This window comes from Saccopteryx leptura, chromosome 1 (assembly GCF_036850995.1).
Source record: "Saccopteryx leptura isolate mSacLep1 chromosome 1, mSacLep1_pri_phased_curated, whole genome shotgun sequence".
In the NCBI taxonomy this organism is placed as follows: domain Eukaryota; kingdom Metazoa; phylum Chordata; class Mammalia; order Chiroptera; family Emballonuridae; genus Saccopteryx; species Saccopteryx leptura.
In genome coordinates, this window is record NC_089503.1 from 133001210 (window position 1) to 133269245 (window position 268036).

Genomic DNA, 268036 nt, shown 5'->3' on the forward strand with positions numbered 1-268036 from the left:
GGCACGCTTGAGTTCAGTCCATTTTAACACTCAGCCGCTCTTAGGCAGCAGTAGTGCATGCTCTGTTTGCCCAGGTCTGGGCTTGTTGTGTGCACAGAAGGCTCCAAACAGCAGGCCTAGGATGGGCTGTTTATAACCTCCCATAATACTAGTCAGCTGGGTTTTTCAGCACCCTGGACAGCGTTAACCCTACTGGGAACTGATTTGAAAAGTGCCTGGAAAGGCCTGCCCTGGGTGTTCACTGGGGCTGTAGCAGCACGTAGTCAAGGACATACCGTATTTCCCCATGTATAAGACGCATTAAAAAAAAAATCTGGTGTCTAAAAACTGGGTACATCTTATACGGTGGTTGCAGATTTTTTTACTTGCATTTCCTGCTTTTTTGCGCTCATTGTTGAAGACAGTGATTCGTCATCAGACACAGATGAGGGCAAGCTAATGGGTGGGAGTTTTGACATTGATGAGGAGTTGTATAAATTTTATGATGAATAAAACTTGAGTTCAATAATTTATGTAATACTTTTTTTTTTCAAATTTCGGGCCCCAAAATTAAGGTGCATCTTATATACATGGGGAAGTACAGTAATGGTCTCAGGGTGGCAGGTCCGAGCTAGGCCTGTGTGTATGTTATGGCTCAGTGCCTCAGACCTGATCCCTGGCTCCATGCTGGTGGAGGAGGAAAGAGGGAAGAAGAGAGGAAGGGAAGGAGGGAGGGAGCGTAGGTGGCACTTGGAAAGTTGGGGAGGGCACTCTCCCAAGGGCTCTAGAAGAGGCAGATCCTGGCTGTTGGCTGCAGGAGGGCTTGGTACATGGATGGAGGAGTGACTGAGGACAACAGGGAGTGAGTGAGTAATATAGTTAGTTCCTCTGAGACTGTAGGGACCTGAATGATAATCGGCTTTCTGTACATTCTTGACACACATTTAAGTCTTTGAAAATGTTTAAAAGAACAAATGTCAGTGTTTCTGGTATAACTTCAGGAGAAGCCAGCCAACCCTTGGGTCCTAGTATGGCCAGGGGTTCCCCTGGACAGTTCTCCACATCAGCTTCCCACCTCACCGTGTTCCTGCTGCCTGCACAGTTCCCCTTCCCCTATGTGGGCACAGCAGACCCTCCCCATGATCCAAGTGCACTAGGTACAGGGGCTGCTGCGGGCCAGGGCCCGTTCACTTCTCCTTGGAGATCAGACCTGCAATTCCCGCAACTTGTGGGGTACAAGACCCCACTACAAAAGGTGTGGGTGTGGCCTTCTCAGAGACCCCTCTGCTGGCCTACTTAGCAGTGGAACCCCCTACAGTTTTACCCATGGATTTGCCAAGAGCAGCTATGACCACCCAGATGGTTTCATGCAGGGCCCCAGAAGCCAGATGCTGGCTGTCTCCTGTCTGGAGAACAACATGGATGTGACACGGACTGTGGGCTGTGCACTGAGCTGGGCTGGAAGGCGTGAGGGTTTCTGGAAGCAACAACCAAAGGTCACAGGGTTGGGGTGAGTATAATGGGGCTGGGTGATCTGTGAGTGAGGAACATGCAGGCTGGGCCCTCCCTGTCCTCAGCAGACCGCACTGTCCCACAGCTTCAGGCGAGGCGCACGTCCTGCCACGTGTTCTCTTGCTTCCGTCTGCGCCGCGCGAACAGCTGGGCAAGTGCAACCCCTGGGATCCACAGTAAAGGCAGGAAAGACAGGAGCCCACAGACGGCCTTCACCCAGCCTGGGTAGGACTTCTCCTCCCGCAAGGGGAACTGCTTCTGCAAAGACACACAAGGCCACAAGGTGAGTGTTTGGGGACAGGGATACCGTCACTCCCACTTCACTACGCTGGACAGAGTGAGACTGACCCTCAACCAAGTGTACATGGAGTGTGTGGGCAGCTTCACCCCATCTCTTTTTGAAGCAACAGGTTGCTTCCTTGCAGATGGATGAATGGAAAAGACACACAGCCGGGGGCTGCTCCCTCAGCAGTGAGGGTACAGGGAGCTGAAGTTTCAGGGTGTGAGCTGAGCCTCTTGTGGGGACTGGGCTCTGAGAGATAGGCCTAGAACCTAGGGGGTCATGTTTTGGAAAGAGTTGCCCTGACCACCCTGAGGGAGCCCACACTCCCGAGTTTGCCTCGGCCTGACACACTGGGACCTTGTGACCCCTTTCTTTCCCCTCTATTGGGGGGTGAGATCACACACTGACCTCAGGGCCTTCTTTCAAGGTTCACAAGGCACTTCTGTGTGAATCTAACAGTAAAATGTGCATGAAAATTCTTTAAGAAGCATAACATATTTCCCCATGTATAAGACACACCTTTTTTTTTCAAAAAATTTGGGGTCTAAAAACTTGATGCGTCTTATATAGTGGTTGTAGACTTTTTTAACTTGTATTCTGCACTTGTTTTTGTACTCATTGTTGAAGACAGTGATTCATCATCAGACACAGATGAGAACAAGCTAATAAATGAGAGTTTTATGAATTCTATGATGAATAAAACTTGAGTTCAATAACTTTATGTGATACATTTTTTTTTCCAAATTTCGGGCCCCCAAATTAAGGTGCGTCTTATACATGGGAGCATCTTATACATGGGGAAATACGGTAGTACCCTTTCCTCTTCTCCTGCCCTGGATGTCTTAGGCATCTCCGCTTTCTAAGGGGAATTTAAAATGGAATTACCAGTACTTCCACACTCCCCACAGGCACAGTGAGGTTCAGAGCTACTAGACAGAGTGGCAAGTTATCTAGGCCACATGGCTTAGCCCTTTACTGGCCTTGGTGGCAGTTCAGTGACACAAGCCATAGGCTTGGGAAGTGCAGCTAAAAGGCCACATCTATGTGTGCAGGGCTACAGAGACCCGTGATGTCACCAGAGTCTAGAAACTGTCATCTTTCTACCACTGGTCAAGGTTGTCTGAGCTGCTGCAGTCGTCTCTAGTGACCCAGGGAACTCTTGAGATCCCATCGCCTTGGGTCACACAGCAAAGGCGGCCCACTGAGAGTACAAGTCTCCACCATGAAAGTCATCTGGGCCCTGGATAACATCAGGTCAGACCAAGCCCAAGGTAGACCCCAGGGCCCTGGTTCCCCATCTGAAGGACCTACATATTGGGGGTTCCAGGCCTTATAGCTCAGCGTTGTCCGGGCCAAGAAGATGATGTAAGCCACGAAGATGGTCAGCAGCAGCAGGGGGCTGACGACTTTCCAGGTCACCCGCCAGTAGAGTCCAGGCTGCTTCCCAGTCATCCATGCTATATCGTCACAGAACCTGCTGGGACATTGGGCTTAGGTTCTCCTACCCGGCCCCATGTCTGCAAGCCCACACACAGCCAGCAGCTTCCTCCACTGCCACCCAGATGTGACCTATGGGGGCTGCCCTCCCAACTCCACTTTGTCCTTTGCCCTCATGTCTTCCTGAGAAGCCACCAGATGATAGCCTTCTCAGATCTTGATGAGGACTCAACCTCCCATTGATATGTGGCAAAAGCCCGAGCAAGCAGATCAGTCCAGTCAAGTGAGAGGTCTGGGAAGGGCATGATCCCGGGGCTGCTGGCCCCTGCCAGACAGCAAAGAGGAGGTCAGCCCAGTCCCTAGCCCAGCCCCTGGGTGAGGTACCACTAGACAGGAACTGTGGCATTCATCCCTGGGAAGCTCAACAGCTGGGTGAGAAGCAGCAAAGCCCCTGCCAGCCCAGCTGTGGGAAGGAAGCTGGTACTTGACCGGTGCCCTCAGTGCTCAGGGTGGAGAAGCCACCTGTGAGCCACCCTGCGCCCAGAGATCTGGACAGAGTTGACCCAGGATGTGCAGCAGCTGTCTCTAGGAGCCAGCAGAAAGGCAGGACCCACCCTGTGGCCCTTCCTCTGCTTGCTCCCTTTAACCCAGCTCCACTCCAGATGGTCTCTGAGTGTCTCCTGAGACCCACGGCTGGTTGGAGTCCAGAGTTCACTGTTTGTCCCACATCACCAGGTCAGGCCCTCACCGGATAGCTGCCCCTCTCTCCAGATGGGCAGTGTCTCACCTCGGGACAAGCACACTGGCCCCCATGCCCATAGAGCAGGGAGGGGGGCCCTGAATTTAGTGACTTCCAGGACCCCTTGGAACCAAGAACAGAGAGCACATCTAGGGCCACTTGGGCAAGACTGTAGTCAGGGGTGTGAATGCAAGTGTGAGTGACAAGGGTGAATGCAGGTATGAGTGACAGGGGTGAGTGAAGATGTGAGTGACAAGTATGCAGCAGGCCCATCCCAGGTGGGAATGAGCAGGACCAGTGCTGAGCCTTCTTGGAGGCCTCCAGGAGGGCACTGGGGCAGGGCGAACCTCCTGGTGCCATAGTGTCTACTACCCATCAACTTGAAGTCTGTCCCATATGGCTGGAGACTGGCCAGTTTGTTGCTTGCCTCCCCACAGGCTAGGAGGCTGGTACAGCCAGGTGGGCAGGTCCTGTGGGAGCTCCTGTGGACCCCTGACAGCCACTGTCGGGTATGTTTTGGGAGGGGCCTCAGATGATTCTGTGTCATCCCTGTCGCTGCCCTGGAGACTGGCTGCCACGAGCCCGGGCAGTGTATACAAGGGATGCTGGGAGCAGAGGGGCGGGACACCAGCCCCAGCTGATGCCGAGGGAAACAGGACTCACCGTTCCAACCCGTAAACATAGATGACACCGGCCACCTCAAAAAAGGCGAAGATGATCAGGTTCAGGGAAGCCACGTGGTTGTCAAAAACCTCGAGCCAGTAGCTCCCAGACTGCAGCGTGAAGCAGGTTGACAAGAGGAAGCAGACCAGGCAGACCGCCCCTGTGGGCACGGACATTCGCATCTGAGCAAGTCGCCCTGGCTGTTGCCCACCCAGGGCCTCACACCTTCTCTGCATCTGCTTGCCTCCACCAACTCCCAAACTGTGCCACGAGGGCAGGAAGATGCTGGGATTGGCGTCGCGGGCAGTGTGGGAGGGAATCCCTGCTCCCGGCCCCACTGACCCTCCACTTCCCATGATGGCCCTCGGGGGCGGCAGCTTAGCTCAGGGCCACTGGAACCAACCCTGAGAGGCGACAAGACTGACCCAGTGCTCCATGGGGACCGTGACACGGCCCTCAAGCCCTCAGGGAAGAGGGTGTCTGGATAACGGGTGGGAGTGGAATGAGAACTGGGAGGCAGGAGGTCAGGAAGGACACTCACCAGTCAAGACCTCCTTGGGAACCCATTTTGGGAGAACCTTCATATCCAGGAGTGGTGTGATGATACTCTCCATGTACCCGAACATGGATGACAGCCCCAAGGTGAACAGCATCACGAAGAAGAGCACGGCCCACACCGGCGCTCCCGGCATGTGCAGGATGGCCTCCGCGAAGATGATGAAGGCTAGGCCCGTGCCTGAGGCGCTCTGCAAGACACATACAGCCCACGCTAGGACACGTGTGCATGGGGCACCCAGGCTGTGACACACACACACCGCGTCCTGCATTGTGACACATGTGCACACTGACACCCAGCCTGGCCTCAGGGCTGGGGTGGTGGTCTTGCTCTACCTGGGCTGTGCCAGGACGACCCAGGGGCACCTCTGAGGGAAAGGAACCTTGTTCCCTTTAATAGCCTGCAGCCAACACGTGATGTGGGGCCCAGGGCCTTGGGTTCAGTCACCCATCAGACCGCTGCCCTGAGGACCTGCCTTCTGACTGCCCATCATAGACTGCCGCCCTGGTCCCCAAGAGTCAGCTGACCCTGTATGTAACTGCCCAACTCCCACCACAATCAGTGATGCCCACTCCCCTGGCCAGCCATCTGCAACAAGGCCAGGCCCCTCAGTACCTTATCCAGAAAGTCTTGTAGATGGCAAGACTCCAGGTGCAGCCTGGCCACCTTCTCAGGCTGGGTGGCATTCAGGTGTGTGAGGACAGCAACATAGTCATCCCTGGAGATGCTCTGGTCAGGGAAATCAAACTCATTGGTGAGGCTGAGGATGTTCCTGCAGGGACAGAGAGGCCGAGTAAACGCTCAGCGGGGCCCCAGCACTCACAAGCACACCTGGCCAGAAATGCCCAGAAAGGACCACAAGAACCTCAGTGAGGATCAGGCCTCCCACGTCCCGTGCGGTCTCAAGAATACCTGTGGTGGGGGTGGGGTGCTGTGGACAGGCGGGGTGCTTATTTACTTCAGGCACACTGAAGGGAGGAAGGCTGTTCTAAGCCCCAAATGGGGCCCCAGGCTTGGAGGGGACACTCCCCTGTGGGCAGCACTGGGTCAGGGCAGCTGCAGTGGCAGCATTCTTGCCTCCTCGACCTGTGGGTCCCCAGTGGACACTGAGCACGGCACTCCCCAAGGGCTCTGGGGAGGGTGGGCCCAAGCTCTGCTCCACCAGTCTCACAGTCGGGGAGCTTCACTCCGTCTCCAGGGATCCAGGCTCAAACTCACATCACAGGTGTTTCTTTTTTGCAAGTTCATCTATTTGCTAAATTTATTTGTAATCTCAAAATCAACACCCATGGCTCTTCTGTGGTTATTGAGGACACGTCCAGAGGGCACCTTCCTGCCGAGGTGGACAGTGTCCTTCTTACAGTCCAGTTAGGGACACAGTTTTTACGTTCTTTGTGCTTTTTGGTGGTGATTTTGCTGTGTAAAATGTCCCCCATGTGTAGTACAGACTGTCCCTAAGTTCAGTGAGATCAGGACACACCACCCAGGAAGCTCATTGAGCTGACTTCCAGTGCAGTTAATGAATCAACAAGTGTTCAGCAGGCATCTCAGTGGAAGGGGCTAGAAGAGCCAAGGAGGGATTATGTTGCTCACCAGGGCACAGACCCACAGCCCCTCAGGACATGCCACTATATCCGGGGAGCACCGTCTGCCTTCTTCCTCCCTCTGCGGGCTCGGCCCAGCACATTAGAGCAGGTGTCATGGCAGCACCATGGACATGGCTGGACCACCTCTGGGGCTCTCAGGCTGGGTTCTTCCTAACTCTCCCAGCTCCTGGTGCTCGAGGCCTTCCCAGGCTTGAGGCCGTGTCACTCCAGCCTCTGCCCCTTATCACATGGCCTCCCTCTGTGTATGTGAGTCCCTTCCTGTCTGGTATAAGGACACTCTCATGGATTTGGGCCACCCTATCCAGTATGACCTCCTCTTAACCAACACTACCTGCAAATACCTTATTTTCAAATCAGGTCTCATTCTAGCTTCCGGGTGGACACACCCTTTAGGGGAAACTCTCTGCCCTCCTCCCCTAAGGAAATAGAAGGTTATTGAGTAGGGCCCTTAGTGTAGCAGGTCCCCTCTGCTGGCCCCAGGGTGCTTGCTCACCTATCCAAGCAGCGCCCGTGGTCATTGGCCGCATTGAAACCCAGGACAGAAAAAACAGCAATGGAGGCATAGAGGGAGGTCATGCTGTTGACCAGAGCGATGATCACTGCGTCCTTCTTACAGTTGTTTCTGAGCAGGTATAATGCATTGTTATGGTTAGGGCCCTCAGGGGGAAACTCCGAGGGGGCCTGCTACCTTACCACCCCCAAACAGACACCCCCTCACACTGCACCAGGGACCTGCACGTACATGACCCAGAAATATACACCGTTCCCGGTGGTCTCAGCACAGCCTTGGCTCCCTCTCTGCCCCTCCCTCCTCACCAGCCCCTCCCACTGGTTCCAACTCCAGGCCACAGAGGTGGGTTAACTGCACACAAGCTTCTGAAGGTGAAAGTTGAGATAGTAACTTGTCAACACAGCCCAGGGCTCCACTGGCCCTCCACCTTCTGTCCCTGCCCACTCTGAAGGGTAGAAATACTGACACCACAAGGAACTAGGTTTATGGGTGTCACAGGGACTCTTACTGTATAGTTTACAATGCCATGGTTGTTGGGGGGGTATCAGGTCTCATAAATGGTGGTTGTGGCTCCCTGCGGAGCAGAAGCCCGAGTCTGCTTTAGTGACTACAGAGGCGACACACATGGCATTCCTGCTCTATGACCACATGCGCCACACACGTGGTTCGTGTTGGTCCGTGTCCACCCCCGTTACAGCCTTGTTCCTGGGTTTGGTTATCTAGGCTCTCTTCCAGTGGTGGCTCTGGAACCTGTGGAAGGCTGCCATGAAGACCTGACCTCCAGCCCTCAGGGGATGACTCAGTAATTGCTGGAATCCCCAGAATCTGGTCTCGTCTCAAGTTCACATTTGGTCACACCATCTGTCCCAGGCAGGAAGTCCATAAAGAGGCTGAGTGAGTACCCCTACAGGCCCAGCTCCTCGGCCAGGAGGAACCCACCCTGAGCCCAGCCCTACCTGGGTGGATTGTAACTTGCCAACGCAATGTGTCCCCCAAAGGCCAAAGACAGAGAGAAGAAGATCTGGGTGGCCGCGTCCAGCCACACCCGAGGGCTCTGGAGAGTCTGCATCTGGAGGGAGAAGGGCGCCCCTTGTGCCTCACACAGACCACACTGGCCCCCACACCTACTGTCCCAGAAAATTTCCAGGACTTCCTCTGGGGCAGCTGTCATGAGTGGTATCACCTGGTCAAGCCCCGAGGACAGTTGCAGACCATGCATGAGCAAGCATGCTTGGAAGGACAGTTAATATAGCAAACTCGGCCTCCTGTCCTGTGACGTGTCAGATAACCCACAGCTCCTATCCACACAGGACACGTAGGTGCTGAGAACTTGGCTGTAGACTTCAGGGCCGGGAAATGGGCCTGAGCAACTTGAACCTGGATGTATTTATCTGCTCCTCTCAGACTTGGTATACTTGAATGACTTGAAGTCGCCCAGGGTGGAGCCCACCTGCATACAACACCAGGTGTTTCTGTTGCCGGGGAGCTCTGGACAAACACACTTCCACACACAGGTATCCCCTCGCTTCCCCTGTGGCAGGGTACTGCTCAGGAGACTGGGACGTGCCGTAGAGCCCCAGAATCTGCCAAGAAATACTGGAGTCTGGAGAGCACGGAGTGGTTTAGAAGGGTTGTGGGCTCTGGTGGGCAGGCGCCTGGGTCTCAGGCTCCTTGCCTGGTGGGACCATGGAGCTGGATGTGGCTTTTGGAGGCATGTGGTTCAGGACAGTAAGGATGGCGTACTGGGTCCCCAGACAGCCTCACCCCTGAACCCTGGCCCTCAACATGTCACAAGTACCAAAGTCCACATGCCCCAAACCATGTCCTCCTCCTGCTCCCTCCACTCTGACCCTGACTTCCTCCCTGAGGCCCACGCTCCCCTCTCCTTCATCCTCACCCAACATGGCCAACGGGTGGGACAAACCGGGCTGGATTCGGCTGTGGCCCCGATTTGGGTGTTTCCTGGACTTCCATTTGAGATCCACTTACATTGGGAGTGAACAGGTAGGTTAAGCCTTGGGCCGCTCCAGGCAGGGTGAGTCCTCTGATAAGGAAGATGGTCAGCACCAGGTAGGGGAACAAGGCTGTGAAGTAAATTGCCTTAAAAAAAGACCAGACTGTGAGACTTTTCATTGGTACCTGTTCCACATAAATATCTTGAGCGAGGCAGGCATGTGGGAAAAACCACAGCAGCCAGCATCCCACCATTCATCTGGGATTCTGGTCAGCTGGAACGGAGGGCACTGTGGAGGCAGGGGGGGTGGGCTCCGGTCAAGCTCAGAGGTTTTGGACCTCCCTGTGATGGTCACACGTGGACTCACGTATGCGTCTGTGCCTGTGAGTCAGCTGAGGTGGGCGCTGACTTCTGGACCGCAGCCTCCCTCTGTCTACACTGCAAGCATTCGGCTCTCGCTTCACTGACACCCTCTTCCCACCCCAGACCCCGCTGGCTACTTTCAGGGGCCTTGGGGTTCCACACCCCCCACACACACCCTCTCCTACATGGCACTCATTCTCAGTCCGGTTTGGGTAGAGATCTGCATACATGGTATCTATACAAAATAAGTCTCAAATGGATGTTCTTAAAAATAATAATAATAAAATAAAATGGGTGCTCTTTTCTCACTGTCCCCACTGAGTCCTCAGATATAGACTGACTTTGGGGGCCACCCGGGTGCATCTTTAGGGACTTTCACAACAGGTTGTCTGGCATCTCTGGCTGGCTTGTTGGGCCTCATGGCCGCTCTGATCTTCCTCGGCAATTCCAGTCCTCTCAAGCGCGAGGACCCTCATGTGAGTAACTGCGACATCCACATGCCCACTGAGAAACGCTCAGGTGCACACTTGGATCTGCGCAAGAGCGGCACCACCACGATGGGTATCCGGGGTCTACAGGTGCCGGGAACTGCACACAGTGATTTATAAAGATAGATACGTGTGATGCCGGACTTCTCGCACCAAGAGGGGAGAGGGAAGGAAGCCCCTGAGCTGGGAGTGTTTCGGAAGCCATGCTTGCGAGTGGGAGATGCAGGCTCCCTGGCCTTTCTGTGTGGAAACTATCAGTATGCTTTTCCTCATTATGTAAGTCCCCTTAAGAGATGATCAAATAACTGTTTAAAACACAAATGCTAGCAATGCACTTGGCATTTATAACGTATTATAAATAAATGTTCAGGGTGGGGGCAAAAGTAAATTTTCAGTTGTGAGTATGCAAAACACAGAGTTTATTCTTGTATTGTTGTTTATTAATTATTGATTATTTTCCACACGAACAACTGTAACCTACTTTAGCCCAACCCTGTATGACTACAGCACCAAAGCTGGGAGGGAGGGGGTGGGGTGTAAGGCTAGGAGGGTCTGGTATCACATGCAAGGCTGCGCAAGGGCGGATCGTGATGAGTGACAACCTATAATTCAACCCTAAGATAAAATGAAGTGTTATACCCAATATGCCAACAAAGCACACAGAGCGAGATCATAAAAAATATTCATAAAAGAGAGAAACAGGAACAAAAAACAGATTTGACATGTAAAAAACAAACACAAGTGACGGACTTCACACCGCCCAGCTCAGTCATCGCATCAAACGTGAGCAGCCTGAGTGCCGACACAAAGGTGGGGTCATCAAAATGGTTAGAAAGAAAAAGCAGACCCAACTGCATGCTGCCGACAAGAAATACACTTTAAACAGAGACCCCAGTAGGTTAAAAGAAGAAGAATAGAAAGAACATACAATGTCAACATGGTCAAAGAAGGCTATGTGGCTGTGTTAGTACCTTAATCGACTTCGGAGTAAAGACTATGGCTAGGATAGGGACAGTCACTCCATAATGATAAAGGCATCAGTTCTCCAAGGAGACCGGACAGTTTTGACACTCATGCCCCTCCTAACAGAGCCTCCAAACCATGATGCAAACACGGACAGCAGTGGGGGAGGGGCGGTCCTCAGCAGCTACAGGGAGCAGGGGAGTGAAGTCTGCCCCATGGGCCCTCACCTTCCCCGTGGATTCGATGCCTCTGATGACACACAGGTACAGGACTGCCCAGCAGGCAGCCAAGCAGACCAGCAGCTGCCATTGGACGGAGCCGCTGTGGTCCATGTCGGCCGTGATGTTCAGCGTCTGCCGGTACCAGAAGTAGTTCACGGGACTGCTGCCCTGGCACTCTTCCACGAACCCTGAGAACCAGAAGGTATCACCATGGGCTGGCCACGGGGTTCAGGCAGGATTCGGGCATGGCAAACCCTCAGCCTAGGGGCGAGTCTGTGTAGAATTCGTCCTGGCGCTGCTGCTGCCGTGCTGGGCACACCAGACAGGCCCAGTGCCCTCCACTGCCCAGGGGGTCCGGCGCAGCCAATGGGGCAGACACAGGGAGCCTCCAGGCCCACACTCTGTTGGGCACCCAGGGCCAGCCTTGTACAGAATGAGCGAAAGATAAGTTCACACTAGCCCTAGGCAGGAGGGGAAAGAGGGCAAAGGCAGCTTCCTGAGCAAACTGCTGAAAACAACTGTTTTTCACATGACCAAGATTTAGCCCGATCCAGCACTAGGCTGAGGTCTGGACCTAAAGGCCTAATTCAGCCAAAGCAGCGACCCCCTGGCTCACCGCTCGTGGGCTGGCAGGAGCATGGCTCCAAGGCCCACAAGCCAGGCTGTGTCTGGGGGCCCCTGGGTCCAGCAGAGGACAGAGACACGAGGTGAAGAGAATCGGATCTAACGTGCTATATCAGGGCAACCGTGTGGGCTAGGAGTGAAAACAAAGCGTGAACTTCCCGGCCCTTGGCATTACCTGTCCGGTTGAGGTTCAGCGGGCAGGAGCTCCAGGGCAGCGGGTGCTGGAAGGAGTTGAGGAGGTACCACAGCACCCAGGTCAGGACAGTGTTGTAGTAGAGGCTGATTATGAAGGAGACTGTGAAGCCGCCCAGCCCTGCAGGCACAGTGACAGTCACCACCTCCCTGTTCCAGGCTGTCCTGGCTCAACTTCCACCATTTCTGCTCCCCCACCCCTGGCTGCACCGGCTGCATCTCTTGGCTGGCGACACATTATTTTTACAACTCCCTGTTCACCCTGCCCCCACCCATGCCCACAAGCTCCCAGGACATGCTGGCTCAGCGTGTGCACAGACCCATAGGACTTGGGACACCGGACAGCCTGCTGCTGCTCTGTGGGGCTAGCCTGTTGCCTCCTCCTCTTGCACCTGAGCTCACCCCTCACAACACCCTACACCCAAGTTCTTCCTCAAGGAAACCATGTACTGGTGTGATGAGCAAACCCACAATGCCCACGAAACTGCAGCCCCTAGCCCTGGCCCTCCCCAGCAGCTGGGCAGGGGTCCCAGAAAGGCAGCATACCGACTCCGCCCAGGTAGGGGGAGATGGTCGTCCATACCCCGATGCTGCCTTTGCGCAGGCGCTGGCCAATGGCGAGCTCGATGTGGAACAGCGGGATCCCCTCAAGGGCCAGGGCGATGAAGTAGGGGATGAGGAAGGCCCCTGAAAAGATGTGATGGTTAGCAGAAGGTGGCACAGGGCGGGAGAAACACCGTGGCCTCCCTGAGGGTGCAGACCGTAGGTCAAGCCCAGTGCTGGTGTTTTACATCACTTGGCTGCATCCAACTCGTCGGTGCTTCAGAGGTGGTTTCATCAATAAGCGGGCTGTTCTGTTCCTACTGAGACCCCGTGACCCCTGGCCACCAGCTATCCCAGGACACTGAGCTGTCTCTCTCACACAGAATGTTGGAGAATGTTGATGCCTTAGATTGTCTGTCCAGCTGCTCCCCGAGTTGGGCTGAGACCTGTCTCTGTCCCTCACTGTCCAAGCAGTGCAAGGAGCAAAACAAACTCTTGGTCCCAGATGCTGAGCAGTGTGACCAGGACCCTGTCTTCTACAGAACCCACACACGCAGCACCCAGGGCAGTCGGGACCTGCAGCCCTGCCCTGCGAGGCCTGTGGACAAGGCCGGCTCTTTGTGCCCCCAGACCCTGTGGACATCCCCAGACTGCTGGGGAGGAGAACCGGGTCCCCGAGTGGCTGGGCTGGGACATTGCCCCGGCTCTTTGTGCCTCCAGACCCTGTGGACATCCCCAGACTGCGGGGGAGGAGAACCGGGTCCCCGAGTGGCTGGGCTGGGACATTGCCCACAGAGCTTGAGATGTCCGTGTGTAGAATCACTGCCAGTCTCTACATGTTCTACTCAATTCTGTTACAATGTTGCCTAAGTCTTATATTTAAAGAGAAAGTTTACAAAGCTGAACAATCACCAATGGCAGAGAAAATAATAGTCACCCTCAGTGTAATGAGCTTGTGCAAATGAAAAATGTGACACATTATCTGCTTATCACTTACATCTCATTTAAAAAATAGTCAGTGGTGGTCAAAGTGAGACAAAAAGGACCTTTATATACATGAGGGGTGTTTTTAGAAGTGTGAATTAAAGAAACTTAAATATTTTATGACATTTCACCAAGTGCTTTCACATCTGCAAATAGGTCCTAAAGAAGTATTTCAGAAACAGGGACAAAGGCCCATGGCTTAGTAGGGACTGCTCTAGGCATTGTGCCTCAGGGAGCACAAGCCCCACCCCCAGCCCCCAGGTAGGTGGTCTCAGCTCACAGCCTGTGGTGATGAGGATTCAGGGAGCTTAGTGCAACACCATTGGGCACACAGGAGCAGGACCTGGTAACCAGTTAGCGGTGGTGAAACGTTTACAGACATTAGTAACTACCCGCATGTCCACCCTTGCGTCCAGTCTGCCTTCCCTATCGCCCTCTTTCCTGATGCAAAAGGCCAAAGGGCAACAGAGGGGCCCGGGAGTGAGCTTTCCAAGGGGCCTTCAGGGGGCTTATTATCAGGAGACCCATGGTTCAAGGTGCTGTCTTGCCCCAAACTCCCATAAAGGTTCTAACATTTCTGGAGGCAACACATTTCTCTTCCTATGTTTTTAAATTTTTCTACATGCCATGAATCTTCTCATAATCAGGGTAGGGGGGAACTTTAAAGAGATATTGTCCTCCTAACCAGGGAAGCTGCGTCAAATAGCGCTTTTGTCTGCTCTGCTCCGCTCTGCAGAGGTTGGGCCACGAAGCTCCCGCAGAGCCTTCCTCCCTCTTTCCCTGACGGGACTCAGCCCTGTCTTCTGTCTACCTATCACCACCAGGGCAGCCGCCGGTTTGCCCTCGGAAAGGGGAAGGATGACTCCTGACCAGAACACACGGCTGAGAGCTCCCCCGCGCAGAGACTTCTCCTCGTCCCTCGTTTCCTAGGCGGGAGAGGCCAGAGCAACTTCCCAAGGGAAACACTCCCCACCTCTCCCCCAGAGACCTCACGGAGCCAGGTGATCACCACGAGGGGCTCTCTGGGAGCCCTCAATTCTCACAGGAGCAGAGGGAACCGTGAAGGCAAGTTGACCTGCCACCAAGTCAGGATGGCGATGGGACCCCAGAGAAGAATGAGCCTAGGCTAGGAAGTCCTCAGCCCATCACCTCCAGGAACCAAATTTGGTGACTACCCATGACAGCTGCCAAGGGTAGTTCATGTCTGTCTGTGCCCTCATGTCCCCAGCACTGAGAGTGGAAAGTGACAATCACATTTGCGCTTCTTCAAGAGAGACAAGTGCATGGAGCAAGAAGCAGGCTGACTGCTTTAGTTCATGTCCTTCTGACCATCAATAAAATGACTAACTGCTGGGTTTCCCTGTAGAGCCCGCAGCTCCTATGGAGACCAGCTGCCTTAGGGATGCTGGAAGCTGGAGCTCTCTCGAAGGGAGCAAGGAGCCTGACAGCACAAAGGAAGGACAGGCCTGGCGAAGGCACGCATAGGCAACCTCAAGGTGAGGCTGAGCAGAAGCAGCATTTGGAGGGTTTGCTTGGGTTTCAAGAGCTCCGATGCCCTCAGACTGGACTCCACAGGGAAAGCTTTCCCCCCCGGGTCATGGCGTATCACTAAATCTCAGGAGGAAAGCTCCCATCTCGGCACAGAAACCAGGGACAAACCATTGTGAGATGTGACCGTTGTCCCCTTCTCCTGTTCGAGGATGCGACCCGGGCCCAGGCTCACCTCCGCCGTGGCTCTGGCACAGGTACGGGAACCTCCAGATATTGCCCAGGCCCACGGCGAACCCCACACAGCTCAGGAGATACTGGAGCTTGTTGTCCCACTTAGGTCTCTCGTCTCCGCTGCTGTCTTCCAGTGGGTCCGGTTCTGGGACACACGCCATGCCTGGTCTCCGGCACCCTGAAGACTCGACTGTTGAACCTCTGCTGATACTTGAAGTCAGGAGCAGTCTCCCCTTCAGGTGTATTTTTTGCTATTTAAAGGAAAACCACAGAGCCAGTTAATTGATAACTCAGGCCAGGCCCAGGCTCTGGCACGCAGTCCCTTCCATGGCTCCTCCAGCCCCAACCCACCTCGTTTGCCTGGTGCTGACAACTTTCAGGTGCCACCACCAACGAACCGTTTCCAACCAGTCCCTCTGTTCCCTGTGGGGACACGCAGGGCCCCAAGACAAGGGCACACTTGACTCTTAATTGTGAGCTAATCGCCTAAGAAATACTACAGAGAGCCCATGTGCCCAGTTTCTCCAGTGGCAAATCTTGCAAGTATCTTATGTCTATTCAGGACCTGTCCATCACCAGAGGGTCCCTCTTGTCCCCTTCTACAGCCACACCTGTGTTAGAGATGAAATTAAGCAAGACTCGTGGAGATAAACACCTCGGCAAGGCAACTTGAATACCTTCTGCAGAAGGGCGTGCTGCCGCTGTTGAAAGCCAGCCAGCAAGTGCGCGGGCAGAGGGCAAATTCTGTTTTTATCCCTAACGCAGGCCCTAGGATGCTGGGTCTTGCTCCATTGGCTGGAGTGTTGACTGTACAATTTCATTTTTTTCCCCGATTGGCTAGTTTAAATGGCCGCACCAAGGTGGAAGGGAGAGATGGGGATATCATTAACTAGGTAAGGGGTTGAGGAATGGTCGGATGACCTGATATAGGGGCTGGGGGATTGGTAAACAAGTTAGCTATTTCTCATTCTACTCCCCGGTCAGAGAAATCCCAATGAAGGGGGTTGGGAAATCAGTTGAAGAAAAGAATCTGAGTTACATATTTCCTTCAATCCCCCCTATTCTTTATACGTCTTCATTCTTCAAATTTGGTGAGCAGACATTGGCTTTGATAGGTGTTCATTACTAGCATGTGGTTAGTGTAAGGGGGAGGGCTCTGCTTGGTTGTGGCCATCTCAGCCAGTCTCTGAATTAGGCCTTGAGCACATGGGATGATGCAACATCCTATAAGAATCACAACTCCAATAACAATTATCAGGGAGGTAAATACAGAGGTCATTAATCCTTTCCATTTTCCGAGCCATTGTTCCATTAAGTCAGTGATGGGGTCATTTATGCCTGAGACTTTAGCTAACTCATCTGCTAGGATGGTCAGTCCATATAAGGCTTTGGCTATTTGGGACTGTGTTATTGGGGATATAGGTACAACATTGGGTTCCAATCATAACACATACCCCGCCCTTCTCTGCTAGCACCATATCTAAAGCTAGTTTATATTCCCAGGCCATTCGGCTGGTAGGGCCAAGTTGCTGTGCTATTCCCTCAATCTCATTTCTAATGTAATTGACAAAATTTTGTTGATTATAATATATATAGTTTATCCAATTTACATTCTTGTTTATAGTTACCTACTAGAATAAGGTTCATTCAAATCCGCCAGCTATTTGATTGCAAGTTTTGAACTCATTTGGAACACCCTGCAGAATTCCAATAGCATTTATATATGTAGCTCAATTGAATGACCCGCTGGGACTCAGGACACTTCTTTTGTTTTGCTTACTTTGTGCCGGGCTTGACCGGTGGTTAAGGGAAGCAAATGCCAGGATATTAGGGAGCAAATGCCACCCTAGTTGACCAGTAGAGTCTTATAGATTTTTGTCCCATAATATTACCAGATATCAGCTCTGGGGATGATAAGGGCAGATTGGTTTGTCACCCCTGTGAATAGTCATCTTTTACTGTATTGAGTTGGATTTCCTACAAAGGTCAAATTGTCCCCCCACCTTGAGAGGCATAAAGAGAAACTGACCATAAGAATAGGCATTCTGATAGCCCTTGGGGGCTGACCCACAGGGCCTTTGTCCTCGGGAAATAGCAGTGATAACTACGAACATGACTTGTTTTGCCAGGCAGTGGCACGTTGGAACAGGGCTACCATGCAGTTCATCCCATGAGGGTCTGAGGACCACCTACGTGGAAATGGGACTATCAGAGCCTCCAGTCTTCCTGTAGCACAAGCATAACAGTTGCTTTTGTTTCGGGTGCTGATAGAATATTTGATCCATTCTACCCAGGCATATACATCTTGGTATTTTGTTTCTATTGCCAGGGTTTGTTTTAAATTCTTCACTTCTGCGATGGCTACTATATAGAGGGAGGCCTGGAGCCCCCCTCCCTTTTCAGTTTGGAGTCCTAGTCCTAATCTGACCATTAAACCTTTTCCCAATAAACTGATCCTACCTCTAAATTCACAAGGGGCCATGGGTGGGACCCGTTGGAGTGGAAGAGCCCCAGACCCCACTATTCATCCTCGAACACCAGGAGGGAAAACAAGTTTTTCTCTTTATCCCATTCTGGGACTCTCTCTTAAAATGACCCAGCTTTTTATATTTAAAGCATTTGTTCTCTCCCTTTCCTCCTCCTTGTCCTTGTCAACTTGCTTTATTTTTTTCCTTTCAAAGGTATTTCCATATCTTATACCTTCTATCATTAAAACCATACAATTTCTTTCCAATTGATTAGAATTCTCTTTCTAAAACACTTAACTTTCAGTGAGGACTGTCAGTAATTAGCAATTTTAGATTGATACTTTCATGAACTGTGGAAAAAATAAAAGACAGGGCCATGATAAGCTCAGATAAGCCCTGCACAATGGCCCTGCTAACTTAGAGACCCAAAGTAAACACTCAGGATGGTCTAAAGGGTTTGATTTAGACAAACCCTTCTAGCCAAAAGCAGTCTATGGCAGGCAGTCATTTTCTAGGGAGGTGTTCCCTCTCAACAAAGGTCAATGCTCACCTCTCCTCAAGCCTGTTTGTTGTCCTCAGCATCTAAGATAATACACCTGATAACATGCCTTTGAAATGTGAGTGGCAATTTTTTTTCCACTAGGGCCATACATCCCACCAAAGCAGGAGCCAAGAGACCTCCCACTGTTATTGTTCTGTGAACTATTAACTGTTAACTGTCTTATTCTTCCCTCTGTAAAAGAAATTTCAGCATATATACTTTATTTTTTTATGTTCAAATAGGCATTATATGACTTTATTATCATGGAAAAATATTGGATTACAAGAACCTTTTGTAAACCCAGGCAAAACAAACATATTTTCTGTTAAGAATTTTAAAAGGCATTAATTAAATTAAACTAGTAGTATTAAATGCTTTTCTAGACCACCTGGTTAAAAAAGAACAATAACATTCAGAATAACTTCTATTTATAGTATTATTAATCGTTGCAGAGGAGGCAAAACTTCTTCTTTGCCCTTGGAGGCCTCCTGAGCTTCAGCTTGGACTTTAAAAGTGCCCTTCGTTTCCTTCACACTGAGGTCCTGGCAAGACCCTCCCATTCTCACAGTCCAGCATAGTCCGGAGGCGTTAATTCCCTATTCTCAGAATGACAACAGTTGTTTTAGACCTCTGGGAACAGGCTTTAAGATATTTAAATAGCCTGGTTTTGTTTTTTTTTCTTTCTGAGTTTTATTGTCTGGAAGGGGATGAGTACTCTTCCCCACTTTGAATTTTTAACTTATTTATTTTCCACATAGACGAGTAAGAATTTCAGACAGACAGACAGATGAGACAGACTACGGCTCTCAAACTGAAATTGATTTCTCCTGGTTCACAGACCTGGGTACAGTTTTACATACAAACCAGACAATGACAGTGCAAAGACACGAGTATGACACATAAATAAAATCTGATTAATTTTAATTGAGTTGCTACTTGGCCCTTAACTCTGAAGTCGAAGAACACAGAGCACAGTAATTAGTGTGACAAGACTTTACAGAATCCAGACTAAGAAACAAGTTTAGGATTCAAAATTCCATTCTATTTAAGTTTAAATGAGCGCTTCTTACATATTCTCATTTTAAAGCAGCAATGCCCAGAGTATTTGCATACAGGAATGAAATACTATTTTACTTAATTCAATATTAGAGCCAGCATTTCCAATTTTGCATGCAAGAACTCAAGTTAGGCCTCAAAAGAGCCACATCTTGGCTTTTCTAGGTTGAGTTAATTCGTTGCTTCTTTTTCCCAGTCATTCGAGGATTATCATCCCAATACATGGGCATTCCGCCCGGTGAAACTTTGGGAGGTTTCTTCCCCTTTTTTTGTTCAGTACCATCTTTGTCTCTAGTTGTTATCTTAGAGGTGGGATTTCCTATCCTAACTGTGGTGTGGCTTCAGAGGGAGGCTCAACACCCCCTTACTGGAGGTTTCTTGGCTCCTGGTCCTGACCACCAAGGAGTACTTCACCGCGCCCGCGGCTTTTCTTACCTTGGTCCGTGCACGAAGTTGCCTGGTTGCTGCGGTACCTTCTTTAAAGGCCCCATCCCTGCATTGCTGAGAGTCCAGGTTTGTTCGCTACCTGGGCTCAGCCTTTCCCCTTAGCAGGGGGCCACCACAATGGAGGGAGGAATATGGGGACACATCTCCCTCGACAAAAGGGCTGAGGCCCCCCGAGGGGAACAGGGGTCCTGTATGAGCCCCCAAATTGTTGGGGTTGCCTTGCCAAGGTATTTTGTCTCCACAAGTCTTGCTTAATTTCATCTCTAACACCTGTCACCCTGGCAACCTCTAATCTATAGCTATAATTTCAACAATGTTATATAAATAAAATCACACAGTGGTGACGTTTGGGGTCAGGGGTGGGGGTGGGGTGGAAGGGGCTCCCTCTTCTTGACCCTTCAGCTTCCCCCAACCCTCAGCACCCACTACTACTCTTAGGCAACAAGCAGGACACCCACTGCCCATGGAGGGGGAAATATGGGGAGAAATGCAATACCGTCCCTCGAGGGAGAGGTGGTGTGCTGACACGGAGTGGCTTCAGCCTAGGTGCTCCCACTGGGGCTCCCTGGACAGGCAGACCCCCAGGGCAGGTTCTTCCACCAGGACAGACCAGGGCCCCAGATGTGTAATTCTCACTTCCCCAGGCTGCTGTATCTCTCAAACATGTGCCCACAGTCCCAAATATGTGGATCCTAGAAGTGTGGGCCCCTTGGGCACAGTTTTAAAAGAATCTTTTTTGAGGGGAGGTGATAAGAAAGAGGAGGAGTGAGGCTGTGTGGCCCAGCCCAAAACACCTGCAAGGGCCTTTTCCACTGTCTTTCTTACTCCCTCTACCTGCCCCCCAACCCAGCTGACCTCACCCACAGCTCCCACGTCCTGAGGCCAAGGCCCGCCCTAGCCAGTGCATCACAGGGTGCCTCAGGCAGTGGACAGGGCCACCACCACACTTTGGGCTCCGTGGACACCACGTCATGGCTTCTTCAGAGGAAGACCTAGAAACCAGACGCATAGCCCTACACCATCCCCTCCAGATGGTTCGACTGTTCCCTCTGCTCATCCCTTTGTACTGGACAACATTTAGGCTGAGAATATGAAATAGTGATTTATTTATACAGATACACTTTATGCTCACAAGACCTGCATGGCTAACAATTTGCAAAAATAGCAAGTCTGTTACATGAGGCACTCATCAAGTGACATGAACTAATGTGGAGTCAGCCCCACAAGGTCTCTCCTCTCTGCACCCCTGCGTGGGGCAATGCTTCCACAGGATACTGATGAGTGTTTCCCCAATCAAGAGTCAAAGACTTTATGAAGAGAAGAAGGTGAGATCCCATGGAAGCCATCAGCACCTGGAGGTGGAGTCCAGAGCAGTGTGGGGCCTGAGGGCTTCCTGGGAAGGACACACTGTCGTGACCCGGAGTGAAGGGCCATGGGCCGGCCTACCACTCTACCTCTGGAGATTTCTGTAGATCATGACATCCAGATAACTGATGCATAAGAGGACTCCACACGCTGAGGTGTTTGAAGGTTCTCAGCTGGAATTTGGGGCCGAAATCGGTGGTCACTGTTGGTTGGGAGTTGCTGGGAGAGGGGAGAGCAGGTGGGGCATCTCCAGGTGACGGATGGAATGAGGGGTTGGGACCCGCTTTCTACCAGCTCTCCCATCCCTGCCCAGAGAATTCTCAGAACATCCAGTTTCACTTAAACTTCCAGATGTCTCCATGGGAAGTGGAAGTGACCAGTTCATTGACATAAACACTCCACATGTCAAGTAGCTTGCTGAGATCAGATGTTGTGTCCCAGGAGATGGCTCTTTCCATAACGGGAGAAGAGCCAACGCCAACCTCCACTGAGTGGCACCAAGTGAGGGATCTTCCAGGGGCTCCCCAGTTCCTGACATTGCTCAGGACATAGCGACTGTCCTCAACCTCAGGGACCAAGGCTGAGTTACCATATAACCCATCTTTTCCAACCTCAGGCTAAAAATTCACACAGTTAATGTCCTCTTAAAAAAACACAAAGGGTGTTTCTGCCTTACATTATGCCAAGTTGAGTTTTATTTAACTGTCATCTATTTGTGGCAGCCAGAAGCAATGATTAAATGGGTTAGCATTCATTAAGCCGGAACACTGCCAAGACTCAGAAATTCTGCCGGCTGGTGGACAGGCAGGTCTCACTGGCCTGGGGGCCTGGTGTCTTTTCCAGACGGAGATCCTCATCTTGAGGTAAAATTGCAACATTACTGCAGGAGCTCCTAGTTCAAGGGGTCAACAGGAAGGGGAAGGGGGTGGGCAACAAGACTGTTCCCAGGAACCAAGATAGCAACACATTTCCATCTCCCATGGGATGAGCAGAGTAGGTGTGGCTTCCCTCTTGTCGCCTTTGATTTTCCATTGGAAAGCAGGGCAGGACATTCGTGACATGGGAACCAAAAGGACAGCCAGGCCCCATGTGGATTCATGTATGCTGTGGAACAACATGCATGTGTACACATGCACACACATGTATGCATGCACATATAGGCACACCCATGCACACACAGCTGTGCGTATATCCATACACATGTACACACAAATATGCATGTGCACTTAGACACATACATTTACACACATGCCTATACAGATACACATAGCATAGTATACACATGTTGCACACATACTCAAACATTTATAAATACACAATTCACATGAGCATACACATGAACATGCACTTGTGCATGCATGCATGCACATGCCTACCCACTTGCATATACATTCATGTGTGTATACACACCCATATATACACATACATGTATGTGTGCTAACATGTATGTGCATTCATGTATGTGCACACAAAATTATATATGCATGCACACATGCTTACACATATACATGTGTATATGCACAATATATACAATGCACTCACACATATGCATGCACTTACATGTGCACACACTTGCATATATATATATATACTCTCATCCATGTGTTCACTCACACATGCACACATGTATATACTCATGTGCACACTTTCATGCTCACACATGTATTTGTACATGCACACGTGGGCAGGACGCTCAGTACTTCAGGTCCCCATTTACAGAGGTTGTGGACAGGGTGCTGATCAGCCCTTGCTGGCTTTCTGGCTTCTGGCAGCAGTTCCTGATGAGCTTGTAGATGGCAAAGATGGGGATGGTTAGGCAGGGCACACCAGCAACGATGACTACCACACCATACACCCAGTCCGGGTATGGGACCTTCTGGGATTTGGGAAATTCCTCCTAGGGGGAGAGCAACCCCAGGAAAGGGTAAGCGGACACAAAAACAGCCAGCAATGTCTCCTTCAAGGGCACAGTCCCCCTTCTGCCCAAGATTCCCACCTCTTGGCTCTTGTGCGAGAAGGGAAGGAGAACCAAGGCTCCTCCACCCCCATATGCTTCCTCACAGAGAATATGAGCCCTGCTCTTCACGCCTCCCCCCCCCTCCTGTGCCCATGCCTCCCTTCCTTCCTCTGCCCCCACACCTTCCCCACCTCCCCTTGCTCCCCACGGACCCCCACCTCTTCCACCTCTACCTGCCTCCTCACAGGGAATATGGCCCATGCCCCACACAGCGGCCCCTGCACACTCACATAGTTAGGGTCCCAGACGCTGTATGTCAGCTCCTCATTGACCTTGACCACGAAGAAGAACAGGAAGATGACCAGCATGAGCAGTGGGCTGACCACTCTCCACGTGACTTGCCAGAAGATGTTGGGCTTGTGGCCAATCATAAACTCAATGTCCTTGTTGAACCTGGAAGCAGAGGTCAAAAGGAAGCCATCAACTGGTGGACATCATGGGTCTTTGATCTCATCAAAGCAGAGGACAGACCAGCCTTTCCACACCAGACACACAGGTGTCATTCTACCGTGCCACATCTGGCCTTGCCCCCATCATAGCGCTAGCCATGCTTCTGGGCAAAGACTCGCCTCCCCTGGGAAGTCTCTGGGCACAGCAGTAGCTTCCCCGGAGACCTCTAGAAACTTCCCTGTGTAGCCAGAGCCTGGTCCTCCTATTTGTAAATTTAAATGCCCTTGGCAGCCTGAACTGTGGTGGCACAGAGGATAAAGCATCGACCTGGAATGCTGAGGTTACCAGTTTGAAACCTTGGGCTTGCCCGGTCAAAACACGTGTAGTTGCTTCTCACTTCTCTAACACCCCCTTCTCTCTCTCTCTCTCTCTCTCTCTCCCCTCTCTCCTCTCTCTTCTCTCTAAAAATCAGTAAATAAATTTTTTAAAAATGCCCTGGGCAGCCACTTATGCGAATAGGGGTCAATGCTTCTGGGGGAATGGAGGAGGGAAGCCGCAGCCTTCTTGGCAAGGTGGCAGCCTTGAGCCTGGAGGCCTCGCCATTTCCCGCCCATCCTGTGCTAACCTCTCTTCTGCACAAACGAGTTTATTATCTGTAGAAATCAGAACAGAGTGGGCAGAACGTAAGTATGAGCTGTGCGGGACTGATGCTAAGCCCACAGGACACTTCTGGGAAAGCGCAGATGCCCAGGCCTTGTACCCAGCAGGGCCTGGGAGCGTGGTGATGAGTCTCCTCTGAGTGGGGCCACTCCTGGCTCTCCACCTCCACTCATGTGGCCCCGTTGAGGCAGCATTGCATGGGACTCCAGCAGCAAGTGTCTGGCTTCAAACTCTCCTTGGTCTATTCACTGATGGACATGAGCTCATGAGAACAGTCATGCCTGCTCTGCATCCAGCCGCAGGCACACAGCAACATCCAAGCCTTCTTCCCCAACATGTGCTGCCATTACGGCACTGTGAGTCCACCGCACGCTCCCTAGCCTCTCCCTGGTGGCCTCCCAGGCTGTTTGCAGTGTGTGGCTGAAACGGGCCTCCAGCGCATGTGCCCTCCTCACGCCACGTATGTCTTGCTGATGCAGAACAGGATTCTCAAAATGGGATCTTCAGTCCCCCCCCACCCCCTGCCATGGCTTGTGCATATCATGTTAATAGACACTAATGGTTGTTTCTAAAGTTGTGGCAAGTTCAGCTCCTGTCAAGGACATGGTGCCGTTTTCTGGATCTCCCCCATCTCTGATAATGAGGCGATACCCTGAATATTTGGCCAAGGGGATGGCTGAAAAACTGCATAGCCCCCTTTTATGTCTGAGCTTCCGTCTGGCTGCAAAGCTCTCTCTTCCCCTTAGAAAGGCCTAGAGCACTTCCCTGACCATGGATGTAAAACACCCAGCTCCCTCCCCCTGGTCCCAGGAGGAGGCCCCCTTACCAACAGTTAACGTCCCTGTCCTGTCACTCCCCTCCCCCTGACTCCCCTGTCTGCTCCACAAGGCCTGGAGGCTGCTTCTGGGCCCCCCAAGACCCTGAGCATCCTTCTGTGTTTTCTGGTCCCCTGGGCATGTCTCGTCCACCAAGGGCTTCTGGGGTACCAGTGCTTCTTCGCTCCATGCTGTGCAACTGCTTCTCTAGATAGTTATTTGTCTTTTGACTTTGCTTATGACACTTTGGTTATAAATGTTTTTAAATTACGCAGTCAGATCAAAGGCACCTGTATTTTCATTTGTGACTACGCTGTTTCCTACTGTCTGTGCTTATCTTTCTAGGCTAGGCCTGGAAGCATCTGAAAGCTGGAGGGGGTATGGTTTCAGCTGTTTTGGGTGAAGGTTCATCTGGAATCCATCTCTTCTCCACATCACCCATCCAGGTGCCAGACCCCCACCCCCACCACACGGTTCCTCAGGCCTGTGTTCCATGCGTGGTCTTCCACCTGGGGCTGGATACAGCACAACTTATCCCAGGATGGGAGTTCCTATGACTGTTGGAGATAGTCACATGCCTCAGCCGCCCTCCTACCTGTCCACGCCGTACACATAGACCACGGCGAACATCTCACAGAAGGCAATGATGAGCAGGGGGATGGAGCCAGCATAGCCGTCCAACAAGGAGAGCCAGTACTGGCCGGAGTTCAGTGTGAAGATGAAGGCAATGAGGTACGACCCCAAGCAGATGAGGCCTGGGGGCAAAGAACAACCACTGCAGACAGAGTTCCCCGTCTTGGCCATGGCCCCCAGGCCTGCCCTTGCCACCAGCCCGCCCAGCCCTGGCTTGTGTACCTGTCATCACCTCCTTGGGCCACTTTTTGGGGATGGCTTTGAGGTCCTGCAAGGGCACGACCACTCCCTCCATGTTCCCAAACATGGAGGACAGACCCAGGCAGAAGAGCATGATGAAGAAGAGCACAGACCACAAGGGGGACACCGGCATCTTGGTGATGGCCTCTGTGAAGACAATGAACGCCAGCCCCGTGCCCTCCACACCCTGCAGGGACAAGCAGATGTGTCACCCACGCATAGCACATGCTCTCCATATCCCCCTGATTTTAGTCACATCCCTCTCTTTTCCTGTCAACCACTGGTCAACTCTCCACATGCCAGATCCACACTGTGCAAGTACCGGCTCATTTGAGCCACCTTGTGAATGACCAGTCATTGTCTCTTTTGTCCAACTGTATTTTTTTAAAAGCTGAACTATGTTTTATGAACAGGATGGGGAATCATGTTGTCCAGCAGCAAATGGGACCCCGAGCTGCCATCACAGACATGCCGCAGCTGTGCAGACTACCGTCTGCTCATGGACAGGGTGCCCCTACCCTCGACAATTCCTGAGATGCACCCTGAATGACCATGTTCAGAGCCCTGAGTGAGTCCCTTAAATAACTGCCCTGGATATGTGGCCCATTGGTTGGTTAGAGCCAGTTAGAGCAGGTCAGAGGGCAGACGTGTGACAGATGGGTTCTTAGGGCATAAGCACCAGGGTAGGACAGGAGGGTCAGAGGTGGCCAAGCATGTGAAGATGGAGACAGGCCCATGGGAACTGGGTGGGCTCCTGTGGGAGTTCAGTGTCCTTCAAGGGTGCCCCTCCCTCTTTGCCTTGGGCTGCCCCCAAAAGACTCACTTCTGACAAGAAAGAGTTGATGTCACAAGTCTGGAATGTCAGCTGTGCATAAGCCTCAGGGTTGGTGGCATTGCACCACTGCTGCATTTCCACAAAGTTCTTCTCGGTGACATTGCCCTCGGGCAGGTCGAACCCATTGATGAGCGTCAGGATATTCCTGGAAAGAGAGTGAGGCTGACACCCGCCCTCCGCAGTGCAGGGCTGGCGAGCTCCTTGGAGGGTGGGTACAGGCTGGGAGGAGCACTCACTTGTTAAAGCAGTCGTCATAGCGCTCTGTGGCACGGAAGCCGATGATGGAGTAGACCACGGTGGCTGCATACACGGATGTGAAGCCGTTGATGACAGACACGATCACCGCGTCCATCTCACAGTTGTTGCTGCAGATGAAAGCGGCATTGGGTCACTGCAGGCTAGAGAAGCGGTGTTCACCTACCCGGCATCAGCACAGACCAGGAGTCTGGCCAAAGCCCGAGCTGCTGGAGTGCAGGGGGAGAGGGGATGTGACCCACCTTCACATCCTTCCCTGACTGCACCCAGCAAGAGGTGATGGTGACCAGAAGGCCATCCCCACGCTCTGTGCCTATAACCAGTGGCCCCTCATTCCTGTCCTTCTTACTTCTTCACAATGCCACCTGCATTGCAACTTGGCAGCCCGAAGACCCCTGAAAGTTTTAAGGACCCCTAGAGTAGGCTTCAACCCCCAAAGATGAGGGCAGGAGACCCCTGTTTGCCAATTCTTGCTCGACCAGCAGCTACTTAGACCAGAGGGTGGGCACTTAGCCTCTTGCTGTCAGGACTGGCCAAGGCCTCATAATCCATGACCCAAAGTCTCTGAAGAGGTGGCCTGGGCCACACCCCCTACCTCTACCTCTTTCTGTCCCTCCCCATCCTTTCCTGTGCCCCCTACCTGTACCCCATCATACCCCTTTCTGCCTTCTCCTGATCTTCCCAGGTCCAATCTCCTTCCAGCTACGAGCTCCCCATATCCACCTGGAACCTAAAGGCTTCCTCACTCAGTGTGTCCACAACCCAACCCCTGACCTCCCTGATTCAACCCTGACCCCCACTACTAATGCTATCACTATCCTTCCAGATGCTTCCAGCAGAAGCCTAGGCCCTTAGCCCTCAGGGAAACGCAAATCAAACCACAGTGAGACACTAGATCCCACCCACTGGCATGGCCAGAATCAGAGAGTCAGATAGTAACAAGTGTCAGCAAGGATGTAGAGAAATCGGTCCTCACCACTGTCCTGCCCAGCCCCTACCCTCTCGGACTATCTCCAATGGCTAGTGGCCAGGAGGTGTCTGCACCCATCCACTCCCTGTCTGAGTCTTTGCTCACAATGACCTTCCAGATGCAAGCCTACCCTGACCAAGGATCCCGGCCTGGCTCCGCACCCCTTCACTTGTTTATCTCTTTGCTGGGCTATAGCCACAGGTCCCAAGAGCACAGAACCTTATGCGCCAAGCAGGGTACATGGTAGACACTCCATAAATGTTTGTGGAGATGAACTGATAACAACTGAGTTCCTCTGAAGGCCCCTGGGGCCCTTTCCATGCGGGTGTTCGTCTGCGGTAGACTGCAGTGGCTGGGCATCTGAGGTCCTGGATGCCGAGGGGTAATCAGGTAGGGGGTATGGGGGACGGAGGGGAGCACACCAGGGCTCATCATCCCCAAGACCAAGGCATCATGAGGAGGATGCTTGAGGTACCTAGTGCGTGAAGATGTCCCAGATCCTAAGCCTGCCTCCCCAGCATGGAATACCGTGGATCCCACAATTTGCTGGGGCACCAAGACAGGCCCTCTGCCTGGCCCAGGATCCCTGTCCACACTTACTGGACAGAATTGTAGCTGGAGAAGGAGATGAGGCCCCCGAAGGCCAACGAGAAAGAGTAGAAGACCTGGGCCCCTGCATCCAGCCAAGTCACCGGGTTGGCAAGCTCCGTGATCTGCAGTCAAACAGAGACCCTCAGCTTGGTACCCCAAGGATGAGGGGTCCCAGGAAACCAAAGAGGTGGTGGCCCGGGTGGGGGGGGGCCTGGAGGCTGGTGACAGCTAAGGCTGCTGGGCAGGTGATCAGGACAGACAATGCCCCTTAAAGGGGGAAGCTGACGACTTGGATGAAGGTGGTTCACCAATTTGGACAGAGCCTCCCTTGAGTTTACAGGGCCCAGCATTCATGCATCAAGGGGCCTGGGACTGGCTGGGGCTGGTCTCTGGTGGAGAGGCCCGGCCCCCAGGGTGGCCTCTCCCACAGGAGCTGGAGCCCCAGGGTGGACTGCAGGAGGCTCACATTGGGTGTGAAGAGGAAGACGATACCATCGGTGGCTCCTTTCAGCGTCAGGCCCCGAATGAGGAAGATGGTCAGGACAACATAGGGCAGCGTCGAGGTGATGTACACAGCCTGGGACAGGGCAGAAGTGGGGTGGAGGGGAAGACAGGGTGAGCTAGGAGAAAGGGCTGGTCATGCAGGACCCCTGCTCCACTCCTCTGGGCACCTCTCTGCTCCCAGCTCCCAGGGAAAGGAGATGTGATGTTTCCTAGTTGTGTTTATTATGAGGACTATCCAGCTCCTCCCAGTTAGAGAGCTACTGTGGGTCACTCTTGCTGCAGCTTTTTAAGCACAGGTTTGAGAACCATGTGGGCCAGCAGCACATTTCCAAGCCCAAGCTGGGGGCAGCAGAGGCCCCTCCCAGACAGACAGACATGAGGCAGTGACCCTCAGAGCTGGTTAGGGAGCAGCCAGCTCCTGCTTGTCCCCGGGAGCTCCCGCACCTTGCCTGTGGTCTCAATGCCACGGATGACGCACACGTAGAGGACACTCCAGGCACAGGTCAGACAGAGCAGGACCCACCACTGCACAGAGCCCGAGTCACTGATGGAGGTGGAGATGTTGAGGGTCTCACGGTACCAGTAGTAGTCTACGGACGAGCTGCGGGTGCACTCATCCACGTAGCCTGCAGGGGGAGCTCACATCCGTCAGGGTGGGTCGTAGAAAGGGAACTCATGAGGAGGATGGCACCGCCACGGGAAATCAGGCTATGCTCCCAACCCCCTGACATCAGACATGTAGTGCACACAGACACACATGCGCATACCCACACAGACACATGTACATGCACGTGAACATACTTCCATGTATATACATGCATGCCTGTGTGTACACCCACACATATGCACACACCCAGGCATACCTGAATGTAAACATGTACATATGTGCACATAGAAGTGTGAGCATACCAGACACGCATGCACACACACACATACACCTGTGCACTGGTCACTCCCTGCTTTTGGACCTACGCTTACATGCCAGGCAGTTCATGCCCTGATGCAGATGTGGGTGCAAGCTGCTGACTGAGCACACAGCCTGTATGCTCCCCCTCTCCCTCCTCGGAGGGGGTCCCAGAAAGACTCCTGTGGGGGGGGACTCTGTAGGGAAGAAGACCATGGGGAATGTGATGGAAAAGGACAGTGGAGGATTAGGCGAACACTCCGTGTGATATCAGGGAGCAGTGGGTTTCTATAACACCTAAAGGCGTCCTTCCATTTTTCCTTCATTCCAGTTCCTTCATTCCAGCCTTGGCTAGCACCTCCTCCTCAGGGGAAAGCACGTGTGTGTGTGTGTGTGTGTGTGTGTGTGTGTGTGTGTGTGTGACAGAGACAAAGAGACAGAGAGACAGAGGGACAGATAGGAACAGACAGGAAGGGAGAGAGATGAGAAGCATCAAGTCTTCGTTGCGGCTCCTTAGTTGTTCATTGATTGCTTTCTTATATGTGCCTTGACCATGGGGCTACAGCAGACCGAGTGACCCCTTGCTCAAGCCAGCGACCTTGGGCTCAAGCTGGTGAGCCTTGCTCAAACCAGATGAGCCCGCGTTCAAGCTGGCGACCTCGGGATTTCAAACCTGGGTCCTCCATGTCCCAGTACAACATTCTATCCACTGCATCACTGCCTGGTCAGGCAGGAAAGCACCTTTTTTAAGGGCTTTTCTCCAGCAGACTGATTTTTTAAATTCCCTGTTGCTGTAAATGTGCTCTGGTTTTGCCAAACCTGAGCCATAACCATTTGAACTAGGGGAAATAGAGGTTGACTACTCACAGACTCAGTCTGTGTGTTCAAAGGTGCACGTGGCTCTCATACAACCAGCCATCATGGCCCTTGACCACTGACCCTGCCCCGCCGTGGGCTCACCTGTTCGGTTGTCATTGAGTGGGCACGTGCTCCAAGGCAGGGGTTCCTGGAAGGAGTTGAAGAAGTACCACATGACCCAGGCGATGATGGTGTTGTAGTAGAGGCCCACCATGAAGGACACGAACATGGACGCGATCCCTGGGGGGCAATCGACACTGCTGGGGGCACCACTTGGGAGTGGGGCACTGTTAGCAGGGGCAGAGCTGAGGGAACCCCCTCGAGGACTCAGTGTGAGTGGACTCAAGGCCCCAGAGAACAGAAAGGCAGTCCCTCAGGTGTTTGCTGAGCCCCACTGTGGGCAGCAACGGGGGCCTCAGCTCTCCCTACACCTGCATACTCCCAGGCCTGGGGCTCCTGGGGACTCAGGTTAGCCTCTGCTGCCCAGCTGGTCTCTGGAGGGCAGAAGTGGCCCCAGTCTGGACCCTGCCACTTATACTTCTGTGAGTAGCCAAGGCAGGGTTTGCAGAGGGCTGGGTATGGTGAGCCCCCCAGAAAGAAAGGCAAAAGAAGAGAGGACAGAAAGTGTTTAGTGTCCACCCTGGACCCAGGCAGGGTTCCCACCAACTGGACGCATACACTCACCTACGCCCTTCAGGGCTGGGTGGATGGAGCTCCAGACACCCACACTGCCCTTGCGCAGTCGCTGCCCAATGGCAAACTCCAGGTGCAGCAAGGGGACACCCTCCACGATCAACAGAATGAGGAACGGGATCATGAATGCTCCTGGTGGGGAACAGGCAGCAGTGTGAGAGGTCATGTACCCCAGATGGCAAAGACCCCCTCTGGAGACACAGGCGTTGGTCGGAAGTACCTGCAGAACTTGCTCACAAATGCAACTCAGCACACCACCATCAGCAGCGTACCACTCGTGATGGCCGTCACCACCGTTTTATGGGGAAGCTTCGTGCCGCCTCATTGACAGTGACCAGCTTGTCTATTATCTCCCCAAGACCATTTTTGTCTTACAGGTGAGCACATGATAGGTCCCGGGGAGTTAATGAGGTGTCCACATGCTGGGTGGAGCACAGAGAGGTCAGGGACCACAGTGAGTTCCCTCTGGGGCTTGAAATCTAATCAGGAAAGCATGGGAGCACGTGGAACCTTCACTCGAAGGTGATGGTTAGCTCAGTACGACAATGAGACGAAAAGCAGACAGCAGCGATGACCCCCGCGCTGGATCTCCTGCGGGAAGTGTGCGGGGAGCTGCCCTGGGCCTGGGGCACTGCTGGGGCTACACGCTCACAGGCAGGGGCGACTCACTTGGTCACAGTGTCAGTGAGGGTGAAGGTAAAAGAAGAAAAGATTTACCGCTCTACTGTTTTCTCAGGAGCATGATGTGAAAATCTTTTGGGCAAAACTACCAGGAACAAAATAAGTCTGAGGTTCTCAAATGTCCTTTGATCCCATTCCTACTTCATGATGTCCCTTTTACTCACAGGTCTTGCTGTCTTTGCATCTCCGTCAGAAAACTCCTATTTATCCTTGAAAACCCCACTTAGATAGCCACTCCTCCAGGAAGCCTCTGCTGCCTGTGCTCCTGGCAGCCCTCCCTCCTACAAGAGTCTCCAGGTGTAACCTAGTGGGGTACCTGACAGGCCTTCTTTCTATAGGAGCCCATGGTCATGTGCCCTTGCACACCAGTGGGCACACATACAGAGACAGAGATGGGGTGGGACAGGGGTGTGTAAAGGTCCTGCAGGAGAAAGATACACTCGCATGGAAGTACAGCTTCCTCCCTCTCTGAGAATTTAGGAAACCGGGGGGGGGGGGGGGTAGCTGGGGAGGGGTAGCTGCTGACCAGCAGACACACAAAACCAAGAAAAAAGACCTGACCGAGGTGAGGCAGACAGAGGGCACAGCCCCCTGGTGCCCCATTTACCTGCTGCTTTGGTCACAGAGATGCCCCCGTCGGAGATCTGGAAGGCGGGGCCTGCTCGTGACAACACGTCACGCAGCAGCAGGGGGCTTTGTGTGTGCACACACTCGCACACCACCACCCCATTACACATGGCTGTGTTCTGAGGGCTGTCTCTATAGTTTTCTGTACTTTTCTGCATTTTATTTTTTTTTTCTAATATAAAGTAAATGATGGTTTGTTTTACTTTTCAAATTACTCAAAACTCCTGGGAATAACTGAAGGCAAACTTAGGTCTTCACCAAACCAGGGCTGGTCGTCAGAGTCCTCAGATCTATCACTTTCTAAGCTACATAACTCTCCCTCTCCTTGAGCTGGGGCGACAGGTGTGGGAAATGCCACCACTGAGGAGACATCTGCCACACCTTGTCATTGTCCTTCAGCAATTTTCTCCTGGGGCTGGCTCATTATCACTGTCCTCAACAATTGTCTCCTGGGCTTGGGGGGTTATCACTGTTCTTAATGATTACCTCCTGGGCTTGGAGGACCCGGCACTCAGCTCCTGGCCAGAGCTGGAGAATAGTGAGGGGCCTCCAGGTGAGGGGGGGACACACAGGAGGGGCGGGGAGGGTCTCAAGGAGGTGGGAGATGGCAGCTGGAACCCCTCCTGCCACTTCCCAGAGCTGACAGAGCTAGGACCCTTCCCTTTGCTGTCCACTCAGCAGGACCCAGGAGTGATGGGAGACATGTCCCTCTTATCCACACTGTCTGGAGGCAGTGTCCCCACACTGCCCCTCGGACACCCAGAGGGGCATGTATGTGTGTATTTCCCTCCCAGAGCCCCCACCTCACCTCAGTCCCTTCCCTTTGGAACTAAGTAAATGTTGCAGGTGTTGCCAGGACCCTGGCCCTAGAGCAACCTTGGTAGGGAGTCAGGAAAGTGACCAGGACCTTCCACAGGGAAGGGCAGCCTAGCGCCTGGGACGGGCAGTGACTCTACCCACCCCCACAGGGGTTCCCTTCCCCTCCTCCACAGGGGTTCCCTTCCCCTCCCCCACCAGCATAGAAGTGACTGAGGTAGGACCATCTGGAAAGCACAGGATGGACCCTAAGCAGTAAGACAGACCCTCCCACACATTCAGAAGCTTCAGTCTTTGGCCATGGAAGCTGGGGGGCAGGGGAGGGGGTCACAAAGCTGACCTGGGAATAACCTCATTGTTCTGGTTTGTTTGTTTGTTTGTCTGTCACAAAGCCTCATGAGAACCAGTAGGTTCTTCAGAGTAAGAACAAACTCACATCACTAGAGAGCATTTGTGCTTTCAAAGGAGGTTATTCAAAAGCCCACAAAAGCAGAAGCGACCTCAGAGCATGCACCTCGCTCTGCAGAGCCTGTCTCTCCAGCGAGCACAGCACCTGCCTAGACCTCCGTCCAGGTGACAAGCACAATCCTGTTCCCCTTCCTGCTGCCAAGCTCCTGGCCACAGCCCCTCCCAGGGCTGAGACCCCAGAAGAGACAGAAGCCACAGAAGCATAGGGGCTGATGGTACTCGAGTGTGGCCTCCGTCCCTGCAATCTATTCTCATTGGGAGGGTCGGTGGAAGGACGAGACCATGAGGACTGAGACTCAGCAGCCACAGAGGGGTCTATGCAGCTGGGAGAGAGTGAATGGCCTCAGCCCATGGGGAGGAGACAGCAGGCCTCTGGAGGCAACAGGACAGGCTGAAGCCAGTGTTACGTGGGGGATGCAGCCTTCCCACCTCCGGCCTGTGAGCACACCAGTGGAGAGCCTGCCTGCCTGTTCCTCTGTGGGTCATCTGTTCCAGGCCCAGACCCCTCCTCTGTCCCTCAGGGAGTGTGGAGCCCACCTGTGAGGTTAGGACTTGGCCCATTGGCTGTGTAGTATCCAAAAGGATGGCTGGTCTTACTGCCCTCCTGCCGGCACCTTCCATGCTCAGAGACAGGGCTCCACCCAAAGAAGCAGCTGGCCCCTCTCTGTCCCCCCACCCCCAGATCAGGTCTGTTCTCTGGGAACAGGGCAGGGATCCTGGATCCTGGAGTAAGGATGGCCTCCCGGGACACACAGGCACTTGGACATGTGGGAACAGCCGCTGGGCCTCCCTCACCAGCCCAGGCGAACAAGGAGGGGAGTGAGTATGTCAGCACCAGTGCCGTTCTTCAGCCCAGCCCTTTGCCTGGCCCTGCACTCTGCAAAGGCAGGGGGCTCAAGTCAACCGGCGAAGGCTTGGACGGCACAGGTCTGTGCTGCCCTGCCCCCAGCCCTTTGCCTGGCCCTGCACTCTGCAAAGGCAGGGGGCTCAAGTCAACCGGCGAAGGCTTGGACGGCACAGGTCTGTGCTGCCCTGCCCCCAGCCCTTTGCCCTCCAAACTTCCCCCCTCTGTACACGGGGTGCTAAGGTGCTGGGGGACACCAGTGTTGTTTGCCCCGGACACCCGCCCGCCCTCCTGCCCAGCCTACCTCCGCCATGGCTCTGGCACAGGTAGGGGAAGCGCCACACGTTGCCCAGGCCCACACAGAAGCCCACGCAGGTGAGCATGTACTGGGCCTTGTTGTCCCATTTAGGCCGCGAGCTGGCCTCCTCCTTCTCGATGACCTCCAGTTCCCCCAGGGAGGGGATTCGGTCCTCCAGGCCCGGGTTGGGCAGTACAAGCTTCACCATGATGGTCAGAGGAGGGTCCCTCTCGACAGGACAGGACAGGAGCTGGAGGGCGAGTCGACACAGCCGGAGCCCCAGCAATTTATAGGGAACCTTTGGCACCTCACCCCAAGCACCTAAGCGAAAGGAAGCGTCAGCAGATCTGAAGGGTGAGTCCACAGGACTGTTAATGCCTTATCTGGAGGCGCTGGCCAGAGCTTTGAGGCTCTCAGCTGGCACTGGCCAGCCCCTCCCCCTGTGCAAACACAGAAGTCACGGGCACAGAGGAGCCACCCCCACCCCCACACGCGCTCTCACTACCAGAATCCCAGCGAGGAGGGACCCAGGGCAAAAAGTCCATACTGATGGCCCAGCCGGGCTCTGCGGGATGCTGGTTCGATCCCAGACCTTTGAAGCCCCCCCACTCCCTATCAGCCACACACACCGGCTTCTAAGAGGATCCAGGAGGGGTCCTGCCTCCTCAGCTCTCCCAACAGGCTAGGTGCTGAGATGACTCCACCCCAGTCTAATAACATGAGTGGGAGCCCTGGTCCATGGGAACAGCCCACTCACACTGGACATGTCCAGGACAGACCCCACCTCACCCCACCCCAGACGTCTCTCCCTGTGACAGTGTGCCCTGTCACACTTGGCTCTAAATAGCTACTCAGAGAGCCTGGGTGCCCAGGGCTGCTTCAGATGTGAAGCCCTCTAGGAGGCGAGCTCTCCCTGGGGCTCTGGGAGTACATGGTCCCCAAGCCACTGGACTGCATACATACTGAGTCTACCAAACAATTCAGGAAGACTGGTAGGAGGTCAATAGGCAGAAATAATGAGTTCAGGAACCTGACTTTTAACCCTAGGAAGGGACAGGGCACTGGGGAGGGGCAGAAAGGTCGGAAGGAAGAGGTCACCTGGCTCCTGAGACGGGCAGACTACACGGCGAGCCAGCCACAGAGACAGAGGTGGAAAGACAGAGGAGCGGGAGAGAGGCGTGCTGGCTCCTGAGACAGGGGCAGACTACACGGCGAGCCAGCCACAGAGACAGAGGTGGAAAGACAGAGGAGCGGGAGAGAGGCGTGCTGGCTCCTGAGACGGGCAGACTACACGGCGAGCCAGCCACAGAGACAGAGGTGGAAAGACAGAGGAGCGGGAGAGAGGCGTGCTGGCTCCTGAGACAGGGGCAGACTACACGGCGAGCCAGCCACAGAGACAGAGGTGGAAAGACAGAGGAGCGGGAGAGAGGCGTGCTGGCTCCTGAGACAGGGGCAGACTACACGGCGAGCCAGCCACAGAGACAGAGGTGGAAAGACAGAGGAGCGGGAGAGAGGCGTGCCAGGCTGGCCCAGGCCCGGTGCAGGTTGGGTCTGGGTGCCGAAGTGTGGAGTCTGGAGGAAGTGTTGTCTGGACCCCAAGGGCCAGCGAGGGAGAGACGTCTGGGGTGGGGTGAGGTGGGGTCTGTCCTGGACATGTCCAGTGTGAGCCTCCCCAGGAGACAGGCACAGACAGAGGCCGGGTGCTAGTTGGCAGGGCTGGTGTCTGGGCTTCATCGGGTGGGCCAGTGGGGTCTTCCAGCCGCTCCCTCTGGAAGTTTCACAGAAGAAGCTTGGAGTGTCAGGAACTGGACTTGGACCCACATTCCTAGAGCTCCAACCTCTCCAGCTCCGTGGCTCTAAGAGCCTCGAGGCCCTTTCCTGGGTTATAAAACACGTACGTCCAACCCCATGGTGGTTTTCCTAGGAATTAGTTGGAAATGGCACCTGGAAGACTGAAGGCCAAGTGCCGATCCCGAGCAGACAGGGTCTTGGGAGCTGCATGACAAAGATGAAGGGGCTGCCACCAGGGACCCCACTCAGTCACGGTTCTAGAGTCGCTTGAACCCTGTTGTACAGCCCCGGCTGGGGGTTCGGGTGGAGGCGGACGCCTCTGTGGCAGTGCCACAAGCTCACAGAGCTGCACGTGGCCTCTGAGCATTCTGAGGTGCAGGGCCAGATTCGGGGTGCGGGGCTCATGTGAGAGGCAGAGAGACAAGGAGAGAGAGATGGGTCGGGCAAGAGGCGAAGCAGGGAATTCTCACAGCCTGGTGAGGGCCTGGCATCCCCTGTCCGTCCTGCTCAGATCCCTGTCTTCTGCTTCACCAAGAGGAAGGGCCTGGGGTGCCGGCAGTGACCCATCTGACCTGCCAGGACGATAACCCCTTTTGCAGGCTGCTTCCTACCCCCCAGGCCCACGCCTGCTCCCCCTGCCTGGAGCCGTCTTCCCACAGATCCACAAGCTCTCCCTCCCACCCTCAAGTCATGGAGTAAAAACCACGGGGCCACCCTGGCCACCTACTTACCACGCAGCCTGGCCCTCGCTCCCTGTGCCCCTGGCCTTTGCTTCTTCTTTAACATGCTGTGAAGGGGATTCCGTCACTTGGCTGACTGCTGATGGTCTCTCTTCCCCACGAGGATGGGGGAGCGACAGGGGGTCTGGGCCTCCTGTTTGTTCACTGATAACGCCCCTTGGACAGGGTCCGATGCCTCAGAAACCCTCTGTTGATGTGGACCTGGTGACAGTCCCTGTACCTGGAGGCTGGTCATGCCATCCCTGGATGGCAAGTCCAAGCAGGTGGGGAACAGACGCCTCTGTCCTGAGGAGGAGAGACTGTTCTATGACGTGACCGGGCCAGCCCACCAGCCAGATCCGGGCCAGAATAGACTGCTTCCCCAAACCCCCTCAAAGACTGATAGCGACCGAGGCTTTCCTTCCACTCTGGGCCCTTGGCACGCTGGTTCCGGAACAGGCTGTAGTCCTGACCTGGCCAAGCAGGTAAAGAATTGTCCTGTACTTAGGATGGGTCACATACCTCTACCCTGTCCACCCTGCCCTGTTCTTTATAATTCTTTGGCACCTGGCAATGCCCACCTAAGACATGCCTCCTATACAATTTCCCTTAATAAACTCTGTTAGTTGCCAAACTGGAGAGGTAATTAGGGTAAATTGTGAAAAGGTACATTTGTCCAGGATAAAGACACAGAGTGGGTCAGACAGTGACAATCTTCGAAGGGCACCCCTGTCTGATGACATCCACAACTTCTTCTCACAAGCCTCTCACCCTCATCGTCGCATCCTGTCTCTTCAGTCACATCTTCCATGACAATATTTTATTAAAAAAGAAAAACATGCTCAATAAAGAAAATTGGAGACTTTCAACCATCACCAGAAAGTAAACACTAACAGCTTTCTCATTGTTCTATAGCAGGGGTACTCAACCTTTTTATACCTACTGCCCACTTTTGTATCTCTGTTAGTAGTAAAATTTTCTAACCACCCACTGGTTCCACAGTAATGGTGATTTATAAAGTAGGGAAGTAATTTTACTTTATAAAGTTTATAAAGCAGAGTTACAGCAACTTAAAGCATATAATATTAATTACTTACGAAGTACTTTATGTCGGATTTTCACTAAGTCTGGCAGAATAAATCTTTATAAAACAACTTACTATAGTTAAATCTATCTTTTTATTTATACTTTGGTTGCTCTGCTACCGCCACCAGGAAAGCTGGAACGCCCACTAGTGGGCTGTGGGGACCAGGTTAACTACCACTGTTATATAGTTTAATAGTTTTCGTGTGTGTGTGTGTGTGTGCGCGCGCGCGTGTGCATGCGTGCGCAGGGCCTCTGCGGTGATGTGCCCCAGCTCACTTATTGTTCTACTGCTTCGGGACAGCATCCAGTGTGCGCTGTTGTCATCAAAGCGCCTGTCAGGTCTCTTCTGGTCTCTGGCACACTCAGGTCCATATCCCCAGTGGAACGGCTTCCTCCTCAGTGTGCACACACTGGCTTGAAAGGATGCTGCCATGGACTGCAAGAGGGGGTGAGCCAGTCACCCGACACCCTTGCCAACTTGAAGTCCTTGCCTAATTTACACATGGCCATTGTGCAGTGCTAAATAATCACCTTGTGGTTTTGAACTTGCACTTCCTGGTGGCCTGTGTCATGGAGCTTAATCCTGTGATCTGATGGGCCATCACAGTCCTCTTGCTCAAATGTCCTTTGTTATTGGGATGCTGAACTTTTCTTTTAATTTTCAGGGCATTTTACTATATCCTGGAATGCAGGATAACCCCTTCCCCCACTCAACCACTGGCTTTCCCACCCTCTCGACAGTGTCTTGGATAAACAGAAGCTCTCGTTATACTGTTGTCCAATCACTGATCCTTTAAAAGAAATAATTTCTCCCCTTGAGGCCATGAAGATACCCTCATATGTTTTATTTTAGAAGCTTTCTGGTTCGGCCTTAGACATTTAAGTCAACAATCCACTTGGAATTCCTTGAAATTGGTTTTCACGTGTTGCGTGAGGTGGCAGTCAAGATTCCTTTATGCTTTTATTTTTTAAGTGAAAGGAGGGTCGACACAGAGACAGACTCCTGCATGCGCCCTGATCAGGATCCACCTGGCAAGCTCCCTACAGGGCAATGCTCTGCCCATCAGGGCCATGCTCGCAACTGAGCTATTTTTAATGCCTGAGGTGGAGGCTCCACGGAGCCATCCTCAGTGCCCAGGTCAACTTGCTCAAATCAATTAAGCCATGGCTACAGGAGGATAAGAAGGGGAAGTAGGGGAAGGGATGGTGAAGCAGATGGTTACTTCTCCTTGTGTGTCCTGGTCAGGAATCAAACCCGGGGCATCCACACATTGGGCCATGCTCTACCACTGAGCCAACCGGTCAGGGCCTCCTTTTTGCTTTTCGACATCCAAATGATCCAGCACTGTTTATTCAAAATATCACCCTCTTTTCCTCTTTCTGCAAAGCTACCTTTGTAATAGATCTATTGTTTGAATCTGTGTGGTCTGTTGCTCCACTTTCTACTCCGTTCCATTGGCCTTTGTGTCCATGTTTTGTGGGCACACAGACTTCATCCCTGAGGCTTTACACCAGGTCTTTATATCTAATGGTATACGTCTTCTGTGTTCTTCTTCAAGAATGTAAATGTTTTAGAATAAGCTGTAAGTGTCCACAGAAAACCTGCTGGGATTTTGATTGAAATGCATTAAATCTATAGATTTATAGATCAATTTAAATGGAACCTTAGCAATATTGTATTTCAAACCACAAACAAAGTGGATTCCTCCATTAACCTTCTTTCCTCAAAAATATTTTATAGATTTTTTGTGTGGAGGTCTTAAAGATCTTTCATTAGATTATCCTCATGTATTTGATTTTTTTAAACTATTGTGGATGGTATTTTTTCTTTTATAAATTTTTTCTTTATTTTGTGAATAGTATTTTTTTAAATGTGTACCTTCTAATTGTGTATAGATGGTATATATAACAATATAATTAATTTTTGTATATAGGCCTTATATTGGAATTTTTTAACTCTTTTTAACCATTGACTATTTTAATGCAAAAGTATGCCAGCTGAAATTGACAGTTTTATTTCATTCATCGCTGTCCTTCTACCTCTTACTCTTTTATTTTTCTTACTTTATTATATTGTGTTCAGCACAGTGGTGGACAAAACTGTTACCAGGAGACATTCTGGCCACATTTCCATCTTGTAAGAAGCCTCTGCTCTTTAACCATTGAAAATGATGATGATTTTTGTACAAATTCTTGTCAGAATAAGGAATGTCTCTTCTATTCTCCGTGTACTAAGAGGTTCTTTTATTTTTGTTGTTGTTGCAGATTTATTGAGATATAATTATCAGAGCCTACAATTTACTCTCTTTAGTATACACACAGCATTGTGCAACCATCATTACAACTAATTCTAAAACTTGTCATCGTCTCCAAGAGAAACCTGTATCCTTCAGCCATCACCCGCCCCCCTCCTTGGGGTCCTCTTTTATTATGAATGGGTTATAAACATTATGAAATGTTTTTTCGAATTTTTGAAATGATTATTGTTCTCCTTCACTGTCTCAATGGGGTGAAACAGTTAGATTTTTCAATATGAAACAACCTTACATTCCTGGAATCATCCAGATTGGCCATGATGCATGACTGATGTGTCACTGGATTCAGTTTGCCACAAGTGAACATACGGTTGTCACACCTGTATTCCTGGACCCCGTAAGTCAGTCTACATTTCCAAGGACTTATTTAGGGTGGGTTTCTCTGAGGAAATGTGAGCTATCCGCTTCTCTCTCTTTATTAGATGCAGGTAACACACTGCTCTCTAGAAATGTTGAGTTATACTACCACCAGCAGAGAGCAAGGTTATCCACTCCTTGCATTTCCTCTAACAAGAGATATTTCATTTATTTATTTATTTATTTATTTATTTATTTATTTATTTATTTGGGGGTTTTTTTTGGTATTTTTCTGAAGCTGGAAACGGGGAGAGACAGTCAGACAGACTCCCGCATGCGCCCAACCGGGATCCACCCGGCACGCCCACCAGGGGGCGATGCTCTGCCCACCAGGGGGCGATGCTCTGCCGCAACCAGAGCCACTCCAGCCCCTAGGGCAGAGGCCAAGGAGCCATCCCCAGCGCCCGGGCCATCCCTGCTCCAATGGAGCCTCGCTGCAGGAGGGGAAGAGAGAGACAGAGAGGAAGGAGAGGGGGAGGGGTGGAGAAGCAGATGGGCGCTTCTCCTGTGTGCCCTGGCCGGGAATCGAACCGGGACTTCCGCACGCCAGTCCGATGCTCCACCACTGAGCCAACCGGCCAGGGCATTATTTGGGATTTTAGAGAGAGGGGAAGAGAGAGAGAGAGAGAAAGAGAGAGAGAGATAAAGAGACAAAAACCTCAATCTGTTTCTGTATGTGCCCTGACCAGGGACCAAACCAACAACCTTTGTGTATCAGGACGAATCTCCAACCAACTGAGATATCCAGCCAGGACAAGAGATAATATTTAAAAATTTTTGCTACCTGCCTTGGTCAGATAGCTCAGTTGGTTAGAGTTATATCAGAGGGTCATCCTGATATGCCAAGGTTGCTGGTTTGATCCCAGGTCGAGCACGTACAAGAATCAACCAATGAATGCATAAATAAGTGGAACAACAAAGCGATGTTTCTTGCCTTTCCTTCTCTCTAAAGTCAATAAATAAAAAATAAAATAAAACAAAATAAAAAAATTTGCTACCTTATAAGTTTTTTAAAAATGTCGTTTGAACCAGAGAGCTCATCAAAGCCCTTAGGAACAGAATGCAGTCCCTAGTCCATTTTGTTTGTCTCTCACGTTTTATTTCAATGGGCCCACATTCAACTTCAGATATTTACACGTTAGTATTAGAAGAAGACACCTCACCCTTCAAATCAATGGGAAATCTGTGAAGAAGCCCAAGTTGTGACCTCCTCCTGTGCTCTGGGCAGGACATACTAAAGGATAGGACAAAGCCCTAAGCCCTAGGACAGCAGGGCACCAACCAGGAGTTAATGATTAGTGGCTGATAACAAGCCGGCCACACGCCTACCATCTCAAGTCCTTAGTACTGCATCACAGCAGGTGAGGGAGGGGGACGGCTGGTGATCTCCGGTCATTAACCTTTGTCTTGAACAGCTTGGTTTGTTTTCATGGAGTTGTGTTTGTAAGGCTTGAGTTACTGAGTAGTAACCTCAGAAGTCACGGGGTGTCGATGTTTCTCCGCCCCCACCCCCAAGTCTGCATTCACTGACTGCAGGCTGGGTTAAGCCCACAGGGTTAGTGTCACTCCGTCTGACAGTCAGCTCTGGCCTTTCATCAGTATCCTTTGTCGTCCCACAGTAAGAGAAAACAGAATGCTGTCCCCATGAGAGAAAGAGAGAGAGAGCTAGAGAGAGGAGGAGAAGAGGGAGTAAGGAAGGGAGAGTGGAGAGGGAGAGAGGGAGGGAGAGAGGGAGAGAGGGAGAGAGGGAGAGAGGGAGAGAGGGAGAGAGGGAGAGAGGGAGAGAGGGAGAGAATGGGCATCCAGCTGTCCTGCACCTGCCAGCCCAAGACGACAGCCACTGCAGGCACAGAATGCTTTGTGCCCCACACGCCGCACTCACCTGAGTGGGGGCCCCAGCGCGCCTGCCCTGAGTGGAGCTGGCCTTCAGGGGACGCTTGTTTTGTATTCTCACTCTGGTCTAGGGGGTGTAGGGAGGGTGGGCAGAGTCATTTAAATCTCATTCCTATCTGTTTGTTCACCGGTTGTTAACAACCTGGATCTTCGAGGAAATAACCCAGAGATAAGCAGGGACAGGATGCGGTGTGATTTTGCCTGTGTTATGATAAGGGCTGCCTCAGAGCCCAGCTGGCAGCAGTGGGCAGAGCACAGGGGGCCAGGGCTCCACTCCCCTGACGTCTCCGAGAGGCCTGGGGCCAGGGAACATCCGCCTGGAGCCCAGCACCCATCGCACAGAGCACTCGCTTCATTTCACAAGGTTGGAAAAAGTGAACAAAGCATTGGGTTAAGGGTTTAAGGTAGTTTTGTCAGATAAATAGAAATATGTGAAAACATATTTTTATCACTTTTGTGATTATAAAAGTAACACATTTGTAACATCGTTGAAAAATTCAGAAGAGATGAGTAAAAAGCATCATAATGTCATCATTCACAGATGGTTATAAACAGTTAATTTAGCATTTTCTTCTTAGACATGTATATATGTATTTATACATGCATATTGTAAGGTCGGTGGATAATGAGGATAGGTCAGGCCCGGGAACTTTGGCTAGGACCGCCCACAACCAAGCGCGCCAAAAGAAACTTCCCAGGAACCCTTTGGAAAAAAGCGACCATCTGCCAACCAGTGAGATTTCACCACATCATATTAACTCGACCACCCTAGGGGCCCTTTAAATATCTCCCATGCAGGTCACCACTTGCGACTTCCTTGGCCTCCATCTTTCCTCGGGGCCAGGGAACCTCATCGGGTGGGATGTGCTCTGTACTCAATAAAGCCTTTTACTATTCCACACTTTGTGGCTCAAGCCCCTTCCTTCCTTCTCGGCGGGGAAAAATACCTTACACATATCATATATATATATTCTGATATATATTCATAATTGGTACAATTTTGCATTTTTCCACTTGAAATGTGTTTTCCCACACCATAAATCTGACAATTGTGCGCTCATCCTCATCAGGGACCTGCTGAATTGCTGCCTATTTTCTATGTTAGGCAACTATGTTGTTCCAGCTCTCAGTGATTATAAAAATTGCCGCAATAACCAACTTTGTTCAAAAACCTTTTCCCCCGTCTTTGAACTCCTGGGACAGTTTTTCTGGAAGTGGCTTATTAGGTTGAAGCAATGAAGCCTGACTCGAGCACCTCAGCACAGCCATAAGGCAGTGTACCCTGTGACGTCCCCCCATGACATGACCCTGCAGAGGACAGATGGGGCAAAGACCACTGACCTGGATATCAAGGAGGACTTTTACAGTAGCTCTGGGTGTTCCAACCCCTTGTTAAATCAGTTTCTGGAACTCTTTGTTCTAGTGAAGCTTGGAGAGGAAATTCAATCTAAAATGTGTGAGAAGTCAAGGCGGAGTGTGCGTGGACCCCCAGTTCCCATGTCCCTCACACGGACCCGCCAGGGAGGGCAGCTGGGACAACCCTCCTGTGCTGCCCAGGGCCCCTCTGGCAGCTCCCCACCTACCTGCCCTCCACTAGGGACAAGGACTTAGCTGGCCTCACCCAAGGCTTGCCCAAGTACTGTGCCACCTTCCACCTGGGGGGAGGGGGCTCAGGGCCCCTGATGGCCTGGCTGGGTGGCTGGGGACAGAGGGAATAGTCAGTGTAAGAGCCCCATCGCAGATGCCCACCCTGTGCCCCCAAAACCCAGAGGAAGGGAAAACACAGGGCTGAGGTCCCTGGTATACGTGGGCATGTGAGGGGCTCACACCTGCCCATATAACCCCCAGCCTGCGGGCCCAGAGGAGCCCAGGTCCACCCTCCCAGAAGGCAGTGTTGCTAGTGGGCAGAGGGCAGTCCCCAGGCCGCCACCCCCTGAGCCACTGTCTCTGGCTCCTCCCTGCTCAGGGCATTCCTAGAAGAGTCACACTGTTTTCAAACTGACTAAACGTGATTAACCATCAACCTGAGGAAGTGACTTCTCAGCAGACTCCCAGGCGGTACTTTTCCAAGATGCCCTGTGCTCCGCCTCACCCTGTGTCCCTTTGGGGGGGGGGGGGTGCGGGCTGGGCAGCCTGGGTGAGACAAGCTAGTAAGCCAGGACAAGTGGAGTAGGGAATCAGCAGAGAGTTAATGGCCAAGCAGTTTACAGCCAGCTAGTAAATTATAAAATTCTATCTTCCTTAAACCAAGGACACTTAAGAGTGAATGAGGCTAGTTAGCTCAGTTGGTTAGAGCATCATCCAGAAACACCAAGGTTGTGAGTTCAATCCCTGGTCAGGACATATACAGGAAGCAACCAATGCATAACTAAGTGGAACAACAAATAAATGCATCCCTCTCTTTCTCTCCCTTCTTCTCGCTGTTTCTTTGAAATCAATCAATAAAAATTTTTTAAAAGAGTGAATGATTTACACTTCTCCTCAACCAGAAGGTAAATAGCTTAAATCACCGTCCTCAGGAAGATAGAAAATAGAAATTCAATTAGTGCCATTTGTGCCAACACACTCAAGGACCATTGAAGTCAGGAATAAATCTCATTTTGGCATATCAGCATAGAATTGATGAGTATTCTGTTGAGATCTTCCCCTAAGACCTCCCCTAAAGCCCCAGCTTTAAAACCCTCCAGACAAGGACCCAGCATCACTCTCCCTCTGGGGAGCACACCCATGCTTTTCCCCTCCCCCTTTCTTCTCCCAAGGGTGTTACCTTTACCTTTCTCTCTCCTAAGCTCCAAGGGCCCTTCTTTTGCCTCTGTAACTTTCTAAATAAACTTTCTCTTTGAGTCTGGCTCTGAATTCTTTCTTACAAAGAATTCAAGAACCAAGGTCCAACTTTGCTGGTAACAATGGTGCCATTTCACCACCAACACCACTAGTAACATGGGAAACCAGCCTTTGCACCTGCAGTCCCTTCAGAGGACCCACGTGGCACCCCATGCAGAACCCTGGTCCTCCCAATCCAAGCCTCTTCTTCCCAAACCTCCTGGCCCCCCACTCCAGGTTTACCTCAGACCAACTCCAGCATCATCTCAGACCCCAAAGGTCAGCACCCTCCTACATCTCAGCTTATCTGTGGTGTCCAAAATTCTTCCTCAGGCCAAGCAGAAAGCTTAGTGGCCCAGCCCTGGGGCTGCCCTCCTTACATCCCATCTTTTGGGGACCCCAGGACTCCCATGGAAGCAGAACTCCCCACTTAATGCTTAGTCTAAGTTTCAGGGGAGATCTTAGGTGCTCACAGATTACACAGAGCAGGTCTGAGGGGTCCACCCACTGAGGAGAGCCCAGTACGAGCCATATGTACGCTTCTGCTGCACCCTGGGCAGAGCTGGCTGAGAGGCCCCAGTAGTGCCCTCTCGGGAGCAGAGCCCCATGGTTTGCAGGAGCCATGTGTAGATGAAAAAGGGGGCTGTAATAAATTATAGATCTCTAACTGAGTAGGTCATGGTGGGTAGTCTCCCCCCCCCAGGCACATAACTTATTTTTTAGTAAAGGTTTATCTTTGCCCTAAGCAAGCCCTGTTCATTGTTTCCGTACATCTAGATTAACACATGTTAAAACAAGTCACAACCAAGAGACACAAGGTGTGCATGCGCAGGGGAAGGACCATGTGAGGACACAGTGAGAACGCAACCATCTGCACATCTGCCATCATGGGTATGTGTGTGTATATGTGCACACCAAGGAAAGAGGCCTCGGAAAAACCAAACCTACCAACACCTTGATCTTGGGCTTCCAGCCTCCAGAAGTATGAAGTAATAAATATCTGTTGTTAAAATAAAATAAAATAAGCCACAACCACCCTCAAGAGAGCACATAGCCTTGTTAAAAATCCTATAGTCCAGTTCCCTTCTTACTTTCTCCCACCTTCATATAACTTTCCTAAGTTCCCTCTTTAAGTCCAAATGCATAAAAAAAGCAGCAAAACTTATTCTCTGAAGCAGTTGAGATCTTGCTCCTCAGCATATATCATCAGTTTGGCTTAAATAAGTGCATAAACATTTTCTAAATGTTTGGATGTTTCTTACATGAACACATGCAGCTGAAGGTGAGGAGGAACTGTCATTAAAAGGGCATTTGCCTGACCTGTGGTGGCACAGTGAATAAAGCGTCAGCCTGGAACGCTGAGGTCGCTGGTTCGAAACCCTGGGCCTGCCTGGTCAAGGCACATATGACAACTGATCACTGAACAACTAAAGTGAAGCAACTGTGAGTTGATTCTTATCACTGCCCACCTGCTCCTCTTGCTTTAAAATCAATAAATAAAATATTCCCCCCTCCAAACAAACAAGAAAACAAGGCATTTGGCTCCAGGCTCATTGTGGACCTCTGACATGAAAAGTGGGGTGACCATGCTGTTGCACCTTGAGATAGAGGTGCTTCAAGGAAATGCAGGTTGGAGGGAACATTTTTATCAAAAGAGCAAAATTTACGGTTTATTCCTAATCACCATTTTGGAACCGTTTCTCTGCACCCAGGTGCTCCCTGTGTGACATACTTCGCTGGAAGCCACTTTAATTGCAGCCAACAGCTGAGTGCCTAAGCTCTCCAGCATGGACTTGGGGTGGCTGCAGATTCTGCAGGGTGCCCATGGCCTACGTTCCTCTATCCTTCTTGAACAAATGGGCAGAACAAACAAAGGCAACTGATTTTTTTGAAATTTGGACTGATGTGCTGGTGGACTGGTCGGACGCCTTACAGAATGGTCACTTGTGACCTTCAGCGCAGCCTCTGATCCATCAGCTAGTGACCGCGCACTTCCTTGCACACCTACTATGTGCAGGAGCAGAGAGGAGCCCCAGGCCCCCCTGTTCAAAAACCACTCTGGGAGTCTGGGTTGGAGAGCTGGGAAGAAGCAGGCCGGGGTCAGGCCAGCAGGGGAGGGGGACTCACTGCCCAAAGGTGAGTTCTTCCGAGCAGGTTGAGGTCCCCTCAGTTTCTGGAGGGAGGTGCTGGCTGGGGCAGGAGTATGAATGGAGAGGGCAGAGAGGAGGCCGTGGGCTAGGGAGGGAACACTGGGGCCTCCCGGGGCGGGGGGCACCGTGGATGGGCACATGTGGGTATACTGAGAGGATTAGATTGACACCCAGAGAACCGAGGAGAGTGGACTACAAAGACTCCCCTCACAGCCCTACCTAGACGCAGTTGCCCCGCACAGGTGTGGGGTATCCCATCATGGGCTCATCACAGCTGCTGGAGGACGCAGAACTGGAGGCACCTGGGTGGAGAGATGGGAGACCTCAGGGATGCCTGAGGTTAGAAGCCAAGAGTGGGTCTTACAAAGATAACTGAGTGAAAAGAGTAAGAAGGAGAAGGAAGTTCTGAGTGGAATACTACCTCCTAAATTAAACCACACACATTTCCCAATAACTCATGTAAACAAAGTTATTCCTTCAGAGGAGTTGCTGGGACAGGAAAGGAGAAGATGTAGCAAGGCGGGTACAGGTGTGGGTGGGCTCTCCTACCTGACCTCCAGCTGGAGGTAGGGGTGAGGGCGGGCGGGAGAAGAGCTGATAGAGAGAAAGGGGAGGGGTCCATGGAGGGCAGGGGCCTTGGAGAGGGAGGCCTGGAGGGGAGGGGCAAACACAGGCAGAAGCTTGAGGGTCTAGACCCTCCAACAGGTGCTCAGGAGCAGTCAGGTTGGAGGCCAGGAGTGTGGACCCCATTGAAAGGCTGAGATGAGGGAGGGAAAAGAAGTAAAACAGAACCCCCTAGCTCCTGGGGCCCTTGAGAGGAACAGAGGGTCAGATAACGATGGAAATTCGGGGGAAGGGGATGTAAAGGCCCCTGCCCAGCTTCCCTGTCTAAGGGTGGTGCTCGTGAGGTTCCAGAGTTGAGGACAGGTGAGGGCAGTGGCGCAAGGTCATGGGTCATGGTGAGCCCAGCCCAGGCTGTGGGATATGTGGTGGGAGACCCCACTTGTCAGGGAAGCTGACCTGGTCCCCAGGGTTAGCAGACCAGGCTGAGGGAGAGGGACCCAGGGTTCTGGGCACTGCCCAAGCCAGGTCACAGTGCAGCCCCTGATTCCGGACCAGCAGACATGGGGCGGAGAGTCAGAATGGATGCTAAGCAGAGGGTGAGCTTGGGAGTGTTAGGCACGTGTGTGGCCATGGACGGGGCCAAGGTTCAGAGGGCAAGGTCACTGGCAGGAGGCCTGAGTCAGCTCTGGGAACAAGGGAGGAGCAGGGTGGAGACCCGACCAGAGTCTTCAGAGGAGGGACCTGGGTCAGAGGTCTGGGGTCAGAGAAAGGAGGGGCAGCAGGGCCGTAGTTCGGGAAAGGCGAATCAGCAGACTACAAGGGGAGCAGGACTGACCCCCCACACCCCGAAGTCCCCTGGGAAAGAGCTGGAGAGAAGCAGCATGAGGACCCCTCCCTCCAGGCTCCAGGCCTCCGCTGAGCCCTGACCAAGCAGCACGGGCCCTGCCTTTCTCTCAGGCCAGGAGTCTGTCCCTGCTCTCCCTGTACAAAGTTGGAGGAGGGTGGCTCTTCAGGGACCTCACTCACGGGGAGAAGCCAGACCTCTGCTTTCCCCCTCCCTCTAGGCTCTCTCCCATATCGATGTAAGAACTGTCCAAACCTGCAGAGAGAATTTTAATAAGCATATATTTGAGCTAAACTGATGACATGTACAAGGGAGCAAGGACTCAGACACTCCAGGGAATGACAGTTTTGCATCTTCTTTCACGCGTTTAGACTTAAGGAAGGAACTTAAGGAAGATTATATAAAGGTGGGAGAAAGCAAGGCAGGGATTGGTTTACAGGATAGTTGTTAACAAGACTATGTGCTCTCTTGAGGGTTAATATCCACTTGGAGGGGTATTAATTACTTCTGGTATTTCAAAGGTATGTTAACCAGAGCACTCTCCCTCCTGGAAACACCCCCACACCTTTCTTCCGTCTCAGGTGTGCATCTCCTAAACTCGAACGGTCCTAACAAGACTTGCAACCAGGGGAGCAATGGGAGAGGCAGCTCATCGCAGGCTAGCTCTCTGGACCTGTCTCCAAGGCCCTTTTTCTCTGACTTCCCAGTGAGTCAAAGCTTTTCTCCTGTTGCTTTGTCTAATCCTAAGCCCTTCCTGGTTTCACTGTTCCCAGATTTAATAAATGTACTCTCAAAATCAAAAAAGAAAGAAACAAACAAACTAAGAAAAAGATGTGTTAAACTAAATACACAGGAGCAATGAACAAGGGCTGGCTTAAGGCAAAGATAAAGCTTTGACTAAAATGTTATATGCCTTGGCCCTGGCCGGTTGGTTCAGCGGTAGAGCGTCCGCCTAGCGTGCGGGGGACCCAGGTTCGATTCCCGGCCAGGGCACATAGGAGAAGCGCCCATTTGCTTCTCCACCCCCCCCCTCCTTCCTCTCTGTCTCTCTCTTCCCCTCCCGTAGCCAAGGCTCCATTGGAGCAAAGATGGCCCGGGCACTGGGGATGGCTCCTTGGCCTCTGCCCCAGGCGCTAGAGTGGCTCTGGTCGCGGCAGAGCAACGCCCCGGAGGGGCAGAGCATCGCCCCCTGGTGGGCAGAGCTTCGCCCCTGGTGGGCGTGCCAGGTGGATCCCGGTCGGGTGCATGCGGGAGTCTGTCTGACTGTCTCTCCCCGTTTCCAGCTTCAGAAAAATACAAAAAAAAAAATAATAATAATAAAATAAATAAAATGTTATATGCCTTGCCTGACCGGGCCATGGCGCAGTGGATAGAGCGTCGGACTGGGATGCGGAAGACCCAGGTTCGAGACCCCAAGATCTCCAGCTTGAGCAAGTCCTCATCTGGTTTGAGCAAAAGCTCACCAGCTTGAGCCCAAGGTCGCTGGCTCGAGCAAGGGGTTACTCGGTCTGCTGAAGGCCCGCGGTCAAGGCACATATGAGAAGGCAATCAATGGACAACTGAGGTGTTGCAATGCGCAAAGAAAAACTAATGATTGATGCTTCTCATCTCTCCGTTCCTGTCTGTCTGTCCCTGTCTATCCCTCTCTCTGACTCCCTCTCTGTCTCTGTAAAAAAAAAAAAAAAAAAAAAAAATGTTATATGCCTTGAGTGTGACTACCCACCATGACCTGACCGGTTAGGAATTTATGATCAGATCATCCTGTGAGGTTACTTTCTGTAGATTCCTTTTTAATCCACACCCACCCCTACCCTCCATGATCCAGGAACAGGTGTGGTCTGCTCCCCTGGGCCCTGCAACTCTGCCTGGGGACAGCCCTCAAAGTCATGTCCCTTCTGGTTCACGTGATGTGAACCACTTAATGTTACCAGACAGACACCCGCCCGGAGCAGGTCTGCCTCAGGCCGGCCTGTAGCATGTGGGTTCTTGACTTCATACAGGAAAGATTTCACAACACGGGACTAGGTGTCTCTTGAGGGCGGTTATGACTTATTTCAAAGGTGTGTTAACCTAGATGCACAGAAACAATGGACCGGGCTAGCTTAAGGCAAAGATAAACCTTTGACTAAAATGTTATATGCCTTGGGTGTGACTACCCACCTTGACCTGCCCAGTTATAAGATTTATGATCAGATCGCCTTGTGAGGTAATTTTCCATAAAACTCCCCCCCCCCCTTTTTTTTCCATTTACGCTTGGCCCCAGGGTGAGGCCTGACCCCACCTAGATACCACCATAACTCAGAGCCCTTGGTTCCCCCACCATGGCCAGCTCAGGAAAGTGCAAAACCTCAGGCAGGGCCCATGCCACCTAATAGGCAGATTAGATGGGCCAGGAGGGGCCTCCAGGAATCCCCCTGCCTCTCACCCCCTACTCATGTGAGTGCTGAGAAGACATCAGTTCCCTCTGCAAAGATGATTCCTCCAAGCCCAAAGTAAGCAGGGGATGTGTGCAGGAGTGGCCCAGAGGAGGAGCCCTGGGCTTTGTTCCAGCAAACGGACAGGTTGAGAAAGGAAGCTGAGAAGGTCAAGGAATTTCCTCCTGGGGAAAGAGGATTCTCAAGGGAGACTCTTCTCTGAGCCAACGGAGTCCTAAGATGTGTTCAAAAGAGGCAGCCAGGTGTGGACAAAAAAGGGAGCTCTGCAATAAAACTGACAAGTCCAGTGATGGACAGGGAGGTCCAGTAAGGCATGGGGATGTGTCTCCATCTCCAGGTGCCAGTGGGGAGCAGGGAGAGACGGTCAAGGCTCCGACCACTGCTCCTAGCATCTCACTACAAAGGTCCCCAACCCTGCATCCCCGGGAGAGAGAACTCTCTGCAGGGACGCACGCCAGCAGGTCCCTGGTACTGCAGTGGACCTCTGGGCTGCTCTGGTTCCAAACAATGCAGCAGCTGGCTGGAGCCATCGCTCCCAGGACACAAGGATAAGGGGACTGTCCCGTGTCAGTGTGCACACAGTGGGTTCCTGGTGAGGACCTGCAGATGCCACCTTCTCCTGTCCTCACAGGACAGAGACAGACAACACAGGGCAGAGACAGACAACTTTCTAGCATCTCTTCTTCCTTTTTTTTTTGTGACAGAGAGAGGGACAGATAGGAAGGGAGAGAGATGAGAAGCATCAATTCTTTGTTGCGGCACCTTAATGATTCATTGATTGCTTTCCCATATGTGCCTTGACAGGGGGAGGGGCAGCACCACAGCAGACCAAGTAACCCCTTGCTCAAGCCAGTGACCTTGGGCTCAAGCTGGTGAGCGTTGCTCAAACCAAATGAGCCTGCGCTCAAGCTGGCAACCTCGGGGTTTCAAACCTGGGTTCTCTGCATCCCAGTCCAGCGCTCTATCCACTGTGACACTGCCTGATCAGGCTCTGGCATCTCTTCTTATAAGGAGACCAATCTTATCAGATCAGGGCCCCACCCTCGTGACATTATTTAACTTTAATTACTACCTTACAAGCCCCATCTTCAAATATAGCCACACCAGGGGTCAGGGCCTCAATATGAATTTTGGGGGACACAATTCAGTCCACAACAAGGAGTATGTCTACAACACGGGCATTCTCTGAGGTGCCTTTTAGCACTTCCAGGGGTGTTGTGAGGAGAAAATTTCAGCAGCCAATGTAGGCAGGACCCTCAAATGACTGAGACCTTTCAGAAATGAATGATGAGGCCCTGGCTGAGGAGCTCAGGTGCTTAGAGTGTCATCCCAAGACACCGAGGTTTCAGGTTCAATCCCTGGTCAGAGCACATACAAGAATCAATGAATATATAAATAAATGGAACAAAAAATCATGAAAATCAAGAAAAATGTTTCTTTCTTTCTCTCCTTCTCCCTTCTTCTCTCTAAAATCAATTTTTAAAATTAAAATAAATAAATAAATAAGGGATGGGTCACCTGCCAGGTCAGGACTATGTGCAGCTGAGCTCTGACATGGCAGAGCACAGCAACCAGGAGAGGAGGGAGAACAGACCAGGCAAACAGCAGGCAGGGCACCTGCTGAAGGAGGGGGGCGGCGTGCAGATTTCCATGTCGCCATGCTGGGGCTCTCTCTGTTCAGTAATCACTTCCGTCTCTGGTTCTCTCATATTGCATATAAATGTGTTGGTGTTGCTAATCTTATAGTAGTCTTTAATCCATGGCAGGTGCCTGTGACAGGTGAGGAGACGTCACCCCAAGATAATCGATAGCTGAGCAGGACTTTGGACACCCATTTGGGGATAGGAGGTGTGGAGCCAATGCTGGACATGTCCCTTCCCCCTCCCAAGATGCTAGATAGCTGTCTGGCCAGCAGCCATAAGGAGGGAGAAACACTACCCACACAGTGTACTGAGGGGAAGGTCAGACTTTCCCATTCACAAACATTTTCTGCTGTTCTTAGTATTGCTCCCTCCTCCCTCCTCTGGTGTTTAAGGAGGCAGGGAACTGCTTAGGTGCACTGCTTGCTTGCCTGACCAAAGACTATGTCTTCTGCATCTGGTCTTCCTGGTGTGTTTTTTCTGGAATATCCAGGTACTGGGCTGACATTTCCGGCTTGGAACTCCTGCAGTGCAGGAGGGCATTCTCATTGGCATGGGGGGGGGGTGCATCATTTTGTTGAAGCATAGCTCAGGTGGTTAAGTTTGGGAAGGGTGTTCATGGAAGTCCAAGGGATGCAGCATGCAGGATGGTCCACTGGCACTTTCCCTCTGCTGAGCCCTTTACTCAGGGACTCAGGGACCTCATGTCCCAGAGACTCTGCCTGGGCTCCGGCCAGTGTCCACCAAGAGGCAGAGCTTGGGGACAGAAAGGAGATGCCATCTCCATAGTGGGGATGGAGTACAGTGGGTCACCCTAGGGGCCAAGGTAGAGAGAGAAACAGTGAAGACCCTAGGGGGGGGGGAGAAAAGCTCCCAACACAGACCCCAGGAAGGGTGGGGACTCTGCCAGCTGGAGATCCAGGAAGATGCTGTCATCTCAGCGTGGTTATCAGCAGCCCCCTCCTCCTGCTCATCCAGTCACCCTGGCTGGGAGTTGGGATAACAAGAACAGGGCGTATTTTGGATAGGAGACCAGAGAAAAGAAGGGGTCCCCAAAGGAAGGGTCAGTCCCAGAGGAAAAGACCATTGCAAGCCTCCTCTCCTGGATTGAAGAGGAGTTTGTTTTCCAGAGGTACATTTCCATAAGCCATTGTCACCAGCAAAATACTCACATGCTCTGTGCAGCTTCAGCCAGGTGGTAAGAGCCACCTGCTCTTTAATTGCTGAGGATGCACAACTGATTCCCTTCAATCCCTAGCACCACCCCCTGAATAACAGGCCCTTTTTATGGCTGCTCCTTGAGTCCTCCTCACATGTGGGGATGGAGAGGTGTCACACTCAGAGTCACATGTCAGTCACGTGGGGGATCACCTTGCAGATCACATGGCTTTAGTGCAGGGGTCTGGTGGGTATATCACCAGCACAGAAAGACAGACAGATATAGTCAGAGAGAGAAGACTGCACACTCCAGTGGGTAAGCTGGTCATGGATGGCTCAGGACCATCACCCCGATTCCACATTTTGGCAGAGGGTCTCTGTCAGGACATCAGCACACACTCTGTCTTCCCTGCTTCCATGTACCCTAAGAGAGGACAGGCCAGCTCAGCCCTGGAACCCTGGACAGCAGGCCTGCTTTCCTGTCACCTGTCCTGTGCCAGGGGAAGTGTTTTGTTTATTTGTCAAAATAGGGATTGTGCTGGACACTGGCTGTACATTTTGTTTTCTATGCCAGTAAACACTTGTCGTGTATCTGGTATTTAAGGGTTAGATGCATCCGGTGTCCTATGTTTCTTCCCTTACCTGATCCTTCTGCTCCTTCCTCTCCCGTGGGACACATGACTGACGTTGGTGTTTGTTCTACAAATACTGCTGTATGTACAGACGGTTCATTTCCTCTGAATGGATAGTTGATGTGGACTCTTTTTAAAGCTCCTGATACTTTCGGTGCAAGAACCCCACAGTCCCTGCTGCAGCAATGAGGCTGGGGACTTACTGCCTAAGGTTCTGCTGTAGCCACCTCTTCTGCACTGTCCTTGGGACAGACACTCCCAGCCTTGACTGTGACCCACTCACCCTTTCAGGCCAGGCTCAGGGGAAAGCAACATCCTGGCTGCACTTAACTGGTCTGGCCAGTCCTGAGGTTCAGGTTCCTGTCTGCACGCAAGGATGGGAGTGGTGGAGGGGGCGGTGTGCACAGACAGCAGCCCTCTATATCACTAGAGTGGTGGTCGCTTTCCCTCAATGAAATACTTAAGACCAAGAACATTAACTCATCAGTGCTAGGTTAACATTAGGGCAGAATAAAGGTCTCCTCCCTTGCCTCATTCCTGCCCATGCCTTGGGCCCTGAGAGGCCCCACTGCTGGCTCCTGAAAGTGCCCAGGGTCTGCAAGCCCAGGGCTCAGAAGCTAGATCAAACCTGCCCTGACGGTGGACCAGAATCAGTTCCTTGGCATGGACCTTTGCAAGGGTGCAGCGCAGGTCATTCAACAGGTTCCCTTTCCTGCCTGGGGTCTGGGTCTGGGAAATGGCCTCCCTCAGCACTCCGCAGGAGTGGCAAGGACGGTGAGAGAGCCTGCAGGCCCTGCATCCTCGGCAGATTCTCTCTCTCTCTCTCTCTCTCTCTTTTTTTTACAGGGACAGAGAGAGATCAGAGAGAGGGATAGAAAGGGACAGACAGAGATGAGAAGCATCAATCATCAGTTTTTCCTTGCAACACCTCAGTTGTTCATTCATTGCTTTCTCATATGTGCCTTGACCATGGGCCTTCAGCAGACTGAGTAACCCCTTGCTCAAGCAAGCGACTTTCGGTCCAAGTTGGTGAGCTTTTGCTCAAGCCAGATGAGCCCTCGCTCAAACTGGTGACCTCAGGGTCTCGAACCTAGGTCTTCAGCATCCCAGTCGGACGCTCTATCCACTGCGCCACTGCCTAGTAAGTCCAGATTCTCTTGATTAAAGAGAATAATCATGGTAGTCACTTGGGCCTGTTCACTCCAAAGACCAAAAATCGCGTGGACCTCAGGCTCACCATTGTTTCATATGCAGTGGAGAAAGAAGGAAATATTGCCTAGCACCGTTCCTACCCCCACTCCCTGTGGGGAGGTGTCAGCATCTACTGTTGTGCATCTTACCAGAGCAGATGCACAACTCCGCATCTGCTCAATGCCCCCGGGAGTGCTCCCTAACGCCGACCCGCCACCACTGCTGTGGGTGGGTATCAGCACCGTGACACTGGAGGGCTTCTCTGGGCGCTGAAGTGGCTGGCCTCCCACAACCACGCACCTCGCGGGGACCAATGAGGGTCTCTTGTCCTGCGCCCGCTCCGCAGCCCCGGCCCGGCCTAGCTGCGCGTTCAGTGGCCGGCAGTGGGCGCCCCCGGACGGGAATGCGCTTTCGGGCCACTGCGGCAGACTGCGTAGGGTCCGTCCACCTACTCCGGGACTCCCGCCTCTGTCAGTGTCTGGGAGACGCTGAGCCGGCGGCGTCTCCCAGAGAGCGCGCGGACACGGGGCGGCTCGGCACCCTGGCGCACCTCTGCTCACTTCGGTTCATCCGGGGGCGCGCCGGCTCACCTCCTCCAGGGGACCCCGGGCATGTTGCTCCCTCTCTCTGTGCCTCAGTTTCCACCTGGCGTCAACTGAGCATGAAATGGGCCCCGGGGGGATGACGTCGCTGCGGGTTGTGTTGCAGCTGCTTCGGGAGCCCAGATTTTTCGGGGTGAGCAGAGCACTGAGCCCAGAAGGGACTTGCACCCATTGTACATGGGGACCCTGGAGCAGAGAGAGGGGGGACACACTGTTATATGGAGCGTTGGCAACGCCAATGGGAGGGCTGTGAGTCCTGACTGCTCACTCTCGGAGTCGCGGGCAGAACTCCACCCGTCTATCTGACCAGGAACCCGCGGGACCTCAACCGGCAGGCGCCCTGGTGTGGGCACGTGTCGGTCTCCTCACCGCGAGGGCGCAGACACCCTGGCATAGCGGTCTGCTCGGGAGGCGGGTTCTGAGCTGCACTCCATCCATCTGCCGGCGCTAGGTGGCGACTATAGCCTTTCCTACCAGCTCCTGGAACTACTACGATCCAGGCGTCTTTAGGTGAGGATGGTCCCTGTAGGGTTTGGAGTGACAGAACTTCCTCTGCAGCCTTGCTCCCAGCTCTGAGACCCACAGTTGTCTTCAGGAGGCCCCGGCTGCTTTCCTCCAGAACCAGGATGAGTTGTCATCAGGTGGGGTGTGGAAGGGCTGCAGATTTTCCTGCAGGAACATGGTGGGGATGACCCCACCACCACCACAAACCACAACTTGAGCTTGCTCAGCACCTGAGCATAAGGTTCATCCTTCAATCAACAAAGAGACAGACAGATACAGAGATATAGAGATGCAGAGATACAGAGATCAAGAGAGAGACAGAGTCAGGGAGATAGAACACAGACAGAGGAAGAGAGATGGGAGACCCCACTTAATAGGTAAGAAGATGGAGGGTATGTAGGTTGCATGGGAAGCCCGCCTGTGGACAGGGGTCCCCAGACACCTACTTGGGAAACAGGGTGGGGTCAGGCATTAGGGATCCAGCAGGACATTTACCAAGTCTTCTCCTGCCTGGGTGGGGCTACGCCTATGAGAGGAGGTGACTGTAGCTGGCCCACCTCGGCTGCTAAGTGCTGAAGGCACCTACAGGTGCGGCCACCAGTCGTGCTGCTGAGAGAGTCCTCTCCCCACAGGTGATCTGGCGGACCTCCAGGACTTTTTACTCCTGTAAAATGGCACCACCACTTTGGGGAAATGTTGGCACTTTTTCAAAAAATTAAATATACGTCTCATCTGTGGGCTGGTCTTTCCACTGCTAATTACTCAAGAGAAGTGAACACACATGTCCCCACATGGACACTAGTACACAAAGGTCCACAGCAGCTTTATTCCCAACAGCCCCACCAGAAACAACCAATCTCCATCAGCAGGAGAGATAGACAAACCAACCATGCTTCATCCACCAGGAATATTGCTCAGCCACAGAAAGGCGTGAACCGCTGACCCACCAACAAATAACAGCCAAGAGCACAGACCACATGATCTTGTCTACTCTGAGTTTCAGAAGGCATGACAGATCCAGCAGTGGCTACATATGGAGAGGGGCTGACCAGAAGGTCTAGAAGAGAACTTTTCTGGGCGATTGGCACATCTTTATCCCATTCTGGGTGGTGGTTGCACAGGTACACACAGTTCTCTAAATTCTGAACTGAACTATTAAGATATGTGCACTATATATTGCTTGTAAAATTTACATCCAAAAGAATTTATTTTTTTAAAAACTTTTATTTTTTTTCAGAGAGAAGAAGTGGGGGGAAAGGAGGAGAGAGAGAGAGAGAGAGAGAGAGAGAGAGAGAGAGAAGGAGCAGGAAGCATCAACTCCCATATGTGCCTTGACCAGGCAAGCCCAGGGTTTTGAACCAGCAATCTCAGTGTTCCAGGTCGATGCTTTATCCCACTGCACCACCACAGGTCAGGCCATCCAAAAGAATTTAAGGGCCTTTAGACCTCTAGCTTCTGTCCCAGGCTATGGCCTCTCCTAGCACGCACCTGGAGAGCACACACCCCCCCCACACCCCAGGAAAGCAAATGTATCCCATGTCGCTAGGGTCTGCTTGGAAAGCCAGCTGTGCAGGACAGACATTTCTGACAGAACTCTCTGTTCTTGCCTTAACTGAACCCTGGACATACATGCCCTCCTTCAGAGTGTCCAGGCATGTCTGTCCTCAGCTGCAAGCACTTGCTCAGCTCTGAGCTGGGCCTGTACAAGTGATGTCTTCAGCACATCTGAGCTGGAGCAGGTGGTAGGGACAGTAGGTTGGAACATGCCCAGACAGAGAGGAGAACCCTCAGATTCGGCCAGTGCAGGGCTCTGGGAACAATCAGATGGCCTGGGGTGGGGGTGGGGGAATTCCAACTCTGCGGGATCAGTTGGCTCTTGGGAGCAAGGCTAGTAGACTCTAGCAGGGTATTTAGAGGGAAAGGATGAGACTAAGGGGTGTGTGGAGAGTGAGCAGGAACCACAAGGAGCCCTGACCATAACATAACACAGGTTACGTTGGTAATAGGGAGCCACTGAAAATTTTAGGTGGAGGGCAGCCTTAGTAGAGGAAAAATGAAGCACCTGGATTAAGGAGGTTATTTCAGTTATTTTCATCAGCAGCTTACAGACTATAAGTGACAGATGCACAAGTTAAAAATATCTTAGTAACAATGAAAGAAAGAGGCTCTTTCTCCTCAGGAGCCTGATAGGCAGAGTGTAGTCAGAAAGAGGGAAGCGGGAATGACCGTGGCTTGTAATCTTCACTACGCACCCTGTGTCATTTATTCCCTGTTGCCTACAGCCTTGGCCTCTGCCCAGACACCTCTGCCTCTTCTTTTTGACTGCCCCAAACCCTCATCGTTGGCCTGATGAGCAGGGTGGGCCCCATGCTTCCTCACCCCTATGCTTCCCACCCCATGTCTCTACCCTTCCCTGGACTTCTTACACATGCCCTTCGCTCCTCTCCTGACTGCAGGCACTCAGGAGAGCCACCACAGGGGGCTCCCATTTATGTCCCCACACCTGTGCCGCATCTTACTCTCTGTATGTCTTTATGCTATGGGCAGATGGAATGGACAGATGATGGATGGTGATGGTGGTGGATGGGTGGGTGTGTGGATGAATGAGTGATGGGAAGTAGGTTGCATGTACTGAATGTATCCTGTCTTAGACCTTCTCAAAGAGCAGGCTATCTGCTGTGTGAAAAGCTTTAGTGATTCAGACTGTGCACCTGTGAGCAGTGCCCAAGCCACCCAGTATGGGAGACAGAGCTGACTGGGGTTTGCAGCCTCTAGCAGGCGTCCCCAAACTATGGCCCGCAGGCCGCAATGCGGCCCCCTGAGGCCATTTATCCAGCCCCCACTGCACTTCTGGAAGGGGCACCTCTTTCATTGGTGGTCAGTGAGAGGACCACTGTATTTGGCAGCCCTCCAATGGTCTGAGGGACAGTGAACTGGTCCCCTGTGTAAAAAGTTTGGAGACCCCTGCGAGAGGCTTGAAGGCCACAGGTTTCAATACACTACGTGTCCCCCAAGCTATGGGAGGCATCTTGAGGAGGCTCAGGGCCAGGATCACCTTAGATACCCCTCGCTAGAGGAGGCTGAGATGCCTAGTCCTGGAAACCCGACCTCCCAGGGGAGCGAGGGGCCTGAGGAGCCCAAGGGATCGTGTCACTGTGATGAGTGAGGCAGCGGGTCGAGTGGCCCAAGTTTCCGTGTTTACACATCCAAAGTGGAGCAGGTCTTGCCGCACGGTGGGGTCCACAGCCAAGGGATGACCCAGTGACTTGGGAGCAACATGGTGAGGATTGGGACTGGGGCCTCCAGTCAGGGAAGGCAAAATGGGCCTCCCATGGGGATTCCTGAGCATTCTGAGCCTGCAACCCCCTGAGACAGATCTCACAATCAGGACAGTACTGTCTGAGGCTAACCGGACCCCCACAATGTCAGTTGCCATTGCTAAATGATCCCAGATAAGGACTAGGGCCACCTCCCACTGCAGTGGTCACAGGATACAGCAGATGGACCCCATACCCAGGCACAGGGGTCCCTACACCTCTGCTGCAGGTCTGAGGAAAAGACTATCACTCTGACTGAGACCCCCTCACCTGGCTCTGCAGAAATCATTCTCAGCAATGCTTCCCTTTCCTCCAACCCTCTTCCCACACACCTACTCCCACAGCTCATTGGCCAGACCCTTATCAGCTGCCCACACCGAAACCCAGCCAAAGAGAGGAGAGGGCTGCAGAGATGGGTGCAGAGTTTGCACCGTTGGAGTCCTTCATGAGAGTGGTGGGCACCTGGACAGACCTGGCTTCCCCAGCCCACACCGAAACCCAGCCAAAGAGAGGAGAAGGCTGCAGAGATGGGTGCAGAGTTTGCACCGTTGGAGTCCTTCATGAGAGTGGTGGGCACCTGGACAGACCTGGCTTCCCCAGCAGAGTAGAATGACAGGAGGGAATGGTATTACTGGGCATGGGACCTGGCCCTTCGGGTCTGCCTAGGGCGAACCAGTAATTTGTGGGAAATTCACACAGGAAAAAATTTCACAACACAAGTTTAGGTGATTTTGAGAGTAAGTTAATAAAGCTGGGAAAGTGAAACAAGGAAGTGCCTAGAATAGAAGAAGCAATAGGAGCCTAGGCAGGGTTGCTTTGGCTCACTCAGAAGTCAGAGAAAGTCTCATGAAGAGATACACACACACCTGTGGGGGGAGAAAAGAGGGAAGGGGGGAAGGAAAAGGCGCTACCGTGGAGAACAAGATGGGTCCTCAGCTCTAAGGGAATTTAAGGGTAGAGGTTTTAGGGGAGGTCCCAAGGGAGGATCTCAATAGAATATTCATCAGCTCTCCAGGTGTGTCTTTTTAGGATTCTGGTCTCCACTGATTGGTCTGTGCAGGGCAGTGGATCATTAGTCCATGCAGCTGGTCTTGAGGTCAGCCGTGGCATCACTTGTCTAGTTTTGCTGCTTTTCTGGGCCTGGAGCTGAAACACAGCTCAGGCTTAGATGTCATCCCTAGGGGTTAATGCTTAAGTGCTATTCTCTGGTACCCTTATTCCCTCCCCTGCTAAGGGGAGTCTAACCTTCATGGTTAGCAACATGCCAGGGAGGAAAGGTCAGGGGAGGGTATGAACCACATAGCCGGAGATATAAAATCGAGGGGTCTAAATCACATGGCCAGCAGTATGCTAGGAGAGGAAAAGTTACCCTGGGGGCGAGATCCTTGTCTCCCAGTTTTGCCTGTTGCTAGGCACCTGGGACTTTTTGCCCTGGTGACCTTCTGTCCCTAGCCTATAGTCTTTGTTCTGCTTTTGTCTAACTACCTACTATAATGGCCATGGAGATGGAAGGCAAAAAGGCTACCCTCCACCCTGCCACAATTTGCCCCGCCCTGCCCCGTGGTCCTGTGTAGTCTCCCCCAGGCCCCAGCCCCGCTGGTCCCAGTCAGCCTATCACTGAGGCCAGTCCTGGTATCTCTCCCAACAAACCTGCCACATTCTACACTCCCAGGTGCCTGACTCCTGACCTTTCTCTTTCTCCCCCTCCTCCTCTAGATTAAACTCCTTAATGTAGTTACACTATCTTACCTGAGCACCTAACTCAAGGTAGAGGTGCAAAACTAAGGTCCAACAGTCAGGATGGCTGTGGGGGCTAAAAAAATGTTAATACTTTTTCTCCCACATTCTAAGTTCTTCTGGCGGGGCTAATAATCAAATTAACAGAGACAGATTAACAAGGAAAAATCAAAGTTTTAATATATGAGTAGGAGAAATTTGCATGAGCATGAAAAGTCCAAAGACAGCGAAGCAACCTTGGGTATATAACATTTTAGATAAAGGAGGATGTGACAGGGAGTGGGATATTAGACTTCAGAGGTAAGAATGGGCCATTTACAAGTAGTTAAGAAAGAGCTGAAGCCCTGGCCGGTTGGCTTAGTGGTAGAGCGTCGGCCTGGCGTGCAGAAGCCCCGGCTTCGATTCCCGGCCAGGGCACACAGGAGAAGTGCCCATCTGCTTCTTTACCCCTCCCCCTCTTCTTCCTCTCTGTCTCTCTCTTCCCCTCCCACAGCCAGGGCTCCATTGGAGCAAAGTTGGCCTGGGCGCTGAGGATGGCTCTATGGCCTCTACCTCAGGTGCTAGAATGGCTCTGGTTGCAAAAAAGCAACGTTCCAGATGGGCAGAGCATCGCCCCCTGGTGGGCGTGCTGGGTGGATCCCGGTTGGGCGCATGTGGGAGTCTGTCTGACTGCCTCCCCATTTCCAACTTTAAAAAAATACAAAAAAAAAAAAAAAAAGAAAGAGCTGAACTCACATGGCAGGGAAATTCTTGCTCAGCAACTCAGAAACAATAAAACAGGGGTATCTACCCAACAGACCCCTGTCTGAAGTCTCTACTTAGTACACTTAATTCAAATTAGGCTAAGGAGAACGCTAAAATCTCCTTCTTGAAGTTGGTTTCTCTGTCTGAATCTCCTGGGCAGGAAAGGTGGGAGGCTCAAAGTCTTTCTTTCTTTTTTTTTTTTTAAAGAGTTAGTCTAGTCTACAGCCATAACACCCTGAATATGCCTGATCTCATGCTTCTCGGGAGAATTAGCATAATGAAATTTATCTTAATGTTTAAAATTTAACTTTATAATGTTTCAATGTTTTGTTTAACTACCAATAAGTTGTCATTCATAGCATCTACAGTTATACATTTTGTTATTTATTTATTTAGAAGTTAAATTTAATGGAGTGACATTGGTCCACAAGAACACATAGATTTCAGGTAAACATCTCTGTAGCGTTTGAACTTTTCATTGCATTGTGTGCCCATCACCCAAAGTCAAAATATTTTCTGTCACCATATATTTGGCCCTCAGTACTCCCCAAAGTTTCTTTTGAGTCCTTTGTTTCTTAATAACAGCTTAAAATTAATATCTCAAAAAGGAAGCTTCTGGGTGACAAAACTTTGGTTCCCTTCAGCATCCAGGGAAAACAATAGCCATTCTGACACTTTCTAGAAGAAAAGAAGGAGAATTAACATTTACTGAGTGCTGACTACACTATGAGGAGGATTATATGCATTTATCCATCCACCCATTATCTATCTCTCTATTATCTATCCATTTCCCAACCAGCCAGCCATCATCTATCCATCCATCATTCCACATTAATTTATGAACGCTGGAGCTGCTGCAAGCACCACTGTCCTGGGTGCCGGGGCAAAGTAGGAAACAACACAGAAGGGCCCCCTGGAGAATCAAAAGCCATGGCAGCTGCCTTTGTCCCAAAGGCTGTGGTGGGCTAGTGCAGACCATCCCGTGGGCACACAGCAGATCTGATGGGTACTAGTTCAGAGCTGGGGAGGAGATTCTTAAAATGGAGTGGCACCAAAAGAAAACTAACTCCCCCTCGGGTTGTCCTGTGGGCCCCAGGAGACATCTGCTGTGGCCCTGCATATACAGGGCCCAACTCTGCTTCCCCCAAAAGATGGGGAGCCCCTTGTGGGCACAGTAAGGACCCTTATCTGGAAAGCATCTTTCAGTAGCATCAGGGACCAGGGGTTTCTGACTCCTTCTAAGCCTTTCCTGCCACACCCAGATGACCCAACAGTGTGTGAATGAGGATAGCCATTGTCAATCTTCAGTGTGAATCACTCCCTGGACAATGTCCAGTAGCACAGGACCTTCCATCACACCTCTACCCCAGTGAGTAGAGGTGCAGTGACAGGTACACCCAGCCCCTTCTCGCTTCACCCCTCCCTCGGGCTCCTGACGGCCAGCAACAGAAGGCTGAACTTACCAGCTTGGCTAGAAAGTGACCCCTGTTGTCCAGGGCCCAAGAGATTATCTAGAACTCCAGGGCTGAGGATGAGGTGGCCATGTGGGTTTGCTGCAGGCCTCCCCACCCCACTGGCAGAGGGGAGGGAAGTGCTGAGGCAGGAGGGGGCTGGCCAGCAGACACCCCTGCCCTGAGCTAGGGGCACCAACGCCCTCAGCAGGGTCTTGGTGTCCTGCAGCTGAGAAGGGCTCCTCTCCCTGAGAGAAGCCCATTACCACAGCATACTCAGCTCTGAGGCCATCCTACTGGGGGATGTGAGAAGAAGACCCTCCACCAAGTCAGGGAGCAGTAAGAGGCAGGTGAAGTAGCTTTTTCAAACAAGGTGGGCATCACCCCTCAAAGCCTGGAGCTCTAAAGGAATCTTGCCTCCATCCTAAATGAAATGGTAAAGTGTGTGAAAATAAACACCCTCCCCCTTCCCTGGTGCAAAGGGAGTAACACCCCAGCCAGGACACCACACTCAGCACCATAGTCACCTGTCCCCAGAACACAGCCACTGGTAGCATTAAAAAAGACAACTAAGAACAGAGATTCTCATTTTGAAGGGACTGAGTATGAGGTCACTCCAGAGCTGCCTAGACCTCCTTCCCCTCTGGTCCTCCTGTAGAATGAGGTGTGGCCTCTCCTGCCCTCACAAGAGGACCTTGAATTTCTCACACAGGTGACACTTAAAATCCAAGTGGGATCTGAGCCCCAAGGAAGGTTCAGGATTGTTGTTAATGGGTAAGGAGGAAGACTGGGCTTTATTAAATAAAAAGGAACCTTAGTATTTACAGGGGAAACCCTCTGACGGCTGGGGGTTATTTTTTTCACAATAATACAGGTGGGGGTAGATTGGGAGTGCTGGCAGGGCTGAGCCACTGGCAGGATGGGCATTAGATCAGAGGTCCGGGGCACGGACCACCAGTGCACGTGCCTCCTCACTGTCCCCCATGAGTGGCCTAGGGGCCCATGGCATGTGACACATAGCTCAGTCTGACGGGGGATGAAGCTGCAGGGCCTGGGCAGGATAAGCCTGCATTGTCAGACCCTGGACCACACACGTAACCCCATCTGTCCTCGTGGCTGATGATGGGGCCAGGGCTAGGGTAGGGAGCTGGCATAAGGCTTAATGACATCCTAGACTGTCGTGTGTGTGTGGGGGGGGGGGAGGGGTCTGCCTGAGTAGTCATCAAATATGGCTCTGAAGTGAGGGCTCCAAGTGTCAGTGTCCTTGCCCCCAAGGCACATCATCTGATAGGACCCAACATGCCCTAAAGTCTCCCCACCACCCAAATGGTCAACTCAGACCCATCAGCCAGCTCTGTGTTCTGATTAACACGTCCCTGTGCCCCTCCTGATGTGCCCCGGGGCTGGCGTCTTGGCCAGTGCATACTGAGGAGAAGGCAGCTTTAGGCAGACAGAGGGTCCCCAGGGCCATATGGTGTGCAGTCTACCAGGGCTTTCTTTGGCCTTAACCCTGTGGATGGCTCAGCATGGTCAAGTGGTCAAACCCCTGGAATGACCTCCAGCTGGTTAAGTCAGCATTGAGTACAGCAGGGGCTTCTGCACATGCCTAATCAGAAAACACAGAGGACTTCTGGTTCCCACCTGCTTTTACCCATCCACGATTGTGCCGATGGCATGCTGACCCCTCAGTGACACCCTGAGCCTCCACCCCAATGCATGTACATGCACACACACAAGCACACCCATGTGTCCTCTGCTGGCCACCTATCATCTAAATCAGTGGTCCCCAACCTTTTTTGGGCCACGGACCGGTTTAATGTCAGAAAATATTTTCACGGACCGGCCTTTAGGGTGGGACAGATAAATGTATCACATTGCTGAGACAAGCGTCAAGAGTGAGCCTTAGACGGATGTAACAGAGGGAATCTGGTCATTTTTTAAAAATAAAACATCGTTCAGACTTAAATATAAATAAAACGAAAATAATGTAAGTTATTTATTCTTTCTCTGCAGACCGATACCAAATGGCCCATGGACCGATACTGGTCCGTGGCCCGGGTGTTGGGGACCACTGATCTAAATGATCTGAGGCTATGGCATTCAGGGTCTTCTTGAAGAGTTTTGCTATCATTCCAGCCTGGAGACCTGGCCAGTGTTGCCCCTAAAAGTTAAACTTCATGTAAGTGCTTTCCCAGGACCTTTTTATTGCCAGGGCGAGCACATTTAACATCACCTTTAAATTTTTCTAGGCTCAGATTCAAAAGGCTACATGTTGTATGATTGATGCCACTTACGGGACATGCTGGAAAAGAAGGTAGAGAGAGAAACCAAACAGTGCTTCCAGGGGCTGGGGGACAGAGGTGGCAATGGTGCTCTGTGTTCTGCTGCTCCAATTTGTCAGAACCCATGGAATGCCCTTGAAAGATGCTGACTCCTACTGTTCATACATTAGAGTTCAGTTAACAACCAATCAACAAATAAATTATGTATACATATATAATTTTAAAACTGGAGGCTATAAAAAGGTTTCTAGTGGAACAGATTAAAACTATAATTATAGACTATGTAGAAAATAATGATGTTGAGAGAATACCCAGAGAAGATCGGCCTAAGAGAGGAAGCCAAAGCTAATTTTAGAGGAAAATGTATAATCGTCAGTGTTTTCATTTAGGGAGACATAATGAAGATCGGTTTTTTTAGATTGAGACTTCAGATCAAGATGGCAGAAAGAAAGATTGAAAAAGAAGAAACAGTGAAGATAAAAGCAGAATTTAATAAGTGGGAGACAAGGGAAAGCAGTACTGATCACTAACTCATTCCCTGCAGCCTCCCACCCCACGACTGTCTCATGGTCCTCCGGGTGTTTTTCTGGCAGCCCTGAGCGTCTTCCTCCTGTCTCTGTTACTCTGTGTTCATGGCCCTTCATCTTTCTCATCTTCCTTTATAGGCACCTTGAGAACTTGTGTGAACCAGGCTGCATTTTTCTGGTTTGAACATTTTAAAGAAATTACTAGATATTTTACACCGTTCTCTCTTGCAGATGGATAGCAATGATCTGAGGCCACTTGGGTTCACCTGGGTCGGGTCCTGTCTACCCCTATGGATTCTTCTCAGAGGGTTTGAGAACCCAGAGGCATTCACTAAAAAACTTCCAGGTTCAGTGATGCAGCCATTGTCCCTGTGGGGCCAGTCATCCAAGCTGAGTTTGAGTGGCCAGGAGTTTGTGTGAAACTCCAATGTCTTTGGATTTCTAGAAAGGCCACGTGTTAAACGACAAGGTGGGCAAAGAGCCTGTTCCATCGACCGTGTGACTGGACCAAGTGGGTTTGGTCATTTTGAAGGGAAAGCTGAACTCAGAGGCTGCCTTCCGGCAGGCCTCAAACAGAAGGAAAAGAAGGCTTGAGGAAGAGAGCCGAACGTGAGGATTGCCCTCAGCGGCTCCATTCCAGGCCTCCCAGGTCAGTTCTGTCCACGGCTGCCTCTGGGTCTTAAGGGTGGCTGCTGGCTTCTGATGGCTAATGATGGTCACCAGCGCCAACAAGGAGGGTTGTAGAGCAGGAGTAGTTATCCCAGACCTTGGCCAGCACGACACTCCACAGGAAGACACCAGAATTGATCCCATTCCAGTTCAGGCCATAAAAGGAGGTCTGCCAAGCATGGTATTTCATATTGCCCTGGAATGTCTAGAAAACTCCAAAACAAGAACAAAAGAAGGAAAAGAAAACAGAAAAGGTAGACACAGCAAAGAAAGACAAAACTATCATTCTTCATAGGTAAAATGATTCCTTTGGAAAACCTAAGACGTTGAACTTGAAAAGGTAATTGAATAATAGAATTTAGAATTCTATGAGCTGGCAGGTTACAAAAGAAATACACAAAAGCCAGTAATGTTTTGTTTTGGTTTTGTTCTTACATATCAGCATAGTTGCAAGATCCATTACAGTAGTAACAAAACTGTGAATACGTGGGAATTAACATTTAAAAAATTTTCCCATTGATTTGAGAAGAAGGGGGGGGAGAGGAAAGAGAGAGAATAGCATCAGCTTGTTGCTCCACTTAGTTGCACACTCATCTATTGTTTCTTGTATGTGTCCTGAACTGGGATTGAACCTGTGACTTTGATGTGCTGGGGCAATGCTCTATCTACTGAACAACCCAGCCAGGGCAATGAATTAACTTACTGAAAAAAACATGCAGGACCTGGATGAAGGATTTGACACTGTAAAGATGTCAGTTCTCAGCAAATTTATTTGTAGGTTGGATGCCATTTTAATCAAAACAAATGTATTTGGGGGAAAACTTTCCAAAATGATTCAAATGTCCATATTGGGTGAAAAAAAAAATCAGTGCTCAAGAATAGCCTAGCCCTGGCCAGAAATCTCAGTTGGTTAGAGTGTTGTTCTGAAGAGCAGGGGTTGCCAGTTCGATCCCCACCCAGGGCACATACAGGAACAGATCAGTGTTCTTGTCTCTCTGCTTGATCGGTAGCAGCACAGGGGATAGAGTGTCAATCTGAGACACTGAGGTCCCAAGTTCAAAACCTTAAAGCCACTGGCTTGAGCACAGGCTCATCCAGCTTGAGTGCAGGCTTGGCAGCTTGAGAATGGAATCATCAACATGATCCCAAGCTTGCTGGCTTGAGCATGGGTTCACTGGCTCAGCTTGAGCCCCCTGGTCGAGGCACATATGAGAAACAACTTAAGTGAAGCAGCCACAAGTAGATGTTTCTCATCTCTCCCTTCCTGTCTCACTCTCTCTCTCTCTCTCTAGAAAGAAAGAAAGAAAGAAAGAAAGAAAGAAAGAAAGAAAGAAAGAAAGAAAGAGGAAAGGAAAGGAAAGGAAAGGAAAGAAAGGGAAAGGAAAGGAAAGGTCTAGAAAATATGGAAAAATCGGTGGCCAAGCAGCAGAGCTGCCATCCTCATTTGTCACTGAGCAAGATTTGTGAAGGGGCAAGAGGGGTTCCCAAGCACCCAGAAGAGCCCAAAAGATTGTACAGGAAGGTGATGAGTGTGAACAAGTGTTCCTGAAGATGTGAGAACTTGGACCCTGGTCCTCTCCTCCCTGAATGAATGGAGGTAGGAGGATGTAATGTGAAGGTGGGTACAGGAAAAGAGTCCTCATCCTCCAGAACCCTGGGTCTTTCCTCCTGTGTTTGTTATGGCCTTAATACCTAACCTCTCATTCTTCTTCATTAACAGAGCCCCCAAACATTAGTGTGCACGTTTGCTGACCTTCTTCACAGGCAGGTGTGGTCATATGATTAAGTTCTGGCTAATGGGTCAAGCAAAAATGTGCATGTGACTTCAGGGTTGAATTCTTGGGAGGAGGGCTAATTGTCCTTTCCCTGTGTTGTTTTTCCACTAATAGAATATAAATGTGATGGCTGGACCAGGAGTAGCCATAATGGACCATGAGGTAACTGAATTAAAACCAGACGCAGCTGACCATTGACCTCCTTCAAGTCATAGCTCAGATGTACTCTTCTCCTAGGGCCCTCCTGTATACCACATTCACAATTTCACCCCTCCCAGATCTTTTCTTTTTCTTTTCTTTTTTTTTTTTTACAGAGACAGAGTCAGAGAGAGGGATAGACAGGGACAGACAGCAGACAGGAACGGAGAGAGATGAGAAGCATCAATCATTAGTTTTTCATTGCAACACCTTAGTTGTTCATTGATTGCTTTCTCATATGTGCCTTGACCGTGAGGCTACAGCAAACAGAGTAACCCCTTGCTCAAGCCAGCAATCTTGGGTCCAAGTTGGTGAGCTTTGCTCAAGCTAGATGAGCCCGGCGCTCAAGCTGGCGACCTCGGGGTCTCGAACCTGGGTCCTCTGCATCCCAGTCTGGCGCTCTATCCACTGCGCCACCACCTGGTCAGGCCAGACCTTTTCTTATTTGCTTCTAAATCAGAGCTTTTATTTCTGCCTGCACCCTAGAATGTATGCTTCAAAGAGGCAGAGATTTCTGCCTCCTTATGTCATCCTCAGGGTCTGGCATAGCTAAGCACTAATAAATATTTGTTGAATGATTGAGTGTGCAAACCACATTGCATATTGTAAAATACTATGTGAACAAATTTTAAGTGGTAACAATAGTATGGTGATATTACCCTGTGGTGGTTCATGGTGATGCAGAAGTCCATAAACAGAGTAGCTGATTCTCACCTAGGTTTCCTTGTCCATTGGTTCCCACCCCTCCTGACTCCCGTCTCACCTCCCCCTTCCCACCCTCCACACTCCTGGGCATGCATCCCCCAGACTACATGAACTGGCAGCCTGCCCCCTCCTTCACTCTGGGATCATTGGAACCAGCCCTCAGTGGGCGTAGTCAGTGGTCCCAGGATGCTTCCTGAACCTGGGCATGATGGCCTTCTGGATCTCTGGAGTCTTATGGCCTGTCCCTCTCTTGGACCAGGCCTTGGCTTGCTGACCTTTGACGCCTGGGATGAGATGGTGTCTCCAAGATCTTGCAGCGCGACCCACAAGATTGTGTTGCTCGGAAGGGACAGGACTGGTTTTGGGATCAAGGCTTTTGTGCCTCAAGGCGGGCAATGGACCTCGGCGACGGTCGGCGACCAAGTCTACCCTAGCGGCCAGACGGGCTCTCCCCGGTGCCCGCGCCCCTGGCGACGCTCCTGGCTCCTCCAGGGACCCTGACCCCGCAGGGTTTATCCGACGGCCTCTTCCAGGCTGGCCGCGCCCCGCCCCTACCGCCGCCCCGCCCCGCCCCGCCCCCACTGCCGCTCCGCCCCCACCCTGTCCCTCCCCCACCTGCCTTCCCCCCTGCACAGGCCCCGCTCGCGTCCCGCAGCCTTCGCGGCGCCCCTGGACTGGAGGCCACCATGTCCCAACGTTTCGTGGTGACCCCCGCGGCAAGCGGGGAGGGGAAACCCGATCCCGCCGCTGCCCTGGAGTCGCCGGGGGTGGACGCGCTGCCCATTCTGCACTACGGCCGTGAACCGAGCCGCTACGGTAGGTGCGGCCGGACGGGGACGCCCCCTCGGGGGCGCGCGGGCGTCCGGAGTGTCGCTGGCGTCTTGATCGTCGCGGGAGGGTGGCCGGTGGCTTGAGTGGGAGAGCTGCCGAGGGGCTGGCTTGGGGGACGGCCGTGTGTCACTGAGTGGTCAGCACAGGGTTGAGCCGGTGCGGTGCGTCCACAGCGCTGTCCTCGGAGACTTTGACAGCAGCTTGATCCCCGCCGGCGGCCTGCCCTGTCGCGGGGATTGGAGGGAGATACTAGGTCATTGTCCTTGGGGATTGGTCGATGACAGCTTCCGGGCCCTCTGACCTTGCTCCTGGAGCGCATAGTGTCCATCCAAGTAACATTATGCATCCAGAGGCGGATGGAGCCTTCAGACCACCAAGGAAATGCTTGGCTGGCTCCTCCTGACTGGGTGAGGCAGCCTAAGGGTCAGTGAGGCCTCCCCACAGGGCTGTGTTTTTATAACACGCACAGCCCTGTAGTCAGTCTTGGTTTGTGTCCTTTCCCCCAGTGACCCCAACAGCCTTTAATCACTTTAATTGTCTAATGTCAAATGTACCTTCAGTCTTGAAAACTCTTACTTGAAGGAATTGAGAAGTGCTGGCAGCCACATTGGTGACCTGCCTTGTCCTATGTTGGGGAATGTACAGACAGGTATCTTCTGGCAACTCACTGCTTACACAGGTGGGTGCCCTACAGCTCTGGGTGGGGAAGGTGGAGACACTGGAGGACAAGGGAAAGCCTGATTTCCAGCCAACAGGAAGCAGAAGCAGAGTTTGACTGAACCTAAAAGGCTTCTAGAGCCCTCCACTGCAGTCTCTCCATTTGTGGGGGGTCTACCCCCTTGGAAGGGAGACCTGCCTGGGAGCTTGACCTCATCCTCATCTGCTCCTGAGGCAGATTGTCCTTGGGCTCTCACTTGCCTGTAGGACCTTGGCCACTGCAGGGCTGACGGTCTGAGCTACCATCTCCCATGCTCAGTAGTAGTCCCTGCAGGTCAGCTTGGGGGTGGTGGCTCTTCAGGGAAAAGGGCCTCCTGTCTGCTAACCCCCCGGGGAAACTCGGTGCATGCAGATGTCATGTCTGCATGCGATGAGGGAGAGTGGCTCTAACTGTGAGGACTGAGAGGAGCAGAGGTTTTAGATGCTTGTTCAACAAGACCTTTCGTTGAGTTACTGGGAAGTTCTTTAGCATCATGGTGACATCTGAGTGATGCCTCCACATGTGAGCAGGAGGCTTCATGTGGTGTGGGTGTGCATGCCGTATGCATGCTAGTATGCATGTACGCGTGTGTGTTGCAGACACCCGCTCTCTAGGACAGCACCATTGGCACAAACGTGGGATGTGTCTGTTGATTTAATTCTGCCCTGAGTTATAGGTCAGGTGTGAATATGTGGACAGGACACTTGTCACCTTGGTAGTAGCTGGTTCTCTGGTTCTACTCCCTCCCTGTATTCTCTCACCCTGGGAGCCATTCCTTCAGTTCCAAGAGGGATGTATGTGGCACCTGCTGTGCACCTGTGATATCAATCCCAAAGCAGGAGGGACCCTCTCTGCCACACCCCTCACTCCACTGTGGCCCACGTGGAGGGTGCTCTCGAGCTGGGGCCTGAGGTTCCTCCTGTTCCTGCTTACCCAGTACATGGTCCTTTCATTTTCCTCCGTGAGCAGGTAATTCCACAGGTCGTTGATTAGAATGAGTCAGAGCAACTAATTATTTCTTGGGAGTCCTGTGGGTTTCCAGCCTATTCTGAGGGAAATGGCTTTGATGAAAGACTCAGTGGAAATTTCAGGGAGAGTGTGGATAAAAAGAACCATGTCTGAGAGCCCGGCAGGTGAAGCCTTCCTGATTATAGTCAGCAGCAGTGAGATAAGCTGTTTTTTCTGGGTGGTAGAGCTGGGTCCATACTCCCTCTCTGGGGGACCCTGAGGGTGGTAGATCAGGTTCTGCCCGAACCCCAGCCTGGGCTTGTTTGAGCCCCATGCTCTCCCCACAGGAACTGGGACTTCTGTGGCTTTGGCCTCACCTCTGGACTGAAAGATGGACTTCCAGTGGGCAGCACCTTACCATGGGGCTGTTTTCCCAGTCAGCAGAGCTCAGCTTCCAGCATCCCCAGCAAGGGCACAGCCCTGGGTCAGCTGACCCTTTAGGTCCTCCTCTCCGAGATTGCATTATTCTCTTGAGCCCCTCTGCCTCCCAAGCCTTCAGCACCTTGCACGCTGGCCTGTGCCCCTGGGGAAAGGATTTGCTGCCAGGAGACATGCTCAGAACTCAACTTGTCTTTCTGCTGTCCATCAGGCTGTTGAGATTTGCATCTTCATGCTAACATGGAGGACGGGCATTGCACCAGAGTCCTCGAGGTGGTGCTCACGAGATGGGGCTGTCGGGCCAATGGGTGCTGCCTGACCCTAGAATGCCCCACACCAACCTGCACCTGTTTTTGTGGGTCAGGCCACCCTCCCTTTGTCCCTATGACTACCCTTGGGGGCTGGAACACCCAGGCAGAGACTGGCTGCCCCAGCCATTCCCCCACCTCAGTCCTTAGGTGTGGAAACTGCTGACCTGGTGGCCACTGCCTGCTCTGCCGCTTGGCTGGCCATTGTTTGCCCGTGGATCTTGGGCTCCATGGTGTGAGAGTTCTAGCCAGCAGTCAATAAAAATGATTTTGTGTTGTGCCCACTGTATGAGAACAAAATCCCTATTATTTGGTGTTTCATTTAAACAATGTAAACTAAGTCTTAAAAAAAAGAAATGGGCTTTATCGGCACTCCTCAGTCTGAGCAAGGAAGTGGTGCGTGGTGGGCATTTATTCGGAATCGTCCTTCTACTTCCAAGTATGTGGGGGATGATAGAGGGGAATTTCTAATCATTGGGGACACCCAGCCTCTTGAGTCCCAGGATCTTAAGGCCGTAGCATTGTCTTTCTGGTGCCTCCTTCTGGAGTGGGAATTGCAGAGTCTAATTATTTGACTTTGCTCTCAGACCAGCTCCCCTCCAATGCCTGTGTGCAGAGAGAGCACACTGAGGTGGGGGTCTCCCTTCTCCAGGACAGGGCATAAGCCCAGCTCTGCATCTCCATCCCTGTGTCTCTGGCTCAGTCAGCATTTCCTGAGGGCTCCCCCTCTAGCCCGCAGCACACACCAGTCACCACAATGCACCATTGAGCTGTGTTTGGTTAGCTCACTGAGGGCAGCATGATCTCATGCTAGGATAGGAGTGGCCTGCACACCTTTACCCCTAGGAGGTGGGAGATGCTGCCCCGGGTGGACCACTTGCCCCTTACCCTCCCCCACGTAGCTGCAGGAGGGGAGATGTGGTGTGGGAGGGGACCGTAGAGCCTTCCGTCTCACAGGAAAGGTCTGGCTAAGCTGCCATGGGGCTGGAAATGTCACATGTGGTCTGGGAGGTTCCAGGTGAGCGAGGCTGAATTGTTGCTCACCTTTCATTCCCAGTAAAAAGGTGCTGATGGGGGCTCCCAATGCAGTTTCTTTAGTGGGATCGTCAGAGGTATCTCAGATCCAGAATCAAGACATGAGATAGATGTGTTTCCCCCTCAACCTCAGGGCAGAGAAAAGGGAAAGGGTCCAACCTGAAAGAAGAGCCTGCCTTGAGGACAGTAACATTTGGGGGAAGGTCAAAGTCAGGTTTAGGCCATGCGGGAGGGGGCAGCCCAAGGAACACATGCCCCACCCTTAGGGCCACACCTCAGAGGGCAGCTTGGCTCTCCAGGGGCCAGACTCCCCTAGGCCCCCTCCCTGTCTCTATGGCCTGGGACAGGCTGCAACTGAAGCAGACTCTGAGTGGAGGTTTCTGGAAGTGAAGAGGGCAGTGGAGCAGCCTGTCACTTCCACAGGGGCTATCTGGGAGGGAGCATCCTCCTAAGCTGATAGAGACAGCAGGAGGCCATCAGCATTGGCCAAGGGAGCATGAGGATTGAGGGTTGGACAGCCTGTAAGGGCAAGCCGGCTCTCAACCCGTCAGTCCATGGACCCCTGGACAGTCAACCCCCCAACTCTGCCCAGATGGTGCATCTGCACTTTTTACATGACTTTGTGCATCCCTTCTCACCATCATTCATGTGTTGATCATTGGTTTCTGCTTGAAGAAAGTTTGAGGGAAAAGACTCATCTCCCTGAATGTGGTGCTTTCTGTCAGGACTCGGGCTGCTGCCCCTGCCCTCTTGTCTGATTGACACCCAGGGTGGAGGTAGCAGACGGCTCTGGTATCGACCCTCCTCCCCTCCCTCCAGCACCTTGGGCAGACTCTGTTTCTTTTCCCTTAAATATTTCATGGAGCGTGGCTCGTGTTAATCTTACAAGCCACCTCCCTGTCTCAGAGAGCAGTGTTTCTGTCCAGAACACCCAAGGGTTTCGTGGCTTCAATTCTGAAGAATCCTTGCCTTGGTAATTTCTAACTTGGCTTAAAAAGGAAACGCTTAAAGGCACAGCCACTGTTTCTCTCCTTTGCATCTTAATGTTCGGTTTGGCTTTTATTCCATGGGGAGTGTCTTGGGTTTCCAGGCACCAACTTCCTTTATACATCCAAGTGTCTTTTAAATAAAGACTTTAAAATCCAAAGAGAGAGTAACAGTTTGGTCTCAAAGAGTATGAGTCAGGGTCCTCACAGTGGGGTTGGCCCCTCCAGCCTCTCTGCAGAGCCCCCTAGCGACGGGGACTCCTGGAGTCCCTGGTCCATCTCTGCTCCAGACAGTTCAGACAGGTAACAGACACGAGAACGTCTGTGTTCTGGCGGCCACACAAACATCCTTAACCCTCCGGGAGGCCCAGGACCACAGGGGAAACACCTGGAACAGCCCTCCTCTGCCCTGTGCAGCGCCTGCCTGGGGCTCTGCTGTCCTGCCCTCACAGCCTCCACCCAGGCCTCTGTCCCTGTGGGCTCAGGCTGGGGTTCTGGATCTGTGTCCATGGATGTTGGCTACTATATGAATATGAGGAAGGCAGTCAAAAGGTAACTACAAGCACAGGTTTAAAAAATGCAAACATGCACCAAAAGACAACCCACAGAAAGGAAGAAAATATTTGCAAGTAATATATGATAAGGGATCAATATCCAGAATATATAAAGAGCTCTTATAACAACTTAATAATAGCAAATCAAACCAATTACAAAATGGGCAAAGGGATTGAATAGATTTTTTTAAATTAAGTTTATCGGAGCACCACTGATTAATAAAATTATTTAGGTTTCAAGCATACAACTTTATAATGCACCGTGTGCATATTGCATTGTGTGCTCACCACCCAGAGTCTAGTATCCTTCCATCACCATATATTTGACCCTCGTTACCCTTTCATCCTCCCCTCATTCCCCTTCCCTCTGGTAGCTTTCATACTATTGTCTGTGTCTGAGTCTGTTTCTTTATCCATTTGTTTCTTTCTGGTTTATATCCCACATATGAGTAGAGTCATTTGGTTCTTGTCCTTTTTCATCTGACTTATTTCACATAGCATAATACTCTCAAGATATATCCTTTTTGTTGCAAGTGGCAGTATTTCATTCTTTCTTAGGCCTAAGTAGTATTCCATTGTATGTATGTGCCATGTCTTCTTTAGTCAACTGTCAGTTGAAGGGCATTCTGGTTGTTTCCATGTCTTAGCCACCCTGAATAATGCTGCGATGAACATAAGGGTACATATATCTTTTTTTTTTTTTTGTACAGAGTCAGACAGAGGGACAGATAGGGACAGACAGCCAGGAAGGGAGAGAGATGAGAAGCATCAATTTTTTGTTGGGGCACCTTAGTTGTTCATTGATTGTTTTCTCATATGTGCCTTGACTGGGGGGCTACAGCAGACCAAGTAACCCCTTGCTGGAGCCAGCAACCTTGGGTTCAAGCTGGTGGGCTTTTGCTCAAACCAGATGAGCCCGCGCTCAAGCTGGCGACCTCGGGGTTTCGAACCTGGGTCCTCTGCATCCCAGTCCGACACTCTATCCACTGAGCCACCGCCTGGTCAGGTAAGGGTACATATATCTTTACAAATAAATGTCTTCAAAATTTTGAAGTAGATACACAAAAGAGAGCATTGCTGGGTCATGTGGAAGCTCTCAGATAGACATTTCTCCTAAGAAGACATATAGCTGGACAAAAAGCACATGGAAAGATGCTCAACATCACTGTCATTAGGGGAATGCAACCAAAACCACAGTGAGATAGATAGCGCTTTCCCCCCACTTCAGTGGGTCTCATAAACAGAAGAAGAAACTAAAAAATGTTGCCAAGGATGCGGAGAAATTAGAACCCCTGTGCCCTGCTTGTGGGAATGTAAAGTGGTCCAGCTGCTGCGGAAAACAGTCAGGAGGTTTTGCTATATGACTCAGCAATTCCATTCCTAGGTGTTTACTCAAAGGGATCGAAAGCAGGGTCATGACGAGATGTTTGTGCACCCGTGTTTATAGCAGTACTATTCACAATAGCCAAACAAGTGGAAATAACCCATATGTCTCTCAACCGAAGAATGGATAAAGAATATGTGGTCCATCCATACAGGGGAATATTATTCAGACTTAGAAAGGAAGGGCATTCTAACACACATTACAACATGAGTGAACCTTGAGGATATTATGCTGAATGAAATAAGCCAGTCATGAAAAGATAAATACTGAATGATCCCACTCATACCAGGTCCCCAGAGGAGTCAGATTCATAGAGACAGAAAGGAGAAGGGTGGGTGCCAGGGGCTGGAGGAGGGCCAGGGGAGAGGGAGTCAGTGTTTAATAGTGACAGAGGTTCAGGTTGGGAAGATGAAAACATTTTGGAGATGATGAGGGTGATGGTTACACAGCAGTGTGAATGTGCTTAATGCCACTGAACTGTACACTTAAAATGGTTAAAGTACTGAGTTTTATGTTATATGTATTTTATCACAATACACACACACACACACACACACACACACACACACACACACACACCAAAGCAAACAGGAGAAAGGGGCCAAGAGGAACTCAATCCTTCCCCTCCCACTTGTTCTTGCCAGAGAACCCCTAGTCCTTGCTTTTCCAGGAAGAGGCCAATTTGATTAAATCAATTCTCACCATGCGGGGCTCTCCCAGGAGTGGGTCCTTTTTCATCTAAAATGCTCTCTGCAAGGTGTGAGTTCAGGCTTCTTACAGGAGATATTTTTGTCCAGGGACCTTCCTGTTCCAAATAACCCCCTGTGTAATCCCTTCCGGGCTGGTCCTGGAGAGGACAGGCCCGCTGACTGGCTTTCTGTGTGCAGAATCCGGCAAGAGGGCAGCAGGCCTGGTGCAACCCCTCCTCACACCGCTCCTCCTAAAGACCTGCTTGTTCCTCCCTGGACAAAGATCGAGCAGCGCCTCAGTCACTAGCCAGGCCTGGGGGGGTGAGGTGGCTACTGAAGATATTGAGCCCCCCTGCCCACTCAGGCCCCCTCCTCCCTGGACATGCACTGGCTCTCTTGGTACCCAGGGCGGGTCCCGGCAGGCTGCACTGATTGCATGTCCTGGCTACTGGGCCTGCGGCCCCTGCCTCACCCTGCCGCCACTGACCAAACCCCCGAGAGGGGACAAGCTCTCCTGTCTGAAGGACGGGCTAGGCTGGGCACTCTGGGATGGCCCCATTAGCCTTCTAGGTCTTTCCTGGTCCTGTCTGCCAGTGTTTGCCCTTCTTTTAGCATAGGTGGCCTGTCCTTAGAAACAGGAAGGTGGCTACTGCCGGCCTTTCCTCCCCTGGGACGCTGCAAATGTTGGCTTTTTGCCTGAGGCTGTTCAAAGTTGGCCTTGAGGAGACTGATGTCTCAGCCTTGTGCCTGAGGAGGGACCTGTGCACAGCATGCAATGCAAAACTAGCATGGTCCCCTTGGTAGAAATGCCATGTCCTGGCTGTGAGAAGGAAGAGTGCATGTGTGTATGTGTGTGGGCATGTACATGCATGCGAGGTTTCTCCTGCCTTGGTAGAGCTGCTGTCCCACCTTGTTCTCATTTTGGATAGTTTGCAAAGCAATGCCACATCATTACCTCACTTGTCTCTGTGACTGCCCAGTGAGTGCAGCCCAGTAGACACTGTGCCTCCATGATGTCAAGAGGTGGGCAGACCTGGCGTTGCTGGGTTCAGGAGAGCCAGAGACCCATGGTTCTGATGCCCTCCCACAGGGAGCTAGGTGGGCTGGTGGGCCTTCCAGCACTCTGAGAAGTTCCCTCAAAACAATGTCAGAGTAGCCTGACCAGGCAGTGGTGCAGTGGCAAAGTGGCGCAGTGGATAGAGTGTTGGACTAGGACGCAGAAGACCCAGGTTCGAAACCCCGAGGTCGCTAGCTTGAGTGCGGGCTCATCTAGTTTGACCAAGGGGTCACTGCTGTAGCCCACTGGTCAAGGCACATATGAGAAAGCAATTAATGAACAACTAAGGTGCCACAACAAAGAATTGATGCCTCTCATCTCTCTCCCTTCCTGTCTGTCCCTCTCTCTGTCTCTTTCTGTTTCTGTCACACACACACACACACACAAAAAAAAAAAAAATGAAAGAAAGAAAGCTGTGTCAGAGCAGTGATACTCACTGCAGACTCTGAGAAAATGTGGGAAGTACCGTCATTGGGACCCCAGAGAAGCTGACCCAACAGTACGTGTGTGTATACATAGAGATTAATTGGCTCATGAGACTGTGGCTTGGTGAGTCCAAGATCTTCAGGATGGCTGGAGGGCTGGAGATCTGGGGAAGAGTGGCAGTCTAGTCCACGGCAATGTACTGGAAGGGTTCCTTCAGCTTGGTGAGGTCAAGCTCTAACTGATTGCATGAGGCCCACCCATGTTGGGGAGGGCAATCTGCTTTCTTCAAAGTCCACCTATTTAAATGTTAATCTCATCCAAAAAACACTTTCACAGAAACACCCAGAAAAATGCTTGGCCTGATATCTGGGCAGACTTCCAACCTCCAAGACTGAGACAATACATTTCTGTTGTTTAAGCCTCCCTATCTGTGAGAGCTGAGTGAATAATCTGTTCAATGTTACAGCCCGTGGGCACCCGTCGCCCTCAGACAGGCCTGTCTTAGCTCAGTCTCCTCGGTGGCCCCACAACTCTGCTTTTTCCTGAGCCCCTGTTGGCTCCCTATGAACAATCCTCCCCACAGTAGAGGTCACTCTGAGCTGTCACAGCAGAGCCCTGTGCCTTCTTTAGCCAGAAGCTCGTCGATGCCTCATCTGAACTGAGACACCTTCTCTGGCAGCCACCTCCACTGGGATCCATACTCCCCTCTCTCAGGCCACCTGAGCCCTCCCTCGGGGCCTGGGCTCCTCGTTACCTCTTGTTGCCTGGAGACCCTAGCACTCATGTCCCCCTAGACTAGATGGCACAGAGTGAGTGGTACTAAGATCCTGAACAAAGGGAAGGTAGACCACTCTGGTGCCACCACTGAGCCCCTGCCCCATTTACAAAAGGAGGGACACCTCCCTAGGGGGACTTCAGGGAGAGGGAAGTAAAGCCAGCAGATAACACCTCCAGTCTGCCTGTGTCCACTGGACCGGGGGCTGTTAACAAACACAAGACTGCCCCAAATTGGGTTGCATTTTTCAGGGATTGGGCATGGTGATGGGGCCAACTTGGACTTAGTGAACATGTTAAGGACACTACTCTTTTATGGATTCTTGCTGTATTGGCCAAGAGTTTGCTTAAAGGCTTTTAATCACTGTAAAAAAAAAAAAGAGGACTGGATGAAGAAGATGGGGCACATATACACCATGGTATACTATTCAGCTAGGAGAAATGATGACATCGGATCACTTACAGCGGAATGGTGGAGTCTTGGTAGCATTGTGCGGGGTGAAATAAGCGAATCAGAAAAAAACAGGAACTGCAGGATTCCATACATTGGTGGGACATAAAAGCGAGACTAAGAGGCATGGACAGGAGTGTGGTGGTTATGGGGGGTGGGGGGAGGGAAGGAGGGAGAGGGGGAGGGGGAGGGGTACAGAGAGAACTGGATGGAGGGTGGCGGAGGACGATCTCTCTTCGGGTGATGGGTATGCAACAGAACTAAATGACAAGATAACCTGGAAATGTTTTCTTTGAATGTATGTACTCTGATTTATTGATGTCACCCCATTAAAATAAAAATTTATTTATAAAAAAAAAAAAGACTGCCCCAAGGAACCTCAGGGACCACAGAGCTATACCACCTGGAATGAGCTGGCCAAGATAAGGGCCACCTGCCTTAGGAGAAGGACATGCTTAAACCAGCAGGCTCTGGGCTCTCGGCCACCAGGTCAGGGCTATAGGGTACCTCGGGCCTGGATCACCCCCAGCTGCTGAGCAAAGTGAGACCCCTGCCTTCCGTGGACCAGCTCTCAGTGTTGGCCTTCAGGAAGGAGGTGCTTGGGCCCCCACAGAGGGTGCACTGCTCCCCGTACAACTCTCTGCAGGGTTCCTACCCACCTGCGAACCCAGTCTTTGCCGCCTGACCCCAACGTTTTATTCAGATACGGGTGTAGGACACATGCTTCATGGCAGTCTGAGGTTGAGAGCAGCCTTCCTGAGGCTCCTTTGAGGGGGTTCCAGTGGGGGTGCTGACCGTTGCAAAGATGCATTGAGCCCCTCGGCCAACTCACTCTGGAGCATCCTGGCCTAAAACAGCTCAGCTGGCTTGCCCTTGCCTGTGCCCTAGCTGCACTGAGAGAGCTTGTCGCCACATCATTCCGGGAGGCAGAGGTATAAGCAGGCACATTCCAGCACCTGTGGCCTGAGGTCTTCTTAGCTGAGAATTTCCTGGGACTGGTGGCCTGGAACACATGTATCTAAGACAGATGGCTCAAGAATGCTCTGGACACTTCACAGTCTGCCCAGTTTCCAGAGCATTGGGATGTGAGGCACTCCAGGACGATGGGGAGGGGAGCTCACGATACCCACTTAACAATGTTCATCCCCAAGAGAAGCGGGCCCGCCGGTGGAAGGGGACAGGGTCACAGAAGTGTGCATGGCTGCTGAAGGGGACAAGCCAGGCCACTCAACCCATTGTGAGAAGGAAGGTTGGGTGGACAACTGCTGAGGGGTAGCAGGGTTCCCCAAGCCCCGTTTCTCCAGTGTCTCCCCTTCCCTTGCAGGGACTACCTCTACCTTCCTCAGTGTGAGCCAGCTCTCACTGCGTGGGCCAGGCCCACTGTCCTAAATCTTGGTCACGTTATGCTATCTTGGTTGGGGGACCCAGGACTCATGAGACGCTTAGCCCTCACAACGCTGCCTTCCTCCATTGCCCACCCACTGGTGTGCTGTCCTCAGCACCTGGTCTGGCATATGTGGGCCCGTGGTGTCCAGGGAAGGTGCTAGAACCAGCCCAGCTCCCCTCCCCTAAGTCTCCACCAGCCTCCACAGAAGCCAGGGAAGCCTCCCCTCAGACTGCAGGGGTGGGAGTGGGGACCTGGCCAGCCAGGCAGGGAAGATGAGAGTGGAGCCCAACTTGCAGGACCGTAGGGGGTCCCAGAGTGGCCCTGCCGCTGCCTTATAGCTCCTCGAGGTGGCTGAGGGGCCGTCCCCGGCAGCCCTTCTAAAGTCAGGACCGGTTCCACAGTCAGGATCCGCCAAGGACAGGGCACTGGTGGCCCCCACCTGCCTGTCCAACCGTCTGAAGTGGCCCCCCTGTGCACAGAAGGCTGCAGAGGTGCTGCAGGGAGGGGCTTGCCGGGACCCCTTCCTGGGGCCCAGGTACTTCCAAGCCGGGACCCCTTCCTGGGGCCCAGGTACTTCCAAGCCGGGACCCCTTCCTGGGGCCCAGGTACTTCCAAGTTTGGACCTGAATCCTGTTTCAGTTTTGAGGTTTGTAGTGGGCTAACTGGTGCCCTCCCCAAAGTTATGCCCACACCCTAATCCCTGGTTCCTGTGAGTGGGACTTTGTTTGGTTAAGGATCTAAAGATGAGGAGATCATCCTGGCTTATCCGGATAGCTCAGAATCCAGTGACAGATGTTCTTTTAAGAAACACAAAAGGGAACAAACACACAGGCACATAGGGAGAGGACTTCTTTGTTCTGCTTTGTTTTGTTTTGTTTTGTTTTGTTTTCAGAGAGAGAGGAACAGACAGGGACAGACAGACAGGAAGGGAGAGAGATGAGAAGCATCAACTCGTAGTTGCAAGACTTTAGTTGTTCATTGATTGCTTTTTCATATGTGCCTTGACTGGGGGGCTCCAGCTGAGCCAGTGACCCCTTGTTCAAGCCAGCGACCTTGGGCTTCAAGCCATTGATCTTTGGGCTCAAGTCAGCAACCATGGAGTCATGTCTATGATCCCACAGTCAGGCCAGAGACCCACGCTCAAGCTGGTGAGCCCTCACTCAAGCTGGATGAGCCTGTGCTTGAACCAGCTACCTTGGGGTTTTGAACCTGAGTCGTCAGCATCCCAGGTTGATGGGGAGAAAACTTCTGAAGACAGGCAGAGACTGGAGTGACACACCACAAGCCCAGGGATACCTGGAGCTGCAGGAGCTGGAGAAGGCTAGCAGGACCCTCCCCGGGAGCCTCTGAAGGGACATGGCCCTGGAACACCCTGATTTCATATCTCTAACCCCAGATCTGTAAAAGCACACTTTTCTGTGTAAGCCACCATTTGTAGCTCTGGGTATAGCAACTGCAAGAACTAATACAAACTTTCTGAGTGGTGTCTGCAGGGGCTGGGTGGGTTTGCCTGAGAGGTGTTTCGAGTGCCGGGGGCCCTGGGCGTGGGAGCATGTGCAGAAGGAGAATGGACACAGCTCCTGTTCTGGCCTCATCCATTGGCCTCCCCATCGCTTGGCATCTTGACTACCATCCCGGAGCTCTCGCATGTGCTGCTGCTCTGGGTACCTGGTTCAACCCCATAGGGCAGCACCATTGGCTGCATCTACAGGGACAGAGGGGAGCCTGGGGGAGCAGCCCCCAGCCTGGACCCCAGCCTGTCTTGAGGCATCCATCCTGTAGCCAGGAGCCCAGGGCCTCTTGGAGCAGTCCAGGAAAGGGAGACTGGACTATCGTAGGGCGGTGACTGCTGCATCCTGGAGACTGTGGACGGTGGAGGGAGTGAGACTGAGGGAGGGGTGATCAAAGGAGCCAAGGAGGCTGGGACCTGAGCCAGAAATCAGCGCCCAGAGCAGACCTGGCTCCAAAGGGCAGCCTTGCTAGCAGCTGAGTCACCCGAAGGCTGCCCTCCCAGCAAGAACGGGCGGGACAGTGCCACCCTCCACCCTCCAGGGCCTAAGAAGCAGCCCCCAAAAGAGAGACCTTCCCTGCTCCCCTCAGCCAGAGGCCTCTCCCGTGCAGACCACTTCTGGGTTTCCTGCATAGAGCCAAGGCTGGCTGTCCACACCACGTGCTGGCACTCAGGGCCTGGAGTACTGCTCGTGTGTGTGCACATATGCACACGTGTGTGGGCGTGTCAGTGACTCTCACAAAAGCTAAGATGTCCTCTGGTGTCCAGAATGGGAGGCTCTGCAAGCCCTGGGCTCCACCTGCACTTTGTCCCCTGAGCCCTTTGAACTTTGTTCACATTTGGTAACAGCTTTACTTGGAAGCCAGACTGTGACTTCAAAACCCAGCAGGGAGTGAATGTCGACTGTCCTGATGATGAGGTCAGGATGTGGAGCCACAGGGGTAGGAACAGAGGACGCAGACATGTGCATGCAGAGCAGGGCCAGTGGGCCAGCGAACCAGTGGCTGATCAATGTACCTGGTTTACAAGTGGCTGTGGCTGTTTTCCCAGGAGGGCAGAATGTTTGTTCTTCTGCACTTGTATTTGAAGACAAAAGATCCTGTTTGGTTGGTTCTATGGCGTTATTCTTTCAGCTGAGTGTTGGTGCTCTTGGCTCCTGGGCACTTTTATCTTCATGTCAAGCCAGTGGGATTGGTTGTGGACGAAACCTCACATTGGGTGACACCATGAACACAAACCCCTTGAACCAATGACAATGGTTATGAGAAAATGTCCTGGCAGAATCCATTCCGTCATCTCAGAAATGTGTGGGTTACCTATAGGTGTCAGCCCAGCTCAGATCTCAATGTGAGGTGCCACCTCTCTCTCAGTCTTGGTAGGTTCTGATGACATGCTAGAGTGAGCAAGAAGACCTTGACAGCAAGGGCCACTCCTGGGAAGAGATGCCCTCAGCTGCCTGCATGTGCAAAGGCCCTGGGGCGGTGCTGATTTCCAGACAGGGCTGCGGGTATGAACAAAAACCTCCCAGTGTGAATAGGCAGAGCTGGCTGTGGTGGGGTCGGTCCCTCACTGTGTTTGGTGGAGACTCCCGGGAGAGTGTTATAGCAGAGAAAAGTGGGTATAAGTGCCCTGCTGGGGGCCATGAGCTTAGGGAGGCAGGAGGCAGGAACTAGCAGAGGGCATCTGTGTGGGCAGTTGGGAGCATTTGCTTTCTGTGGCTGATCCTGAGTGAAAGTGGGACAGTCACTGACCAATTCCTGACCATGTGGACCCATCGTTGCTGAGCCTGTGGTTGGGCTACGGCGCTGCTGGCTGTAGAGGTCGTGGGGCAAGTTTCTGTGTCATCTGTGGTCTGGCGGCTGTCTGCTGTTCACACAGTGCCTCCTGGCACAGGTGAGGGGCTACCTGGGGAGCAGCTCCAGGTCAGCCAGTTGTGTTTGTTTTCAGGTTTTCAAGAGGAAGCCCACGCGGCCCCACCGGTGATGGGTGTGGACTACCCTTGCAGTACAGGCAGAGTAAGCTTGGGCAGATGGAAGCTCCAGGGGAGATCGTGACCCCCAAGTGACTAGGGATAAGTTGTAGGTCATGCTCTGTGGGGGAGCACTGTGAGACCACTGTGGGGGGGGGTAGGGTGTGATCAAGTTAGGTACTGCAGAGCTCTGTGGGGGTCACTGTGGAGTACTGTTTGGGAAACTGTAAGGACACTGTGGGGCATGTGAGGCCCCCGCTGCTGGAGGGCATGGCCCACGGCTTCTGGCCTCCAGGTGGTCACTGGGCTGGACAAGTAACAGGATGACCAGTAGGGGGCAGGACAAGACTATAATGAAAGCCGTGCAGTGGGACCTCCATGTGGGTTAGAAAATTGAACCTGTGTCCAGTGCCCAAGCTCTGCTTCCAGCATGTTCTCCTGGAGGGTGCCCGACCCTTGGACAGGCTCTGCGGCTTTGTCCACTAATCCAGGAACCCGTCAGGAGGCCACAGCCAAGGGAGAGGTCCAGAAGTTTACAGCCCAGCCTTACAGCCCTCACTCAGAGACCCTCAGACCTTTTCCACATCCCGACAAGCCCCCCACCCCCAGCTTGGCTCTGGAATGTCTTTCCTCCTCCCCCATCGCCACCCAAGGGCCTTCGGCCCGCACAGCCCTGGACTGCTCAGCCCCGGACTGCCCTCTCCACCTGCCTCCTGCCTGCGGCCTCAGGACTCTGGCCCCTGTGCCCAGCTCCCGGGGCTGCCCAGCCCTGGACTGCCCTCTCCACGGCCTCCTGCCTGCGGCCTCAGGCTGCTCCCACTGCCCCCAGGACTCTGACCCCCGCACCCAGCTCCCGGGGCTGCCCACCTCAGACTGCACTGGCTCTGCTTTTCACCCAAGGAGCCAGCCGGAGTCCTGAGCTCTGCCTCCCCTCTTCCTGCTGGGCCTTGTCCCCACCTTTCCCCTCCTCCTGGATCCAGATGGCCTTCTTTTCCACTTCCCTCCTGGTTTCCCTGAAAGGCTGGGCAGTGGTCTCTCCTTGCACCCATCCAGTGTGTCAGAGGGAGAGATGGAAGCTTCTCTCTTTCCCTCCACCAGCTCAATTAAGGGGGTCATCCAGCAGGAGGCTGGGGCAGGTTTGTCCCCCACTCCCCTGCTCCCTCCGTGTCTGCTCCTGGTGGGGTAGAACCTTTCCCTCCCTTACTTCAGGCTGCCCTCCCGCTCCCCTGCCCACATGTACAGAGTCCTCTGCCACATGTTGGGGCGTAGGGTCTGCCGCCCGTGAGGTTGCCCCTGATACTTCAAAGGCCGTTCACACGCCAATACACTTAGCATAAGGGCACCTCCTTACAGTCAGCTTTACGGGGGGACCCACTTGGCATCCGGCCAGAGCAAGTGCTGTGGCTTCTGGAAGATTCTGGAGGGTTCTGGAGCTGCCAAAGTTGGTCACCTTGATGGGGGAAGCAGGGCAGCAGAACCGTCATCACTGCAGCTTAGCCTCCTGTAACTAAACAAGCTCGATTTTAGGTGATTTTCAACATTTTTTTTTCTGAACCACACCCAGAAATACAATCATGGAGGTAACACCAGACGTTTCTTTGTTGTTGTTTTTTTTTTTAACTTTCTTTTTTAGGGGAAAGTGGAGACATGCACCCTGGGCTGCCCTGGCACAGATATTCCTCCCCTGCGGTCTGACCCCAGGCCCTTGGGCTCAGGCCCTGGATCAAGTTCTCCCCGTCTGACGACAGCGAGGCGCTTTCCTTTTGAATCACCAGGTCTGGGCAGGGGCCTGAGGCCGTGCCTTGGAAGCAGCTCCCAGTATTTGTGACTGTAACCCCATCTGAAATCTTTTATTTTCTTCCTGTTTCATCATGCCAGTTGTACCCACAGTCGAGGCTGTAATTTTCCTCCCGAGACAATGTCAATTGTTGATGACTTCTGGGTGTTCTCATGTTCATTCACGGGGTGGCTGCGGAGCTCTAGCCTGCCCCTCCTGAAGACTGGTGGCACACTGTCCAGGCACCTGGAGGCCACACCTTCCCCACCCCGGGAACCCTGGGGGTGCGGTGCCTTCTCCTGGTCTGGGTCTCAGCACACAGCCCAAGGCCTGCAGGGGAAGGCCTGGAAGTTCCTCCAGCTTCCTGAGCCTGGGGTCTCGAGCCGACCCCAGGTAGCCCCAAGCGGCACTCCTGGTGGCCCTCTTACCACCCTGTGCCTGGAAGAATGCTCCATGAGACCTTACCTTTTGGGAAGGAGAGGTGGTGAGTGTCACCCCCTCTGACTTCCATAGTTCTGTAACAAGAGTCACAGCACACACCAGCAGCTCCCTCCACCCTCACCTTGCTTGGAATTGAACAGGCCTTTTAAATTTATTTCTCAATTGTGATAAAATATACAAAACATGAAATTTACCATCTTACCCATTTTTAAGTGTACAATTCAGTGGCATTAAGTTCATTCACAGTGTCGTGCAGCCATCATCACCATTCATCTCTAAAACTTTTTTTTGAGAGACAGGAAGCGAGAGGTGGGGGAGGGGAGAGAGGTGGGGGAGGGGAGAGATGAGACGCATCAACTCATAGCTGCTTCACTTTAGTTGTTTACTGATTGCTTCTCATATGTGCCTTAACGAGGGTCGGGGGCTGAAGCTGAACCAGTGACCTCTTGCTTAAGCCAGTGACCGTTGGGCTCTAACCAGCAGCAACACTGGGATCATGTGGATGATCCTGCGCTCAAGCTGACGAGCCTGCATTCAAGTCGGCAACCTAAGGGTTTTGAACTGGAGCCCACAAGATTCTGGGCCGACACTCAATCCACTGTGCCACCGCTGGTCAGATGAGAACTTTTCATCTTCTGCAGCTGGAACTCTGACCCCATGAAACACTAATTTCCCATCCCCTTTCCAATCTCCAGGCCCTGAAGCCTAGGAGCCTCGGAGCCTCAGGAGAGCCTGAGTCATGGGGAACAGAACGAGCAGACTTTTGTGGGTGCTTTCTGTCTGTACCAACGGGTTTATCAGTAAGCCGGCATCCCGGTGGGCCTGTCTCCACTCTTCCTGAGACCTCTCAGAGCTCTGCCAGCCTGTTCCTCCTGCTGCTACTCTTTTCCATCCCTGATCATCCTTGCTTACCACTGGAGCATAAATGAAGCAGGAGTTTACCAAGAAATAAATGATAAAGATTTATTCGAGGGTGTTAGAATTTGCAGATTGGAAGCACAACTAGGCAATACCCAGAGTATTCTGAAAAAGAAGGAAGAGCTGCAGGCTCTTGTAGTAAAAAATACACTCCCGCATTCTTAGTCTCGGGATTGGCCTGATATGGTAATCCTCAAGATGACCAATGGTCAGGATAATGGATGTCAGACGGTGTGGATGATGGATGTCAGGTGGTCTGGACATAAGAACATTTTTTCTTTAGTCCCTCAGGGGGTAATCTGGAGGTTTGATGTATATCTGGGCATTGACACAAAACTGGAAAGTTTAAGTTCCCAGGCTGGTAAAAACATGAATTGTTGCCTCACACCTCAACCTGTGTGATTTTAGTAATTTACCAGCATGACTATAGTGACTCCATTTTATTCTCTCTCTCTTTCCTTACCCTTGATGTTCTGGAAACATCCCTGATACGTTTAGCAGCACTGTCCTGCTTGCTTGAATGCAGCATTTATATTTGCACAGTCCCTTCACACCTCACACATCCTCCCCCAGTGCCTCTCTCCCCAAAGGTGGGGGCTGCCCCCCAGGATGCACAAAACATTACAGATGCTCCTTGATGATATTTTCTTTTTGACAGAGACAGAAAGAATCAGAGAGAGAGACAGATAGGGACAGACAGACTGGAAGGGAGAGAGATGAGAAGCATCAATTCTTCGTTGCGGCATCTTAGTTGTTCGTTGACTGCTTGTTCATTGATTGCTTTCTCATATGTGCCTGACGGGGGGGGGGGGCTACAGCAGAGAGAGTGACCCCTTGCTCAAGTCAGCGACCTTGGGCTTCAAGCCAGTGACCATGGGGTCATGTCTATGATCCCACACTCAAGCCAGTGACCCCTCACTCAAGCTGGTGAGCTTACACTCAAGCCAGATGAGCCCACACTCAAACCGGCGAACTTGAGGTTTCGAACCCGGGTCTTCTGCATCCCAGTCTGATGCTCTATCCACTGCGCCACTGCCTGGTCAGGCTCTCCTTGATGATTAATGGCCAATACTCACCCTTTGGGCCCATCAAGTGGCTTCGTATCTCGAGTCAGGGTCCCCCGTGTCTCTGTCTAGGGTGACATTTTTCTGTACATTTTAGAGTCCCCTGACCCTGGGCCTGAGCAGTGGAGTTCAACTTCCTGTGCTCCAGGAAAGCAAGGGGTCCCCACCCTGCCTGTCAGCTGGTGTGGTGTGTAGCCTCAGAGCCTGGCTGCAGCTGTATTTGCCCAGGTGGGGGTGTTTACTCTCCAAACACTTATAGACCTGCCTGGTGCCACCTAGGCACTCTCAGGAGTGTCCGGCTGGGCTCAGGGTCTCTGCCTTTCAGAGGCAGGAGGCATAGCTTTCTCTGCAGCAGTGAGGGGCCCCAGCTGGACACGTCTACCCTGTGCCCCATTCCCCTAGAATGGGAAACAATAGTGGCCTGGTCATGTCTGTGACCCCTTGCAGGTGGCCTCTTGGGGAGGTGCCTCTGATGTTCAGGACTCACGGCATACCCCAGGAAAGACAGAGCTTTCATTAAAAAGTTGACCAAGAGTCAGCAGGGGTCTGGGAAGGTGAGAAAGAGCTGTATGAGGCCATAAGACCTGGGACCTTAAGGGCCCTGCAGAGGGCAGCTGAATGGGCAGTTTAGAGAAAGAGTAAGCCTGCAAAGGGCAGTGGGGTTAAGGTGAGGGGGTAGCACCCAGGGTGAATGACGTGCCAGCCTCTGTGGGCTGACAGAGGTAGGTGGTCTGGCCTCCGTGTGGGTGCCGGTCCAGACTGGTGTCTGCATGAACAGGATGCCCAGGGTCACTGCCCAGGCACGCAGAGGCTGCCCTGGGCCACTTAGGGAACATAGCGTGCACATGTGAGCATACACTCACCAGCTAACCCACACTCACAGCATGCATATGGACCCAAGCAAAAGGCCACACACTCACAGACATGCTCACACTCATACACCAACACAGACTAACACACTCTCATAACACAGTCATGCTTACACATTCACACATGTACACACACACACACACACACACACACACACACACACTCCCCTGCAGCCTGGCAGGGATTGACGGGAGCAAGGGAACAAGTGTCCTTGATTCATCAGACTCTGAGTTAATGTTGACCTCCTGCCCAGTCGAGACCAAATGGCATGGCCACTCTTCAACCACTCTTAGTTCTATGGCAGTTGGGCTTACAGCTGGGAGCTGAAGTTGCTGCCCTCCAACAACTGTCCCCTCTGGTCTTTCCTGATGGACATATCCATTTTTATATAAACTGACACCAACATGTGATACAAATAGCCAGACATACGCAAATTCTACATTTAGTGTCTTGCATATAGCCAGCCCTGTTAAACAAAAACTTTCATGGCTGGAAGCCTTCTGAAAGAAAGGGTTTACTGAGCCAAGTGCTACCCCGAAAAAGGTGTAGGTCCTGGGGCATCAGCCTGAACCACCAGCGGCAGGGCTGGATGAAGAAGGCAAACAGGTCTGCTGTCCTGGGGCTGAAGGGACCCTTCTATTACAATGAGTTTGGGGAAGAAAAGATGTAAGAATTTACAGTGGCTACATAAGGGGGTGGAATGAATAAGGTCAAGTGGGGCTAGTTCTGGGACAGGTGAGTAACTGTACGGAAGCAGTGTTTGCCGACTCTGCGTGGGTTGTTCGTGTATAAGCAGGATGCAGTGGTGGCTAGTGGTCACGTTGTTCTCTAGGTAAGAGCTGAAATAGCCACCTGGAAGTCGGCTCAGAGTTTCAATACAGTCAGGAATGTGAGCAGTCTTTCTTTGGCTTCTGTTTTGGCTGTTAACTGACCAACTCCCTGTCTCTTCTTCCCACCCGCAGGCTGCTGTAACTTAATTTAGGACATTTCAGAATTTTTCTCATGTCACGCCCAGGCAAAAAATAGAATGTTACAGCCAATAAGTAGCATGTTAGACGTTTTCATAGCGTGTAAGCTATCTCTTCATGGCTGTATCTTTCAGTTCCTTGATGACAAAGGCTGATTTGATAAAATGAGTTAGGGGTTGGGCAATATTTCTTCTTTTTAAAAATTCTCTGGAAGAGCTTAATGTAATTGAAGTTTTTCTTTCTTTTTATTTTTTTAAGTGAGAGAGAGAGCAAGGGAGACAGGGACAGACAGACAGGAAGGGAGAGAGATGAGAAGCATCAGTTCTTCGTTGCAGCACCTTAGTTGTTCATTGATTGCTGTCTCAGATGTGCCTTGACCAGGGAGCTCCAGCAGAGAGAGTGAATCTTGTGCAAGCCAGCAACCTTGGACTCAAGCCAGTGACCTTCGGGCTCAAGCCAGTGACCATGAGTCATTTCTGTGATCCCACACTCAAGCTGGCGACCCTGCACTCAAGCCAGTGACCTCAGGGTTTCAAACTTGAGTCTTCAGTATCCCAGGCTGATGCTCTATCCACTGCGCCACCACCTGGTCAGGCTAATTGGTGTTATTTCTTTTATAAGTGGACAATTTAATTAGTAAAACCATTTGGGCCTGTGTGTGTGTGTGTGTGCGTGCGCGCGCAAAAATTTCAAATTATGGCTTTAATTTCCACATAAGACATAGTGCTATTCAGAGCTTCTGTCTCTTGTGTAAATTCTGATGGGCTCTGTTTCCTGAGAATTTGTCTGTTTCATTTATAATGTCAAGGTTATTCTCTTGATTGACCAGGTGGTGGTACAAGGGACAGAGAGTCAATCTGGGACACTGAGGACTAAGGTTCGAAACCTCAAGGTAACCAGATTGAGCATGGGATCATAGACATGATCCCATGGTCACTGGCTTGAGCCCAAAGGTTGCTGGCTTGAAGACCAAGGTCGCTGGCTTGAGCCCAAGGTCATTGGCTTAAGCAAGAGGACACTGGCTCAGCTGGAGTCCACCCCCCAAGGCACATATGAGAAGCAATCGATGAACAGCTAAAGTGCCACAACTACGAATTGATGCTTCTTATCTCTCTCCCTTCCTGTCTCTCTCTCTCTCTCTCTCTCTCTCTCTCAAAAATAAAAAAGGAGTGGATAAAGCGTCGACCTGGAAATGCTGAGGTCGCCAGTTCGAAACCCTGAGCTTGCCTGGTCAAGGCACACATGGCAGTTGATGCTTCCTGCCCCTCCCCCCTTCTCTCTCTCCTCTCTCTCTCCTTTCTAAAATGAATTTTAAAAAAATTAAAAAAAAATAAATAAATAAAAAAGGATTATTCTCACAAAGTTTTTCACAATATCTTCTTACTATCTGTATCAATTTCTTAGGGCTGCTGTAACGAAGTTGCACAATGTGTTAGCTTAATATAATAGGAATGTATTTTCTCTGTTTTCAGGCCAAAAGGTGTTACAGAGCCACGCTTCCTTCACAGGCTCCAGGGGAAGATTATTTCTGTCTCTTCTGGCTTTTGGAGGCTCCAAGCGTCTCCTGGCTATGGGCGCATCACTGCAATCTCTGCCTCTGTTGTCACATGACCTCCTCCCCTGCATCTCTCCTCTGGTGTCTTAAAATCTCTCCTTTTAAAGGCATAATTCATATTGGATCAGGATTGCCCCCTACTCCAGTGTGATCTCATCTTAAGTCAGTCACATCTGCAATGATCCTATTTCCAAATAAGGTCACACTCACAGCTACTGGAGACCAGGACTTCAGCATTATCTTTTTGGAGGTCATAGTTCAACCCATTATACTATCTTTGTGATTTTTGCAGGATGTTTGATGGTGACAACTTTTCCCTCTGCACAGTATTAGCTACTTTTTACAAGTGTTGATAGACCGTATTTTCATAATCAGTTCAAAGTATTACCTGCTTTCAATTGTGGTTTCTTCTTTAGCACATTGGTTTCTTGGAATGTGTTGGGGATTTTCCAGTTATCTCTCTGTGGTTAATTTACTGCTTAATTCCTTTGTGGTCAGTGATCCTACTGTTATTCCACTGTTTGGAGGTGATTGAGATTTGCTTTACAGTCCAGAATATGGTCTGTTTTGCTGAATGTTTTGTATGCATTTGAAGAGAACATGAGATGTGTAATTGTTGGGTGAATGTCTGACTACCTGTCAATTATGTCAATCCTGTTATATGTGTGGTTCAAATCTTTTTTATTTTTGCTGACTTTTTTTTACTTGTTCTATCAGTTACTAAGACATCTTAACATTTCTAACTCTTGGTATGGAAGTGCCTATTTCTTTTTTCTTTTCTTTGTTTAAATATTGTTTATTGATTTTAGAGAGAGGAAGGCAGGATTGAGAAGTGGGGGAAGGAATAGGAGGCATCAACTTAGTTGCTTCTCATATGTGCCTTGACCAGGCAAGCCCTGGGCTTCAAACCAACAACCTCGGCATTCCAGGTTGACTCCTTATCCACTGCGCCACCACAGGTCAGGCAGAAGTGTCTATTTCTTCTAGTTCCGTTAGGCTCTGCTGTTCTGGGTTGTGCCACAGCATGGGAGTTGGGTGTGCTAATCTGCCAGGGTGGTATCCAGTTATGAGCATGGATCTTCTGCTCTTGCCTTCTTTGATATTAAACATGTCTTTCTATTATTTCGTTCTCTCCTTTCATTAGCTTGTTAGTTACACATGTTACTGTTCTTGTCATGTTGCCCTGGCTCAATGGAGTCACAGTCACCATGTCCCACATAGCACAAGAATCCATGACCTTGCCCCACCTCCTGGGTCACTGTTGCTATGTGTTTCATCCTACACATATATGTGACACTCTGTACATCAAAGGTCTACACACGTCGCCACTGCTGTCCTGTCCAGCCAGTGTTCTTGCCCACTTGCCTGCATGCTTTCTTCGTGGTTAGTTTGCATCTCAGCGCTTCTACTAGTTTTCAGTTTGGCAAGAGTTCTCTCGGGTTCTGTTTGTCTGAAACTGTCTTATTTTGCCTTTGTTTGTTTTTTTTTAAAAAGATTTTATTTATTCATTTTAGGAGCAGAGGGAAAGAGAGAGGAGAGAGAAAGAAAGAGAGAGAGAGAGAGAGAGGGAAAGGGGGGAAGGGAGGAACCATCAACTCCCATATGTGCCTTGACCGGGCAAGCCCTGGGTTTCGGGCCTGTGACTTCAGCGTGCTAGATCGACACTTGATCCACTCCACCACCACAGGTCAGGCACCTTTGCTGTTTTTAATAACTGATTTGCTGGTGTGGAAAATCCAGGCTGGCAGTCATTTTCCCTGTGCACATGAAGAGATCATCCACTGTCTTTTCTGTGACCACCAGCCACAGGCACTCCTGGCCCCAAGCCAAAGTTGCAAATCTCTCTGTTACAGGTTTTTAAGTGCATCCCTTTTCTCCTGAAGAACAGAGCACAGCAATCAGGCAGTCTCAATCGATCCTCTTTCTGTTTCTTTTCCTCTGTGCTTGTCACACCTTTGTACTACATACATGTTTTGGGCCTGTGACGTTCGTTTCTGAAGGATGGGGCTGTTTACTGGATTTTGAGTTGTGAATGAAAAAAAAGTCCAACGAAAAGTAACCTCATAGGGGTGACCTGATCATAAATTCCTAACTGGGAAGGTCATGTTAGTCATACTCTAGGCATACAACTTTTTAGTAAAAAGTTTATCTTTTTGTGCATTGTTTCTATACCTCTAGGTTAACACACCTTTGAAATAATCACCCTCAGGAAAGCACGCAGCCTTACTAACTATCCTGTAATTCCGTCCCCGCCTTGCTTTCTCTCACCTTCAGATGATCTTCCTTAAGGTCCGATCCATCCTTAATTTTAAATTTGTTAAGTAAGCTACAACTGTTATTTCTCTGGAGCATTTGAGACCTTATTGTCTGGCATATGTTGTCAATTTGGGTCCAATTTACTCTTATAAAAATTCTCTACAGGTTTAGATGTTTCTTACATTGACAGAGTTGTGAGGCATGTCCCCTTTGTAGACTTCCATGGCAATCAAAGTTTAGTTTTTAAAAATATTTTTAAATCATTGCCCCAGGAAAATAGAAATCAATGACTTGCAGCATTTACAGAAGGTAGTTCTCTGTAGATAGCAGTAAATCTTAATAGCACATTAGTCTGCTCTCATGTGATTCAAGCCAAATATGTAAGGTTTGAATGAGGTAATTAAAGGAAGAGGTAGTTATCTAACTCAGAAGCTGTTAATCAAACTTTCCTTTCTCTCTCGTCTTAATAGGATAAAAGAGAGTCAAGAAAAAGAGGTGGCTTTTGGTTCATTTGACCAAGCAGAGTCTCAAGTTTAAAACTTGAAGTGATGGCTCAGCCAGTTTGGAAAATGTTTGGCACAATCGACTACAGCGGAGTCTGTGACCCTGTAGCCTCCGCACGATTCCAGGCCATGGCTAACAAACATATGTGTGTCCCTCAGGCACTCGCGCGGGGGGCTCAGCTCACGGCTAAGCTCAGCCCCAAGCCTGTCATGGGCACGTCCTGTTTTGTCAGGATACATTAGTGTGACCTTGGGACAGGCCGTTGGTCACCTTATCTGGGCTGTGGGTAATAATAGGATAGAAATCACTGCCCTGGGCACCAGAATGTGACCTGCTTATCTCCAGGCTCAGCAGCTGCTTAATTTAAATGATTGTAAAGTATTTTTGTCTCAGTAACGCTGGCACCAGCTATGAAATGTAAAAGGTACAGAGAAGCGTACAACAGAAACTTTGTCTCCTTTCCCTCTGCCCACTCCTAGTCCCCACTGAGATGTCCTCTGTTCCCTCCAAGAGAAGCATGCCTGTGTATGAGCGCATGCGTGTGTGTGTGTACCTGTTTGCACGTGTGTGTGATTCTTTACAAAAATGGTGACAAATTGTTCCTCATCACTCTATACAGGGGAAAATCATTTAGTAAAGCAAACATTCACAACAAAAGGTGGAAGTAACTCAGTTGTCCTTTGGTGAATGAATGGATAAACAAAATGTGGTTTCTCCATGCAGTGGAATATTAGTCTTAAAATGGAAGGAAATTCTGACACAGGTTACAACACACGTGAACCTTGAGAACGTTAGGCTGAGTGAAAGAAACCAGTCACAAAGGACAGACACTGTAGAATTCCACTTGCTTGAGGTCTCTACAGGAGTCACATTCATAGAGACAGAAAGTAGAATGATGTTTGCCAGGGGCTGGGGAATGAGAAGCTACTGTTTAATGGGGACAAGGTTCCAGTTTTGCAAGATGAAGAGTTCTAGAGATGGAAGTGTTGATGGTTGCACAAGACATGCTAAAAGGCACATTAAATTTTTTAAGAGTCTATCTGAAGTGCTGGCTGGATAATCCATTGGGTGGTTGGAGCATTGTCCTGGATTGTGGAGGTTGCCATTTGGATTCTCCAGTCAGGGCACATATAGGAGCAGCTTCATCATGTCCCTGTCTCTCTCTCTCCCTAACTCTCTCTAAAACAAACAAACAAACAAACAAACAGAAAAACAAGGAACCTATCTGAGCAAATACCCATTCCAATGAGGTGGGAGTGGTTGGGAGTGCTCTTCCAACAGGAGCGAGAAGGAGAAGGTTTTACAAAGATGTGGGGGCAAAGAAGGAAACTTGTTGGTTGGCCTCCGCTGAAGCAGTTGGGAAATCCTCTCTGGAGCCTGTGATGGCTGCTCTGAGGTTCCGTTTCCTCGGATCCAGGGTCCTGCGTCTGGCTGAGGTTCCATTTTGCCTGCATGAGATGACCTCCTTGTTTAATTACTGTACAAGTGAGTGTACTTCATGCACCGGGTTGTACACTGAAACATGGTTATAAGGCTAATTCAATGTCATGTATATTTTACCACAAACAAAATTAATTTTTTTAAGAGGGAAAGAAAAGTCAAAACTAATAAACAGTTTTGATAGATTTCTAAGGTTGGCGTTGAGGAAGGCAAGAGGGCTAGATGGCACCAAGCCCTGCAGCAGCAGTGACCCCAGGGCCATGCCCCACACACAGCGGTGGCATGGCAGGGGATGGCCAAGACACCACCTCCCCAGGAGGTGCTTGCATCCCCACTGACCACATGGGTCGAGATTTTGACACTTGGCGGGAACACCACTGCCGGCTGGCCACAGGATGACAGGACAGCTGGGGGAGGCTCTCGTAGGAAAGCCTGCACCAGCTCCTAAGGACAGCCCACGGATGTTCATCCAGAGCTTACCCCGCGGGTCTTGGGTGAGGTTTGGACAGGCAATGGGCTCGCCTCTCAAGAAAGGCACAGTTCTGTCCTGGCCCCTCCACTCAGCCTCCCAGGGTCTGGAGACACCCAGCTCTTAGAGTGTCTGTCCTAGATTCAGCCCCCCCCCCACTTGCTGGCTGTGTGATGTCTGGGAAGTTATTTAGCCTGTTTGGGCTCACAGGTGGGCATCGTTATTGTGCTAAGGTGGTTGCGGTTCTGCACATAAAGACTCAAAGTAGTGCCTGCCATGCTGACTATTAGTGACAGTGCTCCCGAGAGGCCTTGGGGATGATTCATCTCTCCCGGGATGGGGAGATCAGCACACAGGGCCTTGGACATTGGCACCACGCTGCCCAGTGAGACTGTGAACTACCGGAGAGAACATGGAGATGCTCTGGCTCCTCTGCAACCCCCCGCACAGGCCCCTGACAGGGCCAGTACCCTGGGTTGAACAGACCGTGTCTGGGAGTGACAGTGGGATTCCACGTGCACACTGCAGGCCTCTGCCCCAGGTGCCTTTGTTGGGAACTGCAGGCCTGATAGAGTTCTTTTCTGCCTAGATGGCTTTGTGATTTAACAAATATTTGCTGGCTTGTCTTTTCCTTGTTGACAGAAGGATGTGAAAGAAACAGACCCAGGTCTCCTGCTGTCAGGAAAATGAGAGATTCGGGTGGCAATTCAGGGACCAGTGGAGGCGCACACACGTGGAGGGTTAGGCGCAGGCACTGCTTCCCTTTCATAACATGCTGTGACGTCTCAGAGACTCCTCACCACTTCTTTATCTTGTGAGGAGTGGCCGGCCACCAATGGAGCACAGGAGTCTATACCTGGTGAGTCCTGTGTCATGCAACCCCCATTCAGGTCAAAGCAGGGCCCGTCATGCCCCAGATTTGCCCTCCTGCTGCCACGGAGCCACCGTGCTTTCTGCCTGCCCTGAGCTTGAGGTAGACAGGCTCACACAGCCCCCTCCACAGGACTGTGAGATGGAGTGTACGGCCACTGCTCGTCCCTCTTACCGTCATGAGCAATTCCACTGGACATACACATCCATCTGTCTGCCCAGCAGTGTTGATGGGTATGTGAGCTGTTCTTAGCCCAACTGACATGAAGAAGCTGCTGTGACCATCTTTGTGCCTGTCTGCGGCTGTCCTTGTGTGTGCATCTTCGCTGCCTGTATATTTTTTGTTGGGAGTAAAACTGGAATTGCTGGGTCCTGAAAGAGATGGGTGTGTAATTTCCCAGGTTACTGCCAAAACAGTTGCCAAGGTGGTTGCACATTTTACACACCCAGCTGTGTAGGGGATGGCCCAGGGTGTAGGGGGCCCATTGCTCCCTGCTTTTGGTGTGGTTCGTGTGGTTCTGTGTCCACCTCACACGGCTGCTGGTTCCTTTCTTCTGTGGAGCATCTGTTCACATCTTCACCTTTTTTCCTAGGCTTTGGCTTTTCGTTCTGTAGGCTGTCTTTATGGACTCCAGGTGCAGGCCCGGGTTGGGTGCATGGATGACAGGCACATGGGGGCCTGCTCTCTTTACGGCATCTTTTGAGGAACAGAAATATCTGACCTCAAGGATGACCATTTTGTCAGTTTCTCTTTCATGAAAAATGCGTTTCAGGCCACGAAGGAAATTCAGCAGCCATTGTTTGTGGTGTAAGTCCATGTTCTGCAGCCTCCTACAATAGGCAGTGCTTCCGCAAGGTTGGGGTGTCCCCAAAGACTTTGCCTCATGTCCAGGCCCAGCCCAGGGGGTGGCCTCACAGGTGTCCTGTGAGCCTGCCAGGTGGGCCAGGCTCACCTCAGCCCCAGGAGAGATCCGTGACATTCTGGGGGGTGAAACAGGTGACTCAGCCAGTACCCCAGCAGCAGAAAGGTCCAAGTTGACACCAGTAACGTACAGTGGAGTCTGAGAAAGTCACATCTGATGACCTCAGAAGGACTGAATGACAGGGGAACAGTGTGAATGTGTGTTCAGCCAGTGTGACTGGATTTTGGAGAGAGATGGAGCAGCGGAGGGGAACAGTTGGGCCTGAAAGGTACCAAAGCTCAAAGCTGGATGCTCCTGTCCCCACCACTGGCACAGGACAGCCCAGGGCTGGCCCATTTCCTGGAACCCTGGGGAAAGTCCAGAGGAATGAGGTGTGTTCCTGACCTGCACCCTGAAACACAGCCTTCCAGAGAGACCCCTGCCATGCCATCTCGGTCCTGGGCTTGGGTGCGTGGGTGAGAGCCTGGGGGAGAGGGGCTGGCACAGAGATGGCAGAGGGAGGGCAGCGTGGGCCAGGTTCAATCCAGGAAGCCTCATTACCCTGACAGTTACTGCTTATTCTTGTCACCTGCCCTGGGACCCTGTACCTTCAGGAGGGGCTGAGGCCAGGTCACTGGCCCACCTGGCCTGGGGACATTTGCTGTGGGTGAGATGACAGTGTGGTACCTGGACCGAGATAGGAATGGACAGAGGGTCGTGCTGCAGCTAGGGCAGAGATGTGTGCTTGCTCCCAGCCTTTCCTCGGAGCCAACGACCCTTTGGGGCCCTTGAGGGTACAGTGAGGGTTGGGGGAGGCAGCAGGGTCCCCCACCTGTGCCATGCTGGTTGATGGGTTAAGGGCCCTGGGCATCCATGCTCTGTGAGCCCCCCCCCCCCCAACAAGAGGGAGTTTGGGAAGAAGGCAGCAGCACTTGTGGATCTAGCCTTTGCCCTCAGGTTCCTCGTTGGAGGCTTTAAAAACGCTGCCGGGCCTGGCCTGTGGTGACGCAGTGGATAAAGTGTTGACCTGGAATGCTGAGGTCACTGGTTCAAAACCCTGGGCTTGCCTAGTCAAGGCACATATGGGAGTTGATGCTTCCTGTTCCTCCCCACCTTCTCCCTTTATTCTCTTTCTCTCTCCTCTCTAAAATGAAAAAAATAAAATCTTAAGAAAAAAACAAAAACAAACACTGCTAATAATATTGCAATGGTGGGTCTCTAGTCTCCACTGGTGAAACATAAAATGGCATACTGATTGGGGAATGCATTCTTAGAGCTTCCACAAAATGCCTTTAACTACTACATGTGTTGTCTCATGTCAAGAAGAACGATCGGTATTTCATAGACTGAATTTTCACTGATTAGACTTTGCTTTCGCAGAAATGAGGCAGACCCTCCTTTCAGGACCAATTACAGAATGCTGCTACACTCCTCCCTCTCTTAGCCCTTGGAACATTCCAGCTGGGGAGAATGTCTGGTGTGCTTATCACTGACAGCTGTGCAGGCAACTTACTTTCTTTTAAATTAAAACAGTGGGTGCTTGTGATGCCCTGAGGCTGTGGGCTGCCAGGGAGGTCAGGCTTTCTGTCTATAGGTGAGGGTGCTGGATCCTCCTCTCTCTGCCCTGCAGATCCTGAGGGCCCCAAATAGGGGCTGAGCCAGACCCACCAACTCTGCCTTTTTAGTCAACCAGGCAAGGCTAATCCACTTCCTTCCCTCCCTGGAGAAAAGCCCCCCAAACTGCAATGTCCTCAGGGGTTAGTTTCATTTATTATGAGGGCAGTTCTTGGGTTTTCTCCATTTTCAAGACTACAGGGGTAGATCTGACCAAGACATTTCTGGATGAACCCTGGGCCAGGGATTTTCTTCTTCATGGACTCAGCATGGTTCCCTAGTGGGATGACCCCCGAGACCTTTCTTGCCCAAGAATAGCTGGATTTGGCCTCACATTTGAGTTTTTCAGAGCCAGCTGTCTGGGCTCACAGTGACTTCCTCGAACATGTCCAGGGCATTACTACGGTTGGTTCAGGATGCATTGCTGTTGCCGAGAACTTGAGAATTGGGCTGGGTTTGGTCTTCTCTCTCTTCCTCCTCTTCCTGTACACTAGTGGGGACTGTGCCAACTCCAAGGACCATGCATCAGTCCTAGGCTTCAACTCAAAAGCCTGGATTCTGGCACAGCTTTTTAGAAGCTAATAGCAAACATTTACCCAAGCCTTACTTGAAAAGAAGTTACTTGTGGAACCAGAACAAGGGCTGGAGGGCAAAATAGTGTTTGGGCCGCTGCCATCTCTGCACCAGGCCCCCTTTAAGCCTTAGTTTGCCCTGTAATTTTAAGCATTCATAGCATGTGTGTGCAGGAGCTCCACAGCATCAGAGGAGTAACAGCCGGAGGGATGGCAATCCATGCACGTGCTACCAATGTCCCCAAGCCTCGGAGTCTCAGAAAATGAGAGGATGGAGATCCACAGCCAGCCACTGAGGGCATCCCAGAGGAGTGTGACCTAAGACTGGATCTCTGCCCATTAAAGGATCTAAAACCCCTGGAGTCCTAACTTCTGTGTTCTTGTAACACTCCTTACTTTTCTCGTATAAAATAAAGCCCCATGGGGTCTTCAAGAGCTCTTTTGGTTGGGACCCTACCTTCCTGTCTTGAAGGAGCTTTTCCCTGTACCTCCCTGTATGCCACTCCTGGAGGTGAAGGGCGGTGTGGGCAACTTGAGACATTCAGCCACCAGATACTGGGATGTCCTGAGCTGGGGACAGAGAGTAGAGCAAGGCCAGCTGGCAGCAGGACATCAGGATAACTCACTAGGAGCACTGAAGGTTGTGACCACTGGTGTTTTCAATTTAGCCAGTTGTCACTTTAAAGCAAGAAGGTTTCACCTAGACTTCTGAAATGATTTTATTTTGAAAACTTTCAAATCGACAGAAAATAGACGAACAGTGTGAGGACCCTCGTGTGCTGGTAGCTCCACACTGCCTTCCCAACTTCCCCTCTTCCCATCCCGTGGGTCTCCTTAGTTCCTTTCACTTGGCCAGTCTGTGGTTTTTGTTCGTGTATTCTCAAGTGACAATGACGTATTTCAGGATCTAGGACATTATTTTGCTGAATCCCAGAACCAGTTAGGTCCTCAGGGCAGGCAGCCTGCCCCACCCTGCTCCAACTCAGTGAGGAAGATGTGTCCTCAGGGCCAACACAAGGCTTCTGAGTAGCAGGACGGGCACAGAGGCCGGGTTATAGGGATGGTGCCAACCATGGAGAGACCCACTTTTGGAACCCCTTCTGCCTACTGGGGCAGCACAGGGGACAGCTGCTGTCCCTGACTGCAACAACCCCTTTTCTCAGCCACTGCAGGTGGGACAGACCTGGGGTCTTAGGAGAGCACCCTGGTCCTGTACAGACCTCTATGATAATTCTTCTCACCCACTGACCAGGCAGTGGCACAGTGGATGGAGCATTGACCTGGGATGCTGAGGACCCAGGTTCAAAACTCCGAGGTTACTGGCTTGAGCGTGGGCTCATCGCCTTGAGCACAGGCTCACCAGCTTGAGCATGGAGTCGCTTCTTGAGCATGGAATCATAGACATAACCCCATGGTTGCTGGCTTGAGCTCAAAGGTCGCTGGCTTGAGCCCAGAGGTCACTGGCTTGAGCCCAGAGGTTGCTGGCTTGAAGCCCAAGGTCACTGGCTTGAGCCCAAAGCTGCTGGCTTGAGCAAGGGGTCACTGGCTCAGCTGGAGCCCTCCCTCAAGGCACATATGAGAAAGCAGTCAATGAACAACTAAAGTGCCACAACAAGTTGATGCTTCTCATCTCTCCCTTCTTGTCTGTCTGTCTGTCTCTCTCTCTGCTAAAACAAACAAACAAAAGGCTCTAGAAATACTCCCTCTACTTTAGGCTTATGTCCCTGTGGCCCTCACACCCCCCCATGCTGCCAGGAAGACCTTGGTACACTTACTGTTCTAAAAATAATAACTAGCTTCAGGTAATGGGCTACCCTCTTACCCCTTCCTTTCTCCCCTTCCCCTCCCCTGCTTTCTCCCTGTAGAGGGTGCAATAGCAGGTGGGGATCTTTTCCTCTTTCTGTGTGTGTATGTGTGTGTGTGTGTGTGGGGGGGGGGTACAGGGAAGAGGTTCCTTCTCCAGGGTGGGTGCCAGGCCTCCTGAGTGCACACACCTAGGTGACTTCAGGCCTCCAGCTTCTGCCAGGAGCCTGAGACAGAAACCTGGAAACCTGGGCCATCCTTATCTCTCCTGTCTCTTATTAGAAATGGCTTTTCTGAATTTGGTTTTATGTTGTTTGGTTATTACGGAAATACAATGCAGGGGGAAAGCAGAGCCTCCACAGCCCAGGGATAACCTGGCCTCCACTGTCTGCTGGGCCTGCAGAAACATACACACACTTTCCAAACAGGATCAGACCATTCTGATCATTCTGTTTCAATATGTTGTGACTGCCTTTGTCTTTACCACCTGTATTTCTTCGTTATGGGTGTAAAAGTGTTTGGGGTGACTCATTGCATCTAGATTCCATAACTTTCAGGACTAACTTTTCTTCAATGGTCATTGGGTTGTTGTCCTATTTCTGTGTGTCCTCATTGGTTAAGAAAGTGACCGGCAGCTGTAAGATACAAGGCCATCAGGACAGTGCCTGCAGCGTCTTCCTGGCCACGCCTTACCAGCACTCCTTTGCAGGCTTCCCTTCCCTGTGGCGGAGGGGAGGGGAAGGGCGGGCTCCCCTGAGCATGCAGGGATGAGCCAGGGGTCCTGTCGCAGAGCCTTAGTGACTTTTGTGTACAAGATTAAGTCCCTTGTGGACCAAGTCCCCCGAACAGCCCCTCTGTCAACCGTGGCTCATTTCTGAGAGAAACCCCTTCCCACGCGCTGGGTGAGCTCCAGCCAGGAAAGGAGGGGGAGGGGAGACCAGATTCCAGCTCAGTCTGATGTGTGGGCACTTCTGTTTCGCGAGGGAACCCGACTGTGTACTGGAACGGCTCTGCGGGCTGTTGGGGTCAGTGGGCAGGGGCCTGCTGGGGGGGCGGGGACAGTGCGGGCAGGGGCCAGCTCCGCTGAGGGCAGGCAAGGAGGGAGTGCAGGGACGGAGTCACCAGCCGGGGAGACCCGCAGTCTAGGACAAAGGCTGTGAGAGGGAGCTTGGATGATGGCACCCCGATCCGCCCCTCGCAAACTTTTCCCGGGGCTTTGGAGACCGCAGGTGAGGTCACGTGGTTGTCCGGGGCGGGGCGTGGACTGGGCCGGGGGGCGGGTCGGGGGCGGTCCGCGCGGACCCCGCCCCTGCGCCCAAGTCCCGCGGCGCGTCGGCGGGAGCAGGCGGAGCGGAGCGGCTGGAGCGCGCGGTGTGGCCTTGAGCGCGCAGTGCCGAAGCACCATGCCCACCAACTTTACTGTGGTGCCCGTGGAAGCGCGGGGGGACGATGACCAGGAAGAGGCGGCAGAGCAGACCGAGGTGCCGGGCGCCCCCGAGGACCACGAACCCGACTGCTCGAGGCCGGGTGAGCGCGGCCGCACCTGTCCACCGGACAAAGGCGGAGCCGGGCTGCGCCGGGGTGGAGGCGGTCCGGGACTGGAGGGGACTGGAGGAAGGGATGTGGGACTGCGTTTCACCCTTGCCTCCCCTTTTCTAGGGCCCCCAACAGTTCTTTCACTCTGACTACTCCTGAGGTTCCCTCACCTTCACCCCCACCCCGTCCCGCCCCCCTCCTGCCTGCAGAGCCCCCCACCAAGCTTAGCCTCTGGGGGGCGCAGGGTGAAGGATTCCTGCCGTGCCCAGCGCTTCCAGGGCTGTGGGTTCCCCTCTGCTACTCCCCCCTAACTCTCCCTCCAACCCGGGGCCCAGGAAGCACCTTCTTTCTCGCACTCGGGGTGGGGCAGTGGAGAAGTGTGGGAGGTGGGAGACGCCCCGGAGTAACCATAGAAGCGGGGGAGGGGCCTCTCGTGAGAACCCCTGGTCTGGCTGTGCCAGCCTGGCTGTGCCGGATGGGGTGGGGTGGGGTCAGGTGGGGTTCGGGAGCCGCAGTGGGTGGTTCACCCGCAGTAGCGCCTTCCTGCTTCCTCAGGCCTCTGGTCCCCACGCGGCGGGGCTAAGGGCCACCAGTAGGATAAGACTTATGAGGTCCCAGTTCTGTGTGCTTAGTCCGTGTATCATCAGCAGGAGGGACAGCAGGTTCCTGGTGTGGCTGGGGGAGCCCCCCAGTTGTGCTCAGGCTGAGGGTTTCGCTGGCCCTCTTTGTTCTGGAGTCCCAGGTCTGGAGCACTTTCACTTTCTCTTGTGGGGGCCCCCCCAAGCCAGGGTTCCTGTAGGGGAGGGTGAATTCCCCCAGTGAGCAGCTTCATGTCTACTTTCAGCTCCCCTCTAGAAACTGGGGGAAATGAGAGGATCTAGTCTAGCACCCACAGATGGGGCCTTTGCCTGTGACCCCCCCAGCAGCCTTGGGAGAAGGCTCCCAGCTCTAGACACTTAGGTAAAGAGGGTGAGGTCAGTGGAGGCCGCAGGTGCTAAGTGCTCACTGCCCTGGCAGGAAAGGCCAGGCCCTCCTCCTGGGGACTCCATTAGGAGCCTGCTGGAAAGCTAGTCCTGATGTGCTGTTGTATCACTGGTCATTAGCATCCTGTCCCCTGCCTCAGGTGTCCGTTCCTTCAGGATGAGGCAGCTGCCCAGCTTCACTGCTGGGTGTGGGACTGGTCACATTGCTCCCTGGCAGCTTCCTGGCATAGGAGCTTGAGACCAGGTGGAACAAGAGAGCAGAGTCTGGAAGCTCAGCCTTTCCCTCACCACTGCCCTGTGGTTCTGGCTCTGAGCATCAAGGATGAACTCATCAGGCCACCAGCAGCTGTTGTTTCCAAAGGAGACCTCAGCTGCGCTACTGGGTATCTGGTTCTCTGCCTGTTGGTCCCTTCTTGGGACCGTGTTCACTTTTTCTCCAGACATTGTGGCTTGTTTTGAAGCTTCGGATAATTATCTTCCTGCTTGTCCCTTCTGCACTCAGTAGCTCTCATGTGGTGTCCTGGTCCTGTGAGCCAAGGGGCGAGCGTCTTGCCCAGCTGGTCTTGAGCGCCCAACCTCCCCCACCCCTCCAATGCTTTCACTTTCTAAACCTTGATTCCCCTCAGTTCCTGCTGTGAGGTGGACAAAGGTTTTATCTGCTGGGTGATCTCAGAGTTAGGAGTACCAAGTGTGGGCTTTGTGCTCACTTGTTAACAAACGCTTTACGGTTTGAGCTGAACTTACAACAGATACTTGGCTGAGCTGGCACAGAACCGACCTGGGAAGGTGACGTTGTGTGTTCTATGCCCTTCATGTTTCTTCAGAAGACATCAGAGATGGTTGTCCATGCTGAGCAGTCGCAGTGCTTTTGTGTTTCAGGCTCCCTGGCTGGGCTCTTGAGTTTTAACGTAAGCTATCAGACCACAGTCTGGGGTTAGAGATGCTGTCTGAAGGGCACTGTGTTACCAGCATGATGAGGAGAGAGCCTAGGGAATCCATCATGTGCTCTGCTTTTGGGGGAAGGTCCTGTAGGGGCTGGGAATAGCCAGGCTGGAGCTACTTCCAAAGGCCTACATTTGGGGTCAGTGCTGTGGGGGTTTACACTGCATGGCCCCAGGCCAGTGGCCATGTCTGCCCCATCACAGGGTGGCTAGCACTGTTGAAGTTTCTTCCTGACTCTGGGTGACCCTTGAACCTCCCAGGGAGGCACCTGGCTTTTCCTGGTGGTGGTGGAGCAAGTTTGGGGAGACTCTATACCTGGAAGTCCGAGCTGTCATGGATATAGGAAGCACTATCCTTACCCCTTACCCTGGGGTCCCACACCTCTCATTTCCACGACAGCCCAGGGGTTCATGAGACCTGACTCTGGTTTATCTGGCCTGGAGGTGCGAGGGCCTCGTGGGTCTGTGACACTTAGAGCAGGAAGGATCCCGCAGCATCCTGGGCCTGCTCTGTGGCCCAGGCTAGGGCCTCCCTGGGAGACTTGGCTGTGTTACACTCGGCCCAACTGGCCATGAGAAGCCCCTGGGGCATCCAGGCAAGTGGCAGCCTGGTGGATGGTGGATGCTGATTGTTGACCTTGAATAAGTCCTGCTGCCTTGACCCCAGCTCTTCTGGCTGGCAGGCCTGTGCCTGGTGCTATAGACCAGGAGGACAGTGGCCCTACACCCCAGCACAGCTTCATGGAGGCCCCCCTTGGAGGAGATGCTCCCCTGGTGAGTGAAAATTGGCTGGGTGCATCGTGGGCAGCAAAGGCCAAGGTCAGTGTTAGCTTCTGCTGTAGACCCATTTGAGGGCTCTTCCCACCTCCCCACTCCCTTCTAGCAAAGGTGGGACCTAGTATTCTGGTATGACTGGGGTTCATTTTTCCTGGGGGCTGGTCTGCTCCCTGAGGATGGGCACCAAACCCTGGTCCCTTGCGTGATATTTATACAATATTTTGCATTTCACTGTGATGGAAACTGGTCTGGAAGCGGAAAGGACAGGTTTTTAGGTATTCCTGTGTTCTCAGTACTTTGCTTCTCAGTGGAAATACCTTCCAGAAAGGAGGCAGTGAGGAGGAGGATACTTTCTCCTGACTAGGAGTATGGTGGGTTTTTAACCGACTTCAGGGAGCCCAGCTTGACCCCTCTCTGGGTGACCCTCTCTACAGGGGTGGGTGAATCCTGGAGGCTACGGGCAGCCTGTGTGGGACCACATACATAGTGGACCGACAAGCAGGCCCCTAATGAGGTGCAGCCACAGGCCCCGGCTCCCAAAGGAAGTTCCACCCCCAAGCTTCCGTGGCTAAGTTGGGGGAAGGTCCGCCCTGAGAGGTTGCAAGGAGCCTGAAACTTACCCCATGTCTCCTGCCCCCAGCTGAGGCTGTTCACGTGGAATTTCCCATGGCCATGACTCTGCTTCCTCTTCCTTGGGTTGCTGTTCTGCTTTTTTCAATTTCTTTCTATGAGTTCACTCTCTCTGGCTCAGGTCTTGTTGGTTACCCAGGGGGGGTCTCTCCTCCTCATGACCTGGTGTTCGGCCTTTCTCTTTGGGACTCGCTATGAAGAGGACCTGAGTAAACCAACATGCTGATCCAGGCAGCCCTGGGGAGCGTCACCTTTGCTCTGTCGTGGCGCGTGGCAAGCTGGCCATTTGGAGTGGTCAGTGGGTAGCCCGTAGCATTCTGGGAGATCATTGGTTGGGCCAATTCAGGGGTCATGGGACCTCTGAGGCGATGACCCCAGGTTTTGAGTGAGTTTTCTATCGAGTGTAGGGCTGCTGCCACCAAGATGGCGAGAGCACAACTCCAGGGGCTTGGTGTGTGGAGCTCGGGGAGCAGTGCAGTAGAAAAGCAGGATGGGACAGCGGCTTCAGGTTTTGTCCTGCTGAGCAAGGACACGGAGCAACATCCGTTACTGGGTTTCAGGAAGGAAGGGATACGTCACACTGACACAGGAAGGCCAGGCGGCATAGTTGTCCCATCAGCCTGTCCCCATGACCCTGTGTTCGGCCTTTCTCCTTAGGACTTGCTATAGGTAGCTCGCTTATGGGTGTTCTTTAGGGGGCTTTCATACTGGGTGGGCTGTAGAGGCTGCCAAAGATACTCTGTTTGTAAAGGCAAAGGAACAGAAAGTAGTTGGACCCTTAACGAATGGAGCAAGGCTCCAAGTGCTGGGAGTGTGGCCTGTGTTCCTGTGTCTTTCATGTGCTCAGGGGGTTCCAGACCATCTTTAAGCGACAGCCCTTCTTAGAAATCAAGTGAGGAGGTGGTTAAGTCCTCCTGCTGAGGCTGTGTGTGCACGTGGGCATGTGTAGGTGTCACTGTACCTGGTGGTGGATAGAGAGGGGCTTGGCCACTCGCGTTGAGTCACGTGTTCTTTCCTCCCACCCCTCCCAGCACACCCTGGTCAGTCACTTGGCTGGGGATGCCATCATCTCAGGCTGTGCTGGCAGTGGTGATCTGCGCCCTGGTCTTAGCTTGCATGCCTGTGAACAGTGCATGAACCCTGTATTATAGTCCTTTCTTCTGGAAAGCTCTTCAGACCTGATCTCAATGCTTTGCTGGAGTGGACATCTGAGCTGTGGGCACCAGCGGTAGCTGCTCCTGCTCAGGGCAGTGGCCTCCGTGGGGTTGGGCTTGAGGGACACCTCCATTGGCAGCCCCAAAGGGCGAGGCAGCTCTGGGGCCACTGGACACTGGATATGGCAGCTGCCATCGGTCCTGTGAAGGGTATGGAGTGTCCGCCACAGCCAGTCCATCGTGGTCCTTGGTGCATCAGTGAACGGAAGGGTCCTGGGGATGGAGGCTGTAGGATCCAGCACCTGATTGGTGATGCAGTGGGGAAGACGGGGCACCACGAGGGTCTGGGTGTCAGGGTAGCCTCTCATAAGGGGACACTTGTGCAGGACTTGGGGGCTGGGGATGGTGGCCCTGGCAGGGAGAGTGGCGAGGAAGTGGGGTGTCCCGTCCACATGGAGACTGCAAGCTTTGGGGCCTGTTCTGTTTCTGTGTGACTGTCCAGAGGGTTCCTGCCACCAGGAGTCATGAAGGCTGGACTTACGCACCTACCGCCCCTTGTCACTGTCCATGAGGTGGGCTGTGGCCGTGAGCAGGAAGCAGCCGACTCTATAGACAGGCTGTTTTACTTTATTTTTTTATTTTAGAAGGAAAATATTTTATTCTCATTTAAATATATATGATGAGTTCCATGGAAATGTTTAATTATGTTCAAAATTGATATGCTGAATTAGCAGCATAAGTAATGAAAATGTATAAATAACCACCATTGCTTTTTATGCAAGCTAATAAAATAAAGTTTTTAGTACAGATGATTAAAATGTCTACCTTAATATAATAAATATAATACATTAAAAATTTAAGTTTAAACTATTATGTAAACAAACAAAATTAATTAAAAAGTTTATGTTTAGTCAGAGTATTAACAATATGCCTGCTATAAATCAGTTGGGATTTTAGAATGTGTCGATTTAAACAATTTAGAATATTAACATGGAGGATATTAAAATATTATTTTAATAATTGAGTGTAGAGCAAAACAAAGCATAGAATTAAGATTTTTAAAGATAGTTTACAGATATGTTTGGTGCTGAGTTTTTCTACAGATCCACGTATCTCATGTCAATTTAATATATATTAAATGTTTATTATGTTTATAGGCTCTCTGTTTTAGTGGTCTCCTTCGGTGACATGGGCACTTGGGTCTGTGGCGGTTTCTGTATTGTGTGCTGGACACAACTGACCATCTGGAGTCAGACTGGTGACAAGGACAAGCAGTCAGCTCCCCGAAACACGGCCCCCAGGATGGAGGGCCCTGAAATGCAGCCCTCTAGAAACCCAGCCCTTGGGTATAGCCCCCACAATTAGTGAAATGCTGTGGCCCACGGTTGACCCTGGCCCTGGATGGCAGTGCCTGGCACTGAGTCAGGGTCTGAAGCCAAGGGCAGTGACCTGGCCCAGGGGCATTCCGCAAACGGAGGCTTAGAGCCAGTGTGTTGAGTTCTGGGAGCCTCTAGCAGAGCGTGGAGGGTTCTCGTCACTGTTGCAGGGAAGGAGTATACCATGCAGTCCAGCGGGACTTGGGTATGGAGGCACCACTGTGCTGTGCGTGCACCCCATCTCTCTGTGCCCCCGCTCTGTGGGGCCGGTGAGCCTGTGTCCTTTCCTTCTGGTCCTAGTGCTCTGGTGGGGCCTATGCATCCCTGGGGTCTCGTGTGCTGTTGGACAGTGGGAACCCCCTTTTCTCACCCTTGCCTTGGGACCCGGGAGGGGACCAGAAGCCATGTGACACACTGTCCCATTACTTTCTCAGTGGCCCAAGCTCAACTGAATTTCAAGGATGTTTCCTTCAAATAGTTGAGCCAGATGCCCTTTATGTAGAGGTGTGTGGTTGGCTTGTTCTGTACCGCTGGGGTCTCGGACGGAGTTCTCGTGAGGTCATTGGGAAGAGGGTGCTGCAAGGGTAAGGTACCTTGTGGTCTCAGGGCTGGTCAGGGCTGAGGCCACATGGGAGCTTGGGAGATGGCTGGCTTATGTTCATGTGCTACTTACAGTCCATGCTGGGTCAGCCCTCTGGCTGACCAGAGGTACCCAGAGGCGAACGGTGGGGTATCCTTGCCTCCCTGCCATCTGGAGGACCTGGCTGTGGAGGGAGCCTCTGTCAGGGCATCTGCCCAGTGGACTTGTGGTCATGGTCCTGGGGCCTGACCAGATGACCCCCTGGACTGGGCTCCTGAATTATGGGATGGGTGACATTGGACCGTGACATCTCCCAGGGCTGCTGTTCTGGGGGTGGGACAGGGGTGCTGTCTCATAGCTGTACTGCCAGACTGAAGGGGTCCATTTGCCTGCTTGCATAAAAGCCCAATAAGATGCAGACAGGAGTTTGCAGTCAAAAAAGTAAAGGCTTATTTTAAGGAAGTTTTGCCAAGCCTGGAGTTACAGGTAAGCTAGAACTCGAAGGCCTGACTGACTCCCCAAGACTTCTGGGGAGTGGGTTATATGGGAATAAATTATTAATCACGGTGACGAAGGGAGTTAGAGTCGTGAGGCTCTACAGATTGGCTGGGGCCAGAGTAGGGGGTAGTTGATCATTGTGTCAGGTCCTGCTGTCAGCCCTGACATTGTTCTCTCTTATTTTCAGGAGGGTGTGGTCCATAGGGTGGGTCCACTTTCCTGCTTTTACGGGCCTGGGGCTGAAACACACCTGAAGTCAAGATGTTATCTTTAGCTTGACAGAAATTCCTTTGTCAGCAGACCTGAGGCTTTGTTCTTAAGACAGTTTGATGCTGGCCAGAATCTGTTGTCCTAAGGCGCAAGGATTAAGGGAGGAAGTGGACGGAAAAAGGAGAAAGGGTCCTGTTAAAGAAAGGGAGTGTGCGCTGTTACAGCCGGGCACAGCGGGTGCGGACACAGCAGATGCGGGCACAGCAGATGGGACGGCGGTCAGGTTTGGGGCTGCAGCCTCTGGTATCTGGTCCGTCGCTGATGTTGCCAGCCGCCTGGGTCTCCTGTCATCACCTCTGTGGGCATGAATTTTACAAGAGCTGTCCTCTGCAGCTGTGAGACTGGAGGGCAAAGTTGGTATTCAGTGTTATGTTTTAACTACTGTTCGCAAGGCCAGGAGCTTTCTGTTTCAGTGTGTTCAGCAGGGTTCCTGTAGTCCTTTTGTAGCGAGGGCTGTGCTGGGGAGCGTGTGCAGACGCCTGCGAGCAGCTCTGCGTGTGAGGCTGGCCTGGAGCCTCGAGGGGAAGCCCACCTCTGTGGGGCATGCCTGAGCTCAGGGGCTAAGGTAGGATAACTGTGGCATGGACAGCACCAGCAATAGATGTGACAGAGAGCCATCCAGACCCTGGCAGGTGACTGGCTGTGGGCACCAGCTGGGGACTGGCCTGAGGAAAACCTGGCCCCCTTCTGGGGGTGATGGGGCAGTGCTGTCCAGCAGGCAGAACAGTGCACAGAGGGCACCTTTCTTTTGTGAGAAAGGGGGGAACTCCCTTATTATTATTATTATTTTACTGTTTCTTTTATTGATTTTAGAGGAAAGGAGAGAGTGAGAGAGAGAGAGAGACAGGAACATTGATCTGCTCCTGTATGTGCCCTGACCGGGGATTGAACCAGCAACCTCTGTGCCTTGGGACAATGCTCCAAGCAACTGAGCTATCTGGCCAGGGCGGGAACTCCCTTTCTTGAGTGGAGATCTGCTCCGTGCAGATAAGCCCTGGAGTTTCAGCAGGACCAGCCAAAAGTGAGGCGCCCCGGCTCAACGTCCATGGCTACCAGCACCGTGTGAGTGCTGGAACTTCCTGCCAGGAGTGCTGGTGAGCAGGCCCTGTATAGGTGGTCTCTGGCTGGTGAGGGCCCACGGGGCCGTGGGCCGTGGGGCTGTGTCTCTGGGTCCCTTGCCAGGAAGGCTGAGAACTGTTGGTATTGGGGTCTTGCCTGGGGTGGGGGCGTCTGCGTGGGCCCCACTGCTGGAGCCCTGAGCAGAACCCTGAGCAAGGCCCTGGTGCCTCCTTGGGGTTCCTGGCTGGCTTCCTCTTTTCTTTCCTTGGGTGGTTTCTTTCTGAGAAAACAGTTGGGGGAGGAGTGGAAGTGCTTTTTTGTTTTGTGTGGATGGGGACGGGAGCTGCGTTCCAGGCAGCAGATTGGTTTCCTGCGTTCTGGGTCATTCTCAAGTCTAGTCGCCCCTGGCCTGGCCCGGCGGGACTCACAGGCTGGGGTCTCTGTTGGAAGGAGAGCCAGGAGCGCCCGGGGCCTGTGTTCACCACTGAGCGTCAGAACCTCTTTCGATTTGGCTGTGTGATGCTGACGTGGAGCCTGTCAGGGCACTCACACGGAGGCCGTGCCCTGGGCCAGCACGGTGGCTGCGGCCTGGCGCCGTCTGCGAGGTGGGGGTGCACCACGCAGCCACGTCTGTGTCACCCTCTGCTCGAGTGGGCACATCCACCTCAGAGTGATGTGAGGCCCTAGGGGACGCCAAGGCCACCCCTGAGTTCTCCTTGTGCCTCACTCTCCCTCCCCAGAGCTGGCCTGTCCTAGAGGTCACCCTGATCTCTTGTTTCCCGGGCTCTGTCTATTCACAGTGCCTGTGAGTTGGGCCTGGGTTCTCGAAGGCTTGGAGGATGGTCACTGGGGAGGGATTGAGTTGAGCAGGAATCAGAGGAGAGAAGCGCCAGGTTGTTCTTAGGTTTCCTCTTCCCTCCAACCAAGGGACTTGACCACAGCCAGACAGGAGCCAAGTCGGTAATGGGAGCTGCCCCAGGGGGCTGGTGGGGGCTCTGCGTAGCCCCCTCAGATTGCCTATTGCCGGCCCCTGGGGTGGGAGAGGTTGGTCCAAGAGCAGCAAGCAGCCGTGTGAATGAGGTGGGTGTTGGGAATGTGGTTCCCCAGGGCCTGTCATTTCCCTCGGTGGGGTGAGAGGAGATGCCCTTTAGACAAAGGCACTGCGGACATATTCCTCCCAGGAGAACATCTCAGAGCTGTGGTCCCCAGCGATGCCCATGTGCACATTGTGTATGTGTATGCATGTGTATATTTGTGCATGCACAAGTGTGTGTATGTGTGCCTGTACAAGGCTGTTAATGTGTGTTGTATGTTTTGTGTGTGCTGTGTATATCTATGTGTGTTTGCGTACTCACATCTGTCTGTGTGGTTCTGTTCTGCATGTCTGTGTGCTTGTGTATGCCCCCATATGTGTGTGTTGTATGTGTCTGTATGCTTGTGTGTGCATGCACGTGTGTGTCTGACTCCTTTGCCAGAACTTCACAGCTGCTCCTGGTCTGTTACTCTGTGTCAGTGCCTCTTGGTAGCTGAGCACTGGCACTGTCTTTGCTTTCTAGACTGTGTGAGTCTCAGATTTGAAAATGTAGTAGAGGTGGGGTCTTGTCCAGACAGAGGGGCCCGAGGGCCCTGCATGGAGTGATAAGTAAGTTGAGAGTGGAGGCCCTGGTCCCGTTTTAAAGGTGATGCTTCCCTCCAGCAGCTGAAGCCCTCCTGACCTCTTCCCTCAGAATTCCTGACATCTCCTCACTGTTCCCCATGAGACCCTTCTCCCTGCCAGTGGGCACCGTGGGGAACAATGAGGAGCCCTGGGGTATGTGCCAAGTTAGTGAGAGAGCGAGAGGAACACACCTGCATCCAGGTGGGCTTAACTTAAGGCTGCGCTGCAAGCCTGGGGGCTCCAGTCCATCAAGCCCACAAGGGCACTCACACCTGGTGTCACAGCGCTGCTGGCAGCAAGATGCTTTTGATGCTTCCAGGAGTGCGAGCTGTGTCCTAGTGGAAAGCCTCTGAGATTAGTGTCAACGGGCCTCCCTGCCTATCCAAGCAGGATGTCCAGCTAGACGCCAGGCGCACGTGGATGTCAGTCTTGTGTGTGAGGGGGATGCCTGGTATTGGGATAAGCCATGGCTTCCATTCATACTTTGGAGCTCCCGTCCATGGGCCTGGGACACTGCTGCCCAGACCATTGCATTAGTCTTAAGTAACAGGCTTTGTTCATTGGAAGAGGTCAGGCAGGGTGGGTACAGGTGTTGAGTGCAAAGGAAAAAGGTTTAATTTGCTCACTTGAGGTTCACAAAGAACCTGGACGTTGGGAAGCAGCAGGTCCTCTTCGTGAGAGGTAGTGGTTATACTGCAGGCCTTTGCATGAGGTGCAGTTGAAGGGACCAGGTGTGCTCTGTGCACGGGGTGCTGTCCCGTATTCGTACCCTGTTCTCGCAGGCTGGGCAGCTGTGTTCTCAGAGGACTCTTGTATATACTTTCCTAGAAGCCCTGGTGAGGAAGGGGAAGGCTCATCAGCCCTCCCAAAGACGCACTGGAGGGAAAAGAGCTTCAGGGCACAGTGGGTGGTTCTCATCCTCTCAATGTTTCCTCTGTTTTCAGCGCAGAAGGCATTTCTGTTTTAGCCAGAAACTTGCTGTTAAAAAAGTGGGAACTCAAACTCAAGCTTTCATGTTTGTTTGGCCTGAATGCATAGCCCCAGGGGCACCTTGCTAGTCTCAATTGCTCAGCTGCTGGATTTAGGTCCCAGCTTTGGTCCTGGCTGAAAAGCATGGAGGGCAAAGGGCAAGGGCCAGGGGTCATTAGTTAACTGTTTGGATTGTGGAACCTAAAACCACTTTATGCCAGCACTTAACCAGTTCGAGGAGTACTGGCCACTGGGGTAGTGGCTGCGGGGTGCCTCTGGGGCCCAGCTGATGGGATGCACCGCGAAGTCACCAGAGAGGACGCCATTCTGCTGGAGGTGCCTTGCAGCTTCATGGAAAGACCACGTGTTCCCCCGTCACCTGAGCCTTGCTGCGGGCCCCTGTGTGGTCCGCAGTGTCCGTGCTAGGCAGACCGCCTGTGCTTGGTGGTAGAAACGGGGAATGGCTGCCGATGTTGGTCCAGCCTAGCCAGCTGACCCTTGGGAACGCATCTGGCTCTGAGCCTCAGAGGTCACTCTGCTGCTCCCTGAGGAGCCGTTCTGGTAGAGACAGTGGTGAAATCCCACGTTCAGCTGAATGAGGAAGGCGTGGGGGAGGAATGTGCTGGCTCGCTCAGGGAGGGGAGACTGTGTGTGGAGGTGGAGGGAGGGTGGAGGTTGTAACTGGAGAGTGGAGGAGGACACAGTGCACTGGGGCCTGCTTGGGAATGCTGCCCTTGGCAGGGCTCGGGCTCTGACCCAGTGTCTGCAGCAGACCACCGTGGTCTGGGCTCCTACGCCATGGCAGGACACAGGCTCTGACCAATGTCCACAGCAGGGTCAGGCTCCCAGGGAACAGCAGGAAGGTGAGTCTGCTGGCCGTCGCCTTGCTGCTGAGCCTGGGCAGCCTTGGCTGAGTTCCACGATCCTGCCTGCTTCTCTGGGCTGAGAGCTTTCCCCTCCGACCCTGCAGAGGATTCAACTGTGTTTGCTCAATAATGACAAGGACGTATATACTTCTCTCAGGGGCACAAAGCCTGAGTGCCCTGCAGCTTCTGTGTGGTCTCCAGAGTGACCAAGTTCAGGTGTGGCCTGGAGAAAGAAGCTGCTCTCTGCTGGGCTGGCATCATCCCTGGTCACTAATGTTCACCGGTGCTGGGGTTAAGTTTGCGTTTCAGGAAGCCAGTAACATGGACATCAAAACTGACGCAGGGAAAATTGATTGAGGGCAGAACAAAAAGAGACTAGAGATAGCCTCTGGGGGCGTGGGAGCACTCTCTGGGTCAGTGGGAGCACTCTGGGGCGGTGGGAGCACTCTCTGGGGGCGGGGGAGCACTCTGGGGCGGTGGGAGCACTCTCTGGGGCGGTGGGTGTTCTTTGTGTCACGGGGTCACTTTCCCAGGGTGTTGGTGGCTGCTCTATGGTTTTAGATGTCCCTAGACTCAGCTGGATGGCAAGGGTTTGTGATTGGGATCTCTGGTCTATTCCTGGGAAAGCTAGTCTGTGGTGTTGGTGGGCTGCAGCTCTGGGTCGTAGGCCTGGGCCAGGCCTGCTGACTAGTGGGTGTCATCTGTCCAGAGCTAGGACCTCTGGGGACAGATAATCTGAAGGTGCTATGAGCAGATGTGTTACTGGAACTTCGTTGAAATCTTGAAGGGACCAGCAGGTGTGTGTAGTCACTAAGGTCTAATTGTGCCATGTTGAGGAGTAATGTATGAGATGCTGGCTTCCTTTGATTCTTGGGGCTACAGAGCCAGGGGCTTGGGGAGGGGGCTTTTCTAGGGAGTGGGCTCCTCTCCCTGCTGCAAAGTGGGGCACAGGTGAGGCCAGCTCCTAAAGCCAGGACACCTAAGGCTGGGCTAAAGGCAGAATCTGCTGGCCAACTAATCAATATATGCCAACCTGCCTTTTACCCTGTGGTTTCAGGGTGTCTCTTGGATTCTTGACCAATCCCTTAACATAATGGTTATGAATGACAATCTCTGGTGTACTGACTTTCACGAGCTGCACCTGTCTGTGTGTTTTCTGGGCCTTGGTTTTCTAATTTTTTTCTCTGTGGCTCCACTGAGATGAAAATTGTCTTTTTACTTAATGCACTTTACATTTGGTGTAGATCTGGATTTGTGGGGAACGTGGAGGTGGAGCAGGTTCCCGTGGGTCCTGGTGTCCACTCTGCACTCACTGTGGTGGTCACAATGGAGGGCCGGTTCTGTGCACCACTGCCTACTGCACTCCAGACCCTCACCCTCTCACCTCACCCCTGATGTCCTTCTCTGTCTCCAGACCCCACGCTGCACTCAACTGTCATGGCTGCTTAGGGTCCTGTTGGCTGCCACAGGTTTCAGTCTGTCCTAGTTTTCAGTGGCTGCATGGTTCTAAGGAAGTTGGCACGTAGGAAGCACTCAGTACGGGTGTATCTGTGATTGTCCTCATGACTAGACTGGGGCTGTGGGTTTGGGGAGGAAGCCCTCAGAGGGCGTGTGTCCTTCTCATCTTTTTTTTTTTTTTTTTTTTCCCTGCGAGAGACAGAGACAGACAGAGAGGGACAGAAAGACCGGAAGGGAGAGAGATGAGAAGCATCAACTCGTAGTTGTGGTACCTTAGTTGTTCATTGATTGGTTTCTCATATGTGCCTTGACTGGGGGCTTCAGCTGAGCCAGTGATCCTTTGCTCAGGCAGAGACCTTTGGGCTCAAGCCAGCCACCATGGGGTCATGTGTGTGATCTCACACTCAAGCCAGTGAGCCCACACTCAAGCTGGTGAGCCCATGCTCAAGCCAGTGAGCCCATACTCAAGCTGGTGAGCCCATACTCAAGCTGGTGAGCCCATACTCAAGCTGGTGAGCCCATGCTCAAGCCAGATGAGCCTATACTCAAGCTGGTAACCTCAGTGTTTCAAACCTGGGTCCTCAGCATCTCAGGCCGATGATCTATCCACTGCACCACCGCCTGGTAAGGCATGTCCTTCTCATCTTATCAAGTCAAGGATGCCCACCATCACCATGGCCCAGCCCACGCAGGTCACTAGCAGAGGTGTGTTTGTCAGGTTTCTGCACTCACATCGCCCTTTTTCTCTTACTGTACTTTACTAATTAGAAATGAGTCATACAGTCCACTTCACAGCCTTTTAATTAAAAAAAAATGAGTGGCACATGACTTTATGACTTCGTTTTATTCCGTATTGTAGCCAGTTGTCACTGTCTTGCTGCCCAGGTCACCCACATCTGGGACAACATCCACTCTGCCTCTGGAGGTGGTGGTGGGTGAGTGTTCAGAGTTTCCACTTATTATTAGCTGGTTAGTGTTTGTGTCCTTGGCTCAGGACCCCTGAATGCTTCTTAGGCCATTGGTACAATGACCTTGGGACAGTCAGGCTACTGGGCCACTTCTACCCTCTGCTGTGAGACCATTAAATATGCATTTTAATGGCTATAAAAAGACTAATTACAAGAAGTGGCTACTGTGTCACAGAAAATCAAATGTCTAGCCTGAGCACATCGAGAGTACAGAACTAACTGAGTGGCAGGAGTCCAGGCCCTTGTGAACCAGATGCTAATGGCTTGTGGCCATGTGACGCAAGCGGGTGTCCTGGTGAGTTCTGAACTCTGACGGCGGTCTCTGAGGGATCCACTGCCTGCACCAGCTGCAGCAGGGCCCCGTCACGGGCACCGCAGCGAGCACACATGCCGCCCCCCCCCCCCGCTGCTGCCACGTCAGGGATGACTTGATGGACTCCTTACGTGTTTTCATGGGGTCTCCATAAAGTCTCCTGTTTACTCCATTTTAAGGAAAATTTCCTTCTGTTCTGACAGTCTGCGCCTGGGTTCTGTCTTTCCTGTGTGATGTAGTCACAGCTCAGCCTTCCCCTGGGGGCGGCTCCAGCAAATGGGAGCCCACCCAGCCACCTCAAGTGCCATCGCCGTCCGGCTGGTGGTGTTTCCAGTGGTCTGGCTGACAGACGGAGCACAGTGAAACTCATGCTCGCTGGTTCTGCAGGTTTACCTGGCTAAAGGGTTTGTTTTAGAACCTAACTCATTTGTTTTCTCAGTGACAAGAAAAGCCAGTACCAAACCATGGAGGGAGGGGAGGCAGTTTTGGAGTCTTTCTGGGACGGGTTTCATGGCATAATCCTCTCCCCCAACATGTCTCCTTAAGGAATTAGAATCCCACCTGTTCTCTGTGCAAAGTGACAATGTGGCTATAACGTGTTCTTGTGTCTCAGCTTTGGAGCGAGTGGTCGAGGGCTCGCCCGGATTAGGACCTTCCACCTTAGCACATTGTTTTTCTGTGCAGTAAACAACAGGTAGTTACATCTAGATTGTAGAATCAATAAATTTTAAAACTATTCTTGTAATTGTGAGGCCATTGTGAATTTTCAGTCCTCAGATGTGGATGTGAGTCAGAAATGGGTTTACCTTTGGGCCAGAAGAGGAAGCATTGTTGGGGGATGGTTTGGGGTTAATCCTGTGACCTCAAGGTAATAACTGTGATTAAACATTTGCCTGGCAGACACTGGCTCTTCCATTAGAGCAGATTAACTGTGGCTGGGTCATCTGCCGAGAGAGCGCTTTTGCCTGTGGACAGCAGGTGTGGGTCCTGCCCTCGGGCTGGCTTGGCCCAGGACACCTGATCCTGCCCTCCCTCATCACACAGCCTTCCACTTTATCCCGGTTCATCAGAAGCCACCACTGTGCAGCAAGGACACCTAGAGCCTGGAGCCTGGGGCCTGGATGGCTGGTGGGGCCCAGCACACAGGAAGGCTGGCCTGTCCCTCCAGCCCCTGTGCCCCAGGGTTTCCTCTGCTCGGGCTGGTCCTCAGTCTTTGTCATCATGAATGAGCAGAGTGACGAAGGGGGCGCAAGCCCAGGTGAGCGGCTTCCCCAAAACTCAGGTGGGTCTTAGCTGGAGGAAGACCCTCGCCCTCCAGAGCTTTGGTGGGCCTCGCAGGGTTGTGTCTGGGGAACGGGAGGAGGTTTGAAGCCTGCTCTGCCCTCTGAGATGCACAGTAGAAAAGGATCAGGCCCTGGGGGTCTTGAGGTCACAGTTTTCTTTGTTCAAACTTTGTCACCTATCCCTCCTTAAAAAATAGAAAACGAAATTTGAGTGTATTTAGAGGTATAGGTAGTCAAGGAATCGTAAGAGCCATCCAGGCGCTATGTTAATCATGTTTCCTTGTTACAGAGATGCAGGTGAGTCTCTCAGGCAGAAGCGTTTGATTTTTACTGGAGTGTCTCAACCGCAGCAGAGTTGAGAAGTAGACTCTTGCGGGCACGTCCTACTGGGAGAGGTTGCTGCCCTGCGCCTGGGGTGGCCTTGGCAACAGGGAGCGGAGGCCCTGTGTCCACAGGCACTGCTGGGTGGTGTCAGGACGAGCTTCTGAACGCGAGCCCGGTCCCAGTCTCCTGGCCTGCCGGCTTGCGGTTGCACTCCAGCTTGGTGCTCGCCACACGGAGATGCTTATTGGCTCCTAATGGGCTGTCATTCTGCTCGGCACATGAGTGCTTTTGGGTACCACCCCTGAGGGTGGACTAAGTGGACACTTAAGGGAGATGTATTCTCTTTAAAGGACTAGCGACTAAAATGGTTTACAACTCTTCTAACAAGAGGAAACATGGTTGGTTATAAATGCTGGGGCAGTCGCCAGACTGCAGGGATTCACCCAAATGCTGAGGGTGCTGTCTCCTGCTCCTTTGTTTACTTCGTGTGTTTGTACGTTTCTGCCCTCATACATGTGTTGCTTTGGTAACCCCCAAAAGGAGGAACCAGGTACTGGGGTCAGCAGCCAGTGGCCCACTGCGCCCTCCTCACTATGCACCCTGGTGGCTCCCGCCTGTCCTGTTCTTTGTTTGGGGTTGGGGGCGTTTACTCCACTGGGTTTCCGCCTCTGTTGTGAGGCTCCTCTACAATGTAAGCAAGTCACTAAGTGCTCACCTAGCTACAGAAGTTGTTCCTATTCCTTTTCTGCTCCCACCGAGAGCTCTGGGGACACTTCTTACCTTTTTAGTTTCCTTCGAGTCCTCTGTCAGGACACCTTGTCTTAGGTGTTCCTTATCACAGCGGACAGATGGGGGTGTGTTTGGTGCCTGTTTGATGGCATGTCTATGAGCCACCTGCGCCCTGTGAGCAACAGATGCCTGGGAAAGAGGTCAGGGCCCTGGGGTTAAGTACGGGGAATTGCTGGAGGGACGTGGTTCTGCCTGTTCGGCTGGCGGAGGGTTCAGATGGATAGCATTTACTTGTGAACAAGACCTGAGGGCCACGACTACCGGCCTGTGCTTCCCCCCCAGTGCACAGCCTGGAATTGTGGCTGGCACTGAGCTGAGGGGGGACCTCGCGGAGGCCCGGGGACTCTTGGGGAGCTGCTGGCGGGAGCTGCGCAGCAAGGCCCTTCCCGCATTGGCTGCCTTTCCCCAGAGATAAGAAACATGAGACCCAGGAGCTTGACATTGTCCAAGGTCGTGCGGCCAGGCTGGCTAGTCAGAGGGAGGACCTAGAACTGGCTGCGTCCCCTCCCTCTCTCCTGGAGCAGTTGTCCCCCTTGAGTCAGGGCGACCATGGCAGGGCCTAGCCCGAGTGTCCTCTAGGTAGAGGCTGGTCTAGACACAGAGCTCTTTGCATCTTCCATTCACTCCAGAAACACTGTCAGGAGCTGTGCTCTGTCGGCCATTGATCCTTATCACTGGGAAAGTAAAATTGATATTCCCAGAAAAAAAGGTGCTGGTGGTGATTTACTGGTGGCAGTTACTGGTTGGTGGGCACAGTATTAGGGGACTTGGCTAGGATTTAGATCAGGAGGTATAGGTGGAGCCAGCAGTCCCTGTTCCTGGGCCCCTTAATGTGCTCACGTTGAGTGCCCCAGCCAGTGGCTTCTGGGGTGGCATCAGCGTCCCTGGTCGAATGTATTGGGGTGCCATAGGCCAGGGCTCCGTGTCAGGGATTGCTGTCAGAGTGATGCCCCTGTGGGTTTTCTCTCCAATTTGAATTCAGAGCACATGTTCAGGCCCATGCTTTGTAATCTGGAGTTAGACTTTTTAAAAAATGTTTTATTTAGTGATTTCAGCAAGAAAGGAGGCGGGAGGAGGGAGAAGAATTGGGGGGGGGGGCATTGAGCCGTTCTGTATGTGCCCTGACCAGGGATCGAACCAGCAACCATTGTGCTTAGGGATGATGCTCCAACCAACCAAGCTATCTGGTCAGGGCTTAGGTTTGGGAATCTGGGAGTGAGCTCACACATTGAATTTGGGCCGAGTCCTCTGGGCTCCTCCGTGGCCTGCCTTGTGGTATAGCCTGGGGACCTGGGTCAAGCTGTCCTGACAGAACAGCCATGGAGGTGGGGTCCGAGGTGGCCACCTGCAGGCTATGTCTTATGTCACCATTAGCGAGATCTGCTCCACACAGTTGGGGGACCACAGATGAGGCTGCTGTGGCTTGTTAGGATTTAGAGTGCTGTCAGAACAAAACCAACCAGCTGTCTCTGTGCGGCCCTTGTCCGAGCAGGGTTTTTCCTGGTGCTGAAAGTTACAGGCCAGTAGTCGGTGGAGTTACATTTAAGATATTTGTCACCAGGAGTTCCAGTGAAGCATAAGGTCTGTGGGACCCGAAAGGGATGGATTGGGACTTGAAGTTCTTAAACAGAAGGCTGTCCTTGGAGTTCTTTTTACCTGAGCCCCCTCCCTCCACTCCAATAGGGAGCTTTAAAAAGTCAGAACAACACAGAGAAGTCATTGTCTGTGATCCCAGCCCCCACAGGGAGCCCCACTTTCCCTCGAGCTGCCCTTTCAGAGGCTGCCATCCTATTGTGCGCATGCCGTGTCACCCGCTCTTCATCCAGCTCACCGTGGGCACCTTTCATTCATGGCAAATGCGGCCCCCTATCCTTTAAAGTAATAGCAGTGTTATTACATAGTGAACCATTTTTAAAACCAAATTGCCACTAATGGGCCATTTGGTTGTTGAGCAGGTTTATCCATATAAAAAGAGCTGTATGTTTGGTCTAAAAGTGTCTGGGTCATTGTGGGGAGGGGTGCAGACATGGCGTCTGCCAGAAGCCTGTGCCTGCGGAGGGTCCCCTCCCTTCCCGGCCGCTGCACCCCAGGACAGGCATCTGCCTCCCGCTGCCCGTGCCCTTGGCTGGAGTGTGCCGGGCAGTGAGGCGGGGTTGGCGCCGCTTTGCTCGGACCCTGCTCTGAGGTGGACAGCTTTCGTGTACTGTGTTCTCCTTAAGCTGCAGGCTGCCCGCTGTCTTTAGGGAAGTAGGGGAGAGGAGGTTGCCCTCTCTCCCTTGCCGGCTGGCCGTGGTTCTGGGAGCTCTGCTGCCTCCAAGCTCTTGGTGGGGAGGAGGGGTCCGGCCTCTGTGGGGGTATGGGGATAATGCAGGGTCCAGGGGGGCACAGTGCCTGCGGGCAGGGCACTGGCTGTGTAGCCACGACCTTGGCTTTTTCATTGTTGAGATTCACCCTGTTTGTCCCTCACTGTAGATGAGGTTTTCTATGTCTTGGCCCCTCTCTCTGTTCTTTGAAAGCAACAAGCAGTGCTTTTTTGTCAATGAGTTGTGTTTTGGCTTCAGGGCAAGGAACACCCCCCCTTCCCCCGTCCCCAAGATGAAGGTGTGGGGGTGCCTCTGTGCCAGCACTGCTCCCTCTGTGGACTCTGGGCTCAGCAACACCAGGACACCCTCCCTCTCTGGGTTGCTGACCGCTCTGTCCTCTCGACAGACTAGACTGAGGTGTCCAGGCCCCGTGCCTGGGGCCTTATGCCCCTGCTGGGCACATGGACCCCTCTCATGGTCAGACTATTGTCAGGATGATGGGGGGAGCCATTCTGCAGGGGTTCCTATACTCATGTCTGAGCCCCCCGAGGCATCCAGCTTGTTTCACTGAATTTCTGGGGGTAGTGCTCAACTTGGTGGCTGAGGAAGTACAGCCTGGCTGTGTGTGCTGGGGGATCCTGCCTGCTGGGTGGGGGAACCGCAGGGGCTCCACCCATGCCCAGACCTGGCCTGTCTGCCCGAGCTACCCAGGACGGTGTGACTTCCCCACGTGGAGACTGATGTGAGGGGTACACAGGGGTCCGATTCTCCAGCACCGCCTTCTCCTCCTGGATTTTGGGTGGGCAAGGATGGGACTCTGGCTCTCTTCTGCGTTTGCCAAGGACTTTTCTGTAGCTGCCAAGTGGCTCCGTGCTTGTTGTGTTGTGTTGGTGGAGGGTGCCCAGGTTCTGGCCTGTCCCACTTCCTGTGGTGGATGACAGCCTGAGCCTGCCGCAGGCCCCCAGGACTTGTGCTGAGGAGGGACACCAACGGACCCGGCCTGGCAGCACTCAGTGCCGTGGCTCAGGACTTGTGCTGAGGGAGGACACCAATGGACCTGGCCTGGCAGCACTCAGTGCCGTGGCTCAGGACTGGTGCTGAGGGAGGACACCAACGTGCCCGGCCTGGCAGCACTCAGTGCCGTGGCTCAGGACTGGTGCTGAGGGAGGACACCAACGTGCCCGGCCTGGCAGCACTCAGTGCCGTGGCTCAGGACTTGTGCTGAGGGAGGACACCAACGTGCCCGGCCTGGCAGCACTCAGTGCCGTGGCTCAGGACTTGTGCTGAGGGAGGACACCAACGTGCCCGGCCTGGCAGCACTCAGTGCCGTGGCCAGTGCCCCGTCCTGGCTTCTCAGTTCTCTGCAGCCAGTGCGAGGGGCCGGGACCCTTGAGGGCTTCGCTGGTTTGGGGTCTCGGGCAGAGTGTGGTGTTGGCCGGCCACCTGCATGTCTATGTGCTCAGAGGAGGAAGACTGGTGACGCATGGCTCTCAGAGCCACGTGCTCTCATCGGCGCCCGCTCTGTCCCCAGTGCCCCGCGCTTGGCCCAGCTGTGGGGTCCCCTCTGAGATACCCCCTGCCCCAGGCCTGCCATGCCCCTGGTTCCCTGTGGCTTCCATCTCCTTTCAGCTTCAAAACTGACTTGAACTGTTTCCCAGTAGGAGATGGACAGTCAAGAGAGAATATCCCCATCATGAACAATGGCGACATGGAGAGAGAGAGTTTCTTTGAAGGAAAGAACATGGCACTTTTTGAGGTAAGTTGCACTTTCTCCTGCAAAAAGCAGGGGTCAGTCTAGTACATTAATTTGGACAAGTGAAGAGGCCGTGGTGTCAATGCCCCCCAGTCTCAGGGTGGACTGAGGGTTTGGGCCGCCTGACTGGACGCTGTGCAGGGGGAAGCTGGCAGCCGTCCTGTCCCTCAGGCCTTTCACCGTGTGCCTCTTACCCAGTACCTCTGTGAGGCTCGGAGTGGCTGGCGCCTGGGCTGTCTCAGAAACCCTGACCCCTCTTGCTGGGTGAGGGGCTCTGCTCAGTGTGGCCTGGAGCCTGATCTCTAGCCCCAGACCCCTGACTTCAGACTTGCTGTGACAGGCTGGTTGGCCCTGTTCAGATCTGTGGGCTTTAGGACCAGGGGCAGAGCCGGTCTCCAGATGGCCCTGGAAATGGGCTCTCTGGAGTGTCCACATAGCCGGAGCTCTGCTGAGTGATTGACCTGGTCAGTTTGCAGTTGTTTTAGTTTGGGATCCACATGACTAATTCCATGTCTTGGTCCCAAATAGGAGGAAATGGACAGTAACCCCATGGTGTCCTCACTCCTCAACAAGCTGGCCAACTACACCAACCTGAGCCAGGGCGTGGTGGAGCACGAGGAGGATGAGGACAGCCGGAGGCGCGAGGTCAAGGTACCCCACCTGCCTGTACCCCGAAACCTTCCAGGACCCCCTCAGGGCTGCTCTCCTTCCCTCTGTTTGTCTATGATAGGACCCTTAGTCTCTTACCATTTTCCTGTGACATTACTTCTTAGGGATGTGTTTCTAGGAATCTACCCTAAAAAAACAAGCAGAGCTGCCTTTAGGATTCGTGTAGAAAGAGGTTCTTTGGGAGAATTTCTAAGAACCACGCCACACAGATGCCCCTGAGGGGCTGGTGGATTGTGCACAGCTCTGGGCCAGAACCAGACTTAGGACAGTGTCTGCATGGGTGTAGACGCCCATGGAGGGGGCTGGTGGATTGTGCGTGGCTCTGGGCCAGAACCGGACTTAGGACGGTGTCTGTATGGGTGTAGACGCCCATGGAGGGGGCTGGTGGATTGTGCATGGCTCCGGGTCAGAACCGGACTTAGGATGGTGTCTGTATGGGTGTAGACGCCCATGGAGGGGGCTGGTGGATTGTGCGTGGCTCTGGGCCAGAACCGGACTTAGGATGGTGTCTGTATGGGTGTAGACGCCCATGGAGGGGGCTGGTGGATTGTGCATGGCTCCGGGTCAGAACCGGACTTAGGATGGTGTCTGTATGGGTGTAGACGCCCATGGAGGGGGCTGGTGGATTGTGCATGGCTCCGGGTCAGAACCGGACTTAGGATGATGTCTGTATGGGTGTAGACGGCCATGGAGGGGGCTGGTGGATTGTACACGGCTCTGGGCCAGAACCGGACTTAGGATGGTGTCTGTATGGGTGTAGACGCCCATGGAGGGGGCTGGTGGATTGTGCACGGCTCTGGGCCAGAACCGGACTTAGGATGGTGTCTGTATGGGTGTAGACGCCCATGGAGGGGGCTGGTGGATTGTGCACGGCTCCGGGTCAGAACCGGACTTAGGATGGTGTCTGTATGGGTGTAGATGCCCATGGAGGGGGCTGGTGGATTGTGCACAGCTCTGGGCCAGAACCGGACTTAGGATGGTGTCTGTATGGGTGTAGACGCCCATGGAGGGGGCTGGTGGATTGTGCACAGCTCTGGGCCAGAACCGGACTTAGGACGGTGTCTGTATGGGTGTAGACGCCCATGGAGGGGGCTGGTGGATTGTGCACGGCTCTGGGCCAGAACCGGACTTAGGATGGTGTCTGTGTGGGTGTAGACGCCCATGGAGGGGGCTGGTGGATTGTACACGGCTCTGGGCCAGAACCGGACTTAGGATGGTGTCTGTATGGGTGTAGACGCCCATGGAGGGGGCTGGTGGATTGTGTGCGGCTCTGGGCCAGAACCGGACTTAGGACGGTGTCTGTATGGGTGTAGACGCCCATGGAGGGGGCTGGTGATTGTGCGCGGCTCTGGGCCAGAACCAGACTTAGGATGGTGTCCGTGCGGGTGCAGACAAAGCCACAGTGCACATCGTTGTGTTGAGTGTGTCTCTGTGGGAGAAGGATGGCTGATTATTTGTTTCTAACTTATTGTATTTCCCCATGAATAAGATACACCGTTTTCTGAAAAATTTGGGGTCTAAAAACTGGGTACGTCTTATACAGTGGTTGTAGTTGGTTTTTTTTTTTTACTTGCATTTTCTGCTTTTTTGGGGGATGAGGAGTTGTATGAATTTTATGATGAATAAAATTTGAGTTCAATAACTTTATGTAATACATTTAAAAAAAATTTTAGGCCTCAAAATTAAAGTATGTCTTATGCATGGGAGCATCTTATACATAGAGAAATATGGTACTTCTCTTTGGTTTTTAAATTCTCTTGCAATAAGTCTGTATTACTTTAAAACCAAAGATACAAACTAAAAAAACAAACAAACAAAAAAACCTGTTTAACTACTAGCAGAATCCCTCTAGTGTAGGCCGCAGCTTCCAGGGGTCCTGATGGGCCCTCTCTCTTCCTGCCTCCCCTGAAATCGGGACAGAAATGGGCATTCCCTAAGCCTTGGCAATAGTTCTACTCTTCTGGTCACCTCTTCTGCAGCTGTCCTGCTGAAGAGTGAAAACTGGCTTTTCTCTTTTAAGTGGTAGTTTCCCCGTTATTGGCTCTGAGAACACCACAGGAAGGGTGCAGTGTTCTGAGGGGAGGGGTTCGTGAACCAGGCTCTTCCCCAGTGAGCAGGATACACGGCCATGGGGGGCTTGAGCCCCTGGCCTCCCTGAGGGGTATGTTGCTTTCTACAGTGTTCTGCCTGCTGGGTGGGATGACTAAGTGACCCCCACAACGCTGAGCTGGGACAGAGTGGGAGGGGGTCTCCATGGCCACCTCCTTGCCCGTCTCTTTGCCACCCCAGCATGTCCCCTGCCCATCAGGCCAGCGCTGGGGCCGAGGTGCCAGGAGCTCAGTGTCCACCCAGCCTTGCTCACTTTCCTTCCAAGCGCCTCCCTTGTGTCTGTGTCTGGCCTGATCTTGGCCCCTTGGGCTCCAAGCCAACGCCCTCTTCCTTCTCCTCCCTCTGACTGTAAACCCAGCAGGATTAACACTTGTTTCCTGACACTCGAGGGTGTTGCTTCTTGTGTTTGAGAAAAACTACTTGTTCAGGATGGAAGTAGTAGAGACGGGAACCTGAGGTGTGGCCTCCATGTCTAGCCCTGATTGCCTGTATTTTTTTCTTCTTCTTTTTCTGAGTAAGAGGAGGGGAGATAAACAGACTCCTGCATGCACCCCGACTGGGATCCACCCCGCAACCCCTGGCTGGGGCCAATGCTCTGCCCTTCTGGGCCATGCTCGCAAGAGAGCTATTTTTAGTGCCTAGGGTGGAGGCTCCATAGAGCCATCCTCAGCACCTGGGCCAATGTGCTCAAACCAATTGAGCCATGGCTTCAGGAGGGGAGGAGAGAGGGGTGGAGAAACAGATGGTTGCTTCTCCCATGTGCCCTGACTAGGAATCAAACCTGGGGCTTCTACATTTCTGGGCCAACACTCTGAGCCAACTGGCCAGGGCCCTTGATTATCTCTTAAGCAGAGGACAGTGGCCTCACAGCAGTGTTGTGTCTGGACTGCACCTTTCCTGGTCTCCTTGCCATGATTGTCCTGGTTCCTCAGGAGCCTGTGGCCATCCTGGTTGTTCATGTAGCCACTGCCCCACCCCCCGCCAGGCAAGGAGCAGGAGATGCCAGTCCCAGGTGATGCCATATGGGAGACGACAGCTTCAGACGGGTGCCGTGGGCACTGCCTATGGTTTCATGGGCTCTTGCTCTGTTTTCACTACAGGCTCTTGCTCTGTTTTCACTGCAGGAACAAATACGTGTTCATGCATGTATTTGTCCCTCTGTCTGCTGGAGCTTGTGTTCCAGGGAGACATTGGACTGCTCCAGGAAACAGATGCTTTTCTGTAGGGACCTGGGTCCAATTGCTTCCTGGAACCAACCCCCAGTCTCAGCTTGTAGCGTCACCAGGGCCTCCGCCTGCTGCTTCTCCTTTTCCCAGGCCACATGGCATAGCCTAGCCGGTCCCAGGTGTCCTCGCTGCACAGACAGAAATGCAGCCCAGACCCCTCGTTGAAGTTTCTGTTGAGATGTAACCCAAGTGTTCAGCCTGGTGAATCTGAACAAAGCACGTGGTAGGGACCCACAGCCAGATCGGAACCTAGAACGGGACTGGGTTTCACTTGCAGGAGGGGCGGCTACCCCGTGATCCTCAGCAGGGCTGTGTAGCCAGGTGGGCAGGTGTCAGTGGCTGTGAATCTAGTCATCCCACTCGGGACTGAGTGTAGGTCCTCGGGGACGGGAGGAGCGGCTGCCCCTTATTGTCCCTCTGGCCGACCAGACACAGGAGCTCGTCCCCAGAGATGGGATGTTTGTTTCCCCCAAGGCTCCATCTCCAGGGCCTCAGAGCTGGTCAGGTGGATCCTTCAAAGCTGCCTTTTATGAGAGAATTGAAGGCCACTGTGCCCTTCCAGGGTGACTCAGGACCATGTCAGCCGCTGGGCACAGAACTGGCTCTGGTCAGGCGGACCCACGTGAGGCCTGGAGTTCCAGCTACTCTGACTGGAGGGCTTGTTTCAGCCTCCTCTTGTGGCTTATTGATCTCTTCGTATGTTAGCTAAGATTATAAAATAGAAGCCGGCAGTTTGCATTTCCATTTTCATCTTTATACAGTTGAAATAGGCCCACCCTGCGTGTAAGTCCCATAACCACTTATACTTGCACAGAAAGCACAGGTGTCCCATGGTGGGCGGGGCTCGGGGGCTGCACTGGCCGGTGGCTGGAGCTTGGGGCCAGGCGTTAAAGGAGCCGCCTGTGGGATCCGAGTGTGCAGGCTTTCTGACCCTGGCTCCCCACCCTGCAGGCTGTTCTCTAGGTCATTCTCCCCGCGCAGTCCTAGGATCTGTGGGGGCTCTGTGGTCCTGTCTGCACTCAGGGGCAGGTTCCTGTCTATTGACTGCTCCATTTTCCCCCAGAAGGCCATCTGCTTCCTTTAATGGGGGTTTAGCTCATTCTCCTTGGGGCGTTTGCCCTCTGGCTATCTCGCTGGGGCTGGCCTGTGTCCTCATGAACCCCAGGGCTGGAGCCCCACTCTGAGCCACCACACAAGGGTCTTGTTTTTGGTCAGCCTTGTCAGTCACAGGAAAGCTTCCTGGGTTGGTTTTGTTTTTTAATTCACCTAAATTCAAGACATTTTCCCCACTAAATAGCATCTTCTCTTTACAACTAGATGTCCCCAAATCTTAAGTGTGCTGCCTGACTATCGTCACAGGTCACAAGGGGGTGCTGGGGCCCCTGGGCCTTGTCTGTCCTCTGTGGTGGGTGTGGGGCTGGCCTGCTGGTAGGCTCCCGGCCGTGCTGCCACCCTTCCCCGGGCTGGCCTGCTGGTGGGCTCCCGGACGTGCTGCCACCCTTCCCCGGGCTGGCCTGCTGGTGGGCTCCCGGCCGTGCTGCCACCCTTCCCCTGGGCTGGCCTGCTGGTAGGCTCCCGGCCGTGCCACCCTTCCCCTGGGCTGGCCTGCTGGTGGGCTCCCGGCCGTGCCACCCTTCCCCTGGGCTGGCCTGCTGGTAGGCTCCCGGCCGTGCCACCCTTCCCCTGGGCTGGCCTGCTGGTGGGCTCCCGGCCGTGCCACCCTTCCCCTGGGCTGGCCTGCTGGTAGGCTCCCGGCCGTGCTGCCACCCTTCCCTCTGAGCTGGCCTGCTGGTGGGCTCCCGGTGCTGCCACCCTTCCCTCTGGGCTGGCCTGCTCATCCCATGGGCTTTCCAGGATCCCGGCAGACGTTTCCGTCAGACACCCTCCCAGCACCACCCCTCCCACAGTGATCCCACATCCTGCCGTGTTTCTCTGTCTGTGGTTGCAGGCTTGGGGAAGGGTGTGCACTGTGAGCCTGGGCGGCCAGTCCTCAGCTCTCGATGGTGCCCCCTGATCACTTCCTCCACGTGGGTTGAGACATTGCTGATTTCCGCCTAGAGCTGTTGTTACTGCGTCTTATGTGGTTTTAGGGAACGTGACTGTCTCTAATCCTCCTGGCCCCCACTTCTCGTGCTGCGGTCTCCTGAGGGTCTAGAATCTGGAGCTGCAGTCATATTGCACAGAGCCTGGAGCCTCTTGCTCCCATCTTTGCCCAGACTTTCCCACCTTCCCATCATGCCCCTCGCAGGGGAGGGAGGCCCAGCCTGGCTGCTCCTCTCCCTGTTTTCTGGCAATGATGTGGTCTCCTGGGCAGCTGGGGTCCTGCTCTGGAATCTCCTGGAGCCTCAGTTTATTCTGGGGTATGGTCTCCCCTCAGCCATTTGTCAAGGTCCATGTATGCAGCTGAAGCTTTCCCTCTTGATTCTTTCCTTGTCCTCCTGTTCCTTGGACCTCTTCCTGAGGCCTCAGGGTGTGTGGCTGGGGCTCCCAGGGGAGGGATCCTGAGGGGGAGGGGCAGAAGTCTGGCCCCCGCCTGGTGTAGGCCTGGCCTCCCTGGAACCTTTGTTCTCTCTCTCAGAGCCCAGGCATGGGCACCTTCATCGGCGTCTACCTGCCCTGCCTGCAGAACATTCTTGGCGTGATCCTCTTCCTGCGTTTTTCGTGGATCGTGGGCGTGGCCGGCGTCATGGAGTCCTTCCTCATCGTGTCCATGTGCTGCACATGTGTGAGTGATCAGGGCGGTCCCTGGGCATGGGGTTTTTGCCTTTGGGGCAGTGGCAGCTGGACCGCAAGGACCAAACCATGTGGACAACTGTGGGCTCTCCAGGGTCCGCTGCGTTTCAATCTGAGGTTGCCCATGTGGGTTCTATCCCATGATGGCCTCCTCCCCGGTACTGGTGTGACCACAGGGAAAATGCGTGTGGCCTAGGGACTATGACCAGGCTGTCCGTTGGCCACAGAGAGTCTTATTTAGCTGCATTTTCAGAAGTACAGGGGACAACTGGGCACCATCACCATTCGCAGGAGTCCTGCACTTTGACCAGGTCTCCTTTCAATTGGACTTATCTGGACATTTTCAGGGACCTTGTTTATAGAAAAGGACACATGTTGGTGACTTGTAGAGCCCCAGACCCCAGCATGACAGACCCACCACTCGGCTCTGTGCCTGTGTCCCTGTCTGTTAGTGACCCATAGTCTCTTTTTTCTGTTTCGTTGCATCTTGTTTACCCTCTGGATGCTCCTCAGCGCCTCTTCCCCGGCTGCACTTTATCCTACTTCCTTTACTGTTAGGTGGGTGACTAAGCTGTCCTGTCACCCTTTGTCACCTGGAGGTGGCTATCTAAAGAATTCCAACAGTGTAGATGAGTAGGAGCCCCTCCCCTGCTCCCCAGGCTTCCCAGCGCCCAGACCTCGCCGCATTCTCCCTGGGTCACAACGTGTTTCTTTCCTTTAAGAGTTGGGAAGTACCTGGAGTCGTGCCTGGCACACACGTAATGGAGAACAAGTTGGGTCATGGGTGGGGCCTTTCAGGTGGCAGACAGGGCCCTGGTCACTGTGGTCACCTGGTCCTTCACTTTCTAGGCTTTCCTTCTGGTGCTTAGGTTGTAAAATAGTTAATCCCCAACCTACAGGTATAGCTGCTTTCTGAGCAGGTGGGCACCTTATACCCCATGTGGGGTGGGCACTCAGGCAGAAGCTGGCCCTTCAGTGCCAGACAGGGTCCTGAGGCAGGTGTTTTCTAGGCAAAATGAAGGAGCTCAGTTTTGGGAGTTAAGGGGGAGAGAAAGTGAGGCTGGGGGCTGCAGTCCTGAGTGTCTGAAGCTTCGCCTGCTCGTTACTCAGCAGCCCTTTGTGATCAGGAGCTGGAAAGCGGGCAGCTGGGCCTGCTGGCTGGGCTCTACCCCAGGCCTGGGGCTGTGCTCTCATTGCTGGGGTGGCCCTCAGAAGTGCTCTTCTAAAAGGGACATCTGTCTTTTTGCAGACAATGCTGACTGCCATCTCGATGAGTGCGATTGCCACTAATGGCATGGTCCCAGGTAAGGAGGTGCTGGAGGCTGGGTCATCTGAAGTGAAGCTTTTCTTTTGTGGGTAGTAACTGAGCTTCGCTTCGCTTTGCTTCGCTGTGGATTTAGTAATGCTGCACTTTCATTCTGATGATGACCTTGACATTAGCCCTTCACCCAAGGTGGCTGTGGGTGAGGCAGGAAGTGGGGTCCTGTACCGGAAGACCCAGTGTGGACATGCCCATACCCACCTGGAGGTTGCTGCTGGTCATTTGTGTCCAAGCACAGAGCTCTCCACATCTAGAGGGGTCTGGTGGGTGGGTGGGAGGGGGACGTTCTCCACCTGGCCAGGCCCTTCCAGAATCTCTGTCGGCAGTGACCTCCCCCCACCCCTGTCTTTGGGCAGAGATGCTCTGGGCTCTCACCTGCATGTGGACTCTTGAGGGCTTGTGCCCCTGGTATCCTGGGGCCTCTTGTGTTTCCCCCAAGGGCCCGGTGGGGCTTTGCTAAGACCAGGGTAGTCCCTGGTCTTGCAGCTGGTCCCCCAGCACCTGCGCTAGTGCTTAGAGACCAATTGGGCTCCACAGAGCAGGAACCCACATCAAAAACCCAAGATTTTTTCTTGTCAAACTTACGCCTTTGCTGTCTGGACAAGAGGCTGGCATTTTATGACCGGATGGGTCCCTTTGATCCTGAAGTTTAATTTCTCACAAACCATCATTTTTTTTTTTAAACCAACAAAACTAAAGCACCACAGCCTCTACCCGTTGCCTCTGACACTGTCTGACCAGGGATGGGAATACAGGAGAGGCTGCTGGGGGTAATTGGGAGAGGGGACGGGCTCTGAGCTGTTCCCCGTGGGCTTCACATTGGCATCTGAGCCCTGAAATCACAGCTATTTTTCCCCCTTTTGCAGCTTAGCTCCTGGCCCTGGTACAGGGAGGGCAGTGCCTGCAGGGTAGTGAGCTCGGCGGAGAAGGGAAGGCGGGTAGGCACGCAGGCCAGTGCTGTGCCCAGTTTGTACCTTAGGCTGTGTTGTCCCATGAGCAAAGACGCAGGCAGTTCCTTGGATTCAAGGGACTGAAGTGATGCCACCTTGTCCCCTTGCAGCTTGTGCAGCCTGTGTGTGTTTAAGTGGGGCCCAGCTTCTTCTGCACCCCAAGTCCTTGAATCGCTCCCCCTCCCCCAGAATGTCTCGGTCCTCACAAAGAGCAGCAGCTGTGTCGAGGCCGTGCTCCCACTAGCCATGGAGCGTGAGGTCCCCGGGGGGCTGCCGGCCTGGCCATGGGGACCAGTCTCCCTTCTCTCGACGCGCCGCTGGAGGTGGCACTGAAACTCGGTGCTCAAGGACTGGGTGCAGTGTGCTCGCTTGGAGAGATTATTCTAGTGGTTGATGGCTTTTAGGTTTGCTTTTTAGGAAGAGGAACACGCCCTGAGCAATTCTCCAGGCATTCCTGAGTCATGCTGTGGTCTCCTGGTCAGTGTCTGAGCATGGACTCAGCTGTCTAACAGAATAGCCAGGGACAGACCCAGGGGGCGTGGGTGTCATCTGCACTCTGGGAGTGATACAGAAATGATGCTTAAGCAACCCTGGGTGCTCAGGACTTTTGGGGCAAAAGTTAAGAGGATGGAGGTGTTGGTCTTATGTCAAAATGTGCAGACATATGGGCTCTGGCCCCTGCTTGTGGCTGTTTTTCACCATGACCCGGATTGGTCCCTAACCCGCTGTTTATTGTTTGGCGTTTTTTTGGCAGCTGGCGGCTCGTACTACATGATCTCGCGGTCCCTGGGGCCAGAGTTCGGAGGGGCCGTGGGCCTCTGCTTCTATCTGGGCACGACCTTTGCAGGGGCCATGTATATTTTGGGGACGATTGAGATTTTTCTGGTAAGTGCTTTGTTGCGGGCTGGTTTCCCTTGCCGGGCGCCACCTCCAAGGCCAGCGCTTCCTGTCAGGCCGTTCTTCTCCGCTCTTGTTCCTGTCCTCTGGCGAACATTCTGGGCCCCTCTGCTGGAGGTTTTCCCCTGACACTGGAAGTTGAGGTACTCCGTCTTTTCATGTGTTTGAGATAGACGTGCTCTCCTAGTTTGCCAGACCCCTCAGAGGTCGAGGTCTTTGGGGCCCCCTGCCCTTCACTCTCAACTTTCCTTGTCCTCTGGTACCAAGGGTGTGGCTGCCAGAAACACCAGGTTCCTGATGGTGGGCCACAGGGTGGCGTGCTCCCTGAGCTTTGGTTTGCATGTCCCTGTACCTGGCCCCACCCACTTCTTAGAGCTAAGTCACTGGTCACTTGGTCCATCGCTCCAACAGGATGCACCGAGCATCTATCAGGGATGTCCGCACTTGGTGCCAGCCCAGTCTGGTTCTGGGAGGACACTGCCGGGCTGGCACCGCTCTCCAGGCTAGTGTGTTCCTGTTAGTAGAAAAACATTGCTTTTCTGTTAAATTAGAGAAGTGGGGGATCCTTGTGTTCCGATGCCGCCTGACTGTGAAGGGTCCTAAACTTCATCTCAGAATCGTGCCCCGTCTGTCACCATTTGAAACCTGTGTTTTGTGTACCTGAGGGTTTCCTATAGATCCATTCTGGTGATGTGGGGGCCCTCGGGGAAGGAGGGAGCACTAAGCCTCCCCCAAGGGGGCCCCTTCAGAAGGTCGTGTCTGGCCTCGTCCCTCACCCCATGTGGTGATCTGCCAGGCAGGGATGGATAAGCTGCCCTTCTTGATCTGCTTTGCCCCCACAGACCTACATCTCCCCTGGCGCAGCCATCGTCCATGCCAAGTCACCAGACGGGGAGGCCGTGGCCCTGCTGCACAACATGCGAGTGTATGGGACGTGCACGCTGGTCCTCATGGCCATGGTGGTCTTCGTGGGCGTCAAGTATGTCAACAAGCTGGCCCTGGTGTTCCTGGCCTGCGTGGTGCTGTCCATCCTCGCCATCTACGCTGGAGTCATCAAGACTGCCTTTGACCCGCCAGACGTCCCGTGAGTCCCATCCTCTGTCAGGGGTCCCTGGTCCTCGGTCCCTCTGCCTGGATCCAGTCTGTAGGATGCAGCGTTTCATAGTTTGTAATTCAGGTTTCATCTGTGGCTGTGACAGTGGGGCCTGGGGTGGTGGCACTGTGTGTCTGGCAATCTTATCTTTCCTCACTGGCGTTGGGGGTGAGCGGTCAGGATGCTGTTGTAGCCAGCCATCTGCAAGGACAGGACAGGAGGCTTGGTGAAGGTCCAGGGGTGTATCGACTGGCTGGCAGCCCTGAGGACGGTCAGGCAGCATTGAGCGCCTCCCCTCCCAGGCGTGGCCTCCTCTCCTAGGCCCCATGAAAGCCCTCAAGTGGGTTCTTTTCTTGTTCCCCTTTTGAATGAGGACACTAAGTCACAAGGAAGTGGCCTTAGGTCACAGAGTGAGTGAGCGAGCTGGTGGTGTGGCTGGCCTTCAGGCAGCAGGTGGCCCAGTGGCCTGGGAGGGGGCCCCTCGATGCTCCTGCGCTTTGCTGTCTCCATTGGAGGAAGGGAGCTGCAGGGTGGGAATAGTCTCGTTTGTTCCTGTGTCCAGCACTCCAGAACAGGGTGGCAGAACAGACCATCCCTTAGCCCCACTCCGTGTGAGAGCTGGACTCGTGCTCAGACACTGATTTTCACAGCTCATGCAAATGCTCCCGTCATGCTAAACGGAGGGCGTCAGAAGCTGCTTACAGGGGACCCTGCAGCCTCCACCTGGCCACTGAAGAAGGGGTGGAAGTACCCTCACACGGGAGCCACATGTCTCTTCACGCCCCACTCCCGCTCCAGGGTCTGTCTGCTGGGGAACCGCACGTTATCAAGACGCAGCTTTGACATCTGTGCCAAAGTCCACGCCACCAACAACAGCACGACGACCACCACCGCGCTCTGGGGACTCTTCTGCAACAACTCCATGCCCAGCGCCACCTGCGACGAGTACTTTGCCCAGAACAACCTCACGGAGATTCAGGGCATCCCCGGCGTGGCCAGCGGGGTTCTTCTGGGTGAGTGAGTGTCCGGGGTGTTGACAGGGCTGAGTTGTCCAAAGCCCAGTCCTTGGGAACCTGTCCTGCTGCCCAGAGCCCACGGTTGTGCCACCCCTTCCCTGGCGCTGACCTGCCAGGTCCCCTGCTTGGCCCGGCTCTCCCCGGGGCCGTTGTCGTGTTGTGGATGTCGTGTTTTGGATGTCGTGTTGTGGAGGCCAGCGGTTCAGGGACTCCCAAGTTGATCTTTACGTTTTTAGGACTTCATAGCAGCTCTGTTAATAGGGAGAGTAATTAACCAGTGGGGACTGGTTTTTCCTGTCTCCAAGTTCTTCTGTGATGAGAAATGGAGCTGGCTCCCCCACCATACCAGGAGGGAGGCCTGCCCTTTTACGGGAAAGGAAGTGGAATCATCCTGAGGCCGTGGTCACTGGGTCCCTAGCTGCCTGCCCATGGTAGATCAGTATCACATGTCCCTCAGAGGCTGTGATGACAGTAGGTATTGGGGGAGCGTGGGGGCTCTACTGAGTTGAGCTGGGTGGGCAGAGATGGGTCAGCTGCAAAAGTTCACCTATCCCTTAGCATGGGGATCCTGATGCTCAGAGGCCCCTAGCAAGTGAGCCCAACCCCCACGTCTGGGTTCGGGCGGAGCAAGACCCTTGGAGGGAACAGCTGTTTCCAGGTCACACAGGGAGGGGAGAGGTAGAGACAGGGTGCCCTGTTTTGAGGGAGCAGGGAGAGGTTGGAAGGTGGGAGTGAGGCATGGAGATGACCTGCAGGGGTTGGGGTGTCCCTGTGGGGTATCCGTGAGGGGGGTCCCTGTGGGAGGAGGCTGAGGGGATGGGCTCCACAGCAGGGACCCTGTAGGGGGTTTGGGAGGAAGCGGAGCTGTGTGGGGAGCAGGTCACAGACTGTGATCTGCCCAGGGATGCATTTGCACAGGTAAGAGGCAGTTTCAGGTGTCACCTCGATTGTGTGGGGGAGGAGGGCTATTGCTGCCCCTTAGGAGTCCTCCATCAGTGAGGGGACCTGTGTGAGGGGACCGCCGACTGACTTCCTCCGCATGGAGACCTTCCCTCAGAGCCCTAAGGCAGCTTGTCAGGGACACGCCTGTTCAAGTGAAGTCTTTCCTTTAAACTTGACGTTAGAACCAAAATCTTTCACTCGGTGATTAGGCGAACAGTTTCCTTAGAGGTCAGTTTGAGTTTGATGTCCTAGTCCGTGTGTGAAGTTGGTTGCATGTCTGCTGGGCCTCCCCGATGGCGTGAGCCCTCGTGGAAGGTTCTAGAGTCCCGTCACCCATCCTTTTCTCCCCCCACAGATAACCTGTGGAGTGTGTACACGGACAAAGGGGTGTTTGTGGAGAAGAAGGGCTTGCCGTCGGTGCCAGTGCCGGAGGAGAGCAGAACCAGCAGGCTGCCCTACGTCCTCACCGACATCATGACCTATTTCACCATGCTGGTCGGCATCTACTTTCCCTCCGTGACCGGTGAGGCCTCGGCATTCCAGGCCATCTGCTCCCTCCCTCAGCTCTCACACAGCCAGCCCTGTCCCTTCTTCCCCCCCCCCCCCCCCCACCATTTTCTTTCCTGTTTGGCTCAAGAAATGAGCGTAATCTGCTCCTTGTCTGTTCTGAGTGGGAGCACAGGAAATCGTGTGGCTTAAGAGAGCTTTGTTCCATGCTCTCCAGAGAGGCCCGTGTTATAGCAGTTACTCTGTGACTGTGGTGAGGACTTGTTGAGAACACCTCGTGCACTGTTAGGTTGAGTGGACACAGAGAACTGTTAGTGATCAGGCACTGCAGCCGGCCTTGTCCTTACAAGAGGGTCAGCTGACCTTCTGGGATGGTCCTTCATGTACGAACATCCTGTCCCCCTCCCCTTGCCCAAGCACACACACGTGCACACATACTGCTTCTGGAGACCACCTCCCACCTGAACATCCCTCAGCCTGCCCCCCACAAAGGGGGAGCCACCAGCCCCTCCTGGCGTGGCCTGGCTGAGCGAGCAGCCTGTGGCTGTCAGGGGATCTATCCCTCTGGTCCCCGTCGAGGTCAGCTCCTGCTCCCACCACCAGCCTGTCTGTGCTCTGGAAGGCTGGCCTGCAAGGGGCCGCTCACCACCTACTTCCCCTGAGCTCTCCCTAAGCCGTGGAGTTTAGAGGCGAGGGTTGGGGAGATGTTGACAAGTGCTTCTTTTTAGTCTCCCCTCAAGGTGTGGGGTCATGGACTCGCTTTGGCAACTGTGGGGGTGTGGGCCTGGCTCCTCCTGCACTCCCCCACCCAGTCGGTGTGAACCTGGCTCCTCCTGCACTCACCCACCTTGTCCATCCGTCCATCCTTGTGGGCCTGGCTCCTCCTGCACTCCCCCACCCAGTCGGTGTGAGCCTGGCTCCTCCTGCACTCCCCCACCTCGTCCATCTGTCCATCCGTGTGGGCCTGGCTCCTCCTGCACTCCCCACCCCCTTGGTGTGGGCCTGGCTCCTCCTGCACTCCCCGCCCCGTTGGTGTGGGCCTGGCTCCTCCTGCACTCCCCGCCCCGTTGGTGTGGGCCTGGCTCCTCCTGCACTCCCCGCCCCGTTGGTGTGGGCCTGGCTCCTCCTGCACTCCCCGCCCCGTTGGTGTGGGCCTGGCTCCTCCTGCACTCCCCACCCCCTTGGTGTGAGCCTGGCTCCTCCTGCACTCCCCCGCCCCGTTGGTGTGAGCCTGGCTCCTCCTGCACTCTCCTGCCCCCTTGGTGTGAGCCTGGCTTCTCCTGCACTCCCCACCCCCTTGGTGTGAGCCTGGCTCCTCCTGCACTCCCCCACCCCCTTGGTGTGGGCCTGGCTTCTCCTGTACTCCCCCACCCCCTTGGTGTGAGCCTGGCTCCTCCTGCACTCTCCTGCCCCCTTGGTGTGAGCCTGGCTCCTCCTGCACTCTCCTGCCCCGTTGGTGTGAGCCTGGCTTCTCCTGTACTCCCCCGCCCCCTGGTGTGGGCCTGGCTCCTCCTGCATTCCCCGCCCCCTCGGTGTGAGCCTACTCCCCCACCCCATCTGGTGGGAAACATGGTCTGTAGGTGCAGGTGGTCCCAGTGCCCGGTGGCACCCTGTCTGAGCTCTGTCAGCGCTCCCACCCACCCAGCACTGCCACCTTTCTGAGCATGTGGGCACAGCAGGTCACAGCTAGAATATACTCATGAGGCACTGAACAAACCTGCCATTGGTTGGTGTTTCTTTGAGTCTAGTTGGAATCATTTTACTTTATGTACCAAATGGAGCGTGAGGAGGGTGTAGGGACTGACACACCTGTGTGCGGGGTGGGGGGAGAGGGATTGGACCCGGCGCTGAGTTAATGTGGAGAGGCCTTGAGTTACTTTAGGGCCATGTTCTTTTTATTTATTTTTATTTTATTTTATTTTATTTATTCATTTTAGAGAGGAGAGAGAGAGGGAGAGAGAGAGAAAGAGGAGAGAAAGACAGGGGGGAGGAGCTGGAAGCATCAACTCCCATATGTGCCTTCACCACGCAAGCCCAGGGTTTTGAACCTGCAACCTCAGCATTTCCAGGTCGACGCTTTATCCCCTGCGCCACCACAGGTCAGGCTAGGGCCATGTTCTTGTAATGCCTGATCCAGATGTGGTTTCTTGAGGAAGTCAGCATTGGGCATCATTGTCCTGGGAGTTTCTGACCCCCAGCCACGTGGATGAACCCAATTCTTAGATGAAAGTGAGTGGAGATCAGGTGCACCCGGAGGCTGACTCTGGTTTTGGTGTCAACAACAAGCCTCTGGGCTGAGTGAGCCTTGCTCTGCTCTTGACTGTGACTTAGTTCATGGTGGGGTTAGCTGTCCCTACGGAGAGTGTGGGACATCTGAGGCCTTTTCCCACGTGCCCTGCTGTGGCCGTTCCACAGCTGCACAGTGACATCTGTGTGGGGACGTTGGCCCCACACAGATACTGTCTTCCTCAGCTCACATCTTTTCCAGCACGGAGCAGCTGAGGTCCCGGGCTAGGTTTGTCCTAACTCAGCCTCAGAGAGGCCTTGGCCAGGGGCATGGAGTTCTCTAGGTTTGCTCGGTAATGGGTCAACTGTGCCTGTGTTTCCATAGGCATCATGGCAGGCTCGAACCGGTCTGGGGACCTCAAGGACGCGCAGAAGTCCATCCCCACAGGGACCATCCTGGCCATTGTGACCACATCTTTTATTTGTATCCTTGAAGGGGTCGAGGCATGGGAGGCTCAGGCATGGGCTGTCTGTCCATCAACCCCTTCGGGCATGAGGGCTCCTGCCCTTGATGCCCTGCATGGCCTGCCACGCTTTGGTGAGCTTCCCTGGTTCAGGTGAGTTCTGACATCTGTCCTTTAGAGAGAGACCTGGGCTGGTGCCAACTTGATGTGAGAAGATAACACACAACGCTTGGGCTCCATCTCCACAGTCAGTTACGGAATGTGATATCATCCGTGACTACATACAGTAACCATGTTACCTCATGCAGCGTATCACATACACTAGGAACACGTAACTGCATGTGTATTACGTAATAGTCATACACACGTGCACTAGTCGGTTTACCCAGCTGTGTCACTGGCCTCGGGGTGCCGCTGAGGTTGGCCCCGCATAAGTCAGTGTCTGCTGCAGGGGTCACACTGCAGGCCCAGCGTGTCCTCACTGACCTGAGCCCAGTTCTGTGCTTCCGGGGCTCAGAAGTGAGGAAGGTGCCTGCGGGCCACTGGACGTGGCAGTGCACCCAGAGTGGGTGGGTGGGACAGGGTGCTCCAGGCCCGCCTGCGACCAGGGCCCTGCTGCCAGCACATGATGTGTGTCCATTGCTTCCTTGACCTCAACTGCAGACCTCTCCTGCATCGTGCTTTTTGGGGCCTGCATCGAAGGCGTGATCTTACGAGATAAGTATGTATCTTATCTTGGTTATGTGCAACTTCTAGAAACTTCTGGGGTCAGAGTCAGTTTTCTTGAATGACCTCAGCTTTGAAGTTGAGATCACTCAGGATTTCACACTTGGCATGTGGAGCAGTAAGTCCCCACTGTCCCTTTGTTGAGGTTCTGTTTGGTCTGATGCGTCCATCCCTCTCCTGCTCCAGCCTGGAGCTGGAGGACCATAGTGTCACCTCGGACCCAACAGAGCCGGGGGGGTGCAGACGGTCCTGGGAGAGGCCATGGGGCACCCCGCTGGCCCAGCAGAGCAGCCGGGATCCCAGGCTGTCGCCCACCAACCCTACTTTCTGGTGGGTGCCTGTCCCTCAGCCCCTTGGGGCGTGAGGTCCCCTGCAGGTCTCTAACAGTGAGGCCATGGCTGCTGTCCATCACTTGTGCAGGTGTGACAGTGGCCTCACAGACCCTGGGTCAGCCAGTGGCTTCCCTGTTCCTGAGAGGACCCTCGGGGAGCAGGACCCATGTTTCCTCAGGGTCAGAGCAGTGTTGCACCCACTCAAACACAGAAGCTGGGAAACTTAATCTTCAGTTCATGTTTTGAAAGTCCACATTACCCGCCTCTCCCATAGGTTTGGGGAGGCCCTGCAGGGGAAGCTCGTCATTGGCATGCTGGCCTGGCCATCCCCCTGGGTCATCGTCATCGGCTCCTTCTTCTCCACCTGTGGCGCCGGCCTGCAGAGTCTGACGGGGGCACCGCGTCTTCTGCAGGCCATCGCTCGAGATGGCATCATCCCCTTCCTGCAGGTGAGTGACGGCTGCCCGTGGCTCGGGGCTGCATGATGGTTCCCTTCTGAGAGCAGGACCCTTGGGAAGGAACATGTCTGGAGCGGTCCCAGTTTCTGTCCCAGAACACAGTCTTTACTGTTAAAGATTGTGGGGCCCATGTCCCCACCTCCAGCTTGGCAGTCCCTTACCCCAGGTAGTCACTGGGCTGAGGGCGTGGGGTGCAGTGGCTGTCATCGCCCTGTGGGATGCTGCGCCCCAGGACTGGCCCAGTGTGGTGATGATGATGAGTGTCATGTTGTCCGGAGCCCCTCCTTGCAATTGGGGCTGAAGCTTTCTGGAATGAACATGAGGCCGTTGATGTATCAAGTGCCCTGGTGCCACCACGACGAAGACAGTAGACCGGTGGCTTGAACAAGACAAGCTGGTTCTCTCTGCTGGAGGCTGAAGGTCTGGGGTCAGGGTGGTGCAGGGCTGGTTCCTCTGAGGCCTCCCCTTGGGGACTAGGCAGGCCTCTTCTCCCCTTGTCTGCTCACGTGGCTGTCCCTCTGCGTGTGTCTGTTCTACCCTCTGGTAAGGATTCCAGTCAGATTGGATCATTGGTCGCCTCTTTATAGTTCTCAGTTCCAAACATAGTTATGTCCTGAGGTTCTGGGGTCAGGATCTCACCAGGTGAATTTTGGGGACTCAGTGACCTTCATATTTATCAAACAGCTGAGGCGTGACCGTGGCTAGCATGTTGCTGTGGCCCGTTGTCCGCCCCTCTCACCGTAGTTTCCTGAAACCGACCCCAGCAGATCTGGGTTTCTTCACCTCTCACAGCTTCTGTCTGTCCACACAGAAGAGGACGGGGTTGTGGAGGGTGCACTGACAGCATGGGGACCGTTCTAGACCATGTGTGATGGTCAGGAGGTCAGGCCGTCTGGGGAGGCGACATGGGGAGGCTGGCCCTGGTGACGTGGAGCCCTCCCTCAACTCCACCTGAGGCTTGACGGTGGGGCCGCCCCACTGGGTCTGCATTTTGTGTTTCATTCTGTGTGTCTCTGCAACATGCTCTGAGGGTCCCTTTCCTGAACCCCTGGCAGCAGGAGTGGGTAGGAACAGCTTTTCAAGTCTGGTGTCCCTGAGCAAGGGGCAGACCTTCTGGAATGTTCTGCCACCCCACATGCTGTGGGTGAAGGTCCAGGTGTCTCTCAGTAAGGTCCTTGCAAAATTCTTTCCCCTGGAGTCTGAGCTTAGGACCCCAGGAGAACCTGGTCCAGCACACTGGGCCTTGCCTTGCACCCTGCCCGGTGCGGCCAGGTCCCTGGGTCTGATGGTACCCGGCTGCCTCACAAGTGCTGGGTGTCGGGTTTTCTTCCCGGGCCCCTGGGTAGTGTGCAGGATGCGTCGTGGAAGTCCACTTCTGTGTATGTCGCATCTCTGACATCCTGTGGGTGGGGCCAAGCAGCTCGGGGTATTGTTCCTAGGGCCACCTGGCCCTGGCCCTGGTCCCCAGCCTGTGTGCCCTTCTCCCTGCAGGTGTTTGGCCACGGGAAGGCCAATGGGGAGCCCACGTGGGCGCTGCTGCTCACAGCTCTCATCTGCGAGATCGGCATCCTCATCGCTTCCCTGGACAGCGTGGCCCCCATCCTCTCCATGTGAGTGCGGGAGGGGCGAGGGCCTATGAGGACCAGGCCTGGGGATGTGGCTGCCACTGTGACCACTATGGGGACGTAAGGCCCTGGTCTCAGGGCTGGCTCTCTGCTCAGGGCACAGCAGACAGGGATGGGCACAGGGGCACAGGCAGTTCCGGTGTGGGACAGTGGTGCGGATGGGAGGGGGGCAGGGAGGCTTCGAGGAGGGCAGCTATGTGGATGGTGGGGAAGGGAGAACCCACAGCAGGGACAGTGGTGTGGACAGGGGCGCAGGGAAGCCCCCCAGAAACATCAGTGATGTGGACGAGGGGCCTCATGGGAAGCGGTGGGTGGGGCTCCCGCAGGACAGAGCCGACATTGGGACCACCCTGGGACCTGCCCCCGCCCCTCTGACACTGCTCCTCCTCCTCGGGTCCCCAGGTTCTTCCTCATGTGCTACATGTTTGTGAACCTGGCTTGCGCCGTGCAGACCCTGCTGCGCACCCCCAACTGGCGCCCGCGCTTCCGATACTACCACTGGTAAGGCTGCCCTGCAAGGCTGCCGCCGGGAGGGGGCACATGGCACGTCTGCCAGGCCAGCTGCTGGGGGGGCCTGCAGGCTGGGGGGGGCGGGGTGGCTGTCCTCTGTGGAAGAGCCCCGCCAGGCTGTGGAGGGCAGCATGCCCGTGCTTGTCACTCGGGGCGCCTATCATGTGGCAACCCTTGTTTTTAGTGTGGGATCCGGGGCTGCTCAGTCTCATGTTCCCCGGGAGTCAGGTGCTGAGTTTCGTGCTCAGCGGGGTGCTGCGTGCCCTGGAGGACAGAGTGAGCGTTCAGCATTGTGGAAGAGCCAGGGCTCCGACAGGTGTCAGCAGGGCCGTTTCAGCCCTTGGCGCTGACTCCAGGTTGAAGAACTGGCTGCCAGGCATCCCTGCTGGTTTTTAGGAATAACTAAAAAATAGATTTTAACTAAGAGACCAGTAATGTTTTTTTCCTTTTTTTTTTTTTTTGAGACAGAGACAGAGAGAGGGATAGATAGGGACAGACAGACAGGAAGGGAGAGAGATGAGAAGTATCAAGTCTTTGTTGTGGCACCTTAGTCTCCTTAGTTGTTCATTGATTGCTTTCTCATATGTGCCTTGACCTGGGGGCTACAGCAGAGTGAGTTACCCCTTGCTCAAGCCAGTGACCTTGGACTCAAGTGAGCGATGTTGGGCTTCAAACCAGCTACCATGGGGTCATATCTATGATCCCACGCTCAAGCTGGTGACCCCACGCTCAAGCTGGTGAGCCTGCGCTCAAGCCAGGGACTTCGGGGTTTCGAACCTGGTTCTGTCCTCAGCGTCCCAGTCCCATGCTGTATCCACTGTGCCACCGTCTGGTCAGGCTGAGATCAGTGATGTTTTTGAGACAGCGGCTAAGGTGCTAGTTTGGGGCTTGGGAGAAGGTGGTGTGTGAGGTGTAGGGGTCGGGAGGTGAGCTGGGCGTGGACTCTGGTCTCCACTGTGGCCACACTGACCACACATCCCCCCAGGACTCTGTCATTCCTGGGCATGAGCCTCTGCCTAGCTCTGATGTTCATCTGCTCCTGGTACTACGCCCTGTTCGCCATGCTCATTGCCGGCTGTATCTACAAGTACATCGAGTACCGCGGGTGAGCTTTGTGGGCCACGTGGCCACCACATTCACGGGGTTCCTGCCCCCAGACTGGGGCCTCTCTAGGGTTTTATAGTCAAGTTTTTGGCGGGGCCCCCTTGGACCAGGAGGGCCGGGGTCCCTCTAGTGAGGACATGCGCACAGGGACCTGGATGGTGTCTCTCTGCTGTAGCCATTGTCCTAACACGTGGCGAGCCACCACGTCTGCTGTTCTCAGTTGATTCTATTTGTTATGACACAGCATTAGGTTTACCTATGTCTGTATGTAAAAGCCACAATTTTTTAGTGTGCTTTTCGGAAGCTAAAACCCACCCAGTGGCAGCACTGATGTGTGACGGATTTCAGAATTTCCAGAAACCACAGCATCAAAAAAAGAAAGCCATGAGCAACAATAGTACCTCTAGTTAACTGCATCTCAGAGCCTGTAGTTCCTCACAGGGCCATTTCCCCAGCCCCCCTGGTCCCGGTGGGGGTCTGGGTGGGAGAGAGAGGTGGTGGGGTGGGTGGGCTGCCTGAAGTCCCAATCCCAGCTCTCGGGGTGGTTTGGAAGGAGGGCCTGGGGGCCGTGGCTGCTTGTGCTGGTGACCCCAGTCTTTGGAGCCAGCTCTGCCCAGGTCACTGCCTGCCCATCAGACCTCCCCCATCCTCTTCATCTCCCCCAGTCAGCCCCAACGCTGAGGTCCCATACAGGGCACCAGGGCCACCGCCCCCTCTATCCCTCCCAGCCAGGCTGCCCCTCCCCAAGGCAGGCCTTTCCCTCTTGGCTGGCCTGGAAGCCCCCTCCTCCATCACGGAATCCCCAGGAGCTCCTAAGTCAGCGTACTGGGGCGGCTGCCCTGTGGGCATCTTCCCGAGTGCCCACTGCGGGGCCGGGGCCTCACTGCTGCCCCTCGTCCACAGGGCCGAGAAGGAGTGGGGGGACGGCATCCGGGGGCTGTCGCTGAATGCTGCCCGCTACGCCCTGCTGCGCGTGGAACACGGCCCCCCACACACCAAGAACTGGAGGTGAGCGCTGGCAGCCCGCCCCAAGCCCACCCCGCCCTTTGATCCTGGGGGGCACTTGTTTCTGAAGTCAGATTTACACAGAGCAGCCATTCCTCCTCTTGTTAGGAAATGATGTCTTGGAAGCTTCTGGTGTGGATAGTGGGTCAGCCTGGGTGTGATCAGTGTGTGTCTGATCGGACATCTGGAGGGCGGTGCTGGGCTCCAAGCTGGGCCTGGGCTGTGTGGTGGGTGGGGGCGCAGGTGAGCTTTCCTGGTGGGGCTCCTGCTGCAGATTGGATCGAGGACTTCAGCATGTAACAGCTGGGCTGCTCCCTCTTCTCACTTCTGGGAGGAGGCTTGCCCACGCAGAACAGGAATTCAATCTGCTCTGAAAGCTCTTGGTCTCCCTGGCCTGCACTTACCTGGGGGCGTTAACAGGCAGGAATGGGAGGTGCTCACTGGGGTTTTCAGCAGGGGTTCCTAGGCTCAGGGGGCCTCAGGGAGGTGTCTGACTATACACTTGTCTCATCTGTTCACCTGTTTCACTTGTCCCGTATGTCTCACCTGTCCACCTGTGAGCATGTGGTGAAGCGTTGACATGGTAACTGCTGTCCCTGCACAGGCCCCAGGTGCTGGTGATGTTGAACCTGGATTCTGAGCAGTGTGTGAAGCACCCTCGCCTGCTGTCCTTCACTACGCAGCTCAAGGCTGGCAAGGGCCTGACCATCGTGGGCTCCGTTCTGGAGGGGACCTACCTGGACAAGCATGCGGAGGCCCAGAGGGCCGAGGAGGTGGGTGGGTGCTGGCCGGGCCTGGAAGACAGAGGTGGACCCAGGACGGCCTGTGAGGGAGCAGAGGGCGTGGAGGCCAGACCATGTCTGCCTGGGCTGCAGAGGCCTTCCACCTCCAGTGCCCCGGGCAGTGCTGTGTGCTGTGCTATTGCTTATCTCAAAAAGGACAGTAGTTTTTGAGTTTGAAGTGTTTAGGACTGAAACTACTTAAGAAATGCCCCCAACATGTGATGCTTTGGGACCTGAAAGAGAGTGCTGGTTACACTCAGGAAGGTTGCAGAGCCGGTGAGGGGCTATTTAGCTCAAACCTTGGAGGAGTCCTCCATTGATGGACAGGTTCTTCTAGAGCCCTGTGACAGCCTGGCTCCAATTCGGTTCACTTCCATGTTTGAGGTCCCTGTGCTTCTGAAAGAAAGGTCTGCCTGCTCAGAGGCTCTGAGGTCTCAGCAGGGCAGAGGGGAGGGACTCTTGCCCTTTGTATGAGTGTCCTGCAGTGGCTGTAACTAATGACCACACGCAGGGGGGGCTGACAACAAACATAGGTTTATCCTCCTCCTCTTTGGGCTGAAAGTCCAAAATCAGTGTTGCAGGCTCATACCCTCTCTGAAGTCTGAGGGGAAGACCCTTCCTGTTTCCTACAGCCACTGAAGGGGCTTCAGGTGTCCCTGGGTGTGTGGCTGCATCTCTCCCCTGTCTTTATAGACTTCTCCATCTGTGTCTTTTTTGTTCTGTCTCTTATAAGGACACTTCTCACTGGATTCAAGGCCACCTGGATGATCCAGGATGGTCTCCTCCTCTTAGGATTCTTAATCACAGCTGCAGAGACCCTTTTCCCAAATAAGGCCACATTCACCGGTTATCAGGATTAGGATGTAGACATGTCTTTTGGGGGGGCCAATGTCAACCCACCATAGTCTGTCTTTGGACCCCAAAATGCTTCTATCTGCTTTTGTGCAGAGTACATTCATCTAACCCCAACACCCTCTCCAGTCAGCTCACTGTCAGTTCTCGGTCCAGAGTTCCATCGGCTCTCAGCAGCTCTAACGTCCCAAATCTCATCCACATCATTTGAATTGGGTATAGTCCATCCTAGGGCCAAATTCCTGTGTTCACAGACCTGCAAGATTTAAGAAAACAGGTGATCTGTGTTTCAGAGTGCAGAATGGGGCAGGCCTGGGAGACATTCCCATTCTAGGAGGCCGACATCCAAGGGACCCAAGATTGCTTCTCTGTGGCTTGTGGCTCTGCCTAAGGCCACAAGCCTGGCTTCTGTGGGCTGGTCAGTGTGGCCAGCAAGGAGACTAACATCCACATGTGGCATTGCTTTAATGGAAGACATGTTGTTGGCTCACTGCATGTTGGGGCTTTTCTGAAATCAAGCTGCCTGGTCAGATGCCCGCATGTGACCGAGCAGGCAGGAACTGCATGCGGGGCACGTGGCACACACCTTATATTTCATCCCTGAACCCACGAAGTACCACAGTTTTTCTTAGAAGAGTCGTTGGATTTGACACATTCTAGCAAAGTTTTCAACAAACCCAGTGTTTAACACAGGGCTTATAGCATCCCAGTGAAATGGTGGGTGTTTTTGTGACAACGTAGATCATGTTGAAAGAGCCACCTCGAGTTATATGCACAGCGCTTACCATCACCCCCGTGGGTGACACACGCACACGCAGGCAGTCCCCCAGAGCGCTCTCCTGGTCCTGAGTTCAGGCACCATAGGCACCATCCACTCTCAGCCTCTGGCCTTACCCTGAGGCAGTGATGTCGGTGTGGGGTCTGCCCAGAGCTGCCCCGGCCCTCGTGGTGGGTTGGTGGGACGGGTGCACGCTCTCGAGCTGCTCCGTGGGCGCTGCAGCGCTGACTCCTGGCCTCTCCCTAGAACATCCGGTCCCTGATGAGTGCCGAGAAGACCAAAGGCTTCTGCCAGCTGGTGGTGTCCTCCAACCTGCGGGACGGCATGTCCCACCTGATCCAGTCGGCTGGTCTGGGGGGCATGAAGCACAACACGGTGCTCATGGCCTGGCCCACGTTCTGGAAAGACGAGGACAACCCCTTCTCCTGGAAGAACTTTGTCGGTGGGTAACATCTCCCAAAGGCTGTGGGTGTTGAGGTCACTGGCCTGAAAGCTGCTTCTTGGAGGCCTGTTGGAACCACAAGCTATGGCGTTTCTCTTGAACATATTTTAAAAGCGAATGGCCGTTTGGAATCTTTGAGCCCCGCTCTTCCTTTCCCCTGACTGTGCCCCCCAGTTTGGCCATCCCTGGGGAGGTGTCTGGCTTGGCTGCCCACTACCCTGGGCCGACTGCAGAGTTGCTGATGGAATGAGGGCTGCTTCAGAGCCCACCCTGAGTGGGGGCTCTGTGGAGACCCGGTGGCCTCCTGCACTGGATGGTGCCCAGTGAGCCCCTGGGGTGGGCAGTTCTGCCGAGACCCCTCTGACCCATGTGCTGTCTGTACAGACACCGTCCGTGACACCACAGCAGCACAGCAGGCCCTGCTGGTGGCCAAAAACGTGGACCTGTTTCCACAAAACCAAGAACGCTTTAGCGATGGGAACATTGATGTGTGGTGGATCGTGCATGATGGCGGCCTGCTCATGCTGCTGCCCTTCCTGCTGCGGCAGCACAAGGTGGGAGTGGGGTCAGGGGTCACAGGTGGGGGCTTAAGGGCTATAGTCATAGGTGAGGCCTTGGGGGTCACAGGTAGGGGGTCATGGGTCATAGGTGGGAGGTCCTGGAGGGGCAGGGGTCACGCGTTGGGGGACTCTGGGGGGGCCTGTGTCCCATGGGGTGGGCCGTGCAGGCCAGCGATGTCAGAAACTGCCCTGAGCACGTCTCCTGCCCCGCACCCCAGGTGTGGAGGAAGTGCCGGATGCGCATCTTCACAGTGGCTCAGGAGGACGACAACAGCATCCAGATGAAGAAGGACCTGCAGACGTTCCTGTACCACCTCAGGATCACTGCGGAGGTGGAGGTGGTGGAGATGGTGAGAGCGTGCGGGCTCGGCCGGGCGGGCTGCGGCTGTGCTGTGTTCGGGTTTGGCGCAGTGCTGGGTCTGCGAGAACGTGGCGGTGGAGCGGGGTTCCCGTGGGCCCTGAGCACCGCTGCCCTCCGTGCCCCCCACCGTCAGTGTCTCCCGTCATCCCTCACCTCCTTCTGTGTTTCAGGACCCAGGCTGCATTCTCTCCTCCGGGCTGCGACAGTTTCTCTCTTCTTTATGACCTTGGTAGTTTAGAGGGGCTCAGGTGTTTAGTAGAATGTTCCCCCGGTGAGGTCTGCCCGATGTTTTTCTCGTGGCTGGACTGGATTTTATGGGAGGAAGACCCCAGAGGTGCCGTGCCCTCCCCGGTGTGTCCTGTAAGGGGAGTGTGACATTCAGCCCAACACACGGGTGATGAGAATCTGTGGCCCAAGTGTGCCTGCAGGCGCCCCCTTTGTGAAGTCCAGACTGTTCTGGAGGTGTGTCCCCAGTCCTCAGGGTGCAGGAGGGGCTGAGTTGTCAGGATCCTTCCCGAGTGTGTCGGGTGCATTGTGTCTGGCTCTCACACTCCTTTGCACGTAGGGTTGCTCACCACACTGTTCATTCTGTTGCTCACGTCGTCCAGCTCTGGCCTTCCAGACGTCTTCCCCGCGGCTCCTGCATCCCTTTGCCGTCGCCCCCCACCCTCCTGTAACTGTCCATTGGTGACCTCACTCATTTTAAATCCCCTGAAACCAAACTGAATTAAGATGCAAATATCTGGGCCCCATTTGAGGAGGACACTGAGGCATGGTGTCAGTGTCACCAGTTTGAGTAAAGTCACTGGTCTTACTCAGCTTTCTAAGTGGGTAGTTGGTGCCATTTATTTAACAGCAGCATTGTTAAGATCTGCAGCCCTGCTGGGTTTCAGTCATGGCTGCTAATTAGGTTTCAGTAGAAGCATTTATGGTTTAAGGACATAGTTGTGTTTCCTTTGTGAACATGAAAGTGTCCAGCTTCTGCCTGGCGCCACCCTGCGGCCCGCCTGTCGGGGTGGGCCCTGCGGGATTTACAGTTGCAGTTGGGCACTCCTGTGTGAGGGCGAGGCCGTGGCTCGTGTCCAGTTAGGCCCCTCCTTCCCCTTCTGCTGTTTCTGGAATCTTCTGGTTAGCCCCTCCAAGATGGTCCAGATGCCATTCTCACGTGGAGTGCTGTGCAGCGGGAGCCCTGTTCACGGAGAGCAGGGCCTGGGGTGTCACCTGCAGCCCCCGAGCCTGGGCTTTAGTTTAGGGTCCTCAGGAGGCAGGGGCCTATGGGTTGCCTAAGGGTCAAGAGCTTGACTGGGTTTTATTAAGAACATCAGGGAAGTAAGAATAAATGGACATTTAGTTAATGGACTCAAAGAGCACCCAGGCCAGAATCAGTTTATTTAAGTATGGGGGAAATAAGAAGATAAACATTTTATTCAGTAAGAATTTAGGAGAGTGGACTGATACAGAAATAGTACATAAAAATTTATTTCTCCACGCTGACTCGTGGAAAGGGCCAAGGAATGACACCCAGCTCACCAGGCCTGGTGGACGGAGGCACAGAGCTCCACAGAAGTCCTGGGGGCTGCGGGTGTGGTGCGCAGGGACAGGGAGGACCCAGTGTCACCTAGTGAAGGACGTGTCAGTGTCAGGAAAGGACCAAGTTCTGTGGTCAGTGGGCAGGTTAGGTGGCTGGCTCTCCTGGGCACAAACAACTCTCCCCCTTGTGAGTGTATCCCTTGCACCCGGGTTGTCCACTGGGGGCCACTGCCAAGTCCAGAGACCTAGACATTTATTGTATGCGTGGCTAGCTGTGGGCATAGTGTTTCCTTCCTCATGGGCATCTTGTGTTCGTGAATGTGGTCCTGGGGAGGGGCGTGGGCAGGGAATGTCGCGTGTTCAGTGTGAGGGCTGCTTACACAGTTTCACGCTCTTCTGCTCACTTGTTCATGTTCACCAGCAACATGTGTATGCATACTCACACTTAAACATACGCACATGCTCACCTGCAGATACGCTTACACACACACACACATGCTCTTTCACGTATATGCTCACATGCTCAATCACACATGTACACACACATATGCTCGCCCCTCCCAGAGCTGGGGTCCCTAGCTTGCAGAGGGTGAGGCTGAGGGGGAGGGGCCGGCAGCCTCTTGTTTCAGCACCTGCTCAAATACCAAGTGGAGCGGGAGATTGTGGTGAAAACGTCATGTTCTGTACATGTAGAGTTTACTTCTGTGCCCTGGGACGTTCTAGGTTGAGAACGACATCTCCGCGTTCACCTACGAGAAGACACTGGTCATGGAGCAGAGAAGCCAGATGCTGAAGCAGATGCAGCTGTCCAAGACGGAGCAGGAGAGGGAGGTGCGTGCAGGCGCTGGACACCCCGCAGTGGGGATGCTCAGTCCCGTAGCTGGTGGTGCAGGACCCTGTGCTCCTCCAGACCCCGTAGGGCTGTTGGGACCAGGATCTTTGCAGTCATTTTGAGCCGGTCATCTCCATCCCTGGTTTTGTGAGTGACTGGGTGGCCTGACTTCCACCTCTACCTCTCCCCACACAGATCAAGGTCTTGTACCTTCACTGGCCTCTGTGGACCATGCCCAGGCTGGGTTCAGGGGCTGTATCACCAGTGGTATTGCACACACAGTCTACTCAGAGCTGTCCCATCCACACACAGCCCACTCTTCTCTGGCATCATCTCCTGCTCAAACCACCGAGTGGCCTAATTGGCCACCCTTCTGTCCCTTTCATCTTCAAACCAGCAACCACAGTGTGTCCTTAAAAGCTAACTTGTTAACCCCTCATCCAGGCTCTGTGCCTGACACCACATGCTCCTGTCACCACCTGAGTGACCGTCACTGTGGCCACGCAGGCCCCTGCCCTGAGCTTGCCTCGTCCCCACAGGCCACCTCCCTCCGGCCATCCGTCATACCTCCTCTATACTCAGGCTGCCCCGGGTGCTTTATGTAATGCCAAAGCTGCCCCCCCACCCCACCCATCCCCAAACTCCATGGCACCCCAAAGCATGGGCTCCCTAGCGGCTTCTTTGTTGTTTACGAGCGAGTAGATGGATGAACGGATGAATGAATGAATGAATGAGTGGGTGAGGGGATGGATGCATGAATGAGAGGAAAGATGGATGGCTGAGGGGATGAATGAATGGATAAATGAGGCGACAGATTATTTAGTGAGTGAATGGGTAGATGAGCAGGTTGGGAAGCGGAGGCAACATGTGAAGCAGAGACTTAAGGACGTGAACATCCCCTTGTGTCAACATGGAGTGTGGGCAGTGCTGGGGCCCAGTGTGTGTGGGGGGGGGGTCCCTGGGTCCACTTGGTCATGAAACCCTCTTGGTTCTGTGGCCAGTGGCTTCTCCCTCCCATGCTCACCTCCTCCCTGGGGCAATTTGGAGACCTGCTGTGGTAAGTAAGTTCTGTTGCTGCTCCTGTCCTCCCACAGGCTCAGCTAATTCACGACAGGAACACGGCATCCCATTCTGCGGTGGCTGCCAAGGTCCAAGCCCCTTCCACACCCGACAAGGTACAGATGACCTGGACGAAGGAGAAGCTGATCGCGGAAAAGTATAGGAACAAAGACACTGTGTCCGGGTTCAAAGACCTCTTCAGCCTGAAGCCGTGAGTATCAACCTGGTGACCCAGGTGGCAGGTCTCGAGCCTTTTTGCTCCCTGAGGGCAAAGGCACACAGCTGCAGGCTGTCAGGCCTGGAAGGGCAGGGAACTCTCAGGTCTGGTTAGTCGGGCCCGAGCAGTGAGTCAGTCATGAAGTTGGGCTTGTCTTTGTTCTTGTGGGTCTTACAGAAAGAAGCTAGAAGTTAGGGTCTGGATGGATTAGGACTTCCAGCTTGGACCCTGCTGGTGAAGCAGGCGGCCTCTCAGGGCCGGGGGCCTGTACCCCTGCATTGGCTCCTATCCGTGTCATTTTGCTGAGAACCACGGAGCTGGTAGAGGTGCCCATGGAGAGTACAGTGTGGCTGGGCTCTCGAGGGGGGTCTGGGTTGAGTCATAGTTACACAGCCCCTGAGCCCCAGGATGGGAGAGCAGGGCAGCATCTCTCTGGGGTCATCAGCAGTGGCTACACCCTGAAGCCTGGGTTGTTGGGAAGGGCCTGGAGGCTTTCTGTGGCTCCTGGGGTGAAGCATCCCTCACAGAGAAAGACCGAGGTAGGCCAGGAAAAGACAGCCTAGGGTGAGCTCACAGTTGTTTAAAAATGTGCATCACGGTCGCTGCTGAAGTAACGTGTTCTCTGTGTTTTCTCTTCCATGTAGAGAATGGGGAAATCTGTAAGTCATTCACTTGGTTTAGGATACCTGTTAGCCTGCTTGCCTCGCATGTCTGGCCCACGCACCCCTCGTAAACTGTGTGCGTGGCTGCGTGTGCGCTTGTCCATCTGTACGTGCGTGTCTGTGTGCGTGTGTGCCAGTGTGCCGACAGAGCCTGCTCGCCACTGCTGTAGTTTCAGTAGTTTCCGGTCTAATTGCTCATCTCCGTTCAGAGCGGCTCACGGCACATTCCTACATTCCTGAGATCCGTTCTCCAGATACCACGAAGAACAGAGGTCTGGACGGGTTGTTCCTGAGCCCACTCCGAGCGGAAGCATGTGTCTCGGTAGCTGTTAGTTGATTCATCCACACCCCTGGATTAAGGCGTTCAGATACAAAACCTCTGTTCTGTGGGCACAGAATATCTGGTGTCCCCCACATCAGATGCCTTTTACCCCATAGGAAGCTGCTGGCCTTTAACGTTCTATGTGAAAGGGGAAGTGGATGAATTCTCCGCATGGTCAGGCTGGGGCTTAGTACCATGGCAGGGGTCCTGGGCCAGGCTGGCTGGGTGGGAAGAGGGCCCCCTAAGGCTATCTGTCCATCTGTCCATCCCTTTTTCTTTGTCTGTGTGTCCCCGCCTCCTCTGGCGGCCTCAGGAACTTTTGGGCCGTTTTCTCCTGTGGTGGCACAGCCCAAGGCGCTGTCCATCCTGGAATTCTGGGGACCAGGTGGCTGCGTTTCAGTTTGGCCCCTAAACCTGAGTTAATTACCTGACAGTGTTGGTCCCTTGAGGGAATATATGTGGACATATCAGGGAGACTGTTGGAGGGGGGGGGCTGAGTGGGACTGTACCTCCGTATCTCCGCTCTCTGTGTCTGTGGATTTAAAATCCTCCCCATAAAGTCTATAAAGAAAACCAAAACCACGTAGACACAGGAAAGGGTTTCTCCTTAAAGCACTGTTGAGCTGTGGGCCTGCTGAGATCCGCACACCCACGCAGCACAGATGGGCTCAGGACAGGGGCTCCAGGCACCGGAAGCTGTACCCTCCCCCCACATTGAGGAGAGTCAGAGTGCATTCTTACAGGCCTGGGGACTCGGAAGAAAGTGAACCAGGAAGAGGCTATTTTATGGACAGAACTAAGTATGGATGGACAAGTGGACGTTCCTCTAGGGCTGCTCCCCTGTCTGGCCCTCCTCATGGTTAGGCTGGCGAAGCTTCTGGAAGGTGGGAGGTCAGCCCATATCGTCTTCTTCCCGTGTTTCCTCAGTCCTCCCCATGTCACCACCAGGGAGCGGAATTTCCATTCGACTCACCGTCCCTGGGACCTTCCACCCCAGACTCTGACTCCAGCCTCTGAAACCCTGTTTTGAAAGCTCTCCGTCTGGCAGAGTCAGCGTATTTCTGATAACATTTCCTGCTTTGTAGACTCACGGCGGGTTGTTTCCAGGGACGTGAGGGCCACCCTGTCCTTATTCGCGCCTCTGACCCCCAACAGGGCACATCCTCCTGGAGCCACCGGCCCTTTCAGACCAGACCTCTGATTTTAAGATATGTGTTTTCAAACTCTTAGCCCTAAGAGACCCTTTAATGCCTCACACACGCCTTTCTAGAATTGCTGCTGTCCCCAAGCACACTGGTAATTTTGGTCTCTCCAGGCACCTAATTCACGGTTGTTGTGATGAGAGATCCTGCTGTGCCGTGGACAGAGACCTGATCTCTAATTTTATCAGATGGAATTGGAGGGAGAAAATAAAGGGTCTGTGTCCCTGTTTTCCTCCTGGTAATAATTGGCAGTTATTATTGGATTAATTTGGCTTAAGAGTTGAATTGATCAAAGAGTGTGGCCTGGGCATTCATCCTGCAGTCCTTTTCCTGACCCTCGTGTGCAGCCTCAGCCCGCCCACCTGCCCGCCCCTCTCATGTGGAAGGGCTGCCATCAGACTGCCCAGGCTGCACTTCCTGAGGCTGACCACGGACCCCTGTGTGTGACCCTAGAACCGTCTAGCACAGGAAGAGGCAAATGCTTTGAATTGGGCGGGGTGCCTAGGACAGCTTCTCCTGAGTGCTTTCAGGAGCACAGTTCCCGGGGGGGGGGGGGTGCTTGGCCACCTAGCTGGGGACCCATGAGGTCCTGTGGGCACCTGAGTGCCCAGGCGTGCCAGTGGGTGCAGGCCTGCAGTCTCCCTAGTCTTAGTCGTCTGGGGACCCTCCCTTGGGGGCTACCCAGGACACCTGGGGAAGTGTCAAAGCACAGTGGACGCTCCACCTACTTTGTCGAGCATGGAGAACTGGATAGTGAGGACTCAAAGTACAGGGTCCGGCTCGCCAGGCATTGGAGCCTTCTTGTCCTTCAGCTGTAGCCAGGAGCAGCAGCGCCCAGGAGGACCAAGAGCTGGGTGGGCTTTCACAGTGGCCGCATCCTCGGCCAGGGTCTCGGGCTCTGTTGCAGGATTTCAGGCTGCAGTGGGGTGGGTGCCAGGTGCAGGGGCCTGGTTCCTTCGCCACCATCTCGGGGCTCCCTGCACCCCAGCCTGTGTCGGGTGAGGGAGAGGTTGCCGTGTGCACTCTGTTTAGCAGATTACCGCAGGGTGGTGTTTAAAGTGAGGTTTGGCCACAACACCAGGGATCCCAACAGGAAGGGATGCAGAGCCCCTGGGTGTGTGAGCAGCTCTCTGCGCCCAGACGGCAAGCTCGCCCCCGAAGCATTTGGTTCCTCCTGTGTGGACACCTGCTTGTAAACTAGAAGCTCGGCAGCTTTAGTGATTCGCAGTCTAAAGTGTTTGGAGGCCAGAGCCCTCTGCTTGCTAAATAAATGCCCCCTCCCGTCCTCCACTTCCCAACGCGGTTCTCCTGTGGTTCACCTCCCGTGGAGCCTTCGGGGCTGTGACTCCACTTGAATTGGATTTGTTTCCACTGGCCCTTTCCAACAGGAGTGAAGTGGGGCCGGTTGGGGTTCACACCTGGCCTGGTGCCCAGCATCGTGGGGTGGGGGTGGCAGAGTGACCGTCTCCCCTTTGCAGGAACCAGTCCAACGTCAGGAGGATGCACACAGCTGTGAAGCTCAATGGTGTCGTCCTGAACAAGTCCCAGGACGCCCAGCTGGTCCTGCTGAACATGCCGGGACCCCCCAGAAGCCGGCAGGGGGATGAGAACTGTATCCTTTCCTGGGTATAGACCTCAGGGCAGGGGGCAGGTGATACGGACCCTGGGCTCTAAGCACCCACCTGGCCAGCTCCCATCCTGGTGTTTCCCTGAGGCCTGTCAGGACCCTGTGTGTGACTCCATCTCTGGGATGGACCAACTCTAGGGTGACAAGCCCACAGGCCTCTGCCAAGGCTCAATTCTGAACCCTCTTGCTACCTTGTTGCCCCTTAATACCTTGCTGCCCATCACACCCTGTGTCCCCACATGGGCCCCTCGGCCCCTCCTGATTGATTGGGGTATGCCAGCCACAGAGGCGGAGGCTGTGACTGTAGCGGTCACAGTTAACACTGCTCCAAACTGGGCTGTCAGCCTTAAATGTGGCTCAGCTGCCACATGATGCAGGGGACAGGACCTCACACAGGCTCCAGGGTGCCTAGGAATGTGTGGTCTGGGGACCGTCCTCTGGGGAGTGGGGGGATAAGTAGGAGGAGGTCAGCGGCTTGGCTCTCAGGTTTAAGCCTCAAGCTGACCACAAGTTAGGAATTTATATCTTGGTGACTAGGACATGCTGGCCTGTTTGGCTTTCTTGGTTGACAGTGGACAAATCTGTCAGGCCCACCCCTCTTGGTGGGTCTGTACCCAGAGCCCTGAGGGAGGGCGGGGGTCTCCTGCAGGTTCCCAGTCAGGCCACCTGCACCAGGTAGAGGCCCCTTGGTGGGTGGCCTCAGTGCAGCCGGCATCACTCCTGGGACCCCTCCCCTACCCTAGGACCCTTTCCCACCCTTACCCCAGGGATCTGGGGTCTGGCTTTCCTCAACTCAGTCCTCACCCTCTTTCAAACGCGTCCTGACGACATACCCTCCTCATGCTTTAGTCTGCATGTCCTGCGGGGTCCGCTGTGGCCTTAACTCAGTCCCCACCAGATATGGAGTTCCTCGAGGTCCTGACTGAGGGACTAAACAGGGTCCTCCTGGTCAGAGGCAGTGGCCGGGAGGTGATCACCATCTACTCCTAACGCTCAGCCACTCTGGAGGCGCGCTGGGTAGGCACAGGGATGGTGCTGCATGCACAGACCCTTGACCTGCCAGCATGGCTTCCTACGGAAGATTCTAGAATACCACCAGGCTCTCCTGTCTAGGCTGAGAGCCAGCATATGACTGAAAAGGTTTCCTCAAGTCTGAGGGGAGGTGAGAAGCCCTTGGTGCTCCGTGTGCTTCCAAGGGAGGCTCAGAGTGCCGAGGACACAGCTGTCCCTCTCATGAGGGCCATGCACACAACCTCTGGATTCTAGAATTAATTCTCCTTGGTTGCACCCACCTGGTCTGTTGTGGCAGTCACATTTAGTTCTGCCCCAACGAGAACATTCACAAGAAGCCACACTTGGACTGAAGGTGATCCTTGGGCCATTAGGGTCTGTTTATGAAGGTAAAAGGTCAGCCTGTGGCTAAGGACTCAGTAGAGGTTATCAGCCACTTGATCTGTCTGTTCCTTTGAGTATCCATGTTTGTTTCCGTAAATAAAGGCAGAGAAGTCAGCTGCCCACGCCACATCCCCAGGCTCAGCTAGGTGGCCGTGGTCAGGTCCCCGCCTTTCGGGGGATGTCTGGTAAGGGAACCTGGTTGTGCAGGAACACGGGGTGGGGTGTCCCGCTGGGTTTGTGCTGCAAGAAGCTCCTGAGGGAAGAACCCCTAGTCGAGGAGTCCCCGGAGCCCAAGTGTGCTTCTGGGAACTCCAGCTGAAGCACTGGTGGGCCCCGCCCGGCAGGCTCGTTTCTGCAGTGTGGAAACAGTAAATGCTGAGGCAACACCTTCAGGACCACAAGCACGCCACACAGTTCAGCATCTGATGCACACTTGCTCCTGTGACTGCCATGTCCACGCTTCACGTTCTGGGGAGGGGCACCGGTTCTGGGGAGGAGTCCTGGGGCGGGAAGGGCACATGCACTGAGTTGTCCGGCTGAAGCCTGTGCCCCTCCTCCGCATGGAGGGGATGGTGACAGCTGTCTGTATGGCACTGACGCGGTACCTTTCAGTGATCCATAGACTTTGCACTTTACCTTGTGGTCTTTCTGCTCGTGGTCGTGATCGCATTCACTGTAGATGCCGCAGTAATTTGTGCCTCACTTTCTGTGTGGCTTATTTATTTGTTTAAACACCTGGGTGTCTCAATGCTAAGTAAGTTGTCCACAAAGAGATTGTCTGTGAAAGAGGCCCAAAGGACCGAGCCCTGGGCTTTCTCGGGCTTCCATGGGCTCCCAAGGGAATTGGCTTGGGCTACGGAGTTCATGCTGGGACAAAGGCTAGGCGTGCATTGCCAGAGGCTTCTGAGGAGCCATCGGGCAGCCTAGACGGTCAGCATCGCCATCAGTGCCCCCTGGCCAGAGTGTGTGCCAAATAGCCACAGCCGAGGCTGGGGGTAGGGGTCCAGACTGTGCCCGTCCTGGGTCAGCACTGAGTTAAGTGAAACCTGCCTCCCTCACAGGTGTGTGGCGAGGGTCGTCCACAGTCTCTGAGCACCTAACTAACTGCAGTCTGTTCAAGTGGATTTTGTTTTCTTTTTACAGGTTCCTTTGTATGATTTTTGTTAGTAGAAGAATAAAATTGAATACAATCAATACTGAAGAGTCAATCTGGTTTCGCATTTAGCATAAAAATCAGACAACCGCAGAAAATGCCCTGATGCCTCCTTTCGCTTGGAGGAGTTTGCTGAAATAATTTTCTATCAGGATGAAATCAGTAAATAAAGCCCATGATTAGAGGGGACCCCTTATTCTAACACACAGTGTCACAGTAAACCCACCAGGATGGAGGTGAACTGCGGAGGCTGACTCCTGCAGTGTGACGTGGATGTGTAAAGGTGTGGATGCTGTGGAAACTGTTTTAGTCCTAAAACTGTTAGTCTGTGTGGCCCAGCGATCCTGCTCCCGGGTGTATAGCCCAGAGAAGTGTGTGTTCACATAAACTTGTACACACATGTTCATAGCACTAGTCACAGCAGCCAAAATGTGGGAAGAGCCCAAACACCCAGCTGTTGGTAGTGACTAAAAATGTAAACGCATTCACTGGAATATAATTCAGTCATTAAGTGGAATGACGTTCTAACGTGCTACCCCATGGATGAGCTGCATGAAAGAAGCCAGCCACAGGTCACATGTGATTCCACTTAACATGTACTGTGCAGAATAGTGGGATCCAGATAAAGTGGATTGGTGGTGAGTTAACCAGGTGGGGGAGGGGAGAGTGACTGGGCATGGGGTTCCTTTTAGAGTGAAGGTGTTCTGAAGTGTTCATGGTGGAGTCTGTACGGTCTGAATGTGCAAGAGCACTGGGTGCGGCCCTGGCCGGTTGGCTCAGCGGTAGAGCATCGGCCTAGCGTGCGGAGGACCCGGGTTCAATTCCCGGCCAGGGCACACAGGAGAAGTGTCCATTTGCTTCTCCACCCCTCCGCCGCGCTTTCCTCTCTGTCTCTCTCTTCCCCTCCCGCAGCCAAGGCTCCATTGGAGCAAAAAAATGGCCCGGGCGCTGGGGATGGCTCTGTGGCCTCTGCCTCAGGCGCTAGAGTGGCTCTGGTCGCAACATGGCGACGCCCAGGATGGGCAGAGCATCGCCCCCTGGTGGGCATGCCGGGTGGATCCCGGTCGGGCGCATGCGGGAGTCTGTCTGACTCTCCCTGTTTCCAAGCTTCAGAAAAATGAAAAAAAAAAAAAAAAAAAAAAAAGAGCACTGGGTGCCCAGGACCTGTGTGAAGCTGCCCACCACGCCTCCTGAGGGCCGTGGGGGTGGTGGACACAGGACATCTGGAGAGTGGAGAGGGACCTGGAGCGCTGGGCTGGCCAGTCTTTGCCAAGGGTGTTCACCCCGTGACCTGGAGCAGGGGGGCCAGTCTTCGGGGCAGGAGTGAGGGTGTCACGGGAGCAGGAGGCCCAGGCTCCACAAGGGCCGGCAGAGTTGGTAGGATCCCGGGGTCCTGACAGCTCCGTGCCCACGGGCACCCACACAGCAGGTTCTGTGGTGGGGCAAATTCAGGCATTGTGGTCTTGCGGCAGAGTCTTCTGGACCTCAGACTCAGCATGACGCCTGCTATTGGACAGCCCTGGAGAGGGGTACAGGTGCAACAGGCAGGCGCACCCACGTGGTCTGAAAGGCAAACTCACTGCCAAGGTGTGGCAATGGCTGGTTGGCCGCGGCTCACAGTGCGCGGAGGAAGCACTCGCCCCTCCCGAGGCTCCACTGCACTCGCCCCCTGTGGGCAGGCACCTCTCCCTTGCTGGGTGGGCTGCCAGCACCTGACCCAGCTGGGTGCTGCCACCCATGTCTGTCACCAAAAGCCCTGGGGTTGCGTTGGGCTCTGGGCCCCACTCAGCCCTACTCAGTGCCACCCACACCTCTGCTCCCACACACAGGCCCCTGGGGCCCGGCCAGCACAGTCTGTCCACTCTGTCCCAGGCCTCCCCAGCCTGGCATTACTGGGGCCTCTCGGGTACAACTTCCCCCAAAGCCTTGTGTTCGCTGGGACCTCGTCAAGTGCTCAGGAGATAAGGCTGTGGCTCTGGCTTGTCTGTTTCTTGGCTTTTCTGCGGTGGCCTTGTTTCTTGAGAGGGCGATGAAGATGCAGGAGGCGGGGCCAAGAGGTCTCGGGACAGGTGCTCACATCTACCCCCTTAAGCACGACTGCTGCAGAGAGGGGCCAAACAGAAGCAAGTGCCGCTGGATTCCAGCGCGGTTATCTGTGAAACATCCTGGGAAGTATCGTCTTTACGTTGTCGGTCCAGGAGTTAACAGTTAACGTGGAGGAGTGTCTGCGTAAGCTTTCCTTCACTGGCCAGGCACTGTTCCCATCTCTTCATTATGGACGTCACAAAGTGCACCATATCATAAGGAGGTGAGAGGTGTGACTCCTGCCCGCCAGAGGGCGCCACTGCCCGCGGGAGCTGGTGGGATGGACTTGCACAGGCGGGGCCAGGCAGTGGTCATTTCCGTTTGGACATTTCTGTGCTGTACAGACTCACAAGCAGCAGGCACACTCGGCTTCTGGTATGTTTGCTGGTGGTCCAGTGCACTTGCAAGTAGTTTTTAAAACTAGGGTTTGGGGGCAGAGTCAAGTTCAGGCCCCATCTGATCTCCCTGCCAGCCAGCCAGCACAGCACCAGCCTGAGGGCTGTGGCAGAGCTGCAAGGATCAGCTGGGATTAATTAAATAAATTCCCCGAATGTGAGACCAGGTGTAAGAGCTCTGCACACTGAGGAATGGACCCAGTTCGGGATGGCAAGTGTTTCTTTAAAAATCCCAATGCCATCTGTGTGGCTGTCACCGCAGGATTTCATGTGTGAATGGAGTACAGATATGCCCCCACGAGAGGGCGCTCTGCCCTGGGGCAGCTAGGCACCAGCTGGGGTCTGATGATCTGAACACCTGGAAAACTGATTTGGGAGTGCTGCAGCCATGAAAGACCCCGAGAGCCTCTAGTTCTCCCTGCACACGTGGCCTCGGCTCACGGACACACACCAGTTACTCAGAAATCCCGAGCGGCTTTACAGTGGCCACTAACAGGGACGAGATGGGAAAGGGCAGGGGGAGACAGTAGCAGCTGATGCACTGGCTCCTCCAGAGTCTCATCGCAAAGAGCCCAGCGCCTCCATGTCAACCTTGGTTCAGGCAGCCCTGGACAGTGGCCTGAAGTGTCTGTCCCCTTATCATAAACCAAATCTGGGGCTTAAGGTTTTTTTTTTTTTCTTTTTTAGAGCAATAAAATGGGAGGAAACATTACCCATAAATCTGGAGTTCTATATTAATTTTCCTTCTACAAACGTCTGTGTAAACAGAGACTGACACACAGATACACCCCCAGTGCAGCACGAGCACCCACAAGCTGGTACAGGTGAACTGACCGTGTCTATTTGAGCTCGTTTTAGAATAGTTTGTGATGTGTTACAAAATGCACATATTTTTATTATGTTGGGGGAGGGGAACCTTAATTACAAGTTGACCACCAATTTTATTGATTCTTAAAAACAGTTCCACGAAGGTGAATGCAAAGTCGCCTGCACAAACTCTCAAGAGGCCCGAAAGCCCACTTGCTTGTCTCAGCTGGAGGAAGGAGTCCCACTGTCCTGCCATCGGGGACACTGCCAGTCAAGGTCTCATGTCCCGCAGACACCGTCACTGCCCCTTTTCCTGACCCTCCCAGGGGGATCACACTGTTCCACAGGGGGGCATCGTGGAAGCTGTGCCGTGAGCTCCATGATGGTTCACGTGTGAGCCCAGAGGACAAGCATCCTGCCTCCCGTTGAGAGGACTGTGTGTGTGTATGTTTAGAGAGAACCGACCACCTCCTCTGGCCCTGCTGTCCATGTCTGTGTCCACTTAAGATTCTGCTGCTGGCCCCACCCCACCCGTGCCCTCCTCTTCGCTCTCATGGCCCCACCTCCTGAATATCTTGACCACTGTTTGAGGGGCACCTCACGCCTCCCTGGTGGCTGCCCTTCTTCCACTATGATCCGTGCTCGGCCTGGGGAAGCAGAACTCGCCCCTGCGCACGCAGCAGTGCACCGAGGCACAGCTGCTCCCCCAGACCACGCCCTTTGGGCTTCAGAATGACCAATCACAGGAGGGTTGCCGTGCTGCATGTTCAGTCCTGGCTATGTACAAGGCCTCGCCACCCTGCGCGTCTCAGTCTGCGGCATTCGAAGCGTGAGGCGCCACAATAAAAACATGAACGTCATCATGCCACCAGGGCCCGTCTTGGAATCGTAAGTGAAAGATACAATTGTACTTTTCTATGCTTACATACGGTTTTATGGGTTACACAGAATCACTTCATAACTGGGAAACATCAGTGGTATCAAACGTGTTCATCTCAACATGACATCCGTTGAGAGCACGGAGGGAAGAGCAGAGGAAGAGTGAAGGGCCTTCTCCACGTGTCCACCCGGGGGCACCTCAGCCGCCCGCACCAGAGACAGGAGCCGGCGCCCGGTTGGGGCGCCAGCTGGGGCGTGCGCGCTAGGACGGGTGGTGGTGGTGGTAGTGGTGATGGTGGTGGTGCTCGTGATGGTGGTGGTGCTCGTGGCGCTGCACCACGGGCCCCGAGAAGCCCTCCCCCACCAGCACGGGCGGCAGGTCCCGCACCACCTCGTGCTCCATGACCGCAGGCTGGCCCAGTGCCGCCTTCAGGGGTGAGTGGCCCTCCCTGCCCTTCTGCCGGTACCGCTTATGGCCGTAGGGCTGTGGCGGGGGCTGTGGCGGGGGCTGTGGGAGGTGGTGGCCATCCTGGGAGGGCTGCGGCAGGGCGGCCGGTGGGTAGTAGCTGAAGGCCCTCCCGAGCTTGTTCCCACCGGGCATGCCCCCACTGGGCACTCCGGGCGGCCTGCCCGAGCCCTTGGGGGACTTGAGGAACTGCTTTTCCTGTCCCTTCAGCCGGGGTTGCACATCCAGAGCCCGGGCAGTGGGCTCGCCACCCAGAAGAACATGGTCAGCCAGCACCTGGGACCTGCGGTTGTGCATGTTGTGAGCATCTGACTCCTGGGAGCGAGACCTGCTCGGAGGGTGTGAGGCCTTGCCCTGGTACTCCTGCTTGGCCTGTGCCGGCGGGGACCCTGCACACATGGGACACAGACTGTGAGGCCCTTTGCAGGGCCTGGACATCGCACCTCGGACCAGGCCCTCTCACACACACCTGGACGCAATGCAGCGGCAGCATGGTTGTTGCAGGGGCCCTAGCGCCCTCAGGCCAGGGCCCTGCTCCTAAGGGGGGGTCCATACCCCTAGCGCCCTCAGGCCAGGGCCCTGCTCCTAAGGGGGGGTCCATACCCCTAGCGCCCTCAGGCCAGGGCCCTGCTCCTAAGGGGGGGTCCATACCCCTAGCGCCCTCAGGCCAGGGCCCTGCTCCTAAGGGGGGGTCCATACCCCTAGCGCCCTCAGGCCAGGGCACTGCTCCTAAGGGGGGGCCCATACCCTGGGCCTCTTGCCCAGGAGACTACCCCAGTACCTACCAGGTCCAAATTTAGACGTGTAGTTCTCTATTCCAGCCAGGTCCAGGTAGTGGTTTCTCCGCTCAGTGTTCTCATCCACACAGTATGGTCCCCTCACGGGGCAGGGGTGGGGGTCAGCATTGGGCCTCCTGTGTGGGGCATAAGGCAGATGGGGCCTGACTTCCGCACAAGACCAGAGCAAACATCCCTCAGAGATTAAGGGGGCACTGGAACAGACGGTCCTGGGCAGTGGGCTCTGACCAGTGTCCACCTCCCGGAGAGGAACATCAGAAAGGGTGGGTGTCCAAGGCAGCAAGATCCCCAGGGGCCCAGGACCCCATCCAGACCCCGGGACCACTGTTGCGAGTTGTCTTAGGGAACCTGGAACTCCCATCTTCTGGTCCACGTAGAATGCCCAGTCAGTCCCCGAGTCAGAGAGCGGGTCACTGCCCTGAGACCTTCACTGTCCGTGTCACCTCCACAGTTCAGTGAGTGGAACCCCAGTGTGCCAAAGACTATGCCGGACTGAGGCTCTGAGGCTGAGCTGCCCTTTAAGCCTCACCTGTCTCAGACAGATGCTGGGTGTGCCCAGCCCCAGCCGGAGTGCCGGGCCATAAGACAGTACCCTCACCCCAATGGGAAGCTGTCCCCAGGGCTCCCCTGTACCCAGGTCCCTGTCCTGGCAGTTTGCCCTGAGGGGGAAGCCCCTGCAAGAAGCAGGCGTGTGGCTGGGCTGCACCAACCTGAGGGTACACCTGGAGGAAAGTGCTGGACCCCAGCTCCTCACCTGATGTGAGCAGACAGTCTCCTGTCGGCCACCCTGGGGTCCTCGGAGATCTCACCCTCTGTCCTGCAGCGAGTGGACTCCCGCTCTGAAAGAGTAAATGCACGTATTCATTGGTTCATGTGTTCATTCATTCACTCCTTTATGAGCAAACACTTCTGAGCCCCCACCAGGTGCCGGGCCCCGCTTTCCATGTCTAGGAAACCACAGAGGTTTTGCTCTGGTGGGGGTGGGAGAGGAATGGGGTTAACAGTAACCCCTGTGGCTTGGTAGGTGGGAGATGACGGGGGGCTGTGGGGGGTGCAGAGTGGGGGTGGGGGCCAGGAAGGGTGTCTGCAGGGAGGGGGTGGGCTGCCATTTAAAGCAGGGTCTTCAGGGCATCTGAGCGGGGACCCAGGCCCCTCACCCTCACCCTGGCCAGTGAGAGGACCCTCCCTCCTCTTGCTGGAGGGCTCAGGACTGACGGTCAGCTTCACGCGCAGGGTCTTACTGCTGCCAGAGGAGTGGTTGACTGAGGCGTCAACGACCTCGTAGATGGTGTGCATCAGGCTGGACATGTCCTAAGGATGGCACTGATGTCACGGACACTGGTGGACTGGTCTGGGGACTGCCCGCCCACGCCACTACCTCCAGGCGGCCTGCCTGTTGGAGCCCCTCTGCATCCCACAGACCCTGGCTCAGACAGGATGACTCACTGAGCAGCCTTTCTCAGCCCACATTTAGCCCCACAAGGCACCAAACAGACGGGCAGGTAGCCCTGCTTTTGCTGGCATCACATTTCTTGGACTTTTCAATTTCACACTGAATTTATATGTTCAAAGGACTTTGCAATCAGGTAACTACCAAAGTGTTGCTCTTTAACCCAGAGACACTATTTCCGTGTCCTACATGTCTGCTTCCTTTCAAGGGGCACCATGCCCATCCTGGACACACAGGCCAGCAGAGGGGAGGGCCAGGGGCACTCCTGGGACCCTCACCACCTTGAGGAGGGGCAGCTGGCCTCACTGAGCCTCAGGGGGCTCCAGAAGCAGGCTGTGCAGGAAACAGTGCTGACCACCTGGGCTCCACTGGTTACCTAGGTCAGTCACTCCCGCCCGCCCTCCTGAGAAAGGTCCGGCCTCTCCTCCCACCCCAGAGGGCTTAGCCTGTCTCCCCATCACTGATGCCAGAGGCACGGTATCTGTCTGCTGCCAGACCCCTGCCCCGTGGACTATGTTCTAAAGACACAAGCGTATCACCTCCCTGGTGGCCTTCCCACTGTTGTCAAAGCCATAGAGCGTGAAGGTCCACTCCTGGCGGTTGTCCTCCTCCACTGAGACATCACATTGGAGCGCCTGCAGGGCACATGGGGACAGGGGCAGGTGGGGTCGTCACCCTGCACTGGGACCCCGAGCTTTCCCCATCTCTTGGGAAAACAGGCCGCCTCCCATTGACCCCTCAAGCTCCTGCCCTGGATGGGCCGGGAGACCAATGGTGGACCTCTGTGTCATTCCCATGGTGCTGGCATCACACCTGGGGGGTGCTGGGTTGTTGCTGCCAGCCACCTGGCCAGTTTGGGCTGGATTCGCAGCAGCTCTTTCCTTGCACAACCCTCATCCCCCCCCTGCCCCCCCCGCCTTCCCCAGAGCTTGTGGGTGTTGGAAGCATAGGCAAGTTTTGCTTAACTTCTCCAACTGACAGAACCTCGGGCCAGCTGCCCAGGCAGGAGCCCCTTCTAGGACTGATGTGCGCCTAGCCCAGCTGCAGACGCCCCCGCACCGGGAGGTGGAGCAAAGACCTACGTCAATGTTCAGGTGCTTTTTGCCCAGGCCTCGTGGGCCCTCGCGGTTTGCCCCTCTTTCAACATCATCCGCACTGAAGAGCTGTCCGGTACCCTCTCGACCTTCAGCCTTCTCGGGGGGGAGTGCCACTGGAGGTACAAGAAGGAGTGAAGAGGCACGTTTCCCTTCATCCGGCCCAAGCAGGCGGCTCCGGGCAGTGGAGATGCGGGAAGGCGCGCTGGGGAGCCTGTGGTCCTTTCTAGTGCGCCTGAGCCGCCAGCCCACCCTTCCAGAACAAGGACCTGTCAAGGGGTCTGTGCCGAGGGCATGATCTGTGTCCTCACCTGGGCTAGCCATGGCCAGCTGTGTCCTCCGCTCTCGCCTGGATGGCCATGGCCAGCTGTGTCCCCCCCTCTCGCCTCAGATGGCCATGGCCAGCTATGTCCCCCCCTCTCGCCTCGGATGGCCATGGCCAGCTATGTCCCCCCCTCTCGCCTCGGATGGCCATGGCCAGCTGTGTCCTGCTGGCTCTACCCCACCCGGCCAGCAGGGGCTCTGGAGGGCAAGGTGGGGAGGAGGCTGCCCTGGGCTGGTCTGGGTCTGGTGGGGAAGCTAAGGAGCATGGAGCGCGGGTGGTCTACGTCATCACGGACTCGGCTCATCCAGGTGCCCTGAGGGCAGGTTTGGGGCATATGCCTGGGGTACAGAGTACAGTGTGAGGTTTGGGGAGCAGGACTTACCCTCAAGAGGACACTGGTCCTCCCGGAAAGGTCCGTCCTTCAGATCCCCACTGAGAAGCTCCTGTAGGGAGAACAGGGAGTGTGACCACAAGGCTCAGCAGGGCCGCCATGGACACTAGCCTTCTTGGCTGTCACTACAGAGACACCAACCTGTCCCCACCTCACTAAGCCTCAGGTTTTTAGGAAGTAAAATACATGCACATCCCACGGTGTCGTCCGGTTCCATTAGAACCATCTCCGGGACAAGACGCAGCTGCCAGACAGGAACTAGGGGAGTGCTGCCCCCTAGCTGCCGAGAACCCAGGGGGCTGGGCTCCCTGCTGTGGTGGGAAGGCGCCTCCCCGGGGCAGCCAGGTGAGGCCGAGGGGCCTGCTTAGGGAAGCCCCTCAGCTTCCAGAGCCAATCCCAAAACTAGTCATGGAGAAATGGAAGATTCCCAGTGTACAGAGATGTGTTGTACAATTGGACACCTGAAACCTCTATAATTTTGTTAACCAGGGTCAACCCAACAAATTCAATTAAAAAAGAAAGAAAGAAAGAAAAACAAGAGACTTCCAACAGAAACTTGACAGAACAAAAGCTCGCATGGTCCTCGTAAAGAGCCCACAGAGTAAAGAACACGAGGAAAGGCAACGAGAACCGGGGGATCAGGGAAGCACCCTGAACCAGAGGACTCCGCCTGACAGACACGTGCCTGCACGAGCCACTCGCTCCAGGGACAGCAGTGTTTCCCAGGGCTCTGGACGAGCACAAGCCCTCTACTCCCCAGACATTTTTGTCCTGGCTTGATGGCTGCAGAGTGTTGACGGCCCAGCAGACAGTAGATGCAGAGTGTCTGCGTGTGGACACAAACCCCCAGGGCTCCTTGGCGGGGCAGCCCTCTAGTCCACAGCTTTAGCCCTCCTCCCGACCGGAGCCACAGCCTCACTAGAGGCCCCTCATCTTTCCCTTGGCTACAGGCCTGGAATCCAATGACAGGAAGCCCATCAGGGTCACCCCTGATGCTCAGCTGTCCTTGGCCAGGGCCCTGGCAGGGGGTGGTGGAAGGTTCCAGATGGACCCGGTGCCATCCCCAGGCTACCGGCCGTGAGGAGGACACCAGGCCTAACGTCACCTCCAGGGTGTAAGCACTGTGGAGTCAGACAGATTTGCACTGCCAGCTCTCCTCCTGTTGTGCCAAAGGGCTGACAGAGTCTACCTATCCGGGAGGTCACGTCTGCACCCTGCCGTCCCAAGGCGGCACAGCGGGCGAGGGCGCCTCGTGCCCAGCCGGTGGGAGAGAGACACGGCAACCCTTGGCCATGGGAGCAGCCTCTTCCCCTCCCGCTTTATGTTTCATCAAAAACATCCGAACCCCGGTGTTGGCCTGGCAGCATCTGAACGCTGACCACTGACCACAGGAACCTGTTGGCATGAGGTCACCCAAGGCACCCAGTCACTGAAAGAGACAAGAGGGAGCTTGGGTTCCACGTCCACCACGTCCACAGCACCAGCCACGTGGCCGCTATGCCTGTCACATGCTCTCGGCTTCCTCATGCAGGAAGCCTGGCGCCCCCGGCTAGACTCTCCAGCGAGGCCCTGCGAGTGACCCCAGGCAGCACACGTCCATCAGCTGTTGGAAAAGGGATGCCTGCCTTCCTCCAAAGCACTGCACGCAATGCTTCTTTAAAAAGCACGGCATCTCCAGCCCATTCTTTCTGAGAGGCTCAATGGCAGCAGACAAAACAAAAGAAAAACCAAACACTTCCATCCAAACATACAAACTGCTTCTTTCTCAGGAGGCATCGAGGAGGAACATAAAATGCCCTAAACATCTGGGTACATGGAACTGAGGAGATCAAAACACAAGCGATTTCGGGCTCTCACTCCCTGCGTTTGGTGAGGATGAGCCTGGACATCCCCTCTGCATGTAGAATGGAACCCCGACAGGTTCCACTGAGGTCTCCCCACGACCTCCTGGGAATACAGCAGGGGTGACCTGAGGGATGAAACACCAGCCTCTCGGGGCTTCTGGAAGATCTGTTCGGCCGCAGAGCGGGTGAGTTCTGAAATGGGCAGAGAGGACGGTGGGCCCATGCATGTGAAGGGAAGGCTTCTCGGGGCTCCAGCAGGGCCGGGGGCACCACCATGGGGCACCCGGGACAGGTCAGACACCATCACTGCTGAGACCACACCCTGAGGAAGATGGAACGTGAGGGTGTGTGACTCGGGCCCAGGGAGGGCTCTGAATGAGCCGAGAGACCCCTGCTCTCTGCCCCGTGTCTTTCTCTCCTTACGCCCCACACCACAGCCCCGTGTGTACCCTCAGAACGAGGCTACTTATACCGTTCATTTTTAGGATTCCAGTTGGGGAATATGCTTGAGCTTGATTTAATAAGAAATAACACCTACTTATTAAAAGATACTACTTCCTTCCCTTTTTGTACAGTCTCTGACACTTGGAAAACTTGATTTTGCCACGGTGCTAATGGCTCCGCAGGGTTCTACGGTTTCTACGAGCGCCCATTGGGGCTGGACGCACCAAGCAATGCAGGGGCCCGAGAGCTCCAAGGGCTTTCCTAGCCTCTGGGCGGGGCTGAGCTGACAGCGAGATAAAAAGCCCAACCATGTCTAAAAATCTGATTTTTGGTTAAATTTTTTCCTGCAAAATTTAAACAAGTCATGAAGCTGAGGTCCCAGGCATTTTGGTGGAGCAGGGGCGGTGCCCGGACTTCCTGGGTGTGGGGAAAAACCGGTGCTGGAGGTCTAAGGTCTACGACAACAGAAATCATGTTATAAAGGGTAGTCAGAATCAGCTGGTGTCCAGGCTGGGGCTGTCGGCTGGAGCCTGCAGGGAGGGCCAGTGGCCCCTCAAGACTGCCACAGTGAAAAAAAAAAAAAAAAAAAGGAAAAAGGCCCTGGCCGGTTGGCTCAGTGGTAGAACGTCGGCCTGGCGTGTGGAAGTCTCGGGTTCGATTACCGGCCAAGGCACACAGGAGAGGCACCCATTTGCTTCTCCACACCCCCCCCCCTCTCCTTCCTCTCTGTTTCTCTCTTCCCCTCCCGCAGCCGAGGCTCCATTGGAGCAAAGATGGCCCGGGCGCTGGGGATGGCTCCGTGGCCTCTGCCCCAGGCTCTAGAGTGGCTCTGGTCTCTACAGAGCGACACCCCGGATGGGCAGAGCATCGCCCCCTGGTGGGCGTGCCGGGTGGATACCAGTCGGGCACATGCGGGAGTCTGTCTGACTGCCTCCCCGTTTCCAGCTTCAGAAAAATAAAAAATAAAAAATAAAAAGACTGCCACAGTGGATACTGAGACCTTCGGGAGGCCCCAGCTTGTACCTTCTCTGGGACACGGAGCGGGGTAGACGGGAAACTTGCTTGGTGAAGAGCCCCCTTCTATCCCAGGGTTCTGACTACTGCCTCTTCTACCATGTCCCCTCAACAACACCCAAGGGGCCCAGCCAAACTAAGGTCCAAGTGCTCAGATCCTGCATGATTCTAGATGATTCCACCCCGACCTGAGCACACTATCATCTCATTACAATCAGAGAAGTAAAAAGTAAATGGTAGTACTGTGTCCTCCAAATGTAAGGGGCTGCGACCAAGTGTGCACAGCACTTGCAAGAAGTTGCTCGGCAAAACTGCCAAAGCTCCAGACCCACTTCCAGGAAAGTGCCAGAACCGAGCAGAGCCGGTGGTGCAGCTCCGATAGGACATGCAGCCAGGAGACAGCGGGCAGGTGAGCGCAGACCCCGGTCAGCCTCCTGTACTGCTCCCCACGCTGCAGTAATGAAGGATGGATACAATAGTCAGCAGTGGATACAACAGCCTGTGACTAGTGCGCTCACATTCCTGGAAGTTCCATTTGAAAAATATGTTCATCCACATAGATCCCAACACTAGAATCCACAGTGTTTATCTATGAGCTAAACCAGCTACTACCTCTGAGATGCAGAGAGGCTCAAATAAGGGGGAAAAAACATTTGGGAGAAAAGTAACAATTCTTGTCCCTGTGACCGGTGGTTTCAGTCAAATTCGTCCTGGTTACATCAAAATGCCCTTTAATCTGAGCTGCTTTGGCTAAACAGGAGGGCCAAAAGCTTTAATTGTGATGGATAAACTTACCACAGGGATGTTGGCCAGATGTGTGGCCCCTCCCTGTTGGGGTGACCTCCTAGGCTGTCGAATCCCAGATAATTGGGGCCCTCAAGTGAGACAGGGCACAAACACACCCCATCTCTTGAAGTCCAGAAAGTGCCCACCTCCCACAGAGCCCTGCCCAGGGCAGGACAGCTGTCCCCCTTCCCCCCTTCTGGGGATGCCCCTCACCAGCCTTCCTGATCTGAGATCCCTGTGGTAGAGACCCCCAACCCCCTCCTGGAACATCAGTTGTTGCTCACTCCTTTTGCCACCCCCAAAGGTATCCCAGCCTCATCCCTATGAAAGTCTGCAACCCTGCCTGTCTTCCCAATCTGGCCCCTGGCTGAGGGAGGGGCAGGAGACAGGCTCCTTTTTAAGGCACTGAAGGTGAGACAGGAAAGGAGAAACCGTTTGTGAGGCAAATAACCACATCTTGAGTGTCTCTGCTTTTCAGTGTTCACATATTCCTTCAAAATTTGGTGCATCTGGGATCTTAGCAAACACATTCCCAGTTTTCAGGGGCCTCTTGTTTTCCTTGGAAACCCCACGCTCTTGCGTAAAACAAAGGCTTCCCTTTCCCGCCCCTGGGAAAGATCTTTGAAGAAACCCGTGTGGCAGAATTACTGCTTCTTGCCGGGGAGCCTGAGCAAGGCGGAGCATCATGAAAAAAAGGACCTTGTAAGACCCGCTTCTTTTCCAAACAGCAGCCCTTGGGGTTAATTCCGTTGTGTCCTCCCAGGAAGGGCAGCTGTCTCCTCTTTTCCAAACGGTTAAAACCTGTGTGTGTGTTTTACTTGAAAGAGCCGTTGTTAGCTCAGCCTACAGTTCTTTAAAGGAGGTTAATGCAGAGGTCTTGGGGATATGGGCTTCAATAAACAGGGTCTGTGGAGGACAACTGGGCCCGGGGGACAGTGTAATTGTGTCCTAGGGCAGCAGTAACAAATGGTCACAAACTGGGGGCTTAAACAATAGAAATGTATGCTTTCACAGTTCTGGGGCAGAGATCAGAAAGCCAAGTGTCACAGGGCAGCACTCCCCCCCCCCCCCCCCAGGCTCCAGGGGAGGACCCGATCTGTCTCTTCCGGCTCCTGGTGGCCGCATCCCTCCAACATGCTGTCGCCTCTCCCTGTGTCTCTTCTGTGTCAAGTCTCCCATTGCCCCCTCTTAGAAAGATACCTACGTGGGAAGTTAGGGCTCCGCCAGGATGAAGGTCACATCTGCTGAGACCCTTTTCCACATCAAGTCACAGCCATAGGTCTGAGGGAGGAGGACAGGGACCTACGGGGCCAGTGTTCAGCTCCGGCCGTCTGAAGCCGGACCTGGTCTCCGTTCTGCTGACTGGCCAGCACTCCTGAATCAACCACCTCACCACTTGGGCCTCGGTTTCCTTTCTGTGAAACAAGGAAGGGGTTCCGAGGAGGGAGCTGGGGCTCTCCAGGTGCCCACGGTGTGCCACACTGCGAGATCTTCACCCAATGGGGAGACCTGTGCTGTGACGGTAACTAAGCTAACCCTGTCAGCTCTGACACCTGAACTTGCTGACAGATCCGACCTAAACAGGCCAGGAACAAGGGTGAGGGCGGAGGGGACGCAGATACTCCTTCAAGCGAGAACCGTGACCACACTGCCGGAAGCCCGTTTGCTTCTCTATGTAGATTCTTTGCACTCTCCAAGAGGCCTCTCTGGCTTGCGTTCCTGAGAATGTGGTGCTCTCCAGAGGCAAATATTTATTCTGACCAGAAAACCAGCTCTGTGTGCTGAGTCCCAGGAACAGGTCCCTTAACTGTGAGAGGGTCCAGGGTATTTGTGACGAGAATCAGTGAGACCGCCAGGAGAGGGGACACCCGGCTGCACCCCACCCACAACGCAGGAGCTGCGCTCTTGAAACTGTCCTTTTATACCATTAAAGCGAAGCTGGGTGACCTGCTCAGTGGAGCTCACAGCCCCTGCTGGCTCACGACCTAAAGCACCAGCACCCCTGGGCTTCTGGACGTGCTGCTTCCTGAATACGAGGTCAAGGCTGCCCCTCAGAGTCTAGGTGATTTCCCAAATCCTGTGTCTCCTCCCCCCAAGTGTAGAGGGGGCAGGAGGGGGCTCTGTGTGGACCAAAGTCCAAGCAGGTGAGAAAGAGAGGAAGAGAGAGAGAGACAGAGATGGGGCACAGAGGGGCTCCTTTGGGGGTGACCGGGGAGAGGATAACCGAGCAGATACGTTGGTGGCACTTCCCCAGAACTAACTGCTCTTACCGGGACAGCCACTGGATGCCTCCTCCGTGACTCAGAGGGCCCTTCAGGAGGGGATGGCCTTAAGTGCTGGGTGAATGTTAGGGATCATGGGGCCTGCAGGGCCCACACTTGTGGTCACAGGGGTTATGTAGAAGGTGACGTTCACCAAGTGTCCCCATGAAGTCAGAAACAAGATAGAGCCATTCTGGGTACACTCAGTCACAGTGCATTCAAACAGCGCTCGTGGAGTCCAAGTCCCTCTCCATGGCTGCACCCCTGCTCCCCAGGTCCACCCCACGTGGCTATGAGGGGCACTGGGTGGGAACAAGGACAGTGCACGGTGACAGGAGTGGTCTGGTGGGGATTCTGGTCAGCAGGGGCCCGTCCTTGACAGGCAACACCCTGGGCAGGCGAAGCAGGTAGCTTCACCTCATGGGGAAGGCAGGGCCTTGGGGAGAGCTGGGAAAAGGTCTATTGCCTTAACTCCAGCTTCCACAGTTAGCACTGCCTGCCAGTCATGGAACTCTCCAGAGGCAAAGGCAGCCATGTCAGGAGCTACCAAGGGCAACCTTGCTCCTCTTTGTAGGCAGCTCAGCGTGCGGTTCATCCTGCAAAATGTGACGGTCCCAGTGCTGGGTGGCACGGGTGGGGCTGGGGCCCGGGAACCGCCTGCCCAGTTATGATGGACCCTGGAGCTACAGGGCCCACTGCAGGCAGGCAAGGATTGTGTGGCTCAGAAGAGGCAAAGGGGTACAGGAGGGAGGCCTGGTGGGGCAGGGGTCCCCCAGGGGAGGTGTCCACTGGCTTGTGCTGTAAGTGGCCAAGGCCACTCAGGACAGTTTGGGAGGTGTCTGGGGCTGGGTGAAGGTGGAGAACAATGTGACATCCAGGCCAGGATGACTTGGGCCAGGGAGGTGCCTGGGCTCCCACTTACGGCCTGCAGGACACCGGATGTGCTGTGGGACGGATGTGGAGAGGTGGGGGAGGGTTGGGGTCATCGGGCAGCACACACAACTGGACCATGCAGGATAGACAAAGGGCAAGGCTGGGAGCCAAGGAATCCCAAGGGCTGGGACACCCCAGAGAGGGTGAGGGGAGGTGTCAGGGCCAGAGGGTCAAGGGTGTTAGAGACTAGAACAAGGAGGCCCATGGCACAGCTGGGAGGAGGGGCACCTTGGGACCTGTGAAGGAGCAGGTGAAGGCTGGCGGGAGGAAAGAGGTGGGGAGATGGGGGGTTGGGCTGCAGGTGGAGGGAGGGGACTGGAGGCCTGTGCTCTGTGCTCCATGGGAGCCTGGGGCGGGAGAGGCTCCGTCACTAGGCGCTCCTGCAGAGAAACATGGACTTGGAGGGGGGCAGCTGCTTCCAAGGCTGTTATTTAAATAAAAGAACGCCATCGGCAGGGCCAGGAATTCAAGGCGCGTTTCCAGACGCCACCGGATTGAAGGCTGTGTGGGAACACATCTGCCCCCGAGTGTCTAAGGGAATCGGGCTACTCTCAGAGGTTGTTGTTTGTAAGAAACGCGCTGTGAGGGGGTGGAGGCTGATTTCTGCTGGTTGCCAGTGGATGGAATTTGACTTCAAGGTGATCCGCCAGCGTCTGTCTGGAAACACCACGGCAGCTTTGAAGTGGAAGTCTCAGTTTCAACGGCTAAACAGTTTCAGATGTGACAATGTAGTTTTATGGGCTTAATAATTCCGACACATGTGCAGCTGAGGCCCACGAAGGGTCCCATTCAAGGGGCCGCTGTAACTGTTACTCTGAACTTCTGGTTTTAAAGTGAAAGATTAGGGACGATGAAACCAAGCATTCATGGGCAGGGGGCCGTGCAGACAGGCTTTCCAATGAGCTGCAGATGGTTTTAGTTGCTTTCTTTCAAAATTAAAATACAGCTTCAAGATCCGAGAGGGGCGTTTCTAGATTCTGCCCATCGGTACTTCTGGGTTAGGACTGTTTAATCAGACTTTGTAACAACCAAACTTGGAATTTACATCTAGAAACTTGGTCATTTGGGATCAAAGGCTCTCCTAAAATAAACATATGTGTCTCCTCACATGATAGCAGTGATTTATGTCCTGTACGAGGTCTCTGTCTTCTTATCCCTGTCTCAGCTTTTCACAATTTTGCTCATTTTAACAACACCCAAAATGTATTACACACACCACTTACCCTGGTCTATGGAGACTTATCTGTTGGCGTTCATCCACCCCCAAAATCACCCATGACCCTAGAGAAGGTTCCCAAGGGCCCCACACTTAGACCTCACTTGAGAATGAGTGCCAAGCCTGGTGACTGAAAACACATACCAGGGGACAGAAGCATCCTCTGGTGACACATTGAGGACAGGTGTGTCCACAGATGACATACACTACCAGGGATCCAGCCTGGTAGATGGCCCAAAGTGTGTGTCACTATGAAGAGATGACCAAGGGTGGAACCAGGCCCCCCTGCTACAGGAGTAACTGCCTCGTCAACTCATGCAGGGACAACATCGTCTTCAGTGGGAGGTCAGTGAGGAGCTGGGTTTAACCTCGTGGGGGCCAGGATTCTTCCTCCCACACTTGGGGAGAGGGTCCTGGCAACTCCTGTGCCCACATTACCTGACATGATTGGGAAGAGAAGCAGTAAGAGCCCCTGATCCCGAACCCCAGGCTTGTCAATGGGACCAGAACCCACATCCTGCCAGAGTCTCCACTTGAATCGAGTGTGGCTAAGGATGAGCAGGCGTCCCTGGGTCGGGACTGAAAAGTTTCAGCATAGATACTAAATGCAAGTGAGTATATACATGCATGTGCATATCTAGTCTACGAACACATATGTATATATGTGGTTAATATGCATTATATATACACAATATGTACACACACACACACACAGCATTTGTACCCTCACTAATTGAGAAGTGACCTTAAAGTATGCCAAAAACCTCCAGGATTCCCTTTCTCAACACCCTGGAATTTGCTCAGTCCAACGCTAAATGTTACAGAATCGCTCTACAGCTATTTAGCAACCTAATTTTCTCCTCCTAGTTGTGCTGCTACTGTTTTCGTCTTCAGAGCTAATGACTCAGAGTTTCACAGAAAAAGGAAAATCTCGAGTGATCGATCTTCCAAATGCAGCTGCTGTCCTCTGAGCATACTGGCTACAGGTCATAAAACACACCCAATAAAACCAAGACCCATGTCTCCAAACTCCTGACCCCTTTGCACCCTCACCCACCCCCGTTCACACAAGGTCCATGCCACTGGGTTTCAAATGCAGAATTTATATTCCCCCAACCTGGATTCTTCCACAGGAAAACCCACTGGATTTTTCATTTTCTTTCATTAGTATTAAAGCCTCATGTTTCCTATTTGGAAGGAAGATTACAAAGCTGGAAAGGAACAGTGTACATTTAAGTCTTTAACTTAGAAGGCACCAGGTGCTACCTAGCACGCATGTCAGTGCCCTTTGCAGAGATGAACAGACTGGAGACACGGAAGGGCTACTATATGATTATAGACTAGGACCACCAGGCTGAGCTACTGCGAGAAAAGAAATGAACGTATCTGCTTCTTTAGAAAGCCCCTCTGTAGCGTCATGTGGAAACACCCTCTCTGCACACAACAACGTAACAACCTCAGCCGGGCTCTGTTGTTGTTGGCCGAGGCTCCTGAGATCAAAGGATGGAGCCGGAGGCCGGAGGCGCACCCCTCCCTCAGCTCTGGTATCTGGCAGCTGTGGCAGAGAGAACTTAAAGGGGCAGAGACAAAACCTAAGCTACTTTTACAAACACCAACCAAAACCCACCCTTAAAGGAATTTAGTTGAGACTCCAGGTGTGAAAGATAAAAAGCATTAGGAAACCTGTACACATGTTTGGTGAGTGCCGATCTTACCCTGAAACCAGGCCCAGGGCTGGCTGCGTGGTTTGGGAAGTGGGAGGTGTGGCACAGGATGAGCCCAACTGCAGGACACCCATCCCTGCAGCTCTTCTGGGTGTCATTCCCAGCACCACAGAGCAGAGAAGACAGCCCGGTGTGGGGTTCTCGGGATGAAGGCAGATCTGGCACCGTGATGTGTGAGACCAGCCGGCCAGCCAGCCAGCCAGAGACCCACTGTCTGGCCACGTGGGGCAGCAGCCTGGTCACACAGCCCTTTGACTAACCCAAGACTTGCCCGCTGAGGCCCTAAGCCCCCCAGATAAGCCATGACTGGTGTGGACAACATCCACTGCCCCTGACTGCTGACCCTGAGAAACCTAAACGCAGGAACTGTCAGGACGAGCACATTCCCTCTCCATCTGGGCCACGCTCCCTCCATGACAAGCCAAAAGGAAGGGCAACTGCGGAGGCGGCTCTCGGAACACCAGGCCCAGGACCTTCCAGGCCGCTTCCCTCGCCACAGCCAGAAGGCTGGCGCCACCCTGAGATCCCTGGCCACTCGAACAGGATGCTGGACGGCACTGGACAGCACCAATGGAGGGGTCCAAACCCAAGCCAGGTCGGTGCAGGTCCTCCTGACCACAGGCTGGAAGCAGTAGATTATTATCACGTTCCAGCCAGGGCCCTTCTGCTGGGCAGCTGCCAATTCCTGCAGCCCTTTCCTGCTCACCTCAGAGACAAGGGGGCCATGATGTCACCACCTCAACAGAAGGACCACAGATGTGTTTGATTCATCATCCCAACCTCTCCCCGAGCTCCTGAAGAAAGCAGAGCTGGTCTCTGCTTAAAATACATCTCAGGCCTCTGGGGAAACCTCAAGGAGTAGCCATGAGCACTGCCTTTCCTGAGGGCTAGAGAGTTTTGTTTTAAAGAAAACCTAACCCATTTTAAACAAGTCAATGGAAAAAGAGAAAGCTTAAGATGTCGCCCCCCCCCCGCCCCCGCCCCTTGGCTCCAGCCGCTTTCTGGAAGCTGGGAAGATGGGGTCCGGGAACCTGGAGAATGCTGACTTGGTGGGAATGGGACCCACGGGCTGCCGGGCCCTTCTCCCAGCAGGGGGGCGCTTGTCATAGACAAGGTGTCCAGCCTCCTAGGGCTGCAGAAATGTCTGGGAGGCAACCATGTTGACAATTAGTGTAGCTGCTTCTGTGAGGTGGGAACGGGGTGTCAGCCATAGTTATTCCCTCCTGTTTTCACAATGGTCCCTGCACACATGGCCTCAGCGACAAATGTGGCAAAGCCCAGGCATGACGCTGCCCTTCCTCGACCAAACTGCTCCCCGAGCCTGGACATGCAGAGATGGCTCTCCCGCTGTCAGACCTCCCATCAGTGTATGTCACCACTGATTCTGCTCACATCCCCACATCCGTGGCAGCCTCCAGCCCTACCTGGCTTCTTGTGCACCCTTGATTTAGTTCTCCAGGCACCGATGGTACCGGAGGCGCCTGCTCTGTCACCTGCTGTCTGGCTCCCCTGCAGTCTGTGAGCAGGCAGGGAAGGAAGTCTGTTGGTCAGAACACACAGGCCCTGGGGCTCAGTCTGGGTTGGGGTCCTGGATGCACAACTCCATGGAGTGTGCCTTTGGGCAAACAGTCTACCCACATTGTGCTTCGGTCTCCTGTGAAAGGGGAAGTGACGGCTGTGAGGGGTAACCTGTACTTGTGCCAAGTGCTGGGACTGCATCACACTCCTGACTTAAGCAAAGGACTGTGGGTATCATTTCAGGTATGCCAGGTATGCACGGAGCTTGAGGGGGTGGGGAGGGGAAGGCGCTGAGAGATCTGGACTGCAACTGTGAAGGCTGGACCATCCAGGTCCCCGGGCAAGAGGGAAGGATGGGCCAGAGGCCACCAGGATTGGCGTACCACCTCTAGGGAGGTCCTTCTTGAGCCCTAGGATCAAGTAGGTATTTTTTATCTTTCCAGAAAACAATCAAACTGTATGTACCTGGGCCTCAATTGCCCCGACCTTATGTGAGAGGTTGCACCCCAGAGGATTGTCCACTTATGCCCTGAGACCCACGGGGTAACAGGCAGGACACAGCCTGGGGAGGGTTCTGCCCAGAACCAAGGCCAGCAGCCTCACGTGCGTGAGCACTGACAGCAGGAGCGCCTCCTGCTGGCAGGAACTGCTCGGTCCTAGCCAACAAGGGCCCTGCCACAGCAGCGCCCCAAGTCAGACCCACAAGGCGCTCCAACCTCAAGAGCTGTGTGAAAATAATCTTGTTTAAATTTTTCTATTAAAATATGCTGGGCTTTTTTCTCTCTCTCTCTCTCTTTTTTTTTTTTTTTTTGCTTCTCTGTTTTCAGAGCTCAAAACTTGTTATGATTTCCTTGGGAAACATTGCAGAACAAAAGGGAGTCCTTCCTCTCTGGCTGCGAGGACTGGCCGTCATCGTGAGCATATTCTGGCTGGCGCTGCACACAGAACCAAACAGATCCAATTTGTTTCATTCTGGCACAAGAAAGGCTGCCAGCAGTACCTGCCACATACCCATCAGCAAGAAAGCAGGTAAGGAGCTCACAGGCTGGCATGGGTATAGTTCACGGTGAGTTGCATGGTGTCCCCACAAGGCCCTGAGCCCATTACACTCAGACTTCTCAATGGAGAGGCAGCCCAGAGTGGCGCTCAGCCCAGCAAGATGCTCAGCCCTGACAGACGGTCAGCCCAAAGAGGCGGTCAGCCCAGCAAGATGCTCAGCACAGAGAGGCCCTCAGCCCGGTGAGGTGGTCAGCCCAGAGAGGCGGTCAGTCCCAGAAAGGGATCACCCCAGCAAGGCTGGCAGTCCCCCGAGAGGCAGTCCTGACCAGAGCCCGCACTGCGTTGTGTTCTGTCTCCAGGACAGCCTGATGAGCTCCCACCCAGGGACTGCTGCACTTGGCGAGACAGCCAGTTTGTGGGTGGGATCACTCTCACCTTGTGTGGAAATTAAACAACAGCTGTCCCCCTATTTAAGGAGAGCTACTCAAGTGCCAGGCATTGTGGCAGCTTTGTTTGATGTACAGTTGGATGAACTAGGCAGAAATGAGACTGCAAAGGCCCCTTGGTCTCTCTAGGGAGCAGCTGATCACCAGATCTGCAGGCACCAGCCCAGCACTATGAAGAGAAATGAGAGGGGAGGTGTGGAGGGTGCCAGATGGGGGTCCTAAAAGGTCTCTAGAGGGGGACATGTGGGCAGACACCTGAAGGCCAGTGGCAGCGAGCCAAGTTGTGGTGGACGGGCTTCCAGGCAGAGGGGCAGCATGTGCAAAGGCCCTGGGGCAGAGCCAGCAAGAAGGCCAGAGCTGAGAAGGCACTATCTGAGGACGTTCGGGGACAAGACACAGGGTGAGGGGTGTCAGCCTCCTGGGCTTTCCCTTCACGTGGCTTGCAGAGGTAAAGAGGAGAAGCAGAGGTCTAATCAGAGTGGAGGGTGGTGTGGGGAACGAGGCACAGTGGAAGGGGAGGTCGAAATGGCTAATTCTGAGAGACCACACCGACGGGTTTCCTGAGGAATGAGACCTGGTGTGACAGAGAATGAAGGACCGCTTTGCGATATGAAGGAGCAGTCTGGTTTATTCATGTCCTGCCTTATTCCCACAGGGTGCAAACAGCTTCCTCCTACCTCACCTGCACTATGATAAGGCAAGTTGCAAGATGGAACGTCTCCTTAACATCTGGGGACACTACTATGCACAGAGTGATATGTAGCCCCGTCAGCATCTGCCTGGTCAAGGGGGCTGCCTCAGTCTAAAGTGGATCCCTGCGGTGTTTCTTCTCAAGCTAGATAATTCCATGTGCTTAGATTGGCCATAAGCTAATTAAAAGTTATTCCAAATGTAGAGACAACCACGTGCATAATCCTGCTTCTAACAAGTCCAGATGTGGGGCTGAGCCAGACTGCTGTGAGCAGCTCTCCCTGCCAGCCCCTCTCCCTTCCAGGCTGTGCTACCAAAGAATCATAGATCTGACCCAGATGGGGACCAAATGGTGATTTGTAGAGCATGGCCCTCGAGGTCTGTGTGGCTACGAAAGAGCTCGCCAGAGGTTTGTCTGCATTCCTCATTTAGTAACTAGTTTGCCTGAGCACAGAGCTCAAATCTGGATACATTCTTCAATCAACCAGTGCTAAAATGGAGCAGCATTCATTGTCGCTCAATGTGGACATGGAAGGGGTGACCTTAAAATAAGGATTTAAGATTGAAACATTAATGGGAAGACCGCAAGTATCTGGACAGAGAGTTTTGCTAAACAGCATTTGTTACTAAGTCCCTTTTGTGCCAAACAAAGTAGAAAAAGGGCATTCTGACGTTAGGTTTTCGTGGGTAATGTGCTGGGCTGAACAGTACCCCCAGAATCCACGTCCACCAGGAACTTCAGACTGTGACTGTATTTGAAAGTATTTGCAGGTGTGACTGGTTAAGATGAGGTCACTCTCTGAGGAGGTTCAGGGGCAAGTAGGAAAGGTGCTATATTCAGGGTCCGCCCTGCTCCAATGACTGGTGTGCTTGTAAGACTAGGTGAGAGGCCACATGAATGTGGAGGCAGAGACTGGAACCATCTGGCCAGAAGCCCAGGAGCACCTGGAGTCCCTAGAAGTTGAAAAGACAAGGAAGGACCCTCCTCTAGAGCCTTCAGAGAGCACAGCCCTACCAACAGCTTGATTTCAGACTTCTGGCCTCTGGAAGGAACCATGAGACAATAAATGTCTGTTGGATCAGGCCAGCCAGTGTGTGAAACTGTCACAGAAGCCAGCATGGGTGGGTTCCGGCAGCTTTTTCATTATTTAAAATATTTAACCCTAAGGCCCTCCCAGCACGTGCTTATACTTTTTTTTGGCTATCAAAATCCAATAATTCCTGAATGGTCTACTATCAGACATTGCTGCTGACCACGTGACAAAGCCATGTTTCTGGCTTCCCTCATACCCAGACAGTGTGGGGGGATGTGCGGTGAAGCCTGCCCCAAACTTCCTCTGAGGATCCAGGCATCCTGAGGCCGTGGGCCAGTCCTCTTGGATTTAGGACACACATGTGGACACCTGTAACCCTGCAGGCTGGGAATGCTCGTCATCCTTGGGGAGTGGGATCTTAGAGAAGTAGATGTCCCTGTAGACCAGGAGAATGGCAACATACCCCATATGGTCAGGGTCTACCCGGCCTCCGGACAGGAAGAAAAGAGGAAGGGGAGAGAGAGAAGGAGGCTCTCTTCCTGTCTGTCTGTCCCTATCTGTCCCTCTCTCTGTCTCGCAAAAAAAAAAAAAAAAAAAGAGGAGGAGCAGGAGGTGAGGAGGGGGAGATGAATGGGGTGAAGGAGTAGGAAGAAGGGAAAAGGTGAGGGAAGAGGAGGGAGGAGAGGGAGGAGGAAGAAGAGGAGGGGAGGAGGGGAGGAGGGGAGAAGGGAGGAGGGGAGAAGGGAGGAGGGGGGTGGGGAGGAAAGGGGAAGGAGGGGAAGAGGCCAGTGCTCATCCCTGAGAAGAGAGTGAGGCAGGGGTGAGGCCAACCTCTGCCTCATCACGATCCATGTCCAGCAGGCATTCTGGCCCCCTGGGGTGGACTCAGCAGCGTGGCCTGTGTGAGGAACCCAGCCCCAGCCCTCACAGGGGGTCTTTACGTCTGTCGTCTGGGAAAAATGAGTGCTCAAAGAGGGAGGGCATTGCCATGCATTTTCTTCTCCAGAGGAGAACAGGAAAACACTTTCGTACAAGAGCTAAAACGGGGATAGTTGAACCACAGAAAAATATCCACCCTTCCTTCTTCCAATCAAAACAACCCGAAGGAGTTACAGGAATTGGCTCTGGAAACAGGAAATAGAAAATGCAGCTCACAGCTCCCCTCCCCAGACCCACTGCCCCTGGAGCCTTCCGGGGGACCTACGGGTAGCAGCAGGGGACGCTCACGAAGGAGCAGGGATGCCCAGACACCTTCCTACAGCCAGGATGCGGGTGACCACCTGGCTGGGACAGGGGGAGCTCTGGTGCCAGGAGGCACCAGTCTGCGACAGGTTAGCAGGGGTCCCCAAATTTTTTACCCAGGGGGCCAGTTCACTGTCCCTCAGACCACTGGAGGGCCGCCACATACAGTGCTCCTCTCGCTGACCATCAATGAAAGAGGTGCCCCTTCCGGAAGTGTGGTGGGGGCCGGATAAATGGCCTCAGGGGGCCGCATGCGGCCCGCGGGCCATAGTTTGGGGACGCCTGGGTTAGAGGCTGAGGTCCTAGGAGCCTCCCTGTATGAGAACCAGACACCTGCTGGCCATGCTCTCCCTAGCGGCAGGTCCTAGGAGCCTCCCCTGTATGAGAACCAGACACCTGCTGGCCATGCTCTCCCTAGCGGCAGGTCCTAGGAGCCTCCCCTGTATGAGAACCAGACACCTGCTGGCCATGCTCTCCCTAGCGGCAGGTCCTAGGAGCCTCCCTGTATGAGAACCAGACACCTGCTGGCCATGCTCTCCCTAGCGGCAGGTCCTAGGAGCCTCCCCTGTATGAGAACCAGACACCTGCTGGCCATGCTCTCCCTAGCGGCAGGTCCTAGGAGCCTCCCCTGTATGAGAACCAGACACCTGCTGGCCATGCTCTCCCTAGCGGCAGGTCCTAGGAGCCTCCCCTGTATGAGAACCAGACACCTGCTGGCCATGCTCTCCCTAGCGGCAGGTCCTAGGAGCCTCCCCTGTATGAGAACCAGACACCTGCTGGCCATGCTCTCCCTAGCGGCAGGTCCTAGGAGCCTCCCTGTATGAGAACCAGACACCTGCTGGCCATGCTCTCCCTAGCGGCAGGTCCTAGGAGCCTCCCCTGTATGAGAACCAGACACCTGCTGGCCATGCTCTCCCTAGCGGCAGGTCCTAGGAGCCTCCCCTGTATGAGAACCAGACACCTGCTGGCCATGCTCTCCCTAGCGGCAGGTCCTAGGAGCCTCCCCTGTATGAGAACCAGACACCTGCTGGCCATGCTCTCCCTAGCGGCAGGTCCTAGGAGCCTCCCCTGTATGAGAACCAGACACCTGCTGGCCATGCTCTCCCTAGCGGCAGGTCCTAGGAGCCTCCCCTGTATGAGAACCAGACACCTGCTGGCCATGCTCTCCCTAGCGGCAGGTCCTAGGAGCCTCCCCTGTATGAGAACCAGACACCTGCTGGCCATGCTCTCCCTAGCGGCAGGTCCTAGGAGCCTCCCTGTATGAGAACCAGACACCTGCTGGCCATGCTCTCCCTAGCGGCAGGTCCCAGGTCAGGCTCCAGCAGAGCCAAGAAAGCCCTCTGACACTGGGGTGAGCAATGCGGAGAGACCGTCTCAGGACGGACAAGCAGTGTCTCTAGCCCAAAGTGCCTGGGGGACTCAGGAAACGAGAGGGGGCCGTGGAGGGCGCTGAGGACAGGGATGAGTCCTCAGAGAGGACTCGGTGTCAGAGAGAGTCGGTGTACAGCAAAAAGAAATGGTTTAGAAAGTAAAACAATAGGAAAAGGTGCCCAGGGGCCTAGGCTGAGAGTGGCCTGAACCCCGGGGCCCGCAGCTGGGACCGACTGCCTATTCTGCTCATCCTAACGGAGCGTCCAGCAGCTGGCAGAGGCAGTGAGGAGAGCACAGGGTAGATGTGGGGGGAGGAGGGATGTGGAAAGGAGGGAGCTGAGAAACCTTGTGCCCCGTTAGGGACTGAATTGTGCCCCCTCCCCATACATTGAAGACCTATTTGGGATTAGGGTCATTGCAAATGTTACTAGTAACATTAGGGTGAAGCCTACTCCAATACGACCTGTGTCCTGACAAAAAGACCATCACAGGAAGAGGAAGACACACAGAGGGACAACCATGTAAGGCCATGGAGAGGGGACAGTCTATAGGCCCAGGAGAGCGGCCTCAGGACAAACCACCATGATCTCAGCCTTCCAGCCTCCAGGACAGTGAGACAACAAATTCCTGCTGTGTGAGTCGCCCGGTCTGGGGCGCTGGTTCCAGCTGCCCCAGGAAACCCGTTCCGGGCCAGCCGCCGAGGCCCACCCCCTCCCTGTGCAGGGCCGGGCACCTTCCCTTCTTCTCACGCGAGGTGGGTTTCTGCTGTGACGCTGTGTCAGTTCCTCACCCCACATGTGTGGGATCATCAAAAAGCAACTTACTGGGTGGGACACTAGAGACCAGGAGGGTGTCCCCACGCAAGGTGCAGAGCAGACCCTGCCCACATACTTCTCTCTGCTCCTGGAAGCTGAGCATTCACCCAACAGCACAAAGGGCTTTTTACCTGTCCCACCTTCCAGGTCTCCTTAAAAGTAAAGGAGACGAAACTATAGTGGGTGCAGGCCAGGCGGCCAGGACAACCCTGTGAGGCTGTGACAGGGACTTGCCCCAGGAGAGGGGCTGGGGGCAGGGGGTGTGGCAGGCTGCGTCCTGAACAGCCCTTTCCCTGCTCTTCCCCACAGAGAGCAGCTGCGGTCTGTCCCCAGCTGGGCACAAGCCAGGCCTGCCTATAGGCTGCCTCTGGCCAAAGAAGCTGCCTGCCCTGAGAACTTTTGGGGACAATATAGGCCTTTCCTTCCAAACCCAAACACTTTCTGAAGCAGGTGTCAACCTGAGAGAGGCTCCACATCACACTGCAGGAGTGGCTGAGGGCGATGGCATTTCAGTGACTCAGCCAGCGGCCTTCCTCAAATCCTGCCTATTGGACAACGCAGTTTGGGAGGTGACCTGTGCCCAGCTCAGGCTGAACTGCTGTTTCCATAACCCGAGCCTCGCCAGCTCGGAGATGGTGGCACAGGCTTCCTTCCTTGGAGAGAGGAGAGGCAGGGCCACATGGCCCCACGTCCCCCATGCCTGCTCAGTGCACCTGCCCACACAGCAGGAGGCTCCTTCATTAGGAGGATGACCCCGTGGGGATAGCTCACTGTAGCTGGGGCGAACCTGCAGCTTCATGCCCTCCAGTCCAGGAGCACCTGGTCAGCGCTCAGGAAGGTCCGCAACGGAGCGTGACATTGGTGCTTACTACCCACATGTGGGCTGCTGTCCCAAAGCCACCCTTGTAGCTCATCCGTGGCAGAGGATACAGAACGGCCCCTGTCCAGCAGTGCCAGAGCCATCTCCTATTCCAAACTCACATCTGTCACTTCATCCTTCCTCACAGGACTCCAAGCAGAAGCACATGGCCCGTGAGCCGTGGAGGACAGGCTGTGCCCGACAGACACAAAGGTGAACAGCAGCACCAGGCCTGAAGCCTGGTCACACTACCAACCAGAGAGGGAAACCTCAGGTGGGGCGAGCCTGCCACATTTTACAAGGGCCATGTCACAGGATTCCGAGTTATTGCCTGAGAGCAGAATTTTTCGACAACCTCTGTCGGGGCTGGCTGGGTGGGTGCCCCTTGGCCATACAGAGGAGGGTGGAGAACAAGGGACATGGGTCTTGACCTCTCACCTCCTGAGGAAAAAAATGACCAACCTCTGACCCAGCCTATAGAGACAGGATGGAGAGGGGTAGGGCAGTGCCATCCAGTCTCCAGGGAGGGTACGTGGCCTGGCATGGGCCAGGATGTGCTGCCCTGTTCCAGCCGGGTCGGCACAGGTGCTAGCCATCCAGGTGACAGTGGATGAAGAAGAGAGATGAATCTAAAATATAGATTTCCCTGGCTGAGTAGCTCAGTTAAAGCATTGTCCCAATACGCCAAGGTTCCGGGTTTGATCCCCGGTCAGGGCACACATAAGAATCAACCAATGAATGAAATAAATCAATGTTCCTTTCTCTCTCTCTCCCTTCCTTTCTCTCTCTAAAATCAATTTTTAAAATGTTTAATTGTAGATTTCAGGCCCAACCTATGGTGGCGCAGTAAATAAAAGCATCAACCTGGAATGCTAAGGTCACCGGTTTGAAATCCCGGGCTTGCCTGGTCAAGACGGATATGGGAGCTGATGCTTCCTGCTCCTCCCCTTTCTCTCTCTTTCTTTCTCCCCCCTCTCTAAAATGAATAAATTAAAAAAAAATTTTAAGTGCAGATTCCATTGGTCACTTTGCCGCTCAAATAAAAAGAGATTAGCCTGTTCCTTGTAAACACAGTGAGGTCAGGGCCCAGGAAGATCATTTGGGAGGTTAGGTGTCCTGTGTGCATGGTGGGGTCACAGTGCACAGGACAGAGCATTTCCTGAGAGCCTGTGCTCATCACCCCAAGATCACCTCGGGCCCCTCAATGTTAGAGTTGGAAGAGCCAGGCTCGCCCCTCCCCAGGGCTCTGTCTAGCTCACATAGGATTTCTGGGCCAGAAGCGGGGCCAGGAGCTACATCTGGTCACCCCCGTGGCTTTGTGGCTTTGTGGCTTTGCGGCTGCACTGGCTGCACCACCAGCCACTCTCTGCCCACACTAAGGAGTTTACACCATGTCTCAAAATGTGTTCTCACCCTCTTTGAAAGTTGGCAGTTTAGCCAGACAGCTACGAGGGCTAAGAGCTGATCCTGAAGATGGTGAAGTATCATGGATTTCTAAAGAAAAGATGTAAGCTCTTCAACACTCAAAGTTATTCAGATGACTTAGCCACAGTAAAAATGTAGGAGAAATGAGTGACAGGCGTGACTTGGATACAGCATGGTGTTTTCCCACGGTGGCTACCTCCCTGATGAGAAGAGGGTGACTTTGGTCTGGTCTTTTCCCTCTAGGCAGCTGAAATTTCAGCTCACACAGCAGCTACATGGATTGTTCGTGCCAGAGGAAGCTGTCACAGAGGTCTCCTGCAGTCTGCAGGCTTCTTCACTTTATCTGTGAAATCTCCTGGCTCCAGAACTGTGTCCCTGGAGCACTGATGCTCCTCGTACTTCCTGAATTCTCCATCTAAGCCCTGGCCTTTTCTGCACGTGTGGCCCCTAGTATACCTGAGGACATGGAGGGTCAACATTCTCCTAGACCAGTGCCCCGTGAGAACATATCGCATGCCTAGGTGCTGTGTCCCCTGGGCAGGCTGGTAGCACACACTGCATCTCCAAACAGCTTCCTAGAAGCTTGTCTCGAGACCAGCATCTCAGGGGAAGTACCTCTGCTGACCGCTGCCCTGGCATGGGGGTAAGGCTCTGTGACCGGCCTCTGGCCCCACATGGCCAACACAGATCTACTGGCCTACCCTCAAGGCTGGGGTCCCAGCCTCACCTGGTGGATATCAGAGTCCTTGACACACAACATGAGGGTGCCCACATCTGAGCTAATGAGAGGTAAGCACACCCTTGGTGGCTGAGCCACCCTCCACAACAGCCCCTCCATGGGCACTCAGTTGGGGCAGGTGCAGGTGCCCAGTATCCAGCCTGTCCAAATGGCCCTCAGCCCCTCCTGAGTGTCTAATGCTGTTGGCTGTATGCCCACAGATGACCCTAGCACCTCCTGCAATCCCCACCATCACAGGGGCATAGCCAGGCAAGTACAGTGGATCCCCTCCCCCTCCCAAAGTCCTGCCTGCCGACAGTGCCTGTCCACATGTTCAGCCAAGGAAAGGAGGTGAATCTCAGCCAGGCACTCCTGAACACACTCAGAGCAGCAAGCTCCCTCACAGCATCCTCAGGTCAGTCTCATCACCCCTTTCCAGGAGGCGTTTCCCACAGAGTGACTGCTGGCTCCTCACATGTGAATTAGTTGGGACCACTTGGCTCATCCGTAGGTAGGAGGGCCATCTGCCACTTCAGAGCACGGGTGGGGGGAGGGTTGATGGCCCTGACCTAGGCAGTGGTCGGCAAACTCATTAGTCAACAGAGCCAAATATCAACGTACAATGATTGAAATTTCTTTTGAGAGCCTAATTTTTTAAACTTAAACTATATAGGCAGGTACATTCCTTATTGAGGTAGCGCCGCACGTGGTATTTTGTGGAAAAGCCACACTCAAGGGGTCAAAGAGCCGCGTGTGGCTCGCGAGCCGCAGTTTGCCAACCAGGGGAAAGGCCCCTGGTGCTCGGCAAGGCCTGGACTATGGTCAGTACCTGCACTTCCACGTGAGCCTCTGCCTTCTGTGTACCTGTTTTGGCCTCACCAGATGGCAGGGCCACGTCTGAGGGCAGAGAAACGGCTGCTAGTGCCCATGGTTCCCACAGTGAATGCCAAAAGAAAGGGAAGAGCTCCCAGCCCCAATGCCCAGACACTCCACAAAGGCGGGGATTCCGTGAGGTTATGTCCTAGTGCACAGGTCAGAGAAGATCAAAGGTCATCCCCAGGAGTTGCACTGCGGCTGGAGGACCCGCCGCCTATCTCACTGGAAGTCATAAGGGGGATGCCTCTCCTTTCAGAAGGCCTGTGGCCTGATAGCCAAGGAGGAGCCATGGCATCCATACCTCCTTGTCTCAGGACACGGGCGCTGTCCCTCTTGGGTGTCTCCTGCAAATGTGCAGTTAACTCCCTGCACCACAGCTCTCTGTGTGGATTGCAGATGGGGTGCAAAGCCAAGGGAATTTCCCAGGGATTTCAACAAGAAGCCACAGAGTTAACGTCTCAACCACTCTTAACTGAGATGTGTCAATCCCGCTGCCGCCACGTGCTTTAGTGGGATGGTGAGTAGGTGGGCAGGTAGCACTGGCTCCTGGGCTGCCAGGTGAGTGGGAAGGAGCAGGCCTGCCCCACTACAGCGAGACAAATGCCTTCTGCAGGAAAGAGGGGTCCAAGGTCCTGGTGACGGCTCCAGGGAACTTTAACCAGGTGGAAGGCATCAACCACGCCACGGGGCTGAGCCACCAGATTACAAAAGCAGCGAGAGGCCACCTGCGGGCAAGATCGTGTGGAGGGCAGATGGAGCTTGCTGAGAGCCAGGGGCCCGTCCAGAGGTGAGTCTCTTAGTGATTTCAGTGCTCACCATCTCAACTCCCTAAAAGGCTGCCTCTGTCAGGAGCATGTGCAAAACGTCAGCGCACACAAAACTGCCATGTGCACATATGTGTAACTGGTGTGTAGATCCTTAAAGCTGAGATCCAACAAGAGAGCATGGGCAGAGCCCTGGCCAGATGCCTGTCACGAAGCCTTGGGGACTGAGAAGTTAAATCCTTCAAAGACCGCTGAGTCTCACCACGCAGTAGGTCTCAGCCAAGGTCCCAGTGGCCTCCTCGACTCATGCACTTCTGTCTCAAGTCTCAGTTAAAATGCCACCCCCCGAAGTTGCCAAAACATCCCATTTTCACGCTTACTTAATGAAGATCTCTGTTTTATCCACAACAAAACCTCAATTGTTAGCGATGATTCTTATCTTCTGAACTTTTCCCGCCGGCCTCAGGGAGTGTTGGAGAAATTACAGAGAGGCAGACAGACAGTGAGCAACTGTGTGCAGGGAAGAGCGTGTTTCCAGGACAGGGACAATCATGTCTCCACAGAGCCTCGCCATGACCCCTGCTGCTCCGTGGCTGGCTCCACCTTTAGAAATAGCACTACCAAGTGCTGCTAGTGCTACTACTTGTCACTTCTCATAATTTTAACACATATATGACCTCAGTTACTCCACTTCTTAGATCCTCTGTGCTGTACTTGCCAACATCCTACATCACCCTGGCATAGCCCTGGCCCTTCAGGGGCACTCAACAATGAATCAATGCAGGTCCTGCCATGACAAGACTGCAGCATTTCCCAGAATCAACAAGGATCACCAATCTAGACTGTGAAGCAGGGAGTGCACCTGCCTGGAAAATGACCCTATTTGTAAGAATTTTTTGAGACGCGCATTAGTAGATGCCAGGAGCCAACACAGCTCACCAACAATTAATGGGCAAAACCAACTTCATTTCTTTATTTTGGGGGGTGAGGGAGGGCAGGTGACATATGCACTTTTTTTCCATGTGGTCATTTGCCACAGTTCTCAGGCAACATGGTGCACTGGGTTTGACATGCATGAACATACAGGTGAGCTTCAAGGAAAGGAGGCGCAGGTCCCCTCACTGAGCCCAGTCAGACTCAGTGGGTGCACTGCCTGGTGCAGGCTGGCCTTCCTCAGGGGCACCACCTGGGAGGGCAGAGATGATGGATGGAGCTCTGGGCACCACACAGAGAAAGGCACAGGATAATGGGCTGGAAACAGGAGATTTGGAGGAGTTGAGACCCAAATGTCCCCCGATCAAGCAACTTCCAGGGGCAGAAATAGGAGAAAGGATGTGGTGAGGCACAGTTCACACGAAACCTGGCCCAGAGCCACCCCAGGGTATGCCCAGTGATGCCTGGCAAGCAAGGGGGCAGCGACGTGGTGGCGGTGAGGCTACCTTTGCATCTGTGGCAGTGAGGTGTGTCTGGTCCAAGAGATCTAAACACCAGACTGGTGCTTAGCCAGGGTCTCGCAGTCCCATGGCCAAATGAGGAAAACAGGGGAAAAGCAGTGCCATGTCTTAAAGCTAAAATGTATTTAAAGGACCATCCTGTATTCTGAGATTTTGCTCCTTCTATATCTTGATGTTACAAGGACCTTCCTTTCATAAAATGAAGGTGTCTTAGTCCTTTTGGGCTGCTACAACAAATACCACTGGTGTGGTGGCTTTTAAACAGCAGAAATTAATTCCTCACAGTTCTGGAGGTTGGATGTCCAAGATCAAGGTGCCGGCAGATTCTGCGTCTGCTGAGAGCCCTATTCTGATTCACAGACAGCACCTTCCTGCTGTGTCCTCACATGGCACACCTGACAGGGAACTCCCTGGAATCTCTCCTAAGGGCAGTAATCCCACCATTGGGGCTCCACCCTCATGACCTGTTCACCTGCTTATAGCTTCACCCCCTAGCACCACCACTCTGGGGGTTATATTTCAACATACAAATTTTGGGGGAACACAAATATTCAGACCGTAGCAGAGAGCAAACTGAAAAGGGAACAACTCAAGCCTACTCCAACGCCATTCTTTAAAACACTATCACAAGAGTATGGAGTCCATCAGCCTAAAAGACAGCTTCAACCCCAGCTCTGACAATCTCACAGACACCGGAGTGTTTCTAGTTTCAAGAGCATGTTCCCAGTGAGCCTCGCAGCCCAGGAGAAACATTGTCTGCTATTGCCAGAACCACTCTTGATTGCTGCCACATTCTGAACCAATGAGGGCCAGCTGTCCAGAGAGTCCTAGGACTGAGTGTACACTGCCAGGTCCAGCATGCCCATGCACCCAGGGAGAAGGCCCCCAGGCAGCACATCCAGAAGAACCAGGTCCAGCCTAAACCCTTGACTGTGGAGCTAATGCCCACACAATTTTCTGCCTGCCCCCACTTACATGCCACACACAAGAGGACCATGCCCCACCTCTCTTGGAGGGAGAGAGATGCGCCTGGGCTGCTCCCTGGTACCTGCCCTCATCCCTCAATACCAAGGAGCACAAATCCACCTAACATCCAGCATTACTATGAGGTACCCAGAAAATACCTTGAAATGTATTTGCTACCTTCATAGGTGTAGGATTAAAACTTCACTTCCAGAAAGCAGGAACTCTAACTCCAGTATGGGTCTGATTTCAGAGTGAGGTACAGTGTTTAGAAATACACTAGAACTTTTCATTTATCAATTGGCCAGAAGAATGTTGTTCCAAAAACAGAGATGACTTCCCATGAGCAGTGGACTGAGAGGTTAAGGGACAAGCAGTGGGTGAGTAGGGGTCTCAGCCATCTGATGTGGCCATCTACACAGATCCATCTCACACTAATGCCCATCAACACTCACTCTCTCCTGCTTGGCAAACGTGCAGGTCTCGTTTACTCAAGGCCCCTCTGGTGCTCACCCCCTATCCCACCCCTGCCCCAGTAGTTCTCTGCTTTTGGGTTTAACACCTTCCAAATCCACCTGAGCAGGACCCCTGCAGCCCCTGGCAGCACCTGCAGTCTGGGTGCCCCCAATCCCCAGTCCACCTGGAGCCTGGCTTTCTTATGAGCCTCCCTGAAGGTCGGTGGTTACACACCCTGCAGACAGGAGGCCTCTAATTCTGGCCATTTCTGCTGTGCAAGCTATAGACCCTAAAGCAAATCGTGCCCCCAGCCCTAAACCTGCAGCCTGAGATATTAAGGGCTCACCCTCAGGACCCCCACCCAGCTCGGCCTGTGGATGCTGGGAGGGTCCGGTTCTCTCGGCCCCTCTGGCAGCACTCCCTTCCGGCCATCTCAGCCTCCGTCTTCTAGGTCTGGGCCCGGGCTAGGGGGCACAACTCTGGCACCGGCGACCCCTGACCCCGAGGGACCGACCTCCACCCCCACCACGCCACACCTACCTGCTTGTCCCGCGCTCGGTGCTCCACGCCGCCGCGCCGCTCCGCCTCCATCGTGCCTTTGCGGCCACTGGCGTACGAAGGCACCACGAAGCTGTCCCCTGCGGCCCGGCGAGAGGAAGCGCGGGAACCCGGCACCAAGGAGGGAAGGAGACGCGCGGTGAGCTCCGCGGGCGCTGCGCCTTAAAGGTGCCCCACCGCCCGGCGCTCCCACCCATCTCTGTGCGGCCTGGGGCACAGGGCTCCAGTTGGGGAAGCAGAGCCGGGGATGGGGGTGGGGTGGGACCGACACTCTCCCGAAGACCCCGCGGCAACGTCCCTCCACCCAAGGACAGGAGGGCAGACGCACGTTGGGCTCTGGGCTCGGGGTCCTGGTCGGGTCGCCGCCCAACCCGGCCCGCTCACCTTCAGGGCTCTCTCTCCGCTTGAAGGCTGCGGCGGCTGCGGCGCGCCAGAAGGAGGACACGGGAGAGGGAAGGGTCAGTGAGTGGCCGGTGCCCGCCCCGCCCGCCCGCCCGTCCCGGGCCCGCTTCTCACCGTGCTTGGACTGAAATTTCCCCATCCTGCCCCAGTCCCCTGCTGCTGCCCGCGCTCCGGGCGCGCGCTCAGGTGCGGGTTTGGGGTCCGGTACCGGGGCTGAGCGTGCTCAGGGGCTGCATGGACCAGGCGCCTGGCTTCCGCGCCAAGTCGCGGTTGTGAGGTTCGGGGGGCTGGTGCAGCCGGGACGCTGGGATGGGCGGACGAGCAAGGGGACAGCAGCAACATAAGCGGCCCGACTCCCTCTGAGCGCGCGCGCCCGCGCTCGGGCTTTAACGGCGGCTCCCGCAGCGCCCCCCGCGGCCGCCGCCCGCAGCGCACCGCCCCCCAGACCCCGACCTCCCACCCACCTCCAGGCCCCGCGCTGCCTGGTCTGGGCCTGGCCCTGCTGGAGCTTGAGCCAATTCCATGACATGGGGTGAAAGGCGCCCGTCAGCAACGAGGACCCCGGACAAGCTGCCTATGAGAGTGGTCAGGGGCTGCATTGGACCCTTCGGTTTTGTGCTGACCATTTTGGGGAAAGCTCTGTACCAGGCCATCCTAGGTCATGGGGTCTCCAATTCTAGAGGAACAGAGAGCCCTCCTTTGGCAGGACAGGACCCTGGGGCACTGCCCAGGACTTTAGAAACAACCTGCATTCATGTGGTTGATGGTGTGGTGGGTGGTGGAGTAAGTTTAGGAGAGGGGAATTCAGAGGACCGGAGGCCCATGGGGGAGGGACCTTGGAGAGGGGTCAGAGGAGAGGAGGAGGTGGTCTCTTCAGAGGTCCAACTCCCAGCCTTGGCCTAGCTGGTATGGACCAGCTGACTTCTTTCCAGAAGTCCAGCTCCAGCCTCTTTCTGCCCCACAGTTATCCAGGAAGGAAAGGACTAGCACTAGGTTTTGGGTGGACGTACCCCAACCCCATGCCCCAACTTTGGCCTTGGCTGGACTCCTGGGCAATGGGGCAGTGTGTCAGCCACCTCTCAGAGCCCTGTGTCTGGCCACCTGTGCTCAACCCTTCTGCATGAGGGACAAGGCTGCCAGCACATGTTTCCGTCCCTCTGTATTCTTCCTCAGCCCAGCTACCCTGGTGACCCCCTCCCTCACTACCCTCTCTGCTCGTCCCCCTGAATTTCTCAGTCGGTGGAGATCCCTGTCTCCTGCTCTCTTCTGTATTTTCCTTTGGTGAAACCATCCTTTCTTACCTCCTCCATAGATCTAAGCTTGTCACTCCTGCTCAACTCTCCCCTTACCTCCCCTGAACCTCCTTGGTCTACCAAGCGCCTGTATCTCCCACAACTCAGCAGGTGCCATAACCCTGTGGTCACTCCCATGTCTCCAGTTTCCATGGATGAACCCACCATGGCCTGTTGCCAGCTCCAAACCCTAAAGCTGCCGAGGTGAGGTTACTCATCTGCCTGGCCCTGGCCCACCTCCTCCCTCTTGATGGAGCTGGGCCTCCCCAGCTCCCCAATGCAGCCAGCCTCCACTGCTGCCTGGACCCTCCTTACATCTTGCCACTGGGATAACTGGCATTGATGAGCTGATATCTACCAAGCCCCAGAGACAATTCACATGTATCATCTTGTCTAATTCTCAGGCCATCAATAGGCGGGTGCTGTCATCACCCATCTTACAGTTGGCTCCAAGCACCATGGGATTCCCCCAGGCACACAGCTGGTCAATGACAGAACCAGAGATAGAGCCAGAATCCTGCCACTCACACTGGCAGACCCCTGAGATGGCCATCAGCCTGGAACCAAGCTGCACACAGAGGTGTGAATACAGGGCATGTGAACCATGCAGTGGGCACACTTACCTATAAGACATTCCCACCAGCTCGGCTCAAGAACCCCAGCTAGAGGCCCAGCCACAGAGTGGGTCACTTCATGCAAGCAGATATCCCAGCACAGAGAGGCAGAGGCCTCCCCTGAGGCTGCACCTGCCCCAGGCTTTCACCCTGCAGATGGGCACCTTTCACAAGGTTCCCAGCTTCAGGCCCTGGGTCCCAGACCCCTCTATCTGGTCAACGCTCCCAGACTCTTTAACACTTTTCTCTGTCTCCCACAAACTTATACAGCCTTTAATCATCAATTTAGAACACAATGGTTTGTTGTCTTCAGTGGTTTCATGGGTCCTATTATCATGTTTGTGAAACAATAGTAATAATAAGCAAGTAACAGCCTGATCTGTGGTGGCGCAGTGGATAAAGCGTCAACCTGGAGTACTGAGGTTGCCAGTTTGAAACCCTGGGCTTGCCTGGTCAGGGCACATATGGGAAGCAACTGCTATGGGTTGATGCTTCCCTCTCCTCCCCCCCCCCCCGCCCTCTATCTAAAAATCAATAAACTAAAAAAAATAGCAAGTAATAGTTTAATAACTGAAGTCCTACCAAATACCTTGTGTCTCCATCCATCACTCTGTGCCAACTCAAGGATGGGCGTGCAACGCATGTGCAGATACCGTCCTGTATGGAGTCTGCGGTGATGCTCGCAGACTCTGGGAAGCCCACAGACTTTGGGAAGCCCGCCACCTCACACTGCCATGGGGAAGGTTGGCTGGGAAGCCGGACCAGGTGTGTTGGCAGGGACCACTGAGTCTCATTCCTGAGGCTCTGGTCTTTGTTAAATGCAGATGGTTGGAGGGCTGGAGAGGGCCAGGATAGTGCGTGAGCCCCTGGAACCTATCCCAGCTGCATTGTGGTTCCCCAGCCCCCTGGGCTGGCCAGTGTCTGTGCTCACATCTACCTGTCACACAGAGCTAGGCAGCAGAAAATTCTCATGTGTTCCATATTGACCTGAATTACCTGGAAAAGAATTTAAACTTATTCTTTAATAGCTTTATAGATATGTAATTCATATGCCCTCTAATTCACCCACTGAAAGTGCACAATTCACATGGTTTTTGGTATCTTCATAGATTTGTGCAATCATCATCATCAATTTTAGAACATTTTCGTCTCCTCATCTCCAATCTTCCTGTCAACACCAGCTCCAGAGAACCATCGTCTGCTCCTTGTCCCCATGGGTGTCCCTGTTCTGGACATTTCATGTGAATAGAATCATGTGATGTGTGGCACCTTGTGTCTGGCTTCTTTCACTGAGTGTAATATTTCCAAGGTTTATCCATGAGGTGGCATGTGTCAGACGCCAGTCCTTTTCATGACTGCCTAAAATCCAGTATAGGAACAGATTGTGCTTTGATCATCCATCTACCGGCTGATGGACATTGGGTTACTTCTACTTTTTGGCTCCTGTGAACAGAGCTGCACAAGCCTTGTGTAGACACAATTCCATTTCTTTCAAGTGTGATCTGGGAGGGGACTTACTGGGTCACATGATAGCTCCCTGTCTAACTATGTGAGGAGCACCTCTCTGTGGACCCAGATGTTTTCCATAGTGGTGGTCTTCCTTCATAGACCCACCAGCCATGTGGCAGGGCCCTATTTCTCCACATCCTCTTGGACATTTGTTATTATCTGACTTTTTTATTTTGGTCATCTTAGTGGGTAGGTGCAGTTCCCCAATGGCTGATGATGTCAGGCATTTTTTCATGTGATAACTGACCATTTGCAAATCTTCCTTGGAAAACTGTCTATTCAAACCTTTGTTGAGATGTAAAATTCTTTATGGGTACAAGTTCCTCATTATATGTGATTTTCAAATATTTTTTCCTACTCCATGGGTTGGCCTTTCACTTTCTTGATAGTGTCCTTTGAAACACAGAATTTTAAATTTTGAAGTTTAATTTATCTGGTTTAGCATTTGTTGTTCCTGCTTTCTGTGGCATACCTGTGAATTCTCTGAGCCATAATTTTTTACTTTCTGCCCACATGGCTGCAGCCAGGAGGCAAGGCACAGCGTCATTCTGGGAACTCCCAAAGTGCTAGGAATTTCTTGACTGCAAGAAACTCAGCTTACTCGCTAAGCCCCGCAAAGGGCCGTGTAGTAGAGCCACAAATAGGCAGAGGTGGGACTAACATGGGGCAACTGGGCGGGGCACCCACGCACCAGGACACTTTGGGGGGCTCTCAGCCAAATGGCTATGGACTTTCTCCTCAGAAGTGGGTATGACCACCATGGCAGCTCCAGGCAGCCCAAGTTCACACCCAGAAACTAGAAAAGAAGCAAGAACAGCCCACCAGCTTTTGCTGGGTGGGTCCTGTGTGCAGGGTGGGAAGATGAGGCAGAGGCGGCCATCCCAACCAGTGTCCATCCCTGTGCCTGGGGAGATGACGGCAGAAGGTGTGTGCTGGACTAACGCGACACTTCCGCAAGGCCTGAAGGCAGCTAACAGGGCTGGGCCCAGCCACTGGCTTTGCGTATTGCTCCTAAATCCTGGTCACTCCCTATTTGGTGGTGTCATCACCTCAGCCAGCAACTCTCACCTGCTCCTTGGAAAAGCATCCAGGCCTCTGAGGGGTCTGTTCCTCATTCCCATGGTCAAAGCTACTCTACCCATTTGACGCCCAGGCCCCTTTCGAGCCTCGTGATGACTTTCGGGAAACGGAGCCCCCACCAAGCACATCTATGAAAAGCCTGTCCACATGCCCTGGCTCATGGAAATCACAGATCCCTCACATACGTGTCCTTCAGAGGGGGCCTTCATCTGGGGTACCACGTGGTGCTCAGACTTCAGGGATCCCAGGAGGGCTCACCTGGCCAGGACACCAGGCCTCTTCACTGGGCAAGGCTATGGCTGTGTCCCTGCTCACTGGGCACACAGTTTCGTCCACCTGCCCAGTGAGACACTAGTCCCGGCTCTGCCCAGTTCCCTGGACTCTGTCTGAGAGGAGCTTGCAGTGGGCATTTTGGTGCCTCAAGGAGCACGAGGGGCCTCTAGACCTCCCTCAGCTCAGGCCTCCAGGCCTGGCAGCTTAGCCTCTTTTCACTGCACCTCCCAGAAGCATGAGGAGTCCAGCCTCGCCCTGATTCACGTGCCTTGGTGATGTGCATGGTCCTACCCTCAGCCCGCGTGGGTCTATAAGCATCACTCACACAGGGTCACAAGGTGTCCCAAGTGCCTGCCTACCTCCCAGGTGGCAGCAGCAGGCTTCCCCACATCTCAGCTCCATGGGGGCTCAAGAGGTGAGAGCAGCTTGGGGATGGGGCTATCACTGTGGACCCTGACTCTTAAATTCGGGCGTGCACTGGCTGCCTGAGCTCAGGGACAAGGGGCTGGGATGCTGGCTTGGAAAATGACATACAGCCTGACCTGAGGTGGCGCAGTGGACAAATCATCAACCTGGAATGCTGAGGTCTCCAGTTCAAAACCCTGGGCTTGCCTGGTCAAGGCACATATGGGAGTTGATGCTTCCTGCTTCTCTCCCTCTCTCTCTCTCTCTCTCTCTCTCTCCTCTCTAAAATGAATAAATAAGTAAATTCTTTAAAAAAAACACTTACTTTCTAAAAAAAAGAAAAAGAAAATGACGTACAGTTGCTCATTAAGGCAGGCCTGCTCTGGGAGGGCATCCTTCTAGCTGTCCTGCTCCCTGGCCCAGACAGGGGTCCGAAGAGCCAGGCACTTTGGCTAAAAAATACTAAAAACTGTATCTTAGAGCTGTGCCTCTCCTTGTCTCCCTGATTCGGTGTCACGCTTGCAATGGTGGTGCTGTGACAGCGTGATTGCCACAAGGTGCTGTCTGCCTTCCCAGAGCCTCTGGACAAGCATTGCTTGCAGACACCCACCTTTCATGATGCTGACTAGTGTGTCCTTGTCAAAGCCTGTTTGTAGGTCAGCCATCTACTCACTTTGCCTGTGGGGCCTGCAGGGACTTTGCCTCTAGACACACTGCTCTGCCCTCCCCGGAGCTCGGCCCCTGTGCATCTTCACCACCCCCCACCCCCGGACAGCCAGTGTGGGCAGGAACATCTGTAGCATTCTGTCCACTGCAGCCCAGAAGAGAGGGATAACAGGGAACATGGCATACACCAGCCACTGAGACCAGCTCTGGCCCACAGCACCTGACATCTTGCATCCTCCAGGTTCCTGGGCAGCACTCAGGAAGCCAGAGCAGGGTGGGGGCCTCACCCAAGTCCTGCATTCTCCCTTCATACATCATAGAGCCTCCAGGACAGTTTCGCCTGTTGATAAAATCAGTTCTCAGCACTTTCAAAGAAAAGGGCTATGCTGCAGTCACATCTTCAGACACTTATCTGCATCCTTACAGGATTTCAAAGCCTTCTCATTATCACATTAGTGCTACCCAAAACCCAGAGATGGGGATGGGCAGGGCCGGGTACCTTGTTCTAAGAGGAGGAGATGCTTCCCAGAGGCTGGACAGCCCTGTCACCCTCGCCCTGAAGCTCATGCCCGAGAGATGAATTGCCTGACACCCACGTCTGTGCCCACAGCAGTGCTGTTCGTGCCACATGTGCCAGTCTCCCCAGTGTGGCTTCGGGTTGGGATGGTCCAGGGCCCCTTAGTCTAAATAGGAACTTGGCTGTGGGGCCCTCCCCCAGGGGCTTGAGTATTCCTCCCATGGACCAGGTGTTGAGATTAATGCCCAGTGAGACACCTTTGCACTTGCAAAGACTTTGGGAATAAAGCACATGTGTGTTCTACATAAATAGGGACAAAAACGTGTCAAATGTGGGGACATCACCTGAAAGGTGCCACTGGCCCACCGTGTGTCACTGGAGCACACAGCATTTATAGCAGGGGCTCGCTGTGGCTGTGGTGGTTACAGTCAGCATCCACTCCCTTTTAAGGAGAAGCAGGTGAGGCTGTGCTCTGTGGTCTGCCCAGTGCACAGCCCGTACCACAGATGGACTGTCCTATCTGACACTGACCACATGCTGACGACACTGTTATGACATCTGCAACCAGGGGCCCTTCCAATCCCAGGCTGTCATTCAAAACCCTGACCATGGCCTCAGGAAGGCAGCTTCCACCCACACAGCAACCGTCTTCTGTTTATTGAGGTGTAAGGTGCTTCCTGTGAAGTGCACATTGATGGAGATATGTATGTGTCCAACACCGTGGACCAGCCCCGAATCAGCCCACTGACCCCTGCTGACCTCAGGCCCTTGTTCCTCCAGCCACATCTCTCCTCCGGGTCAGCAACAGGAGAGATGGGCTGGGAGGTGGGGCTAGCTGGGCCTCCAGGGGTCCCATCTAACAAGCCCAAAGGGACTGAAATGAGTTTGACACTATCACCACCTCTATGTGGTTACTTTTTGCTCGCACAAGATTGTTAGGAAATGAACACAAACTCAGTCATCCTGGCTGACTAGCATGGAGTGTGGAAGGGAGTTGTGAGGGCCACCTCTGAGCTCCTCCACACTGCCCCCTCAGTGCTCCTCGCACAAGTGGTTCCTGCAGGGACGGAGGGCTGGGTCGGGAAGCGGGCAAGGACCCTATACGGATTCAGCTATTAACAGCACTTAGCCGTCTGGTGTCTGAGATCATTTTCTTCTTCTGTAGTAAAGATCCCTGACCCTAATGCTCTCGCTGTGGGGGTCCAGGCACCAGACAAGGGGTGCTGTCTATCTGTCATGGTGTCACTCAGAGCAGGTCTGGGCAAGAGAAGGGTTATCTGTGATGGCAGACGCCATGTGGCTGCTGCCTGTCGGGGGCAGGGGCTTAAACAGGGACATGACTCAGCCCATTTTCAGCACCTTGGAACCTCAGATCCCCAACAAGCCCCTGAGTAACTTAGAATTACTGAGGGTCATGTCTTCCTGGAGTTCAAGGACCCTGTGCTACTCAGGGCACATAATAGGTGTTTAATAACTGTGCTGTTCTGTCAGACTGGACTCCCCTCTTTTCTTTCATGGGTTTTTTCAAGTGTCCATGGTGTCCCAAGTGGGGGATGCATGAGTAATCCAGTCCCTTGCTGCCTGAGTGCCTCCCTTGGTCACTGGTCATCTGCTTGATGCCCCTAGATGAGGGGCAAGTGATTCCAAAGCTCCTGAGTTCTGGGCAGTTCCTCCAGCCTGCAAGCTCCCAGGGTACGTCCTCCCACATGCCAACTCTGAGCGTTAAATATTTATTTCCCAGCAGGAACTGTCTCTTTAATTTGAATGCTTGTAGTTTTCAAGAACAGCATTAAAGTTTCTCCCTGAATGAAGTGTCACCCCCTTTCAGCCCTGGCTGGACATCGCCAGGCACCTCAGGACACTTTCTCGTCAGCCACAGAGGCTGACCAGTGTCTGTCTGCTCCCAGAGTCACCCTTCTGGCCATGGTGAGGAATCAGACACTCAGCATGCTTTGTGGGAATGAGATGTAGACCCAAAGCCCCTCCTCAAGAGTGGGGTGGCATGTGTGGCAAGCAGAGCGAAGCACAGCACGCCCACCGCCAGCTGTGCTCCCCCATCTTCACCCCAGCTCATCCTGTTCTCTTTCCCAGACTCAGGCGCAGCTACGTCGCCCCTGAGGGGACCTGTGCAGGAGGCACCGCCGTCAAGGGCTCCCCACAGGGAGGTCCCGAGGCCAGTAGGCTTTATTTCTCTGCTCCCCTAGCAAGGGGGTTCCGTCCACGCATGCTGAACCCCAAGGGCCTATGGCCATGGTTCTGCTCACTCCACCCCCATCGGACATGGGAAACGGGGTGACGAAGGGAGACAGACCCAGGAGAGGCAGCAGAGAAAGGAGGAGGGTAAGGCAGGCTTTGTGACTAGGCCTCCTGTTGGGGGCCACCTGGCTCAACCCCATCAGTCACCTATGGGAAGGAGCTGGGAGCAGCTGGACTGGCTGCCTGACCTTCAGGGTCGACCCAAGAGTAGGCCCTTCCTGGGGAGGATATTGACCCTACGACACTGAGAGGGGGTGTCAGGGTAGTAAGGGCAGGAGGGAGAGCAGAGAGGTGGGGACGCCCAGGCCCGTGAGAGAAGGGAAGGGAGCAGGACCAGGCCGTTGAGGCTGCAGTGTGCAGTGAGCAGGAGCCCGGGGGAGCTCCGTGCCGGGGGGGGGGGCACCGCTGGCCTCTGGGGGGGAACACACCACCAAGCTTTCTCTCTGGTCCTCACATGGGTTGATGTGTGAGAGAGCTCTGCCACCGAAGCTCTCTCTCCAGGTCTCTAAACAGCTGGCACCTTCCTCTGGCCGTGGGAGTGGGGGGGAAGAATGAGTCCCCCCCCCCCAGAGTGTGAGATTAGAAAGCCTCTGCCAAGAGAGGTAAGGGGCAGCTGAGCTGACCGTGGGGGAAGAAGGCCTGTCCTGGGAAGGGACACGGGGTAGTGACTCAACTCTGGTGAGAAACCCCCAATTGCCCAGCTACCCTGAGCATGGGGTGGGGCGGGAGTACTGTTGGGTGGCCCAGGGGGTCCAGAGGCATGGTCAGCCCTGCTCCTGAAGGTTCTTGAGGCTCCAGATGCCTGGGAGCCAGAGAAGGTCTCCTAGAGCGCACCTTGGAGGGAGCTGGGACCTCAGGCAAGGATTCCAGTCTTTCCAAGCTTCCCTGTAAATATCACATCAATATGAGTTAGGTGGGGAAAGGCCTGCCAGCCCTGGGACAGCACCAGCCAGGGCAGGGGCTCCCGGATGCTGCCAGGAGCCTGTTCTGAAGCCAGTGTGCACCTGCTTCCTCCTCAGCCCGGTGGGGGCTGGGGCTGGGTTACCAGGTGAGGGTGGGGTGGGAGGGAGGCTGCACTCGCTGTCAATGAGGTATTCCCTGGGTTGGCTGCCAGCGAGGATCCTGGCTGGATTCCCAGGCCTCTGAGTCATGGGTCTGTGGGGGACCCACACAATCATGTTTCTCAGCCCTTTGGGTGCCCCTGAACAGAGCTGGGGCTGGGACCCTGTTTAGTTGTGTGATGCTGGGCGGGTCCCTCCACCTTTTCATCCTTGTAATGGGTGTAATTATGGCTGTCTTCAGCCGAAAGGTGGACTGAAGATGTATCAAGATAACCATCAGCAAGCAGGACGCAAGAAGCCAGAAGCTGCCTCGATCGAGCTTGTCTGGCCCTCGAGAGTGCCTGTCTTTGCACATTGCCCAGTGCTGGCTCAGGCTCTCATAGGGGAGCTGGGGGCCCCGGGAGGTGGCCCGAGAGGAAGTGGACACTGCTCAGGGATGCCCACGCCTCTGAGTGCTTGTCTCAGGAGAAGGTGGGGGCTTCTTCTAACCCAGCCCCCACTCAGGCAGGCAAGGGCCTCCTGTTGTGCTCAGCTCTTTGAGGTCCTCAGAACCCACCCTCCTTTCCAGGTTCTAAGGGAGGGGCTGGGCTGCCCCTTGGTTTGAGAAGAGTGAGTTCCGCAGGGAGCTCTCCATGCAAGAGGTACATAGGCAGGTCATTGTCACTCCTCTTGCAGAGAGTGGTAAGAACCTTCTCAGAATAAAGGGCAGCCTCCTCTGTGAACTCCCGTTAGCCTTACAGAAAGAGCCATCCTCTGGCATTGTTTTTCTTGTTTTTACCACAGACGGAGAAAAATTTCATTATGGCCTCCCACTGGCCAGGGGACCAGTTTCTGGGAACCACTGATGAAGCGCCTCCCTAGAAGCATTTGAAAATAAAGAAGAAAAGAGACTGAAATATGACCACAGGGCTGGCGCTGAAGGGGCCATTCCTCTGTGGCCAGAACAGCTTGACAAAGAAGCCAGGGAGATTGTCCCTCCCTCCTGCTGACAGTGGGGTACCAAAATGACACTCAGGTCAAAGTCCACATGAGCGGCCTGACCCCCAGTGCTTACCCTGGAGAAGGGCTCTGTTGCTTCCAGGGGACGTGGAGCTCCTGAAGCCAGCAGAGTCCTGTGGTGTGGGGTTAGCATACTGCCAGGCTGGCCGGGCACCCCGGAGTGAGGGCTTCTCAGCTCAGCCGCATATTAGAATTGACAAAGCACTTTGCCTTCCCAGTGCCTGGGCTGCCCCCAGCAGGGTCTGACTGTCCCTGTTTTTAAAAGACCTCCTGATCCTGCTGTGCAACCAGAAGAGCACTTTTGACCTACTGACAGCCCCTGGAGTCACTGCCAGGGTGACTCGGTTGTCACCCCAGGAATGAGGCTAGACTGAGTTTGGTTCTGTTCATAACATTGTTGATGTGGAATGACTAGAGTGGTGACATCAGTGCAGTTCTGGTTTACAAAGCCCTGTTAGTGACCGCGTGGAGACTGGGTGTCCGTGGCCTCTCAGAAATATAGTGTCCTCAGCTCAACTCTGGTCTTACTGATGACCGCTAACAGCAGCTCTGGATGACTGCACAGACCCTTGAGGGGTTTTGTTGATCATGGCATGAGCTAGTGTCTGCCATAAGGACTCACATCTTGGGCTAACCCTAGATGAAGTTGTAAAGTAGGTGGAAGGAGCCTCTGGCCTCAGTGACCACTTATCTCAGTGGGCACTTTTATTCTGGATGGAACATTTGAGACAAGAATGTGTTAACTTAGTCATGCTGAAGAGTTCCGTCCTGAGAAACACATGCTTGTCTTTTAGGTCAGGGCACCAGCCATGGAAATTTTCCTACAGACATGCTTGTGTGTGTGTGTGGGGGGGGGGGGGTTGCCCCTATTACAGTCCTGCTTGCGAATAGACGGAATCATGGGAAACACCTTAAGCATCCACCAATGGGAATAGGAGTGTGATGATCAGATCCTTATGACGGAATACTACACAGCCTTTAAAAATGGTCAAGCTCTGAGCAGACTCAAGTGGAAGAGCGTCCAGGACTTACTGTTAAATGAAAAACAGAGCCATTCTCAGAACATATTTTTGCTATGATTCCATTTGTACAAAAACAATCCTATCAGTGGACGTGTGGGAAATGTCTGCATGATGCACATTAAATTGCTAACAGAAGTTGCTTCTATTAGAAGGAGGAGGGGAGACTTTTGTTTTAGTTCTGAACTTTGGTTTTTTACAATAAACACATGTTTTTTAGTAGATGGGGGGGAAACTTTAAAAATTACAAGTGTAAAGAGAGACAGATGGCAGAGAGTGTACCAGGCAAAACCCGGAAGCGCTCATTTTAAGAATTGTACGTGAAGTCAATTTTGATCAAGTATCGTCTGCAGCCCTCATTCCAAGGACTGCTTAACCTACTAATTGGTTAACTGATTAGTCCTCAAGCAGTCCACTCTGGTTTTAAGGTAACCGACTAACTCCTGCAGCTCCAGGCCGGCAGGCACCACCAGGTAGGTCTCAGGAAAGTAGAAATTAGAGAAAGAGAACTTTAAGGACTAGGATACTTTTAAGTCAAGTTTTGTCTTCTTTAGAGACTTGTCCATGGGGACTGACTAGCTTTAATGGTTTAGGTTGGTATTGTTTTATCATTTGTTTTACTCTAAAGAAATAATAGTCCAAAGTCTGTGTTGAAAACTGACCACGATGTCTTGGTACAAAAGGGATCATGTCAGAAAACAGGGAGCACATCTGACTCAAGCAGCTGGGTTTCAGGCTAACTGTTCCCATCTGGAGACGGGCAGCGCAGGAACCGGCCGCTCCGCTGTCAGGGGCTGGGACCCTGACCCCTAGCGCTGCCTCCCAGTGACGAGTGTAGAGGGTGAGGGGGCTGCTGGGAGCAGATCTGGAGCAGAGCTCTTGCTTTCGAGGTGGTTCGTACACCCGCCAGCACAAAGACACGCCGCTTTTCCAGGAGAGCCTTGTTCTGAAAAGTGCTATGTCTCCTTTCAGTAAGAAGAGGAAAAACAGAGCCTCTCTCTGTCTCCAAAGACAGGAATGGCTCACACTTGAGGCAAGTTGAAAGAGAGGAATATATATTATTCTTTTGTTCCTTACCACATCCTGCCCTGAGGTGATGCCTGCTTAGAGACAGCAGGTAAGTGGAGGGGTCACCACCAGAAGCCGGTCCTGGAGGAACAGGCCCCACATACCACAGGATCCCCTTTTTCTGTAAAGGGACAATATATATGGAGGAGGGGCGTGTTTCAGTCCCTCCTGCCCCCCCCCCCCCCCCCAGCCTCTAGAGAAAAGGCAGCTTTCTTCTCTGGGAAATTGGCAGGACAAAGAAGGAAGCTGGCTTGCAAAAGACCAGCAACAAAACATCATTCTTATTTTCCTGGAGTGGTTTCCCCTTTGGAGGAGCTGCGAATGGCTACTTTTGGCTTGGAGGACACAGGGAGACCCGGGCAGTCGGGGCCCCATGGGCCCAGCAGGCGCCCGGTGGCCTGCTCTTTTATGTTCCCATGTCCCCCATCTACAGGAAGAGTGCTGCGTGCTTTACCGCAAGCCTCCTCTCCAGACTGGAAAAGACACATATCTTCTTCAGCCATCGTGGAAGGGGGGCAATCTTCTCTTTAAAATGTAGCCAGTCACTTATTTCTAACCTCCCCAAGATGTCCCGGGAGATGACACTAACTGTTCACCCACTTCTGCAGGACATGGTGCAGCCCAGGCAGCCCGGTCACGGGGAGTGGAGGCTGAGCAAGGCCCGTGGGCTGAACCCAGTAGCTGCAAGTGGAAAGGACATCTGGAAGAGGAGGAAGAGCCAGGCACATCTGGCTGGCGAAGGTTTCCAGGAGCCGAGTCTGCTGAGGGGCTTCCCTGCCCTCCCTGGTGGAGTAGAGAAGGAAGGGCAAGTGGTGGCATCATTTGGAAATTGCTGGTCAGCATCCCTACAAGCTTTGGATGACAACCTGAAAACCATGAACGACAGAGAAAGAAGAGAGGTGATACTTCATTTTGGGGGAGCAGAGTAAGATGTCCCTGGGTGGACAGAGAGGGGACCCCAGAGCCTGCAGAGATTGGCAGCCCCAGATTTGCTAAGAAGAAAACTGTGGCCAGCTATATGAGGGTGTGTGTGTGTCTATATCTCATCCTGACTGCAGGACCATAGGCTAGGACAGGCCCCAGGGCATTTGCATTTACCACTGCAAGGATTTTTATGCTCTAAAGTAATTTCAAAAAAATGCTGTATTTCCTCAAGAAGACAGCTAGCCATCCTCAGTTATGAGAGAAGGAGACATTTCTAGGGAGACTGTCCACTGGGTTATTATTTTGTCCAAAATACAGCTAAATTGCTGAAGAAAAAACCCAGCCTGCAACACCCCTCCCTCCAGGCAATCCTACAGGGCCTTCCTGGGGGGCTCCTCACTGGGTTTTCAACTAGAGGGACTGTACCCTCTCCCTCCACATCAGCCACTCCCCAGGACCACGGCCCCTTCCCACTGCCCCTTCCTGTTCCCAGTCCAGCCCTTCCTCCTGTGCTGTGACAATCCCAGTACATCCAACATTCGTACTTGCCCAGGCCTACAGAATCATTCACCTCTGTGCCCTATGCCTGCAGTTACCCTGCCTCATGGGGACTCTCCCTGTGCCTCCGACTGCTTCATGGTCCCCAACCTTATGGGCAAGGTTCATCTCCAGGCCGAGCACTGGCTGTTCCCTCTGTCTTCTTGCTGTTCCCTTTCCCCAGGTAACAGGACTCCTTGCCCACCATCACTTGGCTGCTCGCTCACCATCACTGCACCTTCCCACCTTGCTTTTCAAGCTCCGTTCCCATCAGATGTCTGTTGTCCACCCCACCCCACCCCCAAGCTCCAAGATACCAGGAGGGATGGCCCAACCTGGGAGTCTAGAAGCAATGTGGCCAGGAGAGGATCCCAAGGGAAGCTTTGCACGTTCCACACACATACACATGTACCCCATATGCATGGCCACCCAATACACACATAGGCTGTTGCACATACACACATTGCACAGTATTGCTCCTTGCTGGCCTGGTAGCCGGCCTGGAGGCAGCAGAGACCAGTCAGGAGGACCTGGACTGCTGCATTCAGAAATAGCCAGAATGGGAGGCAGGTTCTATAACACTGAGTTCAGGGAGGAGGGAAGAGCAGCAACATCACCCAAGACGTTGGCTTCACTGCAGTTTGGTTGAACATTTAGCCTAAACTAGATCTAATAACCAGATTCCTCTCAGAGAGGTGCTGCTGTGACAGCTGTGGGGGTTGAGGTGGGGACTCCCAGATGTCTGCAGCAAGACTGTGAAGCTTCACTCACACCTTCAGAACAGGCCTGGGATCTGCGGCCAGGGCACCACTCCAACTTCTTGGTGGTTCCTCCCAGCAGAGTCTACACATGGGTCCCCACCCTGCATGTCCCTGCTGGGAGGTGCCTGCACTCTGGACACAGGGCTGCCCTGGCCCAGCCTCCCTGCTCTCCCTTGCTGGCCCACAGAGCTCCTCTGAGACGAGGCCTAGAAGGAGAGCAACCCCCCAGGCCAGGCGGCAGCAGAGTGTGAGTGGGGGGACTTGGCTTTGGACCCAGCAAGGCACCTAAGTGAACTAGTTCCACACTCTCCAAGCCCTCAAGATCAAGGGGAGGGTCAGGTGAGACTCTCGGGAAAGTGCTCCATGGGTTCTGTGAGGAGCAGGCTTAGGACAGCACTATGACTTTATTAGGGGCACCTGGTGTGTGACAAAGACTGGAACTGTCCCTTCTGAATGGTGGGTGAGCTGGGTCAGAATGAGGGCTGGCCCTGGTTTAACATAAGTGAGGAGGGTCTTCTGTTGCTGGGTTTCAGGAAATGCCTCTTGGTAAGAAATAAAAAAACAAGCAAAACCCAGAAGCATGTCCGCAGAACCTGGTCTAAAAGGAAAGAGAATTAATCACTGTGGCTGTCTTTAACAGAGGTAAAGCCAGTCTGCAGAAAATGGCCTGGTTAATGTTTGGCATGGCCAAATTACAGTCAGAAAAGATTAAGATTATTTAGGCAAGAATTCATCAGGTTAATTAAACTGTCTTAGATCACAGTGGAGTCCAAGGGAGTCACAGCCTAGAGCAGTGGTCTCCAACCTCCGGGCCGCGGACCAGTACTGGTCCGTGGGCCATTTGGTACTGGTCCGCAGAGAAAGAATAAATAACTTACATTATTTCTGTTGTATTTATATTTAAGTCTGAATGATGTTTTATTTTTTTTTAAATGACCAGATTCCCTCTGTTACATCCGTCTAAGACTCACTCTTGATGCTTGTCTCGTAAGTTCGACAATTATATTTAAAAATACCACAGGTTTATGCCAGTCGCATAATTTTATTTTGTGCATTTATCCACCCCACCCTAAAGGCCGGTCCGTGAAAATATTTTCTGACATTAAACCAGTCCGTGGCCCAAAAAGGGTTGGGGACCACTGGCCTAGAGAATACTCATCTCTTTTCTTCAGGGTCGGTCTCTGCCTCAAAGTCTTTAAAGAATAGTCCATTTCCCTGATTCAATCATTTTACTTCTATGTTTTATTTCTAAGGGAATACTGAAAAAGAGGATGGTTGCACAAGGACAGTCGTCATGGTTTCTGTACGGCAGTAAAGGCCTGGAACATACACGAACGAGGACAGTTAGGGATGAGTGTTGGATCACGGCTGATTGAGACCATGAATGATCACGCAGACGTTAACATGCTATTTAGGAAGACTTCTGACACATAGGCAATGCTCATAACCTTACACGAATAAGTCAGACTTGAAACCAGAAAAAAGTACACCACCTGTAAACTGGTTGTCATCGGTAGATGAAGATGTGATTTTAATTTTTTTTATGACTTCCTGTATTTTAAATGTTTTCTACCGTAAGTATGCATTGTTTTGATTTTTGAAAGCCTAACAGTAAATGTTATAATTTAAAAATATTGGAAACATTTTTTCAGAGGGTATTTAGAATTTATAGTTTTACTGAGATATAATGCACATGTCGTACAAACTCACCCACTTGAAGTATGTATTTCAGTGGTTTTTAGTGTATTCACTGAGTTGCACAACCATCAACATAGTCCAAGTTTAGGGTACTTTTATAACCTGGAAAAGAAACCTCCTCACCCATCTCCCTCCCCCAGTCCCTGCCATTCACTGATGTACTTTTTGTCTGTGTATTTGCCTATTTCTGGGCATTTCCCATAAGTGGAATGTGGCATCTTTAACTCAGTATGACGTTTTCTAGTATGACGACATCCATGATGTCGTGTGTGTCAGAACATCATTCCTTTTCTAGGCTGAGTAGTGTCCCACTGCTTGGCCGGACCAACTTGCTTGCCTGCTCATCAGCTGATAAAGCATAACTCGGCCTGTTAGCATGTTTGGCTATTGTGAACAGTGCCTGTGTGTGTTCAGGGGCTTGTTTGAGTCCCCCTTTAGGATTCCACAGGCCATTTGACTCCCCATCTAGGTTGCATCAGCTGGAGCCAAGGGACAGAAGGGGGTAAACAGAATGATCTGGAAGATAACGCTGGTCCACTTATCAGGCAGTGTTTCCAGTGGCCACGTGTGGGCATCAGTTTCCAGCTCTGGCTGGAGGGAACATCACCCCATACCCCTCTCTTTCCTGCCCGTTGCAGCTCTGCCCCCAGGTGCACCATTGGTAATCTGAAGGCCACCTCCTCAGATGGAACTGGAGTTGAGCTGGCAGAGCCTCATAGGTGGGGAAGTGGACTGGCAGCCGACATGGTAGGCAAGGTATTGGAGTTGGCAGAGGACTGAGCTGAGGCAGAGCAGGATCTCTGTCCTGGTAGAAGGTGGCCTTGAGGGGCAGCTTCCAGCTCCAACCACCACAACATCTCACCGTGATGACTGCAAAATATTTTGCATTAGAAAGTGGATGTCTGTGTGACCGTGGGGGCCACATAAAGATAGGTGTAAACCTACAGACTACATGTGAGTTGGCAGCAAGAACTGCTTGTTTTAGGCCCTTTGGACATGGGGCCAGGCTCCCACTGCTGAGGAGACCCAAGTCATCTCCAGGAACCTGCCAACCCCTTGGCAGGAGCCTGAGAGGAGGGACTCTGGGGACACGCATTACCCACTTCATTCCCCAAGACCCTGATCCTAAGAGACAGGAAGTGCCAGCTTCTGTCCACACATTTGCCCAAGCCCACCCCCAGGCCTTTCATCCTGCAGGAGCCCCCGGGACCGTCTGACCAAGCCATTTATAACCAGGTCACTCTATCACCTCACAGCTCTGGAGGCCACAGTCCAAAGTGGTCTCACTGGCTTGACTGCAGGTGTGCATAAGGTTGGTCCTTCTGGGAGCTTCAGGGGACATTCTGTTCCTTGCCTTTTCCAGCTTCTCCAGGCCATTGTGGCCCTCTCTCCATCTCAGAGCCAGCACCGTAGCTGAGGGCTCCCCAAGCTGTACCACTTGGACTGTTCATCTCCTGCTAACCCCCCACTTGTAAAGGCCCCTGTGGTTGCACTGGGCCACCTGGATAACCAGAGCACATCTCACCTCAGAGCCAGCCAATCAGGCAACATGGCTCCCCTTGCCACATAATCTAACACCCACTCTCAGGCCTGAGGATTAGAATCTGACGACTTTGGGGACCGTTATTCTGCCTGGCACTTCCTCTGTACTCAGAGGAGAGCAAAAGGAACATTCAAAAATATGCAGGGATGTCCTGACCTTGCCCTACCAGTAGGATCAAAGCTCCTCTGAGGAGATTCAGGAAATCATGGGTTTCCCTTTCTGCCGAATCTCACTCCCTTTCTCATCCACACCCTTCACCGCAACTCCTGCAGCTGACTCGGTCCTGCTCAGCTTCTCCAGAGAGGGTGTGGGCGAGTGAGTAAGACAGCTGGGGTCAGGTGTGGCCCAGAGAGAGGGAAATACAGCCCAGAGAGACAGGGAGAGACAGAGGATAGAGACAGAGAGACAGAGAGACACAGCCCAAGAGGGAGAGACACAGAGAGAGGATGAGTCAGCATCTGCTGCCTGCAGGGCCGGCTTATGGGATGAGCCCTCTTCCTGGTGACATGCTCTTTCCCACACAGGCTCAGGTGAGGCTCTGGGGGCATCTGGGCTGTGGCATTCAGCAGAGCAAGCAGTTACCTGTGGCTCTGGAAGCCCAGGTCAATGGCTGTCATCACATTTGAAAACCAGCAGTTGATCAAATGTTCCCTGAGAAAGTTTTCACTTTGTGTTTCTATTTCCCAATCACTTTAACCTAAGGGAAAAAACTGGAGTCAGGGCTCTCCAGTGGGGTGCCTGCCAGAACCCACCCCCTCACCCCAGGGGCGTTTGCCACACCCAGACACACCTGTGGTTTCCCAGGAATGGATGTGCAGTCACCTGGAAGCAGGACCAGCAAACACTGTGCACTTGAGTATCCTTTAAACTAAAGGAGTCCACATCCAGGAGTGTGTGCAGCGCTTAACTGCGGAGTTTGACTAAACCATAGGTGTGCCTGTGTATGTATGGGGCAAAAGTAGGTTTACAGTTGTTGGTATGAAACATAATACAATACAATAATAATACAAGAATAAACTGTGTTTCGCATACTTACAACGGTAAACCTACTTTTGCCCCACCCTGTACATATATATTCATCTCCCTAAATCAGGACAGAGGTGCCCCACCCCAGGAGGCCCTCCGGTCAGCGCCTGGCCAAACATCCCAGCATCCCCATTCCTGTCACCTGGGCCAGTGCCCGCTCCTCCTCAGCTTCCACACCAGAGCCACACTGGTTGCTGGCCGGCCCCCTTCCACCCTCACAGCTGGGAGGCTGCCCCTTGAGGTATGACATTCTCCCTCCTGTGGCTGACAGACCTGCAGGTGTTTCCACTCAATGCTATGGTTGATGCAGAGTCCGGGACACGTGTGCTAGCCTGTTGGCCTCTCACACATTTACTCCGGGTATCAGTCTTGGGTGGACATGGGCCCAGGGATAAGCATGCGTCCAGCTTTGGTGGATGTGCCCAGCAGATTCTCCCATCCTCGATGTCACTGTCTTTGATCCCGATCCTCTCCCCAGCCCCTGCCCCATCCATGGTCATCTGTCCCCACCCCTCTTGGCTCCTGTTCTTGGCACCCCATCCCCCATCCCCAACCTCCTCAGCCCTCCTCACACCAGCCGTCCTGCTTCTGCAGAGTTGGCTTGTTGTGGTTTTAGTTTGTGTTTCCTTGCTTATTAGCATTATTAAGCATCTTCCCACACACTTAATGGTCACTCAGAAGTCCTCCCTTGAGATGTGTCAGGTCAGGCATTCGACTGCTTTAAGTTGGCCGTTTGTCTCCTTGGTCCAGGCTCTGGGCGTCTCCTCTCAGTTCTAACATCAGCCTAGCTGGGGCCAGACTCCTCCCTCCCATGGTGCTTTCAGATGAATAGACATTCTTCATTCTAATAAAGTCCCATTTATCCCGATATTCTTTTATGATTAGTGCTTTCTCTGTCCTCTTTGAGAAAGCTGCCCTCGGGTCATAAGCATATTTTCCTATTTCCTTTCAGAAGTTTTATGTTTTTCACATTCCCGTTAAGGTCTATGATCCATTTTAAGTTCGTTTTTGTTTCTGATGGGAAGTGGGGGTCACGGCTCATTCCCCCCACCCCCGTGCAGCTATCTAGTTCGTTCAGTACCAGTTATTGAAAAGCCCATCCTGCCCACTTATGTGCAGCGCTGGCTTTGTCATGAGTGGCTCCGTTCTGTCTCACTGCCTTTGCCGTCCCTGCACCAAGGCCACCCTCCCCAGGAGTGGAGGCCAGCACCACTTCCTCTGTGCCTGCCCTGAGCGGGACCATGAGCCAAGGTGCTGGGGTTCTGGAGAGGCGCCTCTGCAGGTCCACCTCCCCCTGTGTGGGATGTCAGCCCCACGCACCCCCACAGGCTGGGCACCAGGCTCCACAGAGGGCCCCTTGTGAGCCATGGGGATGTCCACAGTGCGTGCAGAAAGAAGAATGCATTGTTTTCCAGGAGAGAGTTTAACGAGACTCACCAGCCAAGACGGTATAAGAGAAATAAATAAGGCACAATCGAATCCTTTATTCTGCAACCCTCCCGGCTGCACTGTTTTCACAGACTACGCTCTGGCATGCTTTTCCTGCTCGGCTCCCGGTTTGCCTCATGCCTCTTCAGCTCTCACGGTGAGCAGCCTGGTATTTCCCTTTGACCATAGTGTTTATTAAATATCAATTGCAGTAACAAGAAACTATCTCAACCAAAGTCAAGAGGAAAAGAAAACATATCAAGTAAACCAGAACGTTTTTTGACTTGCTCCTGTTTGAAAAGGCAGTGCCCACGAAAACAAAGCAGACATTTGATGCGCAGGCCGTGGACCTGGGACTTCTCGGCAAATGGCGGCTCGGGGGTGAGGGGGAGTGAAAGGTGGTTTGAAAACTGCTTTTGTCATACTTGTTGTAGGCGAGGGATATCTTGGCAGTTCTTTCATAAAAGCATGAAAAATAAGAAAGTCAAAAGCAAGTGCCTGAATGAAAACTGGGTCTCCAGGAGCAGCCACAGAGCTCCGTGAGGAGTCATCCCTCCCCACTCCACAGGGATCCCTTGGATGGGCCTACGCGGCAGATCCTGGCCCATCTGGGCCTCGTGTCTTGTTAGCTGAATCTGTGCTGGTGCCAGGAGGGTGACTGGTGACCAGCAGCAGACCCAGGCTGACCGTTGGATGGACCACGTTCCTGGTCTTGCTGAAAACGTGATCAATTAATCGTTGCTTGGAGATTCCATCATGCTTTCTATGTGTTGTCAATAAATTAAAATAGTATCATTTCTTTCCTTCTTTCTTTTTTCCCCTGTTTCTTTTATTTGTTTTGTTGTGCCAGAAGGAGCCTCTATTAAAATATTTAATTAAAGTGGTAAAAACTGATATCCGTGGTCCTTCATGTGGAAGCGCTCAATGTTTCAGCATTCTGCGCAATCATTGTAGACACTGTTCATTATATAAAGAAATTAACTTGCTTTTCTTTCATTTCTTAGAATTGTAATGAATAGGAGTTGAAATTTTTAGAGCTTTTCCCCTGCATCTGTTGAGAGGATTATTTTTCTTTTATTTGGTTACATGTGATACCTATTGATTTATTTTTTAATGGTTTATCATTCTTCCATGTCTGAATTGGACCTTAGCTGTGCTGCACTTTATATGCTATTGACTATGACTTGCTAACTTTTAGAGCATATTGGTATTTATATTTTTACAGGACTATTCAGACTTTAAAGGGTTTTTTTGCATCCATTTTTAAAGTTGTGTTTTTCAGAATTTGTTTATCTAAATGTCAAAATTATTGGTATAATTATTTGGCATAATTATCTATAGGATCTTTAGTGATGTTTCCATTCGCATCTTTGATATTATTGGTTTGTGTCTCATTTCTTCCATGATCAAACTTTCTAGGAGTTTATCATTTAATTTATTTTTATTTTTATTTTTACAGAGACAGAGAGAGAGAGAGTCAGAGAGAGGGATAGACAGGGACAGACAGACAGGAATGGAGAGATGAGAAGCATCAATCATTAGTTTTTCGTTGCCCGTTGCAACACCTTAGTTATTCATTGATTGCTTTCTCACATGTGCCTTGACCGTGGGCCTTCAGCAGACCGAGTAACCCCTTGCTTGAGCCAGCCACCTTGGACTCAAGCTGGTGAGCTTTTGCTCAAACCAGCTGAGCCCGCGCTCAAGCTGGCGACCTTGGGGTCTTGAACCTGGGTCCTCTGTGTCCCAGTCCGACACTCTATCAACTGCGCCACTGCCTGGTCAGGCTCATTTTGTTTTTAAATATTCTATTTTAAGCATATACCGTTTGGCTGTTCATTTTTTGTGTGTGTACTATTTCCTGTTTTATTAATTACTGATGTTATTGTTTTCTTCCTTCGAATTTATTTACTATAATAGTATAATTTTGTGTTCTCCTCCCAAGTTCTTCAGAAAAATACTAGTTTATTTATTTTCATCATTTTTTCCCAACATATGCATTGAAGGCTGTGTACTTCCTTCTCAGTATAGCTTTTCTTGTGGGCACGTCACACACGTTTTTATACTTTACATTTTCATCATCATCCAATTTGAAATATTTCATTTCCCCTTTACTACCCTTCAACTCCCTTTTTCTCTGGTAACCACCATTATTGTTGTTAGTGTCTATGAGTTTTTGTTTGTTTGTTTGTTTAGTTTGCTCTTTTGTTGCTTTTGGTTTACCATGTATCTTGTTATTGATTTCACTGCAATCACAGACTCTTCTCCTTGTGTGCTCAACCCTTAACATTTGGTTAAGGGTTTTTACTGGCCCCACATATTACACTGGGGAACTTTTTTTTTTTAATTTTCTGTTGCATGAGGTTTTAGAACTGTTTTTATATATTTCTGCATCACTGATTCCAAATCTGAAATCCGTTTTTTGGTGCATGCTCTAGTTTTTATGCAATTTTAATTTCTTTTTGTTACCATTTATGGCATGCATTGGTTTTTAAATTGGAGTTAAAGGGCAACGACTCTTGGATTGAACATAACCACAAGGCAATTAGTTTTACAAACATCACTTTTACATAATTGTAGTTGTTTTTAAATGTAAAAAATTATTATTTGATAAAAACACCCTCTTATTTTGTTTTAAGATTGAATCATGGCTTCTTTGAGTAGGCATAAATGTAAGAATAGTCCTGACACCTTCTGTTATATATGTGGCTGTTACACACTTCAAGGTCAAAGGCACAATATTTCGTCATTTGTGACACGTGCATATATTGCCTATTTTCAAGTTCCCCTTGGCGATCAAGACAAGAATTAGACTCCTCATATTGTGTGTCATAATTGTGAGGAAATACTTTATGACTAGACAAAAAAAAAAAACCCCGCAAAGAAATGCCTTTTGGTATTCCCGTGGTGTGGCGTGAACCTAAGGACCACAGCAGTGACTGTTATTTCTGTCTGATCCATACAAAGGGCATTGGCAAGAAAAAACGGCATATGATCGCATATCCTAATATTCCTTCAGCAATACGACCTATCCCACACACTGAGACACTCCTGGTTCCAGTTTTCAATGGTTTTATTTCTTCTAAGGACGAAGAAAGTGAACATGGTGATCAAGTGTATTTTGATAAGATACATGAGAAAATGGTTGTAGAATCTGAAAGGTCTTCTTCTGATGCCAAGCAGTCATTAACCCCTCAGCAGTTTAGCCAACTCGAATTGGATGACTTAGTAAGAGATTTGGGCCTATCAAAGAAAGCAGCTGAGTTATTAGCCTCCAGGCTTCAAGCAAAGAATGTACTTCACTGGTCAGCTAAAGTCTCCCATTTCAGGAAGCGTGAACAAATTTTTGTGGACTTTTTTTCCAAAGACAAACATTTTGTTTACCGTCATAATATCAGTAGTCTTCTCATCAGCCAGCTAGGTGTTACCGCCTACAGTCCAGCAGAATGGCAGCTATTTCTTGACAGCTCTAAATGGAATCTGAAATGTGTTCTCCTACACAACAGTAATGTTTATGCAGCAGTTCCAATTGGTTATTCAACTCATCTGTGAGAAGATTATAATGACATAAGAATTGTCCTTGACTTACTGAAGTATGAGGAGCATAACTGGATCATTTGTGTGGTTCTTAAAATGGTAAATTTTCTGCTAGGACAACAGAGAGGTTTCACAAAGTATCCTTGCTTTCTGTGTTTGTGAGACAGCCGAGCTCGGGAGAAACACTGGACACAGAAGGAGTGGCCGAAACATGAGGCTCTGGAAGTAGGGATGCAAAATATTGTGAATGAACCTGTAGTTAATCGAGACAGGATCATTTCTCCCCCACTTCACATCAAACTTGGCTTAATGAAGCAGTTTGTTCAGGCTCTGAATAGAGAAAGTGAATGCTTTCAACATATTATTTCTGCTTTTCCTGCCTTGTCTTCCGAGAAGGTAAAAGCAGGTGTATTCGATGGACCTCAAATTCGAACCCTCATATGTGACGAAGAATTTGCCAGGAAGATGAATAAGGAGGAGGAAGCAGCATGGCAATCTTTTGTGGCAGTTACAAAGAACTTCCTTGGCAACAAAAAAGCAGAAAACTATGAACTTCTGGTTCAAAGGATGCTGTTGGCTTTCCGTGACATTGGATGTAACATGAGCATTAAGATTCACTTCCTGCCTGACCTGTGGTGGCGCAGTGGATAAAGCGTCGACCTGGAAATGCTGAGGTCGCCGGTTCGAAACCCTGGGCTTGCCTGGTCAAGGCACATATGGGAGTTGATGCTTCTAGCTCCTCCCCCGTCTCTCTCCTCTCTTCCTCTCTCTCTCTCTCTCTCTCTCTCTCTCTCTCTCTCTCTCCCCTCTCTAAAATGAATTAATAAAATTAAAAAAAATTAAAAAAAAAAAAAAAAAAAAAAAGATTCACTTCCTGAACAGTCACCTTGATAAGTTTCCCGAAAATCTTGGAGCTGTTAGTGATGAGCAGACTATTGCTGGAGCATCAAACGAGACAAAACAAGACAAACTTGTCCTCAACAAGCACTCAGATGCAAGAGCTACAAATGCAAATTTTTGCCTGAATAGAATTTAAATAAGTTTTGAGCAAATTTTATGATTAAAATAAGTGTTTTAATATGTTCTATTTTGAAATTGTAGACAAATTCTGATGCAATCATATCTTTTAGTGTGTTAGTGTATTTACTGCATTATATAAATTATTATATTTTCACAAAGATGATGCCTAAAAAGACATTCTACTTCATTATGTTAAACTAAATGTTGAAAATTTTACAATAAGATGAAAACTTAAAATCTTGAATTGCAAAAAATGTGTAGCTTACAGAGAAAAACTAATATCATATTTGAGATCAGCACACTTGAATTAGGTAAGAACAAGTGTTTTTGTGGATGCAACAAAAATTTTGTTCCCCAGTGTTATCAATTTGGTTTTATGATCCTTATTGCACTTGAGGAAAAAGTGTAGGCCTTGAATGTTTGGCTCAGTGGATAGAGTATCAGCCTGGCGTACAGACATCCCAGGTTGCGGTCAGAGCACACAAAAGAAGTGACTATCTGCTTCTTTCTCCCTTTCCCATCTTCCTCTTCCCCTCCCACAGCCAGTGGGTTGATTGGTTTAAGCATTGACCCTTGGTGCTAAGGATAGTTCAGTTGGCTCCAGGTCATCAGCTTCAGGTGCTAAAAGTAGCTCAATTGATTTGAGCATTGGCCCCAGACAGGGGTTGCTGGGTGGATTCCAGTTGGGGTGCATGAAGGAGTCTATCTCAGTATTTCTCCTTCTCTCACTTAAAAAAAAAAAGTGTATACAGCAGTCATCTATGAGATTCAGGGTTCTGTGCCTTTCAACAAGGTCAAATGTGTTTATTATGTTTTTAAATTTTTCAATATTTCTACTGATTTCTGTCTGTTTGCATGGCCTGCCTTCTCCCATCCTTACATGTTTCTGTATTTACATTTTACATGTCAACTGAGAGAATGAAGTTTGTTTTGTTTTGTTGTTGTAATCCAGCCTGACAAACTCTGCCTTTTCTTTAGAGCATTAATGCAATCTAATGATGTGATGAAATAATGAGCACATAATTTTAACGTAACTGGTGGTATATTTGTGTTTAAATTTATTACATGACAGTTTGCTTTGTAGTGGTATCCTCTATTCCTTTATTATTCTTTTCTGCAAGTTTCAGATTAATCAAATGTTGTATTATTTCTCCCATATTAGATTTTTATTATTCTCAATGATTTCCCACATGCATATTTTTTTTCAAATTTTAAATGACTTTATCAGGGTGATAATTTGTTAATAAAATTATGTAGGTTTCAGGTGTGCATTTCTATCATATTGATACATCCTCTGTATATTGCATTGTGTGTTCATTACCCAAAGTCATCTCCTTCTATCACCATTTATTTCCCCTTTACCTTCTTCTACCTCCTCTAATAACCCTCTCTTTCCCCCGGGCAATCACTGTTGACTGTCTTCACCTTTTCACCCAGCCCCCAATCTCTTTCCCCTCTGACAGCTGTCATAGTCTGTTCTCTGTATCTGAGTCTATTTCTATTTTGTTTATTAGTTTATTTTGCTCATTAGATTCCACATATAAATGAAATCATATGGTACTTGTCTTTCTCTGGCTTATTTCACTTAGCATAATGTTCTCCAGGTCCATCCATGCTGTTGCAAAAGGTAAGATTTACTTCTTTGTTTATGGCTGTGTAGTATTCCATTGTGTAAATGCACCACAGCTTTTCTGTCCACTCATCTACTGATGGGCACTTGGGCTACTTGCAAATCTTGCCTATTGTAAATAATGCTGCAATGAACATAGGAATTCATATATTTTTGAATCAGAGTTTTAGGTTTCTTTGGATATATTCCCAGAAGCAGAATCCCTGGGCCATAAGGCAGTTCCATTTTTAATTTTTTTGGGAAAAGTCCATATGTTTTTCCACAGTGGCTACACCAAACTGCATTCCCACCAAAAGTGCATGAGATTTCCCTTTTCTCCACATCCTCACCAACACTTGTTGTTTGTTGGGTTTTTTTGATGATAGCCATTCTGGCAGGTGTGAGGTGATATCTCATTGTGGTTTTAATTTGAATTTCTCTGATGATTAGTGACATTGAGCATCTTTTCATATGTCTCTTGGCCATCTGTATGTCCTCTTTGGAGAAGTGTCTATTCATATCCTTTGCACATTTTTAAATTAAATTGTTTATTTTTGTTTGTTTGCTATTGAATAGTATAAGTTTTTAAAAAATTTTGGATTTCAACCCTTTATCAGATATATCATTTGTGAATATGTTCTCCCATTTAGTAAGTTGTCTTTTCATTTTGTTGATGGTTACCTTAGCTGTACAAAAGTTTTTAGTTTGCTGTAGTCCCATTTGTTTATTTCTTTTGTTTCTTTTGCCTAAGGAGACATATCAGGAAAAATATTTCTACAAGAAATGTCCAAGGTTTTACTGCCTGTTTTCTTCTAATATTCTATGGTTTTGAGTCTTACATTTAGATCTTTAATCCATTTTGACTTAATTCTTGTGTATTGTGTAAAGAGGTGATCTAATTTCTTTTTTATTTTTTGCATGTATTTGTCCATCATTTTGTTGATATTATTGAGAGCTTTAGTTCTGAAATGTGTGTGTGTGTGTATGTGTGTGTGTGTGTGTGTGTGTGTGCTTCTTTTCTTTGGTCTTAGTTTTTTCTTAAGACAATAACAAACTTTGTAAAGGTGTAACTTTAATATTTCTTTTTCTTCTCCTATCTCTAACAGTTTTCCCTGGGTCTGTTTCTATTTTTATTTTAGGTTTCCTCCAATAATATTTTTATTGTTGGTATTGCTGACAAATTATTAAAACCTATGAGAATACTTTTATTATGCCCTCAAAATTGTTTGTTCTTTCAGTTATTATATTTTATACCTACTATACTTCTTTGTTTTTTAAAAAATATTACTTCTTTTTAATATTACTAATTTCTTCCATTATATTTTAATAATATTTGTCATACTTATTAAAAATAATTTGTCCTAATACTTCTGCTTCAAGATGTTATAAGTTTGAATTTCTTTTTCCTTTTGTGATTTTTAAATTTCTTGAGTGATTAACTTCTTTGACTTAGAGTTTACTTTTTCCTATAAGTGAATTAAATGGCCTCTGGAAGGAAACACATCATCTAAAATCTCTATTTTCATTCATGGCATTCAAAATACACTCACAATGTCCAGCCATACCAAGGACTAAATGGTCAAGTACCAATTTTTTTAAAAGGCAATATAAACAGATCAAATGTGATCTAATATTGGATTTCCCAAGTATTGGTTTTAAATTAATTGTTGGTAATATATATACAGAAATATGACCAAGTTGTAGACAGTTTCACAGGAGAACTAAAATATATTATTTTCAAAGTCAAATAAAAGTACTAGAACTAAAACTTACATGAACTGTAATTAAGTACCTGAAAGATGGATTTAGCAATGAGTTAGACAGCAGAATAAAAGTTCATGAAATAGATGACATGTCAATAGAGAATATCAAGAACAAAGCAATAAAAGCTAGGATTAAAATAGAAAAGAAAGCATGAAGCATATGCAGTGAAAAGGTATATCATGCATGGATTGGTGTCCCAGAGAGAAGGAGAGAAAATGAGGGAGAAGAGATTTTCAGAACCAATGAAAGGCATCAAACCATCTATTTGTGAAGCTCCACAATCATGAAGCAAAATGAACACAGAGAAGACCATAGCTAGGTACACTGCCATCAAACTGTCAGAAACAAAAACACAAAGGAAAATTATAAAAGCAAACACATCAATGACAGCTGACTTCTCAAAAAAAATGTTGGAAGCCGGAAGACAGTGGAATAATGTATTTTAAATCTTAAAGGAAAAAATACCTCATCTAGATTTCTACATCCAGTTAAAATACTTTTTGAAAATAAACAGAAAGTAACTAAAGGGATTAAGCAAAGAAAAAAATCTCATAGATACAGACAACAGTATGGTGATTAGCAGAGTGAAAGGGGGATGGGGAGGGGTAGAGAAAATAAAGGAAGGATAAATGGTGATGAAAAAAGACTTGACTTTGGGTGGTGATCACACAGTACAATATATTGAGGATGTATTATAGAATTGTACATATGAAACCTATATAATTTTATTAACCAATATCACCCCAATAAATTCAATAATATTTTTTTAAAAGGGACCAGGAGCCTGACCTGTGGTGGTGCAGTGGATAAAGCATCAACCTGGAAATGCTGAGGTCGCCAGTTTGAAACCCTGGGCTTGCCTGGTCAGGGCACATATGGGAGTTGATACTTCCAGCTCCTTTCCACCTTCTCTGTCTCTGTCTCTCTCTCTCTCCTCTCTCTCTCTCCCTCTCTGTCTCTCTCTCACGCTTTCTCTCTCCTCTCTAAAAAAAATAAATAAAATTTTTAAAAAATTAAAAAAAAAAATGGACCAGGAGGTTGAGACTGAGGGCTGTGAGAGACCACTAGGACCCTCATCTTGTTAGAGAGAACATTTCTTATCAAATTAAAGGCAACTATAAGAAAAGAGAAACAGAAAAGATAGAGCAAATAGAAATGTAAGAAATGACAGGAAATGTCCAAATATATCAATAGTCACTACAAACCTTAGTGGGCTGACATGTCCTGCCTTACACACATGAGAAGCTGGATACCTATGCTTCTCAGCTCCCCTCACCTCAATGATCTTGTTCCCTCACCTTGGTTTCCTTTATCCTCAACCCCAGCCTCAGAGTGCCCACATGCATAGGCCTCTGCACCTGGGCAGCATGGGTGTGGGTTGGGAGAAAGGTGCTGTTGTCCTGGCTCATGGGCCATGGGTCCCCACACTGACACCCTGGGACCCCAGATGTGAATTTCCAATCATTCCCATGACATCTGTTGGGTGCCCCTCTAGCATGTTCACTCTTCATGTCCCTCCATGGTTCCTCCCCTCAGGAAGCAGCAGCAGCCTCCTGCAGGGCATGTGTCCTGGCCTTCCCCTTCCCTCAGCCTGGCCTGTCAGCAGATGCTCTCAGCTCTGCCTTCAAACCCATCCAGAACTGGTCACTTTCACCCCACCTGCCCAGGTCTCACTAGCTCCCTGACCACTGGCCACAGCCTCCTAGCTGGTCTCACTTTTATTCCCCACCTGGCATATCCTCTATGGATCACCAAAGCATCTTTAAAACTGAAGGTCAGGCTCAGTCACCCCATAACCGTACCACCATGCCTCTCCACATTGCCAGTAGGAGCCAAGGTCCTCAAGTCACCTGCAGCCTTACATCACCACCTGCCCCATCTTGGCTTCCTCCAGCACACTGGACTCCAGCAGCTCAGTCCTGCCCTCACAGACAGGGAGTTCTCTGCCCCAGATGTCTTCAGGCTGAGTCCTGAGCCCCTTCGAGTTTCTGCTCAGAGGCTGCATTGTCATGCTTCATTCTGTCTCCTGGACCCTGGCGTCCACTGGCCACTGTGTGGACACTGGACACATGAACACCCTCACAGCTTTCCACCCCTCACCAGATGGCTTTATCCTGGGCCCCAGGGCAGGGCAACCACACAGGGTGGGAGTTTAGTGCCCCCAGGATAGAAGAACATCCCTGCTGTCTTGTCCATTGTTGGGACAATACAGACCACTTTTGCTTCCTGGGGCAACCCCACAGTATAATCCTGTCTCTTAGTCCCAATCTCGGGACTGCTTGGGGGGCACCCCCTTGAGCTCTACATAAAACAATAGCCCCTACTTCTCTGCACACATGTGGCCTCTTCCCCCACATCTGTATGCTTACTGTGCCCCCCCCTGAAAGACAGGTCCTCTTTATTTCACTGCGGGACCCCAGATCCTGGAAGAATCCCCTCCCATAGCAGGTGTTCCATAAATGCTGATAAAAGGAACAAAGGAAGAGAAAAGAGATGACGACTGAGTGAAGGAGCACTGGTTGTTCCTTGTGGACACAGGAGGTGTCTGCTGTGACACAGAGTAAGAGGGAAACTGAAGCTCCCCTCCAGCCAAGCCTGGGATTTGCCTTCATTATTGCCACCCCACAGGGACCCACGGTGAAGTGTGCTCTGCACACACCCTAGGCGAGACCTCAGTGGAAGAGGACACATAGGCAGAGAGTTGTCACAGCTTCCAGACAGGCAGTAGGGGCACCGTCAGGACTCGCCACTCCCTTCTGACCGCTTTCTTTCCAGCTCTGTTCCTCATATGGAAATAATATTGGGTCTCATAAAAGATCCAGGTTCTTGTTTCAAATTATGAAACAAACATTCTCCTTGGATAATACCATGTCAAGCCGCGAGTGAGGTTTTGAATTCCAACTTCAAGGGGAAGTTGAGATTAGCTCTAAACCAGAGCATGTAAGTTTGTAATAAACTGGAGGCCACGTTCTGCTGCCAATTAGAAGAAACTGTGGGAGCCGTTACTTTGAATTATTTGAATCTATGCGCATGTTAGGCCCTTCGCAAAGCTTTATAGTCATGCACAAAAGTATAAATTCAAAAATAATTAATGCAATTTAATGTCAATAAGTTAACTTCAAAGCCCTGCAAAAGAGCAGAACCTCATCAAAGCAGAAAAAACAAATATGTTTCCAGTTCAGATCTGAAACCCTCCCAGCGGCCCAGCATTTAATCTTGCGGGAAGGCTTGCGAAACCCTCTGGACCGAGGTTGTGCGCCTGCTCCCTGCCCTCGCCTCTCCACAGAGAGACAGGGTCATGTGTGCAGCCCTGAGAAGAACTTCACTGCTTCTAATGTTATAGAGAGAGAGTGCTTCACTGAGCAAGTTGACAGGGCTAGATCGAGACATATCCCAAAGTTTAGCAAAATGTTGCTTACACTTTTGCTTTAACTGAACATTACGTTTAAAAGTAACCACCTTCTCCACTTCGGGCATTGTCTAGTAAACTTCAGCTCAGGGCTTTGCAACTGCCAAATGTGTGTCTCTTAAATGCCTTTGGGAACTGAGAACAGAGTGAGTATTAACCAAAAGTTAGTGCTAAAAAGAGGGGCATTAGTTCATGAGCTCTACGCTAAACACACGAAGATTAACTTTAAGTGTGCATCATTTAGAACTATGTCAGAACTAACAATGGGCTCCATCCTGAGACTGCACGCCTTGTTTTACAACTTGCTCTGCTCTGGAAAGCACACAAAGATCACTTAAAATGTGCGTATAAATGTGAGCACTGTGGCCTTTCTTTCAGTGACTCTGGTGGCCCAGAAGGGTCAAAGTCATCCAACTTCAAAGGCCCTCATGACGTCTTCAGAGTCTTTTTCTGCCCGGAATTGACCCAAACACACTCCCATGAGCCTCCAGAGAGAAGAATAATGCAGTCTTTCTTGGAAATCTGTTCTTATGTTTAAGCTCCTGTCAGGAAGTTATTCCTTGTCTGCGTCTCCATGACACCAATACATTAAGTCAGTTAGGGCAAAAATCGAGTCACTCACCCACATGTTTTGTCTGCATTGGGCTCAACAACGAGGTACTGAGTTGACAGGAGTTTTTGACATCACTGTAGCCCAGACATTGTGTCTCAACAAGCATTCCTTTGATACAATTTAGACCAGTGTTTCTTTTCTGTGTTCATTACAACATTTTGTTCCTAGAAATCTCCTTGAGCCAACTCACAGAGTCACAGGCTTCTCTGTGTCTTTGAGGAAATGGACACGCTCATGGTCACATCACCCCTGGCCTGGGCATGGGAACAAGTGACATCACCTGCCCAGGTAAGTCAGTCCCCAACCTCACCTGCCTCTTGGCTCCTGAGCAGTGGGCCAACCGACCGGGCCACGTTCACACCATGCCAGCTGTGGTTGGGAGAGCTCGGCAAGGCCTTTAATACCCCTTCCATTCTCCTTCCCTTACTGTTTGTCCATCAGGTTATTGAGTGCCTACTGTTTGCCAGGCCCTGGAGTGGACATGAGGACATCAGGGATGATAGTTCTTTCTTTGAAAGAACTGGAAACTGAGAGGGAGGGAAATATAGCACTAAATGAGAGGCTGGTGGAGTCTGTCCCTCTGTCGGCCACATCCTGCAGCCCCTACATCAATCCAGCAGTCTCTTCGGGCGAGAGGGGCCCCTGTGCCCATCACTGCCCAGGATCCCGGCCACAGCTCCCTGGGGGTTTTCATGGTTCTGCCATCTTCGCTGGGTGTGGTGTGGGTATTTTTGTCATTCTCTGGAGCCTTCATTCTAGGGAGGCCTGGGGATTGCTGCCCGGAGCCCAGCTTGCCGCCATCTTGGTAGGAACCAGCACTCCTCTGGCTTCAATCTGAATCATAAAAACAGGATTTAGATGCACATCAGCAAGTGCCACCCCATCCAAAGAAAATATTGGCTTGAAACAGCTGAAGCAGTGCCCTCTTCCCCAGGGTACACCTGGTGGGAGCTGCGGACACCAGAGGATGGAACACTCTCCTGTCTGGCTCTCTGGAGAAAGTGGGGTGAAGCCAGATGTATGTGGCTGTACAGCCGCACCCACACATCAGAGAGACCCGTGAGCTTAGGCTTTTGTGGCTGCCCATCTGGTTCCCTCCTCATGAAACAGGAGGCGAGGTTTAAGTTGTGTGTGCACATGCGGGAATGTGAGCCTCACAACAGGGAGCTGTGTATCTGCTATTGTTTCATAGTCACCTGGCCCTTCCTTCACCACCACAGCCAGGGAGGACACGTGACATCTGACTAAAGGAAGATAGCTGTGTGTAGATGTTTGCAGGTTGAAGTTCCTGTGTGCATGTGTGCGCGTGTGTATGTGTGTGAGTGTGGGTATGTGCACAATCTCCTAGAGGACCTCAGGCGGGTGCAGTTGTGGGGTCCCGGAGAGTGGGCACTTTTCCACTGAGAATCAGGCCCTTCTCTGAGGCTGGAGTACAGTCACCGCAGGGTCTTCTGGTTGCCCTTGGCTTTCCTGGGCCTTCATGGGAGGAATTGCTCCTTGTATTCAGCTCTAGGGGTCTCGGGTCCACTCTGGCAATAAGAACACACCCAAGAGCTCTTGTCTGGCCCACGCAGCCCTGGGGCCTTAGTTAGCAATGAGGCTGTGCTCAGTACTGATGGCAGGAGGACCCGCAGGAGAACCTGGGGAGAGTCAAGAACATGACACTGCTCACTGCCCTGGATCCCCAGTGCTGTCACCACATCCTGGTCCCAAGGGAGGGGGTGGGACCAATGCCCCAAAACTTCCTGCAGTGACGTCTTCGGGGATGGGTCCTTAGAAGGCTGAAGCTGCAAATTACGCTGACCAAACTACCACTAACAAAGTAAAACCTAAGTTACAGCAGCCCTGCACGTGGCGTGGCTGTTTCTCATGCTGCCCGGGACCCTCACCACACCACGGCTGGGGGCTGCCTGGGAGCGGAGCTGGCATTCGCCAGTGCTAACCTACAAATAAAAGGCCTTTCAAAGTGAGAGGCAACACGGATTTATTGAGCTCAATAAAAATAGCAGAGGCCCAAATAGTGTTCAGATTAGGAGGCAAAGACAAGGGGTATTTACGAGAAAGGGAAGGGGAATAATTATTTTAGCAGAAAGCAGGCATTGCTCTTGGTGCACGTAACATAACATAGTATCACTAATTCTATTTTTTTTTTCATTTTGTTTTTAGATTATTTATTTATTTATTTTTAGAGAGAGAGGAGAGAGAGAGAATAAGAGAGAAAAGGGGGAGGATCAGGAAGCATCAACTCTCACATGTGCCTTGACCAGGCAAGCCCAGGGTTTCAAACCGGTGACCTCAGCATTCCAGGTTGACACTTTATCCACTGCGCCAGCACAGGTCTGGTGATATCACTAATTCTAAACAATGTTTTTAATCTTCAGCCCTTAGTCATAATATTTGCTTTTTGTTTGTTTGTTTGTCTGTTTTGAGAGAGAGAAAGGCAGTGAGAGAGAGACAGAGATAAGAACAATTGAGACTTTCCTGTATGTGCCCTGACTGGGGATCGAACCTGCAACCTCTGTGCTTCGGGATGATGCTCCAACCAACTGAGCTGAGCAGGGCTATGTCTGCTTTCTTGTTACCTTTGCAAACAAGTCTTTGAGCAGAATGTTGCTGTAGGCCAAGTCCAAAAGTTATTTTGCTCTGTTTTTAACATTCCAAGATTTGAAGTATAAGACCTTCAAGGCAGCTCTTTTGGGATGGCAACTCTCACTCTATTTAAAAGTGACTGGTGGTATTTGCAAGAGGCCCTTCACATGAGACGAATGCAGTCACAGCCAAGGTGCTTTCTGGTGTTCTTGTTTTTTTCTCTGATTCAGTGGGAAGCAGCCTCCTCTTCCTGAAACCATGGTCTAAAACCTCCCTGCCTCCCCTCCTCCTCTGCAATCACAGTCTGAAACCTCCCTGCATCCCCTCCTCCTGCAATCACAGTCTGAAACCTCCCTGCCTCCCCTCCTCCTCCTGCAATCACGGTCTGAAACCTCCCTGCATCCCCTCCTCCTGCAATCACAGTCTGAAACCTCCCTGCCTCCCCTTCTCCTCCTGCAATCACAGTCTGGAACCTCCCTGCCTCCCCTCCTCCTCCTGCAATCACAGTCTGAAACCTCCCTGCATCCCCTCCTCCTCCTGCAATCACGGTCTGAAACCTCCTTGCCTCCCCTTCTCCTCCTGCTGCAATCACAGTCTGAAACCTCCCTGCCTCCCCTCCTCCTCCTGCAATCACGGTCTGAAACCTCCTTGCCTCCCCTTCTCCTCCTGCTGCAATCACAGTCTGAAACCTCCCTGCCTCCCCTCCTCCTCCTGCAATCACGGTCTGAAACCTCCTTGCCTCCCCTTCTCCTCCTGCTGCAATCACAGTCTGAAACCTCCCTGCCTCCCCTTCTCCTCCTGCAATCACGGTCTGAAACCTCCCTGCCTCCCCTCCTCCTGCTGCAATCACAGTCTGGAACCTCCCTGCCTCCCCTTCTCCTCCTGCTGCAATCACAGTCTGAAACCTCCCTGCCTCCCCTCCTCCTGCAATCACGGTCTGAAACCTCCCTGCCTCCCCTCCTCCTCCTGCAATCACAGTCTGAAACCTCCCTGCCTCCCCTCCTCCTGCAATCACGGTCTGAAACCTCCCTGCCTCCCCTCCTCCTGCAATCACAGTCTGAAACCTCCCTGCCTCCCCTCCTCCTCCTGCAATCACAGTCTGAAACCTCCCTGCCTCCCCTCCTCCTCCTGCAATCACGGTCTGAAACCTCCCTGCCTCCCCTCCTCCTCCTGCAATCACAGTCTGAAACCTCCCTGCCTCCCCTCCTCCTCTGCAATCACGGTCTGAAACCTCCCTGCCTCCCCTTCTTCTCCTGCAATCACGGTCTGAAACCTCCCTGCCTCCCCTCCTCCTCCTGCAATCACAGTCTGGAACCTCCCTGCCTCCCCTCCTCCTGCAATCACGGTCTGAAACCTCCTTGCCTCCCCTCCTCCTCCTGCAATCACAGTCTGAAACCTCCCTGCCTCCCCTTCTTCTCCTGCAATCACAGTCTGAAACCTCCCTGCCTCCCCTCCTCCTCCTGCAATCACGGTCTGAAACCTCCCTGCCTCCCTGCTCTGCCCCAGTGCTGCCAGGTCAGTTTGGATCCCAGGCCCCCGTAGCCGCCTCCTGCTCTGAGTGGGGTAGACTTGCGCCCCTGTGAGGCCCCAAACCAGTAGGCGCTGAGGGGCTGGTTACCTTAACCCCCAGGGGACCTCCCTTCCCTCATGAGCAAAGTCAGAATAATGTCTCTGACCTCAAAGATGTTTTGGGGTGAATGTGCCTGTTCTCTCTACCTGTGGGGTGGGGCCAAGGAAACTGCATTGAGAGGAGGGTCTGGAGCCAGCAGTGTATGATGAGGGGCCCACTGTCCTCCAGGGCCTGTCTGACGTCCCAGAAGCACACAGTAGCTCGTCCTCCACGTTGAGCGGTCAGGCAGGGTGAAGAGAGACCTCTCCCTGAGCCCATCACCAGCACACAGGGACACCTACAATCAGGGAGAGAGGCCAACCTCCTTCACACCATTTACTCAGCTCCCAGGAGAGAGGAGGGACTGTTGGCCAGTCAGAAAGGTCCCAGCTCAGGTTCCTTGGAGGCAGATTCTATGACAAGGATAGGAGGTGCAGGCCCAGGGCAGTAAGCCTGAAGACAGGGAGCAAGGAGCAACGCTCTGTATCCCCATTCTGATGACCCCTTTTCTGTGAGCCATAGCAGGTAGGACTTCTCCGGGGATGAGAGGTCCTTGGGACACGAGGCAGGCTCCATCCACAGGGAGTGAGGTAGCAGTAGCTAAGGGCATCAGCTCCCAGGGGACAGAAGTGGGGACTGATGAAGCCTCACCTTACAAAGCAGACCCTGACACTGACACACCCATCATCCCTTCCCTGCTGGGCCCGGAGCCACATCTCTCCTCTCTGCCTTCTAAGTCACACAGCATGCCATGCCTTCCCGCAGGGGCCACGCAACTTTCCTGAGGAAACAGTAGAGTCAAGCGTCCACGATGGGCGAACCTAGGGGCCAGGCCGCGGTTTCTCCCGTCTCTTCCTCAAGGTCCCTTTCACCATCCACCCTGCCTTCCCACCTGCTGGGATCCCCATCCCACTTCGGAAGAAAGTCTCTGGAACCCGGGAGGGGGTGTGTGTGTCTCAGAACTCCAGGAAGGTGCAACAAGGCATTGGTGTTTTTCCAGAGCCTGTGTTTTGTCAGGCTCATGATTTTCTGTGCAGAGGCTGAGTACACAGGTTTAGTCCGAGTTCACAGAGTACATGTCCTGCTGGAGATGCCATGTTTAGAGAACCGTTCACTCTTTTCTTGTAGAATGTAAAACTATATATATTTTGATTGGCTTGTACCCAATAACTTTGCTAAACTCAGTTATTAATTCTAATAACAATTCTAATAACAATAACAGTTATTAATTCTAATAACAAATACGTTTCTAGATGGCAGAGTTCAGTCTTCTGTGAGAGGCAGTTAGTTTAATTTGAGCTCTTTTTCTTACCATGGGACCCGGCAGGATGGGCTGGGTAGGAGGGGCGGGAGCTGGTGTCCTGTCTCTTCCCTGCCACAGGGGAAGCATTCTGAGTTCTCCATGATGTTGTGCTAGGGCTGGCTGTAGATGCCTGTCACCAAGTGACAGCCACTCTGTCCCCTCCTAGGTGGCCTCAGATTTTCTCCTGAGTGGTGTTAACTTGTAGTAAATGCTTTCATAAAGACATCAGTTGAGATGTTATATGTCTTTTTCCTTATTCCATCAATATATTGAATTACCAACCTTGGATTTCTTAAAAAATACAACTTTGTTATTACGCATTATTTTTCTTTAAGTTTAAAAATGAAATGTGCTATCTGACTTGGTTTGATAATATTTTGTGTGGAACTTCTGCATTCATCATGTTCATGAGATTAATTTGTAGTTTGTTTTTTCTCGTAATTTCTCTGGTTGTTGGATTCTGAGGTTAGCTGCTCTTGGAATTATTTGAGAAATAGTTCCCCTTTCTATTTTATAGACTAACTTATGAGAGTAGTATTAATTCTTTTTTAAACATTTGGAAGAATTTACTACTAAAGCCATTTAGGCCTAGAGGCTTTTGGAGGGAAGATTTAAAATTGTGGAGTCATTTCTTTTATTTATTTTTATTTCTTTTAATAGAATCAGATTTCTCTTCTTTTTTGTGTGTCAGTTTTGGAAATTTGTGTTTATCCAAAAACTCATTCATTTCCTCTATATTTTAAAATATAATAGCATAAAGAGTTTCAAAATAATTGCATTGTATGTGAGCACCCAGAAGGTGCCACGGCCTTCCTCTCTCTGTTCCGGTGCTCAGAATCTGTGCTTTTCTTTTCCTCTCCACTCTGTCAGGGTGCTCTTTGTCTTCTCAAGACTCATCTTTTTGAGAACAATACTTTATTGTGTGGTTTTTATTTTATTAGTTGCTGTCTTACCTTTATTCTTCAGTTCCTCTTGATTCTTTGGCAAATTTTCATGGGTTCTGGCTCTAGATGTAGGTTCTGAAGCACATGGCCAGGGGCTGTTTTAGTCCCTCTCCTCCAGTTAGGCCCATAGCAACCTTCTTGGTGACAGGGAAGACCAGATATGCTGGGTGCTGGACCACTGAGGCTGAGTATGTGTGGGGACCAGACAAGCCTCCTCCTTCTGCCCCTAGCCTTTGAAAGCACTCTCTGGTCATTCAACAAACTTGCAAGAGTCCAACACAAGCCAGGCTCTGGAAAGAGAACGTCAAAGACAGAAGGGCCCACCCTATGGGGACCAGGCTCAGGATGACGACCGCACGTCCACTTCTAGGCGAAGCATAGGGAACAGAACTTCCAGTCTGTTTGTGCACCTGGCCCATCACTGGTCAGTGGGAGTGGGGGCTCTTGGATGAGAGAGGATTCCCAAGGTAGGGATGTCGCAGGCCTTTTCCCCTTGGCACCGCCATCCTGGATGGTCCCCGAGGCTCCAAGTAACTGGCTATGGGTAGAAGGAAGGGTGGGTTTGGCCAGAGCAATTTGGAGGGTCAGCCCTCATGCTCTCTAGCCATTTTGTGCCACCACAAGCTTCTAGATCCAGCATCACTGTGCCATGTCTGTTCCTTTGACACTGAAGAGAGACCATGGCAAGAGAGCCACAGCAACCTTACAGAGCCCCATGGGCCGGGGAGAGCAGCACTGGGCAGCTGGGCTAGCAGCCACCTGGCTCTGGCACCAAGCACAGAACAGCCCCATCGTGGGCCATCCATCAGCTGTCAGACGTCACTTCCCCAGCAGTGGAAGACCATGGATCTGGGATGCGTTCTCCAGATCTGGATGAAAAGAGGAAATCCACACAACAGGTGTGTATCTTCAGCTGCTGTTGTCAGTGCTGGCCCTAGCAGTTCACATTTTCCTCCAAGTGGTGGCAGGTGCAGGCCAGGACTGGGCAAGTGAGGCTCCGAAGAACAGATGGCATTTGCCTTATTTAGCTTTGAGCCTGGGGTCTGCCTGGGCATCTGGCAAACTTTTCTGTGTCCCCGCACATAACGCCCTATCTCACAGTCTGTGCTTACTCAGAAGCTAGCTGGCTCATGCCTTCATTATACCTGGGCTTTCCCAGGCCCCGTAGGCTGTTTTAAGGTGAGGACAGAACAGAAAAGCACCAAGGACCCCTGAGAGGACAGTCTGCACTAGCCATTTAAACCATCTGTATCATTTGTGGATGAGTCAACTCAGGCCACCATTAAAGAAAACAAAACTGACCACAAGTTAGGCTTAACCAACAGCTGCTTATTCCTCACCATTCCAGAGGCTGGAAGGTGTAAAGCAGCGGTTCTCAACCTGTGGGTCGCGACCCCGGCGGGGGTCGAACAACCAAAACTCAGGCGTCGCCTAAAGCCATCGGAAAATACATATTTATTATACAATACATTTTTAAATAAAATATGTATTTCTGATGGCTTTAGGCGACCCCTGTGTTTTGGTCGTTCGATCCCCGCCGGGGTCGCGACCCACAGGTTGAGAACCGCTGGTGTAAAGAACTACACGTGGCTCTCATGCAGCTATAAGTTGGCTGCTGAAGCAGCACAGGGCCAGCATTCCCTGTCCCCACTTCCACGGCTCCAGTTCATAGCTCACTGGTTCCCTTTCAAGGTTTTCATCAAAGAATTTTATTCTTTTTGTGTGACATTTTTGGTCATTTACAAATCTATGAAAATAGTCTTCTTCTTTGCACCCTATTCCAATCTTCAGAAATCTCATCTCTCTAACCCTCACCCATGCTTCGGTTTCGGATGAGCAATGCGTTGCACGGAGGACCCGCAGTGCTGCCCTCCCTGGGAGAAAGACCCTGCCACACCATCTCTCGTTCCATCAAAAGCACCTGCCTGGTGGGGAAGGAGAGTCGACTTGAAAATCATCAGCACTGGGTGCATCCAAAGCCCTGGGCTTGAGGTGGAGCCTGGAGAAGTCTTCTGGGGTAGAGAGGACACGGGGACCAGGAGAGTCCATGGCAGGCTCTGCTTGTCTCCCCAAACTGCTCCTAAAAACCAACATGGATGATCATGAAGTGACACCAAGACCCACAGACAACCTCCTCCAGGATTGGCCACAGTACCCCAGCATACCAAGGCCAGCAAGGGGTCAGCGCATGCCCATGGGACTGAGGACCAAGGGGCCCAGGATGGCTCTGGGCTGTGCACCCCATGTCACCAACAGCACTCTTCCCAAAAGGAGAGGACCACTGAGATTGGAGCAGGGCATGGAGCTAGGCAGAGGGGACCCGAGGACCCCCGGGACAGAGTGAAGACAATGCTCTGCAAACAAGTCTGTGGAATGTTCCTAAAGACGCTGCGGAGAGAATATGTGCTCCACAAGGAGGACTATCAGTTCCATAACAACCCAGAAAAATCCAGCTGGAGGGATACTACCTTCCCCATCACCACCCAGGAGCTGCCTGATCACTGTCGATGGAAACCCATCAGTGTACACAGGAGAACACACACCATACATACAGACACGTGCATGTGCACACACATACATTATACACACACATTCATACATCTCAGATGTGCACATATGTGCACACACTTGCATCACAGACAGACATGCATACACATCACACACAGATACACACATTCAAGCACATTCATACACACAGGTACATATACACATCACATCTAGACACACACCACATTCACATAAATGCACATGTATCATACACAAACACACACCCTCTACATCATAAATACACACACACATAGGCAGATACACAATACATACACCGTGCACACACACTCACAATCACCTTTTCCTGCCTCTGACACTCATGACTTTCTCACAGATCTTTACATTTTTCTCTTTGTTTCCGTTTAATTCTCTTCACTCTTATCATGTCCAGTTCCTTTTTCTCTGACTGCTTTCCATGGTGTCTAGTATTCTTAGGTTCCTTTTTAAATTTTAAATGTTTTTATTTAGAAATTAAATTTAATGGGGTGACATTGATCGATAAGAGTACATAGGTTTCAGGTAAACATTTCTATAGCATTTGAACTGTTGATTGTGTTGTGTGCTTATCACCCAAACGCAATCTATTCTTAGGTTCTTTTAAATTTTGTCTCCATTTCTGAAACTGCTTTCCTTTGTTTTCCACAGTATTTCCTGATTCTTCTAGTTGTTCCACATACGCCTGTTATCTGGCAATATTGCTGCTAGCTTCTTCATTTACAACTTGTACTCTTGTCTGAAAGCTTAAATATTGCCTTAATTTTTTAAATTCATTTTGAAATATTAGGGTATGATTTTCATCTGTCTTTCAGTTATATATTTCTGATATATTTTTGTTGTGTGTTGGAATATTATTTACTTTTTTTCACTGCAATAACTTTTATGCGGTAGGTTGCTGTCTGGGTGTGTATGTGTGGTGTGTGTGTGTGTGTCCCAGTCAGCAGCAAACTATATCCTAACAAACTATCAGACTCTAAAGGTAAGGGGAAAATCCTTAGACATTCAAACAAAAAGAGTCTAAATTTGTTTACAAAGGAAAGAACATAAGATTGGCATTAAATGTCTCAATAGCAACTCTTTGCTAGAAAACAATGAAGCAACATTTTAAAAATACTCCAGGGAAGAAAACGTGAGCCAAGAAGACTGAATCTGGCCAAGCAGCTCTGCAAGAATAAAAGCAGAAGAAGTCATAAATTTGCAAGCACTCAGACAGTATCGTCCCCATGAGCCCTTCCTGAAGAATTTACTAAAGAACCAACTTCCAACAACCACAAAATTGGAGAAAAAGCTGGAGAAGCTTCAGCACCAGCTCTGAGGACAGACCCAGGACATGTGTGCTTGTCGAGCTAAGGCCAGGGATCCGGATAAGGATGGCCAGAGAGGATGCACATGCTACCTGGTGAAATATAGAGACAGGGCAGCTCACATGAATAAAATAAGCTGTAATCACCACACACTGTCCCCTCACCCCACTGCCTGACGTGTACAGGGCTTGAGAGAGGAGGCAGAGACTCTGTCGGCCATGGGGCCTGCTCTTAGGGGCTCACCTCCTTGGAATATCACAGCAAGGTGTGTCTGTGTTCAGCTGTGCTGTGGACCTTGACCTCTCTCTGCACCTGGAAGGCATCAGGCACTCCACATGAGAACATGTGTGCAGTGTGTCCTCTACCTCGTGGGCCAGCGTTGCCTCGATATCAACTTCTTACACAAAATCATGTCATGTTTACCTTTTAGTGAACTAGTACCATGAGCCTTTCCGGGCAGGACCATGAAACTTTAGCAAGGTATTCGTGCTTCCTTCCTCTGAAAGCCTTTATCGGTAAATCAGAGGTGTCGGGATTTATTGTCCAGATGGTCCTCTCTCTGGACCAGCTCCCTCCAAATGAATACACTGCAAGCACATATGCAAATGTGGATTTCCTAGTAGTCACACTAAAAACCCCAAAGAAACAGATGATGTTTATAATATGTTATTTAACACAAAATATTATTTAAGCATGTAACCCAAATTTAAAGTTGTTTTGCATTCTTTCTCAGTAAGATCTGGGTCTCACACTTGCGGCACAGCTCTCTGTGGGGGGCGGGCTTCCAGTCAGCGGCTGCCAAACTGGACGCTTAGGCCTACGCTTGTCCCTTCACCTTCAGCTGCTGCCAAGCCCACTACAGAGTGTCTAAGTCAGCTTTGAAGCTAGGTTTGATTTATACTGCCCGAGGGGGAGGTGGGTTCCATGGGGCCCCAGGCTGGGGAATGTGTGGGGTCCGGTGGTGGACACATGGTGAGGATGGGGAAGGATCCTGGAAGACCTGCCTTGCTCTCCACATTCTGTTCCCCACGCCTAGACTGTGAGCCCCACATGGGTGGCTGGCACCCAGCTCTGAGGCCCATGCTTAGCGATGTGCACACCCCATGTGCTGAAGCCCTGGCAGGTGCTGTCCTGGGTGCAGGGGACCCTGCCTCTGCCCCTCTGGAACATCCTTCACACCCAGGGCCACAGACTATCTTTCTAGAGGGTCCCCGTGTACCTGCCTATGATCTGTAGGACATTTTTCCTCTGGCCCAGGGCCCGTGTCTCCTAAGAAGAAAGACTGATGGTCAGTGAAACCTTTCATCTCCCCCGAATGTCTCCCGGGAAATGGAGCCTCGGACATTCCCAGGCCTTTGTTCCTTAGTGCCAGCAGTGCCCTCTGACCCTGGCCTGCAGTTGGAAGAAACGAGGGGAGAACAGGAGATAGAGGGGGTGCCTCTAGAACAGAGCAGTCAGAGAACAGGCCAAAGCCTCAGTGGGTGGACTCTCACCCTGGATAATGGGGGAACTGGCCCTGTCTGCCCCGAGCTACAGTGTGGTCACAATGAGGGGGCCGCTGTCAGTGTCATCACGGCCCTCTGCAGACTCAGACACTGGCAAGATTGCTCTGCCCTGAGTCCTCACCTGGGATCCGAGCCTGATTTCAAACCCCTGATTTTGAGGAACAGGTGTTCTCTTATATATTTTTATGCCTGAAAAGGTTCTTCCAGCTACTTTCTGTTACCCCAGAAAAGTCACTCAACCTTTCTGGGCCTCCATTGTCACCAGCAAAACAAATTATTTGAACAAGATAGACCCGTGGTCCATCCCTGTTCCAATACTCTGTGGTTCCTTTGAGTTTGGACCCCATCCCTCACCCCTGCCACTTGGAACTAATCTACTACGTTTGGGAAGAATTTGTTCACTGCAGTGACCTTAGGGTCATAAATTGAATTTCTGGATAGGACCTGGGGCCCTCCCTATAAGGCAAAGGGCATAACAGAGATTGTGTTCAAGGTCACAGAACTCAGAGAGGCCGGACTTCAAGGTCAGGTCCATGCTGTCCTGGCTGCATAATCACAAGCACACCACTTAGCTCTCCAGGCTCCATGTCCACAGCTGCAAAATGGGTATGATGCAGGCCCAGGGTATGGGACCTGGAGCCGGCAGGAGCTCAGAGCAGGTGCTGGCCCAGAGTCGGTGCTCGAGTAATGGCTTCCTTCTTTACAAAGAGGCAGCTGCTTGAGGATGTTACATGAGCTCCAGAGCGCACAGAGCTGGTCAGTGTCGAGGTCCAGATTCATGCCCCGCCCCCAGTTCTGGCTCTGTTTCCCCACCCAGCCTCAGCCCTGGTCACTTCACGTCTCCACCTTCCCTGCTATTCTGTGAGCTGCTGGCCAAGGTGGCAGTCATCATACCTGACTTTCCCTGGCAGTGCCCACACTGGCCTGCAAAACTGAGGTTGCCAAGAACTGGGGCTGTGGGTACTCTCAAATATGAGGGTGCAAACCCCAGGTGAGCTGATTGCCTGCCTTTGGTGGCCAGAAAGCTGAGTGCTGGGTTGACATACACAGCCCGAAGGCGGCCTCCCCAGTGAATTCGGAGGAGCCCGTGGACCCCGTACTTCATGCTGACGCCAAGAACCCGAATCAGAAGACCTAAATCTTTCACAGGGCTGAGGTCCATTCAACCTGTGGAATGCAATTTGAGGAAGAGGTTTTAAAACCATATAATTGGATGCAGGAGTCCGTTTTCATTAAAACGATTTCAAGGACATAGCAGAGAATCTTCACAGTTCTGGGATTACAAAAGCTACATGGGGAGAAAAGGGACGTGCGTCCCATCTGTGCACACTGTTTTGAGGAGAGCACTCAGACACATGCTCCCAGCCTGTTCTGTACGCACCCGCGTTTACCAGCCAAAACAGTGCATCTCAGAACAAGAACTGGCGCTCATTAGGCGAGGCAACATCTGCCAGCTGTGGTTATTTCCTGCCTGGAGCTGTCTTGGGGGAGAGCTAGCAGAGTGGCCCCCCTTTCCACACCGCCCCCACCCCCGAGCAGCCACTCTTTGTTGAACTACAAAGGGAAAATAAACGAGGCCGCACTTGATTTAAAGCTGAGTCTGTTGTGTCTCGCACTGGACTGATTGCCAGGCAGCCACATGTGGCCAGACTCCGCCCCCAGAGCTCCAGCGTGGCTGGGTGTGTTCCTGGCAGGGGATGCTGGTTTGGGGCCACGCTGTTTCAATGAACAGTTTGTTCCCTGCTGCAGTATTGGAGACTCACATTTTCACAGGTGGTCTGGGGGCGAGCAGTCGGCAGGTTCCCCATCAGAACTGTTCATTTTGCAGTCTGGGAAGCAGAGAGGAAAACACGACAGGGTGAGGCCAGGGGCGTCCACCCCTGCTTCCTGGCAGCACTGCGCTTCACAGCTCACGCATTCGCAGAGCAAAGAGGAACTGCGTGCTCAGCTGACAGACAGAGGGACAGATGGTACCATTTGCCTCCCTGAGGGATGGGGCTAGAGCCAAAGAGGCTGGTGCTCTGGTCCCTGCTGCACAGGCCCCGGTGAGGTGCCCTGTGCCAGGCCTCCCTCATCAGAGGGCCATGTCCTCGGGTGAGCTTCAGCTTCAACTGCCAGCCATCCGGCCCGTCTGGGACTACTTTCTGGACTTTAATCTCTGAGGGGGGTCTTGGTGGTGGATTAAATCAATGATATCCTGACCTCACCGTCTATATCACACTGTCAAGTTGAAGGTAGGGTAGATACTTCTCACCTTCGGAGGCTGGCAAGGGACCAAAGACCCCTTTGCAGTTGCCCCCTGGGGTCTGAGTGACACCTGACAGAGCTGCCAGAGGGCCTGCTTTAGAACCTGTGGCTCCTTCCGCTCAGCTTTAGCAGGGCCAGAGTGTGAACCCCATGTCTGTGCCCAGATGCCTGTCCCAGAGTGCGTTTCCTGACAGTTAGAGCTCGTGTTGCAGCCTTGCGTGGGATTCTTTGAATCTGATTGTAGGGGGTCAGGCATTCATGCAAAACCGTACAAGACCAGTATCTCTAAGATTCATGGTCCCTGCGAGATCCCTGTAATGTGCTCACATAGTCAATTCTTGGTAAAATCTACAAAAGAAAAATGTCCTGTCAGTCAAGACCACTGCCTCCTTCCATCCAAGGCGAAGATTGGGTCACCGCGCTCAGAGCCAGAGGGGACGTGGGAACATGTCACATGGGCAGCAGATGGAAAAACATAATCAAGTGAGGCTGGGGGCACCTGTCAGAAGTCCTTGTCTTTTTAAAGACAGCATTAAAGAACCGTGAAATGTGGTAAAGAGACAAAGGTCACATCTCTGCATGGTTGCCACTGGTAAAATTTGAGACATTTGGGTAATAAAAAGAATAAGAATAATGGATTATAGAACACTGAATTTTTAAAAACCCATGCATTCCTAGAGATACCTGAGGGAGAAAGAAAGAAAAGAGAAAACAGTAAAAATAACTATTTGAAATACCTTTGAAATCTTGAAACATACTTCTAGGTAATTCATGGGTCTAAGAAGAAATCACATGGAAGTGAGAACACTGCAGTGAGTGCTGTAGGGTCCAGCGGTACTGGCACCAGGAGAAATTCATTAAATGGTTATATTGGAAAAGGGAGAAGTGGAGTCATAATGAATTAAGCATCTAACTCAAGAGGTTATGAGACTCACTGAGCACAAGGCAGGAGGGATAATAAAAGGGAGCAGTATGACCTACCTCCTTCTCCACACTTTTCTGCCTCCACCCCAGCTGGGGCTAATTTACACAGGGATGTCTACTGTGTCCTCCCTCCATCAGTCCTTCTTTTCCAGGGCCCTTTTCCTACTGAGCTGCCTGACTAGGACCAGGGTTTGGGAAGGGGAAGGAAGTGGCCTGAGCCAGACCAGAATGTGGAACCACCATGCTCAGCCGGGAGCCTTCCTAGTGGCACTGGGTAGGTCAGCAGTGCCAGGACTGCAAGGAGCATGGGAGTGGGGCTCCAACCCCGCCTTTGACCACCATTGTGATGAGAGGGAAGTTCTAAGTCAAACAAAACACGGATGTCACATCTGATTCTGCCTTAGGTTACTGCCAGTGAGCGTCTCAGTGTGTTCTACTCCTGGAAACTTCTACACCTGACTGTTGGCGGGAGCTGCTCCCTTGGTCCTACTGTAGCAGTGATAAGTGGTCCTACACCCTTGGGTCCACTGTGGATGTGGGTCTGCTCTCTGAGAGGCAGGTCAGCATCACTGCAGGTCCCTGCCCACTGGTGGCCCACCTGGCAGCTGTTCCTGGTGCTGATTCTTGGCTCCCTTTTTTGTGGCCCAGAACACCCTCTGATTTCCTCTTAGTGAGCACCACAGGCCCTGACCCCAGCCCCAGCTTGAGAAGACCCAGCCTGGATGAGTTGATGGCTCTTGGGACCTGTTGTTTTGGCTGCCTGCACTCCCGTGGAGCTCAGCATAGCTTCTCTGCAGCAGCACCTTTGCTGTGGGCTCAGTGTTATGACACATGGGGTCTAGGATCTGGGCGGCTGAACCATGGAAATGCTCCAGCCAGCCCCAGGTGGACCAGGGCACAGGGTCCCTGGCTCAGCAACCTCAGCTCGTCTTCTCTTTTCCCTTCTATGTGATGAAGAGAACGCAGGGCCCCCGACAGCTCACAGACACACCTCTCCCAGAGCCCACACCTCATGCTCCCCAGAAACTAGCCCCAGCTCAGGCCTCTCCCAGCTCGCTCTCCTGTTGTTGTGTTTTTCTAATCACACACAAGACAGACAGGAAGTTATCCTTCCTGAGAGGCAGCTTGCAGTACAGGCCTAGGTGTGTCGTGAACGTACCACTGAGGGGCCACACGACGGAGCCACCGCAAAGAGGGTCACACAGAGGCCACAGAGTCAGCCCAGCGCCCAGGCTCCACCTGTCCCTTCAGCCAGAGAACCTTTGTTCCATTTCATTCACAGGTTGAGCTTCCAGGTAAGACTTATTTTGAAGGAAGTTTTGATGGATTTTAAGTAGTAAAAACCACTGGCAAAAGGTCAAGTGCTGAGTTTTTGATCAGAGAAAAGCTGATTTCTGGTCCTAGACCTCACCTGTGACTAGTCCATGCTGACCAACTGACATGCCCCTGACTCCAGGCTCTTGTCTGGGGTGAGGTGGTGCTTCTGGAGGCTGTTGCAAGCTTTCGTGGGGCACCCGGGAGGTCGGCCACACGTGTCTGCCTTCACTGCATGCGTCGCCCTCCCGAGCGTCTGTGCCCCGGACACACGGTGGCACGTGCTGCTCGCGTTGGTGAGTTCCGGCCCATGTCCAGGCACCAGGCAGGCGAGAGTGGAGGCGGTGCCTGAGAACCAGCTGTCGTGCTGGCCACACTTCCCTGGTGCACTGTCTGCACTCCAGGAACCCAGGTTCAGGGAGGGTTAAGCAAGACAAAAAGGAGAAATGTACAGAGATGCGTCCCGATGGTTCAGCTGCTTGGGACAGCCATTGATTCATCATCCCACAGCCGTGCCACTCGGAAACCCAGTCCCAGCTGAGGCTTTCTCTGGTCGGCGGCCTCAGATGGGTTATTTCATCTCAAAAGCCACACTTGCCTGTACTGTAATACATTTAACATGTTAGCCATCCTTCCACCCCCACATCTCTCACACCCACCAGACGAAGGCTTGCCTGGGATGAGAGAAGGGAGGGAGAGAAGCTGGAGGAAACTCAGAAGGAGCTGAATTTGGCTGGGGTCCAGTCCCCACCCCACCTGGAGCCAAACCCACATGGGGGACCTGAGAGGAGACTGGCCCAACAGCGCCTCCCCAGTGGAGTCGATAAGGAAGCTTTTCCTCCCAGCCCCACCCTAAACCTGTGCTGCCTGGGGGGGGGGGGAGTGTGTGTGTGGGGGGCTTCCCCAAACGCCTGTGGCCTCTCAGAGCAGCCGGCAAGTGTGCGCCAGGAAGCAAGATTGCACAAAGCCTGGTGTCCGCCTCTCCCCACCCCAACTCCACCTGGGACTGGGATCGCAGACCGAGGAGTGTGACCTGGGCAGAAGTAGGGCGACAGCCCAGCAGCCCAATCTGAGCCAGGCATGGCGGGATGGCGAGAACGTGAGGGCGAAAGGCGCATAACAAGCATCCTGGAAGAAATTGGGAGCAGTGAGTCAGCAGGCCGGGCACCTGCCCAAAAGGCAACGTGCCGGAGATACTAAGAGTGCCCCCTCAGAGGCCACCGTCAGTCAGCAAGGATGGAAGGGTGCTCAGAGCTGCTGTGGGGAAGCTGCAGCACCAAGGCAAAAGCAGCGTTGCTGTGGGGGCATCTGTCCACCTGCCTCTGAGCACCAGCCTTGTGGCCTCATAAAGAAATGTGAGGACGGACTTGACAGAACCCAGAGGAGACATCGCAGTAAGGAAGGGGAGGAGAGCAGACGGCTCTAGTTGTGTGACTAGACCTACACAGAGGGTGGCTATCCAAAGAAGGGCAGCCAGGACTTGGGGTCATTGGTCACATGCAGCAGCAGCACAGGCGTAGGGAGGGAGCGATGGAAATGCAGCTTCCCAGGTGCTTTGTGCATTCCAGAGGAGGGCCAGTTGTCCAGACTCCGGAAAGCATGTCACACACCAGAGCTGCATGGCAACAGCAAAGGATGTAACTTCCAAGTTAACAGAATAACAGGGAAAAGACATCAAGTAAGTTCGGGAACAAAGAAGGGGGTGTAACATGGAAGGAGCAGTTATGAAGAGAATGAGTCAGAACTATCAGGACTAAGTACACAGTAACTGAAATACAGAACTCAGAGGGGTGAGGGTATCCAGAGCCCCAGCAGCCAGGCATCTGCAAGTGGGTGCAGGTGCACGAGAGGGGGACAAGGAAGAGGGCACTGGGACAGAAGAGGGCGCCTGCATCCGAGGGGTCCCAGAGGAGAGAAATAAACTGGTGAAAATGGGAACTCCTGAAAAGATTTATGAAAAGAAAAATAAGATTATAAATGACAGGCGATTCCTACCTAGAACCATTGTCCTAAAGAGAGCATAAAACCAAAAATTAAAGCCTAGATGTTCAAGGAAAGGGACCCTGAGAACAGCAAGATTGGCATCAGCTGCATGTATCAGCCAAGGACAGTGGAGTCAGATGCCAAGTGCATGAGAGCCTGCAAGAGCCACAGTGTAAGGAGGACACAGGGTGAAATGGCCTGGGGAGCCCAGGACACACAGACCCCATCTGAAGAGTATGAGGGTGATGTGCAGGGACACCAGAAGGGAGGCACTGTGGCCAACAGCTCAGTGTGTCGACAGGAAATAGCCCAGCTATGACCCCGACAAGTCCAGAGCAACAGAAGAATAAAGATGGACGCACATCTTTCAAACCAACCTAAGAAAACCTGGTCTCAACAATGGGAGGCAAAAAATAAGGAAAAGAGGGTTTCTGGAACGGACAGCTCAGCTGTAGAACATCGGCCTGGCATGTGGAAGTCCCAGGTTTGATTTCCCAACCATCTGCTTCTCCACCCCACCCTCGTCTCTCTCTCCCTCTCTCTCTCTCTCTCTCTTTTCCCTTCCCGTAGCCATGGCTCAATTGGTTCGAGCAAGTTGACCCCAGGCACTGAGGGTTAGGGATAGGCTCCATGACCTCCACCTCAGGCACTTGGTTGTCAAGCAACCGAGCAGCGGCCTCAAATGGGCAGAGCATCACTCAGTAGGGGGCTTGCCCAGTGGATCCTGGTCGGGATAGATGCAGGAGTCTCTCTCTGAGTCCCTGTCTCTCCTCTCACTTAAAAACAAACCAAAACAAAACAAGGAAAAAGGAAAAACATCAGAGACAAAGTGTGAACAATCAAGCAGATAGAAACCTGTAGTTTGAGGGGATGGATGACAAGCCTCCAGATTTTAGACATTTCTGCTCTAAAAGGAGACAAGAAGCAGTGCCTTCCCACCCTGCTCAGAACTCCCAGTCAACTGAGACAAGAAAAAAAACAAGGTTGGCTGAGAATGGCTTTCTTAGGGTTGAATTTCTTAGCGTTGTTTTGCATCTGAAAACCTGCAGCCTCTTGGAGGAGAGTGTCTGGCCTCAGCCCGCAGACTCGGCATTCAGTGTGCTGCGTGCTGCGTGGCCCCAGAGCCACCACCACTAGTGACTTGACCCTGGTGAGGCTGTTCCAACTCTGTCACTATGCAAAATGCAGATAATAGGAGGGAAACCTCAAACAGGGTTTGTGTGGGGAGCAAATGGGGCACGTGGAAGAATAATGAGATACATGAGGTGGGCGGCTGGGCTTACACCATTCATGCTCAACCTTGGAGCATTTCAAGAGGCATTTTCTGAGTTTTCCCTGTGGTGGTGCAGAGGATAAAGTCTTGACCTGGAGTGCTGAGGTCGCTGGTTCGAGGCCCTGGGCTTGCCCAGTCAAGCCACATACAAGAAGCAACTACTCAGTTGATGCTTCCCACTCCTCCACCTACCCTTCTCTCTTGCTCTCAATAAAATCTTTAAAAAATAAAAAGAAATAAAGAAAAGAAAAAAGAGGAAGCACTTTCTGAAATACCCTTAGTAACCCAAGAAGCCATCGTTGCATCATTTGGATGAGGTGCCTGATTGAGCCAAGGGAATGGACTCACCCTGCCATTGCTGGTCAGATGAGGCCTGGCCAGCTCAGAGTGCGGGGCCACTGGGATGTGAGCAGGTCCCAGGACCCCGGCCTGCCACTGAGGGGTTCAGCCTTTGTGCTTGGGAGCACCCTGCTTCCTAAGGGTCTTGATGACTTAAAGGTTTATGCTGTGCAAACAAGCTGTCAGCTCCAATTTCTTACAAAAATGAGATGAAGGGTCTGCTTGGTAGATACACACAATTTTTTTTTTTTAGATTTTATTTATTAATTTTTAGAGAGAGAAGAGAGACAGAGAAAGAGACAGAGAAGAGAGGAAGAGCAGGAAGCATCAACTCCCACATGTACCTTGACCAGGCAAGCCTGGGGCCTTGAACCGGCAACCTCAGTACTCCAGGTCATCGCTCTATCCACTGTGCCACTGCTGGTCAGGTGATACACACAATTTAAGATCAAAGTCTTTGATCATTTTAACCTGACAGCTCCTCATTCACTGGCTGGAAGTTTAGCTCCCAGTAATTGTACTTACTTCTTGTGCTAAATAAACACTAAGCCATTCATTTTGCAAAGGGGGAAACTGGAAAGTACACAAAGGCCTAACTTCAGGTTGATTTCAGAAAGAAGAGGGGGCCTGACCAGCTCTCCGCACAGCACTGCTCCCTGCTAAGAGTTCTGTCTTTGTGATCAGGACATGGGCATATGCTGTTTCTCCATCTGTCTGTCCAGCCTAAGAAATGGCCCTACTTCCCTTTCATTTCAAAAATTAAGCCAAATAAAACCTAGCTGGACCATTTGCCAATTGTTCTTTAAAGGGAAAGAAAAAAAGCCATGTGTCCCAGCAGAAAACATAAACTCTGTGATAGGCTGGTGGGTGGGCCAGAAACTGGCTTTCCCTTGCGGGATCCTGCGTGGCTTCCGCTGTCCTGACATGGAAGGCGCCGAAGCTTCCGGCTCTCATGCTGGTAGCCAGCTCTGTCCAGAGAGCCCAGGGAGGGGCTAATAGTTAATGATACACTGTTTTATTATCATCATTAATTCTCTGATCTGCTCCAAGAAGTTAATAGCAAGGCTACATTTCATCCCCTGAGCCCAGTCCAAAGCAGCTGGTGTTATGGGCAGAGGGAGGCCTGGAAGTAGGGATAAGGGCCTCTGGCCACGTGGCCACCATGTCCTCTGGGCAGGCCACTCTGTTCCTTTGAGAAGGAAAGCAGCCCGTGGCTGAATGGGGGGCCACAGGGCGGCTGCCACCCTCCCTCTGAGCATTGGTGCAGAACAAACACGCCGGTGAGTGGGTGCTGAGACCCAAGGTCAGAGATGTGACTTGAACGGCTGGGCCAGTTGTGCCAGGTAGATTGAGCCAGAAATAGACAATTCTGTCAGGGCAGTGGTGTCCTCACTGACTGCTACCTGTCTTCCCCAGAGGTGAGGACCCACTGGCCAGTCCGTCTCAGAAAGGAAGGCCCTTCGGGGTGCTCCAGTTTCCAGAGAGACCCTGTCTGCGAGGCGGAGAATCTGGCCCTGACATTTCTTTCCTGGGAAAATGGCTGCTTCATGCTCCTTGACATCAGTGCCCCTCCCCAGATCAGAAGACCCGGAGCAGCAGACTTGAAACAGTTTGCTGTCCCTCACTGTGTCCCTGAGCAGGTGCTCCCCATCTCCCTTTGTGACGTTATTTGAAAGCCCCTGCTGTCAGGGTCGCTGATGGGGCAATTACTCAATTTGGGGGCCTCCCGGGTGCCTGGAGGCAGGAGAAGAGAAAGGACTCTTTCTTGAATCGATCTAATGGGAAACTTTTTTGTTGTTCTTAAATTTGTCCCCTTAGTTCAATTTGGGGCTGTCCCTGCTAGTGGGACCCAAATGCCACTCAGACATCAGCCCTTTATCTTCCAGTGGGGAAGTGTGGCCGGGATGCCTGAGACTTAGAGTGTGGGTGGAGAGATGGTGGAGTCAGCGGTGATCAGGCCCTGAGCCCATGGAGGGCAGAGCTGCCAGCTGGGACCCGGAGGGACCCGCAGGGACCCCGGTGCTGCCAGGGGAGCTGGCCGGGGAGCTGGCCGGTAGGGACACAGAGACACCTGCATCAGAAGCAAGACTGTGGCCCTGCTCTGGAAGAGGGAGAAGCTGCTGCATGCTGGGCCATCAGCACCTGTACGCCCACAGCTACCTTGCAAGGTGGGTAGGCGCTTGCCAAGCCCTTTCTACCTGCACAGTCATACACAGGATGGATGGGGAGCAATTGTCTCATCACTGTGTGTCGAGGCAAAACCAGAAAGAGCATGGTGGCCATAGGCCAACATTTCCGTTAAGAGACACTGGGAAGCTCTCACCAAGCCCCATGTGCATTTGTGAGATTGTCTGTGTGCAATCACATGCATGAGGTTGTGTATGTGGTTCTGTGCTTACAGTTGTGTATGGTTGTCTGTGCGCCCTGAGCATGTCCAGGGACATGGAGCCCAAGTCCTGCCATCTGTCCATCCTATTGGAATCTCTCCGGTGCAGTCACTCCTGTCTTTACGAAGGAAACTGAACTACTGTAAATTCACATGGTGTGGGTACTCAGTTTCCTAAGAATTAGGTGCTTTGGCTTCGGTTCTCTCTTTTTTGTTTTTTTTTTGTATTTTTCTGAAGCTGGAAACGGGGAGAGACAGTCAGATAGACTCCCGCATGTGCCCGACCGGGATCCACCCGGCACACCCACCAGGGACGAGGCTCTGCCCACCACGGGGTAATGCTCTGTCCCTCCGGGGCGTCGCTCTGTTGCAACCAGAGCCATTCTAGCACCTGGGGCAGAGGCCAAGGAGTCATCCCCAGCGCCTGGGCCATATTTGCTCCAATGGAGCCTTGGCTGCAGGAGGGGAAGAGAGAGACAGAGAGGAAGGAGGGGGAGGTGGAGAAGCAAATGGACGCTTCTCCTATGTGCCCTGGCCGGGAATCGAACCCGGGACTTCTGCACGCCAGGCCGACGCTCTACCACTGAGCCAACCGGCCAGGGCGGCTTCGGTTCTCTTGACTGACATAAAGACCATGAAATACAGAGTGCTGCCCAGATGGCCCGTACCGGGCAGAACCTGTCCCCAGCCACATCCCACACACACACACCCTGTCCCATGGTGAGCAGGGCCCCAACCACACAGGTGGAGCTCCTTATGCATATGCACCCACCACCTGGAGTGACAGGTGATATCAGTCTATACAGTAAATGAGGGAAGAGGAGTCCCCACCCACTCCCGGCACATCTGCAGGCTCAGCAAAAGTGTGTTCAGAGTCACAGAGCCAGAGAGAATCATGTTTGTCTTTTCTGTTGAGTTCAAAGATGTGCTCTAGGCTCTGGGCTCAGTCAACTCATGGCCTGGTCGGGGCAAGGAGGCCCAGGCATCCTCTAAGCCAGGCACAGCTGTGTGATTCTGCAAACTTGTATGAAGTCAAAGCAAAAGCCCCCTCTACAGAAACTTGCCATAGAGACACCTGGGGTCACAGAGCCGGGGGTAAATGAGAGGTGCAGGCTGGCGGGTGGCGGCCTGTCCCAGTGGTTTCTGTCCCAGTTAGTCAAAGGTGGCTGGTCCCCAGGGTGTCAGCGGACAGAGCCTTCTGCTTTTCTAAAATACCAGCCACCTGAAGGTCCCAAGACTCCTAGATATAACTACACTTCTCTGTGAACAAAACAGAGAGGCTTGAGAAGATGTCCTTGGAAGAGCCAGTGTAGTTTCTGTGCCCTACAGCAGCCTGAATGATTTAAAGCTGTTCCATGTGGAGGGAAAGGAGGGTAAGTGTTCCAAGGCAACTATGCTGCACATTGCTTTTCTCAGCGAACGACATTCTGTGAAAGACAAAACCTGCAGAGTGGGTGTGCAGGAGAGCAAAAAACACGGCAGATCTTCAAAGAGCATCTCCACAACACACAGCCTTTTCTTCCCAATAGCATTAACTGTGCATTTTTCAAAGCACATAGCGTGTGTGTCGTTTTTTGGCTATTACTGGTGAATGATGTGGAGGGGAAAAGGATGGGGTAGGAAGGATGGGAGATGGGTAGAATTTATTTTTTGTTAAAATTTGGAGCCTGATTGGAGAAATGGTGAAATAATAAAAAAAAAAACCAATAACTAATAATGATTCTGTTCTATGTCCAGAATATTTTATCTTTTCAAAAAATGTCATTGGCAATCTAAATGAGGACAGTGAGAGACTGTTTAAAATCTGCGAATGCCTGAAACTTAAAAGCCAAGGTGTTTCCAGCCTGAGCTTAAAGCTGTTCTTAAAGAACTAAGCTAGTTGGTAAGTTACCAAAGCTGCCATTTGGGGGATGCCAACTGGCTGAGGAAGGAAAGTCCTTCGTTGAGTGTATACATAGGCACATTTTGTCCTAGAGCTGCTCATTCTTGACACTGATAAAAAGACCCTTTCTTTTCCAATTGTGAAGTTATAAATACTAGCTTGTCCATCCAAGCTGCTGGTTGAGGCATTTGGGGAGGTCAGAGGATGGCAGAAGGTATGAAAGTAAAGAGAAGGACCCATGCTCTTAGGGTGGAAAACTCTTGGGGTGTTTCGAACTGTTGGTGGTTTGGTGGCAGGGTTCAGTCACTGACAGCACAAGTTCCTTAAATCACTTCAACAGTTGAAATATGTCAAAAGCCCTAGTGTCAGGAGAAGATTAAACTTTCATACTGGGAGGCAGTAGTTCACTTTAGAACACAAAACACAAAAATTCTTCTTTTAATTCTAAAAATTAATTAATACCCAAAACACTATCTTGAATCATTAGATCCCTCAGACTTGACATAATTTAGGGCTGTATCTAGATTCTAGAACCTTGTAAAATATTTTTAGGTGTATGCTAGGTTTCTGTGAAAATTTTGTTTAAACATAAACTTTATACCACACTGTCAGATTTTGTTTTAATAAAACTATATAGATTTATAAAAGAAAGTTTCCTAGTACAAGGGACAACTTAGGTGAAAAAAAGGGAAGGTCTCCAGCCACTGATGATGCTCAGCAGAGAAGGACAGCATTTAGCCTGTGGTGGCGCAGTGGGTACAGCGTCAACCTGGAACTCTGAGGTCGCCGGTTTGAAACCCTGGGCTTGCCTGGTCAAGGCACATATGGGAGGGAGTTGATGCTTCCTGCTCCTCTCCCCCTTCTCTCTCTCTCTCTCTCTTTCTAAAATGAATAATTTTAAAAGAAGAGAGCTTCTATCCAGTACTAATAACTTGGGTGATTGAGAAAGATAGTTTCCAGTAGTAAATGATAACAACCGATAGAAAAAGAAGGTTTCTGGTCATAAATGATGACTCATGCAATAAACAAAGTTCCCAGTCATAAATGATAAGACAGAAAAAGAAAGGTTTCCAATAATTAATCTCTCAAATGATAGAAAAATATTTATTTATTCATTTAAAGTAATTTTTTATTTTTCAATTACAGTTGACCTACAATATTATATTCGTGTCAGGTGTACAACCCAGTGATTGAACATGGCATAACTTACTGAGTGTCAGCTCAATAAATCTAGTACCAATCTGACACCACACACAGTTACACAGTTATTACAATATTATTGACTATATCCTCTATGCAGTACTTTATATCCATTTGCATTTAAAGTATTTGTTGATATACATTTATTGCCATTTTATTATTTGTATTTGTTATCTTATTTTCTTCTTAAATAAAACCCTTTAACATTTCTTGTAATACTGGTTTGGTGGTGATGAATTCTTTTAGCTTTTTTATGTCTGAAAAGCTCTTAATGTATTCCTTGATTCTAAATGATAGTTTTGCTAGGTAGAGTAATCTTGGTGTGGGTCCTTGTTTTTCATCACTTTAAATCAGGGGTCCCCAAACTTTTTACACAGGGGGCCAGTTCACTGTCCCTCAGACCGTTGAAGGGCCAGACTATAAAAAAACCTATGAACAAATCCCTATGCACACTGCACATATCTTATTTTAAAGTAAAAAAACAAAACGGGAACAAATACAATATTTAAAATAAAGAACAAGTAAATTTAAATCAACAAACTGACCAGTATTTCAATGGGAACTATGGGCCTGCTTTTGGCTAATGAGATGGTCAATGTCCGGTTCCATATTTGTCACTGCTAGCTGTAACAAGTGATATGACCTGCTTCCGGAGCCATGATGCATGTGTCCCGCGTCACCGAAAGTAGTACTGTACATAAGCAACACCGCGCTTTACAGCGCCGCCACATACAGTACTCCAGGAGCACAGGATGCGGATGCTCTTCTCACTGACCACCATTGAAAGAGGTGCCCCTTCCGGAAGTGCGACGGGGACCGGATAAACGGCCTCAGGGGGCTGCATGCAGCCCGCGGGCATAGTTTGGGGACCCCTGCTTTAAATATTCTTTGCCAATCCCTTCTGGCCTGCAAAGTTTCTGTAGAGAAATCAGCTGACAGTCTTATGGGAGCTCCCTTGTAGATAACTGCTCTTCTCTTGCTTCTTTTAAGTTTCTCTCTGTCTCTAACCTTTGGCATTTTGATTATGATGTGTCTCAGTGTGGGCCTTCTGTTTACATTCATCTTGTTTGGAGTTTTCTGTGCTTCCTAGACTTGTGTATATACTGCTCACAAAAATTAGAAGGTATTTTATTGCTTCATATTCACTTTGAAATATCCCCTAATTTTTGTGAGCAGTATGTATTTCCTTCAGGTTAGGGATGTTTTCCATCATTATTTTTTTCACTTAGGCTTGCAATTCCTTACTATCTCTTCTCCTTCTGGCATCCTTATGATGCAAGTGTTGGTATTCTTGAAGTTGTCCCAGAGGCTCCTTATACTATCCTTATTTTGAGAAATGGGGTTCTTTTTTTTTTTTCTTTGCTGTTCTGACTGGGTGTTTTCTGCTTCCTTATCTTCCAAATCTCTGATTTGGTCCTCTGCTTCATCTACTCCACCATTGATTCCCTGAAATATATTCTTCATTTCAGTTAGTGTTTTATTCATTTCTGACTGGTAATCTTTTTATCTTTTCTGGGGGTTTTTGTTTCCTATCTTTTTGTTGAAGTTCTCACTAAGTTCATCTATTCTTCCCCTATTTTCAGTGAACATTCTTATGACCAGTGTTTTGAACTCTGCATCTAGTAGATTGCTTGTCTCCATTTTGTTTAGTTCTTTTCCTGGGGTTTTGTCCTGTTCTTTCATTTGGGACATGTTTATCTCCTTATTTTGTCTGCCTCACTGTGTTTGTTTCCATGTAGAGTGGCCTTTTGTAGTATGTGTCCTTTGGAACATCCTCCCCAATCACTGAACTGGGCACTCCAGATGCACCCTTTTCTGGCACCCTAATGGCTGTGTGCATCCTTCTGTTGAAGTTGAGCCTGGTTTACCGTTGGCGTATCAATGGGAAGGATTTACCCACAGGCCAACTGGCTGTATGGACCAGCTGCAACCATCATGAAGGATCAGCTGTTCAGGGGCTGACCCCACAGAGCAGGACTTACTTCAGCAGGACTCTGGTGCCCACTGAGTCCGTCCCTGGTGGAGGACGTTGAGTGGTGCTTCAGTTTGGTCTAAAGCTGTCCACAGGGTCCCCTGGCTCTGGGGCCTCTCAGGAGGTGCTGGCCACAGTCAGTCACTAACTGTGCCCTGCCTGGTGCCACCTGGCATGAGCTACAAAGAAATCTGCATTACTTGTGCTGGACTTGCAGGTATCCAGGAGAGGCCAAACTATGAACCACGGCCAGTCCCACTACAGCCAGGCCTGGGGCTACTTAGTGAGAAGTATGCAGCGTGCCGAGGCCAGGTGCTGCTTCTTTGAGAGATTTTAGCAAAGTGCAAAGCCAAGACAGGCCATTTGCATAGAAAAGCCACTGAAAATGGCCTGGGTGACCCCGCACATTGGGTGGGGCAGGGTCTTGAGAAATCACCAGGGTGGGCAAAAATTGTTAGCCAGGTTGATGGGACACTTAGATATAGTGTCCATCTTCTGGCTCTGTGGGAGAAGGCCAAGAATAATGGCCTCTGCCAGCATTTCTGTTTGGGATAAAGCTGTCCCTTTAGCTTTCTCTTCATGCCAGACTATTCAGTTTCTTCTCATATATCCCTGGTGCCCCAGTGCCAGAGCTCAGAGTAAGTGAGTTTGAGTAAGTTCATGCATGGGCCCTTTAAGAGAAATGCTCAGAGCCTGAATGGTGGTGGTGCAGTGGATAGAACTTCAACCTGGAAAACGGAGGCCCCAGGTTTGAAACACTAATGTTGCTGGCTTGAGTGCTGGTTTGCTAGTTGAGCGTGGGGTTATTGACATGATCCCAAGGTCATTGGTTTGAGCCCAGAGGTCACTGCCTTAAAGCCCAAGGTCACTGGCTTGAGCAAGGGGTCACTGACTTGGCTTGAGCCCCCAGCCAAGGCACATATGAGAAACAATTGAACAATTAAAGTGAAGCAACTACAAGTTGATGCTTCTCATTGCTCTCCTCTCTCTTTCATATAAAAAGCAGAGAGAGAGAAAGAGAGAGAGAGAGAAATGCCTGGGACTCCAGCAGCCCTCCGTCTCACTCACCTACAATGCAAACTTGTTTTTAAAGCCAGAAGTTATGGGGAGTTCTCTTCCTGGCACTGGAACCCTGGGCTGTGGGCTGGGACCCCTCACTCCTCAGGGGGGAACTCTGCATCCAAATTATCCCTCCTGATCTTTATCAAACACATGCATGTGGGAAAACAGTCCATTCTGCATCTCTGCCACTCCTACCCGTCTCCATGTGGCTTCCTCTTTATATTCTTAGTTATAGGACTTCTATTCAGCTAGATTTCAGGTGGTTCTGAATTATTGGTTTTCTGTAATTTTAATTTGGTTGTGGGAGAATTCCAAAAAAAATTTTTTTGTTTTTTTATATTTTTCTGAAGTGAGAAGCGGGGAGGCAGAGAGACAGACTCCCGCATGTGCCCGACCAGGATCCACCCGGCATGCCCACCAGGGGGTGATGCTCTATCCATCTGGGGCGTTGCTCCGTTGCAACTGGAGCCATTCTAGCACCTGAGGCAGAGGCAATGGAGCCATCCTAAGAGCCCAGGCCAACTTTGCTCCAATGGAGCCCTGGCTGCAGGAGGGGAAGAGACAGAGAGGAAGGAGGGGGGAGGGAAGGGTGGAGAAGCAGATGGGCACTTCTCCTGTGTGCCCTGGCTGGGAATCAAACCTGGGACTTCCACACGCCAGGCTGATGCTCTACCACTGAGCTAGCCAGCCAGGGCAATTCCAAAAATGTTTTAATCATAAAAAAATAACAGGCAATAAGAATAAAGTTATCCAAGCAAAAGTGATAAGTTGAATGATGAAGAAAAAAGGTAGCCAGTCATAAATGATAACTTAGGTTATAGAGAAAGATTTTTCAGTCATAATGATAAATCAAAAAATATACGAAGAAAAATTATCAGTCCAACGTGATAAAGTGATAGAGAAAAAATTTTCTAGTCATAAAAGATAACCAACATAAAAAAAAATTTCTAGTCTTAAATGGGAACAAGAATAGAGATTTCATCATAAATGATAACTCAGTTAATAGAAAATAAGAAATTCAGTCACCAATGGTAACCAGTCATAGAAAAATATTCCATTTTTATATAACTCAGGTGATGAGAATGAAAAGTTTCCTGTCACAGATGGTAACACATATGATAGAGAAATAAGGTATCAAGTTGAAAGTGTTGTCTGGTGATAGAGAAAGAAAACTTCCTGTCCTAAATTATTTCAGGTAATAAAGAATGTTTTCAGTCATAACTGATAAATCACTTAAGAATGGTTTTCAGTCATCAGGTTATAGAGGAAGAAAGTATCTAGACATAAATGAAACTCATGAGATAGAGAAACAATATTTCCAGTAATAAATAATTATATAGGTAATAGGGAAAAAATGTTTTCAGTCATAAATGGTAACTCAGGTTGTTGAGGAAGAGGTGTTCCATCATAAATGATAACTCAGGTTATACAGGAGGAATGTTTGAAGTCATAAGCGAGAACTCAGGTAATAAACAATATTTATAGTCACAGATAATAATTCAAGGGATAGAGAACAAAAGTTTGTCATAATGATGAAATTACAGGTGAAGATTTTCAGTTATAAATGATAACTAAAGTTATAGAGAAAAAGGTTTTCTGTCATCAATGACAAATCAGGTTATAGAGGAAGAATGTTTGCAGTTATAAATAATAAATAAGGTTATAGAGAAACATTTCCAGTCATCAATGTCAAGTTGATAGAGAACAAGGTGTTTTCAGGCATAAATGATAACTCATATGATTGAGAAAGAGGATTTTCATTCATAAATGAAATGATACCTCAAGTTATAGAAGATTTCTAGTCATAAATGATGACACAGGTTATAGAGGAAAAAGGTTTCCTAGCAGAGAACAATTACTTTCAGTCATAAACTATAACAGGTGATAACAAGAAACATGACCAGTTGGGTGATGAAATACAATACAGTGCACAGATGATGTGTTGTGGAATTGTGCACCTGAAACCCTAATAATTTTGTTATCCAGTGTTACCTTAATAAGTTCAATAAAAAGGAAAAAAAGTAAAGTGAAGCAAGAAAGAAAAAAAAGAAACATTACCAATCATAAATGATAACTCAGGTGACAGAGCACAAATTGTTTTCAGTCACAAATGATACTTCCGATTATATCAGATGAAGGTTTTCAATCTAAATAATAACCGAGGAAATAGAGGAAGAATGTGTCCAGTCATAAATAACTCAGGTAACAGAGAAACAAGGTTTTGAGTCATAAATGATAATTCAGGTCCTAGAAACCAAAATGTTTCCAGGCATATAACTCAAATTACAGAGGAAGACTGTTTTTAGTCATAAATAATAAATCAATTTATATAGCAAAAATGTTTCCAGTCAATAAATGATCATTTATGTGATAGAGAACAAAATGTATTCAGTAACAAATATCTGAGATTACAGAGGAAGGTTTTCAGTCGTGGATGATACCACAGGTGGTAGAAAACAAAGAATCTTTAGTAATAAATGATAAAGATGATTGATAAGGAAGGTGCTCAGTCAAAAAAGATGTCAGGTTTTAGAGGAAGACAGTTTCTAGTCATAAATGATAACTAGGGTAAGAAAGACCAAAATGTTTTCAGTCATAAATGATGGCTCAAGTTATAAAGGAAGAAGGTTTTCAGTCATAAATAACAACTCTCATTATAGGAGAAGAATGTTTTGAGGCATAAATGATACCTCAGGTGTTAGAGATACATTTCAGTTCTAAATGACAATCCTAGTGACAGGTACAAATTGCTTTCAGTCATATACGATAACTCGGGTGATAGTTGAAGAATGTTTTCAGTCATAAATGATATTTCAGGTTATAGAGAAAATTTTCCAGGCATAATAATTCAGGTGATAGAGTAAAACTGTTATCAGTCATGCACAATAATTCAGATTGATAAAGAAGTTTTTTGTTTTCTAGGACTTTATTTCCATTTTTTATTTAGACAATTAAATTAAACAGGGTAACATTGGTCAAGCAGATTACACAGATTTAGAGAAAGCATCTCCACATCATTTGGACAGTCAATTATACTGTATACCCTTCACTCAAAGTCAAATCATCCTCCATCACCCTATATTTGTTTCTCTTTATGCCCCTCCCCCTCCCTCGGTTTCCCTCTCCCTCTTCCCTCCCCCTCCCCCTGGTAACCACTGCTCTTTTATCTATGTCCATGAGTGTCAATTTTGTGTCTCACTTATGTACGTAATCATAAAGAAGGTTTTCAGTCATAAGTGATTACTCAGGTTATAGAGGAAGAAGATTTCTAGTCATAAATGATAACACAAATAACAGAGCATAACTGCTTTGGTCATACATGATAACTTAGGTTATATGGAAAGAATGATTCTATTCGTAAATGATAACACAGGTGATAGAGAAACAACATATCCAATAATAAATTATAATTCAGATGAAATGGGATAAAATGTTTTTAGTTATAAAGAATAACTCAGGTTACAGTGGATGGATTTTAGTCATAACAATAAATCAGGTGATAGTGGAAGAATGCTTCCTGTTATAAATGATAACTCATGTGATAGAGAAACATTTCTAGTCATAAATAATAATTGAGGTGATAAAATACAAATATTTTTAGTCATGAATGTTAACTCCAGTTATAGAGGAAAAATAGCTTCAGTCACAATGATAATAAAGGTGATAGTGAAACATTTTCATGTATAGATTATTATTCAGAGGATAGAGGACAAAAAGTTTTCGGTCATAAAGGGTAACTAAGGTTATAGTGGAAGGTTTTCAGTCACAAATAGTAAGTCAGGTTATACAGTAAGAACATTTCCAGTCATAAGTGATAACTCTGGAGGAAGAGAAGATAATGTTTTTAATTATAAATGATAGGTAACAGAGAAATAATTCCAGTCATAAATGTTATTTAAGATGACAGAGAACAAAATGTTTTTAGTCATGCTAACTCAGATGATTGAAAAAAGTTTTTAGTTATAAATGATAACTCAGGTTATAGAGGAAGAAGGGTTTTTGTAATAAATGGTAACTCAGGTGATATAAGAATGTTTCATCATAAATGCTAATACAGGTGATAGGGAAAAAAGGTTGCCTGTCATATATGATAAAGAAGGTGAGAGAAAATATTTCCAGTCAAAAATAACAATTCAGTTGATAGATAAAAAAATGTTTAAGTCCTAAATAACTGATTAGAGAATGTTCTCAGTCATAAATATCATCTCAGGTATAGAGGGAAAATGGTTTTTAGTCATCAATGTTAAATCAGGTGATAGAAAAAAATATATTTTCAGTAATAATGATAATTCAGATTAGAGGAAGGTTTCCAGTCATAGATTATAACTCAGTTGATAGAGAATAAAGTGTTTTAAGTCATATATGATAACTCAGGCTATAATAAGAAACATGTCTGGTCATAATGATAACTCAGGTGGTAGAGAACAAAATATTTCAATCAGAAACGATAACTCAGATGATAGAGGAAGGATGTTTCCAGGCACAAATGATAACACAAGTTATAGAGAAACAACCATTCCAGGTATAATTTATTATTCAGATGATAGAGGACAAAATGTGTTCAGGCATAAATAACTCAGGATTAGTGGAAGAATGTTTTCGGTCATGAATGATAAGTCAGGTTATAGAAGAATGTTTCCTGTCATAAATGATAATTGAAATGATAGAGCACAAAATGTTTTCAGTCATAAATTATAACACAGGTTATAGTGAAAGAAGGTCATAGATAATAATGCTGGAAAAAGAAAACAATATTTTAAATCATAAATGATATCTCAGTTAATAAAAAACCATTTCCAGTCATAACTAATTTTTAAGATTATAGTGAACAACCCAGATGATATAGATTTATCAGTCATAAATGATAACTCAGCTTATCAAGAATTTTTTTGTCATAAACAACAACTCAAGTGATACAGGAAAAATGTTTCCAGCCATAAATATTATCTAGACAATAAAGAACAAAATGTTTTCAGTAATAAATGATAATTCAGATTAGAGGGAGAAGGTTTACAGTCAAAAATTATAACTCAGGTTATAGAGAATAAAATGTTTTCAGCCATATATAATTCAGGTGATAGAGGAAGAATGTCTTAAGCCATAAATGATAACTCAGGTGATAGTGATACATTTCCAGTCACAAATAATAATTCAGGTAATACAAAACGTTTTCAGTTATATTATAACTAAAGGTTTGGAAGACAAAGGTTTTTAGTCATAGATATAATTCAGGTTATAGATGAAGAATGTTTTCAGTCATAAACAACAACTCAGGTTATTGAGAAACAAAAATTGCAGTCATAAATAATTCAGGTGATAGAACAAAATATTTTCAATCATAAGTAGTAACTCAGGTTATACAGGAGGAAGATTTTCAGTCATAAATGAAAACTCAGGTTATAGAGGAAGAATTTTTCAGTCAAAGATAATTCTGGTGATGGAACAAGAATGTATCCAGTCATAAATGATAACTCAGGTCAAAGTAAAATATTTCCAATCATAAATAATTCAGTGATAGAAAAAAAATGTTTCCTGTCATTTTATTATTCAAGTTATAGAGCAAGAATGATAACTTTTATCAAAAACAGAGAACAACTGTTTTTAGTCATAAATGATAACTCAGATGATAGAGAAAGAATCTCTCCTGTCATAAATCGTAAGAGAAACATCATTCCCAGTCATAAATGATAATTCAGGTGATTATAAACAAAATGTTTTCAGTCATGTGATATCTCAAATTTTGGAAGAAGATTTCTAGTCATAAATAACTCAGGTCTTAGAGAACATAATGGATATATGTCACCAAGTTCAACAACCTAGAGGAAATGGATAAATTCCTAAAACTATACAATTTTCCTAGACTGAGTCACAAAGAAATGGAAAACCTAAATAGATCTATAAGAAGGGAGGAAATAGAAATAACTATTAAAAACCTCCCAAAAATCAAAAGTCCAGGACCAGATAGGGCTACACTACTGAATTCTACTAAGTATTCAAAGAAGATTTGGTATCTATCATTCTTAAAGTCTTCCAAAAAACAGAAGAAGCAATACTCCCTAACATATTTTATGAGGACAACATAACCCTCATACCAAAACCTGGCAAGGACAACACAAAAAAAGAAAACTACAGACTGATATCTCTAATGAATACAAATTTAAAAAATCCTAAACAAAATACTAGCAAATAGAATAAAATAACACATTAAAAATAGAATACAACACATTCCAAAAGCACAAGCATGGTTCAACATATGGAAACAGATTAACATAATACACCACATCAATAAAACAAAGAACAAAAATCATATGATCCTATCAATATATGCAGAAAAGGTATTCGATAAGATACAACATGCCTTTATGTTTAAAACACTCAATAAAATTGGAATAGAAGAAAAGTACCTCAACATAATAAAGGCCATTTATGACGAACCATCAGCTAATATCATACTAAATGGTGAAAAACTGAAAGCTTTTCCTCTAAGATCAGGAACAAGACAAGGCTGCCCACTCTCTCCACTCTTATTCAACATAGTTCTGGAAGTTTTAGTCAGAGCAATGAGGCAAGAGAAAGAAATAAAAGGCATTTGTATTGGGAAAGAAGTAAATGTATCACTTTTTGAAAATAACATGATCCTGTATATAGAAAAGTGCAAAGACTACACAAAAACACTATTAGAAACAATAAACCAATATAGTAAAAGTCGCAGGATACAAAACCAATATACAAAAGTTTATTGCTTTTCTATATGCCAGTGATGAAACTTCAGAAAATGAACTAAAAAAAATAATTCTTTTTTACTATAGAGCCACAATCATCAAAACAGCATGATACTGGCAGAAAAACAGGCATACAGACCAATGGAATGGAATTGAGAGCCCAGAAATAAAACCACATATATATGGACAAATCATCTTCGACAAAGAAGACAAAAACACACAACAGAGAAAAGAAAACCTTTTCAATAAATGGTGCTGGGACCCTAGCTGGTTGGCTCAGTGGTAGAGCGTCAGCCTGGTGTGCAGGAGTCCCGGGTTCGATTTCCGGCCAGGGCACACAGGAGAAGCTCCTATCTGCTTCTCCAACCCTCCCTGTCTCCTTCCTCTCTGTCTCTCTCTTCCCCTCCCGCAGCTGAGGCTCCATTGGAGCAAAGTTGGCCCGGGTGCTGAGGACGGCTCTGTGGCCTCTGCCTCAGGCGCTAGAGTGGCTCTGGATGCAACAGAGCAACGCCCCAGAGGGGCAGAGCATCGCCCCCTGGTGGGCATGCCAGGTGGATCCGGTTGGGCGCATGCGGGAGTCTGTCTGACTGCCTCTCCGTTTCTAACTTCGGAAAAATACAAAAAAATAAAAATAAAAAATAAATAAATAAATGGTGCTGGGAAAATTGGAAAGCCACATGGAAAAGAATAAAACTCGACTACAGTTTGTCCCCCTGCACAAAAATTAATTCAAAATGGATCAAAGACCTAAATATAAGATCTGAAACAATAAATTATATAGATGAAAACATAGGTACTAAACTCATGGACCTTGGCCATACAGGACAATTTATGAATTTGACCCCGAAGGCAAAAACAAATGAATGGGACCATTTCAAACAATCCAATAAAAAAAATGGGGAGAGGACCTGAACAGACACTTCTCCCAAGAAGACATACAAATGGCCAACAGATATATGAAAAGATGCTCATCCTCACTAGCTATTCGAGAAATGCAAATCAAAACTACAATGAGATACCACCTCGCAGCTGTTAGATTAGCTATTATTAACAAGAAAGGTAATAACAAGTGTTGGAGAGGCTGTGGAGAAAAAGGAACCCTCATTCACTGCTGGTGGGAATGCAGATTAGTATAACCATTATGGAAGAAAGTATGGTGGTTCTTCAAAAAATTAAGAATAGAACTATCATAATACCCAGCAATCCCTCTACTGGGTATCTACCCCAAAAGCTCAAAAACATTGGTACATAAAGACACATGCACCCTATGTTCATTGCAGCATTGTTCACAATGGCCAAGATATGGAAACAACCAACATGTCCCTTAATAGAGGACTGGATAAAGAAGATGTGGTACATATATACTATGGAATACTACTCAGCCATAAGAAATGATGACATAGTGATATTTACAACAACATGGATGGACCTTGAGAACATTATACTGAGTGAAATAAGTAAATCAGAAAAAGTTAAGAACTGTATGATTTCACACATAGGTGGGATGTAAAACTGAGACTCATGGACATAGATAAAAGTGAAGTGATTACCAAGGGGCGGGGGATGTAGGGGAGGAGGCTAGAGGAGGTGGTGGGGGGAAGGGTGTAAGGAGGGACAAATATGATATAAGGTGACAGAAAATTATTTGACTTTGGGTGATTGGGTATACAACATAACCAACAGTTCAAATGCTATAGAAATGTTTACCTGAAACCCATGCACTCTTATTAATCAATGTCAC

General features: G+C 52.0%; 4 protein-coding genes across 16 annotated transcripts; 1 reads left to right on the forward strand and 3 right to left on the reverse strand.

Annotated features, from left to right (window-relative positions):
• Positions 1-323: 323 nt before the first annotated feature.
• On the reverse strand, positions 324-15589 carry SLC6A18 (solute carrier family 6 member 18). Of its 2 annotated transcripts, XM_066374957.1 has the most exons (12): positions 15343-15589; positions 12639-12779; positions 12076-12213; positions 11283-11464; positions 9277-9387; positions 8244-8356; positions 7270-7398; positions 5785-5941; positions 5155-5359; positions 4614-4773; positions 3086-3248; positions 330-1749 (listed from the first exon to the last, which is right to left on the reverse strand). In XM_066374957.1, the coding sequence occupies exons 1-12, from the start codon at positions 15500-15502 to the stop codon at positions 1579-1581; spliced, it is 1830 nt and encodes a 609-aa protein (XP_066231054.1). In that variant the 5' UTR covers positions 15503-15589; the 3' UTR covers positions 330-1578. The 2 variants fall into 2 exon arrangements, with proteins under 2 accessions (XP_066231064.1, XP_066231054.1); XM_066374967.1 differs by lacking the exon at positions 7270-7398 and having other exon boundaries at positions 324-1749.
• A 5340-nt stretch (positions 15590-20929) lies between these two features.
• Positions 20930-35658, reverse strand: SLC6A19 (solute carrier family 6 member 19). The gene is made up of 12 exons (XM_066374979.1): positions 35324-35658; positions 31575-31715; positions 30993-31130; positions 29573-29754; positions 29091-29201; positions 28634-28746; positions 27045-27173; positions 26797-26953; positions 25956-26160; positions 25696-25855; positions 23466-23628; positions 20930-23115 (listed from the first exon to the last, which is right to left on the reverse strand). The coding sequence occupies exons 1-12, from the start codon at positions 35523-35525 to the stop codon at positions 22912-22914; spliced, it is 1905 nt and encodes a 634-aa protein (XP_066231076.1). The 5' UTR covers positions 35526-35658; the 3' UTR covers positions 20930-22911.
• Positions 35659-72040: 36382 nt separating this feature from the next.
• On the forward strand, positions 72041-163110 carry SLC12A7 (solute carrier family 12 member 7). 11 transcript variants are annotated; one of them, XM_066375002.1, is made up of 24 exons: positions 72041-72242; positions 127286-127383; positions 127909-128031; positions 133963-134109; positions 135367-135421; positions 137143-137273; positions 138128-138369; positions 139177-139391; positions 140692-140859; positions 143455-143553; positions 144197-144254; positions 144866-145040; positions 146541-146659; positions 147077-147175; positions 148170-148289; positions 149192-149296; positions 149898-150066; positions 151952-152147; positions 152532-152701; positions 152926-153057; positions 155322-155429; positions 156525-156700; positions 160371-160504; positions 161418-163110. In XM_066375002.1, the coding sequence occupies exons 1-24, from the start codon at positions 72113-72115 to the stop codon at positions 161507-161509; spliced, it is 3261 nt and encodes a 1086-aa protein (XP_066231099.1). In that variant the 5' UTR covers positions 72041-72112; the 3' UTR covers positions 161510-163110. The 11 variants fall into 11 exon arrangements, with proteins under 11 accessions (XP_066231099.1, XP_066231107.1, XP_066231118.1 ...); XM_066375010.1 differs by having other exon boundaries at positions 127289-127383; XM_066375021.1 differs by lacking the exon at positions 72041-72242 and adding an exon at positions 106225-106420.
• Positions 163111-166903: 3793 nt separating this feature from the next.
• On the reverse strand, positions 166904-198934 carry NKD2 (NKD inhibitor of WNT signaling pathway 2). Of its 2 annotated transcripts, XM_066375097.1 has the most exons (10): positions 198683-198934; positions 198551-198586; positions 198149-198246; positions 171748-171808; positions 171029-171156; positions 170486-170581; positions 169660-169807; positions 169251-169335; positions 168485-168612; positions 166904-168088 (listed from the first exon to the last, which is right to left on the reverse strand). In XM_066375097.1, exons 1-10 carry the CDS (start codon positions 198705-198707, stop codon positions 167496-167498), a joined length of 1398 nt encoding a protein of 465 aa, XP_066231194.1. In that variant the 5' UTR covers positions 198708-198934; the 3' UTR covers positions 166904-167495. The 2 variants fall into 2 exon arrangements, with proteins under 2 accessions (XP_066231194.1, XP_066231203.1); XM_066375106.1 differs by lacking the exon at positions 198551-198586.
• Between the last annotated feature and the right edge of the window lie 69102 nt (positions 198935-268036).

Excerpts from the sequence above, each read along its gene's own strand:
- SLC12A7 (XM_066374993.1), top strand. The coding sequence starts at position 107,036 with ATGAGGTCCCAGTTCTGTGTGCTTAGTCCGTGTATCATCAGCAGGAGG. Across the intron at positions 137,274-138,127 it reads GGACGATTGAGATTTTTCTG|ACCTACATCTCCCCTGGCGC; the intron begins GTAAGTGCTTTG and ends TTGCCCCCACAG. Across the intron at positions 139,392-140,691 it reads GGCCAGCGGGGTTCTTCTGG|ATAACCTGTGGAGTGTGTAC; the intron begins GTGAGTGAGTGT and ends CTCCCCCCACAG.
- NKD2 (XM_066375097.1), bottom strand. The coding sequence starts at position 198,707 with ATGGGGAAATTTCAGTCCAAGCACG. Across the intron at positions 198,587-198,682 it reads GAAATTTCAGTCCAAGCACG|CCGCCGCAGCCTTCAAGCGG; the intron begins GTGAGAAGCGGG and ends GGCGCGCCGCAG. Across the intron at positions 168,089-168,484 it reads CACGTCTAAATTTGGACCTG|GGTCCCCGCCGGCACAGGCC; the intron begins GTAGGTACTGGG and ends CCATGTGTGCAG.
- SLC6A19 (XM_066374979.1), bottom strand. The coding sequence starts at position 35,525 with ATGGTGAAGCTTGTACTGCCCAACCCGGGCCTGGAGGACCGAATCCCC. Across the intron at positions 31,131-31,574 it reads CCCAGCCCTGAAGGGCGTAG|GGATCGCGTCCATGTTCGTG; the intron begins GTGAGTGTATGC and ends ATTGCCCCCCAG. Across the intron at positions 29,755-30,992 it reads ACTCAATGACAACCGAACAG|GCTACGTGGATGAGTGCACC; the intron begins GTGAGCCCACGG and ends CTCCCCCTGCAG.
- SLC6A18 (XM_066374957.1), bottom strand. The coding sequence starts at position 15,502 with ATGGCGTGTGTCCCAGAACCGGACCCACTGGAAGACAGCAGCGGAGAC. Across the intron at positions 5,942-7,269 it reads CACGGGCGCTGCTTGGATAG|GAACATCCTCAGCCTCACCA; the intron begins GTGAGCAAGCAC and ends CTGTCCCTGCAG. Across the intron at positions 5,360-5,784 it reads TACAAGACTTTCTGGATAAG|AGCGCCTCAGGCACGGGCCT; the intron begins GTACTGAGGGGC and ends TGTGTCTTGCAG.